Raw genomic sequence first — 266,203 nt, 5'->3', positions numbered from 1 at the left:
GTAACTTTCCTAGGTTCACTCATATTTCATGTGCTGCTGATTTTGAAGAGAAATTTCACGTTGATAATGGAATTTTGTTTGGATGGGCTGAATCAAGGAGTTTAACATTTTTTTTCTACTATACAAGGAACTTGAGAAAAAGTTTTGTGGTGCTTCCTTTCCACTGTGCCCCATCCAGAGAGCCACATTTTGTTCAAGGACATATACGCATGTACACGTGTAAACAAAAACTCATCTGCAACGTCTCTGCTCTTTCACACATCACAGGCTGAATTGTGAAATATATATATACATCCTTATTTTTATATATACACTTCAGCTGTAGCATTATTTGAAGTTAATCTCAATGATGATAATAAAAAAGAAAAGCATAAATTATTGAATTATGTGAGTATACAAGAAAATCACTTTAAATTATGCTCTCCAAATTTCTATTAGAACCAATTAATGGAATGAATAATCAGAAATTTACTTCCTCTATTTTCTAATCCTTATCTTCTAGCGGTTGGGGGGTGATTAGTATTTTACCACTAAGGAAGGGATGAAAGAAAAAGTGGAGTCACATGAAAATAAACTGGGACCAGTTTTTGTACTTCTTCTGTAGTGCAAAATATACCAGCTGCAGAAAAGAGAGAACTAAATTGATCAAAGACTTTTCTGTGGTTGTTTTCCCAGTAGAGATGCTTCATGGGATTTATGATTTCACTACTCCAACAAATGTCTGATTCTCAGACTTCCATTAAGTTCTCTCATCTGTAAAATATTCCATAGCAAACTTTTCAGACATACAATTAACAAGCTAGAACAGTTCATCCATCCATATACATTCCTTCCTTCCTTCCTTCATTCATGTGGTAATTACCCAAACCCTCAGTCAGCTTTAGTAAGGTACTCGCTTAGGTGCTGAGATTATAAAGCAAGAATATTCTTGGCTCTCAATTTGCTCGTGGCCTATATACATTATCTGAAGGCTAGATCTCTGTGTAATTAATCTTTCTGTCAACTTCTATGTGTGGCATTAGGTTCTTGTTAAATATTCAGTCATGGAATGTTTTCTTTCAGAACTGGAAAATTGGAAACCTTGTGACTATTTGGTTATATATTATTGTAGATATATACTCTTGTCTCTAATCCTGGATACAGGACACCGGGGTTTGAAACAAGACCTAGTTTTCCTCTGAACTACTAACTTTTTGGTGTTAATACTCCTTTCTCCCCTTACTCTTTGCCATTCTCTTATACAAGCATATTGTCGACATATTAGAGAGTATATAGTATGAGCTTATTTAAACTACGATACACAGTAGTCAGCAGCAACCCCAGTTGACTTTGGCATGGAGTACAAACATCTGTTTCTCGGCTATATCACAGAACAATCCCACAAACTTTGCGTTAGTAAAAGAGCAGAAAAGGCCAGCACAGACAATCCAGGCAGCAACTAGTAACTAAAAAGAGTGATGAAACTGCATAATTTTCACACAAACATGGTTTTCAGTACTAAGAAAAAGACATTACAGCTTCTTAATCTGGGAAAGACACAAGCAACTATCTTTGGCTTAGAGCAGAATAACAGTTAGAAAAATCCAAGTAAAGTATTTCTATTTAGTGTACAATTTTAAATCCATTTTCCTAGATTTAGTAGAAGTCGATGAAGAAACCATCTTGAAAGTTTAAGAAACAACCAGAATAAGGACACGTGTAGATTTTTTTGCTTCTATGATTTGGAAAAAAACATCTTGATCCTGTTTAGGACAAGTGAACTTGAGTGGTAAAGGGTCACTCATTGGATCTATAAGTGATAACAAATGGCTCTCAAATGGTAATAAAAACTGAACTGAGCTAAGCAATTCATTCCTCCTCCCGTAAGGTATTGACCAATAATGATCTTGGTTACTCTTATCCTAGCCTACAAGTGACCTTGCAATCAAAAGCCTAAAGGTTCTGTATCTCATTATCAATTCACTAAGCCATCCTGTGCTATAACTCCTCAGAGAGTCCCCAGCTCATCTGATGGTTTTAGATGTATGGATCGTCCCTTAACTGGAGACGTAATTTATGTCTGTACTTCAGAAACTGTCAGAGAAACTGCTTTCTGAGGCTCATTAATACCTATCAAATAACAGTTAAAAAATAATATTCCTGGGATTATTGCCTAAAGAATACTCAATCATTTTTCTAACTACTCTAAATACTATCCTTGGATTAAACTATATCATCAGATTTTTGTATACCTGGACCCCATCATTCTGCTACATCCCTGTGCCTGCTAAATTTTTTATATTAAATTATGTTTTACCCTATTGCCTTTTTTTCCACTAAGTAATTTATAAGAAAGAAACTATGAAACTCATTATATTATGTGCTATCAGGAGGTTTTTATGTCATTTTTCATTGTACCATAAACAAAAGATTGAATACGTATTGCAAAAGTGGTTCTCTCTAGGTGATGGTATAATGGGTTTATTTCAGTTTTCTTTTTCTTATGTATTATTATTATTTTTAAAAATAAATTTATTTATTTTTGGCTGCTTTGGGTCTTTGTTGCTGAGCACGGGCTTTCTCTAGTTGTGGCGAGCAGGGGCTACTCTTCATTGTGGTGTGCGGGCTTTTGATTGCAGTGGCTTCTCTTGTTGCAGAGCACGGGCTCTAGTTGCTCAGGCTTCACCAGTTATGGTGTACGGGCTCGGTAGTTGTGGCTCGTGGGCTCTAGAGCGCAGGCTCAGCAGTTGTGGCGCATGGGCTTAGTTGCTCCACGGCATGTGGGATCTTCCCGGACCAGGGCTCGAACCTGTGTCCCCTGCATTGGCAGGTGGATTCTTAACCACTGCGCCACCAGGGAAGCCCTCTAATGTATTATTATTTAATTTATTATACATTATTATTTTAGTCTTCTAATCATAAGAAAAAACAAAAATGTTATGAAGTTGAAACAAAAGTACAAATGAGTTAAAAGAGAATCTTAGATTAAGGATTTCCTGGTTTGTAGATGGTGCCACGTATTATTTAAAGCCATTTTTATGGCTGCAAGAGTTATTATCCTTTGTAAAATATTGGGAGTAAGGAATAACTTCCACTAGATTATTAGGACTTCTTAGCAGCTTCTTTCTTTCTTACATGAGAAATTATTATTTTCTTAAAATAGTATGAAACTTTTAAAATAATACTTCACTACACCCCTTCTCCATAAACTGTCACTGTCAGAAGATAATTGCAGAAAACAGTGCTCTAAGCTTTTTTCGATTTTATGTTGGTTGAAAGTATTAAAAACATGTTACATTTATATGTGGACCCAAGGGGGTTATAACCATACGGTAATAGGGCTGGGGGAAGGACTGAAACAGATTTACATGTGATTTTGATGAGCTCAGCAATGTGCTAAATAAGTTAAATTTGGCATATTAGTTAATTCTCCTAATCATGCCAAGTAAGTATCCAACTCTCATTTTACTGAGGGAAAATCAGGCTCAAAGAAGTTAAGTAACTTCCTAGGGTAACACACTGGTAATCGATAGATATGTATGTCCAATTCTGGTTCTTTCCACCATCTGAAAATACGCCCCCAAAAGAAATAGTAAACATCTAAGTTTACAAAAATCTAGAGAAAATAATTTTCAAATTATCTTAAATTCATTTTCTCTATTGTTTTTAACTCAATATTTAGCTTTTATTTCACAGCTAAAACATATAGTGAGATAATGCTAATAACATTATGATTTCTATTTGTTCAAATTTATGGAATTAGAGGGGAAGTGTTGTGTTTATAAGTTTGCTTTTAGTCTAATCTTTACTTTTTATTCTCTTTGGTTGGGTGCCTTTTTCAATTCCTGTGCAGTATTGTAAGTGATGACATTGCCTTATCCTTGACAGCACAGATAATATGCTCCTTTCATTTGCTAGATTGGAACCTCCAGAACAGTATAAGACTGCTACATCCCCGGCATCTAGAACAGTGTTTGGTAGGCATTCAATAAATATTTATCAAACACATGAATGGATAAAACTATGAATGTAGTTCTATATATCTGTAGTAGCACCTGTCAGGGGTTAGAGAGGAGGATCTATTTCCCCAACTCATAACCACACAAAAGAAAAAAAAAAAGCAATGTAAATAAACACAAGTACTCCCTTTATGAATACAGCTTCAAAAGGTCTCCTAGAATACCCTTTCAATCAGATTACCTCTTGCAAGTCCTTCCTAAGTAAAACTCAGAAAGCCCATTTTTTCTACCTCATCTGTTTTCAAAGTATATTTGAAACAGTTTATTTTGAAACCATTGCAGACACAAGAGGACTATAGAGCAAAGTCTAAGAGCTGTATAAGAAAGGGTAGTAACAAAGTAGTTAGGCCAGAAAAATCTCAGGTGTGCAACAAACTGAAATTAAGAGTAAAATTTAGGTCTAAGTAGGCTGGTAGAAAAGGGAATATGGAAGTATAATGAGTCATATAATTCTTAATATTAAATGAGAGAAATGTATTAGTTTGTCAGGAAAAAACACAACATATTTTGTACTAACATAAAAATTTTAACGCTATAATTAGGAACATTAAGAACAAATTGATAAAAGATGACCAAATATCCTTCATAAGCAAATGTTTATATTGGTAGGATGCAAAACTATACTATTGCTTATTTTATATTTCCAATTTAAGTAGAGCAATGCACTTGATAAAGTTAATTTAAAAAGTCTTTAAGCCTAATTTCTTTTGCACATTTTAGAAATAACATTTTCTTTACCTTCATGAAAGTTATGTCTGGTCATTGAGTGATTATCATTAGTGACTTCTGCTTCTGGACCTATGGAATAGACATACTTTTCCCTATTCCTCCTGCTAAGTACATCTAAAAATCCTGGACACTATATGTAAAACAAACATAAGACTCTGAGGTGAAGAAAAGAAGGCAGATTGGCTAGGAGACCCAAGGAACAACACAGCATTGGGTTCTCTGGATTTTCTTTTTGCCTCATACCTCCCAGACTGAGTACTGGAGAATTTGGCAAACTAGAAACACCAATGGCACGAACAATAAAAAAACCCAAGAAAAGCCAAAGGACCAGAAAGCGGTCAACCTAGAAAGACAGAAATCTTATTAGACAATAACTGCTCTACTAGCACAAAATACCACAGAAAGAACTGTGGTGCTGCCCCGTCCCTGCCTGCAGAGCCTGAATGGAGAGCTTAGGCTTCCACACTCACAAGGTTTGTAGAAGCAGCCTCAGCCCCCATCCCTTCCCTGGGGTAGTGACAGGAGAAGGCTAACAGAGGAGAACTTAGTCTCCACTAAGTCACTGCCATAACCCTCTGTAGGCTGGGTAAAGGGCAAGAGAATAGAAAAAAAATAACTTTGAGGCATGCCAGGTCTTCACTGAGCACACTTCGATGGTCCCCCAAAGGTAGGTGATAAGGCAAAAAGTCGGAGAAATATCTTCCATAGTGTAGAAATCCAGGGGGTGGTTCTGGGGAAGAAAGATAACTCATCAGAGATGAAAAAAATAGATTTTTTACTGTAAAGTAGGAGATCTCCCACAGTGTTTTAATCATCTCCTCTTCACTGGTGAGGAAGGAATTCCCACCCTAAGGTTATGGGGGTGGCTGAACACATGACACCCGATACTGGATGAATATATACTCACAGAGCTGGGAAGGAAGATACCACACACCATGCAGAGCGGCACAGGGGTTGCACTTGAGAACAGAGCAAACAGCCAGGAGCTGTGAGAGGCAGGCTGTGTAATATTAAGAGTATAGGTTGCCCCCCCCGGCTCTCACTGGCGGATGCAATTGGCTTGTTTGAGTAATTCTACAGGCTGGCAGAGAACTGAAATCCACTACTCAGGGACAAGCAGGAACTGTGTCTGGTCCCCTTGATAAGAATTATTTGGCCAGGGGACCTTATCCGCTGGAGCAGAGTGGGGAAGGGAACTTGTGGTTAGGCCATATGAAGCCCTCGGGGTTTCACATGTCAAGGCAGCATATGATAGTAAACCTTAATTTTAGGTCTTATAACACACAAAGTTCAGAGAGCTTTTTTCTGTATTGCAAAGAATAAAGAACTCTCTGGAGCTTTGTTTCTGCTCAGATCTTAAGCTTAGTTGAAAGGAAAATACTGATCACACCCTCAAAGTATTTAAAAACTAGTGAGTTAAAACTAATAAAAGATGCAACAACTTGGTTTAGATGAAACCGAGCTCACTACAAATTGGTGTTAATCAGCCTCCATGCTAGAGGGCTGACAGGAGAAAAGGTGTGCCCTTCTCTGAGGTAAATATTATTTACTACAGTTCTTTTACACATAATGCCTCTCAAAAATTATGAGACAAATGAAGACACAAGAAAATGTGACCCGTAGTCGAGAAAGAAAACATCAGTAGAAAAAAAACCCAGAGAAGGCTCAGATATTAGATGTATTGACAGAGAATTTAACCTAACTTGGCTAGAATGAGGGAAGCATGTCTGAAAGGGAATTTGAGCAGAGACAAAAACTGTAAAGAAAATGGAAATGCTAGAAACAAAAAATATGATATCAGAAATAAAGAATTAATTTGGTAAGCTTAATAGCACTGTGGAAATATCAGAGAAAACAACTGGCTAATTTGAAGACAAGTCAAAAATAAATTGTCGAAACTGAAACACAAAAAAGATAAAGGTGTAGACAAAAGGAACAGTGCCTGAGATCTGTGGAACGTTTTCATATGGTATAACATAGATGTAATAGGAATAAAGAAAAGAAAAGAAAAGAAAGAGATTAGGAAAAAAGATAAAATTTTAAAAGATAATAGATAAGAATTTTCCAAAATCGGTGAAACACATTAACCCAAACACTAAAGAAGTTCAGAAAACCCTGAGAAGGAAATTGTGCCTGGACACACTGTTGGTAAAATCCTGAAATACCAAAGAACATTTTGAAAGCACTCAATAATTTTTCTAAACAGTCACAATTACATAAAGGGTACAGCAATTATGGTTGACTTTTCATTAAATACAATGAATGAGAGAAGACAGTGGAATGACATCTTTAAAGTACTCAAAGGAAAAAAACCAGTTAATTTAGAATTTTATATCTATCTAGTAAAAATATCCATAAAAGTAAAGGAGAAATAAAGATATCTACAATAGGCAAAACCTAAAAGGATTTTTCTCCAGAAGACCCACATGCCAATATGTTTGACAATTTAAAAAAGAAAAAGATATATTATTTTTTTAAAAAACTTACTAAAATTGATAGAATCATAAAAAAATCTAAAAATCTCCATTCATAATAAACTTTCCAATAAAGAAAACTCCAGGCCCAGATGGTTTCACTGGTAGGTTCTATCAAACATTTAAAGAAGAAATATCATGTCTTCATGAGCTCTTTAAAAAAATGAAGTAATATATTCCAACTCAATTCATGAGGTCAGAAAAACACTAGTACAAAATATTACAAACCAAATACTTCAATAAAAACAAAAGCACAGACTAATGTCCTTCACAGACATGAAAACAAAAATAACTAAATAAGAACACTATGTAAAAGGCTATTATATCATGACCCGATGGCAAAAAAAAGGTAGAAAAATGGAGAAAAATGGTAGAAATTCAGATATTTGAACAAATTAGCTATCCAGAATGTAAAATGAATTCCTGTAAGTAAATAATAAAAAGACAAATAATCCAATTAATAAGTTGGCAAAAGCCTGGAACAGACACATAACAAAAAAGATACACAAATAGCTAATATACACATGCAAAGGTACCCAGCATTTTTTGTTATCAGAGCGAAGCAAAACAAAACTATAATGAGATATCATTCTACCATTAGAAGAACTGAAATTTAAAAAGACAACACCCAGTGTTGGAAGGGGGTAAAGCAATCAGAACTCTCATATATTTCCAGTAGAAGTGTGAAATGGTACTACCATTTTGGAGAACTGTGAGACAATTATAAAGTTTAAATATATATCTCACCCTTGATAGAGGAATTTTACATTGAGATATTTACCCAAGAGAAATAAAAACAAAAAGATCTTTACAAGAGTATTCAGAGCAGCCTTATTCATATTAGTAGCCCCAAACTGGAAACAACCCAAATGTCCATCAAGAGAAGAAGATATAAATGAAGACTGGAATGTTCATACAGTGGAACATTACTATGCAACAAAAAAGGAATGAAGTACTGATATGTGCAGTAACATGGATGAATCTCAAAATCAATATGTTGAATGAGAGATCTGAGATAGAAAATATAGTAGAGAACACAGTTCTATCTATATGATATCCAAGAATAGGAAGCACTAATTTATGGTGGTAGAAATCAAACAGTAGTTTTTTCTGGGGGTAGGAGGATTTATTGGAAAAGGACATGAAAGATCTTTCTTAGATGATGTAAATATTTTACATTTTGCTTTGGGTTGTGAGTAATGATTATGCACAATTGTCAAATCACTTAAGAGCTGTGAATTTAATTGTATGTAATTTACACATTAATTTTTTTAAGTGCAAGAAAAAGAATTTAATAAGCTTGAAATCAAGAACATTTTCCCCTTCTTAGCAGTGTGTTGAACTTTCTTATATTAAGTGTACAATCTTTCCTTTATCAAATACAACAAATCTAATATTTACATTCATCTGTAGAGCAGAGATGATCTTCAGGGTAAAAGTCAACTTCAACTGAATTGATATTTACCAAAAATTTAGTATGCCTAGAACATGAAAGAAAAAATACAGTAGGACACTGAGAAAATTTTGCTGTTAGAATCAGGACTAAAATCCAGGGTTTGTAAAATGGAGTCAGTAATCCTTCTATACCTAATTTTGTCTTCATACACATCCTCTTACAACCATCTTAGTAAAATTTAGAGCTTAGAAGATTTGTTCTAATTTTATTAAACTGGAAAAAATTTTAAGTGCTGTTTCCAACTAACTAACCATGATATATATATATATGTCATTTATTTTATATATATATAAAATAAGTAGCTGACTAGCAATCCAACAGTTTTTTGTTGTTGTTGTTGTTTTTTACTGTGACAAAACTCACTTAAAATAGAAAAATGAGAAGCCAATAATATCCTCCCATCTTAGAGGAATTAAAGAATTATGGTCATTCTACAGAAATGTGATTCAAGATGGCGGAGGAGTAAGACGTGGAGATCACCTTCCTCCCCACAAATACATCAAAAATAAATCTACATTCCTATGACTATAGGCAAAGGGACTCTCTGGATTTGCACTGAAGCAGTCAAGAAATGACTTTCCCTTAAGTTTATCGGTACTTCTGCTCCTAAATCCCAGTAGATAATCCTCTCTTCCAAAAACATCTACCCTAACAAAGCACATAGTTTTTCTCATATTTTCATGGACCCCTTCTCTCCAGATTCTTTAACTATTTCTTTTAGAACCATAGGCAGTGCAGTGTAGAAAGAAGGCAGCATGGCAAATTATCTCTGGTTTGAACCTGAGACCTTCTTTCTCATCCTTGCTCTGTCATGGACTGCTGGTATGATCTTAGACATGTCCCTCGATCCTGCTAAGCTTCAGTTATCTCATCTGTATTCTCCTTCCGATGATTACATGGGTCAGTGCACATGAGACTTTTTATACAATGTAAAGTAATATACTGGTCAAAGTTGGGATGTTACTATATCAAGAAACCAGAGCTATATTTTATCAACCCTATGCTTAATTTCCATTATATTCTCTCTACTCTTGACAAAGTAAGAGCTTCGACCCACCTATTCGTGAATTCCTTTGATCTTCAAGGAAGGATTATTCTTACTCAAAGCACCAGAAAGCCTTCTGTGTGGTTCATCTGTTTTATAAATTTTTGTCGGACACATAAATTTTGTTTTTCCTTCTTTTGCCAATAGAAAGATTAACGCTGATTTAACTTCTGATAATTATAATAATTGTTAGCTTAGTACGCACTGACTCTGTGCCAAGCATTATCTTAAGTGGCACATAAACTGTATTGTTTTATTTCTCTCACAACCCCTGATATGTGACTCATAATCCCTATTTTACCAAGAAGTCAAGTAACCGCCCAAGGCATGGCAGCTGAAAAGTGACAGAACCGCCATTGGAACCCAGGTCCTTTAACTCTGAGGCTTTGCCCTCTTTCCAGGTTACCCTGATCTCATGTATTAAGTTAGAGTCTTAGTTTTTGTCGACACACAGAGGTCAATTTCTGTTATATTAGAGAACTGGTTTAAATAGTTAACACAGAGCTTGGTTTCAAAACAAAAGAAAGCAGTCAAATTTGCAAATGCACCAAACGTCCTTCTCCAAGGTTTCTATATCCAGAGCAATCAAAATATCTGTAAAATTAAAGCCGCAACATTCTATTGTCCGAAAGATTAACAGTTTCACAGTACAAAGTCTTTTGATTTAGGAGTTGATTTAGTCTATCAGTTAAAGAAATAGCTAAATAATTGTGCCATAAGCAATAATAACATGATAACACTTTTCAACATAAATGCTTTTTTTCAGGCTGTTTTCATATATATTGCTAAGTTCTGCCAAAAAGTTTTTCTCTACACAAGCTCCTACTGGATTATGATAAATGCCACATATTTTAAAGGAAAATTAATGCTTTAAAAAATAAATTTATTATATGTTCCACAAATACTAACACTATTAATACTTAAAATAGACCTGTAATCTCATTAGCGGCAACAGTAGCAAACTTCTGTTTAAAAAAAATTCTTTCAAGCAGAATGTTAATTGAGAAAAAATCCTTGGTAGCTCTTACCTTAAAATTCTTTGCCCAGGGATATAAACTAGATGGAAGCATGTGGAAACCTCTGTTGGCCTCTTTGTAGGCTGCTTCCAAATAGTCACTTATCTTCAGAACCAGAGAAACAGCAGCTTAAGCAGGGCAAGGGGAAAAACACCCTTACAATAGCCCTGCCATTATTCTTTCTGTGAGCGCCTAGCAACAGAAGCCCAGAGAGGGAGCAACTAAGGTGCCTGAGGGCACTGACCCCCAGCCTGCCTCCTGTCCTTTCAGTGTTGATGTGAGCCAAAGGCTCTTACTAAAAAGTGTTATCCAACCTGGAGGTTTAGCCACTGCGATGGAAGTGTTCTTACTAATGCAAGGCTAAGAGAGTTTTCTCAAAAATCTTGATGGCATTATATTTTGTTAATAATATTTAAGCCAATATTGAAAACAGACATAATGTATAAATCTTATTTATTAAGATTTAGACTTAATTCTACCAGATTTGGAAACAAGAAAAAAAAAATGGTGGAAGCCAGGGTAACCTGCGCTAGCTTTTTGTTAGCACCATTACTGCAGACCTGGGTTGCATTACTGAGAGCATTTCGCAGTCAGCCACACCTCACTGATAAAATCTGCTTTAATTCTTTGCTAAGGCATTCTATAGTTTCTCACGCAGCTCCAGAGAGTGGATGGAAAATGAGTTCTTGGGAGTCTGCATCTCTGACAGAATTTTTCTAGAGTGTGGAGAAGTTTCAGTCACCTGAAAATCTTTACACTTAGCTTCTGCCTCTGTTTCAGCATTTGTAGCATTTCTTCTGGTGAGTAAATAGATTTTCCTCTGCAAGCTTGTGGGAAGGGCCCTGTGCTTTGTTGTCTTTTGAATTTCTCAGGCTCAATCGTGCACATGATTGCTGATCAGTAAATAATGTGTAGTTCCCTTCTGTAGCTCGAAGCTTTGACATAAGTTTGAGTTCATTCCCATATATATTTTGATCCCTTGAAGATTTTTCTCTCTCTGATCAGCTGAGAGCTTCACCAACCAAGAGCTTTACTGTTGAAAAAGTCTACAGATTATAGCACATGTAGGTCTCTGTCTAAAACACTTTTGAAAGTTTAAAGGCATATGGATGGAAGTGTACCTAAATTCCAGTGAGTTTTCAATGTTCTGCTTTTGAGACACACACAAAAAGTCTATTTAGCAATAAACAAAACAAAAAAACCAACTAGAACAGTGTTCTTTTTTTAATTTAAATTCCATTTATAGTTCAAGTATTTGCATGCTTCATGTCCAAAAATTGTTTATACCTTTTGAAAAGAAAACAAATCGTGTTCTTTTCTCTTTAATGATGTAAGCATTCCAATAGCTACCCGACTACTATGAAATAGGTAGAACCATAACAAAGTATCATAAATCTCTCATGTGAAATAATCCAAAATTCATTCACAGATTTTATGAAAATACAACATCTAAAAGAGCACTGCATTTAGCTCTACATTCCACTAACCTATCCTATTTAGAGTCAATCTAGAAAACTTCTGAATTGCTTTATAGGTATCTATCACAAATAGAATGAATTAAATAATAATTAGTCATAGGTAAAGGAAAATATTTTTGCCTTGACACTAACATTTGACTTGAACTTATATTTTAAAATAAGAAATTATTCTTGATTAGACACGTATTTTCACATAAAATTGAAAAAGAGGAAGATATTTAAAATAATAATTGTTGGAGCTTCCCTGGTGGTCCAGTGGTTGACTCCAAACTTCCACTGCAGGGGGGACTGGCCAGGGACCTAAGATCCCACATGCCATGTGGCATGGCCAAAGAATGCATAAATAAATAAATAATAATTTATTAAAATAAAAATATGAAATTATTTTTATAAAAACATAACACAAGTTTGTGAATTCAACAGAGAATATCCTGTGAGTTTGATATACAGTATTGGACATGACAAAATTAAGATTACACTATAAATTATTCTAGTAAAAATATTTTTACTCAAATATTTAAAAAACATGAAAACTCTATATTAATGCATAATTTAACATAAGCATATTATAAATAACATCTATGTAGTATATATATATATACTATATATAATATATACTGCATATACATAATATATACACATATATACATAATATACACATACAGCATGTAGGATATATACATAATTTAGTATATATAGAGATAGTGAGTGTGTGTTTGTATCCCAAATAACTCTAATACAAGGTAAAAGAATGACATTTTTAAAAAAGCAAAAATAAATAAATGAAGAGCTATGGGAGTTATTCAGAGATTACTTTTCATCCATTCATTATTATAAATTCGTGTTTGTGCATAGAGAGAGTGATAGAGATAGAAAGGAGAATCTCTTTATGGAGAATTAAACTTCATGAGGCAAGAGATTTTGTCTTTTTATCTCATCACTGTATCTCTAGAGTGTGGCATATTTATGTGTTTATTAAATAATTGTTGAAAGCAGTTCTCAAAAGTAATGTCAAGTTTTCTGAAATCTTTTTAGTCCCTAAATATCACTTTCTCTACTGTAGCCAGAGGTAACTTATGTACAGTGTTAATCGTATCATGTATGCTTTCATGGGTGTTAAATCATCGTCTTCCATTGTGCCTAGAATATCACCCAGATTCTCAGGCACTGAATGATCTTCTTACCACTCCAATCTCATCTCACACCACTCTCTTCTTTGCTACTGTGTCCCAGTCAAGCAGGTGCTCTCTTAGTTCTCAAACTTGTCACTTTGTCACTGAACTTTTTTTTAGACCCCTTGCTTAGAAATCTGTCTTCCTGTTCTTCCAGAGGCTGCTTCCTTCTCAAAATTAATTCTCAGCTTATGTAGTTCCCTCTTTCCTATGAGCATCTCCTTCAATATATATTTCACAATTAGTCATTCATTTACTGTTTATTTCCTTTCTACCACATGTCACAATTAGCTGTTATTTCACTTATTTACTTGTCTTCAGTCATTCTCCCAAATGAGTCACTAAATTCCATGATGGCAAAGGAACACACCGTGACCTTCATTTGTTTTATCATATTGCCTAGCATGGTATCTAACATATAGTAGGTGCTTAATAAGAATTGTAAATGAGTGGATTAAAATTACCCTCTGAAAACCCATCCCTCTTCATTTGTATTTCTCTTTAAACACTTAATTCTTCCAACCTTATGTTAGAGTTCTTTGGAGTGTAACTGGAAGGTAAGGTCCTCATTTGTCCAGGGCAAAATGTGTTTTGTATTTCCTATTTTATCCTCCATAGCGCAGATACTGCTAGCAGTCTGCTATGGTAGATGCTGTGATGTACCACCCAGGCCCCTTTTCAGGAATGGAGAATTTTCTCCCAGCTGCTGGAAGACAGCCCTCAACTGTCAGTCTTCTTTGGGAATGTTCTCAGCTGAAGAGAACTGTCTTGCCCAATATCATACTTCCCAGCAACAGCCTGCAGCGAATGACCAAAATTGACATATAAAGACCGACCACTCCCCCTCACTCCAACTATGGACAACTCTGAGTGGGATTGGCTTAAGTCTTGGTTGGGACTGAAGAGCAGCTCAGCTTCTCCCTCTATCCACAGCCATTCCCTTCCCCAACCTTCCGTAAAGTGTTGATCCCAGGAACACTCTCTAATAAACTCCCTTGGAAATAATCTTCATCTCAGATTATGCTTCCCAGGGAACTTGAACTGCAACATCTGCAAATATTTATTTCCCTCTTTTCCATAGTAATAGAACACCTTATTTTTAGCTGTATCACCCCGAATGAAGGCTACACATCCTCATTTTCCCTGCAGTCAGTCACGGCCATGCGGCTAAGTTCAGTGTGTTGTAAGCAGAAATTGTGTGCCTAACTGCCAGAAAATATCTTAAAGGAAAGAAATGCACTTGCATCTTTCTTTACCTCTCCCTCCTTCCTGCTGGATGGACTATCTGGAGATCTGACAATCACCTGTTATCATGAAAATAACGAGAAATCAAAATTCATGCAGGGCAAAACTTTAGGATGGACACACCTGGGTCCCGGACATCATGATTATCGTTCCAATGCTAGGCTGACCATATCCAGACTTCCTGAGTAAGAGAGAGAAGTAAACTTCTATCCAGTTTAATTCACAGTTAATGAGAATTTCCAGTGATGGGCATCCAACTCAAATGCTAACTAACATAGTAACTGACACAGAGCTTCAAACATTGTAGACTGTCTTTGAAAATAATTTTGAAGGTTGACTCAATCAATAAATAAGTAATTATGGAAAAGTTACTATTTTTAAGGCAAGTTTTCACTATGATTATGACTAAAAGACAAAAGAACAAAAGAAGGCAAAAATATCTTAATAATGAGACTTTCTTGAATGGCACCTCAACAATTTATGGTTGAAGACAGAAAAAAACATCAAATATTATGCTTTGGTTTAAATGACCTTGACTAGGACTATAAAAATATGCATCCTCTTCCCAGTGCCCCAATTTCCCTCTTTGCTTGTGTCTCTATTATAGATATAATTTCATACCTTCTTAGATATATTTGGTAAAGTCTAAGAAAAATGGAGTGTTCTATACAATCCTCTATTAGAATTATTCAGCTTCAAAAAGAATAAATCATGCTAAAAACTTGACATGTCTCTCTGCACTTGGTGAAAATCAGCTGGCTCCTAAGAAACTAGTGTACTAAGAAAATATAACTCAAATTTAATTTTTCATCTTATAATGGGAAAAAAATAAAATTTGGTACTCTAAAAGTTATTTATATCAGAAATGTCATCAAGATAAAATGTCATTATTCAAGGGAAGAAAGAATAGTCATGGGTGTTGAGTCTGGAATCAGTCAAATCTGGGGTCAACTGCCTATCACTTATTTGCTGTATCTTAGGCAAACTACTCAGGTACTTCTGTCTCAGTTTCCTCACCTCCTAAACGGGGTGCACATAATAATGATTTCTTCACATATCATAGCCTGTACCGAGTTGACGTGGCTCTTTCAGTCTTTTCTAATTCTTGGTATTGATTGACATAACCCATCTTACCAACTTTATTTACGTCTCCTCCTTAGTCAGCCTAGTCTGTTCAGTATCTCCCCATCTTCTGCATCAACTTCTGCTCCTATGTGACTCCCAAACACACAAAGACATGCAGAATGTCTTCATCTTTTTTTTATGACTTTGTAATGTCTCCCACTTAAGAAATTAAGATATAATCCACATGCTATAAAATTCTCACTTTTGAAGTCTACAGTTCAGTGGGTTTCAGTATATTCACAAGGTTGTACCACCACCACCGTTATCTATTTCCAGAACATTTTCATCATCCCATAAAGAAACCCCAGCCCGTTAGCAGTAAGTCCCCATTCTCCCCTGAACCCCTAGCAAAAACTAATCTACTTTTTGTCACTATGGACTTGCCTGTTCTGTATATTTCCTATAAATGGACTCATACAATATGTGACCTTTGGCTTCTTTCACTTAGCATAATGTTTTCGAGGTTCACTCCTGCTGTAGCATGTACCAGTACTTCATTCTTTTCTTAGGCTGAATAATATTTACTTGTGTATGTATACTACATTTTGTTTATCCATTCATCAGTTAATGGAGGTTTGGGTTATCTCTCTTTTTTGGCTACAATAAATAATGCTGCTATGAACATATGTGTATAAGTTTGTGTAGACATCTGTCTCAATTCACCTAAGAGTAGAATTGCTGGGTGATAAAGCAACTCTATGTTTTTGAGTAACTGTTAGATTTTTTGAAATTAATTTTTATTGGAGTATTGTTGCTTTACAATGTTGTGTTAGCCTCTACTGCACAGCAAAATGAATCAGCCATACATATACATATATCCCCTCCCTTTTGGATTTCCTTCTCATTTAGGAGACCATAGTGCATTAAGTAGATACTAGGTGTTTTTTCAAAGTGATTCCCACCAGCAATGTATGGAGGGTTCCATTTTCTCCAAGTCCTCAACAACACCTGTAATTTTCTGTCTTTTTTATTATAGTCACTCTATTGGGTGTGAGCATCATTATTTTTTGTTTTTTGTTTTTTGTTTTTGCGGTACGCGGGCCTCTCCCGTTGCAGAGCACAGGCTCCGGACGCGCAGGCTCAGCGGCCATGGCTCACGGGCCCAGCCGCTCCGCGGCATGTGGGATCTTCCCGGACCGGGGCACGAACCTGCATCCCCTGCATCAGCAGGTGGACTCTCAACCACTGCACCACCAGGGAAGCCCTTGTTTTTGTTTATTTGTTTGTTTTTCTTTTCTTTTTCATTATTTTGGTATTCCTGCTCTTAAACATATAACACAATAGGAGTCAAGGAGAATATTTTTAATTAACTTGTTAACAAATTACTCTAAAATTTTCTTCTCTTTTCTGGGAATGTTCTTTCCCATTTTATTTGCCTTTCCAGATGCTACACATGCTTTTCATTTACTGCCCTTACAGAAGACTTAACCAGTGATTCTAGCTCATAGTTGTTTTGTTGTTGTTTGTTGTTTTTGTCCTGAACTTTGTGGCACTTACTGTCTACACTGCCCACTTATTTACTGCTTTGCAATATTATCTTCTTATTCATACTCCTTATCTTCCCAACTCTGTCTGTATGTTGTCTGATGTGTAGAACCATGCCTCATACTTCTGAGTGTCTCCTATAGCGCTTAGCATATTCCCAAATTTATCTAGTAGGGCCAAAGTAAAAGCCTTTGAAGACTGCTTTATTATTAATTTGGGAATATCACAATTTTCCAGTTTTCTCTTGGCTTTTGTTTTTTTCTACATTATTTTCTAAATACTGTGTTATTTTAGCAATAAAGTTTAGATATTCTTAACTGAAATATCTATGGCCATGCTTTATTCTGTAGCCTTTTAGGATATAAAGCAAAACATTATTTTGATAAAATGAAATGAAATATTTCTTTCAAGTAACATTCAGCTCTTTAAAATTGTTTGTCTACTCTAAAACCATTTTTAACAACCTGAGTAATTTTGGTAAGATTTGGTAAATTACTTTCAATATATATACCATTTGATTTGTGTTTCAGTGAGCCATTGGGTAATGGTAGGTAAAATAAATAAAATAAAAATTTTTGAAGTTGGCAAAATCATATATTTCTTCGTTAATAGATGTCTCTGTCGATGTAAACATGGCAAAGAAGAAAATAAGAAAGAAAGAAAGGAAGGAAAATCCTTCCTAAACTTTGTGCTTTCAAAATAACCCAATTCTCTGTTCTTTTGTTCAGAAAACCAGTGGACTCTCCTCCACATGTCCACTTCTTTATCCCCTGGTCTTCCCACACCCCTACCAAGAGGAAGGTTTTTATTGCTTCTCATTTCAGTTGAATCAGATATTCTCAAGCTTGCCTTGACCTGGCTTCTTGGTGACCTCTTTTGGCCAAATACTAATGGTCCCTTCTCAGGCTTCCTCTTATTCCAGTGATCAGCAGCATTTCACATGTTGGTGCCACGATCTTTCTAGAAATGCTTTCTTCACTTGGAACGTGGGAAATAAGACTGTCCTGAATTTTCATCTCATCTCATGGCCACTCTTTCCCAGTCTGTTTCTTACTCCTCCTATGCTCCCAACATCTAAAGTTAGAGCATCCCCTAGCTTAGTACAGTACATGGTCCCCTTGCATTCCCTCTCTCCATTTAGTACTTAGATGTCATCTCATATCCAAAAAATTTTAATATCACCTATGTCCAGTTGACTCTGACATTTATGTCTCTAATTCAGTATTTTCCCTCTGAATTCCCCACAGCCATTGAAATACAAGCTCCCTGAGAGCAAAAACTTTGTCTGTTTATATCACTGTATATTCAGCTCCCAGTATGACACTCTTTGATATTCTATGATTCTGTTAGCACGCAGATAGATATACATTTCAACTTGGAATTGAATATAATGAAGATTTTTTTATTCATTTAAGTCATTGAATTTCTTGAAAGATAGAGGTGTCTGTGTCTTCAGGAGCAGTATAAGCAAAGTATCTGGCATCCAAGTTAATCTCACTTTGGCATCCTCAGTTGCCTCATCTGTAAAGTAGAGATCCCGGGAGTACCTGCTTCATAAGATTGTGGTGAAGAATAAATGAAATAACCTAGGACTTAGCAAAAGTCTTTCCATCTAGAAAATGTTCAATAAATATTAGATAAAGTTATTATCAATAATAATATCTATTTTATCTCTATCTTTGTATATTTCTAAGCCAAATCTCCAGCCTAGGGGGGAGAAATAAACCATCCATGTGAGAGATACATCCTTGAGTGAACACAACGACTCATTTTTTAAATTAAAGTCATAAGTTAGTTGAAAGCAAGTATTTTTCTCTATTAAATAATCCGTAGAAATTTTGATAGAAAAGAATCCAGGGACTACACTGGATCATAGGAAAGAAAAAACATATCAGACCACCAAAAATTAATTGATGTGGAACATACGTATCAAGTTTATCTGTAAAAGTGGAGGACTGTACAATATTTTACAGTCGAAGCGTACCTGCGAAGGTGGAAAAACAATTCTAGTTGCAGGAAATTGATGTTATAATATTCAGTGTCAGTCAGAGATCAATTTATATTATGAAAAATTTATATGGTGACTTGAATATCTTAGAATTTTCAAATCCCCTCTCCCTCAAACTTGAATGACATGGATAAATTTACCATCAGTCAGCATATGATTGTGGGAAAAGGAGGAGGAAATGATTAAGGTTGAGTTCAAGTTCAGTAATGTGCAATGGAAAATGGCACAAAATCATATTTTTCTGGTATTTGAAAAATGGGGTCATCAGCATCAAATAATTTTGAACATTCTCTACACCAACTGGTTTGCTCTTGAAGAGTGTTTAATAGAGAAAGGTAAAACAACACATACATAAAGAGAAAGTACCATCATTGACTTTGAGCCAGAAAGGGATGGAAATGTTTAATTTTTATAAAAACACATGTGTAACCTTTCAGGAAATATTTGAAGGAAAAAGGGAAGGCTTTGTACAAATCCCGACAGATTTTATTGCTAAGTCTTCATGTGACCTAAGTCAAATGCTGCTTTGTAAATGTGTCACAATAATACTGGAACTAAAACCTACCATTTCTAATTGTAATATGTGGAATAAATGCTTATTTGAAAGAACCCTGAGCCTCCACTTATCCCTGCTGGGATCATTTTCATTTTCTATGCTGTTATCACCCGGTCTAACTTTTCCATTTTCTTTTCTCTAGCTATTTCATGTAACATTTAAATGTATCTAAGCTTTATGTGTGTAAGCTAAGCACTCTATGATTTAAAAAAAATAATAACACAGCAGATATGAGATTTAGGTGATAGTATAACGAATTAGTTGCCTTAGTAGTAACAATAATAAAAATAATACCAGTGCATTAGTTTTGAGCCTCCTCACTTAAAGTTACAGATGATGCAGAATGTAAGATGCTTATGATTATAATTAACTGCCCAATTCTCTGATTTAGTGCTTAAAAAGATTAAAATACTTTAAGTAGATTCAAGGAAAAACTATATGAACAGTAAAATGGTCATTTCTATTAAAGAAGTACCACTGAGTTTGGGTATTGGTGTAAAGAAGCCAATTGCAAAACCCATTTTGAAAAATCAGAGAAATTTGGCTATGGGCTGGGTATCCGATAAACAGGAATAATCGGATATAGTTACATGTGATAATGGTTTTGTAGGTACTTACGAGTATGGCTTTATTTTTAGAGATACTGATTAAAGTAGAGGGATGCAATGACTAGATCTGGAATTGCTTTAATATATTTCAATAAAGGAAAAAAGAATAATGACCAGAATTTTGTCACAATCTTGATACTTTCATTTGGGTATAGGGCATGTGGGAGTTTATTTTATTATTTTCTTTTTTCCTAAATATATTTTTTAAAGGAGGACTGAACGCAAAAGCAATGAAAAATTGCTTAGAAATGCATAAAAAAGAAATGCTGATAGTTTTAAAATTGCCATTTGTTTTGCTTATTTACTTTACTTCTCGTGCAGAAGGTGATTTAGACCAAAGAATTCCACTGTAGGGATTTGTGTCACTGTCTGAACCACTTGATTGCCTTTATAGAATGGTGGATGAGGCCATACAGCTAAGTCCTGACCACATCTGACCACAACTCTCCTCCCTGTGGGCACCACACTGGCCTCCTTGGATGCTCTTACCTCAGCACTGTGCACAGGCTATTTCTTCTGCTAGGAACACTTTTCCCCAGGTAACCACGTAGCTTGCTTCCTTACTCCTCCAGGTCTTCCTTATTTGTCCTACCATTGAGGCATTCACTGATTATTCAATTTTACTTATCTATTTTTGTGATTTTTAATTTGAGGTATAATTGACACATAAAATTGTAAGATATTTAAAGTGAGCACCTTGATGATTTGATATAATTATTCTCTGCAAAAGGATTCCCCCATCAAGTTAACACATCCATCACCTCGTAGACTTACCTTTTATGTGTGTGAAAACTTTTAAATTCTACTCTCAGCAAATTTCAATGATACAGTAGTGTTATTGATTATAGTCACCATGTAATACATTAAATCTGATTATTTAATTTAAAATAGCAACACCCACCTCCCCTGCCCTAATAGTTTTTGTTTCTCTACTTTATTTTTATCATCTCATATACTATACAATATACTTATAATTTTGTATGTTGTTGACCCCCTCCCAACAAGAATGTAAACTCTTAACTCAGCCATAAAAAAGAATGAAATAATGTCATTTGCAGCAATATGGATGGACCTAGAGATTATTATACTGAGTGAAGTAAGCCACACAGAGAAAGACAAATATCATATGATATTGCTTATATGTGGAATCTAAAAAAAAAAGATACAAATGAATTTATTTACAAAAAAGAAATAGACCCACAGACATAGAAAGCAAAACTATGGTTACCAAAGGGGAAAGAGGTGGGTAGGGACAAATGAGGAGTATGGGATTAACATATACACGCTACTATATATAAAATAGATAACCAACAAGGACCTATTGTATAGCACAGGGAACTATACTCAGTGTTTTATGATAACCTATAAGGGAAAAGAATCTGAAAAAGAATATATATATCTGAATCACTTTGCTGTACACCTGAAACTAACACATTGTAAATCAACTATACTTCAATTAAGAAAAGAATGTAAACTCTATGAAGGCACCCTCCATAGTTCCAGTATTGCTGACTAAGTTAATAGGGCAGATTCTGAAAGATAGAAGAGTAGAAACACAGCAATTGTTATATTTTTGCCAGTGTTTGCCAGACAAGAATTTGGAGAATGGGAGAGGGTATTAAAGGAAGAAGGGCAGTGTTGCAAATGTGGTTCATCCTAGACAGAACCATTCTCCTGGTTCAGAAATATCTCAGACAACTTTTCACAGCACAAGATTCCATCTGAGAGATATTTTGGCTGGGTGAAGAATTCTAGGTTAATAGTTTTTTCTTTTAGTACTATAAAGATGTTACTCCAAAGTCTTCTAGCTTGCATTTTGCATTGTTTCTGACAAAAAAAAAAGATCTATTGACATCTTTATCTTTGTTCTCCTATATGAAGTTATCTGTGTTCTCTGGCTGCTTTTACAATTTTTCTTTATTACTAGTTTTAAGCAATTTGATAATGATATGCACTGATGTATTTTTCATGTTTCCTGTGCTTGCAGTTCTTGGATCTGTGGGTTTAAAGTTTTCATCAAATTTTGGGGAAAATGACCATTATTTCTTCAAATACATCTATATATATATTTTTTTTTCTTCCTCTACCTTTAAAGATTTCAGTTACACTTATATGTGACCACTTGAAATCATCCCACAGTTCACTGATGCTTTGTTAAATTTTTTTTCACTTGCTTTTCACTCTTTCATTATGGATCATTTCTAGTACTATGTCTTCAAGTTGACTCATCTTTTCTTCTGCAATGTTTAATCTGCCATTAATCCCATCCAGTGTATTTTCCATCTTAGATATTGTTCACCTTGTGTCTTTTTTATATATTCTATATCTAGTCTATACTTACCATGTTAATCTTAACTCTAGCTTATTAATCATATGGAATACAGTTAAAGGTGTTCAATATCTTTGTCTACTAGATCTTCTGTGTCATTTCAGAATCATTTTAATGGATTTATTTTTCTCATCACATGAATTGTTTTTTATCTTTGCATGCCTCGCAAATCTCAATAGTATGTCAGACATTGTAAATTTTTCCTTGTTGAATTCCTTTAAATATTCTTAAGAGTTGTTCTGGGATACAATCAAGTTACTTGGAAACATTGCGTCCGTTTCAGTTCTTGCTTCTTATATTTGTGAGGCAGAACCAGAAAACACTTAGTTAAGGGCTAATTTTTCTTGACTGCTGAGGCAAGACCATTCCTTATACTCTGATGCCCCGTGAAGTAGTGTGTGTATTACACTACTAGTGTGAAGTAGTGTGTATACACTCTGTGTATTAGGAGCACACACTATTCCTGGCCCTATATGTTCTTAGGAGTTTGTTTCCTCTAACTCTTCTGCGTGGTTTTCTCCCTGGCCTCAGATTGCTTCCTCAGATGTATATGTTCAGTAGTACTCAACTGAGCACTCGAGGATGACCCTCCACAGGACTCTGGTGTTTTCTGTTTGTGCAGGTCTCTCTCTCCAGTACTCTGCCCTGCAAACTCTCACTGCCTTTGCTTCTCCAGTCTCCCAATTTCATTCACGTAACTCAAAGAGAACCCTCTGCTCCCTATGCCATGGCCTGGACTCTTTCTCCAGGTAGTAATGTCAGGCAACCATAGGGCTCATTCATTTGTTTCTCAAATGTGTCACTGATCACTGTTGCCTGATATCCAATGTCCAGAAAGCCATTGTTCCATATATTTTTCGAATTTTTTTAGTTGTATCGACAAGAGGATAAAGCCAATCCCTGTTACTCCATCTTGGATGAAATCAGAAATTTGCTAATTCATCTTCCTTTGGGGTCTATATCTGCTTAGGACATGTAAGACTGAGGACTTGTTTAAACATTTGGATTCATATACTGATTTGTCAGGTTATATTCAAAATACTCTAAAATTAATTCATTACTGTGAGATTATTACCAATGCATGTCATATACAGCTAAACATAAGAGAAGAAAATAATCTTCATGAAATCTTTCCTTATGTGAGCTATCAGTAGTGTCAAGGAGATGAACATGTTTGTTCATTCTGGAAAAAATAAATGGGATTTTTCTATTTTTTTACCATTTCTGCTTTTAGAATAACTATAGGTAAGAATTTAATTCTAAAAAGTAGTTTTACAATTCCACCACAATTTCCATGTAATAACATTAGAAAAGACTCTGACTTAAGCCAAGTTGAAATTACCTACTATGGAATGTTAAACCACCTCTGTAAACAACAGCATAAATAATTTGAAATGTTGCTCAAACTATGGATAGTTTTGTAACATCACAAACCCAAATTGTTCAGAACTTTCCTGGATCTCCTTTTTTTTTTTTTTCCGGTACATGGGCCTCTCACTGTTGTGGCCTCTCCCGTTACGGAGCACAGGCTCCGGACACGCAGGCTCAGTGGCCATGGCTCACGGGCCCAGCCGCTCCGCGGCATGTGGGATCTTTCCGGACCGGGGCATAAACCCGTGTCCCCTGCATCGGCAGGCGGACTCTCAACCACTGCGCCACCAGGGAAGCCCCTGTTTTATTTTTTAACATACTGAAATAAACTCAGGATTTTTTTAGTAATAAATAATCACAGACAACAATCATGTATAATTTGAATTTTCTTTTTCCTCTGCAATACCAACATTCATTTAGTAAGTTGATTTTGCTATTATTATCTTATTAATATCTCTGGCAACATAAAAACAAAAACTACAGCAATTAAACAGATAATCATATAAAAATATTTTTCCTGTATCATCCAAATAATTAAAATATATTTATATATTCTTATAAAAATTATTTTGTATAAGAATCTATAAATAAATATTTTTAGTGAATGAATAAAGTCATTCTTTAAGTTTTATCTGCTTCTATAATATTAATTACATAGAGTATTTGAAATTTTCTGATATTTTATTAAACAAGAAGGAAATTATATAACTCACATTGCTAAACAAGTTGAATATTTTAAAATACTGAATTTTATTCTTCCAAGTCTAAAATATATATTTATGTATTGCCATAGTTACATGATCATTCATAATTATCTTCATTGTTCAGAACAAAAAGTCATTCTCATCTTTAACATTTGTATACAAATTAAGGTTTATTATCTTTTGAAACAATCCTTAGTATCTCCTATATCTGCTATTTTGCTTTTCATTTTTAGTTCATTTTCATTGAACTAAGTATCTTTTAGATAGCTGTTAACTTTTAAATAGATACTTACATAATATTTACATTTATAGCAATTTCAAAACTATGACACATGTTATACAGTATAAAAGAAATGGCACATGCACTTGAATCCAAGTTCAGAAATATAGTGTGAATAAAGCACCATATTTTTCTCTTTTTAATGGATTGACAACATGAGCTAAATTGATCCTATACTATTTTTTCTTGAAAATTAGAGAAAGAAATTGTAGGTTTAAGGCACATGAAATTTCGTTTTTAAATAACAGATGGCAGTATCAAATTCTATATTCACTACCATTTTTTTCTATTTTTTCTTGTTTTTACTCTTTTTTTTTTAAACTCATAATGACTGTCTTAACCTCAGAAACACAATTAGCTTTAATTCAGGAAATGCAGTTTTACTGACAATAAGTCTTGAAGAAAAATGTCTGCAATATCTTGAACAAAATACTGTTCTTTCAGAATCAATGACTGACAGCAGTTGAAAAGATGATTGCTCAAATTTTAGAGGCATTGGTATCAAAACAAATGAAGTCAAAGTCATAATCTAATTGATGACACTAATAGCACTGGAATGCTCCACTGTTAAACCAGGATAATCTCCTCCGAGCATCAGTAGGGATTAGGATGGCTTGTGAGGGAAAAGGCTGCACTGAAGAACCGTAGGACTAAGTAGCCACTGGGAAGCCCAAGGCAGTCACAGAGATTTTAAAAGGTAAAATAAAATATAAAATTTGCCAAATCCCCTTTTTTTTTTTCCCTCAAGAACTATAGTCTAGGGTAGAATATGTGGAAAGAGTTGAGGACAAGGAAGAAAGATTGGAAAAAAAGTTTGTTCTCACAGAACAGAGACAGTCCAGTTTGGTGTAGGAAGAACAGATTCATTTACCGTAGAATTTCGCCAAGAACTGTAGTTCTTTAGTAGAAGAGTTTAGAGTCAGCAACTTCATCCCGTTGGCTCCCCTCTTTTAGTCCATCCTGGAGCTTCAGGTAGCGCCGGAGGTAGCGTTGCCAATTTGAGGTGCTTATCTGTTCATGTGTTCTCTTACATCTCACTTTCAGTATTCCCAGTGATATGCCGTGCTGTTGTGCCAGGTGTTCTTCTTAGAACAACATTTGGGAAATTTAGCGTCAAATATTCTCTTGAATGATTACAGTCATCCCACTTGTTTATATCCTTTTTCCTTAAAAACACACTTTTCCTTTCTATTTTCTTTATCACTGAACAGTGGATTATCATAAGGCTCTGTTCTCATCACTTAGCAAAGTGTTAATAATTTATCCTTTTCCATGTTTCTTACCTCATTCTTTTCAAATTCTTATTATGCTTGACAGAATAGATTTCGAATATAACTAAACTGTTTTAATCCCCTTCAATGTATTTTTTCTATTTTCTCTTTTCTATATCAGAATATTGCTGCACGTGTAGCTTAGAAGAGACCTCCACTGCATTTTATATATTCTCTATTTTCCCTTCTCTACTGCATTTATATAAATGGTTTGTTCAAGTATTTTGACTGTACTATAAACAGTGTAAATTTGCTCTGCTGATTTAATCACATCAAGAGTATTAAGAGTTTGGCTTCCCTGGTGGTGCAGTGGTTGAGAGTCCGCCTGCCGATGCAGGGGACACAGGTGCGTGCCCCGGTCCGGGAAGATCCCACATGCCGCAGAGCGGCTGGGCCCGTGAGCCATGGCCGCTGAGCCTGCGCGTCCCGAGCCTGTGCTCTGCAACGGTAGAGGCCACAACAGTGAGAGGCCTGCGTACCGCAAAAACAAACAAAGAAAAAACAAGAGTAATAAGAGTTAACTAAATTTATCTATTTTCCCAGAAATGAAAAACAAAAAGCTTTAAGTAAATCACTCCTCATTCTTGGTTGTGCAGAACTCTAGGATGTTATTATACTGGGATGTCATGATGTTTTCAAAAACAAACAAGCAAATGAACCAACAAACCAAGAGAAAACTCAGTAGTGTCTAAGGTAGATTGGGAGCTGAGGACGACTCGGGCAAGGGCAGGGGTGACAGCGCTGACACAGCTGCTGGCATTCTATTAACCATCTAGAATCCACCCAGAGAATAAGAGCAGTAGCAGAAGTAGCAAACCCAAGTGTTTACAGGTGACAGATAAGTACATACGTGAATGAAGAAAGATCAATCTTTCTTGAAAAATACAGGTATCTAGTGCTACTTTCCTATTTCCACTCTTCATACAGATGTGTCACATTAGGATTCCCTTCAACGGCAAACAATAGAAAAATGCAAAATGTCAATAACAATGGCTTAAATAAGATGGGAATAATTTCTCTCCTGTGGAGAAATTCAGTCAAGTGCTGGGATGGCAACTCTATTCCAGAAAGTTCTCAGAGACAGAACTACATCTAATCCACGGCTCTGCCGTCTCTAGTATATAGCCCATGTCCTCAGGGTCCAAAATGGAAGTGAGCATCAAAACACAAAGCAATAAAAAAACACAGCGCCATATCTGTGTTTCAGGAATTATATGCAGAAATATATAAAGAAGAAAAGGAAGCCAAAAGGTGTGCACCAGCTGTCTTTTATGGATTGTTCCAGAAGCTGTCATGTGGCACTTATGCTAACATTTAATTGGCCAGAACTTAATCTTATATCACACCTAACTGCAAGAGATTATAGAAAATGTACCTTTCTCCACTCTGCCTGGACATTATCCCAGAGCATTTCTCAACACAGAAAACTATGTAACCAATGTCAAAAAACCAGAGTGGAAGTACAAATGCTGTACTAATTGTTTTTCTCATTATTGGTTGTGGCAATCAAATGAGTTTGAATGAAACTGGAAAATGGGAAAATGCAGTATACTTTATTGTTATGGTAACTGGAATCGTTGAAATATGTGCATTATTTTCACAGCATAAATGATGCAGTTCTAAGCATGTATTTTGAAAAATTGCTGTAGGGTTTGCTTAATAGCCAGAGTATAAAGGAATATTTGTTTCTCAGTTGGCCAAAAATCACAGTTTTGACTAATTTGACAAATTTTTAGCAGCTCTGTAATTTATTTGATTAAATTAAAATTTCATCTTATTTTTACAATTAGTAATTTGAAATAAAATTTAAAGGTCTAAATGGGAGAAATTTAAATTTGAATGTATTGGTTGAACTACTTATAATTTTCATTGGTAATTCAGTAACAGAATAAGTCATTTTACTAGGTGTGAGCCAACTCAAAGAGAACATGACCAAGTGCAAGTTCACTAGGTATTTAAAGTAACCTACAGAACTTCCCTGGTGGCATAGTGGTTAGGATTCTGGGCTTTCACTGTGGTGGCCTGGGTTCAATCCCTGGTCGGGGAAGATCCCACAAGCCCTGAGGTGCAGTCAAAAAAAAGTAAAAAAAAAAAATAACCTACAGGTTAAGGTTATGTTTTTATAGTCCACAAAATGTTACAGTCCATATATTCAGAAAAACATTTTGTTTATTACATTTGTATTAATAAGATGTATATATGGATAAATGGGTATAAAGTTGTGAAAGATAAGGCAAGTTTTAAACTTTTGACCACAGTTGAAACTTTCAGATTTCAAAACAAAATTTTAAATATTTAGTTTTTTGATAAATGCACCATGGTTATATAAAATGTTAACTCTAGGGAAAACTGAGTGACAGATACACAGGAACTCTCAGTACTTTACAACTGTTTTGTAAATTTCATATTTCAAAACAAAAATGTTTTTAAAAATGTCTAGTCTTAAATATACTAGAAACACTTATTCAGAGTTTTATTGGTGTTATGGTTAATATATTAATGATATTAGGTACAGAAAGACAGGGGAAATAGTTTGAATGTGACTTGTTTTTAGTCATTCACATTCAGCCTTATCAACTCTACCTCAAGTCAGAGTATATTACCTCCCAGCTTAGATATGGTTACACTCAGCATTTAAACTAAATGGCAGGAACACTGAGATATCAAGGACTCACTATGTGTCAGGAAATGATAAAGTCCCACCTCCTCTTTGCAGTAGCTCCAGGCTGTCTTAGAGAAAGCACACCCTACCTTCACAAGTGGTGATCTACAGCTTCAAAAGGCAAGTGTGGAAGGAAATATTTAATCCAAGGATTCATTAAAATGTTGAAAAAAGAAAAACTATTTCAGCTTTCCTTATAGCCCAAGTATTTTCCTACCTTCTTTTTCACAATTGAAACTACCACCATTCCCCCAGATGCCCAAGAGAAAAACTAGTTCAGATTAACGTATGATTTTTGTAGCGCACATATGGGTTTGTTGTTTATGTTGGGCCACTCCTCTCCATGGAACCCTCCAGTTCAGCTTGCTCTTGATCTGAACTGTCCAGCATCGGCTTCCGCATAGTCCCTACCTTTTGTTGCTCGTACAACTCATTCCACGCAGACCATCAGCTTTTTCTAGTGCATGTCCATATCTCTGGACCTTCCCTGAAACATACACACCCTGCAACATACATACAAACATATTCAAGGATTTTAAGGCCCAACACTGAATCCTGCTTCTACTCAGTTCAACAAATCAAAAGCATACTTTACTCTAGGCTATAGACTAAACACTTTTTTTTGGCCACACCGCGGGGCATGTGGGATCTCAGTTCCCCACCATGGATCCAACCCGCTTCCCCTGCATTGGAACGTGCATTGGAAGCACGGAGTCTTAACTGCTGGACCACCAGGGAAATCCCTAAACACTTTTATTCACAGAGAATTAAGACCAAATTCCTGCACTTGCAAAAGCAGTGGGGGAATTGGCCATCTAACATTATATATTTTTTTGGTATTGTCCAAATTTGGTCTATTTTAGTCCAAATGGACTGTGAATTTTCTAAATCTGCTCTACACACCTCTTTTCCCTTCATTTAAAATGCCTATCCTTTCTCTATCATTTTCTTTACAATTATCCATAAAGGTTGATCTGAAGGATCTCTGTTGTGAATTTTTCCCTAAACCATACAGCAACAAATGATCTCCTCACTTTCTTTTAAACTTTTTTACACTATTACTACATGCCCTATTAAGTTTCAAGATGCAAGAGGCTTGCCTTTACAGTTCCCTAATACCATTTATTTAGTGCTCCTTACAGAATTACTCGTGATGCTGCCTGTGAATACTAGCTTCCAAAGACATTCAAAGGTTGTTCCTGTGTTTTGTTGATGAGGACCACTCCTGCAAGTCTTTGAATATGCAGGGAAATGTCAACCACAGTTGCTTTCCCCCTTAACAGTAAACAGTTAAATTTACTGTTTGGAATTTTATGGTGTGAACTTAGAACAACACATCTTCCGGTCGTGTCTCCTCTTGGACTCTTTAGGATATAACCACTAAACTTGCAGAGTGTGATCTCCTTCAATGTTGACTTCACCCTGCCTCTTAACACACCACCACCAGAGGGAGGATTGGGGAAGGGCCAGGGACGGAGCAAGAATAGCAGCCATATTTGTGCCAAAATGTGCGTTCCACCCCCACTCGGCTTAAGACCATTCATGAGAACATGACCTCACCACGTTGAGGAGAAGCAAGAGAGGACCCATGGGTGATGTAGAGCAGATGTCTTGGAAGCCCTCAGAGGAGATAGGTGCAGCTACCCTGGAGTCTGGAGGTATGTCTGACTGGTGACACGGAGCCTGCCGAGTGAGTAGCACGGTGGCTGGAGGGCACACAGGGCAGAGGACGCCTTTCAGCACTTCGGTCTCTCCTAGTGCTGTAGACCAGAGGTGGCACCCTGAAGGAAACGTGGACAGGTGAGAGGGCTTGCAAGAGCTCAGACATATGGCTCAAGACCCTGGAGCCAGCCATAGTTGGTGGCTAGCCCAGAGCCTTGAACTGGTCCTATGTCCAACATGAGTGGGTCACCAAAATAAGGCGTATTAGTGAGATAGATTCTGACTGTGCAATTGGGCACCATCTCACTAAAGAAATGCTTCTCGAAGTGATGCCGTGGTGCTCTCCTGGATCTGTCCTGACTACAGGGTCCCAGAACAAAGCTATAAACATGAGCCTCGGGATTCTTCAGGGCATCTGGTCAACTCCACATGGAAGAGGACTAGAGGGTTGGAGAGTAGGGAGAAGGGACTGATCAATAGGAACCCTTTTCTAGGCTGTGAGTGTCCCTTCTGGAAAGCTCTGTTGACAGATCCCAACACTGGAGGGAGAAGGATTTAGAGAATTTTGAGGAAGGTACTCCAAAGGGCAGCAGGGTTAAGGGTACATACAGAGTTCTATCGTGAAGAAATTAAAAAATAACGTCTTTCCCCAAAGTGGTAATAGGAAGAGGTTGAACCAAGCCTAATAAGGTATCTTTCCCAGTTTTACCATTGTTTAAATTACCCCATCTCTCCTGGGGCAGAGTAAGTGTTAGGGAAGGAATTCAGAATTTAGGAAACATCTCTCCTTATGGAAATGCAAGAAATGTGGGAAAACTGTTTGACCCTAATAATAGAAAGAGCTGCCTTTTCCTTCAGCCGCCAAAATGAAATTTTAAAAGTTCATGTACTTCTCCTCTCACCTGCTAATACCTTGGTCCCAATAATCGGAAGTGAATCTCAAGGCAATATGTATGTAATGAAGAATGTTTCGTTCACCCTCCCCACTCTCCAATCCTTGTTCTCTTCTGATCATCTTATAAGTAATGCCTATGAAACTGACTCACTTAAATCATAATTTTTAGCTCCCTTGCTACCCGTTTGAAGGTTCAGATACCTCAGTTGTACACATTCACTTCCTATGCCAACAGAGAGTGATGCATATGAAAAGCTTCCTAATTAAAAACCACCTGGAAAAATGCTCAATCTTACTTCTTCTCTGCTTTAAATAACCTCTGTTTTAAGATTGATTTCAACCACAGATCTCCCCTGACTCGTGAGAGGAGGTTAGCGTTCAAACTGGAATTTAAAGCATTGTCATGCATTCCTGAGGTATAGCTCCTGCTTCCCCATTTGGGATCTTTCCACAGACCCTATAAACATGCATTTAAATGAGCCTCTATTATTGTCTACGGAACAAATTGTGGACCATAAGAGTAAAATACCCAGTGTGGTTTAAATATATAAATATGCACAGCAGCTCCGTTTGCTTCCCCCCCCCCCCCGTATGCTTTTTATTGGATTAACAACGTGCTGTTACACTGTGATACTGCCAAAAACCCCTGATATTTCAAAACAGGGAACATTCGTGCTAGAACGAGAGGAGCAGTAGCTCCAGGTTATGTCCATGACCCCTGTGTGAATATGTTGTCGGCTTCATTGCCTAAAGCAAAACAAGAGTGTGTGGAAAAGAACAAGACTCTAGATCAGCCCGACCAGGGTCCTTCGCCCTAACCTATGGCTTTGTGATTCTGTTGCCTTATCTGCAAAGTGAATATCATTATTCGTACCCAATACAGTTCAGAGGACTGAATGAGGTTAATTAATTTAAAGCACTAAGGTCACTGCGTGAGCCATGATAGAATATCAATCAACGCTTACCATTGGTGTTAGCAATCTCTACTTTTATTTGAGTGGTGCAATCGTAGTATGTTTATAACTTAACATATCCACAGGATTAATAGAAAGCAAAACGAATTTTCATAGTCTAGGTGCTAAAAGAAACTTAAATTAAAATAGTAAAATTGTCATTTACTTTAACTTGTGTTTCCTTGACATCAGCGCCTTGGATGTTTCAACCAGCTTAGTTCAGTGGTTTTCTAAGTATCCTTCCTGGGCCAGCGGTGTCAGCATCACCTGGGGAAGGAGCTAGAAATGCACATCCTTGGGCCTCAGCCCAGGCTGACTGAAAAACACTGATTTAGTATATTCAGAGGAAAATCAACCAGAACACTTTACTTAGCATCATGTAGGGAGAAAAGGAAATCTGATATCGACATTTTCTTTATCTTTAAATATTTCTGCTTATAGAAATAAGATCTAACTATATGGTTAAAAATAAAGTTGTAATTTTTTTTTTCACTAGGTATTTTCTCTATTGTATTCAATGTTTAGGGAAATGCTCATCCCTGAACCCTAATTTGTACCCAGAATCAGCCTGTTTGCTACCTATATATCTCTCTTCTCACCCCCTCTCCTTCCCTATGGACCCCTAGTCTCCTTTCGGTCCTCATAGAGCTCTTTTCCCCAGAGCCCTTAGCCTGCTCTGCTTTACGTCCATCCAAATATACTCACCAACACAGTCCTCTTCTCCTTCCCATCCAAACAGCTGGAGTCCCCGCTGCTGCCGGAGAACCCAGAGAAGCTCCAAGTGCCAAAGACAAAGTCTCTGTAAGGAATGGAAGATGCTCTGTCTTAGCGGTGTTCACACTATTCCTTCCGCCTAGATCGGTATTCATCTTCACTCTGTCTCTTCTATCGGTTCGCTGTTTAGTTATCACTTCTCAGGAGTCTTTCTCTGACCACTCCATCAAAAATGGCCACTCCCCTCCCTCCAGGAACTCTCCAATCATTCTTCTGCTTTATTTCTTTTAAAATTAATTACCTCTACCTTATATTATATAATTCTAAATGAACTGCCTCTGACCTTAGATTGTAAGCAGGTCTTTGCTCCAAACCAGTACATGGCAAATAACAGGCACACAGTGAAACCAGCATTCTAACTTAAAACTTTGAAAAGCCACTTTCTATAAAATTGTCTACACCTTGCTTACTTCAAGTTACAAATAGTTACTGCGTGCCTAATGCCTCTGGGCATTTGACAAAGCACTGGGAAGAAAGAATAACAGGGTGTGTTCCCTGCATTGGAAGTGCGTATACCCCAATAGGCATACGTATTGTAACAGAATAGTATACACAGTGACCTGTGAATGCTAAGGCCGGTTTCACAGATCAGGAAAGGCTTTCAGGAGTATTTTAAGATAACATTTGCATCTAGTTTTAAACTGCTAAATATGTTTCGAGAGACAATAAATTTATATGTTGTATAACTATTATAAATAGCATGCTTTGTTCAAATGAGTCCAGATCACATTTTCAATAGCAAAATAGATTTGTCTCATATACTTCCTTTTAAATAAAAAGTTGATTAACTTAAAGCATTACCCAGTATATCTTGGAGCCATCTTCTTATTAGAGTTCCTTAACAACCTTACATACTTCCAACACAGAGATCAGAAAGTCATTTGACTTCTCCCTCTCCTTCAGTTCTCAGATCCAAGGTATCTTTAAATCATATCCATGGTATCTCCTATGTTTCTTAAATCTATTTTCTCCCTTTATATTCCCACTGCCAGTGCCTTCTCTTTAGTTCTCATAATTTCTTTCTAGACAATTATAACAACTTCCTAACTGATTTCCCTGAATGTAGGTTTCATCCTCTCTAAACATCTACAGGATAACTTCAGAGTGTGCTCTTTAAGCAAAATGAATCAGATTACATTGATTACATTTCTCCCTTGTTTGAACTCTTTATCATTCTCCCTATCGTTAGGATAGACATACATCTCAAATGTTTGTCCCAATGTAGACAGTCCAGTTTTACATCTGTTGTGCTAGTGCAGTTATTTGTAGTGTTTCCTTTTGCTCTTAACAAGTATCTGGTTTGAATAGTAAATTATGTAATTACCCTTTTCATTGCTTTCATTATTTAGTTTGAATTCTATATTTTGTATATACAAAGTCTTCACTCACAATATGGGTCCTTCTATTAGGAGAGACAAGCTTGATCTCACAGCCTGATTTGTGTGTTGTAAAATCTGAGTACATCAAAATCATGGATTGTGTCTTAAACATTTTTGTACCTCTAATATTCAATACCATGTTTGGCAGTGAATAGGCATTTAATAATGATTATCAAATTTTGAATAGTTCTATTTAAAATTAAAGCTTTGCATTAGTGACAGTCTACGTGTATCATCCTCGGATTACTGGGTATAGCCAAATGGTTTTTGACCTTCTTTTTAACACGCAGATTTACTCTTTCACCAAACTGTTATTGACCACTTAATATGTACTAGTTGAGCAATGCCCTGGTAATGCTTGGAGCCAGAGAAACTGAAAAAACAGACATGTAACCAAATAAGGGCACAAGTGTTACAAGAAGACGCTGTAATTAGATTCAAGGTACAGTAAGGGCACAAAAGAGGAAGTGCTCAAACATGAGGGAATGGAGAAAAAATAATGGCTTTATGAAAGAAAGGGCTCTTGAACGGAATCCTGGAAGATGAGCCATTGTTTCTCTGAGGGACAATTTGGGAGAGGCTATCTAGGGTCAGGGCATGGAGGTATGAAATATGCACACTCGGAAAGGAATAACTATTCAGTAGAACCGGAGGAGGACATAAGAGGAGCCATTGAGGAGGCTAAATAGGTACCCAGAGGCCAAGCCCAGAGAGGATTATTGGCCAGTCCCTATAAACGATGGTCAGTCTATGATGTCTGTGAGTTGAGGGAAGGGCATGAGAATTATGGAAATTCAGAAAGAGCAGCCTGATGGCAGTGTGGTGGCCATATTGAAGGAGGGAGGTACTTATCTTGGGCAGCAAAAATTATTCCAGAGATCTACAAAGGTGAAACAGGGTGTACATTTAGCCTCCACTCTGGAAAGTAGGAGGAGATCGATGATGGACAAAATATTAAGGAGGTAGATTTGAAGGACTTACTAACTGGATATGAAGGGTGAAGAAAGATGATCATCCAGTAAGTTACAGGTTTTTATTTTGAAGAATTTAGTGTTTGGTGTATGCTGCCATTCAACAAAATGAGAACATCAGGGTGAGAAATAAATTTTAGAGGAGTAATAAATACACAGAGAAAGAGGAGTCTGTAAAGAAGACCAAGAAGAAAAGTAGGAAAATAATCATAAAAGTACCACGTTGTAGAAACTTAGGGCTGGAGATTTCGAAGTGTAGAGGATTATCAACAGTTAAAAATGCTATAAGCCGGCCTTGGATTGTAAGGACTGAAAAGCATAAGAAATATATTAAGATATACACAGCTGAGTTCAATAGTGCCTTTGACAAAACCTTGGCGTAATGTGTAAACGTTTATTCAGTTACAACCCACGTTTATTGGAGTTAGTTCTTCTAGGTTTCGAGTCCTGGGCAAGGAACCGCGAATACCGACCTGGATAAGCCAAGCTCCCTTCAAGGACTCATGGCTCCAGAGGGCAAGACAAACTTGTCAACCAAGGTAGCCACTTGATGGAGCCTTGATTGAATATACATGTGAAGCCCTAAAGATATTCTTTATTGCCTTTAACCATCATGTGCCCATTTTCTCTTTCCGATACCTGAACAGAATCTGGGTAGAAATGATAACTTTCTGACACATTTCAGTTATTAAATTTAGTCCAGGAGATGTTAAAGCTTCAGTAGCATAACCACTTCAAACTTCCTCTTCCCCCACGTTAGGCCAGACCTGTAGATCCAAAGACCTGTAGTGAGAAGAGGGAGGATGGTGTCTCTGGAGATACCCCTCCCTCCCTGTCCTTTGGAGTACGCAGAGATGAATTTAGGCACTGGTTGCCTGTACATGGTGTGTGCACGCCCCAGGCCCATTTGTTTTCTTCGGATTCTATCAGTTTTTTGTAGCCTTTGCCAATACTTGGCTCTCTGCGTAGCATTTGTGGGCAGTGTCACTTATTCCTGGTCTCTTTTCCTGATGGAGGAGAGGTGTCGTCCCTCACGTGATAGCCCTGCTCCACGTGCCTCATTAGTGACTCTCCCAGGAGCCCTATAGCGCCCTCCTGCAACCTCTGTGCTCCAACACTGGATGCATAGGAAGTACGGAGTATGATCTCACTTGCTCCGGGGCTGCTGCAGGGAACTGAAATGGAGAGATGCTTATCCAAGTCTTCTCAGGCACACACCACCACTGTCCCTCCAAGGACTTCAGGTGACATGTGGTTTCCACCTTCAGAAATGTCTGAATCAGAAACTGTAACCATGGCTCCAGTCACCATGTCTACATCCCCCTCTTAACGTAAATGGATCCACGTCAGAAGTCAATTTTCTTGGCCACACCAGGTAAATCTGTAGATCCTATAGCTCAGCAACCATCCAACAAGGGCAATAGACACAGCCTCTGGTTCTGGACATCTTTTCTTGGAGCAAGTTCCAACTTAGCTGTCCAGATCTCTCCTTATCTCCATGATACAGAATTAAAAGAAATAGTTTTGCTTTAAGTAAATTCTGGAGAAAAGTGTCTGACCCGAGTTGTTGGTGAATCTCTTTAGAATGTGGGTGCTAGCACTGTTTATTCTTCAGTTTGGGGTCTTTGACAAAATTCTGGGACTACGGGAAAGTCACAGTCAATAATGTGTTAAATAATTCTAAAATGCTATGTTCTATATAATTATATATGAAAAGTATAAGCATATACCATCTATAAAGAATAATACTGAGGAGGCGGTAATTAAAAATAGGGAAAACAAGAGGAAAGAAATTACGCAAATCAGAATAAGATTCCCAGCAAAAGGCAAGTCGGAGTTGGGTTTTCAAGAATGAGTAGGAATTTATTAAGGAGATTATGATGTTTATGCTAAGAATATTCTTTTAATAATCCATTCTGGCTACCCTATGTAAAGTGGAATTTAGGTATGCGGGATAATATTGTATAACTTGGTTCTGGGAAGCATAAACAGGTCCATGAATTTGGGAAGGTCACTGGGCAGCGATGCTCTGTCACTCTCATTCCCTCTGTGTGGCCAAATGACTTGCCCTTTGATTCTTCTCTTCTCTCTCTGTAAATGGGCTTCTTGGCTCACTCAATCTGCTTGGCCATGGCTAATCATGGCTACCTCAACAGGAAAACCAGACTGACCTTCCAGTTTAGTTCCCCAAGGACAACTGACTAACCATTTGTCCTTCTGTCTCTAAAATTCCCTGAAGAAAAATGCTGACTACCTGGACAGATGCCATGAATCCACTCCTAATCCAATTACATAAGGCCAATCACGAGAAAGCGGCATAAAGTGGTTCATGGGAGGAGGTTGTGGACAAAGAAAAGTATCTGCTGGGAGGCGTGCATAGAAAGGAAATGGCCAGGCGGCGTTCAGACAAGAAGAAAAGGAACTTCAGACTAATGAAGGATTTCGGCTCAGGTGTAGGTTTAAGGAAGTTCATTGTATGTTTGTATGTTTCCCAATAACTTGGGAACTCCAGGTTAGACAGGGTTTCACTGCTAAAGAAAATTTAGGGGACCCAAAAGGATAACGTTTAAAAAGTTATGTTTTATTTCAGGAAAGTGGTGCAGTGTAGCAACAATGTTAGAAGAAGTACAGCATCTGAGCCAGAGACTGTCTCCTAACAAGGGGTCCAGAGAGATCAGGTGTGAGCTCCTCTCCTTCCCCCTCTGAACCAGTGAGTATAAACAAACAGGGGGCATGAACATCACCAAGCTTCACACATTTTTTATGAACACTCTGCCCCCTAATTGCTAATTGCAGTGGCCCTGGAACTGGCCTTCGTGGGTGGGCTAGGGTAGGAGATCTACCTGCATGTCTCCGACGCCTAGTCAAGGCATGAAATGTGCTGATGAGTAGTATTGTTCTGTAACCATGAGGGTGAGATAAGTTTCAGGGGGTTTGTATCAGCTTGTCAGTATTGTTCGTTAAGAACTATGAGTTCAATGATTTCCACCTAGTCTCCGTGAGACCCCTGAAGTGGTTACATAACAAGAATATACCTACATGACCAGCAAAGTATGAGAAACCTGACCTAGATTCCATATTACACTCCCTGGTTCAGAGGAATTCTGTGCCCATGTAGGTTGTCCCTAATCCAAGAGAGGCAGTAGACAGCCCTTACAGAGGGGACGACGGTGGGAGCCTGCACTTGACCTTTGTGGACCCCTTATTGGAAGACAGTCTTTGGCTCTGAGGAATATACTTACTTTACTGTTCTTGCTATATTGTATCACTTTTCTGCAATGAAGCATAAATTTATAAATATCATTTTAGGTCCTGTAAGGATTTTCTGGCAGCTACAGTTGGTAATGATATTTATTGAATTTTACCCGAGTAACAACAGCTTAGCTCTTCTAAACATGTGCATATTTATGTTACCTAAAGCATAAAGCTTTCCGATAGTGTGTACATTTTTAAGGTTGGTTGATAAACTGGTCTGGACTGCTCCTAACCTAAGAGCATAACCTACTGGATAGTAAATGTCAGTTAGATATGAGGCTTGGGGAAGAAGGCATTTGTAGATAAGAGAAGAAATACTTGCTTATCCTGGTGATGACACCATCGTGAAAGGTCTTGAGCCAGTAGTCTTATATGGAGTTATTACTCTGGGGAAAAAAATCTGACTTTAACCACTTGAAATGTTATTCCTTCTTGTGGACATTCTGTGTTGACTTGAGAAAGTTGCTGGAAGGGGCCGTTTTTCATTTTGATCACTTAAGGTCTAGCTTGAAATCTAGCATTATGAATTCAGTATGTTGACTGCTGGTTCCTCTGAATCCAGCATATTCCCTGGATGAAAACTGTCTGGCACTTTGTCCGGTGGGAGTTGTCCATATCTGAAGTAAACACTGAGTGTTAATGCATGTCAGATCTCCTCTTGCCACTTTGAGATTTTTAACACCTGCTAGCTCTGAAAGTTAAAATGTGAAATCAGATGAAAAACACTACAATGTTTTTAAAATAAAGAACTGAGGACGCAGTTCAAGAATTTTAAAAGTTCAAGTGTTTTGTCAATAAACAATAAAAAGTAATTTGTTGTCTTACAGAAGGACAACAACAAATATGTGATACAACTGAAACATTCGAGCAAGGGCTCTATTAAATTACTAAAGTCAGTTCAAAGAAACATTAGACCTATGTATTAATATACTTGACTGTTTCTGAGAAGAGTATGAGTTAAAATTTTTCTCAAAGATTGATACTAAATGAAATGTCAAACACAAATGAGGATTTAATTTGGTATTCTTAATGTAATCATGTACTTTAATTTAGACTGTATGCCAGTTAAAAAAGCAAATGGATCTACTGTGAGACCAGCCATTTAGGAAACGAATATAGCTGAGGAAATTATGACAGTTGTTACGAATTCCTACTCATCACCGTAAACACATGTACTTATATACACGCGTGTATAGTTATATGTCCACATACACTTACAGATATACAGATATATTTCAAAGCTATATGTTACATGATTTCAAAAAATTACTATACATTAGTAGGAAAGCAACTCTTGAGCTTTTCACAGATCTTAAAAACAAGCATTTGAGAAATGAATAAAGAGGAGAAGCAAGAGGGGAGAAAAGGGAGGAAGTGGGAGGGAGATGGGAAATGCCCCTGGGATAACAGTGTGATAACTTGGTGCATTCTGAAAACGTTATGTAATAGAGAAGTGGCTCATGTTGGCAACTACAAATTGGACTCACAGTTTCATGTCATAACCGTGCTAAGTACCAACCAGGCTAGAAATGCATTCATAGAAAAAGCACTGGGATTGGAGGCAGGAGATCTGCTTCAGACCCGGGACTGATACTTGAAGCCCTCTAAGGACTCAGTTTCCTCATGTTCTAAGTAAAAGAAAGAAAGGGACTAATGATTCATACCTCAAAATTTAATGTGAGGGTTAAATGCTATAATGAAGCAATGAGAATATTGCCTGCGGTCAATGAGTGTTCAAGAAATACTATCCCTTCTCTTTTTCCCTATGAGAGGTGGTGAGTTCTTAATCTGTACATTTTGTTTGTTTTACATCCAGATAGGGAAAGGCAGGAAACTATCTCAAGTTTTTTTTTAAATCTGTGATTTGGAGAAAACACGTTTTCAGTCAAATTATCCTTGTGCATTGACTGTGCTGTACTAGATAGCGAGAGCGTTAGTTTTCAGACTTTTGTGCAGGAATAGTAAAACAGAATTCTATACATCAATACGTTTAAGCAGAATTTCCACTGAGCAGTTCTAAAAGAATTAAACTTTTTTGTTCATATCCTCCTAATTCAAATTTTTAAATCAGTTACTGAGGCAGAGACTAAAGATGGCTTTTTCTTGCCTCATTGAAAGAACTACAAAAATAACATTTAAAAAATACTAAAATATTATTGTGCATTTGATTAATATGTCTAATATTAATTATTTTAGGTATCAGATAAGACCAATAACCTAAAAACTTTGTTTATTCCATCTGTTTTTTATGTTCCTAAGATAAACTTTTTGTAAACTCTTCTATAATTTTATTTTCACTAGATCAGAATAATCTTAACTTTGTTTTACCTAAATCACTCAGTAGATCGATAAAGTTTTAGTCAGGAAAATGGGAACAATAGTCAGTTTTCAAAAGAGGATATTTAATATAAGAATTGGTTAAATTGTATTGAAGGACTGAAAAAGGACATAATAGGAGAGCACAAAGATTGCTGAGTGCACGAAGCAGGTATCGCCCCCGAGACTGGGGCCACAAAGGCCCAAGTTTGGAGTTATGGGAACCTAAAATCTGAAAGCAGCCCTCCTGTCGAGGTGGCATTCACGCTTCTGAGGAGATGGTGCCGCCAGGCTTGTGCTGGCATCACAGGAGCTCAGAGCTGCGATCAGACCCATGAGGAAATCAAACCCATGAGGAGAAAGCACTGCCTAGTGGCTGGTTCTGAAAAGTCAGAAGCCCAGGAGAAGAGTCCCTCATTGTAGGGCCTCAGACATCTGAGGAGAGGGTGCTGCCCTCCTGGTCCTGGAAACCCAGAGGGGAGCAATGAGATTGGTTCTGGAAATTCAGAACAAAGCTAGAGATGAGGACCGATTGCTGCTGCTGGAATGAACGAAGATGGCTGGAGTTGGGTGACACTGACGACAGCATCAAGTAAGAAGGGTCAAATCTCTTCTCCCCTGCATCTGCTCTGCCTATAAGGTCCCCATTTGGCAGAATCCAAGCAGAAAGTCATCAGGCAAGGGACCGTGATCTGTGGATCCTAGCCCCAGTACCAGAGAAAAAAGAAAGGAAACATAAACTTGGACTTAACGGCAGTAGCTTTGTAACTGGCAGAGTGACACTTCATAAGTTTAGCAAAATCTTTCTTATCATCACTTTTTTCCAGCAAATTTAGTTACCCAGGTATTAATATGTGCTTTTTTTGGAATACTCCATCAACAAAGAATTGAGTGTCTGGTATTCATGGAAAACAGTGTTGTCGTATAATTTTCAATTCAATGTTAAATATCTTGATTTAAATACAGTCAGAGAACTGTTGAATTTTCATCATCTGTTCAATTGATTACCCAAATATGAGGCTGTAGTGCTAAAGTCAGCATTAGTTCTGATAAATTATTGCTTTTTATCAAAACTACAAATATTCATTAATAAGATGTATCTTCTTTGAAGACTCTGTAAAATGATGAACAATTTATTATTATAAACTATTGTTATTAATTATTATTATTATCATCCTCTGCACAAATACTTTGCTTTGGTATTTATTCATACAGCAGAGTCCTGTATCCTGAATCTGTGCGGTGTTGAAATCAAGCTCCTCTATTGACTGCATCCAATGCTGGAAAATGTGATAGTGATTTGATTAGGCACATAAATATATGATTTTAGTATATAAAGAAACTAGCCCTTCATGTTGCCAACATTTTTCCTGCTTCTGTAATCGTCTCTGTTCCTGGTGTCTCTTTTTAGCACCCATGAGGCTGAATTTATTTTAAAGTTTCACTTGAGTCACAATTTTGTCACTGAATATACATAGCGGAACACAAAGCACATTCTATCACGGTTGGAAGGACAGGAAATTTGAGAAATATAGTATAAAATTAACACAATAACCAAGAGTATTCTAAGTTTTCCCAAGGAATACATGGATCTACACCCTACTGGATGGCAGCTGTCACATTTTCATTTTCTTTTCAGCGTTTCCAATAATTCTGTCTTTGAAAAGTGTTTTTGTCAGGATTGACAGCTGCAGAACTGAGTCTGGGAAATAAACAATCCAACATCCAGGTAAAAAGAATGAAGAAAGATGAGTGAGTGCTTCAAAGTTGTTCTTTACCATTCTGATGTTTCTTTACCCGATAAAAATAAACAATTTTATCATCTGGATAAGTTTGTTTTATTAATAGAGTAAGAATAATAAAAAAGAGTAAAGTAGAAAACTGGATAAGAAAAGGGAAAGAATTAAATGCCTGAACCAATCTTATTCTAATGAAAATTTTAAATAGCCAAACTAGAATGATACAATATTTTTATTGAAGTATAATTGATTTACAATATTATATTAATTTCAGGTGCACAGCACAGTGATTCAATGGACTCTATAGATTATAGTCCATTAAAATTATTAGAAGATAATAGGTATAATTACCTCTGCTTTACAATATATCCTTGTTGCTTATCTATTTTGTACATAGTCGTTTGTATATCTTAATCCCATACCCCTAATTTGTTCCCCCGTTGGTAACCACTAGGTTGTTTTCTATATCTGTGAGCCTGTTTCTCTTTTGCATATACATTCGTGTTATTTTTTAGATTCTACATGTAAGTGATATCATACAGTATTTGTCTTTCTTTGTCTGACTTATTTCACTAAGCATAATATTCTCTAGGCCCATCCATGTTGCTGCTAATGACAGTATTTCACTATTTTTTATGACTGAGTAATATTCTGATATATACACACACACACACACACACACACACACACACACACACACCATATCTTATTTATTTGTCTGTTGATGGACACGGGTTGCTTCCATATTTTGGCTTTTGCAAATAGTGCTGCTGTGACCATTGGGGTGCAGGCATACTTTCAAATTAGTGTTTTTATTTTTTTCCAGATATACCCAGGATTGGAATTGCTGGCTCATATGGCAGTTCTATTTTTAGTTTTTTGAGGACCCTCCATACTGTTTTCCATAGTGGCTGCACCAATTGGCATTCCCACCAACAGTGTACAAGGGTTCCCTTTTGTCCACATCTTCTCCAGCATTTGTAAACTTTTTTTTTTTTTTTTTTTGCGGTACGCGGGCCTCTCACTGTTGTGGCCCCTCCGGTTGCGGAGCACAGGTTCCGGACGCGCAGGCTCAGCGGCCATGGCTCACGGGCCCAGCCGCATGTGGGATCTTCCTGGACCGGGGCACAAACCCGCGTCCCCTGCATCGGCAGGCGGACTCTCAACCACTGCGCCACCAGGGAAGCCCGCGTTTGTAAACTTTTTGATGATAGCCATACTGACATGTATGAGGTGTTATCTCATTGTTGTTTTTATTTGCATTTCCCTGATAATTTTTTGAGTAATATTTTGGATCAAAATTAAAATAGCATTTAAGTCATCTCACAAATGCAGCAGTCTGCCTTTAGGAAGCTTCTGGAGCAAATTGCCAGGTTTTCAAGATAAGTACTGTCAAAATCAAAGCAGAACCCTGGTCCCTGGCAGGATTCCCTTGGGTAAGTGGACAGTTTCCTGCAAAAGGAAACATTGGAATCCAAGGAGAGACTGAATCCTGTAAACTGGAAATCAAGGGGTGAAGAAGTGCTTGGGGACCTCCTGGATCCTTCCCCTGGACACATATGCCAGGCACCAAAGATAAATGAAAGAGTGGGTCTCATTTGTTCAATAAATAGCCATTGTATGAACTGAATATTTAGTAACACATAGATCCACAATCAGAACTTCAAAGCCCAGAAAAATACATGTAAAAGATGAATGCCTCAGAATATAAATGATGCTCTCATCATCCTATTTAGCAGTGAACATGCACACCTTCTATTGAATTGTCTGGACAGTTTGGAAATGAAAGTCCTACAGGCTAGAAAGTTTAAGAGCTAATGGATGCTTTTGACCTTCCAGCTGGTTATAATAAGGGTGGTGAAATCAGACAATACATTCTTTATAACCTGATTATAATTCAGTTCTTCAAATTCTCAGTCCTAAACACCAATGCTTTTTAGGTTAACCTGTCCACCACACCTTTTTTAAGAATGAGAGCTGAAACGATGTCATATGATATTGGATAGAACGGTTTTAGAGCCTTCAATTCAAGCTTTGAAACATTAGTTTTGGTTTATTTTAAAATATTTATTTTAAAATATTTATTCTTATTTTGCATATTTATTTTAAAATATTCATAGTGCCAGTTTTTGTTCTTTACCCCCAGATTTTGTTCTCCACCCTCTGAAGCCTGTAAAATACAACACAAGCCCTTATGAAGGATGAGATGCGCTGCTGCTAATTCTATGTATTTTATTCCCTGGCATATTTAATTATGAGAGAGTAGACGAAGGGATTAGTATGTGTAGGAAAATTACAGCCTCCACATCATCCACTGGGGTGATACTGGTTGGTTAATCTCGGGCCAGTCCCATAGTTTCTACAAACTTCAGATTTCCTGGGAAAAGTATGATGACAAGGCTCATTGTGTAGCTACGTAGTTTTATTTGAAAATATGACTAGCATTCTGAAGTATGCTATCTAGAGCTACCGTAACAAAGTGCCACAGAGTGGGTGGCTTAAATAACAGAAATTTATTTCTCATTTTTCTGGGGCTAGAAGTCTGAGATCGATGTGTCAGAAGGGTTGTTCCAGCTAAGGTCTCTCCCCTTGGCTTATAGCTGACTGTCTTCCTCCGTGTCCTCACATTGTATTCCCTCTGTGTGTGTTTGTATCCTAACCTCATCTTCTAATAAGGCCACCAGTTATATTGGATCAAGCCCACTTCAATGACCTCATTTAAACTTAGTTACCTCTTTCAAGATGCTGTTTCCAACTACAGTCATATTCTGAAGTGCTGGAGGTTAAGACTTCAACATCCAAGTTTGGGAGGGACATGATTCAGCCCATAACACTTGGGATATTAATTCTACTAGTTTTTAGTGCCTTGGTAAATGAAGACCAGTATTTTAGAAAGAGAAAGTCATGAGAAATAAAAAGACAAAACTGAAAGAGAGAAAGGTTAGGGTGAAAAGAGGGAAAGAAAAATCCTGACTAAATGACAGGCTGCCTAATTATGTAAAGCTTCTGCATTCTATCCTCTATGTATTCAGAGAGAGATTTCTGTATTGCTCTTTACTTTCATCAAAGGTCTCAATATGTCAATCAGAATACACAGTTCACATATGGGAAATTTCTTCATGATGCCTTCCCTAAATCCATAGAAAAAGTAAATTTTCATATCTGGCAAGCATGCAGAAGTTCAACGCCATTCTAGCACTGATAGAATAATTCGAAAGGATTTTAGATGAGACCTGTCATATTATTAGCATCTCTAATTAGCACTCTAAAAGGTATAACAGTCTTTCTACGCAATTAAGCTCTACTCAGAAAGGTGTTAAATTCATTTTTTCCTGGGGAGAGGAACGATGTGGAAGAAATCTTGAGAAGTAGGATTATAGTAATCATGAGGGTATACATCATCCAGGCCAAAAAGCCAATGCTTAATAGAAAAAAATATCATGTAAAAAATAATTCCATGGATGTTATTAATTAGTTACTATAAGCAGGAATCAATAGAATACATATTCTGCAGTGTCCTCTTGTTTGGGTAGGAGTTAAAGGGCATGCTCCTCTCTGATAGGGAAAAGTGACTTTATCTAGACGTTTCTCCTTGGAGAGCAGTCTCGCAGATTCTGACCCTTTCCACAATGGAGAGAAGCACTTGCCTTGCTTCGCTACTGCTCTCCTCTGCCACTCTGCTGGGTCATTTTTAGGCCATGATAATAAAAGATGCCTGAGAAACTCTGCGCATGTTCAGATAAGTCTCTGTGTACCATTGCAACATGCATCCCATAGCTTTGTAATAAAGATAGGGGACCCTCACCACTGGCAATATTCTCAGTCAAGATTTTAAATTTCCTGAAGAAAAACAGTGTATTTCAAATACACTTAATGTTAAACAACTCTTTAAATTACAGACATATATATATGATTATTAACTAGATATTGTATATATACAAACAACGTTGAAAGCTGTTCAGCTGTTTCAATTGATGGCTCCCAAGATGCAGCTGGCAGTACTGATGCAATTTGATAGATTTTGGGGGAAGCTATTCTAATAGAGCTGACTTTAATGATAGGGAAGGGAAGAGAATTGTCTTGGACAAAATAATTTTTAATGTCTTTAAATATTTTCATCTCTGACAACTTTTGGCTCTTCTAACTTGTTTCAAATTTTCAAACTTCCTTAGATATCTAGTTTAAAATACAACAGCATGTACTATGTATATGTTATGAATGGCTGACTCTACCTCCTTCAGCTTCACTTCTTGATGCCAATCACTTCTTAAAGTTTTAATTTTACAGACAATAAAATTGAATGGTTTTAAATAAATTATTTTGAGAAATTAGTAATATATACAAGATACTCTTGGGCTAATTCTCCTTTGCTTCTAAGTAAAAAAAAAAAAATTGTTGCTTGACCTTTGTCTTGGTGTTTTTCTGCTTAACTGGAAAAGTTTTTATAACCTCATTGTCTTTTTCCTAAAGTTAGTAGCTCTTCTATGTCCAGAACTAAAATCTGTCTCTCACTTCTGCAAGCATTATTTCACCATATGCAGCATTTGTCTCAGGAGAAGAGCAGTAAAATGATTGATTAGCCTGTTTTTTTTTCCCCTAGAATATGCTTTATAAGTTAAGTAGAATCAGTTCTTTCACATACCATCAAAATAATTATTTATATATATTATTTCAATCCATTTTCACCAAGTTGTGAGGTTGGTACAGATAACCCTTATCTTTTCAAGAGCAAAGAGCAAGCAGAGAAAAAGGTCAGCCGCAAGCATTTGGGGCTGCACTGTGTGCTGCTTAAGAAGAAAGAATATGGAGACAACACGGCTCATCGTTTACTAGTTGTGTTACATATCTCATAAAGAGTAAGTGACCTTAGATAACTACCTCATCAGAAATTTAACTTGGAAAATGGCATTGGTAAATCTTTTTGTGTAAAATGCAGGAACATTCATACAGCTGTATAAAACAGCATAAAATACATTTCTTTGAGAATATGACTTCTTTTTTTTCTAAGGATGTATTTCTAGCAGTGAATTGCAGTCAAAGGTACGGACATATTGAATGGTTTTTGATATATATATATATATTTTAAAATTTTTTTATAAAAGGTAATTTTTTTTTTTTTTTTTACAGTACGCGGGCCTCTCACTGTTGTGGCCTCTCCCGTGGCGGAGCACAGGCTCCGGACGCGCAGGCTCAGCAGCCATGGCTCACGGGCCCAGCCGCTCCGCGGCATGTGGGATCTTCCCGGACCAGGGCACGAACCCGTATCCCCTGCATCGGCAGGCGGACTCTCAACCACTGCGCCACCAGGGAAGCCCATAAAAGGTAATTTTTAATAGGAGAGTCAACAGGTTATCTCATGTTGCTGGACATACTGATATTTTATTTTTTTCCTTTTTCTTATATGCATTTGTGTACTTTAATGAGCATATACTTTTCATGTAACAACAAAAAATAAAGGAGAATTATATTTATAGACTATCATTTCAGTCTGTCCTGTCATGGCAATCCATTGATTTTTAACATATCTTGAGAGTGTTTTTTAATTATTTAAATGTTTCCTGCAGGTTAAGACCATAATCCAAGATGATCAAGAAGATTGAATTCTCAATTAATTGATTGTTGCTAAAGACTCTCATACAGAGATAAACTAAGACATTACAGTTTATGTAATGTCCTAGTTTGTAAACAGTTATGTAAACAGAGGTCCCTTTTATATTGAAAGCACCTGGCAAATAACTTGACTACTATTCTTTCTTTACTGTATATAACATCTGCATTATGTGTATATGTGTGTATGTGTTTGTGTATTATATTTTTTTTGTCTACGTCTTGATGATCTTGTAAGTATATGCTATTTCCTTACTTGAAAATCAGCCATACACATTTGAGTAATATCAGTTAGATTTTTTAATATAAATCAGTTTTTCCTTTTTGATGATTACATTATGTGAAGATGTCTGAATATTATTTTTTTCTTTCTTAGACATGTATTTGAAGACATATCTATGAAACATCTAGATTTCCTGTAGAAATTGGAGATTTACATATTTAGGCAGTCTATTTCTGCACTTTAAATGTTGGTAATGTAAAATAAAAATACACAACTTTGTTTTTTAATCATTTTCATAAGTTTAATAGCCAGTACTATTTAAAAAATCCTTTTTTGTGGTAACCTGATTACTTGGAGGTTCTTCTTATCCTGATCTAAAAAAGAAACAGAAAGCATTTAGTCCAATATTTTAAGGAGGAAAGTTAAGGGGAATTTAAATGGAAATAGGCTCAGAAAAGAATCTGTGACTTAACGAACAATCATTGTTTACCACAGAGAAGTTGATTTAAAAGGAACTCATTCATAATACTTTATATATGAAAAAATTATTAGACTGAATATATAGATAAGTTCTTGTCCTACTTTTGTGAAGATAATAGAAAAAAACTCGTTATATTAATAAAAATAAATTAAAAATAGATGATTAAATACATGATACAGTGTAATATATTTAGGCAAAATGATATTACAACTGTGTGTTTATTTACACGGATATGTTTTGATGTTAACGTACTTATCAAGTAACCATTAAGAAATAATTTCTTATTTTCTTGTCTTTCTTAATAATATAAATTTCCAATTTTAGGTGGGATAACTAGCTTTCAAAACATTAGTGATGTGCTTTTTATATAGTGTTGAAGAAAATTTCTTAAATGTCACTTCATACTGTTAAATTACCTACGGAGGAAGGTACATCAGATGCCTTGATAATTATGGTATTATAAGAAACATAGTCCTTTTGCTAATTTGTTATGATTTCTCTGTTTATGAAGGCATTAAAACTTGTTTAGGGCTTCCCTGGTGGTGCAGTGGTTGACAGTCTGCCTGCCGATGCAGGGCATGCGGGTTCGTGCCCCGGTCCGGGAGGATCCCACATGCCGCGGAGCGGCTGGGCCCGTGAGCCATGGCCACTGAGCCTGCGCGTCCGGAGCCTGTGCTCCGCAAACGGTAGAGGCCACAACAGTGAGAGGCCCGCGTACCGCAAAAAAAAAAACACAAAAAACCCCCCCAAAAAACGTCAGTTTAACACATCATACGAAAACATTATAAATTTTCCTGAAACGTTTCTTCATCCATTTATTTTGTGCCTTTCTGCACACAGATGCTGTTGAAAAGTATAAGTCGATCTGTCACTGTCCCATCAGTCTGTCCATTCTTCACTCAGCTGGAACATGAGAGGCTGAGTTTATCTCTGAACTGGATATTCATTCTGAAGCCTTCAGGGTTGCTGTCACAATGAGTCTGGAAAACTTGGAACACCATTTGTTGTAGCATTTTATTTTTCTCCCTTAGAAAATTAACATAATTCAAACAGAACTCTGCCACCACCCCTTTAAAGAAACCAGGTTCCAAGAATGTAAAACTATCAATAAAGACAGTGATATATTTCTATTTCTCTATTTTTGCAGGCTCCTGAAGCAAATTGCCATGAGTGATGTTGTTACTGTAATCTACACATTAAGGAGAGAAAAGAGATATTGGCAGATTTTCTGCTAATGACCTCTATCAATGTCTCTAGACTCCCCACACTCCCATCTCCCCACAACTTCCATCCCTGGTTGGAAATGTTTTCCTTGCCATAGTAAGGCAAAGTTATTGATGGGGAGGCATCAGATACCTCGGGCGTGTTGTGGTGGGAAGGGAGGTTGGGGAGGGCTGGTAATAATGTTGAAAACTACTGCAAGGAAAAAAGTGTTTCCTAGGGCACCCTAAAATATAGAGGCTAGATAACAATAATTGCTACTTGTATTGAGAGATTTCACTGTGCTTGGTTCTTTCCTAAAAAGCATATTATTTATTCCTTACAGCAATCACACGAGATGTCATCCCCATTTTACAGATAAGAAAATTAGAGGTTAGAGAATTGGGATACTTGCTCTCAGTCCTGCTACCAAGTAGTAGAGCCTAGATCAGTCCCTGCATTTAACCTGTACCCAGTTCCTCTACTTTCTGAAGTCTACCATGCTTACTCACTTCTTGAGTTCATAAATATGCTTTCCCTTCAAATATTAAAGTTATTTGAATTTTTTGTTGGTTTTTTGTTGGTTTTTTTAATTTAAAAAATTTTTAAATTGAAGTATAGTTGATTTACAATGTTTCAGGTCTACAGCAAAGTGATTCAGAATATATATATTCTTTTTTTTTTTTTTTTTGTGCTTTGCGGGCCTCACTGTTGCAGCCTCTTCCGTTGCGGAGCGCAGGCTCCGGACGCGCAGGCTCAGTGGCCATGGCTCACGGGCCCAGCCGCTCCGCGGCATGTGGGATCTTCCCGGACCGGGGCACGAACCCGTGTCCCCTGCATTGGCAGGCGGACTCTCAACCACTGCGCCACCAGGGAAGCCCCCAAAAATATATATTCTTTTTCGGATTCCTTTTCCATTATAGATTATTACATGATATTGAATATAGTTCCCTGTGCTATACAGTAGATCCTTGTTTTTTAAAATCTATTTTATATATACTAGTGTGTATATGTTAATCTCCAATTCCCAATTTATCCCTCCCTCTGCCTTTCCCCTTTGATAACCATAAGTTCATTTTCTATGTCTGCGAGTCTATTTCTGTTTCATAAATAAGTTGATTTGCATCATTGTTTTAGAGTCCACATATAAGTGATATTATATGATATTTATCTTTGTCTGACTTACTTAGTATGATACTCTCTAGGTCCATCCATGTTGCTGCAAATGGCATTATTTCATTCATTTTTATGACTGAGTAGTATTCCATTGTATGTATATGTCGATGGACATTCGGGCTGCTTCCACGCCTTGGCTATTGTAAATATTGCTGCTATGAACACTGGGGTGTGTGTATCTTTTCAAATTAGTGTTTTTGTCTTTTCTGGATATACGCCCAAAACTGGAATTGCTGGATCATATGGCAACTCTATTTTTAGTTTTTAAAGGAACCTCCATACTGTTTTCCATAGTGGCTGCACCAATTTACATTCCCACCAACAGGGCAGGAGGGTTCCCTTTTCTCCACACTCTCTCCAGCATTTATTATTTATACACTTTTTGATGATGGCCATTCTGACCAGTGTGAGATGGTACCTCATTGTGGTTTTGATTTGCATTTCTCTAATAATTAGTGATGTTGAGCATTTGTTCATGTGCCTGTTGGCTATCTATTTGACTTTTGGATCCCCCAGTATTTAAACATCTTTCCTACCTAGCTTTAAAGGCTTTAACCATAGAATCTTGCATGTCTTAATATTCTTAGCACCAAAAACCACAAGGATATTTAAAATGATGCCCAGTTGAATTTTACACCTTTCACATGGCACCTTCTTGTGGTTACAAATTATGGTCATTCGACATTATTGAGGATATACTACAGTATTAATAAGTATGATAAATACATAGTGCTGGAATAAATGCCCATTATTTTTTGCTGCACGGGGTATCGTAGAAACAACATGAAGTTGTCCATGGGGTCAAATTAAATAATCTTCTCTGAACCCTATATGTCTTCTTTATTGTTTTTCATATTTCTTTGGAGTAACCCTGTCTCAAGTGCAACCCCTTTCCAAAATCACACACAGTGCCATCCCAACTGTATGCATTAGGCTTTCCCTTCTGTGCCCACCATGAAATGACAAGAGAAGCCTACCAAGATCTCACTACCTCCTGTTTTGCATACATCCACTGAAGATGAGAGGAAGGTGCAGACAGAGAGTGAGAAACAAGAGGCCCAAGAATCCACATTACATTGCTCCTTGTGTTTCACAACAAATATGGAATATTATTCAAAGACAGTAAAGATTGTATTTTCCTTACTTAAACACATTAAATCAATTCTTATCCTTCCTTTAGTATATGGTCATGGGAAGCTTCCATATTTTTCATGTCGTTCCACTTTGCAGCTCAAGCTTAGCACGTGGCACACCTAAAAAATCAGTTGTTTTATGGGGAAGATAAAGAGAGCCTAGGTTAATCATGCATTTCATAGACTGTTAATCTTTAGCTAAATTACTCTATTAAACTCAGATAAAACAGTCCTATTAAAAAGTAGCAAAATATTTAGATTTCATTTGTCAAAGAGAAAACCAAACATGAGTGTAGTCATTAACAAAATACGCACATCAGTAATGCCTCCCAATAGGTTATCCTTCCATATTCCTTATGAGGTACAGGCCATTCAATGAGTTAATTTGGTTTTTTTGTAGTTTGAATTTTAAAGTTATATTCAAACAGTTACAGATTTTCTCAAGGCTATGTTGTCACCTAATGATGAAAAGGAAAAAAATATCTATTAACTTTCGGTTCCCTTCTTTGTCCTTGAGTAGTTCTGCCTCCTTAGGAATGCTGGGCTAAGAGAATACAGGTAGAATATAAGAAATGTCACTATTAATATCACCAGTAATTAAAAGTTTATTGAATGCTTACTTGTTCAAGGCACTTTAAGGGATGAAAAGAGGAGTACGCAAGAGGGAAGAGATATGGGGACATATGTAAATGTATAACTGATTCACTTTGTTTTAAAGCAGAAACTAACACACCATTGTAAAGCAATTATACTCTAAGAAAGATGTTAAAAAAATAATAATGCCAATGTGAAGAGTTTTGAAAGGTAAGAAAAAGAGTAAAATATAGACTTAAAATTTTAAATGACAAAAAATTATTTTATAATTTTTCTTTTTTGTGGGTGATGGAATCATCTTCCTCTATAATTAGCAATATAGAAATGGCAACATTTCAAATATGAATGCAGTGTTTTAGAACGTAAGTTCTCCTTGATTTCCATTGTCACCTCCAAATTCAAATGCTATTTCTAACGGAACTGGGTCCCAATTTTTACCTCCCACCCTATGCCGTGCCCAATCTGCAAGGTTCCAGAGATTACTGCCAGTTCAGGAGACAATTGTGCCTTTTGGAACAGTTCCTGCTGGACTATCTCAGCTTTGCCACTTAAGAGCTATGCAATTTCTGCATTTTACCAAAATTCTTTGAGCTTCAGATTCTCTGTCTACAAAAGATACATAATAAAACTTAACTTACCCACTTGTTATGATTAAATGATCATACATTAGTCCTTTGCCAAGCATAATGTACCATATAAAAGTGTGGAATCATACCTATAAGAAGCACAAAAATGTAACAACCGCTTGAAAATCTCTCATTGGTCTGCACAGGGCCTAAAATATCTGTCACTTTACTCACCCCTTTGACTTCTCAAGGAGGTCCCTGTTAACCTATAAATAGGTCATATAATTGAATATTAAATATTCATCAAATATTTATATTAAATAACTGGTTGTGATGGGTCACAATGGAAAACATTTATTATTGGCAGTCATAAAAAGAAACATTCGGAAGCAATAAAACGAAACTTGATTCATGCAACAACATGAATGAACTTCACAGGTATTGTATCAGGCTGAGTGAAAGGAGCCAGAGACATACAAAAAAAAAATGTTCATAATGTATGGTCTTATTTTTATGAAATTCTACAATATGTACAACCAAAAGGGGCGTGAGGGAACTTTCTGGGGGATGAAAATGTTTTATTTCTTCAAAATGGTGAGGATAACATGCATATATTTTTCAAAACTGATTTCAAGGAACACTATAAAGAGATGAGCACACCACCGCATGTAAATTTTACTTATATTTTATAAAAGACCATCGAAACATTATTGTGTTTATTTAAAAATAGTTCTTATATTTTATGGATGCATGCTTAATTGCTTACAGATGAAAAGATATATGCAATTTGGGGGATTTAGTAAAGAAAAATGGGGGAAGGGAGTAGTAAAAATGGGGAGTGGATGAGAATATAGATGAATCGTGCGTTGGAAAATAGTGGAAGTTGGGTGATATTCCACTGAGAGTTCTTTATTCTCTCTACTTTTGTATATGTTTGAACATTTCCCATAATAAAAAGTTGAAAAAAGAGGGATCATTTTGGTTCATCTCCCTTCACAAGAGAAAACTGAACAGAAGAAGAAGGACATAACTTGTTCAAGCTCTCAAAGCCAGAAAGCAATCCAGCTCCCAAGTTTAACCTACTTTCTCTGAGCCCAAGGAAACAAAATATAAGCGTTTTGGAAAGGCTACTTTTCAAATGCACCCACCGATAGTGCAAGGAGTTGTTTAAGCAACAAATATACTTGCTCCCAGTCTCTTTTGGTTTCAAATGGCTGTTTTGTAGATTTAAATTCCTTTTTACTCCCATTTCAGAATGTGAGTGCAAGGATCAGAGAAAGTTTTTTTTTTTTTCCTACAAAAAATAAACACAACACAAACAAAAAAAACATACAGCAAAGACTTCTTTTCCCCTTCCAGTTCTAAAAGCATCCTCCCATTCCAGGCAAAGAAAGAAGAGGCAGATCTGTTACGGGGAGGCTCTTGGGTCTCCATTCCGGTGTGATCCAGAACACCTGTTTTCCCTCCAGCTCCTTCCAATTAAGCAATGCAAAAATTGTCTTGAAACCCGTGCGAGTGTCTGCGTGTGGGATGCGGTAGCGTGTCAGCACCGAGGACAACGGGAATCAGAAGTCGGAAAGGTGAGTGGTGTGTAGAATCTCCCTTTGCAGAAGGGGCGGAAGAAATTGGATCTGCTGGGTCAGGAGACTCAGTCACGCTGGATTTGTCTCTTCCAGCCAGGCCCTTGAATCTGGAAAGTAAATTCCAGTCTGAGAACGAAAAGCCTTACAGCCGCTTGGTTTCGACGGCTGGGGAGACTATTCCTTCCTTGTTCCACTGATGGGAAAATCAGCGTCTGGCAGCCGCTGGTTGGTGGAAAAGAAAATGGTGAGAGTGGGGGTGGGAAGAGGATTTGACGAGCCTCCTCTTGCCTCTTCAACCTGTAACTCTTCTTTGCTCGTCTTCTCTCCACCCGCGAGCCCATTTCGGGCTCATGAGAGGTTAAGAGCAAACGTACATCTGGAGGCTTTTTAAACAAAAGCATCGTTAACGTTGTGTCCTACGACCACTAATCAAATTTCAGCGATCCGAGGGAAACATGCTCTTGGCAGTGCCGATGGGAGCACCCTTCCTACGCTGCCTGTCTCCTTCAGCAGCTCCCCGAGAGACTGGCTCTATCTTTGGTGGTCGATCGCCCAGACTTCCACTTCCCCAGGCCGGTTCTGACGTGGGGGTCCCCGTGAGGAACCAGAGGGAAAGGCGGAGACTGGGAAGGGGGGATGGGAAAGAGGGAGAGACATCAGTCCAAGCCTAACCGCTCCGAATCTCCGCAAGAGCCCCCGTGACTTGAAGTGAGCCCCAGAACACCCCCACCTTCCCGTCTCCCAGGACCTGGCGGGCTGCCGGAGCTGGAGGGCCAGCCTTCCTCCACGCCCCATCCCCAGCCGAGAAGAGGAGCGAAGAGCACGCGGCGGGGAAAGCGGCGAGCGCCGGGGGAGGGGCGGGGAGAGGAGCTGACAAATCAGCTGCGGGGGCGGTGAGCGGAGGAGAAAAGGACGAGGAAGAGGAGGAGACGGAAGGACCGGGAGGAGGAGAAGGAGAGGGGGCGAGCGAGCGCGCGCGGCCACGCGGGGTGAGGTGTGTGCCGGCCTTCGAGCTGACCCGGGGACCGAGCCCCGCCTTGCGCGTCCTTGGCGCTCTTTTCCCTGCCTTCCCTTGAGACCTTCTGTCTTCTTCTCTCGAATCCTCCCGTGCGGGGGACGGGGAGTGGCAATTCGACGCCGGGTTCGCGGGTTGGCGTCCCACGCCCCCAGCCTCTCCTCGCACGGTTATGCTGACAGCCGCCTCCTCTGGGGACCATCCCTCTAATGGTGCCACCTCCACCCTTCCTGTGCGCTCTTCATCCTCTCTCCTCCCACTTAAATAATATTTGGGAATTGTTTTACATTTTTTAAAAGTGCGGGTGGGGGAAGAATCCGAGTTCTGAGGAGTCGAGGGAATCAGGTAAGTACCTGTGGATCTAAACGGGCAGCTTGGGAAATCATGGAGAAAACCTGGTGGGAGAAGAGTCATTGAGAACGCCCGGGAGGCGGGGTTGGTGCTGCAGTGAGGACCCGCCGTAGTCGAGTCTCTCCCGGAGGTGGGTTCTTAAACCTAATGGTGAGCTTGCGGAAAGTAAATCCACCTGGCTTTCCTTCTGCTTCCGGTACTCCCCGCGTCTTGTCCTCAAAGGCTGAGAGGTCCGGCTTCTCAGGGTTAAGCTGTTTCTTTGGGAAAGGCGAGGATGCTCGGTGCAGTATGAGTATTCAACTTTTATTTTCCGCTTTCCTTAAATCCCGCAGCCCGTTCTCTCTTGTTAAGTAAACAAGCTATGCTTGGCAAATCATTAAACGGAAGAGCAAAGCGGGCAAGCCAGCAGGTGGTAAGGGGTTAACAGGTGCGGGCGCCGGGTGGCTGGCGGGATCGGCGCGCGGAGAACGCCCCCTCAGGGAGCTGGCGCGCATCCCGAGACTGCCCGCGGGTGTGAACGCGCGCCTGCTTGCGCAGGGTAGATGGCCGAGGGCAGGGTGCGTGGTGGGGTGGATTAGGGCGAGTGCGGGGGCGCTGAGGTTCAGCCACACCCAGAGTGAGTAGTTCCCTCCCTTGCCCTCGTCACGTTTGACCTGTTAGCCGCCTTCGGCGATTTATTTTAAGAGTGTCCCTGACCCCGTGCCCCCAGCTCCCTTTACCTTTCCTGTAACCTGTCTTCTAAACGCACTTCTAAGTTCTACTGTTACCCTTTGGACCCTGGGAAGTTAAAAGAGGGGTCCATCTTTTCATGTAATTCCACTTCGAAAGGGCTGTAAGAACAGCTGAGATGATTCATCCTAATCCATGTTTAGGCGGCTAGACTTTTACCAGCCAAGATGGATGGGAGATGCTAAATTTTTAATGCAAAAGCTAAAAAAAAAAAAAAGCCTGCTTTGTCCGATGGTGGAAATGGAGGTACACTTAAAAGAATCCCACACTTTTGGGGAGTCTACTGATCTTTCAGTGGTTTTTACCTTGGGTGGTTCTAATTTCGTTTTGTTTTACCCAAAAGTTCTCAAAGTGTATTTTGTGTTCTCCAGTGCGGTGTAAAGGAATTCATTAGCCATGGATGTATTCATGAAAGGACTTTCAAAGGCCAAGGAGGGAGTCGTGGCCGCTGCTGAAAAAACCAAGCAGGGTGTAGCAGAAGCAGCGGAAAAGACAAAAGAGGGTGTTCTCTACGTAGGTAGGTAAGACCCACGTGTCACTTCGTTATTTATTTATGACTGATGCGTTAGGATGACTGATGTTTTATTTATTTATTTATTTAATTTATTTTTGTTGTGTTGGGTCTTCGTTTCTGTGCGAGGGCTTTCTCTAGTTGTGGCAAGCGGGGGCCACTCTTCATCGCGGTGCGCGGGCCTCTCACTATCGCGGCCTCTCTTGTTGCGGAGCACAGGCTCCAGACGCGCAGGCTCAGTAGTTGTGGCTCACGGGCCCAGTTGCTCCGCGGCATGTGGGATCCTCCCAGACCAGGGCTCGAACCCGTGTCCCCTGCATTAGCAGGCAGATTCTCAACCACTGCGCCACCAGGGAAGCCCTGACTGATGTTTTAAATGCTGGTGTTTCCCGCTTGATTCAGTTTTGCGTCTTCACTTGTCAAAATGATGGACTGAATCAGAGGTATGTGTAGGTAGGTAAATGTGTGTGTGTTTGGGCTATAGTAAAAAGTGGGGCTATTTTGTTTTTCCAGATCATTTAGTTTTGCAATAATACTTAGGACTTGGTTTCTTGTTTAAAATGAATGTTTCTATGCATAAGTAACTATAGCTCCGAGGACAGTTTTTAAAACTCAGTCTTAAAAAATAATCGAGACTATTTTAAGAATCAGACTCGTCCATGGGCTTTTGATTTCTTTTATCATCATGTATAATATATGCTAATTTCAGTGTATTCTAATTTAAAAATAAGACTTTGATATGACCTTGAGATATGTAAAGACAGACCTTCTGTGGCCCTAGAAAGGAAAGGACAAAAAAGTCTTTGGTGGAGTTACTTCTTGCTACCACTTGGTAAGCTGGGGACTAAGCTCAGGAAAGTGGTTGAAGGCTGCTGATATCTCCGAGACATTTATATATTTCATTTGTGTATCAAGCGATACACACAATAAATGATGAGATTGATGCTTATTATTTCTACTTGTTTATAAATTCCCACCTTGGAGTATTCTTACAGACCCTGACTCTCTTGAGCTGTGTTAGGTTGGGTGTTATTTTACAAATCACCTCAAACTCTTTGGGGAAGAAGTAGGCACACACTCATGCATAGGGATAGACACATGCGCACACACACGCATACACTTACCCACTGCCCATTCTGCCTCTCCTCTTTCTCCTCTGAGCTCTTCCACATTCTCTGGTGGCAGTTGTAGCAACAGTAGCCGAAGGATGAGCAATAAAGTGGAGGATGCGCGTATTTAGAATACTCTGCCTGTGTCTGTGGGGTGAAAGAAAGCTACACCGTCTCTCCAACATCGATGGGCTGGAGAAAAGTTATACTTGGAATGATTTTTATGAATCCTTCTCATATTTTTTTCTCACTGTTCATAGGCTCTTTATGTTGGCTTAATCTTACCACAAATCTCTAGTTAAATTACTCTTTACTTCAAAACATATTTTCATTGGATTAAAAGATGTTACAAGAGGGAAAAAATTGATGAGTTAACTTCAAGTTTTTTTGTGAAGTGCGATTATATCTTTTCAGATGGAATTTGGGATACTGAATCAGTGACGTGCAGATAATCAATATCTTTATATTTGTCCTCAGTTTTCCAAGTTGTGCAAGTGCATGCTTGCAACTATTCTTTGATTTCAGTTACTTTATAACTTACTAACTTTAACGATTTTTTTAGTATGATAATATCTACTTTATTAATTTGTAAGGAGCCCAGAAAATACTGAATATTAAATTAATACATTGCAGTTTTCCAGGTAATAAGCAGGATTATCATCTAGAAAGCGTTGTGTTTGTTTTCATTGTCAACTATGAGTTTGGGCAAATAAAATTATTTTACTTTTTAGAGATTAATTCTGTTATTTGTTCTGAGATTATTATATGAAGTTTTAATTTGTTTATGTGACACGTGTTTTTTAAAAATCATCTTCAGTGTTTATTTTGGTATTTAAAACAAGGTGCATTCTATAAACTATTTATCAGTTATGTTTTAAAGTCAATTAAAAGTTGAATACAAATACAGGATTCAGGATGAAGAGTGACCATGTGAAGACATAGTAATATAGTTCAGGTGTTGGCAAGCTTTTTCTGTAAAGGGGTAGATAGTGAATATTTTAGGCTGTGATATATGTTTCATCTGCTCAACTTTGCTCTTACAGTGTGAAAGCAGCCATAGACGATAATTAGGGTGGCTGTGTTCCAATAAAACGTTACTTACTAAGACAGCTGGGGAGCTCATTTGGCTCATAGGCTGTAGTTTGCTGACTCCTGATAAAGGAGAAAGAAGCATAGATTTGGCGTCAAACTTAAATTCCACTCCAGGCTACACCACTTATTACCTCTAGGATACTGTGGAAGTAACTTAACATATCTGAGCATCACTCTCCTCATATGTAAAAATATGATTTGGATAAATGCAACTACCTTGCAGAGTTTTTGTGAGAATGTCATAATAAAGCAGAACATACGAATAATAATACATACTTTTAAAAAATTAAAGACTTTATTCTCTATAGCAGTTTTTAAGTTAACAGAGAAATTGAGAAGAAGGTACAGAGGTTTCCCACGTACCCCTCCCCCCATACATTCATATCCCCTCCCATTACCAACATCCTTCACTAGATGGTACATTTGTTACAGCTGATGGACCTATACTGACACATCATAATCATCCGAAGTCCATAGTTTCCATTCGGGTTTGCTCTTGGTATAATATATTCTGTGAGTTTGGACAAATGTATCATGATATGTATTCATCATTATAGTATCTTATAGAATATTTTCAGTGTCCCCCAGCCCACCACTGATCTTTTTCTTTCCATAGTTTTACCTTTTCCAAAATGTCATATCATTGGAATCACATGTAGTTTGTTCAGATTGGCTTCTTTCACTTAATAGTAAGCATTTAAAGTTCTTCCATGTCTTTTAATGGCTACACCTGGTTGCTTCCAAGTTTTGGCTCTTATGAATAAATCTGCTGTGCAGGTTTTTGTGTGGACATAAGTTTTCAGGTCCTTTGGGTAAATACCAAGGAGCACAGTTTCTGGGTCATATGGTAAAAATATGTTTAGTTTTTAAAGGAACCATCAAACTGTCTTCTGCAGGGGCTGCACCATTTTGCATTCCCACCAGCAATTAATGACAGTTCCTGTTGCTCTAAGTAGAGCAATATTTGATGTTGTCAGTGTTCTGCATTTTGGCCATGCTAATACATGTGTAGTGGCATCTCATTGTTATTTTAATCTGCATTTCCCTGATGACATAGGATGTGGAGCATCTTTTCAAATGCTTCTCTGCCATCTGCGCATCTTGTTTGATGAGGTGTCTGTTAAGATCTTTGGCCCATTTTTTAGTCAGGTTATTTGCTTTCTTGTTGATTTTTAAGAGTTCTTTGTCTATTTTGGATAACAGTTCTTTTTCAGATATATCTTTCATGAATATTTTCCTGTCTGTAGATTGTTTTCTCATTCTCTTGACATTGTCTTTCACAGAAGTTTTTAATTTAAATGAGTTCCCGCTTATTAATGATTTATTTCATGAAGCGTGTCTTTGGTGTTATAGCTAAAATGTCATTGCCATACTCAAGGTTATGTAGATTTTTTCCTATGTGATCTTCTAGGAGTTTTATAGTTTCACATTTTACATTTAAGGCTATGATATACACTGGGTTTTTTGTTTGTGAAGGGTGTAAAGTTGGTGTATAAAATGATTTTTTGCATGTAGATGTCCAGTTGTTCTAGCACCGTTTGTTTAAAAGACTGTCTTTGCGGGCTTCCCTGGTGGCGCAGTGGTTGAGAGTCTGCCTGCCGATGCAGGGGACACAGGTTCATGCCCCGGTCTGGGAAGATCCCACATGCCGTGGAGCAGCTGGGCTCGTGAGCCATGGCCGCTGAGCCTGCGCGTCCGGAGCCTGTGCTCCACAACGGGAGGGGCCACAACAGTGAGAGGCCCGCGTACCACAAAAAAAAGACTGTCTTTGCTCCATTTTATTGCCTTTTTTCCTTTGTCAAAACTCCACTGATTATATTTTTGTCGGTGTATTTCTGGGCTCTCTTGATCTATTTGTTTATTCTTGATCTATTTGTTTATTCTTTTACCTTGATCTATTTGTTTATTCTTTTACCCTTGATCTATTTGTTTCCCTTGATCTATTTGTTTATTCTTTTACCAATATCACATTGCCTTGATTACTGCAGCTTTATAGTAGGTCTTGAAGTTTGCTAGTGTCAGTCCTCTAATTTTGTTCTTCATTACCATTTTGGCTATTTTTGGCCTTTTGCCTCTCCACACAAACTTTAGAATCAGTTTGTCAACATTCACAAAATAACTTGCTGGGATTTTGGTTAAGATTACATTGAACTATAAATCAAGTTGGGAAGAGCTGACATCTTGATAATATTGTATCTTTTATCTATGAACACGGAATAGCTAGCTCTCCATTTATATAGTTGTTTGATTTTGGTATCAGGGCCTTGTAGTTTTTCTCATATAGATCTTGTATATATTCTGTTAAATTTATATGCAGGCGTTGTATTTTTTTGGTGCTAATGTTCGATGGTATTGTGTTTTTAATTTCAAATTCTACTTGTTCATTACTGGTAGATAGGAAGGTGATTGACTTTTTAACTTTGTATCCTGCAACCTCTCTGTAGTAACTTATTAGCTCCAGGAGATTTTTTTTGTTGATTCTTGACAGTTTTATTTCTTCTTTCCCAGTCTGATACCTTATATTTCCTTGTTTTATTGCATTAGCTAGGGCTTCCTGTATGATGTTGAAAGAAGTGGTGAAAGGGGATATTCTTGCTTTGTTCTTGGTCTTAGTAGGAAAGCTTCCAGTGTCTCACCATGAAGTATGATGTTAGCTGTAGCTTTTTTGGTAGAGATTCTTTATCAAGTTGAGAAAGTTCCCCACTATTTCTAGTTGACTGGAGTTTTTTTTTTTTTTTATCACAAATAAGTGTTGGATTTTGTCAGATGCTCTTTCTGCATCTATTAATGTGATCATGTCATTTGTCTTTTTGAGCCTGCTGATGTGATGAATTACTTAATTGACTTTCAAATGCTGAACCAGCCTTTCATACCTATGATACATCCCATTTGACTGTGGTATATAATTCTTTTTATACATTGTTGGGTTTGATTTGTTAATATTTCATTGAGAATTTGTCTAAAGCACACTTTTATATATAGGAGCCATGGTTATTACTGTCAAATAAACTCTCTAACAGAATAATTACTTTGTCAATATATTTTCTTTCTATCATTTCGTCCTTCATTACAAGAACTATTATCAGTAAGTAGCTTGAAAGATTAGAAATGCCTAAGGAAGTTTTTCTAATTTCACTTATGGCTGAAGAAGTTTGGCACACGTTTTTCCTAAGCCTCATGAAAAAAGTAACCGCATTCCTTTACAATATTATGCTTTTGACAACTATCTTTTAACTAATTGAAGAATCACCATAAGAATCAGTGTTGGGGCTTCCCTGGTGGCGCAGTGGTTGAGAGTCCACCTGCTGATGCAGGGGACACGGGTTCGTGCCCTGGTCCGGGAAGATCCCACATGCCGCGGAGCGGCTGGGCCCGTGAGCCATGGCCGCTGAGCCTGCGCGTCCGGAGCCTGTGCTCCGCGACGGGAGAGGCCACAACAGTGAGAGGCCCACGTACTGCAAAAAAAAAAAAAAAAAAAGAATCAGTGTTATTTTTGTGATTTTTTTTCTCCTTTTGTGATATCTTTGTACATAAATTTTCAATCAACCTACTTCAATTTAATGGACAAAAAATTTCTCAATCAAATAGCTTAGAAATTATAAATTAAGAGTCAAATTCAAAAGCAAAAAAAAAAAAGTAGTTCTTTTTATAGAATGTCAAGTATTGTAACAGTAAAGGCAAGGTAAATCTTCAAAACCCTTCCAGTGACATTCTGCTCAGGAAGTAGCAGTTGTCAAGACTGTGGATTGATATCAACCTCCCAAGTCACAATATGCTTCACCTCCACCGTATTCAGATCGTCAACATAACATGCAAAATAGCATAACTGAGTCCTTGCAAAGATGAGGCATGACTTCTGACCTTCTCCACTCTGTAGCTTTGTGAAGTCCTGACAGACAAGAGGGGAATGGGTGTGGGCCACCTCAGCTCAGGGAAGCCATCAGATCTAGTGTCCGTTCAACTATATCTATTATGAGATCTACCTACCTATCTACCTACCTATCTATCTATCTATCCATCCATCCATCCATCCATCCATCCATCCATCCATCCATCCATCCATCCATGTTACTAGTCACATAGCCACTTGACACCTATTTGGTAGCTATATCTTTTCAATTACAGATTATTCATCAATTAAAGGTTAATCATCAATAACATATACTAATGAACAATTATGACAGCAAAAAAAGTTCATTGGTTTAAGCAACCTCATCAAGACTTTCACATATCTTAATTCAGGATACATTCCATGATTTAGCCAAAGACCAAATTATCAGTTATAACTGAGGTAGAGAGGAAAGACCACAGGCCAACTGTTAAAAATTTTTTTACTAGTCATTTTTTGAAATAAGGGGTTCAAGGAGTGGCAGGTGGGTAGTGATAAGAACTGTTCTCCTAAATACAATTGCATAGTTCCAGTGTACATGAACTTCAGTTACCACAGTCAGTTAAATAAAACCAGTCCCTAACTGTACAGTTCAAATTTCTATCACCGCAATACATAAACTGTGAGTTATTACATAAAGTATAAACTTTGCTCCTAGCTCTTTAGCCCACAGTCACTACATAAGTAACAGAAACTCATTATTTATGATCCATGGCCAAATCACATGACTTCTTTCAAAGTTTATTTGTGATCAGTCCGCTGTAACAGTCAGTGGCTCTATGATCTGTTATTCAGTTTGTACAGACAGCAAAGCCCATGGTTAAGTTACCTCCTTGCCTCCCAATGATAAACACAGATGATATTTTACAAAGATGCATAATTGAAAGAGAAAATTGACCAAAGAAGGGAATGTCAGCAAAGAAATAAAGTGAAAAATGCTGAAAGTAAAATTTGAATCAGACATAAATGTATTTATAGAAGGAATAGCTGACTGTGAGAATGTGGATACTGCTGCCATTCAGGAGACTGGATATGCAGCCAGAGGAACTTGTCGAAGGTGAAGGTATCAACATAAATGGAAAACGTGTTTGTGATGAGTAGGCTGAAGCTGTCCCAGAGGAAGTGGTGCTATATAAACACCTCACATGAAAGAAACCATCAGAGATATATCATGACATTAAAAATACAAAAGCTAAGATTTTGGAAACTGACCCAAACTTATGAAGGAGTATTACAACTTTCTAAGACCTAGAAAAGATGCTCAGCTTAATATTGAAAGTTATACAATGGGGAGAAGACAAGCACTGTTTAAACCACTCATTAGTTTTTTACAAAGAAATAAAACACTTGTCAATGTTTTAAATTACAGTACACAAAATAAGTATTACTTTACTTAGTTTTTAATTTCCGTGTACATTTTTAAATGACTAGAAGAATTTTTAATGTTTTGACAGAAAATTTTAAAGGTCATGGAACAACAGTCATTTTTATCACTGATTCATCAGAATTTTCCTCATTGATTATTAAGATCACTTTCTATAGCTTCACCTCAGCTTGTGTGCAGTCATTTTATGATTCCACAATACTATGCAAAGTGATCATTGCCTGAAAAATACACACACACACACACACACACACACACACACACACTTCATATTGCATATATGTAAAATACTATCCTGTAACCTTTAACATATTTAACAACTGCACAATTTCATTTATATGAGTTTATGATATGGTGATTTGTCCTGTGTTTTAAACTGAAAATCTCTTTACAAATATTATATAAGAAAAATAATAACAATTATCACTTACTAAGTACTATGTACTAAACACTGTTTTAAGACCTGTGCATGTATTATTTGCTTTGATCTTTATGTTGATTGTGTGATGTGTATTTGTTTATTATGTAGTGAAGTGAAGATTTAAATCCAGAAAATCAGAATCCAGAGCTCACTTTCTTAACTACAAGGCTGTATTTCATTTTATGCTCTATATTTATTAGAGGTCCTTAAATACATTCAAATTGGAAGTTCTTAAAGATACTTAAATTACTTTATTAAATGTAGAAACTTAGCTGGACTGTTTTGTACAGTGTAAGTTTAAATATAATGCATGCAAGTTATACTTAATGCCTTATTTATATATTTTTATTAAAAAATTCAATGAAAAAGTTCAATATGATCATGTATATTTATTTAAATCACCTTATTGATCATCATATAATTTATATCATTGATACGTACTTCTAAATAAATTTGGAATTAGAAACTGCCTCAGACCAGTGTTTCTCAGATTTGATCCATGTATTACCTGCATTAGATCATGAGGATTATTAAAAATGCAAATATCTGTACCTGATATTTACTGAATATTGAAACTCTGACTCAGTAGTCAACATTTTTTAACCTTGCTTCCACTTAATTGATTCTGCTGCACTCTCCAGTTTAAGAACCAGCTTCTTAGAGATTATTTAATTAATCTTATATATTAATTTTGTTGGTAAGGATTTTTATTTGATAAGGAACTGAGGCTCTCTTACACTTTTTTCCTGTTGTAAAATGTGTTTACAGTTATTTCTAGTATACTCAGTAAGAACTACTTTATTTGACTTATAGGGTAGTTTTCATTTTGTTGTTATTCAAAAACATTTTATGAAAAAGCTGGTATCAATTACACTAAAAAAATCCAACATTAAAGGACTTATGAATAAAATTGTTCACAAACTTAGTTTTAATGACACATATTAATAAATTACTTGTGTAAAAGCTTAGTAATGGTCAAGAATTGGGGAAAATTCCTATCTTGCCACTTCTTGAAGCTGGCATTAATCATACTTGAATGATAAAGTACTGCATTCCTTCTAAAGGTTTGCCTGGCTTCGTAGAAAATATGGGCTTAGGGTCATAGAGCCCTTAATTTGAATGTGGTTGTAGCCGGTTATTACCTATGTGACTTTAGGCAAATCATTTAACTTTAATTTGTAATTGCTTCATATGGAATAAAATGGGCATGATATGAAATGGGTATTACAAAGTTTAAATGAGATGAGATATAAAATACCTTTTACATAATAGGTGTTCAACAAATGTGAATTCTTTCTCTCGCTCCCCCATCTGTTTATGTTTCATGGGTTACCTAATCTCTTTTGTATTGTACTTTGGTAGAACTTCTGCAATTCTGAATGCAAAATCACCTACCCACCCAGCCCCAGTGTTATCTCAACATTTTTTCCCCCTCTGTAAGTTGATGTGGGAAGTGGGACACAAGGGGTTGAAAAGTCATCACTCTGTGCTAAAATCATAATTGGAAAGTATCCTGTTAGCTTTGCTTTCTTCTATTTGTTGTAGTGATTGCTGGATTTCTTTGTTTTAGATTTTTTTCCCCCCTGAGGATATCTTAACACATGGGCTTCTGAAGATTGAGATACTGTTTTTCCATTAGATGTATTTCAAAGTAGCTCATTAGCAGTAAAGGCGACTTTGACACTTATGGTTTCAATTTCTTTGTTTTATAGGATCCAAAACTAAGGAAGGAGTGGTTCATGGTGTGACAACAGGTAAGCTTTGTGGAGCTTATATCCAGGGATGATATTGAAAATATCTAGTAAGCAGTATAGCCCTAGCACTGATCATTCAGAATGTAAATGTAAATAACCGCTCTGCCCATAGAGGAGCATTCTAGGGAACATCAGCTTTGTTTAATCTTGATTCTTTTTTTTAATCCTTTTTAAAAATCTTGATTCTTTATTAAATATTTTTAAATAGTTTAAGTATTTGTTGTAGATAAATAAAGCACAGTGTGTGTAACTGTCAAGAATGATGACTGAATTAACCAGTTTAATTGTTTATAGTAGTGTAGATTTGAGTATTCAGACCAACTTAGTGTTCTTGGCAAACCAATAGCATAAATATCACATAAGGATTGCCATTTTCAAGGAATGAATTAAAATTTTCTGTAGTGTATAATGAAATATTCTGACACTACAATATATGAATTGTAACATTTCCTTGATGATTCAGAAGACATTTTAGGAAACACCCTTGGGATGATCAGTAAATTACTTACTGTCTCTTTTTGGCCTAATTTCACCAAGATTTTGAATAAGTCTGTAAGAAGATTACAGTAAATGAATAGCGAAAATTATGGTGGTGATAATGAGGAAGAGGAGGAGGATAATGATAGAAACAGAAAATCAAGGGAAAAATCACAATTTAACAACCTTAAAAGCCCACAGACTTGCTGTGATTGAGTTTCATTTTGTACGTACTCCAAGCTTTCTGACAGGTGTGGTAAAACAAGAGATATAATCAGAAATATAATTCATATCATCAGAAAACAGTAAACATAACAAGCCTTCAGAAAAATAACATGCTCCTATTGATAAATTATAAAATAGAAATTGGGAAAATCAAACGGGAATATTGGTTTTGTGTGTGTGTGTGTGTGGTATGCGGGCCTCTCACTGCTGTGGCCTCTCCCGTTGCGGAGCACAGGCTCCGACCGTGCAGGCTTAGCGGCCATGGCTCACGGGCCCAGCCGCTCCGTGACACGTGGGATCTTCCCGGACCGGGGCACAAACCCATGTTGCCTGCATCGGCAGGCGGACTCTCAACCACTGCGCCACATGGGAAGCCCCAAACGGGACTGTTAATACTGTATTGTGGTTAAGGCCACAAACACTGGAGCAAGACCACTTTAGTTGGAATTTCTGCTTACCCCTTACTAGCTGTGTGATTTTTCTGCAAGATTCATAACCTCTATGTGATTCAGTTTCCTCATCTGTAAAATAATTCAGTGAATGAATATATATAAATATATAGAATACTGAAGGCAAATAGTATATATTATCTAGGTGTTACTTACTATCACTTTATAGTGGATCTATCTTGAGCTACATTTTTGCAGCTAGTGGAGAAAAGTATTTACATGACTATTTTATACATATTTTTGATAAAAAATTAGGGTATAAAATTAAAACGGGGAGTTCCCTGGTGGCCTTGTGGTTAGGATTCCCAAAATCGAGGCTGTGGACTTTGGGAGCAAATGTAGACTTGGGGTTTGCTGTATGCTAAAGACTAGTTTTTGATTTTTATGTTTATCTTAGTATAGTTTTTAGCGCTTGTTATCATTGGTGGATTTGTTTATTGGTATGGTTGCTCTCGTTTTTTCATTTTTTAAAAAATTTTAATAATATTATTTTATATTTTATTTTAATAACTTCATTTTATTTTATTTTATGTTTTTCTTTCTTTCTTTTTTCTCCTCCCTTTTCTTCTGAGCCATGTGGCTGACAGGGTCTTGTTGCTCCGGCCTGGTGTGTCAGGCCTGAGCCTTGGAGGTGGGAGAGCCAAGTTCAGGACACTGGTCTACCAGAGACGTCCTGGCCCCACATAATATTAGTTAGTGAGAGCTCTCCCAGAGATCTCCATCTCAATGCTTAGACCCAGCTCCATTCACTGACCAGCAAGCTCCAGTGCTGGACACCCCATGCAAAACAACTAGCAAGACAGGAACACAACCCCACCCATTAGCAGAGAGGCTGCCTAAAATCATAGTAAGTTCACAGACACCCCACAACACACCATCAGACGCGGTCCTACCCATCAGAAAGACAAGATCCAGCCTAACCCACCAGAACACAGGCACCAGTCCCCTCCACCAGGAAGCCTACATAAGCCACTGAACCAATCTTACCCACTGGGGACAGACACCAAAAACAATGGGAACTATGAACCTGCAGGCTGTGAAAAGGAGACTCCAAACACAGTAAGTTAAGCAAAATGAGAAGACAGAGAAATACGCAGCAGATGAAGGAGCAAAGTAAAAACCCACCAGACCAAACAAATGCAGGGGTAATAGGCAGTCTACCTGAAAAAGAATTCAGAGTAATGATAGTAAAGATGATCCAAAATCTTGGAAATAGAATGAGGAATATACAAGAAATGTTTTAACGAGGACCTAGATGAACTAAAGACCAAACAATGATGAAAAACACAATAAATGAAATAAAATATTCTCCACAAAGAATCAATAGCAGAATAACTGTAGCAGAAGAACAGATGAGTGACTTGGAGGATAAAATAGTAGAAATAACTACCGCAGAGCAGAATAAAGAAAAAAGAATGAAAAGAATTGAAGACAGTCTCAGAGACCTCTGGGACAACATTAAACACAACAACATTCGAACTACAGGGGTCCCAGAAGAAGAAAAGAAAAAGAAAGGGACTTAGAAAATATTTGAAGATATTATAGATGAAAACTTCCCTAATATAGGAAAGCAAATAGTCAAGTCAAGGAAGTGCAGAGAGTCCCATATAGGATAAATCCAAGGAGAAACACGCCAAGACACGTGTTAATCAAACTATCAAAAATTAAACACAAAGAAAAAAATATTAAAAGCAGCAAGGTAAAAGGAACAAATAACATACAAGGGACTCCCCATAAGGTTAACAGCTGATCTTTCAGCAGAAACTCTGCAAGCCAGAAGGGAGTGGCAGAACATATTTAAGTGATGAAGGGGAAAAACCTACAACCAAGATTACGCAGCAAGGATCTCATTCAGATTCAACGGAGAAATTAAAATTTTACAGATAAGGAAAAGCTAAGAGAATTCAGCACCACCAAACCAGCTTTACAACAAATGCTAAAGGAACTTCTCTAGGCAGGAAACACAAGACAAGGAAAAGATCTAAAATAACAAACCCAAAATGATAAGAAAATGGTAATAGGCACATACATATTGAAAACTACCTTACATGTAAATGGATTAAATGCTCCAACAAAAACTCATACACTGGCTGAATGGATACAAAAACAAGACCCGTACATATGCTGTCTACAAGAGACCCACTTTAGACCTAGGGACACACAGACTGAAAGTGAGGGGATGCAAAAAGATATTCCATGCAAAATAAAAAGAAAGCTGGAGGAGCAATTCTCATATCAGACAAAATAGACTTTAAAATAAAGACTTTTACAAGAGACCAAGAAGGACACTACGTAATGATCAAGGGATCAATCCAAGAAGAAGATATAACAGTTGTAAATATTTATGCACCCAACATAGGAGCACCTCAATACATAAGGCAACTGCTAACAGCCATAAAAGGGGAAATCGACAGTAACACAATCATAGTAGGGGACTTGAATACCCCACTCTCACCAATGGACAGATCAAAATGAAAATAAATAAGGAAACACAAGCTTTAAATGGCACATTAAACAAGATGGACTTAATTGATATTTATAGGACATTCCATCCAAAAACAGCAGAATACAGTTTCTTCTCAAGCACTCATGGAACATTCTCCAGGATATATCATATCTTGGGTCACAAATCAAGCCTTGGTAAATTTAAGAAAATTGAAATCATATCAAGTATCTTTTCTGACCACCATGCTATGAGACTAGATATACCTTACAAGAAAAAAAACTGTAAAAAATACAAACACATGGAGGCTAAACAGTACACTATAAATAACCAAGAGCCCACTGAAGAAATTAAAGAGGAAATCAAAAAATACCTAGAAACAAATGACAATGAAAACACAATGACCCAAAACCTATGGGATGCAGCAGAAGCAGTTCTGAGAGGGAAGTTTATAGCAATATAGTCCTACCTCAAGAAACAAGAAACATCTCAATTAAACAACCTAACCTTACACCTAAAGCAATTAGAGAAAAAAGAACCAAAAATACCCCAAAGTTAGCAGAAGGAAAGAAATCATAAAGATCAGATCAGAAATAAATGAAAAAGATATGAAGGAAACAGTAGCAAAGATCAGTAAAACTAAAAGCTGGTTCTTTAGGAAGATCAACAAAATTAATAAACCATTAGACAGACTCATCAAGAAAAAATGGGAGAAAACTCAAATCAGTAGAATTAGAAATGAAAAAAGAGAAGTAACAACTGACACTGCAGAAACACAAAGGATTATGAGAGATTACTACAAGCAACTATCTGCTAATAAAATGGACAACCTGGAAGAAATGGACAAATTCTTAGAAAAGCACAACCTTCTGAGACTGAACCAGGAAGAAATAGAAAATATAAACAGATTAATCACAAGTAATGAAACAGAGACTGTGATTAAAAATCTCCCAACAAACAAAAGCCCACGACCAGATGGTTTCACAGGCGAATTCTATCAAACATTTAGAGAAGAGCTAACATCTATCCATCTCAAACTCTTCCAAAATATAGCAGAGGGAGGAACACTGCCAAACTGATTCTACGAGGCCACCATCACCCTGATACCAAAACCAGACAAAGATATCAAAAAAAAAGAAAACTACATCCAATATCACTGATGAACACAGATGCAAAAATCCTCAACAAAATACTAGCAAACAGAATCCGACAGCACATTAGAAGGATCATATACCATGATCAAGTGGGGTTTATCCCAGGAATGCAAGGATTCTTCAATATACGCAAATCAATCAATGTGATACACCATGTTAACAAATTGAAGGATAAAAATCATATGATAACCTCAATAGATAAAGAAAAAGCTTTTGACAAAAGTCAACACCCATTTATGATTAAAAACTTTCCAGAAAGTAGAGGGAACTTACGTCAACATAATAAAGGGCATATATGACAAACCCACAGCCACCATTGTTCTCAATGGTGAAAAACTGAAACTGTTTCCACTAAGATCGGGAACAAGACAAGGTTGCTCACTCTCACCACTATCATTCAACATAGTTTTGGAAGGTTTAGCCACAGCAATCAGAGATGAAAAAGAAATAAAAGGAATCCAAATTGGAAAAGAAGAAGTAAAACTGTCACTGTTTGCAAATGACATGATACTATACATAGAGAATCCTAAAGATGCCACCAGAAAACTACTAGAGCTAATCAATGAATTTGGTAAAGTAGCAGGAAACAAAATTAATGCACAGAAATCTCTTGCATTCCTATATACTAACGATGAATAATCTGAAAGAGTTATTAAGGAAACACTCCTATTTACCATTGCAACAAAAAGAACAAAATACCTAGGATTAAACCTACCTAAGGAGACAAAAGACCTGTATGTAGAAAACTCTAAGACACTGATGAAAGAAATTAATGATTCAAACAGATGGAGACATATACCATGTTCTTGGATTGGAAGAATCAACATTGTGAAAATGACTCTACTACCCAAAGCAATCTACAGATTCAATGCAATCCCTTTCAGACTACCAATGGCATTTTTCACAGAACTAGAACAAAAAATTTCACAATTTGTATGGAAACACAAAAGACCCCAAATAGCCAAAACAGTCTTGAGTAGGAAAAACGGAGCTGGAAGAATCAGGCTCCTGGACTTCTGACTATACTACAAAGCTACAGTAATCAAGACACTATGGTACTGGCACAAAAAAAGAAATCAAGATCAATGGAACAGGATAGAAAGCCCAGAGATAAACCCACGCACATATGGTCACCTTATGCTTGATAATGGAGGCAAGAATATACAATAGAGAAAATACAGCCTCTTCAATAAGTGGTGCTGGGAAAACTGGACAGCTACATGTAAAAGAAGTAAATTACAACACTCCCTAACACCATACACAAAAATAAACTCAAAATGGATTAAAGACATAAATGTAAGGCCAGACACTATAAAATTCTTAGGGGAAAACATAGGCAGAACACTCTATGACATAAATCACAGCAAGATCCTTTGTGCCACCTCCTAGAGAAATGAAAATAACACAAAAATTAAAATGGGACCTAATGAAACTTAAAAGGTTTTGCACTGGAAAGGAAACCATAAACAAGACAAAAAGACAACCCTCATAATGGGAGAAGATATTTGCAAATGAAGCAACTGACAGAGGATTAATCTCCAAAATATACAAGCAGCTCATGCAGCTCAATATCAAAAAAACAATCCAATCCAAAAATGGGCAGAAGACCTAAATAGACATTTCTCCAAAGAAGATATACAGATTGCCAACAAACACATGAAAGGATAGTCAACGTCACTAATCATTAGAGAAATGCAAATCAAAACTACAAAGAGGAATCACCTCACACCTTTTAGAATGGGCATCATCAGAAAATCTGCAAACAATAAATGCTGGAGAGGGTGTGGAGAAGAGGGAACCCTCTTGATCTGTTGGTGGGAATGTAAACTGATACAGCCACTATGGAGAACAGTATGGAGGTTCCTTAAAAAACTAAAAATAGAACTACCATGCGACCCAGCAATCCCACTACTGGGCATATACCCTGAGAAAACCATAATTCAAAAAGAGTCATGTACCAAAATGTTCATTACAGCACTATTTAAAATTCCAGGACATGGAAGTAACCTAAGTGTCCATTGACAGATGAATGGATAAAGAAGATGTGGCACATATATACAATGGAATATTACTCATCCATAAAATAAACAAAATTGAGTTATTTGTAGTGAGGTGGATGTACCTAGAGTCTGTCATACAGGGTGAAGTAAGTCAGAAGAGAAAAACAAATACTGTATGCTAACACATATATATGGAATCTGACAAGAATAAATGGTTCTGAAGAACCTAGGGCCAGGACAGAAATAAAGATGCTGACCTCAAGAATGGACTTGAGGACACGGGGAGTGAGAAGGGTAAGCTAGGACGAAGTGAGAGAGTAGCATTGACATATATACACTAGCAAATGTAAAATAGATAGCTAGTGGGAAGCAGCTGCATAGCACAGGGAGATCAGCTCGGTGCTTTGTGACCCCCTAAAGGGGTGGGATAGGGAGGGTGGGAGGGAAACACAAGAGGGAGGAGGTATGGTGATATATGTATATGTATAGTTGATTCACTTTGTTATACAGCAGAAACTAACATAACATTGTAAAGCAATTATACTCCAATAAAGATGTTAAAAAATTAAGTTAATCATCAAATAAAAAAAACAGTATTCAGCTTATGTTTGCTCTGTTCCAATCCAATCCAAGGTATATATAAACTGCCCTCTAGGGACCTTCTGTAAATGGGATGTTATGAAGCATGATTTTTATAAGAAAGGGATATCAGACGGTTGTAGACTATGCTGTATGAAGGGAGCTTATGTAGAGTAACAGCTTTCCATTTTAATAGTTGAAGGAGAATCCGTGTGGTTGAGAAAGCAGATAACCACGTTTCAAGGTTCAGAGCCTGCGGTAAAAATTAAAGAATACAACTAATACTACCATCTAATGGAGGCTGTGGAGATGTCCTGCAAGGATAACTGTTGACAGTCAGAATTTTTGAGTTTTCTCCAGAATGACAAAATGTAAACATGGGTTTTGGGGTTCGTGTGTGTGTGTGTGTGTACATGCACGCACATATGTGCATGCTGGAGATGGAGAGACATACTGGGCAAGGAACAATTATGGTGCAAAACAACAGTTCAGTAGTAAAGATACACCTAAAATTTTATGGGATCACAGGAGGAGGAACAAGGACATTTGTTGGGAGGAGAGGTTTTTAACATGGAGGTTGACATTTGAGGTTTTAACAAGGGAGTTCGAGGTCAGTGAATAAAACACTAGATAAATCAAGTCCTACAGAAATCTTTTAAAATGTGTGTATCTTTGCTACATATAAACTCTGCCATTTTGTAATGTTACTAATTTACTTACTCTTACAGAGATTAAAATCTAATAAAATTATAATGAAGTACAAAGTGCATTTTACTGTGCAGTTTATGTGCATTAAACAAGTGTATATGTATGTAAATCTCGAATTATAAAAATAAACTTTTGTGGCTGGCAGAAAAATGAATCTGTAAAAAGATCAAAATTTATATTTGTCTTTGAGATTTTGTAACAAGAAATGTTCATTTTCAAGTAAAATTTTCTATTCATGTTCTTAGAAAAGAAAAAAATGAAAACTTAGCGCCCATCATTCACTATTTTTAAAGCATCAACATTCTGTAAATGTTTAAAAACATGAGATTTCCAGTACAGCTTTTCACCGGCATTTAAACTGAACTTTGCATTGAGAATAGCCATGACTAGTTAGCAGGCATCAACCATATCACCTGTTGTGAACTCTTCCTGGTTTTAGACTCTAGGGTCACATCTGCTTCCCCACATTGCCTGGACTGAGGAGTGAGGGTCTTTGTCCTTACAGCCTCTTCAGCTTCCTTGACCTACATAGTGTTTTCAAAACCCAGTTGTTTTGTCCACACGATTACTGTTTAATCACTGGCCTCTCCCAACTGGTGACATGAAATCTGTACAATAATCATGTGACTAGCACATAACACTTAACAGCTAACATAGTGCAACTCATCGGATTCCTCAGAAAAGAAGGCAAACGTTACATAGATATAGGTAAGAATGCAAGACCAAGGCTTTATGAGTATAAATGTTATAAAGTTTAGGTGAAGGGTTGTTTTGTTTCTCTATTGACCTTGAAATTGTTAACAGTGCAGAATCTCATCTTTTACCTCTTTAACCTAAAACTCTTCATTTAATTGAAACAAACTTTTAAATTGCAACTTCCTTTATTTGATATTTGTATGGAGGTAATATAGAAAGATTAAATTAACAGTTATATCAGATATAGTCTTAGAGAAGTTTTGATGTGAGATTAAATCTCTTCTAAGTCTAATCCCGAACTGTTTATACCCTCTTAAAATTTTAACTTATTTTTAAAAACCTACTGAATCACCATATTATATTTTTTTAATGAAAAGAAATTGTAAGTGTGCTCAACAAACCATTTCATTTTCATACTTTATGTCTAGCTCTTTTGTTCCCATTAAAATGGTTGAAAATCAGTCTCATCACTAAAACCCCTTCTGTTTCAACTATCTGATGTTTCATAAAAGGATCAAAGTTCCTTCATAATCTTCCCTTACTCTATTGTTTATTTCTGATGGTAACATGTGAGAGCACATATGTGTTCTGTGACTCAGAGGGTGTGATGAAACAAACATCCTGAGTGAGATCAAAGAATTGGCATTGAAATTGAAGTGAATTTCATGCTAAGTTTGATACAACTGCCCCTGTAAGCATTGCTTGCTGTAAACTTTCCTTAATAAAAAGTAAACCAAACTGAAATTGCTTAGGGTTCTAAATTTGTGATCATTAAGCTTGAAACACCTCTTGACATCTGCATGATTACAACAGACTATCTTAGCAAAGATTCTATTGATATGTTTGGCTAAGCCACGCTCACTTAGAAATCTTGGTAGCTTTTATTTCTTCTTACTCTTTAGTTATCTACGTGTGCAAATATAGGCCTTTAGAAGTTGATGTCTAGTGGAAATGAAATTATTTTAAGTGGCGATCGGTCCATCATCCCTTAATCTGTCATTCTGGATTTATTCCAGTGGCTGAGAAGACCAAAGAGCAAGTGACAAATGTTGGAGAGGCAGTGGTGACAGGGGTGACTGCAGTAGCACAGAAGACGGTGGAAGGAGCAGGGAGCATTGCAGCTGCCACTGGCTTTGGCAAAAAGGATCAGCTGGGCAAGGTATGGCTGTGTACATTTTTTTGTTTTATACGTAAGCGTGTGGATCACGGTGAGTTTTCAGGGCAAGGCCCTAGGCAGGAATAAGATGCTTACTTGTGGGAGGGCTGACTGACCTTCCCTCATAAAAAAGTACTACCTTTATATGTGTATTCCTTTTGGAGGTATTCACCCAGATAACTGCCATGAAAATTGTACAATAATCATGATTGTTTTATTTTCCGGAAAAAAGTTAATGAAATGGACAGTTTAACAAATGCCCAAAAGAACAGTGACATTCAGAAAGAATGGGTGCTTTTATGTTAGCTATGAATCTTGGAATTTCTCTTTGTTGGAATATAGCAAATGCTTTGTGCCCAATCTCTAAATGTTCAAAAATGAAGATCTTTTACTTGATTTCTTTATAGTGACATCATCTCCTATTAAAGGGCAGATTTGCTTATTGCATAACAGTTCATTGCCAAATATATGTCTGTGGAAACTGAGAGACTTAAACTACGTTACCAACCAGAGATCATTGTTTTGGGGTGGTTTTTCAGTTCTCAGAAGAATTCTGACTTTGCCTTTCTTGACAAATATGAGACTCTAGGAAGATTATTCAAGAGTTATTATGACTTTCATTTTAAACGAGTAAGCAATAGAAAATGAAGTGTCAACTGGAAGATGAAATTTTACCAATTTCCTGACCACAGCAGCAGAATGATTCTTTTTTTAACTGAAGTGCAGTTGATTTACAATGCTGTGGCAATCTCTGCTGTACAGCAAAGTGACTCAGTTATATCCATAAATACATTCCTTTTTAATCCTCTTCTCCATTATGGTTTATCCCAACAGATTGGATATAGTTCCCTGTGCTATAGAGTAGGACCTTGTTGTTTATCCATTCTTAATGCGATAGTTTTCACTTACCAACCCCAGACTCCTAGTGCATCCCTCTCCCCCCCGCTCCCCCTTGGCAACCACAAGTCAGTTCTCTATGTCTGTGAGTCTGTTTCTGTTTTGTAGATGGGTTCATTCGTGCCATATTTTAGATTCCACATATAAGTGATATCATACGGTATTTGTCTTTCTCTTTCTGACTTACTTCACTTAGTATGATAATCTCTAGTTACATCCATGTTGCTGCAAATGGCATTATTTCATTCTTTTTTTATGGCTGAGTAATATTCCATTGTATATAGGTACCATGTCTTCTTTATCCATTCATCTGTCGATGGACACTTAGGTTGTTTCCATGTTTTGGCTATGGTGAAGAATGCTGTTATGAACATAGGGGTGCTTGTAATATTTTTGAATTATAATTTTGTCTGGATATATGCCCAGGAGTGGGATAGCTGGATCATATGGTCATTCTATTTTTAGTTTTCTGAGGAACCTCCACACTGTTTTCCATAGTGGCTGCACCAACTTACATTCCCACCAACAGTGCAGGAGGGTTCCCTTTTCTCCACACCCTCTCCAGCATTTGTTATTTGTAGACTTTTTAATGATGGCCATTCTGGCTGGTGTGAGGTGATACCTCATTATAGTTTTGATTGGCATTTCTCTAATAATTAGTGATGTAGAGCATCTTTTCATGTGCCTACTGGCCATAGATCTTCTTTGGAGAAATGACTATTAAGGTCTTCTGCCCATTTTTTGATTGGGTTGTTTGTTTTTTGTTGTTGAGTTGTATGAGCTGTTTGTCTATTTTGGAGATTAAACCGTTGTCAGTAACATGATTAGCAGCAGAATGAGTTTTGCTTTTTCCCTGCCATAGTGCCTCCTTGCTATTCCTTGAACACATCAAGAATACCCTTGCCTTGACTCTTCCCACTGTCTGGAAAGCTCTTTCCCAAGATTATACATTTGCCTCACTCCCTCATCTCCTCAGGTCTTTACTAATCAACACCTTCTCAGTGAGGCCCTCTCTGACCTATTTAAAATTGGAACCATTCTCCTCATCTCTGGTATTCCTAATTTCCCTACTCTTTCTTTATTCTATTTTTTTTTGGCCAAAGCATTTATCACCTTTAAAAATAATAGCTAACTTATTTTTATGCATATCGTTTATTTTATTTCTCCCATTCTGAAATGTAAGCACCACGAGAGCAGAAGATATTAGTTTGTTCACTGATACTTCACAAGTGTCTAGAAGAGTGCCCTGACACATAGGAGACAATTAAGGAATATTTATTACATTAAGAAGGGAAAGAAGGAAGGAAATCAGTGATAAGAAAGTGACTTTTATTTCTGTGTCTTTAGTAAATATGTGTGTAGTATAGCAACCATGGCTCTTCAACCATCCAAAAGTTATCATCAAAATGCTTTGGAATAGATATCCTGAAAACTATCAGAAAGTATCTTTATTTGCTGACAGACTACTCTGGATTGTTTCCGCTCCATGTAATCCTATGTAGCAGGCCTATCTTGATAGATCATTAAAACATCAATAAAAAGGAAGGACTGAAAACCTGTGACATATTGAGATTTTATCCCATGTAGTTACATTGTCTGGAACAACTGATGCTACTTCTGGAAAATCTGGACTGGGCTTCCAGTGAAGGTCTTCAGCTAATACTTGAATGTATGGTTGATGATAGTAGTATTCCTTTGTACAGACTATGCTTTTCAAGCTATCTTATTACTCATGCTAATAATTATACTGATTCCTATTTCCATCTGAAATTATAATTCTATGTACAGCTTTATTCCATTTCCAAAGTTCAGAGGGACCCTCAGATTTTAGCACAAACGCAGTTAATGTGTTTTGTGTCCCAGATCCTTGCCAACATCATAGAAACTATGGACCCTCTTCCCAGAAGAATGTACACTCACACACACCAAAGGGCTTAGTGGGATCATGGAAGCCCATCAACAGACAGAGCCCATGATTTAGATCAGTTTCCTGATTGTACAAACGAGGAAATTTACAGAGGGGAAGTAAGCAGTCTAAGGTCACATAGCCAATTGTAATAGCCTGGGTACCAGCAGAGCTCTTCCATCTACTAAGGTCATTTCTCCAACCCCTTCCTCAAAATTTACCTTGCTTTTGGTTTTTCATAAATGAAATTTGGACAACCAGGTTTAACTGGGAAAATTCTTTACTTCAGAATATTAAGAAACCAGGGAAGCATGTACCGTCTGCATCTCACCCTCACCCTGCATCTCACCTCACTTAAGGCGAGGCGTACAATGTGAATTGCAAATAAGGCATGAAAATTTCATTTCTTACAAAATTGGGCTTGCTTTTTACCTTTCTAAAAATATTGCTCTTTGTTTTAATGTTTTTTTTTTGTTTTTTTTTTTTTTTTTGGCGGTACGCGGGCCTCTCACTGTTGTGGCCTCTCCCTTTGTGGAGCACAGGCTCCGGACGTGCAGGCTCAGCGGCCATGGCTCACGGGCCCAGCCGCTCCGCGGCATATGGGATCTTCCCAGACCGGGGCACGAACCCGTGTCCCCTGCATCGGCAGGCGGACTCTCAACCACTGCGCCACCAGGGAAGCCCTGTTTTAATGTTTTTTAAAGCAGAAACCTAAATGGTGTGACAAAATTAACCATTTGGAGATATTTCTCTTATGGGTACTGGTAGGGTCTTACAAATTTCTAATATGAAAATGAAGCCATAAACCTAGAAATTACAGCATAGTTGTAGCAAAAAAAAATTGAACTGGGAGTTTAAATGGCCGATTTTCATCCCTGCTCTGTCACGAACAGGCTAAATGACCTTTTGAAGATCTCCTAAGACTCTTTCTTGTATAATGAGGGATATACTAGAAAATTGTTAAATCCCAATTTAGCAGTGAAGTTCTGAGTTTCTGTAGTAATTCAGGGAAGATGCTACTAAACTTTCATTTTGGCCACATCTACGGGATGCCCCAAATTCCCGAATTTAAACAAAATTGTTGCATTTGTTCGTTATGCAGTTTGAAATAATTTAATCCTTCCAACTCTTATCAAAGTGATGCTGGTGAATGGCAGTAAGTACTTTATTGTTGCTTTAACCGCTTGTTAATGACCCCCGTTTTGACACTCATTATTCATTGAAGAAATAATGCTTGCTTACTGTGTGCCAGAGACTTTGCTGGATATTGAGGTTAAGATGATGAGAAAGCCACAGTTTTTCTCTTCGTTGTGCTTCTAGTCTAGTGACAGATATCAGTAGTAATCATCTAATCACCACACAATAAGTGTGTAGTTATAAACTGTGAGAAATGCAATGGAGTACCGAATGCCAAGAATATCTAACTAGAGACCTGACCCAGCTACTGCAGGGTAAGGGGGAGGGGGAGGCAATACGAAGGCTCCCCTGGGGAAGTGATGTTTGAACTGAGATCCAAAACATGACTAGCAATTTTCAGAAGTGAGACTTAGAGGAAAAGCGTTCCAGGCAAAAGCATCAGCAAGAGGAAATCTAACGTGGTAGGAGGGGAGCATGGCAAATCAAAGAGGACAGCTGAGACCAGAGAAAATAAGGATGTAGCCGGGCCACGTCACAGTTGGCCATGATAAAGACATTGTTCTTTGTTCTAAAAATAAAGGAACCTATTAAAGCATTTTAAACACTTAGTCTGGACGTCAGGTTATAAATTTGCCTGTGCAAATGATGTCTCTGCCTGTAGGGTGGGAAACAGATTAAAAAGAGGAAAGAGAGGAAACCAGGGACCAGTTAGTGGGCTATGATAGAAAGAGGAGATGATTGTGAATACCAAGGTGTTGGTGAGGGAAAAAGAAAGAAATGGATTAATTCAAGGGCTACACAGGAAGTAATATCAACGAGATTCAGTGATGCATTTCACACGGCTTGGTGGAAGAGGAATGTGATAAGCAGGGCTAATAGGTATTAGCTTGTTGAAGTGGATTCGTGGCTGTGCCGTTCTCTTGGTCATTGGTTTCTCCCTTTGAATATCAGGAACACTGCAAAAGGACTGGCTGCATTGGTGTTCAGCCCGTATGCCCTTTGAGGGTATTTGGCCCATCATTCCCAGATTGATGAGGGGACAAATCTTCCTTCCTTCCTCCCTCCCTCCCTCCCTTCCTTCCTTCCTTCCTTCTTTCCTTCCTTTCTTTTTCTTTCTTTCTCTTCCTTCCTTCCTTCCTTCATTCCTTCCTTCCTTTCTTCCTTTCTCTTTCCCTTCCTTCCTTCCTCCCTCCCTTTCCTTTCTCTTTTCTTTTTTCCTGCCTTTTGTGATTTCTTGTGTTTTTTTTAAACCAAGAGGTCTAGTACTCATTTTTATTTTTCTATTTGCTAAATTCATCTCTTCGGGAATGCTTGTTCTGGTGTACTCATCTCTTTTTGATGAGAGGTATGACCACAGACACCTAAGTGTTTTTGTGAATTTGATCATATGAGTGAAGCCACCCTTAGTAATAATTTCTAGTTATAAGATACTAGATTAAAGGACAAATAGGATGTCCCGAATTTTAAGAATTTTTTGTCATCAAGTATTATTAGCTTCTTTATTTAATACATCAGAATAATACATCTCTGTTTTTACCTATGTACACACAAGAGGTTACCAGCCGTACAAGTCATTTCCTGAAGCTTATTCACCTGATTAGCACAATAGAAACGAGCTACAAATGCGTTGGCAGAGGTATTCAAGTTTTAAGTTCAGACAAACAGTGATGTTATATAAATAAAATTTATGTTTCCCACTTCTATCGAGAACAAATGATCTTCTTGTACCAAGAATATTATAAAAGAAAGGCACTTGAGTAAGAGTTATTGTGTAGTGCGTCTGTGTTTACAATATAGAGCGGTTCACTACGGTGTTTGCTCCATTCCAGCCCCTCAGTAGTGCTCTGCATGTGTTTGCTGCTCAAATAAATCCTTACTGAATACATGAGCATCTCTTTAATGCTATCTGGAATGCCCTAGAACAGTTGGATCCTTGGTGTCCCTGAGGTTTATATTTTTGTAATTTTCTGCACATGTAGAGAGTGAAAGCTCTGAATAAGCTATAAAGCCACTGCCTGACAGATAGTACAGCAGTCAACTTCATTATCACATCCCGTTTAGGCGCTGCCCTGTCTACATGGAGATGAATAGGTTTTATGGAAGAAATAAGCTTGAAATATTTATGGCCTCAGATACTTGAAATATTCAGGTTTCATCTGTTTATTTTTTTCTTCAGAATCATAATAAAGTTCCTAATCAGTGCCATTTTGGAAAAATTAGATCATATTATAAACAATTTTTAATATCCCCAGCACAGTTACCCAGAAAATACTGGTGTCAAATGTATAGAAGCACGTATGATCTGTAACCCCGCCTTAATTTGTAAGAGGACAGCTCACCAAATGTGTGCTAGGTGACTAAAACAAAGCAGAAATGAAAAAGTTCAGATTTGACACTGTGATCTATAACATTTAAGTGTCCTTATTTCCTTTGACTTACCAGAGCTGTTGTGTTTAGCTTGATCCAAATTTATTTCTAAACACTTGAGTGTTACGGACCTTCTAACTAAATGATTAATCAGTTGATGAATGTTGGCATCAGCTAGCTCCTTTGATGCTGATTTCACAAATAAGCCAAAGGTCACAGGTGACCTTTCAGATTTCTTTGAAGAAGCATACGCATATCACAGACGTGATCTTAGTATTGTTTATAAGAAGGTAATACGAGATGTCAACGTTAGTGAAGTATTTTAATTTACAGTAAACTTTTTCCTTTGATATTTATTAATGATTGATACAACGTATTTTCTCAAATAATTATAAGTTTGAGTCTTACCTTGTGCTTGACCTTAGAACATAACCAACATGACTGTTAGTTGTATTTAAACCTAAACTAAAACTTCTGAGGCACAATGCTCTGCCTGATTTGTGTTTGTGGTGGAAGCAGTGTATGCGGCTAATATCACTGTAATCTTAGATGAAAGCATAATGTGGCAAATAAAGAAAAAACTAATTGACCTACTTGATTTGTTTCAAAATGAATATGATCAGTAATAGTTTGCAATGTGGTATGTAAAAGTCAATATTCTATACTCGTGTGAAAGTCTACTAGTGTTACGTAAACTGTCTCCACTAAGAAACTCGTCCATTATGATGGGATTTCTGTGTATTTAATAGTATTTCACTGGGTTCAGGATGGATGAATCACGATTCTTAATGACCCTTAATCTTGTAAGGTTGTAAGTAGGAAAGCACCCTATAATTATATATAAGATTGTAAGGGACATAGGCCTACGGTTAAATTTTCATTAAAATTCAATAGCATTCAGTCATTTAATGGGTACTTTGTATGTGCTGATGCCCAGCTGGGCACCATGGGGAATACAAAGGCGAATAACACGTGGATGGCTCCTGCCTTCAGGAAATGTGCAATCCAGGCAGGCGACCGATGTATTTACCCCGGGAAGAACGAGCATCTCTGGTCTTTGAGAGCATAAATTTGTAACAAGTATATATCCATTATAGGGAAAAGAGTGCTTTCTGTTAGTCATGAGAGAGACTTTTCCTCTCAGTAAATATTATCTATAAATTTTGTTTTTGTCAGTAGACTGTGAAATTACCGCACACAGAGATAAGAACTACAATATTCTAGCTGTTTAGACACAGCTAAAATATAAAACACTTCCACCTGAATCCTAGGACCAGTGTAAGCATTGTGTAATGCAACAATAAAAAATAAATTTTAAAATTGTCATAAAACAATAATGTGTAAGCATTACAACCCTGCAGTACATACGTGAGTACAGATCCAATTTCAGTCTTCAGAAAACCAATTGTGATGATAGTTTTGTTTGTTAGAGAAATATATTATAAGAAGGGTATGATAGAACTGCTCCAGGGCACACCAACAAATAGCTTTAAATCATATTTGTGCGATTGGTTTATTCCTTCATAAATGCTTAACATGGATTGCAATTTTGCTGAATGCAGTGTGAGAGCAATACCCATACTTTTATGAACTCATTGTCATTGGGCTTGTGGCTAACGTGTATTGCTACCGTCCCTTCACATGCAAAGATGACATGATATTTTTGATAGTGTTTCATTAATCAGATACTATTATGTGTCAGATGATTTCAAATTTAGGTGTTTTTTTAAAAGCTGTATTACCATCTGAGCCATATTTCCACCTCGTAATTCAATGAAAAACAACATTAGTAACAATAATTTTAAGTGGCAGGAATAAAAGGAATAAGGTGTGTTTATTTATTATGATATACAGTAATCTTATTCCACACTTCAATGATGATCAACTTGTGTGTTCCTAAAAAGTAAGAATAATTTGATTTTTTTTGTCCCTTGAAAGAAAGCCTTTTAGTTTTCTAATTTTCAGGGAGATGTTTGATGGTGGTGTTTGCTTTATCAAGAGACAATAGAAAGAGAGGTCCTAGGTTCTCAAAAGATTCAAAATATACACAAATCTAGAACAAAATATGTTTACTTGAATTTTAGAGGAACAGAAATAAGATAGATGAGATGCCGATTTGCATGCAAATACGTAGTTATGGGAACTAGAGTTGGGCGATTCATCGTATCTAATTGTTCTTCTGTGAGGGGAAATGAGTAGTTTGTCAACTCAAATATGAGGTAAGTCTTTTATTAAAAAACTTCATTAAAACTTTACCAAACATTTGTATATCTTACAATTTAAATATTCCCCTTTACCAGGTAATTCTGGTGTCACTAAACAGATGTATTAAGAAAAGTATTATTTAATTCTTACTAAAGCTATAGTGTACATTAATAAAAAGAACACTGAGACAGAAATTATGTTTGTTGAGTAAATAAACGATCGAATGAACAAAAAAAAATAGAATATATATTTTATCTTCCTGATTAGAGGTGGAAGCTATCTTATTTTTCTTGTGTGTTCTTCACAACTACATAGTATGATGAATGTATTTGGAGCTCCAATCATAAGCATGAATTCAGTTGCAGCTTTGGGGATTGTGAAGAATAATGTGAATTTATAATTTAAGAAAATCACATAGAATTTAACTGTCTATGCTTACAAGGGGATGATGTAAGTCTGAGAAGCCATATTAGCAAATCATCTCCAATTAGCACGTATACACATTTTATCCTATTTGATTGTGGGGGATCCTCAAAAAAGCAGAAAATTGCCCTTTCATTATACACTGTAGTGTTTCTTGCCACACGGGTTTTCTGGTACATACAGCTTTGCCTTAAGGCCCCAGTTTTTGCTCGGTGGATTGTGTATTATATACTATCTGTAGCAGAAATGGACGAGGCACATCCTTCCTACTTATGTCCCTGAATTTGTGGCTTAATATAATTATCACGCAAAGCATATGATGTCATTAAAAATACTTCACCTTTAATTTCTAACATTGCAACGTATGTAAAATAGGCACCTTTAAAAATAATAATCTCCACGAAATACTAATAACTGCTTATAGTAGCAGTCCTTCTTCCATGGTATTTTTCCTGCAAAGGGAGGGGAACATTTGTGTTTGACACAGATCACAAGTGTTCTGACTAAAGCTGCTCTCTATCTGTTGTTTCATCTACCGTGATAGCCAGCTGACCTCTATCTTTGTCCTGGGTTCCTGGTTTACCCACACCATTGGATTTGGTCAGCTATAGGAGAAGCATGGCTTAGCGCAGAGGGCATGTGCTTTAAGTCAGGGAACATGGAGTTGGTCTTGTCTCTTTGGATGACGCCATTTTACCCCTCTGAGCATGGATTATCTCCTCTGTGAAATAACAGTGTTGGATTAAATGAGTTCAAAATGTTTTGAGTCTTTGTTTAATGGCTTGAATTTTAGGCCAGTTTGTTCAATTTCGCATTGCCAGACTTCTGGCTACTCATTTAACCTTTCTAAACCGAACCTACTCATCTGTAACTGGCCAGTCACTGCACAGAGTCGGAGTGTGAATGAAATGAGGTATGGCAGACAAAAGATAAACAACCAACTGCAATGCATTGTAGTTGTAACATTTTGCTAAGAGGAACCTACGTTTTCTCTAAGTTGTGTTAGATATTTGATTATAGAAGGTCTCTTCTATATTTGTTTATATTTCGATGATATTTAACAAGGAAATTGTAAACACAAAAGGAAAAAACATTCACTGAACAGTCTATTAAATAACGTAAAGTCATACTACTATTATTTTGTGTTCGATTTCCCCAGTATGGTTCCACTGACTATTACATACATGTTATAATTAGAAAGAAACAATTTTGGGAAACACTGGAGGAAACAAAGTTAAAAATCTCTTTTAAACTAAAGAAAATCTAGAGCCCTAATATGTTGTGTTAGGGATATAGTTGCTGTCTTTCCTATTGCTTTTTTGACGCAAAACCCTTGGAGAGCAGTTCTCGGTATTCTGTGGAACACAGGTTTGAGACGCCCCGGGCTAACTGACGCTGTCCCCACTCACTCTCATCCTCCTCTTCTTAATACGCCTTGTTTCTTGGTTCTGGGTTAGAGGTATTTAGAGAGATGACCAGGACTCAGCACCCCGTATCCAAATCCTCTTCTTTTATACCCATTTTCTATAAGACCCCTTGGGACAAGGCCAAAGAGAGGACTCTAGTCATACGAAGCTTTTGTACCAAATCCTGACAAAGCTCCCAGATGGGGGCAGGTCTAAGCAGTTTGCAACTGTGAAAATTGGCTGAGGCATCTTCTTGGCCCTTTTCCCTTTTCCTCAAAGGCAAGGAAGTCCTTCAAAGGGAAGAGGCCAGAGAGGTTCTCCTCAAGCTAATTTTCTAGAATGGGAGCAGTTCCAGAGGAGGAACGACCCCACGCTCATCTGACTTTGGCACCTTCATGATAAGTGCTAAGGCCTAGTTTAATGTTTAAGGACTTGTATTTAATCTTATTTTAGTTATTTTTAGTATAAAACAGACTCATTGTATAAATATTCAATCAAATTCAAGATTTATTTGTTGCCAGAGCTTAACATGAGCTCAAAGTTCCGTCTCCCCAAGTTCACTTAAAATGGGATGGTAGGTCTGCCAAGGGCGAAAGGACAAGGGATGGGGGCAGGAATATCCTTGCTCTTGATGGGTTTTGGTTTTCATTCCACACAGCCACTGATGTCCTGGGTGACTGTCTGATGTGACCTCAATGTGCCTGGCTGGTCCCCTGCTCACCTCGGGCGCCTGGGACAACTATGTCATTGTCTCCACGTTTTGGCTGGCCAGAGCCTGCCAACACTTCTTTCCAAGGCCTGATTTGGACCCATGGGAAACCTAGGAATCCTTCCCACACCAGCCTTAACTCTTAGAAGTCAGGGTATGCAGGGGTGATGGAGATTGAGTCTGAACTTCCCAATGTTGTATGTCAGCCACCAGGTCTCTATAGTTGTTGCCTCACACTCTGCCGGCACTGAGAAAGCTCAGCAGGCCCTGTTCCTCAGGCAGCATCCCGCCAGGGAAAAAGACACCAGTCTCCTTGCTCACAGACATCCCCAACCTCGCGAGGAGTGCTTCCACAGAGGAGGGTTCACGGGAAAAGACAAACTGTAATGCTCCACTTCAAATCTGTTCCCCTGAAAATCTCTTTTTCTTTTTATACTTTACTGATGGAATAAGAAGAAAGGGTCTGGTATTTGAACTTTAATGATTTAGTTTCACTGTCTCAGCTATGAGTCCCTGCACCTTCTACTTGGATGTGGGATAGGGAGGGGACCAGCTGTTAGCTGGGGTTCAGTTGGTGTTACATTTTCTGCAACTTTATGTTGGAAATGTCCTTCCAACAATACGGTTGGTGAAAAATTGATACAAATCGTTCTTGAGGACATGTTGGAAATCTCTATTAAAAGCATTGAAATTATGCATATTCTTTAAATCAACAATTTCATTTCAAAGAATTTAAATGATCATAAACTTAAATATAAGGATGCTCACCTCATCATTGATTATAATATTAAATTTTAAAAAAATACTAGAGGGCTTCCCTGGTGGCGCAGTGGTTGGGAGTCCGCCTGCCGATGCAGGGGACACGGGTTCGTGCCCTGGTCCGGGAAGATCCCACATGCCGCGGAGCGGCTGGGCCCGTGAGCCGTGGCCGCTGAGCCTGCGCATCCGGAGCCTGTGCTCCGCAACGGGAGAGGCCACAGCAGTGAGAGGCCCGCGTGTCGCAAAAAAAAAAAAAAAAAAAAAATACTAGAAGTTTGACAATAGGGACTTAGTTAAATACATTATGGTTGATCTATACGGTGGTTACTCTGAGCCGTCATCAAAACGTTGGTGTAAAAGAATAATTGATGGAGAGGAAGGAAGCTCTTGCTGCATTAAGTGGAAAGAACATATAATAAAACTATGAACAGTTTGTATAGTATAACCTGTTTTTATCAAAATCAACCGTGTGTGTTATACGTGTGTACAAAGATCTGAGGTGAATGCACCCGGCGCTCAGTTTTTCTCAGTGAAGCACTCTTTGCACTTCCAGCTGGGTAATTCTTTGCTTTGGGGAGCCCTCTCATTCACTGTGGGATGTTTCCCAGCCCTGGGCCTTACTTGTTAAATACTAGTAATGCTCCCCAGGCATCGTACCCTCCAAAAGCCCTCCTTGAGGAAACACTGCAACTGAGTGACTGTTTCTGGGTCACGGATTATAGTCATTTTATTGTTTCCCTTTGCTTACTTACACTTCCTTCAATTTCCTTTAATAAGTATGTATTGAATTCATAACAAAAGCATAATAAATGGTATTTGTAATATTCCACACTATTCAACATTTATGTCACTAAGCATTCTTCTGCTTTAACCATATGAGACCTTAAAGAGACTAATTTCTTTCCTAGCGCCCTAGTTCCTGCTTACATTTGTTCTACTGATTTAAAAAAATCATCTTAGCTTCATAGATATTGAAAATACAGTTGTGGTATGTGCTGTCTATCCTTCACCTGTCTATTTATTCATCCATTCATCTGATTCATATTTATGAGAATTATGCTATGTGTAAACTCCTGTGCCAGGCATCATCAGAAATATAGAGATGTATAAGACCAATTTCTTATGCTCTAGGCATTGACATCTAGCTGTTCATCATGATGAGTATATGTAGGAGTCTATTAATGTATTAATATTGTGGACCCTGCTTGAAGATTTCTTCCCCAACCTCCTTCTCTTCCCTTCAAGTTTGAAGGAAGGCTGTCTCTGAGTGAGGTATCATAGCACTCACAGTCTCTTATTATTTCTCAAAATATCTGGTTTAATACACTTCTTCCATTTATTCCTCTTGATCACAATTATCAAACCAAATTACCATACTATCTCAGCAATTCTATTTTGCTATCTAATAATATTGCTTTCCACATCCAAATTTCAAGATAAATTTTAACAGAGATTTTCGAGGAGTAATGGGGTGTTCTGTCCAAGTGAATTGAATCATTTCTTTGTTCTCTCATTTTTGGCAAGTATATCTGATCATTTAGGGCCTTACTCACAATCTGACTTTGCCAAATATTATAACAAAATCTGATTATAAATATTTTGGGCTCTGAGAAAGCTGTTATCCTCTTATATTCATGCGTCCTAAAAACTTGGCCTTTCTCATCTCAATAGGGTTTAGCCACAGCGTGCCCACATCCCCAAGTTTACAAATAACCTTTCAGTGTTTTCGTTAACCTGTCTCATAATATCTAGGAAGTTGTAAAAGTGTCGCTTTTTTGATAGACTTTTTACTATAGTAGGTTTATTTCTGTTGGAATTAGATAACTCCATCCACAGTGTTACGTAGGAACAAAGGCCTTGTCCCTGGACCGGGAGGTCCTTACATTCTTTAGACTCTCTGTAACCTCAGGTATCATCTCGTTAATAGGTACTGCCTTTGGTTAATAGGAACTAGCAGATCTGATCATTCCAAATGCCTAGGCTCACATTTTGAAATAAATTTATATTTTTAGACCTAAGGTTTATTGAAATGTAACAAGGATTGAACCATTAATGTATGTATTTGGAAGTAGAATTCAGTTGCAAATAGAAATTAGTTTTTCACACTTAAAAAATATAGGCAACTATAAGAAAAAAAATTAAGGCTTTAAGGGGATAAAAAATTCAACAAAGTGCCTATTTTTTAGGTGATAAATATCCTGGAACTGTTTGAGAAAAAAAAGTATATTTCTTATATCTAACAAATATTTGTGTTTTCATTCTTTATAGAAAGAATGAAATTTCTTTCCTCCTTTACACATTCCTTTTCCTTATTTGAAACTAATTGATTCCTTTATAAAAAGAAACTGCAAAGACTTATGGGGTGGGAGGTGCTCATGTTATGACGGGTGGTTCAGAGTGTGTGTGTGTGTGTGTGTGTGTGTGTGTGTGTGTGTGTGTGAGAGAGAGAGAATGTGGGTGTGGATTGTATGTGTGTAAAATGTGATTTATGGTAGCGTTTTCTTTAGAAATCTTCCTGATCTTCTCAGAATTCAACCATTTTATAAGTGCATCTCCATAAATCTCTGTCTTTGGAATACATGAAATGGCTTTTGGCAGTACTTCCTTTAATATAGTATACTGGAAATTTGAAAGTTACTAGCCGGGTTAGCCAGTGGCTGTCTGTTACCCATAGAATGAAGCCCCAAGGTCTAATCCCGTTATTCAAGCCCCTTCTTTATCCAGCCTTGCTTTCTTTTCAACCATATGTTTCACAATTACTCAAGGAAACTCTTCAGGCAAGGCAGACAAGTGTCTTCAAAATACCTTCCAGTTACTTAACAGAATATGTAACTTTTAATTCTGCCTTACCTTTGAGAGGGCTTTATGCCTCCTGTCTGAATTTTGTCCAGGCTAAAAAGCCCAGCTCAAGCCTTCAGAACTCCAGAAACTTTCCCTGACTACTGAAATGCACACCACTTTCACCTCACTTAGGCCTCTTAGCGTTTGCAGATGGAGCGTACATATTTGGTTGATCAGGCCCAAACCTTGATTCTTTTCCTTTCACATCCTCCATCCAGGTCTTTAGCTAATCGGTTTACCTGTATTTCAGAATATGTGCCTGATCTCCCCATGTCTCCCTTTTCCACTGCCACCACCCTTGGTCAGGCCCTCATCATTTCTCACCTACATTCCTTCCCTCGCCTCTTAACTGATCTCCCTAATTCCACTCACACAACCTAGATAGTCTGTTCTTCACCACAGTAATTCTTTTGAAACAAACCAAATCATCCCTGCCCTGTTCTTAATCACCCAGTGGCCCCCCATCACACATAGAATGAATCCACATCCTTCCTGTGGGTACAGGCCCTGTGTTGTCTGGTTTTCATTAAGTTTCATTTCCTGTCCCTTTACCCCTTATACACTGCCCTCCAGCTACACTGGGCTTCTCGCTGTTCTCCAGGCCTGCCAAGCACATTTCCAATACTCACGAAGTGTACGTAAAATGAGTTTTATTTATTTAAGTGTGGACTGTTTCCTTCTTCTAAAAGCAAATACAAATGCTACAGTTTCCTTTAAAAAAAAACAACTACCCAGAATTTCTGATCCTAATTTTAAAAAGACAAACTGTAAGAATGTGTGAAATGAGAGGGTGTGGAGAAAAAGGAACCCTCTTGCATTGTTGGTGGGAATGTAAACTGATACAGCCACTATGGAGAACAGTATGGAAGTTCTTTAAAAAACTAAAAATGGAACTACTGTATGACCCAGCAATCCCACTACTGGGCATATACCCTGAGAAAACCATAATTCAAAAAGAGTCATGTACCACAATGTTCATTGCAGCTCTATTTACAATAGCCAGGGCATGGAAGCAACCTAAATGCCCATCTACAGACGAATGGATAAAGAAGTTGTGGTACATATATACAATGGAATGTTACTCAGCCATAAAAAGAAACGAAATTGAGTTATTTGTAATGAGGTGGATGGACCTAGAGCCTGTCATACAGACTGCAGTAAGTCAGAAAGAGAAAGACGAATACCGTATGCTAACACATATATAAGGAATCTAAAAAACAAAAAAAAGGTCATGAAGAACCTAGGGGCAAGACAGGAATAAAGATGCAGGCCTACTAGAGAATGGACTTGAGGGCACGGGGAGGGGGAAGGGTAAGCTGTGACAAAGCGAGAGAGAGGCATGGACATATATACACTACCAAATGTAAAACAGATAGCTAGTGGGAAGCAGCCGCATAGCACAGGGAGATCAGCTCAGTGCTTTGTGACCACCTAGAGGGGTGGGATAGGGAGGGTGGGAGGGAGGGAGACGCAAGAGGGAGGAGATACGGGGACATATGTATATGTATAACTGATTCACTTTGTTATACAGCAGAAACTAACACAGCATTGTAAAGCAATTATACTCCAATAAAGATGTTAAAAAAAAAAGAATGTGTGAAATTCAGATATTCTCTCCTTCAGATTTCCATGTAATTTGGGTGCATATTATTAATTTGGTATATTATAGAATATGAGCCTCTTCTAATGAAATGACTTGTATCCTTCATACTTATCACAAAAGTTTTGGCTTTTCCATACTTTTATAACCACTCTAGTTGATGGTACGTGGAGACATGAAATTAGCTTTCTCAAGAACAAAGCAACTGTTTCACTTAAAAGGTAAATCCTGGAGATTTCAAAACTGCTTATCACTATACATTATTCATTTTGCAATAAACATTTTCTTAGTAAACCACATAAATTAGAACGACTGTTGAACAGATGGGCAGAACCACAGGCATCCAATATTAAGCAGTTGGTGAGCATAAGATGCCAGAAAGAAGATTTAGACCAACAGGCAGGAAGTTTCCCATTGCTCTTGAAAAGGGATGATCCTTTGCTTCTGACTTTTCGCTATATGTTTTCCTTTGAAAGTAATGCCTTCCAAAACAACTTTCCATGTTTTATATCCAAACACACATTCAGGGCTTTCACATGGTAATTGATATATAAATAATAAAATGAAATGTTTAGGAAGATTGAAAAAGGAACTTCCCCCCTGCTTTTGCCTTTCATGCAAGGATGACAGCTCTGAAATGTCTTTCCTCTGTATGGAAATCTAACAGTGTTCAGTCTCAAGACGATGAGAGGGAGGGAAAGGCTGTACACTGAGGAACAGGGTGTCATTTGTCACTGCCTGGATTCATCAGCCGTGTGGAACTCTGAGCGGTAGTGGCTGAGACAACAGACTTCTTTACTTATTTCTTCTGGAATACTTCAGCAATACAGATTTCACTAAGCAGAGAAAAACATTAAGAACTAGATAACTAAACTTAAAAGCCTTTACACAGCAAAGGAAACCATAAACAAGTTGAAAAGACAACCCTCAGAATGGGAGAAAATATTTGCAAATGAAGCAACTGACAAAGGATTAATCTCCAAAATTTACAAGCAGCTCATGCAGCTCAATAACCAAAAAACAAACAACCCAATCCAAAAATGGGCAGAAGACCTAAATAGACATTTCTCCAAAGAAGATATACAGATTGCCAGCAAACACATGAAAGGATGCTCAACACCATTAATCATTAGAGAAATGCAAATCAAAACTACAGTGTGATATCGCCTCACACCGGTCAGAATGGCCATCATCACAAAATCTAGAAACAATAAATGCTGGAGAGGGTGTGGAGAGAAGGGAACCCTCAGACACTGTTGGTGGGAATGTAAATGGATACAGCCACTATGGAGAACAGTATGAAGGTTCCTTAAAAAACTAAAAATAGAACTACCATACGACCCAGCAATCCCACTACTGGACATATACCCTGAGAAAACCATAATTCAGAAAGAGTCATGTACCACAGTGTTCATTGCAGCTCTATTTGCAATAGGCAGGACATGGAAGCAACCTAAGTGTCCATCGTCAGGTGAATGGATAAAGAAGATGTGGTACATATATATAATGGAATATTACTCAGCCATAAAAGGGAATGAAATTGAGTTATTTGTAATGAGGTGGGTAGACCTAGAGTCTGTCATACAGAGTGAAGTAAGTCAGAAAGAGAAAAACAAATACCATATGCTAACACATATATATCGAATCTAAAAAAAAATGGTCATGAAGAACCTAGGGGCAAGATGGGAATAAAGGCGCAGACCTACTAGAGAATGGACTTGAGGACACGTGGAGGGGTGAGGGTAAGCTGTGAGAAAGAGAGAGTCATGGACATATATACACCATCAAATGTAAAACAGATAGCTAGTGGGAAGCAGCCGCATAGCACAGGGAGATCAGCTCGGTGCTTTGTGACCACCTAGAGGGGTGGGATAGGGAGGGTGGGAGGGAGGGAGTCGCAAGAGGGAAGAGATATGGGGACATATATATATGTATAACTGATTCACTTTGTTATAAAGCGGAAACTAACACCATTGTAAAACAATTATACTCCAATAAGAACGTTAAAAAAGAAAAAAGAACTGGATAGCTTTTGTGATGTGGAGTAGTCATCTCTGAATTTTGATCAAGATTCAAGAGAAGGGCTTTGTAACTTATTTTCTCTCTAGGTTATACTGGTTTATCCAGAATATTCTAATTTCAGGGTATATCTTTGGGTGTGATAGATTTTCTTTACCGTAAATAAGATTCATTGAAAATCACAGATAAACTCTGCCTCTTGTAATGTCTGATCTGGCTGAAGCCATTTTAGTTTAGCAATTCCTCCTTTGTAGGAGGGAATCCATAGATATCCTCCCTATAGGAAAATTATGTGTAAGGGCCACTAGCTTCACAGCCAAAGCAAAATTGGCATATATTTGCTCTTTCTTAATCCAAAATATATGTCTCAGACTTAGATGCCAGGGAAAATTGTGTGAGCAAGATGACTTGAGGACCACAGCCCCTTTCACTTCCTGTGCTCAGACCCCTTCTAACTGATGGAGTCAAATTTGAGGAGCCCAAGAGCAGACCATTGTGCCCCTGTCCATACAGCCTCACAAAGGTAGAGGTCATGGCAACCACAGTGATGGCGATCATCTGTACATTTTTCATGCCCAGATAAATTTGGAGATTTGTTTGGAACTCATACTTTCTGCCACATCAAAAATTTTGGGGAATCGGTGATGTGAATCAGTGTGCCAAGTTTTGTTTGATTTATTCATTGTATTTTTTGTGGAATTATTTCAGTCCAAGATGTTCATTTAGTTGATCTCTACCCAAACTTTGAACCCAAATCAGCCAAACACATAGAAAGAGATGGTTTTTGCTGCCCTCATGGTTAATTCCTTTTTTTAATAATGAATTTTTAAAATTTAGTAAAATGTGCTTTTGAAAATGTTTATGCATGTACTGTTTTTCATGACTTCTTCCCTTTTACTTTAATTATATGTCTATATTATTTGTTGTTCAAATTGATTTACAGCTTGCTTTTTTTTATTGGGATATAGTTGCTTTACAATGGTGTGTTAGTTTCTGCTGTACAGCGAAGTGAATCAGCCATATGTGTATGTATATCCCCTCCCTCTTGAACCTCCCTCCTGCAACTTGCTTTTAATGTTAGTACCTATGAGCTTCTCTCTCAATTCTAAATATTTCTTTCTTAATGTGTTTTCTATGTGTTCCTTTTCAGGTTATCGATAGAAGGTTTATTAGTTATTTTTTTAGTGTTGTATTTGTTACCTTAGGGAATCTGTTTTAAAATATTTAAAATGCAGTCCCCAGTTAATATAACATTGGAGTTTTTCCTGTTAGAGATACGTTGTTTTCTCTACATTTCACTGGGAGAGAAGTCGGCATGATACTGTTATAGTGTCCTTGGCTGATATAACTTTTCTAAGGTGCATTGTTTCTGAGAATACCATTGTCTGGTTTTATTCAGGCACACGTCTCACTAGTTGGTACAGTCAGTTCTTCTTTTCAGAACCAGTTATTGTCTAGATATTAAAACTTGCCATTTTTTATCTGCTCATTTCAGATCCTTCATGTGATCTATGTTAAACACAATTTGCATTCTCAGTTTTCATTCTTTTTAAACACTGTATTTTCAATGAAGGTTGAAGGTGATTCCCTAGATAGCAACCAGTAATGACTGTAACAGCAAAACTCTTTAAAAAACAACCTTATAGGCAAATATAGAACGTAAAGAGCCCATGCAAATTATGTGAGGTCCTATTTATATTACTACCTCTTTTCACATCTAATAGTCAAGTAATATTTAATGAATTTCTGTGCAGTGCCATATGCTATGGTAACTTTTAGGATATAAGAATGAACAAGAAATGTTCTTACATCTTAGGAAAAAAGAACATCCATCTCTGTGTAACAGTTATTCTGACAAATCTCAGTAACGCTAAAGGAATAGTTTTCCCAGATCTATTTTAGACTCTAGACACTGAGTTCCTTGTCGTTTTCTCCTTGTCAGGCTGGAATCATTCCAAGCCTCCTAGCTTCTGGGCAACCATGAAAATGAGACAGGGAGGATACTAAATCTGCAACAAATTTATCTTGATATTCTGTTCACTCTTGATCGGTAATGAAGGTCGCAAATAGAATGAGGTGGTTGTGATGTGTATTTTTCTTATTTTCCTTTTCTTTTTTTGGTTGATAGGAGAAAAATGTAAAACAGCAGTATGAGCACAGGGCCAATCTCTAAAACTAATTCTTGAGTAAATAGGAATCTTGCCCTTAAGGATCGCCATGTAAAGAGTTCCCACATTCTCCTACTGTCAACAGAGTAATCTGTTGTATGTGGTATAGTTTGAGTTCTAGAAATCTGAGTTTTAGAAATGGCCACTGCAGTTCAGGATATATGATGTAGCCTTCTCCACTTCTCCATGAAGAATGGAATTCCACTACAGTCATTGGCTGTGTAACCATAAACAAAGTGCTTTGTTATTCAGTCACATCATTTGCATGAAATGAGAATAATAAAATTCACATCTCAGAGATGTGGTGACCACCTGGGGTACATGTGGGCCCAGAACCTGGCACAAGAGAGTTGCATATTTATAGCTCTCTCCCGTTCTTCCTTAGTGCTCCAGAGGACATGTGTAGTACCACAACTACAGCACTGATCATACTGTGCGGTACTTAGTTGTGAGCTTCCCTGCCACACGGTGAACTCTTTAAAGACCATCACTGATATGACCTTATCTTATACGTGGTGCTTTGTGCTTTGTGTCGCCTAGTGTCAGACATACAGCACAGTTATTAAGGGCTGGTTGTTCTTGTTACAAGAGCTTCACAGTTAGATGGGTAGAAAAAAAGAATGTATGTTCCATTTTACAGATTCATTTTTGAGGCTTGAGGAAATCAAGTGAACCAAGGTTACATGATTAGTGAGTGGCTCAGATGGAACAAACCAAAACTCAGTGATGCAAAGCTCAGTGCTTGCCCCACTACATCATAGAGATCGTTGCATGTCCCAGGAGAGTTTCACATCTCGTATCACATGATTCTCATCTGCGTATTCATATGTACCAGAAAAAGTGTCCTGCTACTCAAACTTGCTAACAGTTAGCAGGTACTGACAGCCATTAGTGCTTAAATCTTCACCAAATGAAACACTGATATCAATGCAAGAATGCACGGGGAAAGGTTTATATCCTATGTACATCATTCAGTCAGCTTTTTTCAACCACTCCTTAGCTAAACAGTTTAACTGTTAGAAAATTCTTTATATTTAGCATACAGCCTTTTTATAATTTCAATACATTTCCTCATCACCATCATAGAAAAGCAGAACCTTTGGCACCCTGATCTTTCCTTGGCCATTTGCCTATCCACAAAATAGCTATCAAACTGTAAAGCCCACTACACCTATTAGAATGACTAAAATCCAAAACATTGACAGTGCCTAGTACTGGGAAGGATGTGAAGCAACAGGAACTACCAATTGTTGCTGGTGGGAATGCAAAGTGGTGCAGTCACTTTGGAAGACAGTTGGGCTGTTTCTTACAAAACTAAACATACTCTTCTCATGTGATCCAGCAGTTTTATCCTTGACATTTACCCAATGGAGTTGAAAATATACTCCCACAAAATCCTGCACATAGATGTTTCTAGAAGCCTTACAGATAAGTCCCAAAACTTGGGGAAAACTAAGACATCCTTCAGTAGGTAAATGGATAAACTTTGATACATTCAGACAATGAAAGATTATGCTGTGAGAAAAAGAAATGAGCTATCAAGCCACAAAACACATGGACGAACCTTAAATGCATATTTCTAAGTGAAATAGGCCAGTCCAACCATATGACATTCTGGGAAAGAAAAAAGTATAGAACAGTAAAAAGACCAGTGGTTGCCAGAGGTTGGGGTAAGGACAGAGGCATGAGTGAATAGGTAGAGAACAGAGGATGTTCAGGGAAGTGAAACTATTTTTAATGATACTGTAATGATGGATACATGGCATTATGTATTTATTAGAACTCACAGAACTATACAAGACAAAGAGTAAGCCCTAAGGTAAACTCTAGACTTTAGTCCTAATAATGTATCACATCATTATCACCACAGAATAAGAGTAGGGTGGAGAGAGTTTCTGAAGGGTAAAAGGAAGAAACCAGTATATCCACAAAAGAAACCAATAAAAATGGAAGACATGGGAAGAAATAACACTGAAAATATAGAAGTCTCAAAACTATGTTTGGTAACGTTTTATGGAATTTATTAAAATTCAACCTGGAGTGTATAATATTTGGCAGGCCAGGTTTGTCTTTAGAAAAATCCTTGTGAGATTTATACAAGGATTTATTAATAAAGAACACACACAATACTCAGATAACAGGCAGTCATGTTATACAAAACATGGACAAGAATATAATAGAACAAAGGATTTCATGACTACACAGGCAATCCTCGATTGCTTTCATTTATGTACTGTTAAAGGCTATCGTGTACGTAGTAATATAGCCACATAAGATAGTAAACTTGACATTTATGCAACTGTATGCTTGCACACACCAGTATGCATGGCCTTTCTACCTAGCTGATATTTGATTCATTTTTTTCTTCTCTAGTTTGTCCCCTAGAACATTCTCTACAAAAACTGTTTCTCACGTTTTCACAATGTAGGCCTTTATTTTAATGTTAAATAGATTCCTGACTCACTGTCTTCCGAGTTTTGCTTTCTCTCTCAGCAATGTCAGATATTCTCATGACTGTTTTTTTTGCATGTTTCTAGCAGGATCTCTTTCCTAATATACACTCTCATATGTCTTTTGTCCACTGAACATATTTACTTAGATATCACACTATCACTTCGATTTCATCAACTCTAAAGTTGAACTTAATCTTTACTGCAAACAAGAAATCCCTCCATTGATTCATCACCATTGACACAAGTATTTTCCCTTTGACCCACAATATAAACCTTTGGTGTATTCATAATACCCTCTTTCCCACATTTAGCCATAAAATGATTCCGGGATCCTTATCTTTTCCATTATTTCTCCCATCTCTTCCATTATTTCTCCCATCTCTTCCATTGTGGTTTGGATAAGACTCTCATCAGCTTATGCCTACATCAGTGCACCAGGCTCTCAGCTCATCAACCTGTGGCTTTCCTTTTCCTCCCAGTAAAGTTGTAGCTGCCGTATGTTCCACCTCACACGTCATATCCCATTGAAACACATTTAACTGGCTCCTCATTCATTAGAAGCCAACGTTTATGTCATTAGACTGATATTTTAGTGTTTACATTTTTTGTTACAATGCTACATCTTTCTTCATTTGTTTATTCATATGCTTAAGAGCTGGCTAACCTTTGAACACCCACCAAGTTCAATATCTAGCTTATGAAGTCTCTAATGATGGCTCATCCACTGTCACCAGATATATCAGGCTTTTCCTACTTCTGTGTATGTGTGTATCTTCTATACCTAAAACCCCTTCTTAAATCTCACATGTTTAAGACACACGTTTGCCCAGGATCTCAAAAATTCCTGCCATAAATTCATACAGAACCTGCTGTCTACTACTTCTACTGAACTTCTCAGAGGTGGCCGCATTGCGTCAATTATCTTTTCAGTACAAAATCTTTTTTTCCACTTCCTTGTAATTACTTTAGTGGTGCACTGTGATTTTTTTTCCTCTTGGTTTCCTTAGTAGCTAATACAATTTTTTTTGCATATGATAGGGACTTAATCAATGTTTCCTGTTGATTTCTACCCCTGTACTGTCCAATACGGTAGATGTTAAACTCGTGTTGCTATTAAGCACTTGAAATGTAGTCAGCCTGAATTGAGATGCAGGTGTAAAATGCACGCTTGATTTCAAAGACTTAGTATGGAAAAAAACCCGTAAAATTTCTCAAGAATTTTTATGTAGATTACAGGTCAAAACTGTAATATTTTGAATGGTATGTTAAACAAAATATAAAATTCATCTTTTTTTTGTTACATTTTAAGGTGGCAATTAGAAAATTTTAAATTACATATATGACCCAACATGGTAATTATATTGGACAGTGCTGCCCTAGACAGTAAAGCACATGAGTAGTGTGTACTGCGAGTAATGTGATGATTAGATAAGATATTACTATTTCTTGATGGTACATTATTTTTAACCTTATTCCTTATGTGGATGTGTTTAACAATGGTAATATGAGAGTGCAGGTTAGTTACAGGTTTTCATCTTTGGACTAACTTGTAAGGCTACGGGAGAGGACCCCAGTTACCTGAATACTTAAGAAATTTTTTCAGGAGCAGAATTCTGAGCGTCTTTATACATCTTCATATTCCTTTTAATTTGCGGTCTCAGTAAAGATTTTCCTTAAAATGAATACATAGTATTCAAATATATCCTTGTCTTCTAATTACCTTTTTATGGCACTGAGATTTGCAGGAACACTTCGGGTTGTGTGCTGCATGTTGCACAGTTTGGTTGCATGTATTAAGTGCTCATTATTCTTCTAATAGTTCAAATCCCTGGGGTGTTTGAGTTTGTGTCCCAACTTTTACTGTTTTTAACCTAAATGTTAACACTTTGATGAAACATTGTGGAATCTCTAAATGGCTCAATAAAAATAGGTCTTCTTCCATAAGGATTGATACAGTGCAGCATGCTGGATCTAGAGCCAGGAAGCCTGTGCCGCCCTCTGGTGCAAAGTTACGTACATGCTGTACTTCTGGTTCTTCATCTGAAAAGTGATAATAATAATAAATTCCAGAGTGTTGCTATGAGGATTCAATGAGATTAAGCACTTAAAATATAAATGGGGCATAGTAAGCTCTCAAAAAATGTTAGGTATTGCTATTGGTATCTCGGTCCTTTAAAAATCTTAGCTTCTTCTCTATCAATAAAGCTAAAGTTAATATTTCAGATAAAACTTGTAGGTAAACAATGGAAAGTTACCGAGTGTGTCTTGGTAAAACACTTGTATGAAGAATATTTAAATGACTCTTCCAACTCAATACGAAAAAAATTTTTTAATGGCCAAAATAAGACATATAATGCTCACCTTCATTGGTCAATAGAGAGATGTAAGATAAAGCCACAGTGAGATACCACTACATATCCACTGTAGTAGCTAGAATGAAAAAAACCGTTATTACCAAGGTTGTCAAAGATGTGGAACAACTAGAATTTTAACATACTTCTGATGAGATTGTAAAATGCTGTAGTAACGTTAGAAAAGCAGTTAGCAGTTTCCTATAAAGTTGAACACACAATTCATGACCAGTAGTTTCACTGCTGTGTATTTAACTAAGATTAATGAAAAATATGTCTGTACAGACAAATATGTCGTTTCTTTCTAAAATTTTCCTTTCAATAATCATCCTAAATATTTTTCCATTAGGTGAAAAGTAAGAGAAAAAAATTAAGAGCTTCAGTATCTTTCCATGAAGTGACATTTTGATGAATGAGGCTCATGAGTTACTTGAATCTCACCACTTTTAATAGGGGCAGATATCAAGCTAGATTTTTCTATCTTAATGTAAATTAGTTTCATTGAAGGCTTCCAAATTGGACTTTTTTGCCTGTGGTGAGGAGTTATTTTCTCTTGTAATATTAAAGGAGAGAAATTTTAAAAATGTTAGTCTATCCCGCCAATATATATTAGAAGCAATTTTAAGTGTCAATCCCCCATCCAAATTGAAAAAGACTTACCCGGACCTGTAAGCAGTAGTGGCCATGTCCTGTGAAATGAAACAGCTGATTTTTCCTCTATCTGATGATCAAGTAGCTCAGGGTCCTTCCTGACACCCTGACAATGGAAGTAGGAATACTATGTTCATTGCATGACTTGGTGATATTTCTAGGTATAATACTATATTGCAGTGGTACTTGAAGCAGTTCCATGGGACCATGTATTATGGACTTTTTAAAAAAAATTAATTTATTTTATTTATTTATGTTTGGCTGTGTTGGGTCTTCCTTGCCGCACACGGGCTTTCTCTAGTTGCAGCGAGCGGGGGCTACTCTTCATTGCGGTGTGTGGGCTTCTCATTGCAGTGGCTTCTCTTGTTGCGGAGCACGGGCTCTAGGTGCGTGGGCTTCAGTAGTTGTGGCTCACGGGCTCAGTAGTTGTGGCGCACGGCCTTGGCTGCTCTGCGGCATGTGGGATCTTCCTGGACCAGGGCTCGAACCCATGTCCCCTGCACTGGCAGGTGGATTCTTAACCACTGTGCCACCAGGGAAGTCCTATGGACTTTTTTAACAGTTGTCAAGTCCACTGTTTATAGATCAGAGAATCCCCAAATAATAATCATGTGGTGAATGAGGCCTGGATTGTAATGTGATGAGAACTAAAATAGCTTTAAGCTTATTATGTGGGAAGTAAATAGAGGAAAAGTTCATTAAAATGCTCCTGAACTTTTATTTCTTTATTCACAGGTTCTTCTCATAGCTAATATTATTAAACTGTTTTCATTTTAAGTAAAAATATACAAAATACGGATCTGCGGAAGATAGCAATGTTGGAGTCAGGGACGATTTTTTTCTCCCTCACTCCAGAGCACTCAGACCACTGACTTGACTTTGCTTAAGTCTTTTCTCTAACTCCGCCATGACAGTGTCAATTCAGGTCTGCAGGATATCTCACCTGGACTCTAATAATAACTTGCTGCCTGCTTTCTGTCACCATAGCCTATTCCTGCTACATCAACATACTGTATCGTATTAGTAACACACTCTAACCTGTAGGTAAGAGCCTGTTTTAAGGTTCATTATCTGAGACTTGTGAACATCTGTTTGATCAGTGGAGAGTCTTTAGGACCTGAGTGGTCCTTTGGACATTTATACAAAATGCTATGCTGTGGTAGGGATGTGAAATTTGAGGGAAGTGTTCATGGCTTTCATCAGGTTCTACTAGGGTTAAGTAACGCATAAAACACGAAGAACTTTTACAATAGGGAGAATTTAGAGCTTCTCCCATCCCCGCCATCAACTCAACCACCACTCTACATCGCATTTTAGGTTCTGAAACTGAGTCCGTATGGACACACAACAGAGTCAGCATAATAGTGGGCACCGCTTTAAGTGGTAGAATAAAAGGCCCCTAAGGTTCTTTACCTACACAAGTAGCATTAATTCAACATTCTTCAACTCCTACTTTGTGCCAGGTCCTACTCTGGGTACTAGAGGTACAGAGGCAAAGCATATAAGACTCTGCTTTCATGGGACAGTTAATAAGTGAGTAAAGAAATAAACAAGGTCATTTGGATAGGTGTAGGTGTTCTGAAGAAAGTGAAACAGAATGCTGTTACACTTAATAATAATAATACTATTAATAATACTATTTGTTCATACTATATGCCAGGCTCTATGCTTCAGGAATCCGCAAACGTAACCATCTTGGTGTTAATACCCCCAGTTTACATATGAGAAAATTAGGCGTTAAAAGTCTGTATTCCCCCAGATAACATAGCTATTAAGTGACAGAACAAAACTTTTGGCTCATTCAAAATGTAGACTGTGTGCCCATTATGTATCAGACATTGTTTTAAGGCACTAGAATACAGCTACAAACAGAACAAATAAAAAGTCCTGCCATCAAGGAACTGACGTTTTCACAGAGGTTAGGCAAACAGTAAATAAAAAATAGTATAATATAGGGGGTACTGTGTCATGATAACAAAGAATGGCCTTAAGAAACTAGAAGAGGCAAAAAGAAGCAGATTCTCCCCTAGAGCCTCCAGAAATCAACACGTCCCTGCCAACACCTTGGTTTTAACCCAGTGAGACGCCTGTCAGATTTATACAGAACTCTGAGCTAATAAATACGTGTGGTTTTAAGCCACTGAATGTGTGATAATTCATTACAGCCACAACAGAGTAAAACTCTAACAAAATACTTACATTATAGAACAGTAAAATGTAAATGTGACAAATAATATCTATGGTATTATTGTAAATGCTAAAGCACTAAGAACAGTGTTTGACATAAGTAATAGATGCTATAATATTATCATTATAATCAAAATTTAGGCACTAAAATAAATGGCACACACGTAAGGAGGTATAAGAAGATTTCCTTGCTGAAATAGAAGTTATAACAGAGGATATAACGGTAGATAACAGCTATCAAATTAAGGAAAACTGAATGTCTTATTGGGTTAAATCTAATTTAAAAGGCCATATGAGATGTATGGTAGGCTTTTAAGAGGAAAATGCAAGCTAAATGATAGATTAGACTCTGACTACTCTGTGTATAAGAATAAAGAGATGATGGAAATATCAAGAGAAAAGGTTGACACACTTTATATACAAGTGACAGGGTCATGACCAGGGAATTAGCAATGGGAATAAATAACTATACCAGAAATAAACCAAGGAGGTGGTGTTAATATCAGGGAGTGTCCACAGAGTGACTCTCTGGCCAGATGCTGGGCTGCTGTGAAGGAACTGCATCACTAGATTTCGCCAGGGAGAAATTGAACAAGATAGGCCTAATAAGTCAGTTATACCACCAGCTTATGGCTTCAGCAGGTCACTCAGACTCACATACCCTGTTTCCATTTGTAAAAATGAGGATGTGTGTTACAGGATCTCTGAGGATCTTTCCAGCTGTAAAATTGTATAACTTTTCCTTGTCTCCACAGTGGAAATTTGCTGTTATATTATTTGGGTTGGCCAAAATGTTCATTTGGATTTTTCCATAACATCTTAACAGAAAAACCTGAACGAACTTTTTGGCCACCCCAATACAAGTATGAGATCAGAAACTCTCATTTAAAAAACATTAAATATAGGGACTTCCCTGGTGGTCCAATGGTAAAGAGTCCTCCTTCCAATGCAGGGGACACGGGTTCAATCCTTGGGGATTGGGGAAACTTGGTTGGGGAACCAAGATCCCACATGCCGCGGGGGCAACTAAGCCCGCACGCCACAACTACTGAGCCCACACACCTCAACTAGAGAGCCTGTGTGCCACAAATTACAGAGCCTACATCCTCTGGAGCCCGTGCGCCACAACTAGAGAGAGAAAAAAACCCGCAGGTCACAACTAGAGAGAAGCATGCGTGCCACAACAAAAGATCCCACATGGCACAACGAAGATCCCATGTGCTGCAACTAAGACCCAGTGCAGTCAAAAATTAAATAAATAAATAAAATTAAAAAAATAAAAAACAAAATATTAAAAAATAAGCATTCTACAAATAAACACAGATAACAGTTAGATTCTATATGTCTGTTTCTCTTCAAAATGTGTCCACAATACAAACCATCCAAAGGTGAGAAATTTTTGTGATGTATTAGTACAAGTGAAAGATTTTTTTCCTGAAGCTGGAAGGCCCTTTTCATTTTTGAGCCCTTTTAATTTTTATAAATAAAAGCAATTTGGAGGGCTCAATATTTATGTTTGAGGGTAGTCAGGTCAAAATTACTTGTTTGTAAGACAGTTTTACCTGTAGGAACCATTGCCGTATAACATAGAAGCCAACAGTTCGGCAGTAGGTATATTTACACAAAGCTTGAAAATGTTCATCAGCATGATTCTGAGGCAGCAGTGTATCATTACCTTTGCAAATGGTTGGGGTAAAAAACCCTTCACCAGGCTAAGTGTTTATGATGGGGGAGGGTGATGAAGGGAGGAGATTGGTACTTTGTTTTCTTTGTGGAAAAGGAAACGCATTCTTCGTGTTTGTCACACTACTAAATCACAGCTGTGCAGAATTTATGAATATATTCTTCTGAGACACGAAAACTGCCACTGAAGGAAATCAACAACTTGGTCTCCTCACATCCGGAGAACAAGATGGGAAACATATCTGTCAGTGACATTAGTGTTGACCCGTGGAGTAACTCCTCTTAAGAAAAACAAATTAATTCAATGACTGTCGTACTTAATCTTTGACCTTTATTTTCTAAGAGATTTTTCCATATGACATGCTGAGCTGTTTCAATTTTGTCAGTGAGTCCCCTGAGAAAGGTGAGACAAGACCACAAATATTACCTAGCACAAAATCTTTAATAGGCATTATACACCAAAGCATCACTTAAGTACATAGAGTACAAATCATTCTCACTAATGGCAGAGAGCATAGCATAAAATACTGAATTAGGGCAGATAAAAATATTGAATAGTAACTAGTATGTTGAACTAGCTTGCAGTGTTCCATTTAGGGTATTGAATTGATACCTGCTGTGTGTGTGCGTGTGTGTGTGTGTGTGTCTGTGTGTGTGTGTGTGTCTGTGTGTCTGTGTATGTATGTATATTCATGGCAGAGGTGATTCTCCCGAGGCTGGGATTCAGTTACCCACATAAGCTACTGCTAGAATTATCCTTCCACCCTTCCATTGTCCTTATTCATTGCCTGTAGTTCTCACTTTTCTTTGACCATCACTTGTCATCAAAGATGTGGTCCTTTACCTGCCAATTGCTGCTAAAGACCTAGCACACAGAGATTTAGGTAGCATTCACACTACCTACCAAGAACCAGACCACAGGTACTGCCCATGGTTGCTCATAAAGACTCAGTCCCTATCTGCAGCATCTTTCCTTTTACCCTGGGACCCCCCTCCTGCCTAGAACCTTGGGACTTCTCATCTTCCTCTTGAGACCTAGAAAAACTTACTACTGAGAACTAGGACAACTAGGACAACTAGAGCTAGTAGAGAAACCTGGATCTTGAGAATGAACTTTTGGGTTTATTGGTTAGATAGTAGTACCAATAATACAGTGTTGTTGTCTCATGACATGATAAATAAGAGAGACTGTTTTGGATTTGCCTTGGGAACTAAAAAATCCCCTTCATTTAATTCCTGTGTTGGAAATACAGTCTTCATTCCAGCACATGACTTACAAACACATTTTTGGAGGAAACACATTCATAATTGAGGAGACAGTGCCCTAGGTAACAATGTTCTCTTCCTGTTATAATTGTTAAGTCATAATTTGTTTTCTTATTTATCCTCACATGTATTGGTTCTTTTCAGCCCAGTTTGGGCTGAAAATACAAGAAAACTTGTATTTTTTGTTAATTTATCAAAGTACTTGATAACATTTTGTATGTAGTACATTAATCAGGCGATTTTTATAAGATTATTCAACATAATGGATAAATGTTGTAATTGTGTATAAAATCTAAATGATTATTGCATCTTAAACAAGATACTGCCCTGTCAGCCCAGTCTTTGTGAGAATTTTTGACGTCTATTGTGAATAATCAAAGAAGAGAGTGTATTTTTAGCATGAATCTCATACCTCCTACATAGAAGTGAAGCATTTACCAAAACATTTATGAGGCAAAATGTTTCTGAATGTGTGCGATACACCTCCTATAAACCTCTTTTCTTCTGTAGCTAGATTTCAGAGAAAAGCTTTGCTTTGACCAAAAAATCATGCACCACCAGGCTTACACATATATTTTACAAGTAAGCAGTGTTTTGGTTTGTGATAAAGGACATAAAAAGGTGAAAACATTAGGCCCACATAATTAGGATCTTGTTGGTCATCTGAGTTATGCTACTGGACAATTGAAATAAATGTTCAGTGTCCTCATGCTACCTTTAGACCGTCTCAAGCTCAGGAAGATACTTCACAGTTAAGGGAACAAAAGAAGAAAGATTTATCTTTCAATCTGAGTGAAGCATTCATCTTTGTGTGCTTAATCCTGCTATTTAGAGAGGTAGTAAAAAGATGCTGGTCATCAAAGAGAATTATAAGTCCAGGCAGCCAATTCCGGTTTCTCAGTCCTTTCAGCTCTTCTTTTCAATTCAGGTAGAATTTTGAAAGAAATATACATGTCCGCATTAGGTAGTCTCTGGGGGATATTTTTACTACTAACTTTCAAAAATGTCACTTGCTAACATTTCCTTTCATGTAGCTTTAATTAAAAATTAATTAATTCATCGTCTTCCCTTGCTCTTCTCATTTTCCTTTCCTTCCCTCATTTCCCTTCCCTCTTGGTATGGGGACATGTTAACATGGGTGCTGGATATCTGAGCAAGGCTGTGGGAAGGGATAGCCCTGCAGGGGTTAACTGCGGTGTGCCCAGAAGCCAAAGAAGTGGGAGAGGGGATGGAGGGGTGCAGAGATGGTGGGTGAAACATGCAGCCAGAGTGATCATAATATTTGTCACACTGAACAAGTACTTGAGCAAACAATAAATATATAATAATTTCAGTGTACTCTGCCTTCATGGTAGTGTTGTATCACTGTTGACTTCCTGCTTTTGAGTTGTATTGTGTCAGTGTAGAAGAATCTTTTTGTTTGGGGGATGTACATATTGGACAATTTAGGTTAATGTACCACCATGCCAGAAACACACACACACACACACACACACATAGGTGGGCAGGGAAAGCATATATTGTTTGTGTGTTTTTTTCTTTTTTTTTTTTTTGGAGTAGTATAGGAGTCCAGTTTCATTACTTTGAATGTGGATATCCAGTTTTCCCAACACCATTTATTGAAGAGACTATCCTTTCCCCATTGTGTGTTCTTGGGGGTCTCTGTGAAAAATTACTTGGTCATATATGAGGTGGTTTATTTCTGGACTCTTTATTCTGTTCCAGTGATCTATGTGTCTGTTTTTAATTCCAGTGGCATACTGTTTTAATTACTATAGCTTTGTAATATAGTTTGAAATCTGGACGTGTGACGCTTCCAACTTTGTTCTTTCTTACGATTGCTTTGGCTATTCAGGGCCTTTTGTGATTTCAAGGAAATTTAGGATTATTTTTCTATTTCTGTGAAAAATGCCACTGGAATTTTAATAGGGATTACATTGAATCTGTAGATTGCTTTGGGGAGCACTTGACCGTATTAATTCTCTCAATCCATGAACACAGGATATCTTTCATTTATTTGTCTTCAGTTTTTTTCATCAATGTCTTGAAATTTTCAGTGGACACATCTTTCACCTCCTTGATTAAATTTATTCCTAAGTATTTTATTCTTTTTGATGCTATTGTAAATGGGTTAGTTTTCTTAATTTATTTTTTGGGTAGTTGTTGTTAGTGTATATAAACACAACTGATTTTGCATGTTGATTTTGTAAACTGCAAGTTTACCGAATTGTTTATTAGTTTTAACAGTTTTTTTGTGGTCTTTAGAGTTTTCTATATATAAGATCATATCGTTTGCAAATGGAGGCAATTTATCTTCTTTCCAATTTGAATGCCTTTTATTTCTTTTCCTTGCCTAACTGCTCTGGCTAGGATTTCTATACTGTGTTGATAAGAAATGATGAGAGTGGGCATACTTGTCTTTTTCCTGACCTTCGTGGGAAAGCCTCAGGTTTTCACAATTATGACGTTAGCTGTTGGCCTGTCATATATAAACTTTATTATGTTGAGGTACATTTCTTCTCTACCTTGAAAATATATTTAATATGAAATGTATTATCTAGCATTTGGTACGTGTGGCAGCATAGCAACCTACTGTTTTATGGCTGTGCTATAATCTATTTACCCTCCCCTTTCTTTTAACTTAAAAGAATAATAATTTAAATCACAATTACACATAAATCCATACCCATATCCAACAAACAATTAAGCAAACCATCAGTTCTGCAGTTAGAGTTCTGCAGTTCTGCAGTATAAAGAGTGTCCTGTTACAGAGAGTTCTATATCTAGAGATGGCTAACATACATTTGAGTTCCAGATCTGTCCCTATCTACTACTGTGCCTATGATCAAATTACATGGGTCTCAATTTACTTATGAATACAGTACCACAATTTATTTGTAATTTTATGTATTATAATGTTTTGATGAACATCTTTAAATTAAAATTTTTGTTTATATCTTCATTAATTCTTAGAAGAGATTGGAGAACATTGAAGATGCATATCTGCTGCTAAAAATATTGAAAATTTTTTGATGTACAATAAATGTATTATACTTAGTAAATATTTCTCTTTTTTTTTTTTTGCGGTATGCGGGCCTCTCACTGTTGTGGCCTCTCCCGTTGCGGAGCACAGGCTCCGGACATACAGGCCCAGCGGCCATGGCTCATGGGCCCAGCCGCTCCACGGCATGTGGAATCTTTCCAGACCGGGGCACGAGCCCGTGTCCCCTGCATCGGCAGGCGGACTCTCAACCACTGCGCCGCCAGGGAAGCCCAATATTTCTTATTTTTAATGTATTCACCTTCTTGTTTTTGCAGTAGTTTCCTGAACAAACACATACGAGGTCACTAAAGAATTAGAAGAGGGCTTCCCTGGTGGCGCAGTGGTTGGGAGTGCCTCTGCCGATGCAGGGGACGGGAGTTCGTGCCCCGGTCCAGGAAGATCCCACATGCCGCGGAGCGGCTGGGCCCATGAGCTGTGGCCGCTGGGCCTGTGCGTCCAGAGCCTGTTCTCCGCAACGGGAGAGGCCACAGCAGTGAGAGGCCCGCGTACCGCAAAAAAAAAAAAAAAAATTAGAAGAATTTTACAAAGTCATGTAACTGAATATATCTTTTGATATCAAAGGAAATAGCTGATCCTGTAGAAATAATTTAGGAATTATAATCATCACTTATTTTGAGAGCTCTCTGACTTAATTCATACCATTTACCCTCTGTAAATTTTCTGTGTTATAAGAGGATAATATTATCTACCTAGAACAGTAGTTGCGGGAATCAAATGAAAACATATGCACTTTACGAGTGATAAAACACTATCCTCCATCAATTTTCTGTTATAAGAGGATAATATTATCTATCTAGCACAGTGGTTGTGAGAATCAAATGAAAACATATGCAGTTTACAAGTGGTAAAACACTATATATTTTTTATTATTATCGTTAGTTTTTGATAAAATGCTTAACTTCATTGAGAGACCTTTAGTATCACTTTCAGGTTATATTAGTTTTCCTCTAACATTTCTTAAAATTAATGAATAAATATATTGACCTCTGTCTTTCAATAAATAGGATATATTTCTCCAGTAATGTCAGAACATGGTGAAATTTTCAAGCTCTTTTTGGAGGACAGATTTATGCACAAGATTAAAAATAATAAAATGAACAAATGGACTTATGTGAAGCATCTTCAAAAACATTTAACTCCAAGAGGGCCCAATTTCAGGAAAAATCTGACTTGTTTTTCACGGACATTTCAAAATAAACCTAGCTCATGTGATACTGTTTTAAAGTGGGGAAGGGAAAGAGCCATCTGAGAATCTCTGGAATATTGCCGAAAGGGTAATTTACTACCTTATCCCACCTTCCGGATGCAGTTGATTGGCAGCAGTTATATGATGCCAGAGGCATAGTGGGACTAGAAGGAGGAAACCAGAGAATTCAATGTTCTGGCTCTAAAGAACAGATTGTTTCTTTACTAATAAAGTGTTACTACCCCATCTCCCAAATCTGTTTGACATGATGTGTGGGATCAGTCTCTCTTATGTTGCTAGACTTTCACATTCTCTTCCCTCACTCTTAGAAGAAACATTGCTTGATAAATATTGTTAATAGTGCCATTCCATATTTCTAAAAAAGAGTTACTTTAAGGTGAATTTATGCATATGGATGAAAATGACTAAATTGCTCTTCAGATATTTAAAATAAAATATATTGTTATTCTAAAAGGAAGATCGTTGGAATCTTAAATTTAGTCAATTAGAATGATCACGAATTCTAAATGAGTTTCTAAGATTTGTTCAGCTTCCACTACTTTGGGAAGGAACAACTGAAGAGAAATTTTAATGAAGACATCTCTTTACACACGTGGTAGTGTTATGTTTAGAAAATACCACCATGAATATCTTATAAACATATACTAAATTCCTGAGAGCCTTGGGAAGCTTCAGAAATGCCAGGGAAGGTTTCAAATGTAACAGTGAATGCAGAATCTTCAGTCTTAGCATTGGAATGGTCCACCACAGGCCCTCATCTTCAGATTCATTTTTAGACCCAGAGTAATCAAGTGACTTGGCCAAGGTCATAAAACTAGCAGGTAGTAGGATGGGCACTAGAATAAGTATTGCTTTCCCTAATGCTATAGTCTTATTACTAAGGCTCCTTTGTTTTGAAAGTAATGCAGACCCTTTCTGCTGTAGACATCCTTTCCTTGATGTTTCACATTTTTAAGCAGTGGAGATACAATTCCTCTGTCCCCTATTTCCAACCCATTTCACAAAGAACTTAAAAAGAAAATGATTATCATCCTCTCTCCTTTTGCTGCAAGATGATTGATAGTGACAACACCCAGTATAAACATTTCTCTCCAAGGCAGGGTTTCTCTGTTGATTATTAGAAATGTTATACATTATCAAGTGTACAAAATTTTCTTCAACAAGAACTTTCAAGTTTTTTTCCCTTCCCCTTATTATAGCAATCTGAGTGTTGCAGTCCCATGTTCTCCTAATGCCTGTGCTTATGTCCATTTTACTCACAAGTGAAAGAAGCACGTCACATGGAATTTGTCAAAGAGGTTTGGACTGCTTATGCAAGATGGCCAAGGGTCACCAGACACAAGCATCCATCCATCCATCCATCCATCTGTCCACCTATCCATCCATTCCTTCAGCTGATAATTACTGACTGTTATTGAGTTGCCCTTAGGTGTAGTTTCTCTCATTCTGTCCTGGAGGAATCTGGGGAGAGCCATAGCGTATACTCTTTTCTTTTTCTTCCTTTTTTAGTGTATTTCCTTTTATCTTGTCTAGCCCAGACCCTGGCCTCTTTGTTGTACTTCAGGTTTCTTATTGTTCAAAGTTATTTCTGTACCATAGATTATTCTCTTGGTAACTTTGTTTCTTCACTTATGAAAGTAACTCAGAAAAATGACCCAAAGATTACTATAAATCATAGACCATAATCTATAATACTGTCTATGTCAAGTTTATAATTAAAGTGTTTCAAATACAGACATTGAAATATATATGCGTCATATAAATAATAAGTAGATTTTATTATTCCCCACCCCATACTGAAAATCAATGTTAAAAAAAGGAAAAAATAGCTGTCTTAAGACATTTATCCTGGAAAAAGGCCTGTTATTAAACAAAGGTATCTTCATACAGATTATAAACGCACAGTTAAGAATATGTTTTCCTAAGCATCTATTTACATGTTAGACTTTTAAGATTGAATGCAAATATTTGTTCTTCCTCCAAAGAAATATTTTAAAATTTTGGTAAAGGCAGATATAGAAGCTAGAGATAATGAAATGTTTAAATTATTTTTTGTCCCCTTTGTTAAATGAAAAATGATGAAAAGTATTTCCCACAATGTAACCTTAACTATACCTAAATGTAGACTCTAGAAAATATAAGGTATCTTTTCTGCCATTCAGAAGCCACACTTGTAGATGCTGAAACTGGGTCTGAAAGCAGAATTCGTTGGGCTTGATTGCCAATGGCCCATTCACTTGACCATAAGAACAATAGTTACAGGTAATGATATGCGATCACCAGGCTCAAGGAAGAGTGTCTGATCCACCCAAAGTATGTACTTCATGATTCGGAAGAAATGTGTATTTTCTCCAGTCACCTTTGTAAAACAATTTAAATAGCAGAGTAGAAGTCTGACCTTGAAATTTCATTGCAGACCCAACCTGTGTGTCATTCCTGTTCCCTGGTGAAGTATATCAAACAGCTGGTGCCTGGAACTACCATTCTCATTCTTAAAAATCTTTCTTTAACATTCTGTTGATAACTGGCATAAGCATAATTTTTTGTCTTACCTGATTCTTCCAACATTTTATGATAGAACGTTAGAGTAACCTTAGTTAGCAGGTAAATAATAATTTAACCAGTGATGGAGGGGGCAGTTAGTCCAAGGGCAATTAGAAGTAGGCTTGGGATGATAAGAAATAAAATAGTTCTAGAAGAATTTGTAGTTAAGGTGTTAGCATGACATTACCTGTCTCCCAAGCATTCAGAAACCAGCAAGTCCATGTGGGTGCACTTTGTATTCACAAAGGACTAACCACACGAGTTCCTGCTGTCGCTCCAGAGAGACCAGTGGCAAGAGTACTGTTCTAAAGGTTTAAAGAAATTTTTAAAAAAGGCTTGTAAGTGTTGGTTCAGCTAAAACCAGCTATTTTCAGTTGGTAATGGCTTGTAAAAATTAAAAGAAGTTCAGCATGTAGGTCATTAACCTTGGTTATTTTCTTTGCTGTCGTGATTATTAACCATCTGTTCTCAGATCTAAAGAGTTTTCTCTTTTCTAGATTATACTTGTTCTCACATTACTAAAATAATTTCACCATGTTTAAAGACAAGAAAACTGTAAAAGTAACACCTTCCACATCATTATTTTTAATGATGAATTCCGAATGAAATACTCCCTTCTGAGATTGAGAGAGGAGCCAGATGACATTTTTGCTACTTAAGTTGACGAGTTTTAAGTGTTTATAAAAGACATGTATCTGGAAGAAAAATAGCAGAAGTCAGGTATTTGGCAATCTCTCCTTTGAGAATTAAGTTTATAAAATAAATATTAGGAAATGTTTTCCATTTATGTGCTTGTTTAGAAACAAAGCGTGAAGGATTTTCTAAAAATATCTAAAGCCAGTGTATAATCCTAAAGTGAAGGAAAGTGGGGTGCCACTGTCATTAGGTACAATACTGCACTATTGTCTTACTGTAGAGCCATTTAACTGAGAATATAAGAAGTGGGCCTCTTGTTTAACATGAAGTGTGAGCTCTAATCAGGTTTCTGTACTCACTGGGACATATAATTTGCTTTTTCTGTGAGTGGTGTTGAACGGTACTGAGATATCTACCTCTCTTCTGACCACAGTTTGTGTGGCAGTGCAACTAGTCAGGCTTAGAGATGCTCTCCCCTTGTGTCGAAGAGTGATACCTGGTGTGAAGCTATGAGTCAATAAAGGCTTTGACTTTATAAACAGAGTATAAACTTGGAAACCACACGACTTCCAGTTGCATTTTTACAGGATAGTGAAACATACTTCACACTTTTCCTACAAGATATTGTTAATGCAAGCCTTGTTACAAACTATAGCCAGTTGATGAAGCAATCAACTGATTGGCTATTGACTTTGTATGCTATGTAAGTACATATGGGAGTCCCTATATGTGAGGTTTTCTATATAAAGAAGTATAATTGAATTCAGCCATCATTTGGGCCTCTCCTCAACTGCGCTTAAGGCTTTATAGTCTAATTGATAAGGGGAGATGAATGAATGAATGAATGAATTTTTTTAAATCCCTTAATATGACTAATATTTTAATTATTTAATAAATAATAAAATCAGTGCATTCATAAATAAAATAAATATGTGAGTGTTATGAGCAATAATTTTGGAGAAAAATAAATAATTACAGTAAAGGATTTTTTGTCTGGGAACTACATACAACAGGGAAGTTTGATCAGATCCTTGAAAAATTTTAACGAGAGAAGTAACATGATGAAATTGAAGCTTTCAAATAATGAATCTGATGGCAACGCACAGAATGCTTTGGAGAGAGAAGTTAGAGGTAGGAATGATAATTTGAAGGCCATAATAGATTCATCTGAAATCTCCAGATTTTGGAGTGACTATTTACATATTCTAACTGGCAGTCAAATAATTAAAAAATTGCTCCTTTTAAGATAAAAAAATTTTGCTAACAATGGCCCATGCATAATATTGATAATTTTTAAAAAGTATTTTTCCTATTTTATGAAATGGATGTAGAAAGACTTTTGAAAAATAATTTGCATGATACTAATTGATGGATTTTTCCAAAATGATAAGCTGATGTAGTGTTTCTTAAGGTCCCCATTACAAATAATGTGTGAAATATTTGTTATTGGTTTTGAGGTTTGACCACAGACTCTTCTGTACATTCAGATGTTTCCTAAAAACTCTTTAGAATTTTTGTCATCTTTGACATGTTATCTTTGTGTTCAGGTTTGAACGAGGGATGTACATCTCATGATAGGCAGCAAAAAGAACCATTGTCTAAGATGTATAGCATTGGTCAGAAAACTCAGTGGTATCAGAACTCTGCACTTAGGGTTCACCAAAAGGTGGCAAAGCACGTGGATGAGATCCATGAAAGGTCTTCCTCAGGAAACCAGTGAAAACCACACACGCACTTACCAGTAAACATGCAGCAGGGAGGGAGGGCCATGATAGTACATCCTGGATGGTCATTAAGGAGTGGGTTTCTATTTCCACAGGAACGTGGCATGGACCCGGCCTAATAAGGGGGCACAGGTGCTTGGCATTGAGAAGCAGAATTCAAGGCAGGATCCTAGGTGTACAAGTGGAGGCGCCTCAGGCAGGGGAACTACGTCTCTGGAGTATAGGCTTAAAAACACCCTCTCGGGACAGAACCTTGTATGCCATACAGGGGTTTTTATGTGTATTATGGGGCACAGATAGCAAGGAGATGATTCTGTGAGCCAGGTGGCTACCGTTAGCTTGTAAACAGATAATTATTCCAGGAGACTTAGATAAAAAGGTAGATGCCCAGTGATCAGTTCCCAGGTACTTCCATGATGAGCCTCATAGGAAGGTGACTTGGTGTCTGATATCTCCCAGGTCTGACTCCAACAAAGAGGAGTTAAGTAAGGACCTATTATGCACAGAGAAAAAGGGGAGAGATCCAATATATCAATAGAAATATCGTAGGTAGGCATTTGAAGCTGCTTAATTGTCTAGAGCCTTAAGTCAGGCTGCTTTTGGAAACTGAGAGGTAGGTAAACCTCATGGGAAATCAGTGGGTCCAGGAATTACAGGAGTTTCAGAGAAATGGTGAGGGGTCATTTGTTTTTGATTATAGCTAATCTCACAATAGTTTGAGACCCCAAATATCTAGTTCTTGGGAATATGTTTTTTGATTTTAATCTTTTAGCCTCTGATTTTTAAACATAATTTTCAAGATTTAATATAATTACGAGGATAGTTTTTGAACATGTGCTTCTTAATAACAGGGACTTTTATCTCTATGAGTCCACAATAGAAGGTTTTAAATTTCCAGACCCACTGAACCACCCAATCTTATGCAACCTCTACATGCACAAAACACTTGTGCAGTTCACACTGTGGGTTTGAGAAACGATGAGTGGTGTCATGGCATCTCAAAGTATTAGAATAAATGTGAGAGTACAAGAATGGAAGTAAGTATAAAGTGATGCGAGAACACTGAGAGTCAAGATTTGAAGTCTGAACGAGAAGATCGTAAAAAGCTTCACAGAAGGGTTATTGAACATTAGCAGCACCAGACTGCGTCTAACCAGGCTCTTCCTACCTTGGTGCCATGTGCTGCTTTCCTTTGCCTTCTTTCCCCTTCTCTTAACAACTCTTCCCTGCACTTCAAACTTCCCGCAGGCATTGCCTCCTCCAGGAAGTCCTCCTGAACCTCTCCTTCTCCTAGTCTGGCTTATTATATATCCCTTCTCTTTGCCCCCACGTGCACACTCCTGACCTTGCGCTTGCCAGACTGTTTTACAGTGATCTGCTTATTCATCTCCCCAGTCAGACTATGAGCTCATTGAGAGCAATGGCTATTGTGTTCACTTTTGTATCCACAACGGCTTGCTGAGAGCCCAAGAGGGGATACCCAGAGGTGAAGCTGGGAAGTGGCTTGGGCCATGTGGTGAGTGACTCTTTGTGAGATGTGAATTTGAACTCTAGCCAGTAGGAATATGGACACATTGACAATTTTTCAACAGAGGTGTGGTGAAATCAAATTCAATTTCAGAACCAAAGCTCTGATGGCACGTACTGAAATAAGAGACTAGAGATGGGAATTCCAACTAAGAAATGTAAGCACAAGTATAGGTGAGAGATCACTGAAGGTCTGAACCAGATTACAAATGTGAGAATAGAGAAAAAAGTTAACAATTTGGGTGTGAGAAGGGTGAGAAAGAGAGAACGAGAGGTGTGAAGAATGACTGAGTGTCATTAGGAGTGAATGAAAATTTGAGTAGTTGAGCTAATCAGGCCTAATACTTGCTTTTGGACAAAGTAAAATGCTTGCAACTTACCATCTCAGCCAAGGACTGTAAAAAATACAAATCTTCACGACCTTTTTCATATACCTGATTTGACAAAAGAGTAGTCCAGCCAGTTCCATTGCCTCTAAACCCCACTACAATCCTAGGCCAGTAAAACGAGTGAATTCTACTTATCCCCATAACTCTAGATGAAAAGTTTTATTGACTTTTTTCTCTAGTCGTGTGTCTAAGTGTGGGTAGAACTTTTACCTTATGTTTTAATAAATTTTTACCATTACCATTTATCTTCATAAATACTTCAAGCAAATAAATTGTTTCCCTAACCTGAAAAATTTACAACTGTATAAAATTATTTTTTCCATAAAAAATAGAAATGTTATAATAAATATTTTTGGAATTAAGTAATTATAATTTTGAAATATTTATTATATAAAATATTTCAGGTCATTTGAAATGTGATGTGATTATAAAAATACTTCGACTTTGTCTTTTATGTGTTTATAATGATGCTATCCACATAATTATACATTTTTGTACCACTGCTAGTGATCTTTTCTCCAAACCTTGATAAGGCATACTTCTGTGCGCTCTAACTACCGTACTGGAATCTACATTTACATCTGAATAAACAATATTAGTTTAAGGCTATTGCTAAAATAGTAGTAAGAATGTGCATGAATTTTACCTTCAAGTAAAAAGTTTTATAGTATTTTATGCGCAATCACACAAATATAGAATTCATTTTCAAACCTTCAGAATGACGACAAAGGAATGGTCAGAAGACTCTGGGTTGATTATTACAAATCTCATGGACTTTCATAGGTGGATTAGTGAATATCCTATAGGGAGACCCCAAGTAACAGTTCACTCTGGCTGTGCAATCAGAGGGTCAAAGGGACCCTGGACTATGCGTGACCCAGCAAATCATCAGTATGTGTGCTCTCCTGTAATGTTTTCCTGAAACTTTAAAAGACAAAGAAGACAACTTGGGAAGCACTAGATATTTATAGCCGTGGATCTTGAAGAATAAAAATATAAATGGTCAGAGTGCTAGTGATTTGTCCAGGCAGGGCTGTCTTGGGACTGCTTTGCAGCAAGGCTGACTCTCAGAGACACGAAAGACACACTTGCTTTAGTCCCTTGTTTCTTCAGACCACACTTTTTTCCCCTCGCAGTTAATACCTCTAGATGTGAAGGCTGAGAAAAGGTACCCGTCTTGCTTTTCTTTCTCTCTTACAACTTATCAGAAGTTACACTGGAGCAATCTATCTTTTTTCCAGACTTTGACCATGTCTCTTCTTTTGGTGAGTCAGCTTCCTTCATTTTCCTTCGTTTCATAAATATTTTTGAGTTGTCAGTACTAGGTGCTATAACACGTACAGGTGTGTTTTACAGGTCTGTATCTGTTTCCTAAAGTTTGCAGTTTAACAGAAAGTCCATGGATAAGAATTATGAGTTCCTTATTTAGTCTTCATTTCCTGAACATTTGTAGTTTGTCAGGGGCTGGATTAACACCAGAGATTCAAAGACGAATGAGAGAAACCTCACACTTAAAGAAATTTCTGTGATAAGTTCCATAATAGAAGTAGGTTCAGAGACCTGGGAGCATGGAAGCAGGTTGTGTTCTGGGCCTTCTCTTAGCTTTGTCAGATTCTTCCAAAGCAGAGTCCGATATACAGTGCAGAATGCAGGTAGTTGATTTGGGTGGTAACCCCAAGGAAAGGGAAAGAGTGTGGCAGGTCAGGAGAAAAGAGCCAGTGTAAAGGTATGCTGTTGGATGCAATGGGGCCCTTTAGTCTCGGCGGCCTCTCAAGAACCATGGAGACAGCTTCCCTGAATTACCTGCCTGAAGGAAAAGAGGAAGAAACATTTATCCATCAGGTCCTGTGTCCCATTGCCTGAGAGCTGCCCTTAGGGTATTAGCTCTGCAGTTCTGCAGGGGTCCCATCTTCACTTTGGCACTGGAGAAACAGTGCCAAAGGCAGAGGCGAGAAGGCACAGCATACCTAAGGCTGGCACAAAGTGAATCGAAGCCCTTAGGAAATTGTGCACCCGGCACTGGCTGACATCAGAGGAATTGGCAAGCACCTAAGGCGTGGCACTTTTGATGTTCCTTTTGTTCTGAACCGTGGTTCCCCTTGTATACAGGTTAGTGAAGGCATGCTGGACCAATGGATTAACATGCACAAAAGCATGGGCGGCAAAGAGCACAATTAAATTCAAGAAAAGGTAAGCTGTGTTGTGCCTTTACTGACTCTGAGTCAGTTAGAAAGAGGAGGCATGTGGAAGAGAGGCCGGACTTGAGATAAGAATGCTGGGGGCCTAGATATCCGGTTAGAGAGAGTTAACTTTATCCCACAGGTGACGAGAAGCCCCTGAAGGGTCTTACGGTTTGTGTCTTAGTGGTGCCTTCTCACCAATACTGAGGTCTGACTTACAGGCAGCAAAAACTAAAGTCAAGAAGACCATTCTGATGAATAATGAGGCAGGTATGAGAAACATGTCATCTTAAACCAATGCATGATGCTAATGATATATAATCAAGAGGATTTAACAGACTTGATACGAAAGGAGAGGGGAAAAAAAAGAAGTAGTTTATTGTTTATTCTCCTTTTTTCTTTTTTTTCCTTTTTTTTTTACTTACCTCTCCATCTGAGCGTGGATAAACTTTTTAAATACTTATATCAAAAAATTCTGGGTGTCCCTCCCACTTGTCTCTTAGATGAAACAAATAAACCTTTATATATTTGGAAGTGTGTAAACAAGTATAAATATTAGGAACAAACATTTTTTTAAAGCACTAAGCAGACTCCTTTGGGCAGGGGAGACTCGGTTCAGTTCTTTGCCGGCAGTGCGCTTTGTGACTTTTGTCCACGATCTTTACATCTATACTCATATTTTGCTAGTTGGAAAATGTTTCTCTTTCAAATTAGTGTTGTTATGTGTTTTACTATTTACTTTTCTACAATCAGAAATCAGTGATCCAAGTAATTCTGAACATTTTAAAACATGCAGTCTTCAGGGCCAGTGTGTAGTGCATGAAGAAGAAAATGCCATCAAAGTCGAGAAAAATCTATGATTCATCCGCCTATAAATGTGCTCGTAGCTCAGGAGAAACACAGCTGTTTATGTGTTTCAGAATCAAACTTCCCTAAATGAATACAGAGGAACAGTTACGGGTGAAGTACTGTTGAAGCAGCAGTCAGCTCTCAAACACGAAGGCCATCCCAGTAAAAATTTCTCAGCTTTTATTGCCTCAGTCTAAAAGTTGATCTTTTCTATAATGGTTGAAAGCAAAATAACTGAACACGATATGTTGCAATTTTGAAATATCTGGACAATATATTGAGGTGAAGCCAGCTTCCCTTAAATGGGGGACAATTTCCTGGTTGTTTGCTCTCCAGGCAGATGAGAGTAATGACCTTTCTCTCCTTTGTCTCAACATCTCATCTGTTACTATGCATCAGAAAAGCAGGACATCATAAATGGAGGTACTATTGAAGGAAGTAATTTGACAAGGGACTGGTAGGCAAATAAGAAGATTGGTGTGGACAGCATATATACGGGTTTTGTTTTTGTATCCATTCGGCCAGTCTATGTCTTTTGGTTGGAGCATTTAATCCATTTACATTTAAGGTAATTATTGATATATATGTTCCTATTACCATTTTCTCAGTTGTTTTGGGTTTGTTTTTGTAGGTCTTTTCCTTCTGTTGTGTTTCCTGCCTAGAGACGTTCCCTTAGCATTTGTTGTAAAGCTGGTTTGGTGGTGCTGAATTCTCTTAACTTTTGCTTGTCTGTAAAGTTTTCAATTTCTCCGTTGAATCTGAATGAGATCCTTGCTGGGTAGAGTAATCTTGGTTGTAGGTTTTTCCCTTTCATCATTTTAAATATGTCCTGCCACTTGAGGGTGTGGAGAAAAGGGAACCCTCTTGCACTGTTGGTAGGAATGTAAATAGATACAGCCACTATGGAGAACAGTATGGAGGTTCCTTAAAGACTAAAAATAGAACTACCATATGACCCAGCAATCCCACTACTGGGCATATACCTTGAGAAAACCATAATTTGAAAAGAGACATGTACCACAATGCTCATTGCAGCACTGTTTACAATAGCCAGGACAGGGAAACAACCTAAGTGTCCATCAACAGATGAATGGATAAAGAAGATGTGGCACATATATACAATGGAATATTACTCAGCCATAAAAAGAAACGAAACTGAGTTATTTGTAGTGAGGTGGATGGACCTAGAGTCTGTCATACAGAGTGAAGTAAGTCAGAAAGAGAAAAACAAATACCGTATGCTAACACATATATATGGAATCTAAGAAAAAAAAAGGTTCTGAGGAACCTAAGGGCAGGACAGGAATAAAGATGCAGACGTAGAGAATGGACTTGGGAACACGGGGAGGGGGAAAGGTAAGCTGGGACGAAGTGAGAGAGTGGCATGGACATATATACACTACCAAATGTAAAATAGATAGCTAGTGGGAAGCAGCCGCATAGCACAGGGAGATCAGCTCAGTGCTTTGTGACCACTTAGAGGGGTGGGGTAGGGAGGGTGGGAGGGAGACGCAAGAGGGAGGGGATATGAGGATATATGTATACATATAGCTGATTTACTTTAGCAGGAACTAACACAACATTGTAAAGCAATTATACCCCAATAAAGATGTTAAAAAAAAAAAAAGATTGGTGTGGACACAGGTGATTTAGGATTGGGGATGATTTGTAACCAAAGAAATGATAATTAGCAGAACCTGGTGTGCCTATGTGTGTGTGTTTGTTTTAGCAGAATGCGTGAGAGAGAAAAACAGGCAGACTTCTATCTCCAATGCTTAGTCCTAGGTGAAATCTTGGAGCACTTTTATAATTTGGGGGATAAATGAATCCCTGACCACTTCAGGTAGAATATTAGTCACTTGAAGATATGATAAAATATAAATTTATACTCTATACTAATGTAAAACAAGGAAAGAATTCCAAAAGAAGGTGGCCCAGTGGGTTTTAGATCTACTATAGTGTAATAGTTCCAGTCATGGAGGCTGTTGAAGAGAAAGAATACAGAGAAATGGTGAGACGATGACTTTTTAATTTGTGTCGTAGTAGACTCTTTTCTGTGTTTGTGGGAAAGACCTGGAGTTAAGAAAAGATAACCAGATATAAATCATCTACTGATAGGTGAGAACTGTAGTAAATTAGTGTCAGATGCAATACAAGTGCCATTACTTAATATTATTAAAATATTAGGATCAGTTTGTATGTCTTCCTGCTAGTACTGGTACTTTTTACTATTTAATTAATATTTATTAATCTTAATTTCTAACTAAATTTCTGAGTGAAGGGAAGACATAATACTGAGAAAAAGTATTATTTACAAAACAGACTTTATCTTTCTTTTAAGAATGATATATTAATATTGTAGGCAGACTAATGCTCCCTCTTCACGGTTTCCCACCCCCTAAAGAGGTCCACATCCTAACCCCTGGAACCTGTGAATGTATTATTCACAGGGAAATAAGGTTGCAGATAGAATTAAGTTTGCTCATCAGCTGACCCAGCGATGGGGAGGGTACCAGGATTATCCAGGTGTGGCCAATGTAATCACAGGGGTTCTTATAAAATGAGAGAGGGATGCAGAAGAGTCAGTGTTAGAGTGATGATGCTTGAGAAAGACTCGAACAGCCATTGCTGGCTTTCCAAGAAAAGCCATACGCCAAAAGAGGCATATGCCAAGGAATGTGGGTAGACGCAGGAAGCTGGAACACATGGGAAATGTTTTCTACTCTAGAACTTCTACAAAGAAGTGCAGCCCTGCTGACACCTTCATATTAACCCGGTGAGACCCATTTCAGACTTCTGACCTGCAGAACTGTAAGATACACATTTCTATTGTTTTAGCCACTACATTTTTGGTATTTTGTTACAGCAACAATAGGAAACTATATAATTAGAAATCATAAAGGAAAATTAAGTAGGCATAATACTAAAAGAATTTAGAAAAGCTTATGAGTTTTGTTGCCAAAATAGGAATTTAAAATTCATTATTACTTTTAAAATGTAGTTCTGTGAACTGTGTGATGATCTCTTTTCATTTCATAAAGTATTATTTGATGAATTGTGAAAAACAGAATGAACTATAATAATTTGAAATGTAAGTTAATGCTATTGAAAAAGAAACAAAGAGCATACCACACTGAAAGTCTTTCTAATGGATCTTTGTGTTATCTACCTATACACATGTTCATGGATTCAGAGGTGGGTTATGAGATATGATTATAAAAACAAAAGATTTTAAGGGGAATATATATTTTATTCAATGAAAACTCAATACAACTGTTATAGGCCAGCAAACATGACATGTTTGGAACATCAAACCATATTTATTATATTTAAAATTTTAGGAGAGATTAAATTAAAGTTGGTACTAGATATTGACTTCTAATTTAAGACATAGCTAAGATGCGGAACAGTTTCATATTTGGAGGGGTAAAAAAAGCTTAAAGAAATTCAGCTCCACAGTTACACCAGGAGGTAGAAGATACTTTGTAACTCTAAATTTTATCAATTATACATTAAAGGAAAATGCTTCATTCTACTATCACTTGGAAAGAAAAAACAATTTTTACATAGTGTCAAAAGAACTGAATAGCAGTATTAAAAGCAAGAAAGAGACAAAGTGTTTCTACTCACTTCTTTCTCCTGCCCCTTTTAGAAATAAAAGTCAAATTTTACTTTTTGTAAAAACTGAATTGAAGACTCAGTCTAAGCAAAGTCCAAGATTTAGATTTTAAGTGATTCACTATAGTAGCAGTTTTAATATTTTGTTTAAAATGTCTATGCTTCTACCAAGTCTAGATTTAAAAACAAAGAAACCAAAAAAACGGACCCGTTTGGACTTGAAGTTGGAGGAAACCGATTAAGTGGCTCAGTAATATCCCACTTTCTTCCCTCAATATCTTTTTTATTTTTTGATGCAGAAACAGGGATTGTATGGATTTAGTCTCGGGATCTCACAAGCGTTGGTATTGATATTTCACTTTCCCCCATATCTTGACAGCAACTTGAAATAGGATCTCAGTAGTTGAAGCGAAACTGGGCTCTGAGATTTGGTTAAAAATTATTGGGCTGAGAGCCTGTTGCTGAGGAAAGAAATAACAAATTCTGAGCATATTTTTGGAGCCAAATGCCAAATTGTCTGTGCTTAGTATCGCAGCTCCAGGCTCACCCTTCAAAATGATTCTAGACCAAATACCAGAACTGTTCTGGTTCTGGGTATAGAATTCTGTTCACCAGTCATAGGAAGCAAGAAGCATTATCACGATTATACGTGACCCCTCTTGTTTTTCACAGTAAGGGTCCTTTGCCTTTTTGGTCATATACCATTCTGTTTTTTGTTTTTACATTTCATAATTTTAAGTTGATTATTTCAATAATAAGGGCTTTATGTATGTACATATTTTCAACATTCAAAAATTTCTAAAAGTAATAACAAATTTTGTAATGTAAAATAGATACAGAAAAAAGTAACTTAGAACATTTTTTTCCCTACACTGCCCTACTTTGGCATCTGCATTTTTAAAATTTTCCATTATTAACTCTCAGTTTGATGAAAGTAGCTGTTACCAAGGCAACTCTGTAACTCCACCCAGATAAACATGAATCTTGAATCTTGAAGATAAGTTTCTGTGCCTCTGAGCATAGATTCAAGATGTTTACAATTGATTAAGCAAGAGCAGATTTGAAGATAGAGAACCATATAATATATACATAATATATGTGTATTATATACATATATATAAGTAGAACAAGAAAAGGGTTAAACATATCTAAACTTTTTTTACCAGTTTATAGCTATACATTCATAGCTATGCATTTTTATTTTAAATTTAAGTAACTTTATAAAGCAGTTCTTCTCCATGTAAATATCTGGTATATTTTCAATAGACTGAGAGACTTATAAGGTCATTTTTGTAGCCAGCTATTTGTTTACTTTATTTCTTTCTCAATTTCACTACCCAATATTTTTGTTTAAATATTTCAGCAAGCATTAAAATGCATGTGAAATCAGGTGACAAAAATGCAATTTCAGCCTAAGATGAAATAGAAACAGAATGCCAATTGTTCATGGAGGAGAAGAATCTACTTCTGAAGTTAAAACAATTTTTTTTGTTCTGTATTATCAAATCTGTTCTTGCTTAATCAATTGTGAGCATATAAACCTACAGAAGCAATGATAACTTAAAAGAGGTTATCTACAAAGAATTAAATGAATTACAGTAAATTCTCATCACTTTCAAACATAGGTCCACACTCATTTTTCTATTCCTCAGGTTTTGTGGGAGGAATATCCAGCAAGAAATTTAGTTCAGTGAACACTTCAAATGTCAAGATTCTTACCCACATGGGCAACAGCTATCTAAAGATTGTGCCTCTTGGTCTGTGCTCGTCTATCTGCTTCTCTGACACCGGAGATACTCTTAGATCAGCAGGTCCTTCCCTCCACACATTAATCTGAGGCTCAGAGAGATGCTAGGAGGCAGGGAATCTGTGATTGGGAGCAATATCCCTTTAATGTAAGGATTAACAGTGTCACCATATTTGAGTGAGAAAGACCCTCAATATCTTTTAAGACCAAGGAGATCACATGACTTCCAAAATCATAAATTTGTCATCTACCAGTGGCTAGACACTTTAATTATACTCAAACATGTAGCGAGAATTCCTCAAGGAAATCCCTCACTCCTCCAAATAGTTTCATTCCTTGGATCCCCATCTATTGCTAAAGAAAACAACTATGTTGTAAGACTGTCTTCATGTGTGTGTTACCCCTACTGGACTTCGAGATCCTGAAGGTCAGGGATAGCATCTTATTCTTCCCAGAATCTCCCACACTTTGTGCTATGCTGGTAACAAGGCAGATGTTTGCTGAAGAGTTGAATAAGAATATGTACAAGGAACAGAATTAGTTTTGTTGGAGGTGATGTAATAAAATACATAGCAGCTTTGAAGCGTAAATCTTCAAAGCGACCAAGAATCTCTCTTTATGTCTTGGTTAACTGCCCTTAGATTTCTGCCATTGAACCAAACATACAGCATAATACTAATTCTATGTGTTCTTGAATCTGACACCTAATAATAACGTATACTATGGACTTAACAGTATTACTGTAAGAATTTGAAGAGATGGACAGAGAGGGGAATACACACACTTATTTAAAAAATGTATCTCAATAGCAGAAGCCAAAAAAATATGGACAATTGTGGGTCATTGAACCAAAGGGACACAGTATTTTAAACTACTGAGTTTACTATGACTTGTTAGCAAATCATTATTATCGCTGACATATTGAGCATTCAATATGTACCAGGCACTGGATTATGTCCTTTACATGTATTATTCCATTTAATCTTCACAATAACCTAGGATGTAGGTGTTTCGAGAAGTTAAAAATAACTTGTCTTTGATCAAAGACCTAGTATTTAGAATTCGCAACATGTCCAGCTCAAAGCTCATGCTTTTAACCATTAGCTCCTAGATTTATTTGCAATCCAAACATTAGCTCCCAAATTTATTTGCAATGCGAACATTAAAAGGCAAGTCATAAACTTAGTGTTACCCATGTATCTACTTACTTAGCTTTATTTTCAAATGGTGGTTTTATCTTAGTTTATAGATTAACCAGTATGGCATTGTTTCATCTCTTCGCATTATATAACAAGGTCTTATTTATAGATATGGAAGGGCATGGTTACAGATACACCTGTTTCCTGTGCTTTTTCACAATGGTGAAATGCAACAACAAAATGAAACCATTTGTAGATACCTGTAGGCCTGTGGTATCTGAATCGAAATAAACACACCTACAACAGAGGGAGAAAGCATGTGAAGTATTTCAGTGAACAAAGGCCACTCAGTCACAGATTAGGAAAAATGATAACCAAAGCACACCTAAATTTTTTCATGCCAAGTTCATAAAAAGACCACTGTGTTTAAACAAACTCTGTTTTATACTTAATGTTTCTGTTGAATATCAGATTTTTTTCCCCTAAGATTTCTTCTGCCTATTTCAAATTAATAGGACATGGTGTACTTTTAATTTGCCCTGATTTCTTGGGAGGCATATAGTACAAGTGTTAAGACAAGGGTCTCCGGGTTGCATTACTGGTGTTAGAGTTCTGCTTTCCCATTTACCAACTCGGCCATCTTGGGCGAGTCATCCGCCAAGCATCTTGGCAGACGTTTTTAGGACATGACTGTTTCACTCTAGCTTCAAATGAGAGAAGCATACCTTGAGTCTTTAGAACCCTAGATGGCAGGCTTCTTGCCTCCACGCTGAGATAAAGATGCACTGATGGGGAAGAGGTAGAGTCCTTTATTTGGCTGCAAAGAATTTCTTGAAGGATGTAGACACCCTCCAGCCCCAGCTTTGAGAGTCACCTGATCAGCCCAGGTGCCTAGCTAAGTGAAAGCAGTTTTCCCCTCTAAGCAGTCTAAATTCTTGTGATGTGGAGAGATACTAAATCCAGGGAATTCTGCGTGTAGTAGGTTTATATTATATAGGCCTGTGCTTCCCGGGAATATTCTAAGTCAGCACCTGAGTCAAAGCCACGACTTAGATGCAGCATGTTGCCAAGTCAACTTGTGTGTCACCTGCATAAAAGCCCTAACTGCTGCTACCCTGACTTTCATTCCCAAGCTATTCACGAACTACCTACTCTGTGCTGGTCTCTGTGCTCGCCCCTGGCTTGATCTGCCTTTTCTTATATTCTCTTCTCTTCCCCCTACTCCCCAGGCCATAAACATATGCAGTAAACCATTTTTTAAAACAAATTATATTTTCATCCAAAATACGTATTTTATTTCCTTAAAACTACTACTCTAAGTTTTGCATGTACCATTCCAGAAAGTTTTCTGTATGTGCACATAGACAAATATACTTATGTACCTAACTTTTTTGTTGTTGTTTTTCATATTATTGTTTTGCATCCTGAGTTAGTTCATTTTGCTTCTCACCCGATCTCCTGATACTTTCTTGAGCTAGTTGAGCATTAAGTTATGTGACTCTGGACTTCTTCTAACAGGGGCTAACCTGCCTGGTATGAAGCATGGCTTGTCACAGGATTGCATAAGTAGAGCTAGGAAAAATGCATTTTAAGATCAGCTTTTCTGCTGAAGTAACAGAGGTAAATGAGTTGTGACACCTATTTTCTTTTGCAACTAGGCAGGTGTCTTGCAAGTCACATGATTTTAATTAGATAGTATTTGTGTGTGTATGTTTTAATTTATGGATCCCCTGAAGTTACAGAAGCATGACTATGATAATTACCGGAATTGGGTCAGCATCCATGGTATTCTGAATACTGCTTTGATGCAAAGCAGAGTTTTGCTTGTAGATATAAGGAACCATTTAAATCCTGTTTTTGACCAGATTTTTGTTGTAAAGAACATTATTTGGAACAGATCTGTCAATGACTGAGAGATTCGCCAATACATAAGCAAACATACAGCCGAACTACCTGATCACTCACAGCCCAGCAGCCTCCGGCCTAATCATGTTCTTTCCCGTTTCTACGACCCAGATCCATTGGGTGACTGAGAAATTGGAGCGCAGTTGCATGGGGAAGCAGCCAATGGGGGGAGGAGGGTGGTGAGTCTAGGCTGAGAGTGGGACTGACAGCAGGACCAGAAGCAAACCACTTTTCTGATGCTGTGGCCATGACGGTCCTCAGTGTTTAGGATGTGGCAGCCAACAGCTCCCTCATCCTCCATCCAGTCAGTCACAGGTGCCTAGAAAATGTCACTTTCCAAGTGTTTTCTGATCCTGTCCGTCCTCCCAAGCTTATCAACATTAACATAGTTCAGGGCCTGCTCACCTCTCCCGTGGCGAGTTCTCCACAGTGCGATACTGCACATCCCTAGCTAGAACCCCTCAGTGACTTCCCACCCCAGGCAAAATAAAGTTCACACCTCTTGTTAACACAGTCAGTTAACACAGATACGCTAGGCCTAGCTTTATTTTCTTCTGCAGACTCATTTTTTGCTATTGACTTCCAATGCCATTGAGGACGTCGTAGTGTCATGAGTACGTGATGAATAAATTTAAAGCTGAAGATCCCAAATGTAAAGACCACGCAATGAAAGGTTTATAGTGAGACACAGGAAGTCTTATAATACAGTGGTTGAAAGCTTCATTTTTACAGTCAGACCCTTTGCCAACTGTGAGATTTTGGGCAAGGTATCTTAATCTTTATGTGCCTCAGTTTCTTCATGTGTGGGATGAGGATAATAATTACCCCTACTTCATAGGATTTAAATAGAGTGGCATAGTACACTTGGTAAGTGTCAAATAAGTGTTTAGGGTAACAACTGCAAAGTCAGTGGTGGTTATTACTGTTAAGGGAAGATTATTTCTTTAATAGGCCTTTATTGGAGTATAATTGCTTCACAATACTGTGTTAGTTTCTGTTGCACAACAAAGTGAATCAGCTATATGCATGTACATGTCCCCATATCCCCTCCCTCTTGAGCCTCCCTCCCACCCTCCCTATCCACCCCTCTAGGTGGTCACAGAGCACCGAGCTGATCTCCCTGTGCCATGCAGCTGCTTCCCACCAGCCAACTATTTTACATTCGGTAGTGTATATGTGTCCATGCTACTCTCACTTTGCCCCAGCTTTGCCCTCCCGCCCCATGTCATCAAGTCCATTCTCTATGCCAACCTCTTCATTCCTGCCCTGCAACTAGGTTCATCACTACCTTTTTTTTTTTTTTTTTTTTAGATTCCACATATATGCATTAGCATATGGTATTTGTTTTTCTCTTTCTGACTTACTTCACTCTGTATGATAGACTCTAGGTCCATCCACCTCACTACAAATAACTCAATTGCGTTTCTTTTCATGGCTGAGTAATATTCCATTGTATATATGTGCCACATCTTCTTTATCCATTCATCTGTCGATGGACATTTAGGTTGGTTTCATGTTCTCGCTATTATAAATAGTGCTGCAATGAATATTGTGGTGCATGTCTCTTTTTGAATTATGGTTTTCTCAGGGTATATGCCCAGTAGTGGGATTGCTGGGTCATATGGTAGTTGTATTTTTAGTTTTTTAAGGAACCTCCATACTGTTTTCCACAGTGCTTGTATCAATTTACATTCCCACCAACAGTGTAGGAGGGTTCCCTTTTCACCACACCCTTTCCAGCATTTATTGTTTCTAGCTTTTTTGATAATGGCCATTCTGACCCGTGTGAGGTGATACCTCATTGTAGTTCTGATTTGCATTTCTCAAATGATTAGTGATGCTGAGCATCTTTTCATGTGCCTCTTGGCCATCTGTATGTCTTCCTTGGTAAAATGTCTATTTAGGTCTTCCGCCCATTTTTTAACTGGATTGTTTGTTTTTTTGATATTGAGCTCCATGAACTGTTTGTATATTTTGGAGATTAATCCTTTGTTTGTTGTTTCATTTGCAAATATTTTCTCCCATTCTGAGGGTTGTCTTTTCGTCTTGTTTATGGTTTCCTTTGCTGTGCAAAAGATTTTAAGTTTAATTAACTCCCATTTGTTTATTTTTGTTTTTATTTCTGTTACTCTAGGAGGTGAGTCAAAAAAAGTCTTGCTGTGGTTTATGTCAAAGAGTGTTTTTCCTGTGTTTTCCTCTAAAGGTTTTATAGTGTCTGGTCTTACATTTAAGTCTTTGATCCATTCTGAGTTTATTTTTGTATATGGTGTTAGGTACTGTTCTAATTTCACCTTTTACATGTAGCTGTCCAGTTTTCCCAACACAACTTATTGAAGAGGCTGTCTTTTCTCCATTGTATGTTCTTGCCTCCTTTATCATAAATTAGGTGCCCGTACGTGCGTGGGTTTGTCTCTGGGCATTCTGTCCTGTACCATTGATCTATATTTCTGTTTTAGTGCCAGTACCATACTGTCTTGATTACTGTAGCTTAGTGGTATATTTTGAAGTTGGGGAACCTGATTCCTCCAACTCCGTTTTTCTTTCTCAAGATTGCTTTGGCTATTCGAGGTCTTTTGTGTTTCCATACAAATTGTAAGGTTTTTTGTTCTAATCCCATGAAGAATGCCAATGCCATTGGTAGTTTGATAGGGATTGCATTGAATCTGTAGATTGCTTTGGGTAGTATAGTCATTTTCACAATATTGATTCTTCTCCATCTGTTTATGTCACCTTTGACTTCTTTGACTTCTTTCATCAGTGTTTTATAGTTTTCTGAGTACAAGTCTTTTGCCTCCTTAGGTAGGTTTATTCCTGGGTATTTTATTCTTTTTATTGCGGTGGTAAATGGAATTGTTTCCTTAATTTCTCTTTCTGACTTTTTGTTTTTGGTGTATAGGAATGCCAGAGACTTCTGTGCATTAATTTTGTATCCTGCAACCTTACCAAATTCACTGATTAGTTCTAGTACTTTTCTGGTGGCATCTTTAGGGTTTTCTATGTATAGTGTCATGTCATCAGCAAATAGTGACAATTTTTCTTCTTCTTTCCCAATTTGTATTCCTTTTGTTTCTTCTCTGATTGCTGTGGCTAGGACTTCCAAAACTATGTTGAATAAGAGTGGCAAGAGTGGACATCCTTGTCTTGTTCCTGATCCTAGTGGGAATGCTTTCAGTTTTTAACGGTTGACTATGATGCTTGCTGTGGGTTTGTCATATATGGCCTTTATTATGTTGAGGTAGGTTCCCTCTATGCCCATTTTCTGGAGAGTTTTTATCATAAATGGGTGTTGAATTTTGTCAAAAGCTTTTTCTGCATCTATTGAGATGATCATATGGTTTTTATTCCTTAATTTGTTAATGTGGTGTATCACATTGATTGATTCGCACATATTGAAGAATCCTTGCATTCCTGGGATAAATCCCACTTGATCATGGTGTATGATCCTTTCAATGTGCTGTTGGATTCCATTTGCTAGTATTTTGTTCAGGATTTTTGCATCTATGTTCATCAGTGACATTGTTCTATAATTTTCTTTTCTTGTGATGTCTTTGTCTGGTTTTGGTATCAGGGTGATGGTGGCTTCATAGAATGAATTTGGGAGTGTTCCTTCCTCTGCAGTTTTTTGGAAGAGTTTGAGAAGGATCGGTGTTAGCTCTTCTCTAAATGTTTGATAGAATTCGCCTGTGAAGCCATCTGGTCCTGGACTTTTGTTTGTTGGAAGATTTTAATTGCGGTTTCAATTTCATTACTTGTGATAGGTCTGTTTATATTTTCTAATTCTTCCTGGTTCTGTCTTGGAAAATTATACCTTTCCAAGAATTTATACATTCCTTCGTGGTTGTCCATTTTATTGGGATATAGTTGTTTGTAGTAGTCTCTTATAATCCTTTGTATTTCTGCAGTGTCAGTTGTGATTTCTCCTTTTTCATTTCTAATTTTATTGATTTGCGTCCCCTCCGGTTTTTTCTTGATGAGTCTGGCTAAGGGTTTACCAATTTTGTTTAGCTTCTTAAAAGAACTAGCTTTTAGTTTTATTGATCTTTGCTGTTGTGTTCTTTGTTTCTATTTCATTTATTTCTGCTCTGATCTTTATGATTTCTTTCCTTCTACTGACTTTGGGTTTTCTTTGTTCTTCTTTAGTTGTTTTAAGTGTAGTTAGATTGTTTATTTGAGATGTTTCTTGTTTCTATAAACTTCCCTCTTAGAACTGCTTTTGCTGTATCCCATAGGTTTTGATTCATCATGTTTTCGCTGTCATTTGTTTCTATGTAGTTTTTGATTTCTTCTTTGATTTCTTCAGTGAGCTCTTGGTTTTTTAGTAGCACATTGTTTAGCCTCCATGTAGTTGTGTTTTTTTACAATTTTTTTCCTGTAATTCATTTCCAGTCTCATAGTGCTGTGGTCAGAAAAAATGCTTGATACGATTTCAGTTTTCTTAAATTTTCCAAGGCTTGATTTGTGACCCAAAATGTGATCTATCCTGGAGAATGTTGCATGTGCACTTGAGAAGAAAGTGTATTCTGCCCCTTTTGGGTGGAATGTTCTATAAATATCAATTAGACCTATCTGGTCTGTTGTGTCATTTAAAGCCTGTGTTTCCTTATTTAGTTTCTGTTTGGATGATCTGTCCATTGGTGTAAGTGGGGTGTTAAATTCCCCTACTATTATTATGTTACTGTTGATTTCTCCTTTCATGGTTGTTAGCATTTGCGTTACATATTGAGGTGCTCCTATGTTGGGTGCATAAACATTTATAATTGTTATATCTTCTTCTTGGATTGATCCTTTGATCATTATGTAGTGTCCTTCCTTATCTCTTGTAACAGTCTTTCTTTTAAAGTCTATTTTATCTGATATGAGTATTGCTATTTCAGCTTTCTTTTGATTTCCATTTGCATGGAATATCTTTTTACATCCTTTCCCTTTCAGTCTGTATGTGTCCCTAGGTCTGAAGTGGGTCTCTTGTAGACAGCATATATATGGGTCTTGTTTTTGTGTCCATTCAGCCAGTCTGTGTCTTTTGGTTGGAGCATTTCATCCACTTACATTCAAAGTTATTATTGATATTTGTGTACCTATCACCATTTTCTTAATTGTTTGGGGTTTGTTTTTGTGTGTCTTTCTAGATCTTTGTTAAACATTTCTTGTATTTTCTCAGTCCCTGCTTCCATTCTATTTCTGAGGTTCTGGATCATGTATACTATCATTACTCTGAATTCATTTTTCAGGTAGACTGCCTGTTTCCTCTTCATTTGGTCTTCTAGGTTTTTACCTTGCTCTTCCGTCTGTGACATATTTTTTTCCCCATCTCATTTGTTTTTTTTTTAATGAGTGGGATTGTGTTCCTGTCTTACTGGTTGTTTGGCCTGAGGCTTCCAACACTCGAGTTTGTAGGCTATTGGGTAGAGCTGGGTCTTGGTGCTGAGATGAGGACCTCTGTGAGACTTCACGCCAATGAGTATTCCCCGGGGTCTGAGGTTCTCCGTTAGTCCTGTCGTTTGGACTCAGAGCTCCCACCGCAGGAGCCTCCGCCCAACCCCAGGCTCGCCCATCAAGATCCCACAAGCTGAGTAGGGTGGCAAGAAAAAAAAAAGAACAATAACAAAGTAAAAACTAAAATTAGACTAGGAAACTAACAGATATGTTAGAAAGAATGTAAAAATAAAAATATAGATGAATCAACAACCGGAAGGTACATCAGTACCACAATAGTAAAAAAAAAAAAAAAGAGGAGGAGGGAAAAGAAAAAAAAAAGGAGGGGGTGCTGGAAGGCCTTGGCTGTGGAGGGCGGGGCCAAGCAAGGGTGAGGTTTGGGCAGTGGGTGGGGCCAATGCTGAGGACCCACACGGCTGGAAAAGGCCCTGGGGGCCATGGGGGGTGGGACTTAGGCTCAAGGAACAGAAGGGGCCCAAGCGTGCCTCCCAGCCCTGGTCTCAGAGGGCAGGGGACCTCACCTGGGACCCCAGCAGGATTCCTGGGCTCTAGCGGGCACGGCAATCACCCTCTGCTCACCAACTCCTCCCGGAGGGCCCCTCCTGCCTGCCTCTCCTGATCTCCCCTTGGCCACCTTCCTATGCCCCCAGGACCCACACAACCTGGAGGGGGCTTGGAGGGCAGGGTATCGGCCTGGGAGCTCAGCAGACTCCCTGGGCCTGAGTGGGCTGGGCAATCGCCCTCATTCCTCTCCTGCCCCTCCCACAGGGCCCCTCCCACCTGCCTCTCCTGATCTCCCCAGCCCCAGAGGCGCCGATCTTGTCTGGCCTTCACTTCTCCTCCCACCTCGGTCCCCCTACATCCTACAGTTCACTGCGGGGTTCCTCCCATTTCCTTGGGGGTCAGAGTCCCCCACCAGCGGCTGGCAGGCGCCCTAGTTGTGGAGAGACGCTAACTCCGTGTCTTCCCACACCACCATCTTGACTCCTCCTCCTAAAGAATGGGAAGACTATTAACTTTATATCCATATTTAAAATGTTCTGATAGATAGAGAGGTATAGCTATAAAATAGAGGTTAGAGAATGCCCTGGAAAGAATTGGCTACAGGATGATTGAAGAGAGTGACGGAAGAATAAAAGGTGATGGTAAAGGGTAAACCCTCAGTGAGAGGAAGAATGCAGCCCCAGGTCTTGCAGGATCTTGCAGAAGGGAAGGACAGATCAAAAAGACTATTCTTGGGTTTTGGGCCTCTTTTGCCAAAATGCAAATTAGAAATTTGGGATTTAAAAATTAGGGCAATCATAGCATTTGGTTTCCACAGAATACTTATCCCTAAAAATAATCAATAAGAAGCCCAAAAGATAAGAGGCCACCATGGGGAGCATTGAATTTCAAACTCATCTGTTAATTATTAAAATAATAGTTTAATTTTCCAATATAAATTGCAAATGAAAAGAAATGGGTTCCAAATTTGTGACAGATAACGTAAGGATAAAACCTATTAAGATATGAATTCCATCTCTTTAGAGATCAAGTCTGTGATGTATCAGTATCCAGTCAAACCTTCAGCTAGTACATTTAGACTCACCATCATTTCAAAATGTTACTTAATGATGCCAATTAACAGTACAATATCTCTAGGTACCACATAGCCCTAAAATGATCTGTGCAATTTGATCATCAGTAAAACTGATCTACAAGGAATATTTATGCTCTATGTGAATTTATACATACCTGGAATATCAATGAAATAATATCTGCTGGGATTAGAAAATGAGAACTTTCATATCTCCCCAGTTCCTTTTTCTTCAAGGGTATGATCTTGTATAGGATAGTTCTGCATAGCAAGGTGCATATAAATATTCTTTAGCTAAGGTTAAAAAAGACAACTTACTGGTTCCAGCATAGCTATTAAAATAAATTAGTTTGTTGTGAGGCAGCAATTCTGTTACCAGTTACAGCTTTGGTCCTTTTATCATTTTCCATTCTATTTTCCACAGGTGGGGTTTTTGAAGCTGAATGTCCTTTGGTACCTATAGGCTTTATTGAAAGATGTATCCATTTGTTTGGGTCTGCTGGTTTTTATAATCATAATTTCACTCTTACACATTTCTTGCAGTAGTACATATGATTTATAAATTTTGTTATGTTGTGCATATTAATAGGCTTTTCCTTATGGAAAGCAAATATTGAAGTTGATCTGAAGTTTCTTAAAAGACTAATCAAAACTGTTACAGCTTTAAATGTTCTGGAATTTATATTTTAAAAGTTACATGTTAGGAAAACTCATGTTCTCTGGGTATATTAGAATCTATAGATAATCCACCCATCAACTCTATAACTCTCCAACACCACCTTTCCTTAATAAATGTGAAATTTAGTAGTGGAAATTTATCAGTGAGCTTAACCCTATGTAATTCAGTTAATTTAGAGATTAACTCTCAACCCATTTTAAATTCAGTTTACAATTTACAGTACAATTTCCTATTCAAACTTCACTTATTCACTTACTGAAAAAATATTGGAGTGCCTGCAAAGTATAAGGCATTGTACTTAGCCTAGAGTTTACACTGTTACGTAGCTTATCCTTTACATATTATCAAAGGTCCTAAGAAGATGAAGAGAAAATATCTGAGAAAAGACAAAGGGTTGATTCATTTTAGAAAAATGTTTGAGGATTTTTCTTGCTTTTTGTTTTGCAAGGCATAAAGTTACCATCTTTGTTAAAAAGAGACATTTCAGATTTAGGATGTGAGACTCAAGTTCCAGTAAAGCTGATTGAATAGCTGCTCCACGGATGACACTGTCACGTGAACTCTGAGCAGTGTTGCACAGCAGCTGCGTACTTCAGCTTTCGTGATGGTTAATTCCTTCCATTCTCCTTAGTGATTTTCTGAGCGTTGGGATTTCCTATAGTACCTAGGGTATAAAGGCCTATTTATCTAAATGAAAAACAAAGAATAAGATGTAACAAATATGCATAAAGTGCAAATGGCTTCATCCCTTTATTGTCACAGAAAATGGATGTGGGAGACATTAAAGCTGATGCTAGAACTTATGACTGTGTTTTTAGCTGGAAAATATCTCATGCCAAGTTTTATGTATTCTGGGGTTGAGAAAGAAATGAAATTTTATGCACTGTCCTCTCTTTTCTTGGAAGAGCTGTCTGATGAATGAGTGCTGTGTAGACGGAGTAGATATGTAATTACAGGCTCTCTTGACCCAGTTCCCAAATAGTAGACGCCATTTTAGGAGTGCCTCTAATAGCCGTCCTTTGGCTCCAAGCCGTATCTAGACACACATCCGGTCTGCTCTCCGTTTCTATCCACTGTGGCCATACTGTTCAGATAACACTTGTAGTTCTCTATTCATATAACACATATCAACTAGTCTTTCAGGATAGTGAAAGCTGTGCCTACCCAGGTTCATGGTGTTTGTCTATCATTATGGTTTTATGAGGAAAGGCAACAATCCTAGGTCAAGTGCCACAAGAAAGAATAACCCAGTGGACGTTCGACTGACCCATTCGTTTGCCCTCTCTTCACTTCAGACAGCCCTCTTCCAAACCTGCACCTGGCACAGATCAAAGTTAAGCTCAAAAAGCTTGTGGTTCTTGGCCAACCACTATCTTTCTTGGCATAAAGAAGTTTGGGGTCTCTTAAATATTTCCTGCCTAATGCTGGTAGATTGTATTTATATATAAAGATAATAAATATACCAAAATATTAGCAAATAAATAGGATTAAAAGGGTAAATTAGGTGGAAGATGCGTGTAACTATAAATAATGGAAATGATGATAGTATAATTGTATAAAACCATCCTATTACAGAAGAGAGGGGCTAGATTATAAATGAAAGCATTACTTAAGATGAGTTCAGTCACAGGTCTGGAAACATATGAGTAAATGTGTCTATGATTTAGATTGTTCCCTCTCTGTAGATATAGCCTTTGGCTTTTTTTTCTTCTCATAAAAGGAATGCCAAAGTAAACACATAACTTTTTTTCTATAAACATTTCTGTATGAATGCCTCAAAAGAAAGATTATTGGTTAGATTTTCTTATTACATGAGATTATGAAAAGTGTCTCTCAGTTAATTCAGCACTACTTATTTCCAAGGGCCCTACATGGGGGAGCCATTCCCATATAAATTACTCCAAAATTCACAAAATCAGTGTGGACGTGTAGGCAGAGATGCTGATATAGCCCAGCAAGGGGTTTGCCCACTTGTTTTGTGATTATACAAGCACAGTTAGAGAAATATGTAATGTATGTCTAGAATCCTATAATAGGGATTTTTTTCACACACTGTATTATAAAAAGATTAAATGTCAGACAGATTAGATAACGGAATTAATTGAGTGAAGACTTTAGACTATGCACCTTGAGCATCACTGTTTTAAACCACGAGTCTGTTTTATGCATTGCTCACTTACACTGAATCCAGTTGGATTTTTTTTTTTTTTGCGGTACGCGGGCCTCTCAATGTTGTGGCCTCTCCCGCTGCGGAGCACAGGCTCCGGACGCGCAGGCTCAGCGGCCATGGCTCACGGGCCCAGCCGCTCCGCGGCATGTGGGATCTTCCCGGACCGGGGCACGAACCCGTGTCCCCCGCATCGGCAGGCGGACTCTCAACCACTGCGCCACCAGGGAAGCCCGATAGTATCCTTTTTCTGGGATAAATTTTTGTCCTCTCATGTTCCTAATGGTGCACAGACCAGCATTGAACAATGGTTATTTTCTATGGCTTCCAAGATTTTCTATAATCATCTTAAGTGTTTTAGAGATCATTCTTAAAAAGAACATCCACGGGGGGGACTCACATAGAAAATTTTAAAGGGGTTTTAATTGAAGGTCATTTTTTATTGTCATTAGATAATGTTAATCAGATTGAAAACAAACCTGTCACTGAGCAGAACTCAAAACACCAGAGCCATTTGCCAAATGTAATCTTTTAAAATAGGAGCGCTTGCAGTTAGGATGAGTATTCTGTCCCACTTGAGAGAATCTGGGTCCCTGAAGACTTATATGAATGCTCAGCTCTTACTGAACCGTCTCCTCACAGATGACTTAGTAAATGTCTGTTTTTGTATCAGATAATGGCTTACAAGTTAATCTCCCCCTGCTCCCCATTACACACACACACACACACACACACACACACACACACACACACACACACACACACACACACACACACACACACACACACACACACACACACACACACACACACACACACACATTCTTCCCAGACAGCTTATAAAGTAAAAAGGAAGACTTTGATTTCTGACTGTGTACTTGATGATACCACACAGCCACCTGCTCATCATCTGCTCATCACACTGGCAGAGTTTGCAGTTCCAAAGACACTGAAAACTGTGCATATATTAGGAAACTAGCAGTTTTCTGAAATAAGTTTTATTGTAGTCTTTTAAATTACCTAACATTTATTTTTACCTCATGTTTTATAATATTTGATAATAGAATTGACAAATGCAATTTTGAACTCAACTGTTTAGAATAACTATCATAATAGCAACCCCCTAAATGCCTAAATTTCAGGTCTTTCTTCCCTGCCATAAACATTTTGACTTGTAGCAGGTATCCTGCCCAGCTCCAACAGATTTCATGTCGGAATTCATTGCATTAAAACAGACATTGTTTTGGGCTTCCCTGGTGGCGCAGTATGCCCACGCACCACAAAAAAAAAAAAAAAAAAAGACATTGTTTTAAAGCCTATTTCAAGCAAAAGCTGTCAGTTTTGATTCAAACACACCTTAAGAAAGTGACACAGAGCAGTGAAGTCCAACCTTTCAGAACACACACATACTGTTTTTATTTAAAGATAGCATTGCTCTTTCCTGATAGATTACATTATGCATGTATTCCTCATAGAGAGTTTTTATAAACCATTTCAACATCTCTGAAATAAACATCTATATTTTATTCTTTCTCATTCCGTCAATAATGTCTTATCTAGAGGTATTTCTGCAAGTGTGATACCAGTGCTTAAGAGACTGGGAGTGAAGAGAAGTAATAAACCAAACCCCCAGAGTAAATGTGTGTGAAATGTTTTAAGGACTATAGACGGAAATGGTGCCAACAAGAAATATACTTGTCCAGTCCAGATTGCCTTAGCCTCAAGGTAAAGGTCTTTTCTGGTATATAGACCTGATTTTATTGAATGACGACCTGACTTTATTATATACACAGAATTTCCATTTCTGGCCATCTTTTGTAATTAGTGCCTAAAAATTATTTGGAGAATGACTAGAATAAGAACAAATATATATAAAAAGGACCTAGTTTATAAGCCCAAATAATGCATAAAATTCTTATCTCACATTACTGAGTTATCAGATATTGATTATTTAATGGTTCTTTCCAATTATTCCACTTAATTTTTTGCTTACCCATTTGCGGAATGTCAAGATATCACAGGTCAAAAATGGGGAGAGTATTGAAAACTTCAGACAATTACACTTAAAAGGAAAACAAAATCGTTATTTGTAAATATACTTATATTGTGTGACATCTAGAGCTTTAAAAACATATTATTCTTATAAGTCTAGGTCTCCTATAATATCCATTTTACAGTTGAGTACTTTAAAATATATATATTTCCTTTTAATTTGCCTTTGAAAATACCAAATTAAAAATAGGGTAGCTAAGTCTGCATTCCACATTTAGGTCCAAACATTTAATTTTAGCAATTTTGCAGGCTCTCTGGAAAACTGTCTACCGTTTACTCTTTAAAAATGTAAGGAATAGATAACAGGCCATCTTTCAACTTTCCCTGAGCTCTATAAAATCTTTGCTTCTTTCTATTCCCTTTTGTCAAGAGTTCTGAGGGACTATAGTTTAAGTCTGACAAAGCATTTAGGAGAATATTTAAGCCTAAATTCTTTTAAAGCTGTTATTTTCAGGACAAAGTAACATTGTGTGTTTTGAGGTCACATATATATTTAAGGTTTCAAGTTATTTGTAATATAAGATTTCCTTTCTATTAAATACATTTAATAATTTAAAATTATGAAAAGTATCTACCTGTTTACACTTTCCCCATGCTAATAATCATAAAAAATTTTACCCTGTGGTCAGAGTATACTTCCTATAGGGTTTTTTTTTTTTTTGGATACAAAAAATCATGTATTTGCCTTAGTAGAACTGATGAAATGAAAATAGTTTATAATATTAGCAAATATATGCTGAGCTATTTTCTATCAAAATTTTATCATAATTCTGTTTAAAACGAGCATTTTAAATCTTCCAGTTTCTCTTGCATTTGTATATTTGAGCATTTTTATTTTCAAAATAGGAAATTTTCTAGTTCCACTGAATAATTTTTAACATGGTCTACAAATACTGCATTGTTTTCGGAAATTTATCATCATAAGTACAAATTACAGTTGCCTGAGCTCCAACTGGAGACTAAATGGATGACTGAACTTTATTACCCTGACACCCCTCCACCCGCTATGCAATATGGCCACACAGACGAGTACATACCCCATCTGATTCACTCTCAGTGCTGTAAATGTTTTAATAGTATTCTTGGAATCTGGAAATGGAGCTGTCCACAGATGATGGCTCTTCCTTTGAATCTCATTGTTGTCTCCTTTACAAATCAATTAATTAAAACTTAGATGTTAAATTAGCACTTGATGAAATTTTACACAGCCCTGTTATTATGATTCTGTGGGTCAATAAAAATCCCTGGAGAAATGAAAATCTTGCTCAGGTGCAGGAACACCCACACATATCAAATACATTTTTAAAGTTTAAAAAAGAATTACTGTCCATTTTAAAACATGTTAAATGTGATTTAGATATGAAATACTATTTGCTTTAATTTGTTTCCAGATTAAAAAGTAAATGCTTACTATCTATTTTAAATGGTAATCCTAGTGATTAAAACAGCAATTTGCTTGTCATATCTCAGCTAAAAATAATCTTTACTATCAGCTATAGAAGATACAGTGTCTTCATTGACTGGGGTGATGTTTCAAGTCGGTAAATTTATTTAAAAAATAATAAAAATTATTCCCATGCTCTGTCGAGTGTCTGTAGAAGCTAATTTGTTTCATATTGAGGGAGAAATCTAACCAGTGGGCACAAGCTCTACCATGTTCACTTGCCCCTCAAATGCATCCTATTAGGCCAGAGGAAACTAGGAGAGATATAAGATGGTTCGTGAAAGTCCATCAGTATCAAGAAAAAGACAGATACTGAAAGCACATGTTGTACTGACAGCATCATATGCAGGCGAGTGAGAGCACATTACTAGTGTCAAATCAGTTGCAGTTTTTCACGGTTGAGAGTCAAGTGAAATGCTTAAATGTATTGAGTCATTGAAGTTAGAGACTAATTACAGCTAGATGTATGGCTGTGCTAAAATAAAGTTGGCTAAAAACCAGACTAAATTCCCTGACCGTACCAAGTCTGACTGATGCCTCACCTTATATTTGGGGAGCATCATTTATCCTCACTTCTGTTTGTTTATTTGACAGCTTGCCAGTATCCGTTAAGTAGCCATGAGGAAAGGGAAAAGCACTGTGTGATTCATGATAAGACACTGGGATTGATTTGTGGCTTTTGATAATTCCCGGATGCTGTTATCTGGTTTAGTATAGAGACAGATCTGTAACTGTAGATAATCGCTGACTGTTAGCGTCCCAGGGGTCATTTACTTGACCTAAGTGTCTTTGGATCTGAACAGCCTGAGGATAAACGATATTCCTCTCCATTGCAGAGTTCCATCTGCAGGGCCTGAACCTCCCCGCAGTCTCCCAGTGATTTATCGCAGTCTCCAAGGGTATCTCACATGTGCTCACGAACAAGTCTGCCCACTTTCATCTGCTTTCCTTTCCTTTTTGGAATCTGCTGCCCTTGGGTTACTAAGGGAGGAATCATGCCACTGATACCCTTGCCAGTGACCTTGCCTCTTGCGCCCTGAGTACTTCAGTTACTCAGTCAATCAAACGGGCACCTTCAGCATTTGCTGCAGTTTTCTCCCTCTCTTCCCCTCCTTAAGATCCCTAGAGCCAGGTGGCAGCAACTGTTTCCCCTTTTGCACCTTTACATCAGTACTTCTGTTCTCCTGAGACCACCTCCTTCTCATTTTTTCCCCCAAAGCATTATAAAATAGATGCACAGAGAATGCGTAATAAGAATGGAAACCCATTAACCATTTGCATTCAGTCAGTTCAGTTTATGGAAAGTTTATATAGGAAGGTCACATTTAAATTGAGATCAGAAAGGCAAGAAGGGGTAAACCATGTGATGAGAGAATGTTTGGGGATGGGGTGTTTAGAATGTGAGACAGAAGTATAGGGCAGAACAAGCTGACACGTGAAGGCCCTGAGGATGGGAGAATCTGGTGGTTTTAATGGCGTGAAATGGCCAGAGTACCTAGAATATAGGGAATAGGAGAGCGGAAGGAGGAGATGGAGGCTGTAGATATTTCAGATCTTATAGTGAAAATGTTTGGATTTCTGTATAAGCTATGCAAAGGCATTGAAATTTTATGCAAAGGGAATTAAGGTGGCCCTATTTATGTCATCTATGATTTATGACCAAAATTGTGCAAGAAAGAAACAAACAAAAAAGAAACAACAACAGTGGAACTGTGTGATGCTTTTGGCCACAAAATGCTATATATCCATTTTCACAATGTAAAAATCTTCTAATGGAAATTTGGATATGCATGAGTTTATAAATATTAAGCTTTATTGGGGAACATCGCTAAGCATGGGATTTATTGCATGGATGCAAGTTAACAAGTGGGAAACATCTCAATACCCATTGAGTTTACCTTCCTGGAAAGAAATTGCTAGGTACGTACATAAAACACTTTGTTTCTTTGAAGAAAGTAACTCTATAAATAGAAAAATTATAACTGGTATGTCCTGACAGCTTCCAAAATCATCACTCAAAAGTGAATGTGGAATTTGATTATTGAAACGGCTCAGATAACAGCCAAGTTCTCAAAGGCATTTGCTTTCATAGTTTCCTGCAAAAAACGAGGACTCTTGAATTTAAATTGTCAAGTGTTCATCTCAGAGTAGAGATATTTTAAATCTGACTGTATTTTGTTTTGAAAAAACAAACTATATGTTTATAACTATATTATATAAAATGATTTATATTATACTTAAAAGGAATACCATTCTACTTGTGCATCTATAGTTATGTGTCTGCCTGTAGGATCACAGCCATCCATTTGTTGAAGGTTGTCAGATCTTCAGAGCATGCTATAATAGTAGATGTTCTAGATCCAATTGTTCATTTTATGTAAGCCTTTTAAAGTGACAGGCCATTGCCACAAAAACAGTAGATACTTAGTACAAAATTTCATTGTTTTGTTCATATTTCTGTTTTTCAAAAAAAGTATGTTTTGTTCATACTTTTACCACAAATACCAGTTTCTTTTGACTTCAAGCAATAAAGGCCAATGCTTGTTTCCTCTCTCAAAATATCTCCCTCTCCCTCCATAAGTTTTATACTTATTCACCAAGGACTATTCCAATATCGGATGCTAGTGTCTGTGTTTCTTCCTGGAATAAGTGTTAATTAATCTCCTTGGGCGTGTATGTAAACTGGGGAATGTGGAGGAGAGGACGAGTAGTTGTCTAGGGAGTTCCCTCATCTCTGTAGGAGAGCAGATAGATGCTCCATATGAAAAGCTTTTGAAAGAGGAAGTGGAGCCACTTCCCTAGGGCTTCCTTAGTGGTCAGACTCCTTCATGGCTTTAGATCCTCTGGTTTTTGTCCTTCGGAGGCCACTTGATTGGTTGGGTAGCCATTGTTCTTGTCCATACTTTGTCACCCCTGTACTCTCCAGAAAAGATGCTTGGAATGAGCTACATGCTTTCTCTGAAACCACTAGAGTATGTAATACGTTCCAAATAAAAAGGGAAATGAAAGAGACAAGATAATTTATAAAAATAATTTACAGCAACACCCTGTGGGATGTATGTTTTTAAAAAAATCCACCTATTCTTGCTGAGTTTCTAAGTAAGGAGTCAGTATATTGAGTGTGGCTTAGAGATTTGGAACATAGCTCTTTTTTCAATGTATTTACCTTTAAAGGATGAAAATGTTCAAGGAAGTTTACTTAGCTAATTTAGGTAACATTATACTACTTAGGAAGACTATAAATATGAGCCCCAAATATTTTCTGAGTTTTTAAATAATCTGAAATAATACAGAATGTTACAATTAAAGGGGAAACAGACGATTCAACATTGCTTCAAGTAAACTTAGCAGTTGGTCTTTCTATAGTGTGTTATAGTTTTCAAAAAGTAAAAAATATGTTTCACACAAAAATAAAATGAATGCATGTCAAAGGTTTTGTTCAGCTGGCTAATTAATATTGGAACCACTAATCTGGTTCAAAGGAGAATTTGAGGAATAAAGGTTATAGAAACAGTGAGTCAAAGGAATTCTGAAATGAATTGGCTAATAAATACAAAACCAGTTAATATTTTACTGGCCAACAAGCTATAACCTTTGGGATTACGTATTCTACTGGACAAAACAATTTACAACTCCAAGGTATTTGGGCTCAAATCAAATAGTTAATCACAGTCTAACTGAGATGTTTTCTTTTAGATGTTTTAATAATCATTTAAAGGACATTTAAATGTTATTTTTAACAGGCTCACCAATGATTATTAAAACATCTCCTTTCTTTATTCCCAAGTTTTTACTTTTCTCATGTGTGCAAGCACTATGAAAATTTAAATAACGGACATCACATAGGCCCCAAAACCCCTCCAAGAAAGCATTCTAGTCTATGATATATATATATGTGTATGTATGTGTGCTTGTGTGTGTATATTTACAGATGCATTTGTGTATTTGTGTATTAACAGAACTAAATATGCCGAGAAACCATTAACTAATTTTAGAGCAGGTGGTATGCTCTAATGAGAGATAATAAGAGAATGAAACAGTATTATAATAGAGGCTTGCATTGTACTCAAACTTTTTCTTTTCTTTTTCTAAACCCTTTCTTAGAAGTCAGTTATAAGATAGTTTCTGAGAAATGTGGCACGATTTAACATCAAATCCAGAGGGAAGGAGAGACTTAGGAGTAGATGGTAATTGGAGAAAGTTTGTTTTTTTCTTCAATATTTCTTGTGTTTGAATCACACAGTTATAAAAGTTCCCATCTAACTGTTATATTTTAAATGTACTGCTGAGATACACAGGGATAAAACTGTTAACGAATTCTGCTAAAATTTTAACGGTATTCAAGGTATAAATATTGTCCCATTTGCCTAAATTCCAACCATTAAGGTAAACAGTAGTAGACAGTTTTGACACAAATAGCTCCCAGGTACGTATATATGCCTAAACACACACCCACATACACCCAGGCTTGTTCTGAGAGGCGATGTGGCCTGGTAGTTCAGAGTATATCTTCTGCAGCCAAGCTTCCTGGTTCCATTTCCTAGAAGTTGAGAGAAGTGGGGTAAACTAGTTATGTCTGTAGAGTGGACCTCATCCTAGCACCTACCTCCTACAGTTATGGTAAAGCCCCCAATAAGGATCTAACAAGTGGTAAATTTTAAAAAATATATATATTATATACTATTAATATCTAGCCTACAATTTCATTCTATTGTCAAGACACTTTCAATTAAAACATTGTGTATACCCATTCATTTTTTGTAATTCTGAAAGGCTGCTCTTTTTATTATTAAGTACTTTAAGATTGGTACTTTCTTTCTTTATCCAGATTCCTAAGCTGCTGTGGGAGTCCCGTAGATAACGCCAGGAATAGAAAATGCACCATGTGTAATGAGTTTCGGGAGCTTCTGCAAGGGAGTAAGGGCTAAAGAGTGACTTGGGTGACAGAGCCACAAGGATCAAGGCTTTTCTGGAAGTGCGTTCTCTCAGAAAAGCTGATTATCTTTTTTGCTCCCCAGATAAAAGGTCCTTTTCTCAAAAAAAGGAGACTTACCAGTCAATGTGTATGCAAAAGCCTGGGACTCTGCATTTATAATGAGGACCGCAGGTGTTACCCATGCATATTGGTGTTAATGTTCTATACCTAACTATACATAAAAGGTAAATAAGTTTTGAAAATTGTGTAAAAACGTAATATCACACAATATATTTTTAACATATTATACAACAAATTGATATCTTTATGGGGTGATAGTATCTCTTCTTACTTGGATCTGAATCCTAATTTCTGCTATATAAATCACTGAGGGATTCCTATTTTAAAACAACTAAATTGAGTTAATTTTTTAGTAACTCTGACTTTCTGTTTTCTCCACTGGTGTTTTTTGTTTTTGTTTTTGTTTTTCTCTGTGGTACGCGGGCCTCTCCAGTTGTGGAGCACAGGCTCCGGACGCGCAGGCTCAGTGGCCATGGCTCACGGGCCCAGCCGCTCCGCGGCACGTGGGATCTTCCCGGACCGGGGCAAGAACCTGTGTCCCCTGCATCGGCAGGTGGACTCTCAACCACTGCGCCACCAGGGAAGCCCTCCACTGGTGTTTTATATACATTAATGTATTCATTTTTTAAAAAAATTTTTACTTGGTATTATTTGCTAGGCACTGGGCAAAGAACTATAGAAGGAAAAGATGAGTATGATGTCATCCCTGCTCTTGGGAACTTAAAACCCAGTAGAGAACACCAGCCTACACCAATAGTTTCGAAATGGGCAGCTTCTGCTGAACTACCTCTATGGGGAAGGTGTTTAGGGGAGCACCCAGGAGAGAGATTAGCTCTGACAGAGGATATCATGGAAGAATTCATAGGTGAGGTACAGTCATTCTAAGAAAATTTACAAAGCAAGTACTAGGTGCAATGCACTGTTCTGGGATCTAAGGGTGCTTAGAAGACGACTTTTAGGTTACTTCTCTCAGATCCTTTCTCTTCTAGTGGGCATGTGAGCTGGCCTTAGAAAAAAATAATTAAGGAAATGAAGGAAAATGAAGCAGCTCTTATCACTCAGTTTGCTTGCTTTTGTTTATATTTTTATTTTAATGCAGCACAATGTAATGATATCCTCCAAAGGTTAGGACTGGATGTACTCTGGTTCCTATCCCTACAGCCAGGAGCCAGGATCTCCTATCACTGCCTTCAGTGGGGAAGGCCCCTCTAGGGAAATCTGAATTGCTCTGGGGCTAATCAATTATCAGTTTTCTTCTTGTCTACCTAAGCTGTGATATATTGTAAGTATAACTTTGGCATCCTGATTGCAGCAAGCACCTGATTCCTATTTCTTTACTAGCTCAATTGAAATCAAATCAGAAAAGTACATTACAGGTTAAAAAATATGTGTAAAATTCATAATGACCTTCTTAAAAAAAAAAAGTGCAGAAATAAGATTAACGCCCATTCCAGAGACCTTTTTGAGAATATCTGTATATCAGAAAATTTGGCTGAGAAGCGACCTGTTTCTTAATGCATTTTTTTCTTTTGATGATGAAGAGCTAAAAATACTTAAAGATGCAGAACAGCAACGTGTCTCCAATGATCCTGTCTTAATTAACGTGGTGATCTATGTAGAGAAAAGGGACAATTGCAAGAGTCCCTTCATGATTATCTAGCGAAGGCCTTCAGATAATTACAGCAGGAAGGTTATCAAGACGCGAAACACCCTGTAAAAATTCGACCTCTCATTTTGATTCAGGCATTTTATTTTTTTATTTATTTATTTTTTTTGCGGTACGCGGGCCTCTCACTGCTGTGGCCCCTCCCGTTGCGGAGCACAGGCTCCGGACGCGCAGGCTCAGCGGCCATGGCTCACGGGCCCAGCCGCTCCGCGGCATGTGGGATCTTCCCGGACCGGGGCACGAAAGGCATTTTATTTTTAAAAAAATCTTTTCTTTCATGTTGATGTCTAAGCTTCACAAATTCAGCCTAATGTTAGATGGATCAAATCAAAACATTGCTGACTTCATAGTTGGAGGATTTCAATATAGTAAACCAGGCTTTGAAAAATCCTATAGTGAGAATAAGAGGACTGAATGAAAAGAAAATCAAGAAATTTTCAGGTAGAAATAAACAGAGAAAAGTGGAATGGAATAATGAAACATATTCAAAATAAGAAGTATTAACTCGTGGCAAAGAAAAAAAATAGTCTGAATGATATGTTCCGTTCGTAAAGATGATCATTAATTAGTGGTCTTGCTGGCGGAAACATTGGAGAAAACGCTGAGCCATCACATTCATGAATATTAAAATCACCCATTAGCAAAACTTCCCTTTTGCTTAATTTCACAACTGATAGTCCAAATAATATTCAGGTTTCCCCCATTGTAATTAAAAAAAAATAAAAAGCTTAAGCTATCAGCTGAGTTTCTGGACTTTATAAATTCAGTCAGTCAGGAAATGCATAAAAATATTTTTTGTTAAAGCCAGCTTGCCTTCATGATCTTTCTAAATCTTAAAAAAAATAAATTTCCCATCAGCCGTCTTTCTAACTTGAATAATGGTAGTGTTTTCTGAAAATGATAAACTCTCTCCTTGGTGTGCCTCAAGATGGAGTGCATAAACCATCCTTAGAGATTGAGCTCTCGGTTCTAAATTGTCCTTTGTGATACCAGCTAAGGACACTGCTTCGTATTAAGTGGCCACGGCATGAAGTACAGCCAGAGGCAACACTGACTTTCTAAACACCTTATATTCTTTTTAAAATGACTGACATAGATTAGATTATAAGCAGACAACTGCATAGATGTTATATTTCCAGCTCCCTGTCTTTTTCCTATCTTGGCATCCTCTTTTCTCAGGTGCCTTGCACTCCACGGTGGTGTGTATTCACACTCACCAAGGCAGTTGTCCTTCCTGCCAGAAGTAGCTGTGAAATTTAAAGAGAAGACCAGAGGAGAGAGGTGTGCTTAACACCTAAGGCTGAATAGCTACTAAGAGTGAAATTGGGCTGTCAGTTAGGTTTCAGGGTAATGGATGTGCAGGTTCATCTTTAAATATTTATGGAAATGATTTCTGTTCTGAATGTGATTCAGATTAACCCATGTCAATCTTGTTCGTTAATTTATTAATCCATTCAATACATATTGTGCTTGTCCGTGAAGAAGGTAAAATTGAAGATCTAAGCTTTAACATTTAGATACTCGGGGAACACTTGTTTTAAAACACCTGTGTGTAACTGGTGGGTATGTGTGTTTTGAAAGTCTCATTTTACAGGTATGCAGGTGACATATAGATTAGATAATCTGTCAAATTACAATAACTTAGCAGCAGTACCTTGAAAGTGGCTTCAAGAAGTTTCTTAACTAGTGATATTCTATTATATCAGGCTGCTTTTTTCCTGAAGTAAAATGTTGGTATCTCTCTTTTGAGGGAAACATTGATGTAGTTGATCATTGCGGTTTTCACACCTGCTCCAAGGAGCTCCATGAATTCCTTTGATGTGCCTAAGTCCCCGGTACTGGGGGACAGGGAATGATGGGCAGGAACCACTTTTATCTGTTTACACAGAGATTTTTTTAAGTTTCTTATAAAAAGTAGTTATTTTATACTTCATAGTAATTACACTGTGATGATGATGAAAAGGTTTAAAATGACTGGATTGTCAGTTCTGGGCAGGAATTGCACTGTGATACCGATTAGTCATAGGGAAGCTCCAGCCTGCTACTTTCTGGGCATAAGCACGTGAGAACACCAACACAGTTCTACCACCTGGCTTTTGTTTTGTTTAGTTTGAAATATCCAACGGCCTTCAAATATTCCATTTGCCTAGTACAATTCAACAGAGGCAGACGTTCTTTTCCAGGGTAAGGTGCTGAGTCTGCTAGGAAAGTAAATTGTGTACACTGGCTCTTCTGCTTTAGTGGACTTTCTTATAAAATTACCTTTCTGCTGCCTAGCTCTTGGTTTCCACAGAGATGGGATTCATGGGTACTCCACACCAAATTATGGTTTGAGATGTAAAAAATGGAAATAGGAAAGCCACACAGAATAAAAGAATGCCAGCACTTAGAAAGCTTAGGGTGAAAGAAGATGGAATAGTTCCCTAGACTTAAAATTCAGAGATATCAAAATTAAACAAAATTAAGAGGAATCTAAAGGTAACCAAAACAATAGAACTTTGTTTAGAAGGAGGTTAAAACATATATAATATTCATTCAGAATAATTACATATAGATTTATATTGAATTGTTTTTATCTTAAAAATCAAATTTCAAGTTTGAATTTCATTTAAAAATGCAATATGCACAGTCTCCTTTATATAGGTCGATTGTATGTCAAAGTGACTTTTTTCTTGTTTCCAAATACTTGGAATTATTTTAAAATTTTTATTGTATGATTTAGAAATTTGGTTGACTAGAAGGTGGTTTTGTAGACACGTATGGTATTATTTATGTGTTTTAGACTTGGCTTTTAGTTAATGTAAAATAATCTGGGCCAGCCAGATTCTTTGTTGACAAACTAGCTATAAGGCCCAGAAGGTCAGCCTAGAGGAGAAACTGGCAGTAGAGCTCTCCGAGGCAGTGGTGGTTTTTCACTTCTTTATCTGTTGAGGCCTCTTACATTATTGCTGTAAAACAGTTCACAATGAACTCAGCCCATGTGAAAACCTCAAAATTTAGGCTAAAGAAAATCAGGATATTGGGCTGGTTGATTCAACTAACAAGTGATGATACCCAGATTCCACTTGGCACTCCCAGCTTCTCAGCAGTCGTTTTCTTTCTTTCTAATTGATATTTTATTTTTCAGAGTCCATTGTGGTCCACTTCCCTAAAGACCACAACAATTAAAAACTTAGCTTTAGCATAAGATTGATAAGGTTTTGAACCCTGCTTGACTATTAATCATCTTTTCATGACTTTAGGCAAAAATGTAATCTCTGACATTCATGTTTATCATCAATAAAATGGGATGATTGATTACAAGATTAGTTAATAAATATAAGTTCCCTCCCCTGTCTTTTCCACCCCTAAACATTTCATCTGTGTGATCTCATTACTGTCTTACCTAGAAAATAGGGACTCCTTGCTGCAAGCTCCTTTGAGTTCTCTTGTCTCCATCTAGAAAGGTCTCTGCATGTTAATGTGTCCTGCCTCTCCCAAAGTAAACATCACCCGTGTTGTTGACTCCGTCCCTTTCTCTGTCTTTTGAGATCTTATTCTATGAACCAACCCCTCTCTGCCTTGTACTGTGAAATTCTGCTCGCATTGAAATCATTAATAAGCCTCTTCATTTCTTTAGAATAGCAAACAAAAACCCTACTCATCTCAAATCCTGTTGCTCTCAAAATTAAATGTCCCAACAACTTTCCCTACTCATAGCCTCACAAAATTTTGTCTGCTGTCATGGCCTCCAGTGGTCTTGCTTATTTCTTTATCCCCTGAAATTTGACTTTTTCCTCCATCTTCTTCTGGACTATTCAACAAACTTAAACAAACATTTAATAAACATACATGCATCCCTCAAGCAAAAAATGCTTAATACTGAAAGTGCATGTAATATGGTTCTCTTCCTCATTTTCTTTTTTCATTGCTTGAAACTGCTAGCAATAGTACCAATCCATTAGTAAAAGGCCTGTTTCATTTAGCTACTGAAACATTGTTGCTAGCTGTTTTTCATATTCCATCTCTTACTTTGCCTTAGCTTTTTCCCTCTCTTTCCTGCCATGCCTCCTAACTCAGAAGGTTCTTCATGTGATGCCAGCTTGTCTTTCTTCAATTGCCTCTGTTTCTTAGTTCTGTGAGCCCTGACAACTTCCTCAAATACCTCTATGGAGTAAATATTCAAAACATATCTCTATGTTTCTGAAGTCTTAACTCTAGTATCACATTTTCAACATATATTTACAGAAGCACCTCAGACTCAACATAGCAAAAAATGACTTGGCCCTTAAAATCTACTTCCTCCTCTTTTACTGTATTGCTATAATAACAGTCCCCATTTTCCTAGTCAAACTCAAAACCTTGTTGTTTTTATCCCATGTCCTATGTCATTTGCCCACATCCAAGCAGTGCTGAGAGAACAAGTATCTCGCATTTCTGCACATTTTGCAAGCAAGGCACCAACTGCCTTGTGTTTGAGGCCATGTTTCAAGGATTTTTGTATAGTGAACAGCTTGGAGGAGAGAAATAGTTTCTCTCTCTAAAACAAAGGGCGGATGTGCTTACAGCCTTGGTTAGAGATAGTGTCTCTTTCTGGGGCAAAGGAAAGACATGTTAACTGGTGATTATAAAAGATTCCGGTTGCCTAAGCCATGGATTCTTCTTCTATAATGCAACCCACTGGCTGTGCAGGCATTTACCTGAACCTCTCTGTGGGAATTAGGGCTTGGGGAATCTGGTGAAGAAAATGATCATACTCTGGCTCCTGCTTTTATTATGAGGAATAAAGTCATTTGTCTCTGACCCAAGACTCTTGTGTCCTTGGCCAGCATCCCTAAAGCTGTGGCAGGCTAACTTGTTAGCTTGCAGGTAGGATAAAATCTGAGTTGTCACAGTCATAAATAACAGTTGCTAAATTCTGTCCATTCAGCTTCTACAGTAGCTCTCAACACCAATCCCTTTGCTCCATTTCCAATCCCATTCCTCTAGCCATCTCATTACCTCTCTCTGGATTACTGCTATGACTAACCCCCTACATGACCCATCCATCTCTGCTTCCCTTCCTTGCAAACTGTTCCGTACATCGTTTGCAGAACATTCTTTTTCAAACAAAATATGTACCGTATAACTTTTCTGCGTGATACACAGAACAGTTCTTGAATGTTCAGACCCTACTAAATGGCTATGAGGATACTCCTCTATCTCCATACCCTATTCTCCAGCCAGACAGATTCACTTCCCTGCCACTCTGTTTTGTCCATGACGTGTCCTCTCCCTGAAGTTCCCAGTCTAACAGGAATATTCAGACCCAGTTCAAATGATGTGTCCTCTAGCCAGAAGTCATCATACCCCATTCTGAACATTTTACTTTAACTTTCCTTATGCCCTTTTATCACATTTACTACCTTGTGTTTTACTAACTTTTATGTATCTTTTTTTATTTATCTAGCATTTATATAGCATTGTACATTCTATGATTCTTGATATAAGTACTATACGTAATTATGTTTATTGGATTTATACTGCTAATTACTTTCTTTTGATTAGTTGAGGTTAATATTGGCAATATGATTGCATATTTGGTAATATAACACGAAACATAGAATCTCTATCTCTGAATTAGGCTGTAGAGAAACATTTTTCTGTATCACAGTTTTTAATCAAAATTTGGAGGTGCTCATGGATAAACAGTCTGACAGAAATCATCATTTTAAGGTCAGTTCTTAATACAGAACAACTTAATTCTAAATTTGCCTTCCAAAATCTTATAGCCCTTTAAACGCAAATATATTGCACATTTTTGGAAGCAAGTCACAGTGCTACCAGTGATTGTATTTATGACAGTATATCACAGTCCCTGTTATGATGGTTCAACTTAGGATTTTTTGACTATATGATGGTGTGAAAGTGACATGCATTCAGTAGAAACCGTATTTTGAATTTTGATCTTTTCCAAGGCCAGCAATACGCAGTACGATACTCTCTCATGATGCTGGGCGGTGGCAGCTAGCACAGCTCTCAGTCAGCCATGCGATTAGGAGGGTAAACAACCAACATACAACCATTTTATAGCCGTACACCCATTCTGTTTTTCACTTTCATGACAGCGTTCCATACACTACATGAGATGTTTAATACCATATTATAAAATAGGCTTTGTGTTAGATTATTTTGCCCCACTGTAGGCTAATGTAATTGTTCTGAACACATTTAAGGTAGGCTAGGCTAAGTTGTGATGTTGGGTAGGTTAGTTGTATTAAATGCATTTTCAATATAGGAGGTTGTCAACTTACGTAGGGTTTATTGGGTTGTAACCCCGTTGTACGTCAAGGAGAATCTGTAGTAATGTTACAGTATTGGTATTTGCCACTTCTAAGATCTCAGTTCTCTATATTTTCCCTGTGCTTTATTTTTTATGGCGAGGTTATAATTGACTGATCTAGCAGTCTAAGTTTCACAGGTACAGTACTGACCCTTTTGTGAGGTTGACCCAAGAGTCTACAAAGGAAAAGTCAGGGATTTTAATATATAACTTGTTCTGCTTCAATTATGAGAAGCTAGTTATTGCAAGGATAAGAGGTGTTTCTTTACCAACATTATAAATATCAAGAAAAGTATATTTATCTTCAAGTACTGGTTCTGTGAATATTTCTCACCCTTCATATGGTCTAAACATAACACTGCTTCTGCTTAAAAGTCTTCATTTAAACACAATTAGAACATTGTACTTGTAGCATTTGCACTGATAGTTCTATAGCATTTGCCTCTTATCTAAAATCACAAGGATGTACTCAGGGTGTAACAGGCCCATCTATCATTTAGTACAAAAGTTTTCGGCTGTGTTTCTAGGCAGCTGAGAGAAAGGGAACAAAGAGGAGAGCCTGTGCACCAGTTTGAGCAAAGCAAAACACTGCAGTTCATTGAGGAGTCAAAGGTGGCTAGTCAGTTAAGGGAAAAGCAGTCATTCTTAAGAGTTTTTTGTTTCAGTCTTTTCCAAGAAAAGCATTAAAAAAACAATTAGCAAGAAGATGAAAGTCTAACAAAAACAATAGGTAATATGTATTGAGACAATATATGATGTGAATTTATTAGGGTATTTAGATAACAAAAATAAAGTACTTAAGACAGTTTAGCAGCCTAGTAGATGCTCAGTAAGTATCTGGTACTATGTGTGCTGTGGTCATTATAGGCTAATTTATGTTTATCACCTCATTTAGTACAACACTCTGAGAAATGTTTTATAATTACCATATTCCAGTTGAGACATCTAAATTGCTCAAAATCTCATGAATATCATCTGCCACTAGTTCAGTCTGCCACCAAATCCCATGTTCTTTAAAGCGTATTTTCTTCTGTGCTTCCAAACTACAAATAGTACATAAGCTGTTAGAGGAAAGGGACTGTTGTACAAGGTGTTTACAGTGATTGTGCAACCAGTTTCAGTTTCTCAGCAGAACTAGAATTAGGAATTATCCTCAGTATACAGTTTTCCAACACACACACTCATACAAACATTCACACACAAGCATGTACCCACCCCACCTACTCCTTGAGACCATTGAGACAATTGCAGCATCTTAAATACAGAATATTCTGTGTGTTCTTTGTTTTTTCTCCCTCTGACGTAAAAATCAGGAGTTCTACTCAAAAAAAAAAAAAAAAAGAACCCAAAGGGAGATATAAATGGGCCAAATTAAAGAAGCGAGAATGGTTGAAAAAAATAAATACAGAGGTCTATATTGATTTACTGAGAGTTCAATAATGTAATCTAGAAATAATGGAAGCTTTAAAAGTAATTAAAAGAACACAAATAAACATTTAGTGTTTAATTGAAGGTAGAAAAAAGACAATGTTAGACAAAGCAAAGGCTATTCATTTGTTGTGATAAGGAAATAATCTTTTATTCCTCTCCAAATTCTCTGTGGAATAATGCGGGGTCAATAATACATCATAACTAAGTGTAACACCTGCCCAGAGACTTACTGGATCATTACCTTTTTAAAAATATATTTATTTATTTATTTTTGGCTGCATTGGGTCTTCACTGCTGCTCGCGGGCTTTCTCTAGTTGCGGCGACGGGGGCTACTCTCCATTGCAGTGCACAGGCTTCTCATCGCGGTGGCTTCTCTTGTTGTGGAGCACGGGCTCTAGGCACGCAGGCTTCAGTAGTTGTGGCACGCAGGCGCAGTAGTCGTGGCACATGGCTTAGTTGCTCCGTGGCATGTGGGATCTTCCCGGACCAGCGCTTGAACCTGTGTCCCCTGCATTGGCAGGGGGATTCTTAACCACTGCGCCACCAGGGAAGTCCCTGGATCATTACTTTTTATTATGAGAATGATAAATTCTATCGCTGGGGATTGGGAGAGATGACCATTTCCAGTGTAAAGCTAGGAAGAGTAGGCCTGTGCCCCAGGCAAAAGTTTCACTGACTGGTCCAAAGCAGTGAAGAAAGAAACTCAGGTGATGATGTTTCAAAGCACTGTGAAAACTGTAATTTCTGTGCCATATATTTAGGGGAAAAAATGAACAATTTATTTCTGACAATTTTTTCATTATATTCTGTAAGAACCACTCTAATGGAAAGGTCTAAACCTGAAAAATGTTATGCATTGAATTCATAATAAGCTATTTTACCCTGTAACAAAAAGTTAATCAGTTTAGTGTTTGCAGATTTAATAACCATGTGGTTAAAATGATATTCTGATTTTTGCTCTTGTAAATATACCACACACATATATATCAACAATTCTTTCAGCCTCTAACTTTTTTCTGATAAAATGGTGACAAACATTTAAATAATAATAGAGATGGCTCAATATTTACTCATAATATATTTTACATTGCATATTGAGAGTACTAATTTTTTGAAACTGAATTTTATCTTCTGTAAGCAGCTCAACTTAATGTTTTAGTAAGAAGTTTTTGTCAAGAAATTTGATAAATAATATTGCGTTGTAGCTAGGAGTTCGGGCTTTGGAGCTAGACGGACCTGTTTGTTCATTCATTGAAAAAGTAAATAACTGTAGTTGTTTTTTGTTTTTTTTTTTTAACATCTTTATTGGAGTATAATTGCTTTACAATGGTGTGTTAGTTTCTGCTTTAAAACAAAGTGAATCAGTTACACATATACATATGTTCCCGTATCTCCTCCCTCTTGCGTCTCCCTCCCTCCCACCCTCCCTGTCCCACCCCTCCAGGCGGTCACAAAGCACCGAGCTGATCTCCCTGTGCTATGTGGATGCTTCCCTCTAGCTATCTGTTTTACACTTCATAGTGTATATATGTCCATGCCCCTCTCCCACATTGTCACAGCTTACCTTTCCCCTCCCCATATCCTCAAGTCCATTCTCTAGTAGGTCTGTGTCTTTATTCCTGTCTTGCCCTAGGTTCTTCATGACCGTTTTTTTTTCTTTCTTAGATTCCATATATATGTGTTAGCATACGGTATTAGTCTTTCTCTTTCTGACTTACTTCACTCTGTATGACAGACTGTAGGTCCATCCACCTCACTACAAATAACTCAATTTCGTTTCTTTTTATGGCTGAGTAATATTCCATTGTGTATATGTGCCACATCTTCTTTATCCATTCATCTGTTGATGGATACTTAGGTTGCGTCCATGCCCTGGCTATTGTAAATAGAGCTGCAATGAACATTGTGGTACATGACTCTTTTTGAATTATGGTTTTCTCAGGGTATATGCCCAGTAGTGGGATTGCTGGGTCATATGGTAGTTCTATTTTTAGTTTTTTAAGGAACTTCCATACTGTTCTCCATAGTGGCTGTATCCATTTACATTCCCACCAACAGTGCAAGAGGGTTTCCTTTTCTCCACACCCTCTCCAGCATTTATTGTTTGTAGATTTTTTGATGATGGCCATTCTGAAAGGTGTGAGATGATATCTCATTGTAGTTTTGATTTCCATTTCTCTAATCATTAATGATGTTGAGCATTCTTTCATGTGTCTGTAGGCAATCTATATATCTTCTTTAGAGAAATGTCTATTTAGGTCTTCTGCTCATTTTTGGATTGGGTTGTTTGTTTTTTTTGATACTGAGCTACATGGGCTGCATGTAAATTTTGGAGATTAATCCTTTGCAAGTTGCTTCATTTGCAAATATTTCCTCCCATTCTGAGGGTTGTCTTTTCATCTTGTTTATGGTTTCCTTTGCTGTGCAAAAGCTTTTAAGTTCATTAGGTCCTATTTGTTTATTTTTGTTTTTATTTCCATTTCTCTAGGAGGTGGGTCAAAAAGGATCTTGCTGTGACTTCTGTCATACAGTGTTCTGCCAATGTTTTCCTCTAAGAGTTTGATAGTGTCTGGCCTTACATTTAGGTCTTTAATCCATTTTGAGTTTATTTTTGTATATGGTGTTAGGGAGTGTTCTAATTTCATACTTCTAAATGTACCTGTCCAGTTTTCCCAGCACCACTTATTGAAGAGGCTGTCTTTTCTCCACTGTATGTTCTTGCCTCCTTTATCAAAGATAAGGTGACCATATGTGCATGGGTTTATCTCTGGGCTTTCTGTCCTGTTCCATTGATCTATATATCTGTTTTTGTGCCTGTACCATAATGTCTTGATTACAGTACCTTTGAAATATAGTCTGAAGTCAGGAAGCTTTATTCCTTCAGCTCCGTTTTTCTTTCTCAAGATTGCTTTGGCTATTCGGGGTCTTTTGCATTTCCATACAAATTGTGAAATTTTTTGTTCTAGTTCTGTGAAAAATGCCATTGGTAGTTTGATAGGGATTGCATTGAATCTGTAGATTGCTTTGGGTAGTAGAGTCATTTTCACAATGTTGAACATGGTATATCTCTCCATCTATTTGTATCATCTTTAATTTCTTTCATCAGTGTCTTATAGTTTTCTGCATACAGGCCTTTTGTCTCCTTAGGTAGGTTAATTCCTAGATATTTTATTCTTTTTGTTGCAATGGTAAATGGGAGTGTTTTCTTAATTTCACTTTCAGATTTTACATCATCAGTGTATAGGAATGTTAGAGATTTCTGTGCATTAATTTTGTATCCTGCTATTTTATCAAATTCATTGATTAGCTCTAGTAGTTTTCTGGTAGCATCCTTAGGATTCTCTGTGTATAGCATCATGTCATCTGAAAACAGTGACAACTTTCTTCTTTTCTGATTTGGATTCCTTTTATTTCTTTTTCTTCTCTGATTGCTGTGGCTAAAACTTCCAAAACTATGTTGAATAATAGTGGGGAGAGTGCACATCCTTGTCTCGTTCCTGATCTTAGTGGTAATGGTTTCAGTTTTTCACCATTGAGAATGATGTTGGCTGTGGGTTTGTCATATATGGCCTTTATTATGTTGAGGAACGTTCCCTCTATGCCTGCTTTCTGGAGGGGTTTTATCATAAATGGGTGTTGAATTTTGTTGAAAGCTTTTACTGCATCTATTGAGATGATCATATGGTTTATCTCCTTCAATTTGTTAATATGCTGTATCACACTGATTGATTTGTGTATATTGAAGAATCCTTGCATTCCTGGAATAAACCCCACTTGATCATGCTGTATGATCCTTTTAATGTGCTGTTGGATTCTGTTTGCTAGTATTTTGTTGAGGATTTGTGCATCTATGTTCATCAGTGATATTGGCCTGTAGTTTTCTTTCTTCGTGACATCTTTGTCTGGTTTTGGTATCTGAGTGATGGTGGCCTCGTAGAATGAGTTTGGGAGTGTTCCTCCCTCTGCTATATTTTGGAAGAGTTTGAGAAGGATAGGTGTTAGCTCCTCTTTAACTGTTTGATAGAATTCGCCTGTGAAGCCATCTGGTCCTGGGGTTTTTTTTGTTGGAAGATTTTTAATCACTGTTTCAGTTTCAGTGCTTGTGATTGGTCTGTTCATGTTTTCTATTTCTTCCTGGTTCAGTCTCGGCAGGTTTTGCATTTCTAAGAATTTGTCCATTTTTTCCAGGTTGTCCATTTTATTGGCATAGAGTTGTTTCTAGTAATCTCTCATGATCCTTTGTATTTCTGCAGTGTCAGTGGTTACTTCTCCTTTTTCATTTCTAATTCTATTGATTTGAGTCTTGTCCCTTTGTTTCTTGATGAGTCTGGCTAATGGTTTATCAATTTTGTTTATCTTCTCAAAGAACCAGCTTTTAGTTTTATTGAACTTTGCTATCATTTCCTTCATTTTTTTCATTTATTTCTGATCTGATCTTTATGATTTCTTTCCTTCTTCTAACTTTGGGGTTTTTTTGTTCTTTTTTCTCTAATTGCTTTAGGTGTAAGGTTAGGTTGTATATTTGAGACATTTCTTGTTTCTTAAGGTAGGATTGTATTGATATAAACTTCCCTCTTGGAACTGCTTTTACTGCATCCCATAGGTTTTGGGTCATCGTGTTTTCATTGTCTTCTGTTTCTAGGTATTTTTTGATTTCCTCGTTGATTTCTTCAGTGATCTCTTGGTTATTAAGTAATGTGTTGTTTAGACTCCATGTGTTTGTATTTCTTACAGATATTTTCCTGTAATTGATATCTAGTCTCTTACTGTTGTGGTTGGAAAAGATACTTGATACGATTTCAATTTTCTTAAAATTTACCAAGGCTTTATTTGTTACCCAGGGTATGATCTATCCTGGAGAATGTTCCATGAGCACTTGAGAAGAATGTGTATTCTGTTGTTTGTGGATGGAATGTCCTATAAATATCAGTTAAGTCCCTCTTGTTTAATGTATCATTTAAAACTTCTGTTTCCTTATTTATTTTCATTTTGGATGATCTGTCCATTGGTGAAAGTGGGGTGTTAAAGTCCCCTACTATGGTTGTGTTACTGTCGAGTTCCCCTTTTATGGCTGTTACTATTTGCCTGATGTATTGAGGTGCTCCTATGTTGGGTGCATAAATATTTACAATTGTTATATCTTCTTCTTGGATTCATTCCTTGATCATTATGTAGTGTCCTTCTTTGTCTTGTAATAGGCTTTATTTTAAAATCTATTTTGTCTGATATGAGAATTGTTACTCCAGCTTTCTTTTAATTTCCATTTGCATGGAATATCTTTTTCCATCCCCTCACTTTCAGTCTGTATGTGTCCCTAGGTCTGAAGTGGGTCTCTTGTAGACAGTATATATACGGGTCTTGTTTTTGTATCCACTCAGCCAGTCTGTGTCTTTTGGTTGGAGCATTTAATCCATTTACATTTAAGGTAATTATCAATATGTATGTTCGTATTCCCATTTTCTTAATTGTTCTGGGTTTGTTATTGTAGGTCTTTTCCTTCTCTTGTGTTTCCTGCCTAGAGAAGTTCCTTCAGCATTTGTTGTAAAGCTGGTTTGGTGGTGCTGAATTCTCTTAGCCTTGCTTGTCTGCAAAGTTTTAAATTTCTCCATCAAATCTGAATGAGATACTTGCTGGGTAGCGTAATGTTGGTTGTAGGTTTTTCTTCTTCATCACTTTGAATATGTCCTGCCACTCGCTGGTTTGCAGAGTTTCTGCTGAGAGATCAGCGGTTCACCTTATGGGGATTCCCTTGTGTGTTTTTATTGTTTTTCCTTTGCTGCTTTTAATATTTTTTCTTTGTAATTAATTTTTGATAGTTTGATTAATACGTGTCTTGGCATGTTTCTCCTTGGATTTATCCTGTATGGGACTCTCTGTGCTTCCTGAACTTGATTAACTGTTTCCTTTCCCATATTAGGGAAGTTTTCAACTATGATCTCTTCAAATATTTTCTCAGTCCCTTTCCTTTTCTCTTCTTCTTCTGGGACCCCTATAATTCGAATGTTGGTGCATTTAATGTTGTCCAAGAAGTCTGTGAGACTGTCCTGAAATCTTTTCATTCTATTTTTATTGTGCTCTGCAGTAGTTATTTCCACTATTTTATCTTCTGGGTCACTTATCCTTTCTTCTGCCTCAGTTATTCTGCTATTGATCCCATCTAGAGAATTTTTAATTTCATTTATTGTGTTGTTCATCACTGTTTGTTTCCTCTTTAGTTCTTCTAGGTCCTTGTTAAACGTTTCTTGTTATTTTCTCTATTCTATTTCCAAGATTTTGGATCAACCTTACTTCAATTATTCTGAATTCTTTTTCAGGTAGACTGCCTATTTCCTCTTCATTTGTTTGGTCTGGTGGGTTTTTTTTTTTACCTTGCTCCTTCATCTGCTGTGTGTTTTTCTGTCTTCTCATTTTGCTTAACTTACTGTGTTTGGGGTGTCCTGTTCACAGGCTGCAGGTTTGTAGTTCCCATTGTTTTTGGTGTCTGTCCCCAGTGGCTAAGGTTGGTTCAGTGGGTTGTGTAGGCCTCCTGGTGGAGGGGACTGGTGCCTGTGTTCTGGGGAATGAGGCTGGATCTTGTCTTTCTGGTGGGCAGGTCCATGTCTGGTGGTGTGTTTTGGGGTGTCTGCGGCCTTATTATGATTTTAGGCAGCCTCTCTGCTAATGGAGGGCGCTGTGTTCTTGTCTTGCTAGTTGTTTGGCATAGGGTGTCCAGCCCTGTAGGTTGCTGGCTGTTGAGTGAAGTTGATTCTTGGCATTGAGATGGGGATCTCTGGGAGATTTTCGCTGTTTGATATTACGTGGAGCTGCGAGGTCTCTTGTGGACCAGTGTCCTGAAGTTGGCTCTCCCACCTCAGAGGCACAGCACTGACTCCTGGCTGCAGCACCAAGAGCCTTTCATCCACACGGCTCAGAATAAAAGTGAGAAAAAATAGAAAGAGAAGGAGGATAAAATAAAATGAAATAAAATAAAGTTATTAAAATAAAAAATAATTATTAAGAAAACAATTTTTATAGTAAAAAAAAAAAAGATAAAACAAAATGAACGGACAGAACCCTAGGACAAATGGTAAAAGCAAAGCTATTCTGACAAAATCACACAGAGAAGCAACACATACACACACAAAAAGAGAAAAAGGGGAAAAATATATATGTATCTTTCCTCCCAAAGTCCACCTCCTCAATTTGGGATGATGATTCGTTGTCTATTCAGGTATTCCACACATGCAGGGTACATCAAGTTGATTGTGGAGCTTTAATCCGCTGCTCCTGAGGCTGCTGGGAGAGATTTCCCTTTCTCTTTTTTTTTTTTGAGCTCCTGGGGCTCAGCTTTGGATTTGGTCCTGCCTCTGTGTGTAGGTCACGGGAGGGCATCTGTTCTTTGCTCAGACAGGACAGGGTTAAAGGAGCCGCTGATTCGAGGGCTCTGGCTCACTCAGGCCGCAGGGAGGGAGGGATACGGATGCGGGGCGAGCCTGCGGCGGCAGAGGCCGACGTGACGTTGCACGAGCCTGAGGCGTGCCGTGTTTTCTCCTGTAGAAGTTGTCCCTGGATCACGGGACCCTGGCAGTGGCGGGCGGCACAGGCTCCCAGGAGGGGAAGTGTAGATAGTGACCTGTGCTCGCACACAGGCTTCTTGGTGGCGGCAGCAGCAGCCTTAGCATCTCATGCCCGTCTCTGGGGTCCGCGCTGGGATCCAACCAAAGCCCGAGCCTCAGCTCCCAGCCCCGCCCGCCCCAGTGGGTGAGCAGACAAGCCTCTCGGGCTGGTGAGTGCCAGTTACCGATCCTCTTTGTGGGAATCTCTCCGCTTTGTCCTCCGCACCCGTTGCTGTGCTCTCCTCCGCGGCGCCGAAGCTTTCCGCCTCTGCCACCCACCGTCTCTGCCCGTGAAGGGTCTTCCTAGCGTGTGGAAACCTTTCCTCCTTCACAGCTCCCTCCCACTGGTGCAGGGCCCGTCCCTATTCTTTTGTCTCTGTTTTTTCTTTTTTCTTTTGCCCTACCCAGGTACGTGGGGAGTTTCTTGCCTTTTGGGAGGTCTGAGGTCTTCTGCCAGCATTCAGTAGGTGTTCTGTAGGAGTTGTTCCACGTGTAGATGTATTTCTGGTGTATCTGTGGGGAGGAAGGTGATCTCCGCGTCTTACTCTTCCGCCATCTTGGAGCTCCTCCTCTAGTTGGTTTTTAAAATGAAATAATGCATTTGAAACTCTTGGAACAGTACAAATACAGAGTACACACTAAATAAACCTTACCTATTATTGTTATTCCATGTAAGAGTAAGATGGAAAATTAAGCATTTAACAATACTTCATTTGAATGATCTTCTGAGGATATACTCAGCCCATGATATTTCTTGATAGTGTTCTAAGTAAATGTCTGTTTTATCTCAGATTTGTTGAGACAAGGATAGAGGAAAGCTTTTCTAAGTAACCAAAAGAAAGAACCACAACTAATGTGAAAAGAACTTAATGGTAGAAATTATAGGGTAGAGTAACTGCAACACCTATTGAAATTGACTACTGTGGTCTGTGGGGCATTGTTCCCTCTGCATCCCATCTTAGATGCTAAACAAAGATATTCCAACTTGAAGGCTGAGATCCTCTTGAAGAGTTTTCCTTCCAGATCTTGAAAGCCCTTCACACTGGACTGGCATCTGTTCCCAGTAGCATGGAGACTCCTGGAACCTCAGGTTACCACCTGTGCATGACCGTACTGTGTTCCTGCTCTGCCTTTCTTACAGCTTTTCCTAATCTTTGCTCTCTTAGATGAAGAAGGCAGATCTTTACTCATTCTTGAAGCTTCTTTTTCTGTGTTTCACATGCACCAATCTTGAAGCTCTTGCCTTCTCTCTCTGCTTCAGAGCCCTATGGGTCCTATCCACCTTTTCGTGTATGAGCAGTTTGTTTTGCCTGAAGTATTTTCTCCCAGTCAGGTATTAAGACCAGTTTCCCACTTGTTTTTGAAAGCAGACACCGAAGGCTGGTTCACTATGCTCTTCACAGGAATTTCCTCCTTCCCAGGAGCCTTTCAGCTTTCCCTAGGTTCACTAAGATATGAAAGCAGACTCGCTATCTCTCTCTTTGTCAAAACCTGCACTCCCCACTGATTCCTCCCCCAGTTGCTAGTTTTAAAGACTTGCCTCCAAATATCAATGCATTTGCAAAGATGAAAGAACTGGCAACAGAAGAGTAGCTCTTCCTCAGGCTGACCCACTTTCACTTTGATGATATCTTATTCAAGCACTAGCCAAGGGGCTGATCTTCAAGAATTCTATCCATGCAAACTTAATAATCAGCAAATATAAATATATATTTAGACATATATATTATTTTATTAATGGAGGATTAATCTTTGAACATGGAAACTGAAAATACTTTATTCCCAGACTTCCTACTGTGTATTAGTATTTGCAACTAGGTCTGTATCCAAGTAACATGAGAAAAGCTTTCTTTGCTCTGCTGTGAAGTCTTATTAAGTGAGTCAGCTAATTATATGCCACTTTCAAAAATATGGCAGTCACTGAGCTACTTGTTATGCTTACCAAGGGTGAAGATTTAAGCTAGAATACTATTTCTTTGCTATATAATGAAAATTTCTTCTAAAAAATGATTTCACACTGATTCCTGATTTATAGACCAATTAATAGACTAGTTATTTTATAATTTATGGCTGAATGTATTTAAAACTAGATTTAAGGATACTGATAAAGAACATCCAAAAATAATGCTAAAGTAGATTTAATGTATTAGCTTTACTCTCTCCCCCAATCCCAAACCTTTTATTAGAAACAGTCAAACTTGGGCTTCCCTGGTGGCGCAGTGGTTGAGTCCGCCTGCCGATGCAGGGGACGCGGGTTTGTGCCCCAGTCCGGGAGGATCCCACATGCCGCAGAGCGGCTGGGCCCGTGAGCCATGGCCGCTGGGCCTGCGCGTCCGGAGCCTGTGCCCCGCAACGGGAGAGGCCACAGCAGTGAGAGGCCCGCGTACTGCAAAAAAAAAAAAAAAAAAACAGTCAAACTTTTTCTCATTTCATCTGTTCACTTTATCTTCCTCTCTCTCCCTCTTCCTTTCTGAAGGGATTGCCAAGACTAAAGAAAGAGTTAGAAGAGCAAAAGGCAAGAAAATGAGTAATATGCTAACAGATTATCCAAAGTAGAGCATGAATAGCTTCTAAATACGTATTTCTATATAAGACTGGTTTCTCTAAAAGTATCATTTAATTAAAATGAGATTGTATTTTTAAATTACTTTTTAATTTATTATTTTCTTAATTGAAGCATAGTTAATTTACTATGTTGTGTTAATCTCTGCTGTACAGCAAAGTGACTCAGTTATATACATATATACATTCTATTTTATATTCTTTACCATTATGGTTTATCCCAGGATATTGAATATAATTCCCTGTGCTATACAATAGGACCTTGTTGTTTATCCATTCTATATGAAATACTTTGCATCTACTAACCCCAATCTCCCAGTCCATCCCTCCCCCACCCTGCCTTGGCACTTACAAGTCTGTTCTCTATGTCTGTGAATCTGTTTCTGTTTTGTAGATAGGTTCATTTGTGCCATATTTTAGATTCCACATATCAGTGATATCATGTGGTATTTGTCTTTCTTTTTCTGACTTACGTCACTTAGTATGATAATCTCTAGTTGCATCCACGTTGCTGCAAATGGCATTATTTCATTCTTTTTTTATGGCTGAGCAGTATTCCATTGTATATAAGTACCGCATCTTCTTTATCCATTCATCTGTCGATGGACATTTTGGTTGGTTTCATGTCCTGGCTATTGTAAATAGTGCTGCTATGAACATAGATAGGGGTGCATGTATCTTTTTCAATTATAGTTTTGTCTGGATATATACCCAGGAGTGGGATTGCTGGATCATATGGTCATTCTATTTTTAGTTTTCTGAGGAACCTCCATACTGTTTTCCATAGTGGCTGTACCAATTTACATTCCCAGCAACAGTGTAGGAGGGTTCCCTTTTCTGCACACCCTCTCCAGCATTTATTATTTGTATGCTTTTTGATGATGGCCATTCTGACTAGTGTGAGGTGATACCTCACTGTAGTTTTGATTTGCATTTCTCTAATAACTGGCTCTGTTGAGCATCTTTTCATGTGCCTATTGGCCATATGTATGTCTTCTTTGGAGAAATGTCTATTTAGGCCTTCTGCCCATTTTTCGATTGGGTTGTTTGGTTTTTGTTTTATATTGAGCTGCATGAGCTGTTTGTATATTTTGGATATTAATCCCTTGTCAGTCGCTTCATTTGCAAATATTTTCTCCCATTCTGTGGTTGATCTTTTCGTTTTGTTTATGCTGTGCAAAAGCTTTTAAGTTTAATTAGGTCCCATTTGTTTGTTTTTATTTTCATTACTGTAGGAGGTGGATTCAGAAAGATATTGCTGTGATTTATGTCAAAGAGTGTTCTGCGTATGTTTTCCTCTATGAGTTTTATACTATCCGGTCTTATATTTCAGTCTTTAGTCCATTTTGAGTTTATTTTTGTATATGGTGTTAGAGAATGTTCTAATTTCATTCTTTTACATATTGCTGTTCAGTTTTCCCAGCACCACTTATTGAAGAGACTGTCTTTTCTCCATTGTATATTCTTGCCTCCCTTTGTTGTAGATTAGTTGACCATAGGTGCATGGGTTGATTTCTGGGCTTTCTATCCTGTTCCATTGATGTATATTTCTGTTTTCATGCCAGCACCATATGGTAGTGATTTCCACCAATCTCTTCCAGCTCACTTGTTTGTTCTTCTGCCTCATTTATTCTGCTATTGATATCTTCTAGTGTATTTTTCATTTCATTTCAGTTATCATATTGTTCATCTCTGTTTGTTCTTTAAATCTTCTAGCTCTTTGTCAACACATTTCTGACCGGAGATGTGTTACAGCCACAGGCATTAGTTTCTGTAAAAATCCCCCAGTCAATAATGTGTTAAACATTTCCTGTATTTTCTTGGTCTGTGACTCCATTCTTTTTCCAAGATCTTGGATCATCTTCACTATTACTACTCTGAATTCTTTTTCAGGTAGATTGCCTATCTCCACTTCACTTAGTTTTAACTTGTTCCTTTGTCTGGAGCATATTTCTCTACCATCTCATTTTGTCTGACTTTCTGTGTTTGTGGTCTCCATTCTCTAGGCTGCAGGATCATAGTTCCTCTTGCTTCTGGTGCCTGCTCACTGGTGGGTGGAATTGGGTCTTGCCCCTCAGGTGGGCAGGGCTGGGTCAAGTGGTGTGTTGGAAGTGGCTGTGGCGCAGGATGACTTTAGGCAGCCTGTGTGCTGATGGGTGGGGCTGTGTTCCCACCCTATTAGTTGTTTGGCCTGAGGTGTCCCAGCAGTGGAGCCTGCAGACTGTTGAGTGGGGCTGGGTCTCGGTGCCAAAATGGTGACCTCCAGGAGAGATCACGCCAATGATCATTCTCTGGGGCCTCCACCACCAGTGTCCCTGCACCCACAGTGAGCCACAGTTGACCCCCATCTCCCCAGGAGAGTATCCAGGACTCGTAGGTAGGCCTGGCCCAGGCTCCTGTGGAGTCACTGCTTTGCCCTGGGTCCCAGTGCACGTGAAACCTTGTGTGCACCCTCCAAGAGTGGAGTCTCTGTTTCCCCCAGTTCTGTGGAGCTCCTGCACTCAAGCCATTCTGGCCTTCAGAGCAAAATGCTCTGGGGGCTCCTCCTCCCGATTCCAGACCCTCAGAATGGGGAGCCTGACATGGGGCTGAGAACCTTCACTCCAGTGGGAGAACCTCTGTGATATAGTTATTTTCCAGTTTGTGGGTCACCCAACTGGCAGGTATGAGATTTGATTATATCACGAAAGTGCTCCTCCTACCATCTTGTTGTGGCTTCTTCTTCATCTTTCGATGTAGACTATCTTTTTTGGTAGTTTCCAGTCTTTTTTGTTGATGGTTGGTTGTTGAGCAGTTAGTTGTGATTTTGCTCTTTTTGTGAGAGGGGGTGAGCTCAAGTTCTTCTAGTCCACATCTTGTCTCCTCCCCTCCCTGTCTAAATTGTTTTAGGCAGTTAAGGGCAGGGGCAGAAAGCTCTTCTGAGTCTGCTGGACCTTAATTGCTTTCAGCTTAAAATAATCTACCTGCCAAAGTAGCACATTTTGGGGTGGCACATTCTGCTCCTCGTCAGTCCCACCTTTAAAACTTCTCCAAGAAGATTCACAGTCCAGAAGCTGAGCTGGTAGATTGCTCCTCTCACTGAACCAGTGTCTTGAGTCCTGAGAATAGGTCAATTCCGTTAAAGAGTTGTCTCATTTCAGAAGGCAGTGATGCAGTTGGGCTCCCACAGTTAGGCCTATATTGTGCAAGCAATTAGATATTCAATAAAAAAGCATTTCGGTGGAAACAAAAGAAAAACAAAGGTTAATGTTTGGAGCAGACTGTAAACCCAGTTTGAGTCCTAAGGGCATTTCTAGCTGTCAGGGCCAAAACATCTTTTGCAGTTTGAATATTTCTGATGGCATTGGGTGTTCAGGTAAACTTTCTGAGGCGCCCACACAGCAACAGGCATAAAGACTATCTACACATGAGCTGCTGTGATGATTTCTGGGAAGTTTATATCAAGTTGTTCACATTTAGTTTGCAGAGATTCAGGAAGAGAGCAGTTTTTGTTCATAGTGATTCCAAGTCAAGAAGTGGGTAAAAGTTGGAACTATTAGCTTGGTGAGTTTTAGCCAAATATTGAAGGAAAGTAGAAGAATTCAGGATCCAGTCCAGTTTACAGGTAGAAAACAAAACCTCAAAGACAATTAACAGCACTAGAATATGATATCCACAAAGGTGTATTACTGAGACATGATGTTTCTCTCTACAGTTAGCTTCATTTCTACCAAAGATAACCATGGTAAGACTAATGTCTCTGCAAATTAAGTCTAGTTTCAACAAACTTGGCCTTATTATTTACGTAAGTGCAACAAGAATAGTGGCTGACCATATAGGCTCTTTTAAATCTGCTTTGTTGGAACCTTTGATAAGGAATCTCAGATTTAACTTTTAAATGCCTCTGGAGGCTAGGCAGCCAAGCCAGGGACTTACCATCAGACTTTGCCTGCAGTACCGATATATTCGGGGTAATTCTTCTCCTCTGGAGGTCCCCAAGATATCTTGAGGTTCCTGCACCTGCCAGGAAGTGACTTTCCTTACTCATCTGATAAGGCTTCCAGGAACCCGGTAAGGAAAGTACGAGGCTGGTTTTTCAAGGGGCATCATTGGCTCCATAAAGTCAACCTTAGTTCCTTAAACCTGTCTGGTCATATCTGACGCTGTGCACATTCTCAAATATGACATTCCAGTCAAAGCCTTGGTGTATAAGCAATGTTTCCAATTGTGTCATGTTATGAGGACAGATTCCTATTGAACTTATGCAAATACTTGTAATGCCATGAAAATAAGAGTACTCACTAGGAGTCTCCAAATTCTGAAGGGATCAGATAGTGAGAAAGAGTAATTGTTGTATCTTTGTTCACAGAGGTATATTTACCAACTTGCTAATAGCTTAAGAGAGAAAGAAAAAGGTTTCCTTAAATCTAGAAAAACAAAACCAAGGAACCAAGAATATTTCAAACAAAAAGTCATAAAAGTTGTTCTCATCCTCATCAGTCATTCACTCCCCTGTAATTAATTCTTACTGATATTGATCTTCTGTTAGCAGTTTTATGAAGCCGTCAGTTTCTCCATTAGATTAATGCAAGTTCTTACCCAGTTTAGTGGTATGATCAGAAAGTTATCAAAAACCTGTACTTGTTAGATTCCTTTCCAGGAGTTTCTTGAAGGTGAAGCACTTTTGCAAGAAACCTTTTCCAGAGCATCAGAGTAAAAGAGTAACTGTCTGTAAATGACAAAAGAAAAGTTACAGTTAAAGATTTGATGAGAGTTCATTATAATGCAGTTAATAAGGAAATTTGATTATTTTTGTGACATACATCATCTTTTTTTTTTTTTTTTTTTTGTGGTATGCGGGCCTCTCACTGTTGTGGCCTCTCCCATTGCGGAGCACAGGCTTCGGACGCACAGGCTCAGCGGCCATGGCTCACGGGCCCAGCCGCTCCGCGGCATGTGGGATCTTCCCAGACAGGGGCACGAACCCATGTCCCCTGCATCAGCAGGCGGACTCTCAACCACTGCACCACCAGGGAAGCCCGACATACAACATTTTAAAATAATAACTGGAATTGTGACTGAAAACAATACATATCATTTTTAGGAATTTTATACAATTTCTGGAATACATATTAATGACATACATCCATAGAAATACAACATAAAGAAGGGTTAGTACTTCTTGCCTGACAATACTTGCCATGGAATTAAACATCAAATAAACTTAACTAGTTTAACATCTCTCTTTTTTTTTTTAAATATAAGGTGAGAGAACCAATCTTTTGAGATGTTCCAGGGACCCTCTTGAAAATCCCAATTATTTCAAGGACAAAAAGATTTCATTTAGAATTTGATTTGGGGGATTCAAATAGGATCATAGGTCATTGTGGTACAATATTTAGTCAATCCATTTAACCAAAGTGACAACAAAATACTTTGCAGGCAGATATAGAAAGTTATATAATTGTTAAAAAAAATGAGTTCTTCTAATAGAGAAGACTGTTTTCTTAAGTAATCAAAGACTTGATAAAGAGAACATGAAGCACAATAAATTATTTTGATAAAATACAGAATCTTTAACCTCTCATAATCTTATGAAGAGCAGACTAGTCTAAGAAAATCTTGTTCTTGCAGATGAAAGAAAATCAAGTTTTAGTTTTTCACAAATATAAGTAAACTATTGTTATTAAAGCTTATTTTTTAAAATATTTATAATAAATGCATTCAATTTTAGCCAGTTTGACTACACAAGGCAAAATTCTCTTTTCCTATCCCTCCCTCCCTCTCTCCCCAACTTTGTATATCCACTTAGTTTGTCTTTTATTTTCTGCTTTCTCATTCTGAAATAATTATTTTAGGACAAAATTAGTCTTTTTCTCTTAGTAAAAACATATCTCCATACCTCATACCTTTTCTTAGCCAAAAACACATCTTATTCCCTTGCATACAGAGTTTTTTTTCTTTCTAGTAGTTTCAATTATGTATATTAATTAGAATTCTTAACTCTTGGAAACTTTAATATCCAGTGAAAACTAAGTAAGCAATTGTGAACTGTCACACTATCATTCCACAGACTGGCAAATTTAAGAGTACATTTCATCATTTCTAGAAGTATATGCTTTCTTATAGTACAATTTTTTTTTAATGTGACACAAGACATTTTACTGACAGATCTAAATATCTTTAGTTTCTCTGTAATAAGAAGCCAAAAGTGGATAAACCTATGTTCTGTATTTTATCTTATTTGGAAATGACCTCAATGAATTTCCATCCTTTAACTTAACATAGCAAAACTCTAAATTACCAAAGAGATTTAGAAAACTATTTAAGTAGACATATCATAAACCATAATTATTTTTGAAAAGTTCACTTAAAATTTTTATCTCCCCTAAAATTATTTCATTCACTTGTTCTTAACAGCCATATTTAGATTACTCATAAAATGTCATGAGACATTAAAGCAGCTAGCCATCATCTTAGGTTATTTTTCTTTCTGACAAATTCTGTAACAGAGACACATGAGCTTATTTGACTTTTAGGAAACCTAGGTCGAATAAATTATATTTAATGCTGAAAACTCTAAAGACACGCCGATTTTAATTAAACCAACAAACTTAAACTAGCTTTTATTTACCAAAGATTGTCCCAGACCACATGAACTTGAAAAGCATTTCGGTTAGTGTCTATTATACTTCAGAGTGTTTAAAAATATTTAAATTGATAAGTGCCTGTTTTTCTTTAAGCCAGTTAAACAAAGTCAGTTAACTTTTTTTTTTTTTTTTTTTGGGCAAACTAATTTTGGCAATAGTATCCAGAGGTAGAAATATATCACATATACATAACATACATCCATAGACATATATAAACACACAGATACCAACAGGGACCCTAAATTTTAGCCAAGAATCAGGTACAACAATACAACTCATTAGCTCGTAAATAACAGTTGAATCCAAATTGTGTCTCTGGAAGATGGAACAAGTGAAGGTTACCACTCAAATGGCTAAAGCATTTTACTAATTTTTGTGGCAAGGACTTTCATTTGTCCGAAATAAGTAATCTTATGGAAGCTGTGGATTAAATTTTCCGCAAGGGAAATTTTATAGCAGTTTGTGTTTTATTTTAAAAAGCCTTTCCCCCCACCCCCCCTTTTGTTTACTTCAGTCTCAGAGGATGGTGGGCTGTGTTATTAGTTATATCCTTGGGGTGTTTACATTTCAAAGACATGGAAGATTTACATCTTGAAGGGACAAAGAAAGAATGTGAATTGTCTCCAAGGAGTTTTGAAATATGTTTCTCTATAATTATCAGAAGTCTAGGGTAATTACTATTTTCCTTCTTTTTAGAACACTTCTGTTCCAATGTCCTGAGTTTTTACAATGTGTGCAAGCATTTTGAGATGAATTGGGGAGGTTTGGGGGATGGTAAAGATAGGTGTGTTTTGAATTGTTTCTAGAGCTGCATTTCTGGTTTTGCAAAGGTTTGCAAGATAAGGACAGTTGATTTTAATTCCTCAAAGATTGGGTTGCAGCCTGAACACTGTCAAGGGGCTGGCCCACCCATCCAACTACATTATCTTTAATTTGCTTCCTTATATCAGGGAGATTTCCAAAGAAGACGGAGCTTCAGGGTTTAACACAGTATGCCTTTTAAAAGTCTGGAAAAAGTCTTTAACGAAGGCCTTCAAATGTTTTCCTTTTCCTGAATGTACAATTCAGTCTTGGACCAGTTCACGTCAGGAGGAAAAAACTTCTACTGCTGCTTCTGTTGGCCCCTGAATATTGGCCTCAAACTGATCCATTTCCTGATTATTTACAGGAGGGCCTGGGTCCTCTGCTTCTTCTGTGAGAGTTCCCCTCCACCCCGCCACCGCCAGGAGCTGTCTGTTTTGTCTGTTAACTACAACATAATTTTATTATATATAATCCAAAATAATTTTTATGGAGGGGAAAAACACACCTGGCAGCTGTAAGTGGGACTGTGAATGTACATTAATCTTTTTAACTCCTCCCTAAATTTGGTAGGAACTGAAAGTAGAGGTAAAAGGGTTTTGTAATTTAACAGAACTACCGCCATCCATAGACGTGAATTCTTGCATTGGGGGTCCAGAAAACATTTGCGAGGGACATTGCATAGGAAAGCCTGAAGCCGGCAGAACCCGATTACAGGGTCTTGTAATCAGAAAAGTAGATGGAAAAGTACAAGGAGTTGTAAGGGGCAGCGAAGCCAGCCCTACCACCCATCCCAAGTGCTTCTGCTAAATTCACCTCCTGGCTTTCATGATTTACACAAGGAATCTTTATACCCTGGGCCTGGGGATCTGGACAGAGTGCTTTCTGCAGATCTTAACAGGAAAGGGAAGTTAAAACAGGCAGATGGGGCTGAACAAGACAAAAAGAATCCTTCATCTCTGTTGTTGTTGTTGTCTTTAATATAGGGGAACCACAGCAAAGCTTGTCTAAAGAGATGCCAGTCTCATGAGAATCGTGAACTCACCAGTCTGTAAGCCTAGCTCAAACAACAAGCTTATAGGACCTATGCCTGTATTCAACCCTGTGATTTTCCTCCTTATGACAAACAACACAAAAGACAAAAGAAAACAATGACCTAGGAGGAAAGGAATCAATAGAAAGCAAGAATACTCATAACAAATCTTTACCAGAGTCACTATACCAAAGGAACTGACTCACACAAATAGTGTCTTCTGCTAATCTGAATCTAGAAAAAGGAAAAGGATTCTCCCCACTCTTGCTTCCACCAGACCCTGCAGGCAGAGATCCAGGAGACTGATGTGGTAAGAATTCGTACCTTCTACCAGAGCTTCCAGGATCTCTCAGCTGCAGCAACCCCAGAACAAGCAATGTCCAGCCAAAGGAGAGCCCCACATTCGGCACCAAACTATTGGGGAGGACAGATGTTCCCTTCATTCCTTATACGCTCTTTGGTTGGTCTCGTAACTAAATTGACATAAGACAGATTAACAGGAGAAAAACAAATTAATTTCATATGTTTGAGAGCCCCACAAAGATACGGAACTCAAAGGCAGTCGGGCAATTGAGGTTTATATGCTACCCTGAGCTGAAGAATGGGATAGGGGCCCAAGCTTGAGAGGGGAGGAGGGCAACTCACAGGAAGGTGAGATGAGCAGGTCTTTGGTAATCAGATGTTTTCCCTGCCATATAGATGACGCTTTCAGGTAAACAAAAAGTTCTCTCTGGTGAAAGCTCTCTTTCTGGTACAGGCCTCTAATCTACGTTCTTTTAGGCAGTTATGGAGGATGTAAAAAGCTCTTCCTGAGTCTGCTGGGCCTCGACTGCCTTCAGTTCAAATTAATCTACCTGCCACATTTTCTCCCCTTCAAATGCAACCAATCACCACCACATAGACTCCTGTTTCTTCTACAGCCTATTCATTTCTCCCAACCCAAACCTGGATAATTTCCAAGCAATGCCTAGATATCTTATTTGATCTAAAAACATTTGATTATTATTTTTTAGTTTATGGACTTTCTTTAAGTAAAACCCAAATGTAATATCACATTTTAAAAGTAAACAGGAACTCTTTAATTAAATATCCAGTCAGTGTTTAAATTCCCCCATCTCATATTTGTTTCTCTTTTCTCAAAACAGGATTCCAAATAAGAGTGAAATAAGGTTCTTAAGTTGTAATTTTCGAATGCTCTCTGAAGTCCACTTTAATCTATATGTTTCCCCAAACTTTTGTTTTTCTTGCAGTTTACTTGTTGAAGTAGTTATTTGTCCTGTATCATTTCCCACAGTCCAAAATTTGCTGATTGCATCCAATGACGTGCTAAGGTACAGTCTGTACAGGAAAGGCAAGATACATGTTTGATGGTTTTCCTGTGATTGCATTTTTTTCCTGGTCGATTCTGGTTCTAATTTCTTGCTTCCATTATATATATAATCCATCTCCTTACCTATGCTGTGCTTTCCTCGTACTGCAGCATCCTATTCTGACCACTGGGTAGCACCTTAGTGAATATTTAGGGCCAACAGGCTATGTGTGAAGGATATGGTAGGATGGTGAAATTACATTGCAGCACAAGACTGGATAGAAAAATAGGAAATTGAATATCATACTCCCCTGTTCTTAAAGGATTTTGAGTAATTTTCTTTTATTCTGCAACTTCATCCCCACCATTTCCTTAATCCTCACTAGTTTCTCTAGCCATGCCCTTGGGGTGGTTTCTTTCTACACACTAGAGAATTCATCAATGTTTTGATAAACAAAGGCAGTTCTCACTTGTGCTTTAACTAATACTTTTTGTTTGTTTCCTTCTGGGTAAACTTTCATAGCATGAAAGGTATAATGGCCCCACAGAGCATACAGTGCTTCTGAATAAACTTCTTTGATGGGTTTCAGCAACCAAATTATAAGATAATTTTGTTTAGCAGGAATAGACTCTTAACTGGGTCTTAAAGGAACAGGCAAGGCACAGTCAGGGACGTGAGAGAATGTCCTATTTCTCAGTGTCTGAAATCTATAGCTAGTTAAAGAAAACATTTTGAATGCCAGAATTCTTCTGGAGAAGCAGCTCAGGACAGTGGTTGAGGGCACAGAGTCTGGGGTCACCTCTGCTAGTTTGAGCAAATGACTAAACCTCTGAAGCCAAATTTCCTTGGCAAGATGTGGCTAAGCACAGCCTGCCTCATGGGAGGTCTATGAGCTATTTCCACTTCATAGGATACAGTTAAAACCTTAATGATAGTTTATGAATATTCATGTATTTGTATCTTAATGAAATCAGTAATCTCATTCACCAGAGAACAACACATAAAGTCTAGCAAACTTGTGAAAGCAACACATATTTATTCCTTTAGTGAGTAAAGATGCCTGAAAGTATAGGCGTCTTCCTGTGACATGTTGACACGTATTGACCATCCTGGTATTTATATTTCACTTGATTCCTCTTTTTCCCATTTATTTATGTGTCTTTACTTTTGCAGCTGACTTTCTGTCTCATCACTTATTTGACTTCTTTTTAAATACTATATTAGCATTTCCTCTGTGGCTTCTCAAATCCTTACCCACAAGTGATACATATTTTACTTTATAAACTGTAGATACTTGGAGTATGGTTTTAAAGATTAGGTAAATACATGCTCAGAAATACGTATACTTTTAAAAATAGCAGTTATTATGTACTTGCAACCTAAGTAAGTCATTATTTAAAATTAATGGGGATGGATTTTACTTGATCCCCATACATGATCAATCTAGCCAAAGGATTCACCAGCAACATTGACCGTTACTTGGATGACCTTTGAAGAATGCAACAGACACACCCAAATACACATACACACACATATCCAATAACATTCACCAGTCTTAGCACCTCATTTGTGACAGAAAGCAAGTCAGTTCTGCCTATTTACTTGTCCAGTCTATATCAAAATCTTTTAACAAATTAGGTTAGAAAAATAAATCCCTAAAAGCTTAAAATGCAAAGAAACAGGAAATTTACCTTATTTTCCTCATACCTGACTATCACTAAAAGTTATCTAAATACTAATGAGAGGACTAATGATGTCATTGGCTCCTCCCAATTTAAAAAAGTTACTGCTGCCCCATTTTATCACTAAGGCTATTTGATGCTTAGAGAAAGCTTAAGAAACTTGTTCAACATCACAAAAGATCTAGAATCTGTAGAAGCTAGGATCTGAACTCAAGTCTTGTGATATTACAGCCCTGGTGTCTAACCACCAATCAGCAGAACCTATGTTCTTGACATGAACCAAGAGGTGAAACACTGAAAACAGTACCTTTACTCCATGTTTAGAAGTCAGGTATTTGGGGGATGGTTTATATCTTATTTAATGTATAATTAACTTGGACTTTTAAAATTTATGAAACAGGAGTTAGGCAGAGGTGGATGACCTATAAGCTTCTCTGCCCAGCTAATGTAAGAATGAGCTTCAGTTTGACGTTTTCTCACCGTCATCCATTTCCTTATCCCTTTCCCTACCTGTATTTTCAAGATGAAGACATGGGGAGATGTTATTTACATCAGGCATAGTTTTAAACAGAAGCCACATTGACTGAGGGACTATTTGATATCTTTGAGCAAGTTCATATAGACTCACAGTGCCTCCCTGCTCTTTTAATTTTCAGTCACCTCTTTCTACAATTCCTTTTCTGGAATAAATGCAAAGCAACAAAAGGTATTTAATGAAGAACACTAATAAAACCATGACCACAACAGGTTGAATTTGTGGTATCCTAAGGAGAGATAATTGGAAAACTGACCAAATAGTTGCGTTTTCTTCTGCCAAATATGTATGGTTTCAGTCTTGAAATTTGTTTTTTAAATCTGTTTCTTCGCCGTTATTAGAAATAAAGTATAAAATATGTATGCTTTTACATTATAAATGGTTATATAAGTTAAAAACTTACAAAAAGGTAAAAATAACATGCATAGCTACCCAACAAAAAGTACTTTTCATATTTTGTTGTGCCTTCCTCCAATCTGTTTCACCTTTGTATCTGAATTCTACCTAGGCTGTATCCATAATATATACAACAACATTTATATACTGCTAAACATTGTATCCTAAAGAGGTTCTTATTTTTTATATAATTTTTATGTCATAGTAATAATAGATGTTTTAATAATCTATTGAATTGTTGAATGATAATTTTCCTAATTCTTCACCACCCATTGAGCATTTAGGTTAACAATTTTTACTGCTGTCACTGATCCTGTGAGAAACACCTTTGTTCTCTAGCTTGGGACTGTTTCCCGAATGGTGCATTACTTGGCCAAAAAATTGTACATTTTTAGCGTTAATAACACCTGTTGCCTCAATGTTTTACCAGAGGCACTGTATAGTTTAGAATGCTAGCAGTGACACTAAGGAGTGCCATTTTTATTACATCCCTTCCATACTGTATATAAGATTTTTTTTCAAAATATGGTTGTGATTTTTAGAAGTGAATAATGGTACCTCCTCAAAGTCTTTGAATGCTTTTCATTTAAATATTAGAGTGAAGGAGCCTCCCAGGAAGGAATTCTGGAAGATACACCTGTGGATCCTGACAATGAGGCTTATGAAATGCCTTCTGAGGTAAGAGTTTATACACGTGAAACTCCAAAAATAAAGTTTAAGAGTTCAAGTTGGGTCCAATAATCAGTAACCCAAATCTGTCACTGTCAGATTTCCCTGATGTTTGTCCTTAAAGAGAATGACTTACTCTCTAGATGCACAAGTTAGCCAAATCCAGGACATGTATTGTGTGGACAGCTTTCAAGCTGTGAATGGTTTTTACGTTTGTAAAGAGTTAAAAAAAAGAAAGGCAACAGCACTGGTAGAGACAGTATGTGGCCCACACAACCTAAAATATTTACAGCCTGGCCTTTTACAGAAAGAGATTGCTGGCCCCTACATTGAAGAATTATTTTACTAGACACTTTATACCTTCTAAAACAAATGCCAAAATGGAAAGTTAGAGAAATCAACTAAATGCCAAAGGTAGTAATTATTATTTGCCATCCATTTCTAGTGAGATGTTTGCATAGTAAAAGTTACTCCAAAAAATTAGAGAGTAGAAATATGATAAATGCATAGTTTGCAATGGATCAGTCTAACATTTTAAACAGCATACTTTAATTTGAAAGTAAGTTTCTTTAATAGAAAAGGTATCACAAGAGAAATTAGAAAATACTTTTAGATGAATGAAACTGACTCAGGAAGAAATAGAAAATCTGAATACATGTCTAATTAAAAAAGAATGAATTATTAAAAAACCCAGCCAAGGAGAGAATTCCAGGACCAGATGGCTTCACTGGTGAATTTTACCAAACATTTAAAAAAGAAAAAATACCACTAATTACAATTAATGCCAATTAACTCATCATCCAAAAAAATAGAAGAGGGAGCACGCCCTAACCAATTCTGTGGGAACAATATTACCCTGATATCGAAACCAGACACCACCACTAAAAATTGAGTTAAAGTGTGTTGTAGTTAGGTTATTCTTCTTCTTCATGGCATTATTACAAGGCATATTGATAATCATTCCATTTGCAGAAATTGAGCTTAAATTATCTGCCTAATTAATTTTACCAATATTTGGGGGTCTTTTTATACATGGCACAATGTAAACACTACAGAAATACAGGAAGAGTAACTGCTAGTACCCGGATGCAAGGAGTTTACACTCTAGTAGGTTTGAAAAACAAATACAAGTGCATCCCTTCATTTATTCATCGTGATACCCCTAACAAACATTATTGACTGCCTTTTATGCACCAGGCATCACAGGGGCAAAAATATACACGATGCACAGAAAAGGTTAACATTTTACAAGATTTCTTTAGATCAGTCGGGAGAAGTTTTATAGCAGAGGTGGTAGTGATCTGCGTGGGAAGGGGTGGGAGATATGATAGGCCAAAATGAAGGGAGGACATTCTAACACAAGGAAAACTCCAAGGCATACATGTCTGAGAGTGCATGTGGATATGTCTGAGGCACAGTGAGTAATTAAATGTGGTTCAAGCTTTGAGAAGAGTGACAGATGAAGGATGCAGAGATGGGTCACAGACAAATTGTAAAGTACTGTAGAAGCCTGGCCATTTAAGTTTGTACTTCATTCAGAAAGCAGCTTGAGTTATTGGAAATATGTTTTTAAGCAGGATCCTGCTATTATTAGAGTTGTTTTTTAGGAGGACTAATCTGGCCCCCTTTGGTTAAGACCATCAATATTTTTATTGTCTATGTTATCCAAGTTCTAGGGAGAGAGAAGGAGCTTTGACATAGTAATAATTGAAGCCACAGATGAAGATGATCTTCCCAACTGGGAAAGTAAAAGGAGAGAAAATGTGACTTGCCTTTAAATGTTGTAGAACCAAATCAGGTGATTTCTTAGAAAGAAACTAACACTTTAGTTGAAGAAAATGAGAGCCAGATAAGATAGACCGGCTACTGTGTCCTACAGGACGAGGTCATATGATTATTAAATGGCGCATGTGGAAGTAGAATTCAGACACCCTAACGCTGATCACAAGAATAATAATTCACTTTTATATTTGACTGACAGGAAGACAAAACTATTAAAAAGAAGAAAATTATACTGGATGTAGCAGAATAGTTCCAGAACTGTTAAGACTATAACCTTTATTCGAAGTGGCAAGCCATGTCCCATCTCATTGTTGCCCTAAAGCCCTGATCACTGGTCACGTATACTAAAACTTCGTGTTGTCTTTCCGATTTTCCTATTATTAGGAAGGGTATCAGGATTACGAACCTGAAGCCTAAGAAATATCTTTGCTCCCAGTTTCCTGAGATCTGCTGACAGATGTACCACCCTGTACCAGTGCTCAGTTCCAACGTGCCCAGTCATGACATTTTCTCAGAGTTTTCAGTGTGTCTTGAAGTCTTCCATCAGCAGTGATTGGCGCATCTGTACCTGCCCCAACTCAGCATCTCGGTGCTTCCCTCCCACCTAATATATGATAGCAGGGTCTCTGTGTGCTGTGGATACTGTGGCTTCAACTCTAAAGTGTTAAATTAAATTAAACACACCCAAGTGACTGCCACTTATTTCTAAATCGCCACTAAGTTTTTGTTGCTGATGTTGAAAAATTGTGAGTGATTTACTATAATATATTATAAGATTTTCAGGTGTCTTTTAATGATTCTAAATATATTGATGTATTGTGAAATTTAATACATATAATACTTAAATACATGAGCATGAAACTATGCACCTATAAATATTAACTATAAAATGTTAGTTTTGTGATGTGTTTTATCTTGTGTTTGTATATAAATGGTGAAAATTAAAATAAAATGTTCTCATTACAAAAATCTTATTTTTAGCCCATCTCACTTGAGTAATAAAACCATGCTTATAAACAACAAACATGCAATGAGAGCTGACACGATTAACTTGAAGTTCTTGATGGCCATTTGAAGGAGGATAGATTTTAGAGCAGTTTAAGAGGATGAGATGAAACATTAACCTTTTACTGTGGGAATTCCCTGAAGCAGCACTGCCCAAAATGTGTTCTGATGTGCACTAGTACCTTAAGAGACCCTACTAAAAAAGTGGGTTCCCCTCCTACACTGTTGGTGGAAATGTAAGTAAGTTGGTGCAGCCACTATGGAAAACTGTATGGAGGTTCCTCAGAAAACTAAAAATAGAACTACCATATGATCCAGCAATCCCACTCCTGGGCATATATCCAGACAAAGCTATACTTCAAAAAGATATATATGCACCCCTGTGTTCATAGCAACTGTTCACAATAGCCAAGACTTGGAAGCAACCTAAATGTCCATCGACAGATGAATGGATAAAGAAGATGTGGTACATATATACTGGGCTGGCCAAAATGTTTGTGTGGGTTTTTCACAAATGAACTTTTTGGCCAACCCAATAAGCCATAAAAAAGAGTGAAGTAATGCCATCTGCAGCAACAAGGATGGACCTAGCGATTATCATACTAACTGAAGTAAGTCAGAAAGACATATGATATCATGTTGTGTAATCTAAAATATGACACAAATTAAACTAACTACGAAACAGAAACAGACTCACAGACATAGAGAACAGACCTGTGGTTGCCGAGGGGGGGGGGGGGGAGTAGGGAGGGATGGAGTGGGAATTTGGGGTTAGCAGATACAAACTAGTATATACAGAATGGATAAACAACAAGGTCCTACTGTATAGCACAGGGAGCTATCTATATCCAATATCCTGTGATAAACCACAGTGGAAAAGAATATGAAAAAGAATGTATATATATGTATAACTGAATCACTTTGCTGTACAGCAGAAATTAGCAACACTGTAAATCAACTATACTTCAGTAAATCAATAAATAAAACAAAAAAGTGGGTTCCACAGAATACAGAAGTGTAAGAAATGATACTGACTACATCCTCTTTAGGTAATCGTAAGGCACATTAACATTAGCACATTAAAGGCTCTGAGAGAACCTGGTTAACTTTAACCCAGGATTTTCTTTTTTTAAATCAAATCTTTTCCTTCCAGGAAGTACCTTGAAACATCTCTGGGAACTACCAGAGAATCGCCTTAATGTCTCTAAATTTATAAAAATCTCTTGGACTCCTTTAAATTCTGGTAAACATATGAATTCTGGGATATTTCTTTAGGAAAGGTTTTTCTACTTAGGGAAAATCTGTTAATTCCCCATAGGCGCTGACAATAAACTTGAATGTCAAAAGACCTATACAAATCAATAATTTTTTAAAATCTTTTTAATTATTCAGGAGACAAATGGCATAGCCACTTTAAAAAGTCCCCAACAGAAAGTATAATTTTAAGAAACTATTCTAGAAGTGCTAGGCAGCTCAGATGTAATCATGAGTAATTTGATGTATATTAGGCACTGGCAAGGAGGGAAGGCAGAATGAGTATAATGACTCTTCGCATGATCATCACAGAAACTTAGTCTTGTCTAACTGGAAAGAGACTACAGAGTGTTAAGCTGCTGTGTATGTAGTCTTAAACTGGAGAGAAGCGGTAAGTCTCTTGTTTCATTAGATACATTCATGAGGAAACCACATGGAAAATTACAGCCTTTCTGTACAAGGAGCCTTCGAGTACCAATGTGTGCATAGAAAATACCATGGGAAGATATAGACACCAGTAGCGGTTGTCTTGAACCAAGCACTTAAACAAAATCTGTGCAAGGCACGTAAGCCTTTTCAGGATTCTTGTCTCACAGCCACTGCTGAGACATCTACCTGACAAGTGGCCTGAGGGTTAGTCTGCCCCCAGGCTTATTTTGCAGACATCATCCCCCCAAGTCTGAGTTATTCAGCCTCATGCGCTCCATGGGGCTTTAGCAAAACAGGTCAGGATGGGCTTTGGCCACAGTTGGCAGCACAACAGTCTAATGTATGGTCTGGCATTCCAAGTCAGATCTTTTCAAAATCTCCCACCAGTATGAGATATATTCCCCAACCTTCTGGCTCATCCAGTGGCTAACTATTGGATCAGCACACACAGACACATGCACATGCTTCAGGACAACCATTAGTTCTCAGGGATAATGCTTTCCACATCCACACTGAGGAAGAAAAACGCAATGTTCTGACTGAAAACTTGACAGACTCCTCCGTCCACCACACTGACACCACACTCTTTCTATGTGGGATGAGTTCATCCTACCGTGTTGTTTCTGTCTTGGGCAGGAGCACAACAGGGCTGGTACCTCCCTGTTTTCTCTGTCCCTGGAATTTAAATTGGAGATACTTTTTTTTATTACTATGTGTCAAATATAGATGTAAGTGATTTATCAATAGTAACTTGTTTAATTCTCAAAACAGCACTAAGTTCCAGTACTATCCTCAGTTTATATATGAGCAAACAGAGGCACCTGCAGGCTAAGTAATGTTCTCATAGCCACAGAGCTAAGAAGTGGCCAAAACAGAAGTTCGATCAATATGGGGCCAGAGTCTGTGCTCTCAGCCCCTAGGTCACATCATCTCTCAGAGTGGGGACATACAACTATGTCAGTAACCCCCCAGAAGTCTAGAGAATGTGATGGTAGCCTTGCTTTTCTAGATATAATTATTAGTATATTTCTAGCCTTCTTCAGGCATCTATGTCTAGAATAAGTCATATTCAGGTATACGGAGATTTATTTCTAATTCTAGGAGAAATTAGCCAGCTCCTAACTAACCTGACTGATCCTTTCTTATAACTAAACTATGCACATCCTGTCGCTAGAACTAAGTTATTTATTTTCAGTAGAAGATAAAAATATCAACATAATAACAGTAGTCTACAGTAAGGCAGGCTTTTTCATCTTCCTGTTGCATCATGGGTACTTAGCTTCTGTCAAATGGCAAAAATACATATATATAAAGTATAAATAAAACTGTTCAATTATACATATTTATTAATGTAATGGCTAAATTTATAAATGAATAAACTGGAAAGTACATGAATTAATAATTTATATTTTTAAATTATATTAAGCCTTGATTTTCTAGGTATATTTTTTGATATAGTAATGCTCTATTTTATCCTTTGAGTAAACCTAGATTTCAGGAATCCAAATGCAATAGAATAGCTATAACACCAAAACTATTTCTAAATATTATTCTAGTTCCAGTATCTCCTGTATAATTATCTAAGATTTTCTTTAATGTTTCTTTGCTGCTACAACACTATCTTTGATTATTTTAAAACCAGTGGTGCAGATGGTATATTGGAAGCAGTTAAAAAGCATTCCTTCAAAAGGTCCAGTTTGAGCCTCTAGTAGGTTTTGCTGATATAATATGCTTCTAAAGTCAGGAAGGATTGCATAGGGGATTTCCAAAGTTGATCCTACAACTATGGTTAATACACTGAGCTAGGTCTTCTTATGAACCTTATGAAAATGTATTCTCTGATTCCCTTAAAGGTCAGTGACCAGAAATTCCCACTGTTTCTATGGCAACACAGCAAGATACAGTGCCTTGGAAATGTGCTGCATTTTAATTAGGTTCCTCTAGGGCTTCCTAACTGCGTTTTGCAGGTAGACTAAATACCAGGTTGCTTTATATCTTGAAGTGAGATGAAAGCTAGCCCATTTGTAAATGTCAAGGCTAAACTGGGCTCCAGTAAAGTCAAATCTAAACAAATATAGTAGCAAGTCTATGTGTTTATCTTAGAAAAGAATACAACATTCTTTTCCAAAAATAATCAGGGGTGCTTGCTTAACTAGGTTGGCAGGAGTAGTAGCGAGGATCCTGGATTCTAAAAGTAGACTATGTAGGTTTGACTCCCAGTTATGTCATTTACTACCTGTGTTACTTTGAACAAGTTACTTAATCTCTTGGTGTTTCTGTTTCCTTGTCTGTAAAAATGCAGATGACAATAATAGTACCTCATAGCAGTGTTGTGTGGATTAAATGAGTTAATATAAGTAGAATGCTTAAGACTATGACTTGCCTATGGTAAGTGATCAATGAATCAGTGATGCTATTAGTAGTATTAGTACAAGTGGTGGTGGTAGTGGTGATAGTAGTAGTAGTAGAGAACACTATATTTTTAAAGATTAATAAGAAGTATTTTAAATGTGTAGATATATTCATTTATATATCCTAATATAAAAGTTATAATAGCCAATGCAATCTTAAAAAAGAAGAGCAAAACTGGAGGCACCATACCCCCTGATTTTAAGCTATATTACAAAACTATGGTAGTCAGAACAGTATGGTACTGGCAGAAAAACAGACAGATCAATGGAACAGAATAGAGGGCCCAGAAATAAATCTATGCATATAGGGTCAGTTAATTTACAACAAAGAAGCCAAGAATATACAATGGGGAAAGGATAGTCTCTTCTATTAATGGTGTTGGGAAAACTGGACAGCCATATGCAGAAGAATGAAACTAGACCACCATCTTACACCATACACCAAAACTAACTGAAAATGGATGAAAGACTTGAATGTGAGACCTGAAACCATAAAATTCCTAGAAAAAAACATAAGCAGTAAGGCCTTGACATCAGTCTTGGCAATTATATCTTGGATTTGACAGCAAAGGTAATAAAAGCAAAAATAAACAAGTGGGATCACATCAAACTAAAAAGCTTCTGCACAGCAAAGGAAACCATCAACTAAATGAAAAAGCAATCTACTGAATTGGAGAAAACATTTGCAAATCATATATCTGATAAGAGGTTAATATCCAAAATATATACAGACTCATACAGCTCAATAGCAAATAATTCAATTGAAAAATTGGTAGGAAATCCAAACAGGCATTTTTCCAAAGAAGACGTACAGCTGGCCAACATGTACATGAAAAGGTGTTCAATATCACTAATCATCAGGGAAATGCACATCAAAACTACAAGGAGATATCACCTCACACTTGTTGGAATGGCTATTATCAAAAAGACAAGAGAAAACAAGTGTTGGCAAGGATATGGAGAAAAGGGAACCCTTGTGCACTGTTGGTGGGAATGTAAATTGGTATAGCCATTATGGAAAACAGTATGGAGTTTCCTCAAAAAATTAAAAATAGAACTGACATATGATCCAGCAATCTCACTTCTGGGTATTTACCCAAAGAAAACAAAAACACTAACTCAAAAAGATAGATGCAGGACTTACCTGGTGGTCCAGTGGTTAAGACTCCACGCTTCCACTGCAGGGGGCACGGGTTCGATCCCTGGTCAGGGAACTAAGATCCTCAAACTGCGGCACTGCAGACAAAAGGAAAAAAAAAGATAGGTGCATCTTCACATTCATAGCAGAGTCATTTACAATAGCATAGATATGGAAGCAACCTAAGTGTCCATCAATAGATGAATGGATAAAGGAAATTTGGTATATACAGTTGACCCTTGAACAACATGGGTTTGAACTGTGGGAATCCACTTATATGTGTTTTTTTTTTCAATAGTAAACACTACAGTACTACATGATCCACAGTTGGTTGAATCCACAGATATGGAATCGAGGATATGGGGGGTTTGATAAATTGCATAAAAATCTTGACTGTGCAGAGGATGGGCACACCCTAACTCCTGCATTGTTCAAAGGTCAACTGTATGTACAATGGCATACCATTCAGCCATAAAAAGAAGGAAATCTTTCCATCTGTGACAACATGAATAGAACTTGAGGGTATTATGCTAAGTGAAATATGTCAGATAAATACTGTTTGATCTCACTTATGTGTGGAATCTAAAAAATAACCCCCAAAGTGGAACTCATAGAGAATAAATAGGTGGTTTCCAGAGGTGGTGAGTTGGGGGGGGGGCGGGGTGTGGAATGGGTGAAAGAAGTCAAAATGTACAAACTTCCTTCCAGTTATAAAATAAACTAAGTCATGGGAATATAATGTACAGCAATGGTGACTACAGTTAATAATAGTATATTTGAAAGTTGTTAAAAGATCTTAAAAGTTCTCATCACAAGAAGAAACATTGTGGTAATGAATGTTTACTAGACACTGATCATTTCACAACATAAACAAATATCAATCTTTATGTTGTACACCTGAAACTAACATAACGCTATATGTCAATTATATCTAAATAAATAAATCGTACATAAATAAAACAGTAATCAAGATTAGGATAATGGTAGAGCCACTCTGGAGACTTGAGCAGAGACTATTTACTAATAGCTATGGGAGGGTGTTAATGGTTTAATAACCAGTATGAATATTCACAGAACGTCACCTAGCATCAAAGAAAGTTACTTACTACGAGATAAATATGTACCAAATGCAAACACTGTATTTATGGGACACATCTATCTTTAGACCCAGCTATACTCATCAAGTCATACATCTTCACATCCAAGTGAGATGTGTTTGATATTTATATTTATATGATATATTCATATGTTCACTACTTTTGGTTCTGGTCACTAGAAAAAAAGACAAGTGTGTGTGTGTGTGTGTGTGTGTGTGTGTGTGTGTGTATATCTCACTAGTCTAAAACAGATTATTATCAACCACAAAGGAGAAAAACAGCCACTTGAATTTCCATCTATTTCCCAAATCTCATTCATTTCCCATTATCTTCCCCCATACTCCTCTCACTTGGTAACTCTCATTTTTTACCTAAAAGGAGGCAATATTTTACATGAAAATGTCTGCATTCTGAGAGAGGTAACAGAAATACCAACAGTCACAATGGAAAAACATTGTTTCTTTCCTCTTTGTCTTTAGCAAGTGCCTAGGACCACTGCTGAAAAAAAGCAAGTGAGCTAAGATGCCTGCCAGGGTTCTGTGCTGTCAGATCATCCTCTGCAGCATACTCGGAAAGTCAGTCAGTCGGACAAAGCACACTTGTCCTTTTACCCACTGGACTGTCTGAAACAGCCTAGGGAACAAAGTTAGAGTGGCAGAAAATTATTAGTCAATACTACATTTTATAACAATGATCAACTCTTGGGGTAAAAATAACCAAGGACCAAATCCAGACAGGTGAGCATCTAGAACATATTTTTTTGTCATATAAGGCATCACCCAGATCTCTATAGAAATGATCAGGGCAAGTCTTGAGAGGCTGCCAAGCATTTGTAGTTCAGCAGGACAGACTCCTGCTGTTGAAGATGGACTGCCATGTTGAGTGATGACAGATCTGGCAAGTCTCCTTGGCATGCTTCCCCAGCAATCAGCCGTGGGCACCCCCAGCAGCTTGTACCAAGGTTTTAGCTAGGCCATTGGCCTGAGAATGATGAGTAAAAGTACGAAGCTAAGGTAAAAACCTTTTCCACAATTTTCTTAATGTCATCGAAACCAAAAAAAATATGATTTAAAGCGTTTGTGTATTATATATTGTTAATAACTGATGCTGAGTTCTGATTATCAGAGCAATGTTTGGAGATGAAATATTGTTGGATACTTGGTGTCCTTCTGAGAAAGATTCTAGTACAACTCAAAGCCGTGTCAGTCATGTCTAAGAACAGCTCTGCAAATCAATATTAAGGAGTTTTGATCTAGCTGCTTTGTACTGTCCGTGGTGAGAACAGACATTCAATCGCTACACTCTTGGTTTTACACTATCATACCTAGTTCCAGGTCATTAGACATAGTTTTTAGTCACTGTTTTCATGCCAACAATTCCTGGATGCCCTAGGGACAGTTTACTCAAAGCAATTCTTTCTGGAATAACAGTTTCCACATAATAGTCACCTTTTTATAGATGACAATTCATATTGACAGTTTGCAATTGACTTGAATTCCTGGAGCAGTTTCTTTAGGGATAAACCTCTCCATCCCTACTCCCACACACACCTGTCATCAGCTTAAGACAGACCAGTCTTGCAATCTTGCATATTTAACTATGGAATGCATTCAATATGAAGCTGTCGATGCTTTACTCTTCAACAGTTAATATCTATAAAATGTTTCTGATTTCTGAATGCATTTTTTGTTCATATCTAACCTACATCCAAAATATTCAGACCTCACTTACAATAACAATGAACAAAGTAAAAAAAATCACTCTGGACTGTAAACTAAAGCTGAACTTTTTTAAAAAGTGAGACATCACTTATAGAGAGTGGAGAAATAAGCCTACTGAGAATATGGTGTGGAACAATACATTTAAACCCTACATTTAGATCTAAGTTTCTTTGTAGCCAAAATCTGAACGTGAAACACGCAGGCTGTATAACTTTCAGTGCCTGCAGGAAGAAGATATTTTGTTATTGTTGCTACTTGTGATTATTTTTATTATTATAATTTTGCAGAGGGGCAGAAGAGCCATTTTTTTTCTATTTTATGTCTAGTAGAAATGTATGACCAAACAACTCTTTTAAAAACGTAACACAGTCAAATAGAACCCTTCCAAATCATTACCACCCACAGTCAAAGACATTCATGATCAAGTTCTTTCCTGAGGAAGAAATAGTCAAGGCCCCAGGCTCTCCTAAGGATGGGTGACTGGGCAAATTACACTGACTCCCTCTTTAATGCAGACCCACATTACGACCAGAATAGACAGAGATGGATGTTTTAATTTTTAGAATTTCTAGGTTTCTAGAGCAGTGAGGAAAAGCCCCAAGTGATGCCTACGCAGTGGCAGAATTAAAAACATTACTTTTCCTTAAGGGAGAGGCCCGGTGGAGGGATCGATACAAATTGTGAAGGCGCCTCACAACAGTCAGGTATAGAAGGCTCAGATGCTTTGTAGTACGGAACATATTGGGAGAGAAAACATTTTGAAATGCACACATCTGTGGGAAGAAGTTAAGTGCTGGGAAGAAGTCTAGCTATATAGGTAACAGGGAAAGAACTATCCAATAAATGATAACACACTAACGGTCCGTCCAGGCAGCGTCAGGGAATGCTGACAGCAGCACTACTACGACCCAAAGCCAGGGAGGGGTTCTTTGGCGAGATTCTGGAGGCTTCTGTGAACTGGCAGGACCAAGGTCAGGCTACAGATCAAAAGGCTGGAGTTCTGAAGAGAATAAAAATAAGCTCTACTTAAAATGCCTTATCATCATGTCAACTCCGTAGCCTAAAATGCCAGCCTTGACTCAGAGGTGTTTGGCAAAATAATAAGCCAAGTTCTTACATGATCTTGATACTTCGAAAAATTTAAAGTTTTAAAGAAGGATTATATAGAGAATTTGGTTCAGAACCAAATGATTTCATACATATCTTAGGCTGAGGTAAGACAAAAATATGAAAAATGTATTTTTTTCATGTATTTGGACCTCACCATCTCTGAGATACAATACTCACTTTGCAGAAGTTCACTCTTTGTCTTGTTTTCTTTCGGGGAAAAAAATCAAAGCCTCCTAACATACGAATTCCAGGAATCTGATTGATTGGCATTGTGCTTTCTGAAAATCCTCAAAGCACACATTTGAAAAAGTTCAAATTCCTAGGTGGACTCTTGACTGAATTTATGTTGCCTGTGGTTATCTAGTTAGTTTTCTTTTCGGTGGATGCCTTCATTCTGTTAAGTTCAGACAGAAGTTGGGAATGGAATTGCTATAGTGAAATTCCCCAAGTGGTAGCAAAGAGAGAACAGTTCAAGAGAGTCTAGATTGTTAAAAGGTACAAAAAAATTAGGAGACCAAGTCAAGATTTAGGATCTAACACAGATGTAGGAAGACTAACCAATCTCAGCAGTTCTGTATATCAGAGTCTAGCAAACAAATTAGTGCCGACAGCTCTCGGAGAAGACTGATCCCACCTTTCCTCCCCAATCAGACCTTCCCAGTGGTAAACAAACAAACCAACAAATAAAAAACCCTGCCTGACAGCCGAGGATTGGCTGAGGATCAGAAAATCACTTTATAATGGTCCAGTGCCTTCATTTTATAAATGAGCAAACACCCAAGATTGCATGCACTTGCCGTTTTGGCTAGAATTAAAATAAACTTTCAACCAATAATACTTTATTGCTGCAAAAACTATTCCACGTGAAATCCACCCTAGCTCATGATAATATTCTAGTATATGTGTCTAGAAAGGATAAAAGTTATTAACACTAAAACCAAACGTACCCTGGAAACATAATAATGCTTCGAAACCTTGACAATTCTCCTATACAACCGATTTAGGATTCACTATCTCCTTCCTCCAAACCACTATATCCATTATTACTCCTAACAACTTCTTTATTGCTTGTGGGGAAAAGTATATAATTTTAAAGTAATTTAAGCATAATAAATTTACATATAAGTGTACAAGAAAATAAACACAAAATTCAATGTCTGAATTTTAAGCAGAAACAATAGGAACTTAGTATTTAAGAATGACCCAGTATACCCACACAAATATAATTTCATCAAGTTCTTTACTGAACACATTTTTAAACTTTCATAGTACAGTCCCAGGCAGAAACTTGCTCAGAGTAAATATCTGAATGAATGACTCAAGCTATTAGATGTTATTTCTAAGTATCAAGTATCTTGTACTGGATGTATTAAGACTGAGATGGAAAGAAACCCATTTGTACAATTGACAAATATGAAATCATGACTAAAACTTGTTATATAACTCAAGTAAGAAACTGATAGCATAGATAACCTTTCAAGTGCCTACTATCAAGTAGAATGATGTTTATTTTCAAAATGGTATTTCTCTGTTCTTTAAACCATGACCAAGTTATCTTAATCCTTGAAATAATCATTTAAATAATTCTTAATCCTTTAAACTCTAAATCATTGAAAACAAAAGAGGGGAGTGCTAATCTTAGGAAAAGAAAAACCTCAGTCATCTCAGGACACCATCAGCTTTAAAAAAGACTACTTTTTTGGGAGTATGTTTGACATTTTCCACGTATTTCAAGAAGGTTCTATACTGATCTAAAATTGTAGCAGATGGAAAAGCAGCAGGTGTGAACTCAGCAAATATACAAGAGACAAGATTCCAAACTAGGCCAGCTACATAAGGCCTTTCACATTTGAGGTTAAGTAATGGATATACTTTAGAAAAGATATAAAATTGTGTGTGTGTATGTGTGTATGTGTAATGCATTAAAAATTATGAGAGTGTTTTTCTATATGACATGCCATGGATCTAGATCCTAGGACAGGGAATATAAGCAAGAAAAAACAAAGGTAAGAGTTAGACACAAAAGTATTAAGAAGAAACATATCCCTGTCTATTGTACCAACTAAATCAATACTTATTGTGCCTTTAACCACAGGAATATGCTTCTCTAAAGGCAAATTTTAATTTATTTCAACAACCTCATCCCCAAAACTTGTTCCACCGGTTATTCTGAAATTATTTTAAAAATAAAAACATACTAACTATTTTAAAATCAGAATCCCTGGGTTTAAGTTACAGCTCAACCACATGCTAGCTATGTAATCCTAGGAAATAGGTTTGTATCTCTGAAAATTAGATGTAAATTAGAAATAATGGTATTTACTACATTTGGTTATAAAGATTAAATGAACTCTACTATATTAAATTACTCTTTATTACATATAGTATTTCTTCATTGCTTGTCTTCAATGTTATAAAAAAAAGTAAAATTTTTAAGAGTAAGGTGTAATAGAATTAAAATGATATAATTAAATGATAATTAAAATGATATAAATATTATCCAAATAAATATACACATTTGAGCTTAAATGTAGTAATTCCTTATTCTACTATGATGAATATTATAAAAACAGAAGAAAAAAACCCAAACCCCAAAAACAAAAAACCAAACAAAACCTCGACAAGGGACAGGAGCTTCAACATGGTGGAAGAGTAAGATGCGGAGATCACCTTCCTCCCCACAGATACCAGAAATACATCTACACGTGGAACAACTCCTACAGAACACCTACTGAACGCTGGCAGAAGACCTCAGACCTCCCCAAAGGCAAGAAACTCCCCACGTACCTGGGTAGGGCAAAAGAAAAAAGGAAAAACAGAGACAAAAGAATAGGGACGGGCCCTGCACCAGTGGGAGGGAGCTGAAAGGAGGAAAGGTGTCTACACACTAGGAAGCCCCTTGGCGGGCGGAGACTTCGGGTGGCGGAAGGGGGGGAGCTTCGAAGCCACGGAGGAGAGCGCAGCAACAGGGGTGCAGAGGGCAAAGCGGGGACGTTCCCGCACAGAGGATCGGTGCCGACCGGCACGCACTAGCCCGAGAGGCTTGCCTGCTCACCCACCAGGGAAGGAGGGGGATGGCAGCTGAGGCTTGGAACCCAGGGAGAGGACTGGGGTTGGCGGTGTGAACACGGCCTGAAGGGGCTAGTGCACCACACCTAGCCGGGAGGGAGTCCGGGAAAAAGTCTGGAACTGCCGAAGAGGCGAGATACCATTGTTTCCTGGTGCGTGAGGAGAGGGGATTCAGAGCGAGCTTAAAGGAGCTCCTGAGGTGGGCGCGAGCCGCGCCTATCAGCGCAGACCCCAGAGACGGGCATGAGACGCTAAGGCTGCTGCTGCCGCCACCAAGAAGCCTGTGTGCGAGCACAGGTCACTATCCACACCCCCCTCCCGGGAGCCTGTGCAGCCCGCCACTGCCAGGGTCCCGGGATCCAGGGACAACTTCCCCGGGAGAATGCATGGCACGCCTCAGGCTGGTGCAACGTCACGCCGGCCTCTGCCGCCGCAGGCCCGCCCCACATCCATACCCCTCCCTCCCCCAGGCCTGAGTGAGCCAGAGCCCCTGAATCAGCTGCTCCTTTAACCCCGTCCTGTCTGAGTGAAGAACAGACGCCCTCAGGCGACCTACATCCAGAGGTGGGGCCAAATACAGAGCTGAGCCCCTGGAGTTGAGCGAACAAAGAAGAGAAAGGGAAATCTCTCCCAGCAGCCTCAGGAGCAGCGGATTAAATCTCCACCATCAACTTGATATACCTGCATCTGTGGAATACCTGAATAGACAACGAATCATCCCAAACTGAGGAGGTGGACTTTGGGAATAACGATATATATAAATTTTCCCTTTTTCTCTTTTTGTGAGTGTGTATGTGATGCTTCTGTGTGTGATTTTGTCTGAATAGCTTTGCCTTTACCATTTGTCCTAGGGTTCTGTCTGTTATTTTTTTTTTTACTTAAAAATTTTTTTCTTAAAAATTATTTTTTATTTTAATAACTTTATTTTATTTCATTTTACTTTATTTTATTTTATTTTATCTTCTTCTTTCTTTCTTATTTTCCTCCCTTTTATTCTGAGCCATGTGGATGAAAGGCTCTTGGTGCTCCAGCCAGGCATCAAGGCTGTGCCTCTCAGGTGGGAGAAACAAGTTCAGGACACTGGTCCACAAGAGACCTCCCAGCTCCATGTAATATTGAACGGTGAAAATCTCCCAGAGATCTCCATCTCAACACCAACACCCAGCTCTGCTCAACGACCAGCAAGCTACAGTGCTGGACACCCTATGCCAAAAAACTAGCAAGACAGGAACACAACCCCACCCATTAGCAGAGAGGCTGCCTAAAATCATAATAAGTCCACAGACAACCCAAAACACACCACCAGACTTGGACCTGCCCACCAGAAAGACAAGATCCAGCCTCATCCACCAGAACACAGGCACTAGTCCCCTCCACCAGGAAGCTTACACAACCCACTGAACCAACCTTAGCCACTGGGGACAGACACCAAAAACAATAGGAACTACGAACCTGCAGCCTGCGAACAGGACACCCCAAACACAGTAAGATAAGCAAAATGAGAAGACAGAAAAACACACAGCGGATGAAGGAGCAAGGTAACAAAAGCCCCACCAGACCTAACAAATGAAGAGGAAATAGGCAGTCTACCTGAAAAAGAATTCAGAATGATAGTAAAGATGATCCAAAACGTTGGAAATAGAATGGAGAAAATACAAGAAACCTTTAACAAGGACCTACAGGAACTAAAGAGCAAACAAACAGTGATGAACAATAAATGCAATTCAAACTCCTCTAGAAGGCATCTATAGGAGAATAACTGAGGCAGAAGAACGGGTAAGTGATCTGGAAGACAAAATAGTGAAAATGACTACTGCAGAGCACAGTAAAGAAAAAAGAATGAAAAGAATTGAGGACAGTCTCAAACACCTCTGGGACAACATTAAATGCACCAACATTCGAATTATAGGAGTCCCAGAAGAAGAAGAAAAAAGAAAGGGACTGAGAAAATATTTGACGAGATTATAGTTGAAAATTTCCCTAATATGGAAAGGAAATAGTTAATCAAGTCCAGGAGGCACAGAGAGTCCCATACAAGATAAATCTAAGGAGAAACACACCAAGACACATATTAATCAAACTATCAAAAATTAATTACAAAGAAAAAATATTAAAAGCAGCAAGGGAAAAACAACGAGTAACACATAAGGGAATCTCCATAAGGTTAACAGCTGATCTTTAAGCAGAAACTCTGCAAACCAGAAAGGAGTGGCAGGACATATTTAAAGTGATGAAGGAGAAAAACCTACAACCAAGATTACTCTACTCAGAAAGTATCTCATTCAGATTTGACAGAGAAATTAAAACCTTTACAGACAAGCAAAAGCTAAGAGAATTCAGCACCACCAAACCAGCTTTACATCAAATGCTAAAGGAACTTCTCTAGGCAGGATACACAAAAGAAGGAAAAGACCTACAATAACAAACCCCCCAAAATTAAGAAAATTGGAATAGGAACATACATATCGATAATTAACTTAAATGTAAATGGATTAAGTGCTCCAACCAAAAGACACAGATTGCCTGAATGGATTCAAAAACAAGACCCGTATATACACTGTCTACAGGAGACCCACTTTTGACCTAGGGACACACACAGACAGAAAGTGAGGGGATGGAAAAAGATATTCCATGCAAATGGAAATCAAAAGAAAGCTGGAGTAGCAATTCTCATATCAGGCAAAAGAGACTTTAAAAAAAAGACTATTACAAGAGATAAAGAAGGACACTACATAATGATCAAGGGATCAATCCAAGAAGAAGATGTAACAATTGTAAATATTTATGCACACAACATAGGAGCACCTCAATACATAGGCAAATACTAACAGCCATGAAGGGGAAATCGACAGTAACACAATCATAGTAGGGCACTTTAACACCTCACTTTCACCAATGGACAGATCATCCAAAATGAAAATAAATAAGGAAACACATGCTTTAAATGATACATTAAACAAGATGAACTTAATTGATATTTATAGGACATTCCATCCACAAACAACAGAATACACATTCTTCTCAAGTGCTCATGGAACATTCTCCAGGATAGATCATATCTTGGGTTACAAATCAAGCTTTGGTAAATTTAAGAAAATTGAAATATCAAGTATCTTTTCCGACCACAACACTATGACACTAGATATCAGTTACAGGAAAAAGTCTGTAAGACATACAAACACAAGGAAGTTAAACAACACATTACTTAATAACCAAGGGATCAATGAAGAAATCAAAGAGGAAATCAAAAAATACCTAGAAACAAATGACAATGAAAACACGATGACCCAAAACCTATGGGATGCAGCAAAAGCAGTTCTAAGAGGGAAGTTTATAGCAATACAATCCTACCTTAAGAAACAAACATCTCAAACAAACAACCTAACCTTACACCTAAAGCGAACAGAGAAAGAAGAACAAAAAAAACCCCAAAGTTAGCAGAAGGAAATAAATCTTAAAGATCAGATCAGAAATAAATGAAAAAGAAAAGAAGGAAACGATAGCAAAGTTCAATAAAACTAAAAGCTGGTTCTTTGAGAAGATAAACAAAATTGATAAACCATTAGCCAGACTCACCAAGAAGAAAAGGGAGAAGGCTCAAATCAACAGAATTAGAAATGAAAAAGAAGTAACAACTGACACTGCAGAAATACAAAAGATCATGAGAGATTACTAGAAGCAACTCTATGCCAATAAAATGCAAAACCTGAAAGAAATGGACAAATTCTTAGAAATGCACCACCTGCTGAGACTGAACCAAGAAGAAATAGAAAATATGAACAGACCAATCACAAGCACTGAAATTGAACCTCTGATTAAAAATCTTCCAACAAACAAAAGTCCAGGACCAGACAGCTTCACAGGCGAATTCTATCAAACATTTAGAGAAGAGCTGACACCTATCCTTCTTAAACTCTTCCAAAATACAGCAGAGGGGGGGGACACTCCCAAACTCATTCTACGAGGCCACCATCACTCTGATACCAAAACCAGACAAAGATGTCACGAAGAAAGAAAACTACAGGCCAATATCACTGATGAACATAGATACAAAAATCCTCAACAAAATACTAGCAAACAGAATCCAACAGCACATTAAAAGGATCATACACTATGATCAAGTGGGGTTTATCCAAGAAATGCAGGGATTCTTCAATATACACAAATTAATCAGCGTTATACACCATATTAAAAAATTGAAGGAGAAAATCCATATGATCAACTCAATAGATACAGAAAAAACTTTTGACAAAATTCAATACCCATTTATGACAAAAACCCTCCAGAAAGTAGCCATAGAGGGAACTCTCCTCAACATAATAAAAGCCATAGATGACAAACCCACAGCCACATCATCCTCAGTGGTGAAAAACAGAAAGCATTACCGCTAAGATCAGGAACAAGACAAGGTTGCCCACTTCTACCACTATTATTCAACATAGTTTTGGAAGTTTTAGCCACAGCAATCATAGAAGAAAAAGAAATATAATGAATCCAAATCAGAAAAGAAGTAAAGCTGTCACTGTTTGCAGATAACATGATACTATACATAGAGAAACCTAAAGATGCTACCAGAAAACTACTAGAGCTATTCAATGAGTTTGGTAAAGTAGCAGGATACAAAATTAATGCACAGAAATCTCTTGCATTCCCATACACTAATGATGAAAAATCTGAAAGTGAAATTAAGAAAACACTCCCATTTACTATTGCAACAAAAAGAATAAAATATCTAGGAATAAACCTACCTAAGGAGACAAAAGACCTGTATGCAGAAAATTATAAAACACTGATGAAAGAAATTAAAGATGACACAAACAGATGGAGAGATATAACATGTTGTTGGATTGGAAGAATCAACATTGTGAAAATGACTCTTTTACCCAAAGCAATCTACAGATTCAATGCAATCCCTATCAAACTACCACTGGCATTTTTCACAGAACTAGAACAAAAACTTTCACAATTTGTATGGAAACACAAAAGACCCCGAAGAGCCAAAGCAACCTTGAGAAAGAAAAACGGAGCTGGAGGAATCAGGCTCCCTGACTTCAGACTATGCTACAAAGCTACAGTAATCAAGACAGTATGGTACTGGCACAGAAACAGAAATATACATCAATGGAACAGGATAGAAAGCCCAGAGATAAACCCACACACACATGGTCACCTTATCTTTGATAAAGGAGGCAAGAATATACAGTGGAGAAAAGACAGCCTCTTCAATAAGTGGTGCTGGGAAAAAAGGACAGATACCTGTAAAAGTATGAAATTAGAACACTCCCTAACACCATATACAAAAATAAACTCAAAATGGATTAAAGACCTAAATGTAAGGCCAGACACTATCAAACTCATAGAGGAAAACATTGGCAGAACACTCTATGACATAAATCACAGCAAGATCCTTTTTGACCCACCTCCTTGAGAAATGGAAATAAAAACAAAAATAAACAAATGGGACCTAATGAAACTTCAAAGCTTTTGCACAGCAAAGGAAACTATAAACAAGACCAAAAGACAACCCTCAGGATGGGAGAAAATATTTGCAAATGAAGCAACTGACAAAGGATTAATCTCCAAATTTACAAGCAGCTCATGCAGCTCAATATTAAAAAAACAAACAACCCAATCCAAAAATGGGCAGAAGATCCAAACAGACATTTCTCTAAAGAAGATATACAGACTGCCAACAAACACATGAAAGAATGCTCAACATCATTAATCATTAGAGAAATGCAAATGAAAACTACAATGAGATATCATCTCACACCAGTCAGAATGGCCATCATCAAAAAATCTAGAAACAATAAATGCTGGAGAGGGTGTGGAGAAAAAGGAACAATCTTGCACTGCTGGTTGGAATGTAAATTGATGCAGCCACTATGGAGAACAGTATGGAGGTTCCTTAAAAAACTACAAATAGAACTACCATACGACCCAGCAATCCCACTACTGGGCATATACCCTGAAAAATACATAATTCAAAAAGAGTCATGTACCACAATGTTCATTACTGCTGTACTTACAATAGCCAGGACAGGGAAGCCACCTAAGTGTCCATCAACAGATGAATGGATAAAGAGGATGTGGCACATATATACAATAGAATATTACTCAGCCACAAAAAGAAACGAAATTGAGTTATTGTAGTGAAGTGGATGAACCTAGAGTCTGTCATACAGAGTGAAGTAAGTCAGAAAGAGAAAAACAAATACCGTATGCTAACAGATATATATGGAATCTAAGAGAAAAAAAAAAGGTCATGAAGAACCTAGGGGTAAGACGGGAATAAAGACACAGACCTACTAGAGCATGGACTTGAGGATATGGGGAGGGGGAAGGGTAAGCTGTGACAAAGTGAGAGAGTGGCATGGACTTATATACACTACCAAATGTAAAACAGATAGCTAGTGGGAAGTAGCCGCATAGCACAGGGAGATCAGCTAGGTGGTTTGTGACCACCTAGAGGGGTGGGATTGGGAGGGTGGGAGGGAGGGAGACGCAAGAGGCAAGAGATATGGGAACATGTATAACTGATTCACTTTGTTATAAAGCAGGAACTAACACACCATTGTAAAGCAATTATACTCCAATAAAGATGTTAAAAAAATATATATATAGAATATATATATATTCAATATATATACATTTTCAAATACACACACACACACACACACACACACACACACACACACATATACTTGAATAACCAAAAAGCTCAATAGGCTTTAATGTTTCTTTTTTCCTGTTTGTTCTTTGCACGTGAAACGTAATAATTTAACTCTATTAAATTTTACAGAAAATTGAAAACGTAGTGGTATGATAAAAGAATAACCTAACTTTTCTCAATAATATATATATCAAAAATACATGGGGTGTTTCCTTTTAGAAATAAGCTAGGGTTTTCTTTCATACATTACAAGATATTAGAGGCTCTGACTACTTTTAAAGATCTTTACTCTTGGACTTCCCTGGTGGCGCAGTGGTTGAGAGTCTGCCTGCCGATGCGGGGGACGCGGGTTTGTGCCCCGGTCCGGGAGGATCCCACATGCCGCGGAGCGGCTGGGCCCGTGAGCCATGGCCGCTGAGCCTGCGCGTCCGGAGCCTGTGCTCCGCAACGGGAGAGGCCACAGCAGTGAGAGGCCCGCGTACCGCAAAAAAAAAAAAAAAAAAAAAAAAAAAAGATCTTTCCTCTTACTGACTGCTATTGGAGTTAGTAAAGAGGTTTTTTATTTGCGCTCCAGGAAAATTAATACTCATATGTCAGCCTTACTTGCCTTTATATTCAGAACTTACCAAGCAATTCAGTGATGATACAAGTGGCACATAAATAAGCAAAGAACAAAAGAAAACAATGAGTTCTTCAAATAATTACATAATTTGTACTTGGTTTCTTCTGCCCATTCTACGCTGGCATAATGCAGTGACCACTAGAAACCATGGCTGATTTTTTATGATTACTGTAAGTGAGGAAGAGCTGACTTCAGTGGCTGTTGTGAAAGACCTCTGTGGTCAAAAATAGCTCAATTTGTTTTCCCTCCTCTGATAATAACCAAACACTTAACTCCTTTAATGAATTCCTTTTGTTGGATCATGGGAGTGGAGAGTGGGAAACAGGAAATTGCAAGATGAAGAGACAGGCTCTCATTGTCTGAGCAGCTGACTGCTGAGCTGAAGCAACACCAGTGGGGCTCAAGCAGCAACAGAAATGCCCAAAAAACAACAACAACAGATTCCTTTGTACATTCAGTGGTGTGTTAGATTCAGGGCCAGATACCAGCAGTGCACAGATGACAGGAACCAAGCATGGATGTTGGTGAGGAGATGAAAGCCGTGCTGTTTTGCACACTGGCAAATGACATCCGTGCAAACACCAGGGGTTTTCCACTAGCCTCCATATTTCTTGTCCTTTCTTTCTTTGGAAGAAAGAAATCAATTAAACTTGGAGACCTTGCCCTTCAACCTCAAGGACAAAAACTAGCTAGAATGGCATCCCTGCTGTGAGAGCATGCCATTCCGCCTTGAAAGAAATTACACTGGGAAGGAGAGGCAGATGTCTCTGTGAGTACAGACAAAGGAGGCTATGAAGACTGATTCCATTATGTTCCACAGGTTAAGGCAACATTACCAGAATTTTGCTGGTGTCCATTGTGAGTCATAATTCAATTTTAAAATTTTAACAGGAAACTCTGTGTGTGTGTGTGTGTGTGTGTGTGTGTGTGTGTGTGTGTGTGCGCGTAAAGGTGATGACTTCTCCATGTAAGTAATATGGCTGATGAAACTAATATTGACACAGTTGATTCTAATTTTAACCTTGAAGTACAACTGAAACTTATTTCATTACACGCAGAGAGGCTCTGTCTAGAATCCTAATGTCTACTTCTGATAAGCTTGAGCAAAAGCTATGGCCTGGAGCCATCTTGATCAGACCCTAACCCATCACATTGGCCTGACCAGGCAGATTTTCGATCAATGATAACCACTGGCTTAGCTGCAATCTATTTCCAATAGACAGAATCCAATTCCAACATAGAAACTATTAAAATTAGCCTGGTTCTATGTGCACTATATTAAAAAGGAATAAATTATTGGAATTAGTGAAAATCATCACACAGACCCTAAAAGAAATCTAATATTTACACACTTAATAATTATGTTGTGCCCAACACTGAAGTAGGGGCTTACAACTCAGTTTGAATTTTGCTTAGTGGAAAAGAAAGGTATCAAACAAGAAAACAGAATGAAGTTTGATGCAATTGGCCATTATTATACTTTCTCCAGATGAAATGGATGAAACACCAGAAAAGGGAACAGTACTGGCTGGTTCAACACATGAGGCTTTTGGAAGGTTCAGTAGAAGCACTAATTTTAAGGACAATGGAATCAGATGGCTCTTGGTGAGTGTAACTGATACATGGAGAAGGACACTGAAAGACTGAGGGTAATTTCACAAATCAAAAGCAAAATGTGACAGTCAGAGGTCCTCTTAGGCCACATATAAAGTAACTCTTATCTTTTACAACCTAGAACAGATAAAGCAGAGGATCTGGGCTAGTAGCTTGTCTCTGAAGAAGGCTGAAGTCTCAACTACATCAAGTCAAGGGTCCAGCGGGAGAGCAGTAAGACTCTGAGTCATGGGGTGGGGCCATGTGGGTGGATATTATTGAAGCTTCAGATCCCCTTGAACCCTCTGGATCTACAGGAAGTTTCCACACCTCCCTGTTAGAGGAGGAATCAAAAGTTCCCAGTTTTCTCTTGCTTGAAGGCAACGCAGCAGCCTCTAGATTGTACCCCTGCCCCACCATAAGAATCTAGCCCCACATCCTTTCCTAGCCACCAGACCAAGTAGTAGCATCAGCTGCATCAGAGTACGGCCAGTGTAGTGCTGGGCCTGGAAGAGAGGAAATGGACTATATCTTGAAAAACTGCATGATTTAGGCTACAGGTACCAGCAGGAGCCTGGAAATGATATAAAGAACTGGCTCCTGAGAGTGCTAGACTGTGAAGTTGGGGGGCCGAGTGGATGGTACAGAAGGATGGCTAATGGAGAGTCTATTGACATGAGTATTCTCCCATCATACAAAATCTAATAATCTGGAGAGGACCCTAGAAGATGGTGCTAATATGCTAATTCTTAATATGCTAATTAGATGGTTCTAATTCTAATTTGGATGACACTCAGAAGTTTGGAGAGAACACTGGCCCACAGTAAGTGAAGTAGAAATAGAATAACTGCAGACAGTGGAAGTAGGCATCTAGATGGATATGGACGTAAAGTTAGAAACTCTACCAGCTGAGCATGTTCTGTGGGTGGAGTTGGAGGATACTTCTACAAAAGTGATAAATTATGCTCCAGTGAGAGGGGCACCAGCGTCATTGAGACACTCAGTGATGACTTTTCCTCTGTTAGTAAGGGAAAACAGAAGGAGATTCTATTACAAGTGGGTTCAAAAATAGAATTAGGAATGACAGAATTCCAAAATACTAGAGGCTAGGTAATGGCACTTAGCTGTCAGAAGTTACAATGAACTCAAAGCCAGGCTGTTACAATGAACTCAGTGAGCTGCAAGGCTGGAGTGCCCTGAACCACAGGGCACCATGGAAATGGTGAAAAAAACATAGCTTCCCTGAAAGCAACCTAGGAGGGTAACCAAAAGGGTATTACTCAATCCATATAATCATAAGAATTTAAGAAAGAAAGCTGAGGGCACCTTCCAATAAAATATTTCAAATTCTTGCCCAGTCTCTAGACCTGAGCCATTTTGCAGATCTGAAACATATTGACTGAAGTGCTCAGGAGGAAGGGCCCTGCAAAACCATGCAAGTGGGCAGCATGTAGACAAATGGTCCCCACAGTCTTTCCTCAAAGAGACTTCCAGCCATTTACTCAAGTAACCATATACTAAGAGGAAGGGAGTATGGAAATATTTCCAAGAAGATTAGACACTGGGTCTGAGCTAACTTGATGCTCGGGAATGTGAAACATAATAAATACAATATTGTCCCAGTTTGGCTCACAGGGAGTTCCCTGGGTCCCCAGAATCACCCAGTGGTCATTTCTCTGGGACCTGGCCCTGAATAATATCATAGGTATGGATATACTCGGTTGTTCTTAGACTCCAACGGAAGTTCTGTGGATGAGAAATGTCACCTGCCACATCAGGAAACAAAGGATGTTGCAGCCATCAAGCTAGCAGACCCTACAGCCACACCCAGCTATGCACCCTGAGGGGACCCAAGAAGAGAAAAGCAGGATGCTGGCCCTAGGTAGCTGAGGTGCATATCAAAGGAATGATTTCAATGAACCCAGACTCGAACATCTTCCCATACTCAGAAAAGCACTAAATTCATTAACTTGAGATGTCTGGTTTTCTTTAATTAACATTAATCTTTTGATATTCCGACTCCCTGGTTTTCGTTGCAAAAGCTCCTATATATCCTGGCTCTTCTTTTACCTCTTTGGAGTAGTCCCTCAGAGCTATCCGGGAGGCCATCTTTCGGGCTTCAGTCCTCAGAAAATCCACCAAATAAAACATAATTCTCAACTTTTAGGTTGTGTGTTTTGTTTTGTTTTTCAGTTGACAGTTCCTTCTCCCGATTAGTAGATTGTAGTGGGAAAGGCCACATGGAAACACCTGACACTGTCACCATCCCAACCCACCCCCACTGGCCAAGTTAGTAAATCAAAAACTGTATTGCATCTTGGAGGGAATGGCAGATATCAACGTCTCAGAAAATGCAGGGGTGAGAGTCCCCACTATATCCCAAATTAATTCACTAATCGAGCAAATTCTGTTTGCCGTACAGAATGTGGATATTTAACATGGGCTCAGATACGTGGTGGGTGGCCACTGATCTAACAAACTGTTTTCATTCCTATTTCTATTAAGAAGGAAGGTGGAAAAAAAAAAAGTTGCAGTCATTTGGAACAGACAGCAGTATACTTTTATGGTCTTGCTTCAGGGCTACATTAACTCTCCTGCCATCTATCATAATATATTTAGAAGAGATCCGGACCATCTGAACATTTACAGAACACCACATTAGTATGCTTTACAGGCAACATCACGTTAACAGAACCAAATGAGCAAGAAGTTGCAAATATGTTAGAGGTTTTGATTAAATGCATATGAACTACAGAGGATAGGAAATAAAACCTATGAAGAATCAGGGCCCACCATATTGGTAAAGTTTTGAGGGGCCCAATGATCCAAGCTATGCTGGGATGTCCCCTGCAAAATTACTGCATCTCACACCTAAGAGGACTTAGGAGTGTAGAAAGCTAAGAAGAAAGCATCTTTGGGTCTGTGGCAGAATATTCCATTGGTAACAATAATGCTCTGACCTGTAGTAGATGTCATGAAAGACTGCCAGATGCGAGTGGGATCCAGGGCAGGAAAACGTGGCTATGAAAGCAGTTCTACCACTTGGGCCAGAGTCTTGTGAAACTACTATTGTTCTCACATTTCTGGACGGTCCTGGCTTTCTGAATGAAGAGTGATTGAATAGCAGTCTTAAATACAGATCTCCCCTGAGGCCATTTGTTTATATGCCAAAGTGGTGGATAAAAGCCAGAGACTTGGGGGCACCTTCAAGATGGCAGAGGAGTAAGACGCAGAGATCACCTTCCTCCCCACAAATACATCAGAAATACATCTACACGTGGAACAACTCCTACAGAACACCTACCGAACGCTGGCAGAAGACCTCAGACCTCTCAAAAGGCAAGAAAGTCCCCACATACCTGGGTAGGGAAAAAGAAAAAAGAAAAAACAGAGACAAAAGAATAGGGACGGGACCTGCACCAGTGGGAGGGAGTCGTGAAGGAGGAAAGGTTTCCACACTCTAGAAGCCCCTTCACGGGTGGAGACTGCGGGTGGCAGAGGGGGAAAGCTTTGGAGCCGCGGAGGAGAGCGCAACAACAGGGGTGCGGAGGGCAAAGAGGAGAGGTTCCCGCACAGAGGATCGGTGCCGACCGGCACTCACCAGCCCGAGAGGCTTGTCTGCTCCCCCGCCGGGGCGGGCGGGGCTAGAAGCTGAGGCTCGGGCTTCGGGCTTCGGAGGTCGGATCCCAGGGAGTGGACTGGGGTTGGCCGTGTGAACACAGCCTGCAGGGGGCTAGTGCGCCACGGCTAGCCGGGAGGGAGTCCGGGGAAAAGTCTGTAACTGTCTAAGCATCAAGAGTCCATTGCTGCGGGGTGTGCGAGGAGAGGGGACTCAGAGCACCACCTAAACAAGCTCCAGAGACGGGCGCAAGCCGCGGCTATCAGCCCGGACCCCAGAGACGGGCATGAGACGCTAAGGCTGCTGCTGCCGCCACCAAGAAGCCTGTGTGCGAGCACAGGTCACTATCCACACCTGCCTTGCGGGAGCCTGTGCAGCCCGCCACTGCCAGGGCCCCGTGATCCAGGGACAAATGCCCCGGGAGAACGCACGGCGCACCTCAGGCTGGTGCAACGTCACACTGGCCTCTGCCGCCGCAGGCTCGCCCCACATCCTGTACCCCTCCCTCCACCTGGCCTGAGTGAGCCAGAGCCACCTAATCAGCTGCTGCTTTAACCCCGTCTTGTCTGGGTGAAGAACAGATGCCAGAGGGTGACCTACACGCAGAGGCGGGGCCAAAACCAAAGCTGAACCCCGGCAGCTGTGCGAACAAAGAGAAAGGGAAATCTCTCCCAGCAGCCTCAGGAGCAGTGGATTAAATCTCCACAATCAACTTGATGTACCTGCATCTGTGGAATACCTGAATAGACAACAAATCACCCCAAAATTAAGGCGGTGGACATTGGGAGCAACGGTAGACTTGGGGTTTGCTCTCGGTTTTTAAGTTTATCTTAGGTTAATATTTAGAGTTTATTATCATTGGTAGATTTGTTTATTGAATTGGTTGCTCTCTTCCTTTTTTTATTTTTTATATATATATATATATATATATAGTTTTTATTTTTTCCTTTTTGATTTTTGGTGAGTGTGTATGCTTCTTTGTGTGATTTTGTCTGTCTAGCTTTGCTTTTACCATTTGTCCTAGGATTCTGTCTGTCTGGTATTTTGTTTGTTTTTTCTTTTCTTTTTTTTAGTATAGTTCTCAGCACTTGTTATCATTGGTGGATTTGTTTATTGGTTTGATTACTCTCTTCTTTCTTTCTTTTTTATTTATTTTTTATAATACATTTTAAAATTTTTTCTTTTAATTATTTTATTTTATTTTTCTTTTTATTTTTCTCTCTTCTGAGCCATGTGGCTGCCAGGGCTTTGGTGTTCCAGCCAGGTGTCAGGCCTGAGCCTCTTAGGTGGGTGAGCCGAGATCAGGAAATTGGTTCACCAGAGACCTCCCAATCCCATGTAATATCAAACGGCAAAAGCTGTCCCAGAGATCTCCACCTCAACACTAAGACCCAGCTCCACTCAATGAACAGAAAGCTACAGTGCCGGACAACCTATGCCAAAAAACTAGCAAGCCAGGAACACAACCCCACCATTAGCAGAGAGGCTGCCTAAAATCAACATAAGTTCACAGGCACCCCAAAACACACCACCAGAAGTGGTCCTGCCCACCAGAAAGACAAGATCCAGCCTCATCCACCAGAATATAGGCACCAGGAAGCCTACACAGCCCACTGAACCAACCTTACCCACTGGTGGCAGACGCCAAACACAACGGGAACTACGAACATGCAGCCTGCGAAAAGGAGACCTCAAACGCAGTAAGATAAGTAAAATGAGAAGACAGAGAAATACACAGCAGATGGAGGAGCAAAGTAAGAACCCACAAGACCAAACAAATGAAGAGTAAATAGGCAGTCTACGTGAAACAGAATTCAGAGTAATGATAGTAAAGATATCCAAAATCTTGCAAATAGAATGGAGAAAATACAAGAAACATTTAACAAGGACCTAGAAGAAGTAAAGAGCAAACATACAATGATGAAAAACACAATAAGTGAAATTAAAAATTCTCCAGAAGGAATCAATAGCGGAATAACTCAGGCAGAAGAATGGATAAGTGACCTGGAAGATAAAATAGTGGAAATAACTACCGCAGAGCAGAATAAAGAAAAAAGAATGAAAAGAATTGAGGACAGTCTCAGACATCTGGGACAACATTAAACACCAGCATTCGAATTTTAGGGGTCCCAGAAGAAGAAGAGAAAAAGAAAGGGTCTGAGCAAGTATTTCAAGAGACTATACTTGAAAACTTCCCTAATATGGGAAAAGAAATAGTAAGTGCAGGAAGCACAGAGAATCTCATACAGAATAAATTCAAGGAAAAACACGTCAAGACACATATTAATTAAGCAATCAAAAATTAAATACAAAGAAAAAGTATTAAAATCAGCAAGGGAAAAGAAACAAATAACATACGAGGGAATCGCCATAAAGTTAACAGCTGATTTCTCAGCAGAAACTCTGCAGGCCAGAAGGGTATGACAGGAGATATTTAAAGTGATGAAAGGGAAAAACTTACAATCAAGATTACTCTACCCAGCAAAGATCTCATTAAGATTCAATGGAGAAATTAAAACCTTTACAGACAAGCAAAAGCTGAGAATTCAGCACCACCAAACCAGCTTTACAACAAATGCTAAAGGAACTTCTCTAGGCAGGAAACATAAACGAAGGAAAACACCTACAATAACACCCCCAAAACAATTAAGAAAATGGTAATAGGTATATACATATCAATAATTACCATAAATGTGATTAAATGCTCCAACACAAAGGTACAGACTGGCTGATTGGATACAAAAACAAGACCCATATATATGCTGTCTACAAGAGAACCACTTCAGACCTGGGGACACATACACACTGAAAGTGAGGGAATGAAAAAGATATTCCATGCAAAAGGAAATCAAAAGAAAGCTGGAATAGCAATTCTCATGTGAGACAAAATAGACTTTAAAATAAAGAATATTACGAGAGTCAAAGAAGGACACTATATAATGATCAAGGGATCAATCCAAGAAGAAGATGTAACAATTGTAAATATTTATGCACCCAACATAGGAGCACCTCAATACATCAGGCAAATAGTAACAGCCATAAAAGGGGAACTCGACAGCAACACAATCATAGTAGGGGACTTTAACACCTCACTTTCACCAAGGGACAGATCATCCAAAATGAAAATAGATAAGGAAACACAAGCTTTAAATGACACATCAGACAAAATGGACTTAATTGATATTTATAGGACATTCCATCCAAAAACAACAGAATACACTTTCTTCTCAAATGCTCATGGAACATTCTCCAGGATAGATCATATCTTGGGTCACAAATCAAGCCTTGGTAAATTTAAGAAAACTGAGATCATATCAAGTATCTTTTCTGACCACAAAGCTATGAGACTAGATATCAATTACAGGAATACAAACTGTAAAAATTTACAAACACATGGAGGCTAAACAATACACTAGTAAATAACCAAGAGATCACTGAAGAAATCAAAAAGGAAACCAAAAAATACCTAGAAACAAATGATAATGTAAACTCGATGACCCAAAATCTATGGGATGCAGCAAAAGCAGTTATAAGAGGGAAGTTGGAGAGATATACCATGTTCTTTGATTGGAAGAATCAACATTGTGAAAATGACTATATTACCCAAAGCAATCTACAGATTCAATGCAATCCCTATCAAACTACCAATGGCATTTTTCACAGGAGAACAAAAATTTTCACAATTTGTATGGAAACACAAAAGACCCCGAATAGCCAAAGGAATCTTGAGAAAGCAAAATGGAGCTGGAGGAATCAGTCTCCCAGACTTGCGACTATACTATACTACAAAGCTACCGTAATCAATACAGTATGGTACTGGCACAAAAACAGAAATATAGATCAATGGAACAGCATAGAGCACCCAGAGATAAACCCATGCACATATGGCCACCTTATCTTTGATAAAGGAGGCATGAATATACAATGGAGAAAAGACAGCCTCTTCAATAAGTGGTGCTGGGAAAACTGGACAGTTACATGTAAAAGAATGAAATTAGAACACTCCCTAACACCATAGACAAAAATCAACTCAAAATGGATTAAAGACCTACATGTAAGGCCAGATACTATCAAACTCTTAGAGGAAAACACAGGCAGAACACTCTATGACATAAATCACAGCAAGATCCTTTTTGACCTTCCTCCTAGAGAAATGGAAATAAAAACAAAGACAAACAAATGGGACCTAATGAAACTTAAAAGCTTTTGCACAGCAAAGGAAACCATGTAAAAGACAACCCTCAGAATGGGAGAAAATATTTGCAAATGAAGCAACTGACAAAGGATTAATCGAACATATACAAGCAGCTCATGCAGGTCAATATCAAGAAAACAAACAACCTAATCCAAATATGGGCAGAAGACTAAATAGACATTTCTTCAAAGATATACAGATTTTCAACCAACACATGAAAGGATGCTCAACATCACTAATCATTAGAGAAATGCAAATCAAAACTGCAGGGATGTATCACCTCACACCAGTCAGAATGGCCATCATCAAAAAATCTGCAAACAATAAATGCTGGAGAGGGTGTGGAGAAAAGGGAGCCCTCTTATACTGTTGGTAGGAATGTAAATTGATACAGCCACTATGGAGAAGAGTAAGGAGGTTCCTTAAAAACCTAAAAATAGAACTACCATATGACCCAGCAATCCCACTACTGGGCATATACCCTGAGAAAACCATAATTCAAAAAGAGACATGCACCACAGTGTTCATTCCAGCACTATTTACAATAGCCAGGACATGGAAGCAACCTAAGTGTCCATCGACAGGTGAATGGATAAAGAAGATGTGGCACATATATACAATGGAATATTACTCAGCCATAAAAAGAAACGAAATTGAGTTATTTGTACTGAGGTGGATGGACCTAGAGTCTGTTACACAGAGTGAAGTAAGTCAGAAAGAGAAAAGCAAATACTGTATGCTAAGGCATATATATGGAATGTAAAAAGAGAAAATGGTTCTGAAGAACCTAGGGGAAGGACAGGAATAAAGACACAGATGTAGAGAATGGACTTGAGGACACAGGGAAGGGGAAGGGTAAGCTGGGATGAAGTGAGAGAGTGGCATGGACATATATACACTACCAATTTTAAAATAGCTAGCTAGTGGGAAGCAGCCGCATAGCACAGGGAGATCAGCTCGGTGCTTTGTGACCACCTAGAGGGGTGGGATAGGGAGGGTGGGAGGGAGACGCAAGAGGGAGGGGATATGGGGATATATGTATATGTATAGCTGATTCACTTTGTTATACAGCAGTAACTAACACACCATTGTAAATTATACTCCAATAATGATGTTAAAAAAGAAAAAAAAAAGCTAGAGACTTTTTCTTCTCCTCCCTGGAGAAAATGTGTTTATATTCCAGAGCAAAAGTCTCTTTCTGGAGAGGAGGAAGGCAGATGTGTCAGCTGCCCTATAAGTTCTAGTTGTCCTAATTTCAGGGATCATATTCTATAGTACAACCTCTGCATGCAGAAGTGATCCTTGGCCCTCACTGTGTTGCCCCAGGGGGAGTTAGGGCACAGCTAAGATGCTCTGTGGGTAAACTGTCTGTTCTCTCATACAGAAGTCTGCAGTTTCTCTTAGGAGAGAGATAGATGGTAGATAGATAAATAGATGAAGAATGGCCGGCTAACTTATAAGTAGAATAACATAGATCCTTCACAGTTTCAGACTTAAAAATGTGAACCACAAGTTTAGGTGGAAAAAAACCATGTTGTGTGGAATTTTTGGAAAGCCCCAGTAGGAACTTCACAGCATAAATCCCACGGGTTTTGGAGCTAGACCATGTTAGCTACAGAAAAGAATTAAACACCATGTTTAGAAACAGCTTCTGGGTTGCTTTTTAGTCCTAAGAGAGATGGAGATCATGTAGGTGATTGGCATGAACCATGAAAGAGCATGTAATTTTTATAAGAAGGCAGAGGACGAAGAGTCTAAAAGTGACAGTGGAGTGCATAGATGTTCAGATGCTGCCTCTCAACTCAGAGATAAGAAGAGAGAGGATATGTAGATTTGCTTGGAAGAAGAAAAGGTTAATCAAGGTCTTCTAGGGAAAACAATATTTCATGTAACTCCAAAGTGCACAAAATATTTTGTGAAGAGTTTTAGGATCTCTGAAGTTCATTACTAATGGAGTGGTAGATTTAGGGAAAGAATATAGGGAAAATAGAAGAGAGAGAGGATGGGGTCAGGAAACAGAAACTTAAAGTAGTATTGACATAAGTCAAAACACTATTTAATCCCAGGAGTCTATGTTTGGGTGACAGGTGAAAAAAATAAGGACATAGGACAGGTTGACCTTGGGTCCCAAAGATAAAAGCATGATAGTGAATGAGAGGCATTTGGTCAACAATGATAGGTGATTTTAGGTGTCACCTTGACTGACCTAAGGGATGCCCAGACAGCTGGTAAAACACTATTTCTGGGTGTGAAACAATGTGTGTATTTCCAGAAGAGATTAGCATTTGAATCAATAGATTGAGTAAAGAAGATCCACCCTCACCAAAGTGGGCTGGCATCATCCAGTCCTTTGAGGGCCCAAATGGAATAAAACATGGCAAAGGAAAGGTGAATTCTTGCTCTCCCTTTTGGAGGTGGACATCCATCTTTTCCTGCCCTCAGACTCTGGAGCTCCTGTTTCTCAGGCCTTCAGACTCTGGGACTTACACCAATGGTCCCCTGGCTCTCAGGACTCTGGCCTGGGACAGGGAATTACACCATTGGGTTCCCTGGTTCTCAGGTCTTTGGGCTCAGCCTGAATTATACTATTGGCTCTCCTGGTCCTCTAGCTTATGGGTGAGAGTGTGGAACTTTTTGGCCTCCCTAAACACATGAGCCAAATTTCCTCAGTAAATCTCCTCTGATATTATCTCTATATATCCTATTGCTTCTGTTCCTTTGCAAAGCCCTGACGAATACAGTCAGCTTGGGACTTAACTGTCACCAGGATGGAAAGCTGAGCAGAAGCGGCTACACGGGAGAGTAGGGCCATTTATAAGCAGCCAGTGACTGACAAGGGCATCAGAGGGAGGGAGTCCTCACCTCTCTGGGGTGGATAGGAACTCAGCTGTGTGTTCTTTTTTCCCAAACATGCCTATTTTCGGACAGAACTTATCAAACTTTAGAAGTCTGCCAGGCCCACTTTTCCCTTTTAAGCACAAGCGATTCTATATTGAGCCCGTGAGACAAAAGCAAAAAACCTCAATTGCTTAGACACAGAGTTAAAGTAACTATGTCCAGGTGAAAATGCAGGGGCCATTGTGGATGATAATGGAACTAACCCAATCAAATTCTTGGGGAAGTATGAGAGGTCCAGGTACACAGAGAGGCCCGTGTCGCATGCACTTATGCTATCTCCCAATGAAACTAAGCTACTCTCCCAGGGCTACCTGATGCCTATTGCACTGGAAGACTAGGTGCTGGACAGTATCCATACGGTAACACCCACATCAGCCTAGATTCCCACGTGCTCACCCTCACTGGTACCATTTTCCTTATTAATAAAAATAATTATGGCCTAAGAGCTCACATTTCCTGAGGGCTTAAAATATGCCAAGCACTAGGCTGTGTTTTATAAACTTTATCTTGTTTTATACTTAAACAACTTGATTTTTTTGGTTCTATTTTTAAAACCTTATGTCACAGACAGGAAACCAGGGTACAAAGAAGTTAACAAGTCACCCAACTGATAAATTGTAGAACTTGATTTCAAACTCAGGTGGTTAACTTCAGAGCCCGTGCACTCGACCACTAACAACGTTTTTCTGTTTCTCCTTTCTCTCTGCTTATTCCCCCTTTTCCTTTGAGAATCTCTCTGTTAGGACAGCGGCAGTTATTTGTTGCAGTCGTAATATTAGGTTTGCTCACCCAGGAATAAGTGGCAAGACAGAGGTCATCAATGAGAAAGAAGTGAACGTGGGTTAATGTGAATGGAGCTAACTCCTTTAGAAAGCAAATAATTTTTTGTTCACAGGAACAGAAAGTGGAGGACAATTAACTGCTATAGTTCAAACCTATAAAATAGGGCCCAGTTCAGCTGCTATCCTAACCCTTTTAGCTGAGTCGTAAAAAGTTGCAAGTCTATTTTGGTATTATAGATACAAAACCTAAATTTTAATTCCAGACTTTTTATTTAGTAAAAACAGGAATATTTATCACATATGTAATTTTAGATGTTTTAATGTCCATTTGCTTGTTTAACTATGTGTCAAATATCAATCATATTGATCTCTAAGGGACAGATTTACCAATAGATTTATCATGCGTTAACTCCTCCCTCGTTCCTCATCCTTGAAATCCAGCCACCATGTGGTGCAGAAGCTCAGGCCACAAGGAGAGAACATGTGTAAGTGTTACAGCTGATAACCCCAGTTAAGGACTCAGTGGACAGCAGGATTGACTGGTAAATGAATGGGCAAGCATTCAGATGAAACCAGCACCTGGGCCACCAGGCCTCTTTCTGAGCAAGAAAAGCTATCCTTTCGACCTTCAGTTCCCATATTAAATGTTAATTCCTTAAACAGTTTTCTCTGAACTCTCAGATTAATTTGCCCTTTTATGCATTATCATAATGCCTTATGGATTCCCTCCATAATGCATATGGAATATATCTATTTGTATAACTATTCATTAAAATTCTGTGCCCCCCTTACAAAGGCATTAGGGGCTGTTTTTGTCCCCAGTATTCTAATTCTGACACTCAGTAGATGTTCAATGCATATTCATTGTGTAAATTAACTGTTACTCCAATATTGTACTGGTAAGGGGCTGAGTCCCTAGCAGCTCAGAAAGACTTTGGTGTTTGACACCTCAGAAGATTGGAAGGGTGATCATAAAAGACTGTCCAAATAGCATGGTTTTCAGTTTTGCATTTATAATTTTGTAATATAGTGTGTGGGTTTTTTTTTTTAACATAAATAACTCGTCTGAGCAGATTTTATCGTAAAATTACTTTTCTTCCTTTGGAACATACAAATGACTCCTTCCACAATGTCCTTGCTTCTTTCTCTGCTGCACTCTGCTATCATTTATCATTCAGAGAATGAGGCTATGGTACAAAAGGTGAAAAAGAAAGGAGGGCATCCAGAAGACAGACACTGCAGATTTAATCCTGACTAAACGGCTGATGGGCTGGGTGACCTAGACCTGGGCATGTGTTACATCTTCCTAGATCTGAGGCTCAGCAAAGCTGCAGAAGCAAAGCTGCAGAAGCAAAGCTGCATAAGCAAAGTTTCCCTGATGGAAAGAGATGCCCATTTATTCCCAGTTATATGTGTAGTGCAGTTGGATGCCACGTAAAGCAATGACAAGATCTTGGAGATTTTCTTCAGGGGCAGCATGCTGTAGTAGAAAGAATGAGGGCTGTGATGTCAGCTAGACCTTGAACCTGACTCTTCCACTTTCAGCTGGGCCTAATCTAAAGTGGTCTATACTTAGAATTAAATAAAAGCAAGCATGTAAAACACACCATACAGTAAGCTCTCACTGATTGTAATCCCTTTACCTGATAAATATTAAGGAATCAAAGCTATAGTGCGCTGTTCTGTATTTTAATTGAATCAGTGTAAGTATTCTGGTTGTAATATTGTACTATATTTTTACAAGATGTTACCTTTGGAGGAAACTGGGTAAAGAGTACATGGGATCTCTCTGTGTTACCCCTTACAACTGTGTGTGAATCCACGATTATCTCAAAACAAAAAGTTTAATTTTAAAAAGTCTCTAGAGGGAGGGAGGAGAACCTCAATTGCTACAGTGGCAGAGCTGGGGGAGACTTTAGAAATGCAATTATTCATTCCCCATTATTTCACAAATGGTATAAAGAGTCATTCCATAAATGATGTAAGGAAGCCCAATGTAGTTAGTTAAGTGACCTGGGTAACACATATCTAGTAACTGACAGAAGCCGCAAAACATGCTCAGGGTCCCAGTTGAAGGTTGGGTTTATAACACAAATCCAAGTGTATATTTGAAGAGGACTCCTTGACATCTAAGTATTCTTTATTGTTCTAACTCCGGGGCTGCTGTATTTGTATCTACAGCCTTTATAGAGATGACTATTTTTTTCTGAACAGTCTTAGTGATTCTCTGTACTATTGGAGAATTTCATAAAGTCCCTTCATGTTGTACTTTAAGAAAGCATCTTTCGGCAAATAACCTTGAAATCCTGAACTCAGGCTTAAATAAGTAACCAGAGCTTAGGATTTCTGCTGTCAATTTTCTGTTGCTGCTCTTTGGCAGAAATGCCTTTGATAGGTCGTGTGCATCAAGTCTTACGGTCTATAGGACAAAAATAATGCTGTACCTAGTAACATATCCATCTCTTCTTTGGTTGGAATATGATGAATGGGAAAAATTCAACATTTACAAATAAAACAAGTTGGATATATTAATTTTAATACTTAATTTAAAACATCATTCAGGGCCAAGAAGGGCTTTTGTGTAGTATGTCTTAAAGACCCCAGTAATCTCCCTCTCAAAAGGCTCTACATCTTTGGGTTCTCTTTCTGTAACTTTGCTATTGTTTTTGTTCATATGGGTTACCTCTAGATATAAGCATCTCAGAAAAGTATTTTTGTTGTTGTTGTTACCACCAGTGTTTTAAACTGCTTTCCAGCAGAAAACCTGCTGAAACTAACATCCTGTGGTTAGAAGACACATGATAATTTTGTCGGAAGAAGCATTAAGCCACAGTAAGGAAGGGCTGTTCTTCACGGGCCATGGTGATGGGAACCTTAACGCAAGAGCACACCTGAGTTAAGGGTGTGTATGCGGGGGAAGCAGTAAATGAAAATGGGGAGAGAAATATTAAAAAGGCTTAAGAGAAGGATGTCTCAGAAATACATTCTATTATTTTACTGTTTTATTCAATGTAAGTATTTACTATCAACATAATGGTGTTAAAAATATACAGATAGTATTTTCCTAAGAATATCAAGGGGAATTTAATTAAGAAATATAAAAGTATGATGTATATAGTAAAATAAATGTCTTAACAAATGTTAGGTGTGACTCATCGGAAACATACTAAAATTATTAAAATTAACATGCAAGTGATGACGAGGTACAAGATGTAAATGTTTTCCCACCAGAAACCATTTGCACATATTAAAGAACCAGACATATGTTTTAATGCCTTAACTGTAAGCTCTGATGTTAAAATGAAATCTCTTTTTCCATTAGTTGACTTAAAAATCCAGCTAGAATAATTTACGTATATTCCTTACTTCTACAAAAACAATTATTCAAATTTCTCTTCCATTCTTTCTTTCTCTTCCATTCTTTTGGTTGTGTACTAGCATAGCTCTGATTAAGTGGATATATCACCCTGAGCCCTCAACAGATGAATCACACTTAAAGCTAACAGCACGACACAGCAGTTAGAGGTGAAGAACTGCATAGTAGCTCATTCTGTGGCTGTTTTGGTATAGCTACAATCAAGCCACTGATTGAATTCTATTTGAATTCACTGTGTTTAGAACTGCATTAGAAAATATGAAAGCATTCTTTTATGTTTTTTCTCAAGTATGTGCAATTATTTATTATTGAGAATTCCACATCTAAATGCAACAGTGTTTTAGGACAAAAGGATGCATGACACTCATGTCTTAGCATATGTGGCAATGTTTATTACCAAACACTATTTTCCTGATATGAGTGAAATCTCTACAATGGTGGGAAAAAAAATTAGGACATTGTTTCCACCACTACCTTGCTTCTTTAACAACCCTCCCCATTTTTTTTTAATCATAAAAGGAATAAAACTCTAACACCTCAGAAAAAGAGCAAAACGCAATAGTCTCTTTCAAACTTTAACTCCATTTAAGGTTGACCTTCATATCATTATACAAGTTTACTGTGTATCCTTAAAAACCAATTTCTTTCAAGTTATAAACACCTACAGATCTTATATAGTCAGGCACCTACATGCACACACACACAGATTTATTATATAATTTATATTGTTTTGTGACTTGTTTTCTTCACCTAATAGGTTATATAAATTAAAATTTTATTAATCATATTTGGGGTATTTCCAATTACTTGCTATTACAAACATGATGGTATGAGTATCCTCCTACTATATTTTATATATATGTAAAAATATGATTATCTTACAGTTTCCTAAAACTTAATGTACTTAATCCATTTTTAACTTTGATAGATATTACCACATTTCTTTCCAAAAAGACCAGACACATTTATACTCTCACCAGTAGTAAACCAGGGTCCCTTTCCCACCACCTCATTTTAAATCTCACAGGCCAGCTCTTCCCAATAGAATTTTCTGCAATTATGGAATTATGCCCCTAGCTATATGTAGCTCTTTATTACTTGAAATTTGGCTAGCACAATTAAGGAATCAAATCTTAAATTTTATTTCAATTATTTTAAATTTAAATAGCTGCATGTGGCTAGTGTCTACCATATTGAACAGCACAGTTATACACAGAATGGGATCTGGTGTAATTTGTATTTCTCTGTTTATTCACAAAGCTGATTCTTTTTCACACTTTTAAAGTGGTTTATTTTTCACTTTAAATTATCTGCTAAATTTTGTTTGTGTACTTTGCGATTTTTCTACTGTATTGTATGTCTTCATCTTATTGATTTATAAGTAATATTTCTCTTATATGCTTATTTCTACGGCATGTTTATTAACACTTAATCTACTATATAGGCTGCAAATATTTTGTTCCAGGCTCTTATTTATTCATAGATTTTTCTCCCACTAGGTACTATCATGAATTATACATTTTCTTTCTCAGTATACTATCTGGCTGGTAATGACTTGTGTATATGAAAACTATTGGGTTTTGTATATTTATTTTATATTTTGTCACTTCACAACCATTAATACTAATTTTTGGTATTTTCATTAAAATTACTTTCTACTAATTTATTTTATAAGTTCTTCTGTCTCTTTCTCTCATTCCTCTCCTGTTGGAACTCCCACTTTGTGTATGTTGTTACACCTGAAGGTGTCCCACAGGTCCCTTGGTCTCTACTCATCTTTTTCATTTTTTCTTTCTGCTCCTTACACTGAATAATCGCAACAGATCTATATTAAATTTCACCTATTCTTTCTTCTGCCATTACAAATCTTTTATTGAGTCCCCCTAGTAAGTTTCTCATATATGTTATTTTAGTTCTTAAGTAAAATATTTTTTCTTAACTATGTTGTTATTTCTCTCTCTTTATTGATATTCTATTTGAGACATCATTCTTATATTTTCCTTTCATTCTCTAGGAAATGACATAGTATCCTTTAGTTCTTGAAGGTATTTATAATCACTGATTTAAAATCTTTGACCAGTAAGTCCAATGTCTAGCCTTTCTCAAGGGCAGTTTCTGTTGATAGTTTTCCACCCTAGGTATGAGGCACACTTCTATATTTTTGTGTGTTTCAATTTCTTATTGAGAAATAAAACTTGCAAAAATAACATATTGTGGCAAATCTGGAAACCAGAGAGAAATCAGACTTCCTCCACGCTCCAGGACTTTTTGCTATTGCTCTTTGTGGTCATTTTTTCTTTTAGTTTATGACTTTCCTTTTGCTCGTTTGTGACTTTCCTGAACTAAGTCAGTTAATCTGTGTTCTCTGCTATGCATAGCCACTTAAGTCTCTGTTCAGTTAGTTTAGTCATCAGCTAATGATTATACTGAGATTTCCTTAAATGTCTTAGACCAATACGTTTTCCAGCCTTGGCAAGGGCATCTGTGTTTACGTTTGGGCACATCTTCAACACTCCAGCAGACAATTTATAACTCTCTCTTCACCTTCAATTCCTGTTGTAGAGACTCAAAGTCAGCCGTAGGTGAGAGATTTGGGCCTTCTCAGGTGTTTGCTAGGCAAGCTCACAACGCTGCACCTGCTCGTGGCTTTCGAGATTCCCAGGAATACAAGGAGCTTTACAAAGCCCTCTAAAGTCCTCTTGTTCCCCAGCTTTCGTTTTACATTTGTCAGCTTTTTATTAGCCCCAAGTGGTATTTCTACTTCAGGAAGGTATGATTTTTAAACAACTGTCAGTGATTATTTTAGACACATACCCTGGGGATATGACTATTCTTACAGAGCAAATTCTAAATCAGGCCAAATAAAGATAAGCCCTAGATGCAAACTATTACATATAGAATGGATAAACAACAAGATCCTACTGTATAGCACAGGGAACTATATTCAATATCCTGAGATAAACCATAATGGAAAAGAATATAAGAAAGAAGCATATATATATATATATATATATATAGTAAATCAACTATGCTTCAATAAAAAAAATAAAAAACAGAGGGGAGGGAGAAGATATGAAAAAGAAATGATGTTCAAGACTGCATAAGGTTCTTATTCAAGTGAAGGATACGTGACTAAAACAGAGTTCTAGGAGGACTTTCACTTCCAGCTACGTCAGTCAAAGTCACCAAGTACATTATGTCAGTAAAGCTTACTGAATTAGCTGGAGATTAGAGATTTAGCATTTAAGTAAAAAAAAGAAAGAGCCTTGAGAGTGGAGCTTTTCAGGTATCTTCCATAAAGGTCAAATGATGACAATAAAATGGGATGGAATTCAGGGGGAGTTCCAAGCCTATTTTTCCCCCTCTACTTCTATACTGGTGGTTTTCACAGCTACCATGGCTGCAGTTTTGAATCTGTTCCTTTTTTTTTTTTTTTTTGAGGTACGCAGGCCTCTCAAGGTTGTGGCCTCTCCCGTTGCGGAGCACAGGCTCCGGACATGCAGGCTCAGCGGCCATGGCTCACGGGCCCAGCCGCTCCATGGCATGTGGGATCTTCCCGGACCGGGGCACGAAGCCCGAATCTGTTGCTTTTTAAAAGTGACACAGATGGGCTTGCCTGGTGGCGCAGTGGCTGAGAGTCGGCCTGCCGATGCAGGGGACGCGGGTTCGTGCCCCGGTCCGGGAAGATCCCACATGCCGCGGAGCGGCTGGGCCCGTGAGCCATGGCCGCTGAGCCTGCGCGTCCGGAGCCTGTGCTCCGCAACGGGAGAGGCCACAACCGCGAGTGGCCCGCGTACCGCAAAAAAAACAAAAACAAAAAAAACAACTGACACAGAGCTGGTTAGAAGGGAATGGGAATGAGGCATCTAAAACACCGTAAGGCTCACAGTTTTTACCAAGATTCAGTGATTTTTCTAAAATAAAATTTCTTCTGATTGTTAAAAGCTTTTGGTTAGTTTCCAGAGTTCTAAAACAGTTAATTTTGAGAATTTTGGCTAGTGTCTCTGCTGCTTTTGTGAAGGATTGGTTTTGGAGGGTTTTGCTCCACTATTCTGTAAGTGCTTCTCCTTCCTCCTTTTATTTTAAAACAATTATAGAAGATTAGGAAAATATATCTAGCTATAGGTAATAAAATCAAAGAATGTATAATTGACATCATTTATATCCAACAACAAAAAAATGCCAAGTGAAAACATTAATGGCAACCACTGGACATCTACATGATAAATAACAAATCTAGACAGAGACCTTACATGCTTTATAAAAATTAACCTAAAATGGATCATGAACCTAAAATGTAAAACATAAAACTCTAAAACTTCTAAAAGATAATATAGGAGAAAACCTCAATTATTTGGGGTATGGTAATGGCATTTAGATATAACACCAAAGGCATGCTCCATGAAAGAAATGATTGATAAACTGGACTTGATTAAAATTTAAAATTTTTGCTCTGTGAAAGATAATGTCAAGAGAATGAGAAGACAAGCCACAGATTGGGAGAAAATATTTGCAAAAGACATATCTGATAAAGGGCTGAAATCCAAAATATACTAAGTACACTCAGAAGTCAACAATAAGGAAACAACCTGATTAAAATATAGGCTGAAGACCTTAACAGACACTTCACCGAAAAAGATATACAGATGACAAATAAGCATCTGAAAAGATGCTCCACATCATATATCATCAAAGAAATGCAAATTAAGACAAGATACCACTACACACCTATTAGAATGGCCAAAATCTGGATCTGGAACACTGACAGCACCAAATGCTGACAAGGCTGTGGAGCAATAGGAATTCTCATTCATTCCTGGTGGGAATTCAAAATAATACAGACACTTTGGAAGACACTTTGACCATTTCTTATAAAACTAAACATACTCTTAACATGTGATCCAGCAATCCTGTTCCTTGGTATTTACTCAAAGGAGTTGAAAACTTATGTCCACACAAAAACCTGCACATGGATGTTTACCACAGCTTTATTCATAATTGCCAACACTTGGAAGCCATCAAACTATCCTTCAGTTGGTAAATGGATAAATAAACTGTGGTACGTCCAGACAATGGAATACTATTTGGCACTAAAAAGAAATGAGCTATCTAGCCATGAAAAGACATCTTAAATGCATATTACTACGTGAAAGAAGCCAATCTGAAAAGCCTACAAATTTTGAATTCTAACTACACGGCATTCTAGAAAAGGTAAAACTGTGGAGTCAGTAAAATCATCAGGGCTTGCCAGAGGTTGGGGAGAAGGAGGGATGAATAGGCAGAGCACAAAGGATTTTGGGGGAAGTGAAAGTACTCTATAAAATACCATAATGATGTATATATGTCATTATACATTTGTTCAAACCCATAGAATGTACACCACCAAGAGTGAACCTAGACGTAAACCATGGCCTTAGGATGATTCTGATGTGTCAACACAGGTTCATCAATTGTAACAAATGTACCTCTTTGCGGGGGGATGCTGATAAGAGGAAGCTATGTGTTTTGGCGGGGCAGGGGGTATATGGGAGTGCTGCACTTTCTTCTCAATTTTGCTGTGAACCTAAAACTGCTAAAAATAATAGTCTTTAAAAATGGACAAAAATTGTTGATGACTGAAATAGATATTTTATTTTTATTAAATAGGAAATTGTTATGGGTCTTTGTTTTGCAAACAACATGCCTCTGAAATATAACAATTTTGAGGGAGAAATAGACGAAGCTACAAGGCTCAAGGATTTAACATACCACTCTCAGAAATAATTATATGTAGCTTGAAATAATACAGTATTTCAGTATTATACAGTATTATAATAGAGCTAAGTTTCAGAAACCTTTATACCTGACAAAAAAAATAATTTACTTTTTTAAAAAATCTCATGAATAGTTATAAAAATCTCTCAGCTACAAAGAAAATCTCTAAAAATTCTCAAAAGTAGAATTTCAATGCATTACATTGTCTGAGCACAATAAAACTCTAGTTTAATGGAGAAAAGATAGAAAAAGTAACAAAATAAACCTACCTAATCTGAAAAAAACACTCTTCTCAAATAACTCTTAGATTGAAGAGAAAATCAAACCTGAAAAAAATTTTTTAGGAAGCTATGACACTTTTAACTTTCAAGAAAACTTTTTTCAAATAGTAGCTATTATTCTTTTTTGGATACATTAATTTCTTGACATTCTCTGAGGATACAAACTTCAAATAAAAAGTTGTTCTCTTTATATCTCCTCTTTGTTAAAAGCAGATTTTGATAGTATAAAACATAATAACATCCATAATTACATTGCTCAGAGGTAATTACTTTTTCTACTTCTATTTTATGCTATTCTGGTGGTTATCTCGTTAACTCTGAATAAAATAATATCTGTTTTTAGATTAACAATTTTAGACATTATCTGTTGTTTCCTCTCTTTGAAAGATCAGGATTTGCTCACATTAGTCTCTTCTTGCCTTTGTCATTTTGAACTCCTCTGTGGTTACCTTAGTAATTTTAAATAATATTCCTAAGCCAATCTTTCTTATGATAATAACTTTGGACAAGGATCTGAACTACCCTCTGTGTAATAAGACATTATTGATCCTACCATTTAATTTTCTTCTCATCTCAAACTTTCATGTGGATACCTTCATTATTATAATTTCAAAGGACAATAACATTACACTTAATTTATCTGTGCTTAGTCAAAAATGTAACCAAAACATTCAAATTCAACGAACTATAATTTCATTATTATGTCTCTGTTCACTCCTGAGCCAAGTAGTGTACTAGAATTTACCTTTCCTTCTCAATAGGTCTAATGCCACGACCCCCGAGACTCTAAAAACATCAAGCTCAGATGGAGTTTTTATTCTTATATTCCTTTGACAAGTCAAAATCAGGCCACATTTTACACTTTGCTTAATATGAGGACCATTCTTTGTGCAGCTTTATTTTTTTCCTAGCATTTTTTATTATCTTTATTTGTGTTATTAAAAAATCATAGATTTTAGCAACATTTCCTCAAAATTTTCCAGTCTTTTAGAGACCTTTTATAGGTCTCTTTTAGAGACCAGGTTATAATCTGGTTATGTTTCTCTTCTGTGCTATTAATTTTTTGCACATGTCTGGGGGTCATTTTTTTCCATTAGAAAGGGAAAACTAATTTAATTAATATTGGCCCTGGCACAGGGCTCTACTGTCTTTATGTATATTTGTTTCTCAAAGTATTTTCTTTCTTGAAAGGAAAAAAAAAGCAATCTCTGTGCATAGAAAGGCATGTGAATTTTTAAGCTTTATTTTAGAAGACTCATGGGCAGGTAGCAGCCAGGCACACTGTCCCCCATCTCAAAAAAATGGATTTGTATTTGCTTCTGCCATCTTGGGGAACTACTAATTGGGGACCACTTTAAATTAAATTTGTATTTGGGCTGTTTTGAGTCCCAAAGGCATTGTGAATTCAAAACTCTACTGGGAAGAACGGCTCCCACATCTGCTGAAATCTCTTTCTGTCTATTGTCTAGCTTCTGATTTCTCCACTCAATTTTTATCATTGTGTGTCATTTAAATGTGGCTCTTAAAAACAGCTAATTATGTTCTTTGTCTTTGATGGGGAATTTAATCAATATGTTTAAACTTTTTGCTGCCATCTTGTGTTATATTTTCTATTGTTCATGTTTTTGACTGTCATTTAAAAAATTTTTTTTGTATTTAATCTAACTTTGTTACTTCTTTCTCCCAAATGAATTGCATATTCTATGTCTTATTTCTACTATTCTATTAGTTATCCTTAAATTTGAAGCAACATGTTTCAATCCATTTTTTCCATCAATGTCAAGAATTAATCACTTGAATTCTGATAAATTATTATAATTATTTAGTTAAGTAACTGTTTATATAAGTTTATGTAATCCTCTTTTAAGGATTATATTAAATTTTGGAATGGCAGCCTCAGTAATTATTTAGTTAGGTGACCATTTTTCTGGCTCCTTGCTCATCACTGCTTCTTGAATCCAAAATTTTCCTCTTCCTTGGTTTGTAGCTAGTTTTCTGATAATGTTTCCTCAAGCCAAGTGTATGGTTGCCATCACTAGCTAAACAATGGCTGTAGAAATACTCGCCACCATGCTAAAGTTTTACTTAAAATTCATGACTATGAACCATATGTGGATGTTAATGCTGATCTGTGATCACAATACATTTCCCTATTCTATTCATTCTCCTATTTCTCTAGATCTGTGCTATCCAATAAGGCAGCCACTATCCACATTCAGGTATTTAAATTTAAATTAACTAAACTTAAATACAGTTAAAAATATCCTGTTCTCAGCTGCACGAGTCGTATTTCAAATGCCCAATCACCATTAGGGATAGTGGCCACACTGCTGGAATCACTGGGTGATTCATAATCACCCCCCAAAGTTATGTCCACACCCTAATCCCCAGAACCTGTAAATATGTTACCTTACAAGGCAAAAGGGGCTTTGCGATGTGATTAAGGTTAAAGACGCTGAGATAGGGATATTAGCCTGGATTATCCAGGTGGGCCTACTGTAATCACAAGCGTCCTTAAAAGTAGAAGTAGGAGGCAGAAGAAAAGATCAGAGTAATGAGATGTGAGACGTACTCAACAAGCCTTCCTGCCTTTAAAGTTGTAGAGAGGCACTGAGTCAAGAGATGCAGGTGGTCTCTAGAAGCCAGAACAGGTGGATTCTCCATTAGAGCCTCTAGAAAGGAATGTAACTCTGCCAACATCTTAAGTTTAGCCTGGTGAGACCATGTTGGACTACTGACCTATGAAACTGCAAGATATTAAATTTGTATTGTTTAAGCCACCGAGTGTGAGATAATTTGTTATGGCAGAAATATAAAACTAATGCAGCTCTATATCATATAGTACAGATATAAAACATTTCCATCATTGTATGAAGTTGTATTGGAGGGCACTAATTTATAAGATTTTAAATAATTGAAGGTGTGGTAAATGGAGCTCTCATTCACTTTCAGAGTCTCTTTTTTATATATGCTCATTTTCTGGATGGTCCCCTCTAGTCTCATAACTGCATAGATAACCATAAAAGCTGTTGATTTCCAAATTTATATCTCCAGTTTGGTCCCCTCTTCTGAACACCAGATGCATATATATATATATATATATATATATATATGCATATGTGTATATATATATATATATACACACAAGGGAAAATTTGACATCTCCAATGAGGTATGTAATAGACATCTCAAACATAGCATATCCAAAACTGGATTCCTGATTTCCTCCTCTGTACACTTACTTTACCTACATCTTTCTTATCTTAATGGAAATACTATTTTTAATTTCTCAGGCAAAACACCAGAGTAACTTTTGACTCCTTGTTTGTCTCATAAAACTCATAGAACCCATCAGAAATCTTGTTGAATCAACCTACAAAATGTATCTTGGATCTGATGACTTCTCATCACTTCCATTGCTACCATCCTTTTCCAAGCCACCATCATCTTTAGTCTAGACTATTTTAATAGCCCTCTCTATTAGTCAAGGTCCAGTGGAATAACAGAACCTACTTTGGGGGAATTAATAGAAACCAATTAGTTACAAAAATGTTCAAATATCTGAAAGAACAAATAGAAGAGTTAAAATAATCTGGACATTAGTTTCTATAAGCAGCTGTTACCCTAACCCTAGAGGCAGTGTTACGGGAACCCAAGAGCCAAGATCACCCAACTGAAGTGGCAACCAGACTGGTCTGTCCAGCAAGGACTAGCCATGGACCAGGTGCAGCAGCCGCTAGAGGTACAACCCAAAGTAAATAGAGAGGGAGCTTAGTTCTCCCTTCTTCCTGTCTTTAACTTCATGACAGTGTTTATTCTTAATCAAATTCAGTTTGAAACCTTTTAGCAAAGGAGCCCGGGAAATCTACAGATCTGATCAAAGGAAGGACAGGGAATGGATTTAGGAGAAAAGAGCACACTTCTTAATGTGTCCCCCAGCTTCCATTATATAGCGGTCTATCCACTACCACTCCCCAACACATATATTTTATTCTGATAGAGCATGCAAAAGTGATCCTTTTATAAACAAAAACATATATAGAATGAATAAACAACAAAGTCCTACTGTATAGCACATGGAACTATATTTAGTATCTTGTGATAAACCACAATGGAAAAGAATATAAAAAAGAATATATGGCTATGTATAACTGAATCATTCTGCTGTACAGCAGAAATTAACATAACATTGTAAGTCAACTAAACTTCAAAAAAAACATCACTCCAGGATTCTGCTCAAAATCCTAGAATTCTTTCCATAACTCAGAGTAAAAGTCAAACGGATTACAGCACCTATATGAGCTGCCTCCACTTTGCCTCTTTGACTTAATCTCCTCTTTTTTTCCCCAACTTAATTTTCTCCAGCTTCAGTGATCAGCTTGTTGTTCCTAGAGAACACAAAGAACCTGCCTAAATCTATCTTTCCAGCTGCTGGGACTTTCTTCCCCTGATATCTGCTTGGCTTACTACTTTACCTGCTTTAGTCACGCTCAAATGTTTTCAGGCTAAAGAATAACCCTTGGGCCTCCTAGCAACATGTGGAGAACAGGTAACAAATATTGCATTGTAAAGGAACAGAACTGGGATATCTATGTAGTGCCCACTGCTTTTATCGATGCTGATGATTCCTTTATTAAACTATGCAAACTTAACTCAGCTTTGCTGTCTTCCTCTATGAGCTAATACCTAATGAAAAACATTACATTCTTATCAAAATAATAACTCTACAAAGAATTGAACAAACAAAATTGAAATGAAAATTTAGATGACACCCAGAACACTTTTGTTGTTGATCTCGTTCAATACATTCATTTCATGATTCAATTCAGCACAGTATCCTGCTTGAACAAAATAATAATAGAGGAGAATTCAGTAGACTAAAGCAACAATTTCATTATTATACCAAAAACAAGTACTATCTGAACAAATCGTAGACTTGACAGATTTTCAACATGAAGAAGCTAATCTAGTAAAAAAATCTTGATTGTCTAGGTATCTCTCTTGTGTATTTTTCCTTTTTTCAAGGAAATTCTTATAAAATACTGATTGAAGCATAGAGTGGCATGCTGCCACATTTTAAAGATATTCCTGAGTTTCTGTCAATAAAACAGCAACAACAAAACAATATGTGATTTAAAGGTAAAATCTGTTGACAAAGCGGAAATAAATGCATAGGCACTTCTCTATAACCAGCCCACACCACGTAAGTAATCTCCTACCTGAATGTGGTATCAGCTAAGTCTCTGCCTTCAACCAAGATCAGTTTTTCCAGCGTTGACCTGCAAACAATCTTCTTGGCCAATGGCAAGTGGGGTAGTTTGCAAAAGTGACACAAAATCTTCACTCCTTTCTGTATCTACGCCCTTTTCAATGTGATTTTCAGCTCCTCCCCTCAAAAGGTGGAAGCTATTTCCTCTTCTCTGCATCTAGGCTGGTGTGGTAGGAGTGACAGTATGCCATTTCCAACCCTAGATCTCAAGAGGCCCTGCGTGTAACACTGTCTTTCAGAAGTCCGCCACCACCATGCATACAAGGCCAGAGATGAGAGATGAGAGAATCTCACATGAAGAGAGGAGCTATCTCAGCTCAGGCAACCCTGGACCAACCAGCCCACAATCAACCCAGCAGCATATCATTCACACATGATTAGCCCAGAAAAACCACCCAGCTGAGCAGAGCCCAAACTGCTAATCTGGAGATAGGTGTGCTAAATGAAGAGTTGCTCTTTCAAGCCGTTATGTTTCGGGATTGATTGTTACTTGGCAATTATTAGGTAATGTCTTCGTTTGCTGGCAAATAGGGGTAAAAAAAGCTCTTGATTTCATCCTAAATTACAGCTTGGGTACTGACTGGAAGATGCAGCAGTTCTCTTTTAGCATCAACAGATTAGATAAACGAAATGACTTGTTTGTTCCCCCCAGTATCTCCTCACAGACTACAACTCAAGATGCAGGTGGCTGGCACCGAGGCACCAGGTGGCAGCACAGGGAGTCCATCCCCTTAGTGCAGAGTTGCTGTCAGAGCAGAACTGGCTCTGTCAAAGCTGCTCAGGCCGCCAGGTGAAAAACTCCGAATTCTATCACTGTCACACAAAGGTATTGCATTGATTTTTAACTTTTGCTTAATTGAATCACCTCTTTTGTGAATAAGGAGGCTAAAATCCTCCAAACACAAGTAACCACACAAACTGAAAAAAGGAATGAATAAATCAAACACTAGAGCTAGGACTCAGCTATTTCGACAATACTGAAAAGGGAAATAAGTGTATTCGACAGAGTCTCAGACTGGAATATAATTGTTGCTGTAGCTACAACTTTGAGAGGGGTAGGAGACACCCTCCTGATACATTCTGAAAAGAAATGGACTATGCCAATGCCAGCCTTGGTAGGAAAAGCCAGTATACAGCACACTAAAATTAATAATGGAATAAGCTTTGAAAAGCAAAATTAATCTTCATCCAAAAGAATTTCTGAGTGGAGAAACTTTTTGCCATGAACTTCCTCAAGTCTGATGGACTATCCTCTGCCTTAGGCAGTGCCATTACTTGATATTCCCCCCTGTCCCCCAGGCTCTTTTCTGTTTCTTTCCAAGTTGTTGTTAGATTTTCATTTAAAATGCTGATTGTTTTCTTATGAAGAGCCTTCTGGCCTTTGGTAATTAATTTCTGATGGTAAAATTATTTCTCTAATTATAATTTCATTTGAACAAACCAGTTAAATCAGATCCCTTTAAAAATCTTCCTGAAAGACCCACACACTGACTTCTACTTATGAATCACTGGTCAGGGCTGTGTCATCTGACCACTCTTAGCTTAAAGGACAATTGACATTCTCCATCAAGGTGGTAGAAACCCGTTTTGTACTATGAAAATAGAGAAATTGATCATTAAACTACAGAAAAGGGCTTCCCTGGTGGCGCAGTGGTTGAGAGTCCGCCTGCTGATGCAGCGGACACGGGTTCGTGCCCCGGTCCGGGAAGATCCCACATGCCGCGGAGCGGCTGGGCCCGTGAGCCATGGCTGCTGAGCCTGTGCGTCCGGAGCCTGTGCTCCGCAACAGGAGAGGCCACAACAGTGAGAGGCCCGCGTACCAAAAAAAAAAAAAAAAAAAAAAAAAAAAAACTACAGAAAAATAAAATATATAAATGAATAAATAAATACAAATATGTGTGCATAGCTCTCCTCGCTCAAATTTGGGCACTCTGTAGTCTCTCTGTGATAAAAAAGTATCAAACTGACAGGAATTGACTTGAAACATGATTGGTTTCCTGAAAAAATTTCAGTAGGGGGAGGAAAGTGATTACATTCATGAAGATGGTAAATTATATTAACAATAGTATAATTTTAAAATAATCTCTTAATAAGCTGCACAAACCTAGCCACTACAAATGTGGCCTATTCATCTCTCCATTGCTTTAGGGTTGCCCAGATCCCCTCTTCCTACCCAATTTTCTCTATTTTTAGTGTAAAAATTATCCATCTCCTAATCTCTCAGTTTTTAGTACCCTTTATGCTGATCAACAATTACCAAACAAACAAAAAAAGGACTTGAGCTTAATAAGAAAGACACAGAACATTTGCCTCAACTGTCAAAACTGTGCTAAGAGTTGAATTAAACCAATAATTGAAGGCTAGGTCTTTCACTCTGTCTTAAAGCATTTTTATTCAAGAACTATGCTCACTTTCCAGAAATAGACTTATCCTTGGCTTTGTAACTTATCATTCCATACATCACATTTACTTTTTTAAAAACACGGTTGAAAGAAAATCATCCAAACTTGGAGAAAATTTATTGCAAAACCAATTGTCAAGAAAGAGATAGATGCCCTTTTACTAAGCACGATTACAGATTCACTCAGTTGAATCACTCTAACCTCAAGCTGTACTGGTTCTTCTAAGATGACAATCACCTCAGCTTAGGTCTCATTATGGGTTGTCAACCTTAGGCACTTATAGACCACCTTTATATTAATGTGTAAAATGGAAAAACTTTCCATATAAGACCATAATATAGGTCATCTCATATATGTCTTTCTAATTTTGTAATATGCCAGATTGGACTCTTGCCTTTTAAGTTAATGTAGTTCAAAATAAGAATCAGAATCAAAGAATGAAACCTAGAATCTTAGAAGTCATTTGGTAAACATGAAGCCAGTCTGTTTCAGTCAGTAGGCTTAAGGTCTGAGATCAGGGTGGCAGCATGGTTGAGTTCTAGTGATGGCCTTCTTGTGGGTTGCAGTCTGCTGACTTGTCATGGCATGCTCACATGGCAGAAAGCAGAGAGCCTGAGCAAGCTCTTGAGTCTCTTCTTATAAGGGCACTAATCTCATTCATGAGGACTCCACCCTCATGACCCAATTACCTCCTGAAGGCCCAACCTCTTAACACCATCACATTGAGGGGTTAGGATTTCAACAAATGAGTTTGGGGATGGGTACAAAGACATCCTATCCATGATATTTCATTGAAGACTTCTATTATTGGTTCACTATCTCTTATGGGGTTACATCCTTGACCTTGCTTTAATGGCTGTAATCATTTTTCATAGCTTCTTTGCTTAGAATCCAAAACTGTTTCACTAATATTGTAACTCATGTCTTCTGCCAGAATCTGTGAAAATGGCAGGACAACTTATTAAGTTTCAAGAAGAGTAAAATCACAGACTTCTTATAGTTCTTAACACAGAAATCAGAAAGTGGTTGCCTTTGGGAAGAAAAACATTTGACTGGAAAGGAACACAAGGGCACTTTCTGTGGGAAGTAAATGTTCTATTTCTTGTTTTGGGTGGTGTACACATTGTTAAAAGTGAACAACTTAAAAATTAAGCATTTATTATAAATTTTAACTAATTACAAGAAATAAAATTAAAAATAAATAAAAATGAATAAATTTAAAGATTTAAAATTATAAATTTATTTTAAAATAGACACAAATAAATTGAAAATAAAATATAATCATTTTTTAAAATTCCTCAAAATGCTATATTAAATGGTATTAAACCAATTCTTCTAGTGATAATTTTAAAATATACTTGAAATAGTACCATTGGCATACACAATGTTAAGCGACAAACATTAAATAAATATTTATGAACAGTAACAAAGTAGCAGTCACCAAATGAATTATATGAATGACAATTCAGAGGAAGAGAAATATCTCTTTAATGTGAGAGGCTTAAATGATGAATAACTCTTGATAAGTTTTAATGTTCATGTTTGGGTTTTGTGAAATGTCTAAAACTATAAGCAGGGAGGTTTTAGTGAGGATTCTCGACATGTGGCTACTGAGGGAAGGCTGGAAAATATGTCAGCAGAATTTTGTAGAGAAACAAAATAGCACTATTTGCAAAAATATCCAAATGCACCAATGACACATTGAAACCAAACGTTCTATTTTTGCAAAACTTAGTAAAAATTAACATGGGAAAAAACAGAAAAACATATTTTAGAAGAAATTGTAGTGTTCCAATATCCAGTCCTACATGTAAGAAGCTTGGAGGGCACCACTCCTTCCTAACAACACTCCTTAATTTTTTACCTAGTACGTATAAAAAGATGAATAAACTGAAAAGTCAACCTTTCTTAGAGCTGCAAGAGAAGTGAGAGCACAGGTAGAACCACTGCCCCTCAAACTGGAGAGACTGAACAGGCAAACACAAAGGATCACAATTTACTGGAGCAGAAACCCATGAGCAGCATCCTCCATGAGAACCAGTACTGAGATAGGAAAATCTGAACCATAACTAATGAATCGCTGGAGTCTCAGTGTGAACAAGTTTGAGAAATAAAACCTCCAAGGAGACCAAGTCATTGGTGGGTGGGGGAAATGTGCCCATACTTTTGTGAATTTTTACCTCCTGGAGCTCTACCAGGTTCTCATAGTATCAATGAATATCAGAGAAAAAAATTCTCCTCATGCTTCCAGCAGGGGGAGAATAAGGGATTTAACCTGAAATACACCAGAGCATTCTATTCTCCTTAACATGGTCTACCCTCAGGAGAAACTATTTTAACAGAGCTTAACCTGCTGGGGTTTTGTCAGAGCCTAATCCATGACCACCCATGTGTGCCCCCCAGCTTGAAACACACACCCACTCCAACCCCTTTTGCTCCATGTCGCAGCTCCACACTAGGGTAAGGGCTGCACCAACTGAGGAGAGTGCACAGTGCATATGGATGGAGCCAGCTCAGACCCAGAACAGAATCTGAATGGGGCGAGGGCAGCCACTGCTGGCACTTCTGAAGGCAACACACTGGGAGAGGTTTGGAACTCTGACTGGGACCAGGACCAATCCAGTCCAGGCCCTGACCCATGCTGAGCACCCATCCAGCTCTTCTTGCTCCAACACTACTCCCCTATGGGTTGAAGGTGCCAGGGCTGGGAGAGCGGAGAGCACACACTTGGAGGGAATGGAGCCATCTAGGACCCAAACATCAGGACCTCTGCTCCAGCCGTGTGGGACCAGATCCTAAATCAATACAGTAATGTTGGTCACTGAGCAGAGGAAAAGCCCCAGCTCACACCAGCCTCTAGCTCTAGCCCCTCCACCTCCAACCCCACTGCCTACCATGATGATAGCTGCCATCAAACACTGGGGGAAGACATGGCTCATGCTCACTTCAATTCAGCTCTCCCACAAAAGACACTGGGTACACACATACTACATAGGGATCCCCCCACACAAGGACACCCCTTCAAGGACACCCACACAAGACCAGAATAGGTAATCATTTCATGTAATTTCAAAGAAAAAGAGAAAGTTAAGCAAAATAAGAAAAGACAGAATTTGTTTCAAATGAACAAGAGAAAACCTCTGAAAAAAAATCTAATGAAACAGAAATAATTTACCAGATAAAGAGTTCAAAGAATTAGTAATAAGAATGCAAACTGAATCAGTGAAAAGAGTAGAAAAACACAGTGAGAATTATAACAAGGAAACAGAAAATATAAAAAAGAGCCAGTCAGAACTGAAGGACACAATAACTGAAATGAAAAGCACACTAGAAGGAATTAACAGCAGACTAGGGGTAAAAGAAGAATGCATAAGTGATCTGGAAGATAGAACAATGAAAATTACAGCATTAGGACAGCAAAAAGAAAAACAAATATTAGAAATGTGAACAGTTTAAGGGATATCTGAAACAACATCATGTGCACCAACATTCACCTCATAGGGATACCAGAAGGAAAAGAGAGGGAGAAAGCTGTGGAAAATGTATTTGATTTAATTATAGCTGAAAAATCCCCAAACCTGAAGAAGGAAACAGATATCCAGGTAAAGGAAGAACGGAGATAATTAAAATGGCAAAAGTTAAAGATAAAGAGAGGATTCGAAAGGTAGCAAGAGAAAACAAAGTGTCAGTTACAAGGGAACCCCCATGGAGCTATCAGCTGATTTTTCTGCAGAAACTTTGCAGGCCAGAGGCAGTGGCATGATATATTTAAAGTGCTCAAAGGGAAAAGCCTGCAATCTAGGACATTCTACCCAAAAAGATTATCATTTACAATTCAAGGAGAGATAAAGAACTTCTCAGACAAGCAAAAACTAAGAGTTCATCAACACTAAACCTACTCTAAAAAAAACATTAAAGGGTCTTATGTACATGGAAAATAAAAGGCTACAACAAGAAGAATCTATAGGAAAGGAAAAATTCCACTAGTAAAGGCAAAAATATAGTAAAAGCTGAGGATCAGCCAGTTAAATAAGCTAGTACGAAGCTTAAAAGACAAAAAAAAAAAAAAAAGGTAAAATCAACTACAACGACAGTAATCAGTAAAGGGACAAACATGAAGATGTAAAATATGACATTAAAAACACAAAAGGTGAGGGAGGGGACTAAAAATGTAGATGTTTTAGAATGTGTTTGAACTTAAAAGACTACTTGTTTAAAAGAAGTAGACATATTTATAAGTCAACACTTACAAACCCCATAGTAACCACAAATCAAAAACCTACTCACAAAAATGAGAGAGAAAGGAATCCAAGCATACCCCTCCCCAAATCATCAAACCACAAGGTAAGAAACTGAAAGAAAAAGAAAAAACAGAGATACACAAACAACTGGAAAATAAGTAACAAAATGGCAATAAGTACATATCTATCAATAATTACTTTAAATGTAAGTAGACTAAATATTCCAATCAAAAGACACAGGTTGCTGACTGTATAAAAAAATAAGACCCATCTGTATGCTGAATACAAGAGACTAGCTTCAATGCTAAAGACACACACAGACTTAAAGTGAGGGGATGAAAAAAGATATTTCATGCAAATGGAAATGACAAGCATGTGGGGGTAGCAATACTAATATCAGACAAAATGGACTTTAAATCAAAGTCCATAACAAAAACAAAGAAGGGAATTATATAATGATAAAGGGATCAATAAAAGAAGAAGATATCACATTTTTAATATATATGCAGGTAATATAGGAGAACCTAAATATATAAAGCAAATATTAATATACATAAAGGGAGAAATTGGCAATAATACAATAGTAGTAGTGGACTTTAACTACATTAATGGAGAGATCATCAAGACAGAAAACCAATAAAGCAACAGTGGAATTAAATGACATGATAGACCAGTTGAACTTAATAGATATCGACAGGACATTCCATCCCAAAACAGCATAATACACAGTCTTTTCAAGTGCACATGAACCATTCTCCAGGACAGACCACACGCTACGTCACAAAACAAGTTTCAACAAATTTAAGAGGATAGAAATTATATCAAGCATGTTTTCTGACAACAATCATATGAAACTAGAAATCAACTACAGAAAGAAAAATGGGAAAAACACAAACGTGTGGAGACTAAACATGTTACTAAAAAAAAACAATGGGTCAATGAAGAAATCAAAGAGGAAACAGAAAATACCTTGAGACAAATGAAATTAAAAACAAAACTTACCAAAATCTTTGGGACTCAGCAAGAGCAGTTGTAAGAGAGAAATTTATACCAGTACAGACCTACCTCAAGAAACAAGAAAATTATAAAATAAACAACCTAACCTACCATCTAAAGAAATTAGAAAAAGAGTAACAAAGCCAAATGTCAGCAGAAGGATGGAAATAATAAGGATCAGAGAGGAAAATAAGATAGAGACCAAAAACATAACAGAAACATAAATAAAACCAAGAGCTGGTTTCCTGAAAATATAAACAAAATTGATAAGCCTTTAGCAAGGCTCATCAAGAAAAAAACAGAGAGGACCCAAATAAACAAAATAAGTAATGAAAGAGGAGAAATCACAGCCTATATCACAGACATATAAAAAAGCATAAGAGAATACTATGACCAGTCATATGCCAACAAATCGGACAACCTCGAAGAAATGGACAAATTTCTAGAAACATACAAACTGCCAAGACTGAATCAGGAAGAAATAAATAATCTGAACAGACCAATCTCTAGGAGTAAAATTGAATTCGTAATAAAAAAAAAATCCAGCAAACAGAAGTCCAGAACTGGAAGGCTTCACAGGGAAATTCTACCAAACATAAAGAAGAGCTAATACCTATCCTTCTAAAACTGTTCCAAAAAAAATGAAGAGGTGGGAATACTCCCAAATTTATTCTATGAGGCCACCATTACATTGATATCAAAACCAAATACTATGATAAAAAATAAATTTAAAAAAACTACCAGCCAATATCTCTGATGAATATAGATGCCAAAATCCTCAACAAAATATTAGTAAACCAAATTCAACAATGTATAAAATACACCATGATCAGGTGGGGCTTATTATAGGGAGCCAAGGATAGTTCAACACATGAAAATCAATCACTGTAATACACTACATTAACAAAAGGAAGAATAAAAATCACATGATCACCTCAATAGACACAGAAAAAGCATTTGACAAAATTCAACATCTATTCATGATAAAAATTCTCATCAAAGTTGTTCTAGGGACTTCCCTGGTGGTCCAGTGGTTAAGAATCTGCCTTCCAATGCAGGGGACATGGGTTCAATCCCTGGTCAGGGAACTAAGATCCCACAGGCTGCAGGGCAACTAAGCCCATGCACCACAACGAAGAGCCCGCACGCCGCAGCTGAGACCCAATGCAGACAAATGAATAATAAATAAAATTTTTTAAAAAGTTGTTCTAGAGGGAACATATCTCAACATAATAAAGGCCATTTATGACAAACCCACAGTCAACATAACACTAAATGGAGAAAAAGCTGAGTGCTTTTCCTCTAAAATCAGGAACAAGGCAAGGATGCCACTCTTTCCACTTATATTTAACATAGTATTGGAAGACCTAGCCACAGCAATCAGAGGAAAAATGTCATCCAACTGGAAGTAAAGAAGTCAAACTGTCCCTATTTGCAGATGACATGATACTTTATATAGAAAACCTTTAAGTCTCCACCGAAAAACTATCAGAACTAATAAATGAATTCAGTATGTTGTAAGATACAAGATTAATATACAGAAAACTGTTGCTCTTCTATACACTAATAATAAACTATCAGAAATAGAAAGCAAGAAAACAACCCCACTTAAAATCACATGAAAAAGAATGAAATACCTAGGAATAAACTTAACCAAGGAGATGAAAGACCTAGACACTGAGAACTATAAAATATTGAGGAAGGAAATCAAAGATAATACAAAAAAATGGAAAGATATCCCTTGTCTGTGGATTGGAGAATTAGTATTGCTAAAATGTCCATACTACCAAAAGCAATCAACAGATTTAATGCAATCCCTTTCAAAATACCCATGATATTGTTCACAGAACTAGAACAAATAATCCTAAAATTTATATGGAACCCCAAGAGACCCTGAATTGCCTAAGAAATCTTGAGATAAAATAAAAAAGCTGAAGTTGTTATTCTACCTTTATTCAGACTACACTACAAAGCTACAATAATCAAAAGAGCATGGTTCTGGCATAAAAACAGACATGTAGATCAATGGAACCAAATAGAGAGCCCAGAAATAAATCCATACACTTATGGTCAATTAATCTACAACAAAGAAGGCAAGAATATACAATGGACAAAGATGGTCTGCTCAGTAAATGATGCTGGGAACACTAGACAGCTACATGTAAAAGAATGAAAGTAGAACATTTTTTTCACACTATATACAAAAATAAACTCAAAATGGATTAAATACCTAAATGTAAGACCAGAAACCATAAAACTCCTAGAAGAGAACATAAGCAGAACACTCTTTTTTTTAAAAAAATTAATTAATTAATTAATTTGGTTTTGGCTGCATTGGGTCCTCACTGCTGTGTGTGGCTTTCTTTAGTTGCAGTGAGCTACTCTTCATTGTGGTGTGTGGGCTTCTCATTGCCGTGGCTTCTCTTGTTGTGGAACATGGGCTCTAGGTGCACGGGCTTCAGTAGTTGTGATTTGCAGGTTCTAAAGCGCAGGCTCAGTAGTTGTGGTGCATGGGCTTAATTGCTCCACAGTATGTGGGATCTTCCCGGACCAGAGCTCAAACCCGTGTCCCCTGCACTGGCAAGCAGATTCTTAACCACTGCATCACCAGGGAAGCCCAGCAAAACACTCTTTAATGTAAATCATAGCAATTTTTTTTTGGCTTTGTTTCCTAAAGGAAAGAATACAAAAGCAAAAACAAACAAATGTGATCTAATTAATCTTAAAAGTTTTGCATAGCAAAGGGAACCATCGACAAAGTGAAAAGACAACCTACTGAATGGGAGAAAATATTTGCAAATGATATGACTGATAAAGGATTAATATCCAAAATATAGAAATAACTCATATGACTCAATATCAAAAAAACAAACAGCTCAATTAAAAATTCAGCAGAAGATGGGAATAGACAGTTTTCCAGTGAAGACATACAGATGGCCAACAGGCACATGAAAAGATGCTCAACATCACTAATCACCAGCGAAAGGAAATCAAAACCACAATGAGTTATCACTTCATACCAGTCAGAGTCACCAAAAAGACTAAATAACAAATGTTGGTGAGGATGTAGAGAAAACGAAACCCTAGTACTCTGCTGGTGGGAATATAAATTGATGCAGCCACTATGGAAAACAGCATGGAGGTTCCTCAAAATCAAAAAATAGAACTGTCATATAACCCAGCAATTCCACTCCTGGATATATATCTAAAGAAAATGAAAACACTAATTCGAAAAGATACATGCACCTCAATGTTCATAGCAGCATTACTTACAATAACCAAGATATGGAAGCAATCTAAGTGTCAACCAGCAGATGAATGGACAAAGAATATATGGTGTACCTACACAATTAAGGATTACTTATCCATAAAAAAGTGAAATGCTGCCATTTTCAACAATGTGGATGAACCTAGAGGGTATTATGCTTAGTGAAATAAGTCAGACAAGAAAAGCAAATATTATATGTTATCACTTATATGTGGAATCTAAAGAATTAAGCAAAGAATGAATATTACAAAACAGAAACAGTCTCACAGATTTAGAGAATAAAATTAGTGGTTACTAGTGGGGAGAGGAATTAAGGAGGGTCAAATAGAGGTAGGGGGTTAAGAGATACAAACTACTATACATAAAATAAATTAGCTACAAGGATATATTGTGCAGTACAGGAAAATGTAGCAATTATTTTATAATAACTGTAAATCGGGTATAATCTTCAAAAATGCTGAATTACTATGCTATACACCTGAAACTAATATTGTAAATAAACTATACATTAATTTTTTTAAAGTTAAGGAAACATACAGAATTTCTCAGACAAACAAAAACTGAGAAGATGTATTGCCAGTAGACATGTCTTGTAAGAAACTGTAAAAGAAGTTCTTTAGGTGAAAACAGTATGATATAGATCAGAAACTTGGATCTAAATAAAGAAACGAAGAGCACTGGAGAAATAAGGTAAAATTAAAATTTTTTCTTATTCTGAATTGATCTAGTAGATAATAGTTTCTTCAAAATAATAATAGCAATAATGTATTTGATTAGGTATGCATATATGTTTGTATGTGTGTTTGTATGCCTGTACACTCATATGTATGCTCATAAATAAGTGAAATAAATGATAGAAATGATACCAGAGATGGGAGGGAGGAATTAGGATTATTTTGTTACTATAAGGTACTTGCATTACCCATGAGTAGTATAGCATAATTTGAGGTGGACTTAGATTAGTTGTAAATGTAAACAGCAAACTCTAGAGTGAGCAATAAAAAAAAAAAATTATAAAAAAAGTACCAGCTGACATACTAAGAAAGGACAGAAAATGGAATCAAATAAATGTTTAGTAAAAGGTAGAAAAAGAGTAAAAGACAAAAACAGAAAAAATAACAAGTAACCAATATGGTAGATATTAATTCAATTATGACAGTAACCACGTTGAGTGTTAACTATATAAATGCACAAATTTTAAGACAAAGATTACCAGAGTGGATCAAAGAACATGACTCTACCATATGCTGTCTACAAAAAACACAGTTTAAATACAAAGATACATATATATTAAAAGTAAATGAATGGGGCTTCCCTGGTGGCACAGTGGTTGAGAGACCGCCTGCCGATGCAGGGGACACGGGTTCGTGTCCCGGTCCGGGAAGATCCCACATGCCGCGGAGCGGCTGGGCCCGTGAGCCACGGCTGCTGGGCCTGCATGTCCAGAGCCTGTGCTCCACAATGGGAGAGGCCACAACAGTGAGAGGCCCACGTACCGCAAAAACAAACAAACAAACAAACAAAAACAGTAAATGAATGATATATCATGCTAACAATTATCAAAAAGTTTTCAGGGATGAAAAAGGTCATTACATAATGCTAAAGGGTCCAATTCTCAAGAAGCCTTTACAATCCTTAACATGTACACATTTAACAACAGAGCTTCGAAACATATGAGACAAAACCTGATATAACTGCAAGGAGAAACACATAAATCCACTATTATAGTTGGAGACTTCAGCATTCCTCTATTAGAAATGAATATGTCCAGAAGGTAGAAAATCAGTAAGAACGTAGTTGAACTCAGCAACACCATTTATCAATGAATATAATGGACACCTATAAACTGTTTCATTGAACAACAGCAGGACCCACATTCTTCTCAAGATCACATGAAATATTCACCAAGATAGGCCACTTTCTGTGTGATAAAATAAACCTTAACAAATGTAAAATTACAGGAGTTATACAATGTCTTTTCTCAAACCACAATGGAATTGAACTAGAAAATAATAACAGAAATATAGAAGGAAAATCCCCAAATACCTAGATATTAAGAACACACTACTAAATAGCACTTGAGTCAGAAAACTTTGAAAAGAAATTAAAAATTATCTTGAACTAAATGAAAATGATAACACAACATCAAATTTTGTGTGATGCAGCAAAAGCAGTACATAGAGGGAAAAATATCACAGTATTGAATGCATATGTTAGAAAAAAAGAAAGATCTAAAATCAATCATAAGCTTCTAACTTAGGAAAAAAGAGCAAATTTAATCCAAAGTAAGCATAAGAAAGGAAATAATAAAAATTAGAGCAGAAATCAATAAAATTGAAAGTAGGAAATTGAGAGATTTAATTAAGCCAAAAAATGGTTTTTTGAAAAGATCAATAATACTGACAAGCTTCTAGCTGAGCTAACTAAGAAAAAAAGAAAAAGGACACAAGTTATTAATATCAGAAGTGAAAAAGGGGACTTCACTACAGATCCCATGGACCTTAAAAGGATAATTTTAAAAATTCTATGAACAACTCTGTACCCACAAATTTGATAACCCAGAAGAAATGGATCATTTTCTTGAAAGACACAATCTGACAAACTCACACAAGAAGAAACAGACAATCTGAATAGACCTATATCTATTAAAGGAATTAAATCAATCATTAATAATATTCCAAACAGATAGCACCAGGCCCGGATGGGTTCACTGGTGAATTCTACCAAACATTTAAGGAATAAGCCTTATCAATTCTCTACAGTCTCTTTCAGAAAATATCAATAGACAAGAAGGGAATACTTCTTAACTCATGCTATGAAGTCAGCATTACCCTAATACCAAAAGCAGACAAAGAGATTACAAGAAAAGGAAAACTACAGACTAACATAAGCAAAAGTCCTCAACAAAATATCAGCAAATTGGGTGCAACAATATATAAAAAAATGTATACATCATGACCAAGTGGAATTTATTCCAGGTATGTAGGCCTGATTCAACACTGGAAAATCAGTTAATGTAGTCTATTATATCAATAAGTCAAAGAAAAAGAATCAAATATCAATAGATGCAGACAAAGCAGTTGACAAAATTCAACATCCATTCATGATTTTTAAAACCCTCAATAAACTAGGAATAGAAGAAAACATCCTCAACTTGAAAAAGAAGATCTACCAAAAAGCCCAATAGCTAACATTATAGTTAATGGTTGAAAACTCGAAGCTTTCCCACAAAGATCAGGAACAAAACTGAGCTGTCACTGCTGCTTTTTAACATTTTACTGAATATCCTGGCTAACGCAATATGACAAGAAAAGGAGAGGGGAGGAGAGGAGAGAAAGAAATAAAAGAAAATGTATACAGATTAGGAAAGAAGAAATTAAACTGTCTTTGTTTGCAGATGACATGATCATCTCTGTGAAAAATTGGAAAGAAATGACCAAAAAAACCTCCTGGAACTAATAAGTGATTATAGCAAGTTTGCAAGACAAATAGTTAATATGCAAAAGGCAATTAATTTCCTATATACCAGCAATGGACAAGCAAAATTTGAAATTAAAAATACAATACCATTTACATTAGTACCTCCAAAATGAAATATGTAGGTATAAATCTAACAAAATAAGTACAAGGTCTACATGAGGAAAACTATAAAACTGATGAACAAATTCATAGAACTAAAAAACAGAAATACACTTTGTGTTCATGGCTAGAAAGACAATATTACCAAGATATCAGTTCTTCCCAACTTGATCTATAGATTCACTGCATTCCTAATAAAAATCCTAGCATATTATTTTTTGAATACTGACAAACTGATTTTAAAGTTTATATGAAGAGGTAAAAACCAGAATAGCTAATACAATGCCGAAGGAGAGCAAAATCAGAGGACTGACAATACCCATTTAAGACTTACTGTAACCCTACAGTAATCAAGACAAGGTGGTATTGGCAAAAGAAAAGGCAGATAGATCAGCAGAACAGAATAGAGATCCTAGGAATAGAACCACATATAGTGGTTCTGTGCTCCTTGACAAAGGAACAAAGGCAACACAATGGAGCAGAGTTTTCAACTAATGGTGTTGCAACAACTAGAAATCCACATGCAAAAAAGTGAATCTAGACACAGACCTTAGACCCTTCACAAAAAATTAACTAAAAATGGATCACAGACTTAAATGTAAAATGCAAAAGTGTAAAACTCCTAGAAGATAACAGGAAAAAATCTAAATGACCTTGAACTTCGCAATGATTTATCATGATCCATGAAAGGAAGAATCAATAAGCTGGACTTCATTCAAATTATAACTTTCTGCTCTGCAAAAATGTCAAGAAAATTAAAAGAGGACTTCCCTGGTGGTGCAGTGGTTAAGAATCCACCTGCCAATGTAGGGAACATGGGTTCGAGCCCTGGTCCGGGTGCCACAACTACTGAAGCCCGCGCGCCTAGAGCCCGTGCTCCACAACAAGAGAAGCCACCGCAATGAGAAGCCCGTGCACCGCAACGAAGAGTAGCCCCCGCCCTCTGCAACTAGAGAAAGCCCGCACGCAGCAACAAAGACCCAACGTAGTCAAAATAAATAATTATTTTAAAAAGCCCTTTAAAAAGAAAAGAAAAAGACAAACCACAGACTGGGAGGAAATATTTGCAAAAAATATATCTAGTAAAACAATGTTATCCAAAAAACACAAAGAATCCTTAAAGCTCAGCAATAAGAAAACAAACAACAAATAAATTTTAAAACGGGCCAAAGACCTTAATAGACACCTCACCAAAGAAGGTAGATAGATGGCAAATAAGTATCTGAAAAGATGCTCCACATCATATGCCATCAAGGAAATGCAAATTAAAACGAGATAAACATATTAGAACAGAGAAAATCTTGAGCACTGACAACACCAATTGCTGTCAAGGAGATGAAGCAAGGGGTATTATTATTCATTGCTGATGGGAATGCAAATTGGTACAGCCATTTTGGAAGACAGTTTGGTGGTTTCTTACAAAACTAAACATGCTTTTACCGTATGGTCCAGCAATTATATTCCTTCGTGTTTATGCAAAGGAGTTGAAAACATGTCCACACAAAAACCTGCACACAGACATTTATAGCAACTTTTTTCATAACTGCCGAAACTTTGAAGCAACTATGATGCTCTTCAGTAGGTGAATGGATAAATAAACTGCAGTACGTGGGATATTATTCAGTACTAAAAAATAAATGAGCTATCAAGTCATGAAAAAACATGGAGGAATATTAAGCACATATTACTAAGTGAAAGACAAAGCTACATACTATATGATTCCAGCTATATGATATTCTAGAAAAGGTAAAACTATGGAGATTGCCAGCAGTTACTGGGGAGCAAGGGATGAGTAGGCAAAGAACAGAGGGTCATTAGGGAAATGAAACTACTCTGTATGATTCTAGATACATGACATTATAGATCTGCCCCAATTTATAGAATGTACAGCACCAAGAGTAAACTCTAATGTAAACTATGGACTTTGGATGATACTGACGTGTCAATGTAGGTTCACCAGTTGTAACAAACGTGCCATCTGGTGAGGAAAGTTTGATAAGGGGAAGGCTAAGCATGTGTGAGGACAGGGTGTGTATGAGAACTTCTTTACCTTCCTCTCAATTGTGCTGTCATCCTAAAACTGCTCTAAAAAAGGAAGTCTATTAAAAGAAAAGGAATTTTATCTGAGCAACTAACTTTTTTGAATGAGATCAAGTCTAGATACATAGACAAAATACATAGATAAAACAAGGCATTGAAGAAGCCTAAGACATCATAAAACAAGAGTTAGTGAAATTTGAAGAAATACATGAATGGGATATATGTAGGAAGGTAGAAAGGGGCTAGATATTAGATGTTTAAAAGAGGAAATATTAATTTTATTATGCTTATAATAATTTAGAATTGTTCCAAATAATTTTAAAATGGTATATTATAAAGATGTATATGAACACTTTGCAAACGGGGTGATTCGGTGAACCGGTACATGTTCATTCTTTCAGTCAAAGCATAGCCAGCCAGTTTTAGTTTCTCTTTGATGGACTAATCTAAGCCAGTGATCTTCTAACTGCAGGTTCCAATCTATTAAACAAAAAAAAATTTTTTTTAATAAAAGAAGCTATTAAAGCACACTGCATGTGATCAAGGAAAGTATTGTTTTGTGAAGTTTTCATTTCCATTTTACATGTATGTGTATGTTTTCTGTTCCACAATGTAAGATATATTTCTTATTTTAAGTTCAAGTTCATAAATATTTGAAAGCTACTATTCTAGTCAGATTTCTACAGTATTTGAATAGAAAAATTGACGGACTGATGCTAGAGGAAGGTAAATACTATAACTGATTTGTTCTACCCATCAGCTTAGGATACAAAAATGTTATTTTTAATAAATAAAAACTAATTGACTCTAAACCTCCAATCAGCAAGAGTGATGTCTCATCTGTCTTGTCTACAACTTCCTAATAAATACCAGCTTCTGGCATTTACTTTTTGCAAGGTATTTGACCTTATTAGTATCATCCCACTAAGAGAACAGCAGCTATCTGATCGGCCCTTTACCTGGAGGGAAGGGTTCCTTGCTGGTTTCTGTTTTTTTTCTGAAGGCTGTGTGATGTTGCTGTGGGATGAGGGTGGTTGACCAATCAGCCACAATGACTGAGGCATACACTACTATGGCTCCTCTAGCAGTAGTTTCTCAGTGGCTAAGGGAAATGTGAAGGTGCCTCTCCTCCCCAGAGTTACATTAAGCTATGGCCACTCCACGCCACCCAAGGCCCTTGCCCCCTGTGTTAGAGCAGTTCACCCATACAGCGTTTTTAGTTCTCCTCTTCTAGATAGACATCCACTTCCTCCATACATATGGATAATGACGGGGGAGTTGAATGATTATGCCACCCACATGCTCTGCTCAGAAACAGCCCCCTACCTGTAGCCTCAGGGACAGGGTGCTGCTCTTCTAATGTCCAAAGAATCAACCTCACTGGTTACTCTATGATGCTGGAAGTTAGACATAACCTTGAGCCTAGGGTTGTTATCCTGGGAAGAAGGGGTGGCGAGGGGCATCCCAGAGACTCAGTGACAGCACTGTTCCCTCCTGGCTTGTCTTTGATGTCCAGAGCACTTCATACCCAACACTGAAACCATTCTTCCAGCTACAAACTCCATATCTCCAGCCCCAGTATATAAATCTATAGGAAGTCTCTTTTTCTTCTCCCTGCTTCAAGAAGAGCCAGGTCCACCACATTTCCTGTCACAGAATTATTGGCAATTGGGATATCCTCGCTCTCTCATCCGTTCATCTGACATGTTTTGGATTACCTAGGCATTCTCTCTGCTCTGTAGTCTTGCCTCTAGCTTTCTGTACTTTGAGAGATCTCTCTATGCCTGCAGGTAGCATGTTATGATGGGTCTTTTCTCAGTCTTCAAATTATACAGATTTAAACTTGATCTTGAATCTATTACTTCAAGGCTATATATCTTTATGATTTTGGGAAGCTGGCTTAACTTCTCTGAATTTCAAGTGAGCTATTTATTTTTAAGTGCTAAAGCTATAGTAGACACTCAGAAACAATTAGTTTCTTTCACTTTATACTTTTTCATCCAAATGTGAACACATGGTAGAAGCTCAATAACTAGCTGATTTGGCCGAATTTTTGTTACAAGAAAAAAATTCCCCAATTAATAATTGATATTAGGCTAGATACCATCTGTCATTGAGAAATTACCATTTTGGTACAGAGAATGTCAATCAGGGAATTTCTTTAAATTGCTACCAATGGTGAAGTCACCAGAGGTTAGTTTGAGAATGGAGAAGGGAAGCAATTGGATAGAAATGGGTCATGTTGTATGAACAGTTCAATAAGAATGTATATGCTTATTTTAAAAAATGGAATGTACTGTGCTTTGAAGAGTGACAGAAAGGAATTATTCCACTAAGAATGACAATTACTAAAAATACCAATCCTAGCTGTGCTTGTTATACTTCTGTCTGCTGATCCTTTGAAAAACGCTTTTCTTTTTTTTTTTTTAAACAGATGGCTATTTTAATTTACCGGGTGAGTTGTCACAGCTATCACCTTTCTGGACTTCCTTCTAAAATAAAGAAAAGTTATTCCAGTGTAAAGAAGGAAAGCTATACAGTCTGTTGAACTGTGTTCTCATGTCTCTCCTAAAAACTGTAATAGCATTTCATATGGCTTCTTTGCCCTGTAGGTAGAGGGTGATAAAATTAGTTGTTGGCATTATTTGCATTATGTATCTGATATCAGTAGCTAGAGCTCGCCCTATGCACAGATGAGGTGTGTAGCTTTGTAGTAATCCTTTGTAATAGAATTAGGCATGCATCTGGAGGAAATGCATCTTCCCAATATCCCATAATGCAGATCAGCAGAGTGTTAGTTCCCATAGGGACTAAAAAGAAATTTTGGTCTATTTCTCTCAGTTTTTATAGATTAAAAATAACACACAAGAAAAAATTTTTCTTCAATTTTGCATATGTCTTTGATACATAGCCTACCTGGGTACCTGAAATTCCACTTTTAAATATTTATTTGCACATCATAAGGATTTCAGGTATTAGGTATCTTTAGTTAAAATGCAAACATCCCTGCTAGATATAATACCTTTATCATCCACAGGTAAGGTAAGGGCTTCCCCCAATGGGATTAGTAAGGGAATGAACAAGGGACAAGTAATTGTGATGACAGGAGGTGAGGTATACTTGGGAGCGACAGCATGAGTATTCTAGGCACTTGGGGGAGTGGGTCTGAGAAAGAAAGTTACAAGAATTGGGAAAAACAAGCCCAAACCAAATTTTTCCCATCTCACCATTGTAGCTGGCTTTTGTCTGAAAGAAGAAAAAAATGAAGAAAATTAGATTATATATCAATAATAGGAGATATGAGGATCTCAGGAGAAATGAGTTTATTAGTATTTCAAATCTGATCTCAGAGCAGATGAATTTTTAGATGAAGACTCCAGGTTCACTGGAGGCTGGAATCCCTCCTTTGCCTATAAGCCTTCCACCTAAATTCAAGGATGTTCCAAGCAACTTTTATTTCTGTACCAAGGTGCATAATGGAGAGGGAAACCCCACTGACCTGTCTGCCGGCCCTTCTCATCCTGTCCTCTGCTTCCTCTACAGAGGTCTCCCATTCTCTGCCCTACAGGAAGTCCCCCTTTAGGTCACCCAGTCTACCCCACAACACTTAATGACTCCTGGCTTAATATAATGTTCTCAAGCAGTTGCAACTCCTGGAAAAATACGGCCTTTATAGTAATGTCTGGTTCTAAGCAGAGCTACCTACATTCACAGCTGAACATGACAAAGTTTCTTTAAGTATGGCATTGCTTGGTCCCCACCCAGGTGACCACAGGAAACACAAATCTTAGGCAAAGTATCGATGTCTGCAAAGCTACATTTCCGTGTCTGCCCCGGTCACCCTTCTCTGCCATTTACCTGCCTTCCCACCAGCTTTCTCTTTCACATATCAAATACTCTTATTAAAGGCTCAACTCCTTTCTCACAGACAATGCGCATCCTATTTCTACCTCTTTTATACCCCAGATCGGTAGCTTCTCCCCAGACCTTTTCTACCGCCAACCAAACACTGTCACTTGCCATCTGCCTCTACAAGGAATAAGTCACTAGCCACTGTAGTCGCTGATCTTCAACATTCCCTGAAAGGAGTTCAGGGTGGAGATCAGGAATGAAGCACTCTGTGCTCTGGAAAAAACTGGCAAAGTAGGCTTTCGGGTAGATATTTTCCTGCAGAATACTTTAGGAGCCCAAATCCTTGCATCTTCTCATATGTAGAAGAGCACTAAAATCACTAAGAGTGACACCTGCTTCTCGTGACTAGCAGCAACCTACTGCCAAAATGTGTGCCTGAGAGCACCCATCCCTCCTCGACTGAAATCATATATAATCCTGACTTTCTCCCTACCTCTTCAGAGCAGTTCCTCACAGCTATCTGAGAGGCTGTCTCCCGGGCTACAGTCCTCATTTCGCCCCAAATAAGACAACCCACAACTCTCACACTGTGCATTTTTCTTCAGTCGACTCTACTGATGGTCTGCTCGCCATATTCCGTTTGCTCCAGTCTGACTGTCACTCTCAGGGAGCTCCTCTCCCATAATTCCCACATCCTTCTCCAGGATCATCAACTGAGAGCAACATCACCTGCCTGCGCTCTTCCCATCGCTATCCTCTCACAGACACAAGAAGAACGTGGAGTTTAGTTCAAGGCCTTCCATGTGCTGTAATTATAGTCTTTAGAGAAAGGTAATTAGTGTCTCTGGGCCTCAGTTACCCCATCTGTAAAATGGGTAAAAACGTTTACCTCTTAACATTAACATACGTGAAGTGCTTTCACGTAAACAGTTGACAGGCCAGTCTTCATGATAAATTGGTTCTAACAATGACTTGAAGGAAATGACAATTTCCAGTTCCTGGTTTTTACCAACGGCAGTTTTTGCTCACTGTGAGGAACACTATAGTATACTTTATAATTTTTAGATATTTTCAGGGTTTTCTGATAAGTTTTTTTTTTTTTTTACCATCGTATTATTTTTCCTAGAACTCAGTAGATGCTCAGAAAATTATGGCTCCTTCTTGATTTCCACACATAGTCAGTCATTCCTATTTTGGTCCACCTACTAGACTTTGTTCACATCATTATTTCTATTCTTACTACACTTTAGTATTAAAGTATTATTAAGATATATTAACTCAATATAAATTAACTTGGTTTATTTTGTTTTGTTTTTAATATTTATTTACTTATCTGGCTATGTGAGGTCTTAGTTGTAGCACGCGGGCTCTTTTAGTTGCGGCATGCAGGATCTAGTTCCCTGACCAGGGATCGAACCCGGGCCCCCTGCATTGGGAGCGCGGAGTCTTAACCACTGGACCACAAGGGAAGTTCCCTAAATTAACTCAGTTTAAACAGAGTTCCCAAGAACAAGAATGCCCATTTTGCTGGGATGATTGGAAGTAAATGGGTCATAATATGACAAATACAGTTGAATAAATCAAAAAGTTTGCTTTTTTTAATGCAGGGATATTTCTTAAGTTATAGCACAAAATCTTATTTGTGGCAGAAATGAAACCATAATTTTATTTGAATAGGATAATATGGTGCTCAAGATCATGGATTTTGTAGACAGACTTCTACTTTTTAGTAGTTATGTTACCTAACCAAGTTACTTAAGCCCTCTGTGTCTTAAGACACTAATTTAAAATTGGAAATAATATTGATATAATATTTTTATAATAATAGTGATAATATCTAACTCATATAGTTGTTGTCCACAGTTATTGAATCAGTAGGGTTTTCTACTTCCTGAGTCATGTTGGTACTTTATATTTTCCTTAAATTTATTTATTTATTTATTTATTTTTTTGCGGTACGCGGGCCTCTCACTGTCGTGGCCTCTCCCGTTGCGGAGCAACAGGCTCCAGACGCGCAGGCTCAGCAGCCATGGCTCACGGGCCTAGCTGCTCTGCGGCATGTGGGATCCTCCTGGACCGGGGCACGAACCAGTGTCCCCTGCATCAGCAGGCTGACTCTCAACCACTGCACCACCAGGGAAGCCCCTTTCCTTAAATTTTATCTATTTGATTTAGATTCTCAAACTAAACACTAAAAATTATATATAATTTTTTGTATTAAAAATATAAATTTGTATCAATAGCTCTGTCCCCTTTCTCATTCCCAAAATTTGACACATTTTTCTTCTTTTTCTTCATTATCCAATGGTTGTCCACTTTCTTCATCTTTAAATTAACTAGTATTGGTTTTTATTGATTAGACTATTTTTTGTTTGTTTTTTAAGTATTTTGTATATCTATTAATTTTTTTCTTCTTACATTCTTACATTATGCAAGTTTAATATATTCTCTGAACTCCTTGGCTCATTTGGCGTTAAATATTTTTATTCATAAATGTATTTATGGGTATAAGTTACAGCTTAACAATCTTGAGTCTTCCAATCCATGAACATGGTCTATCTCTTCATTTATTTAGGGCTTCCATTTTTTCCAACAATGTTTTCTATTTTCTGTAAGTATTGCACATATTCTGTTAAGTATTGATGCTAATGTAGACAAGTTTTAATTTCACAACTGTTCTCAGCTTTTAAAAAATTTAGTTTAGGGCTTCCCTGGTGGCGCAGTGGTTGAGAGTCTGCCTGCTGATGCAGGGGACACGGGTTCGTGCCCTGGTCCAGGAAGATCCCACATGTCATGGAGCGGCTGGGCCGGTGAGCCATGGCCGCTGAGCTTGCATGTCCGGAGCCAGTGCTCTGCAACGGGAGAGGCCACAACAGTGAGAGGCCCGCGTAACACACACACACACAAAAAAAAATTTAGTTTAATACATTGTATATAGAAAAACTACTGATATAATTTCTGCTTTGAATAATTTCTTAGTGACTTAATGTACAGTCAACTTTAATAAAGATCCCTTGGGTGCTTTAAAAGATATAAAGTTGAATATATGACTATAAATAAAGCTTTATGATGGCTTTATTCAATCTTTCACCTTCTAATTTATTTTTATATCTTTAGTCTGCTGGTTTCTGAGAAAAATATGTTTATGTCTTCCATTACAGTTGAGAATTTATTAAATTAACTCTATGTTTCTATTAGGTTTTACTTAATTTGTCTTGTTGTTATACTATTTGATGTCAAAAATGTATGGAAGGTATACATTCTTTTGTATATTATTTATATTACCACTTCTGTTCTTGTTGCCAGTTGTCTGAGATTTTTATTTTCACCTTGTTATTTTTAGCTTTTTAATTCATTCTGTATTACTTATGTCTCCTGCAAACAGCTTGTGGTTGTATATTTCACCCACTACCAAGTGTGACTAGCCCTCTTTTTCTGATAGAGTAATTTACTGAATATTTATTATGGGAAGTGATATGTTCAGAATTATTTCTGTAGTTTATTTTACATTTTTTTATTCCCCACACTTTTTGTTCTTTCTTCCTTTTTCTACAGTTCACTGGAATAATTGTGTTTCCTTGATTGTGTGTTTCTTGGTTTAGAAGTTAATCTATTTTTTATTCTTTTTGTGATCATCTTAATTCTATGTTTAATTCTACATATGTACAGTTAATATTGACTCTCCAAATATATCAAAAACATTATACCATTTGTACTCTCCTTTACTACTTTCCCAAATTATCACCTGAAATCTTCTCAGATTTAAATTTTAAAATGTTACTAATTTGTTCATAATTCCATCAACACTTGTGTATATTTAACTATAAATTTACTGATTTCTTTGATCATTACTGTTTTCATCTTCCATCATATTCCCTCTTAGATTCTCTTTTTCATTTGCTGGATTAAATTTTCACATAATCATTTCAAAGGATCTAATTGTAATGTATTAATTAGGAATGTCCTGTCTGCAAGTGAGATACACATATAACAGTAGTTTAGACAAATAGGGATTTGTGTCTTATAACTACAAGATGTTGGTTCAGTACTACATAACATTAGGCCGACATCTCTGCAATTTTCTTTTCCTCATAGTTACAGAATAGCCACTGCTACAGGTCTCATGTAAGCCTTAGTAGGAAAAGAAAAGAATAAAATCTGCATCAAGAAAAAAAAAAAACTTTCCCAGGTACTCAATGAAAAAATTTCACTTATTATTGGCCAGAAATGTATAATGTGGGCAACCTTGGCTGTTATAAGGCTATGGGAAAAGAGGATGGAAATGATGGTTGGGCCTACCAAGAAACAGCAATTTGTCCAAGGGGCTAACTTTTAGAAGATTTACCTGACTGAAAAAACTCTTTATTTTGTCCTCAATTTGAATGATAGTTATTGGGGGTATAGTATTTTAGGTTCAAACTGTATCTTTTCAATACTTTGAAGACATTACTTCATTTTATTCTCCCATACAGTGTTGTTGATGAGTAGATGATTGTCAATTTTATTTTTATTTCTTTATAAGTAACCTGTCATTTTGTTGGTGATGATGATCATTCTGGAGGATTTTCATTTTTCTAAAATTGTTTTTATGTGTTGCGGGTTGAATTGTGTTCCTCAAAAAGATATATTCAAGTCCTAACTCCTGGCACTTGTGAATGTGACCTTATTTGGAAATAGAGTCTCTGCAGATGTTATCAAGTTAAAATGAGCTCATACTAGTGTAGGGTGGGCATTAATCCAATGACATTAATCCTCTTCTTTATAAGAGGGAAATTTGGACACACACACACACAGGAAGAATGCCATGTGATAACAGAGGCAGAGACTGGAGTGATGTATCTTCAAGCCAAGAAACACGAAGCACTGTCAGCAACCATCAGACACAGGGAAAAGGTAAGGAAAGATCCTCTCCTAGAGCCTTCAAAGAGAACATGGCCTGACCAACACCTTGATTGAAGACTTCTAGCCTTCAGAAATGTGAGAGAATAGACTTCTGTTCTTTAAGCCACACTGTACTTTGTTACAATAGCCCTAGGAAGCTGATACATTATGGTTCTAAAACTTCTCTAGGCTCTAAGTATGACTCTTCTTTTATTGATCCTATTTGACACTAGCTAGACCCTGTAAACCTAAAGAGATATCTTTTCTTACTTCTGAAAATGTTGTTCTTTAATTGATTCCCTCCATTCTCTCTGCTCTCTCCTTCTGGAACACACTGACTTACAAAGGGAACCTATCATCTGCACTGTTAGTCACCCCATATTCATGAGCATTATGAGCAGGAAAAAGTCCTGACTGCAGAGTCTGTTTGAATGCAGCCTTTACTGAATGATCCTGATTACTGTTCTAGAGGTCCTTCCTACTTTGTGTTTTTGTGTACTCTGAACATGGGATTTCTCTGAGCATTATGGGATGAACTGCCTTTTCCCATCCAAAACCACATCTCTGCCTATATTCTGGTCATAATTTTCTCCATCCTTACTCTAACATCTGATCCCATTGAGTTTCTGTCTTCTAGATTTCTTTCACGATTCTGGCCTATTATCAAAATCCATTCTTGTTTTACAGGTTTATGCTTCATATTTCCTTTTTGTTACATGAATAGAATTGTCAATCTATCATTTTGAGTGAGGCCACTGATGGTTTTTAATCTATTTTTTTAATTCAGGTTTGCACTGAATATTTTTTTCCCATTAGGCCTTTCAAACCATGTTGGTATTCAAAGCTTTTCTGTAGTTTTGTTTTTACTTTATCTAGGACCCAAGTATAATTTGTGACTGCCTCTGAAAATATTTTTTCCCTCCATAAGAGAATTATTAATTGGTTTTATGCAAGCTAAAATTTTAATAATCTCATTTATATCAGAAGTAGAGGTGGCATGGTATTGGACACTATCGCCTATGAAAATTAATCCCTTAATATCCTTTAATATGCCCAGGTTTAAATTTATTTATGTTCCAAACTAGTCATGTGTATCCGTGTAAGCCCCTAAATTTGGGAGAAGGCTAACTTGTCTTCTTTAATAAAACTGCCAATTGAGATGTTTTTTCAAAATGCCACAGTAGTCCAGTTAGATTTTCTGATTCCTAGAAACACACACACACAATGCACAATTATAATACCTGCAGTATTTCCTAAGGCAAATTTAGTGCTTAGAGAAAGATTCTCAATTTGTACTTATGCAGGCAGATAATTTTAAGTATGTGTGGCACAAAGTGCCCCAGTGATGATCTGCTTAATTAGCAGAAATTAATTAAAACAAATGTAAAATGAACATGACACTAAGGATTTCAAAAGTGAAAAGAGGGCTTCCCTGGTGGCGCAGTGGTTGAGAGTCCGCCTGCCGATGCAGGGGACACGGGTTCGTGCCCTGGTCCGGGAAGATCCCACGTGCCGCGGAGTGGCTGGGCCCGTGAGCCGTGGCCGCTGAGCCTGCGCGTCCGGAGCTTGTGCTCCGCAACGGGAGAGGCCGCAACAGTGAGAGGCCCACGTACCAAAAAAAAAAAAAAAAAAAAAAAGTGAAAAGAAGCAGATAATATACAATAAATTGAGCAGGTTTTATCTTTCATTTCTTTTTGTTTGATTTCTTTAAGGAAACCTATTTTTCAGGGATCTCCAATATATTAGCTCTAGGAAAATGCTTCATATCTCTTAAACTTCAGTAGCAGGGACTGAGAAGGGGAAGAACTGATGAATTTACAGTGTGATGATACATTTTTTTCTTTTTCTTTTCCCTTGGTATTATTTTACATTTTGCAATATTTCCACCATTCAGAAAAGTACAGAGAATAATAGAAAGAATATTATACCTATGTACCCACCACCACATTCAATAAATGTTAATATTCTGGCATATTTACTTCATATATTTTGTCTTTTAATGTGTAAAAGGTTAAGACATAACTTGAAGCCCTTCATTCACTTCCTGCATTTTGGTTTCCCTTCTTTATGTTTTGACTGTATATTTTTTCCTATGATATATAAAATTATTCCTTATCTTCCTCCTAAATCAAGCAAGGATCTTGGCTTTACCTCCCTCCTCCCACCCAACCAATCTGCTACTATTGACAAGCACTCTAGTTTCATCTCTTTTAGCTCCTAGATTGGTTATTCTTTTATTTCACAATTAATAGTTAAATTTGCCAATGTATTTTACCAGTTTTCAGGCTTACTATTTTTTCATGCTCCCTATTCTTTTTCTCTGGATTTTATCTTCTTGCTACAGTATACCTTTGAGTAATTCTTTCTAGAAAAATATGGATAGCAAATTCTTGTACTATCTGTGTGTGTGAAAATACATTTTCCCTTCTCTGTTGAATATATCCTAGGTGGAAATATTTATCCTCAGCACTTTAATGGTAAGTTATCATTGTCCTCTGGCATGCTTTGTTGCTCTTGTGAAGTCTACCTTTAGTCTAACTGTGGTTCTTTCATGGGGATCTGTCTTCTCTGGTAGATTTCAAGGCGTTTGCCTTTATTTTTGACATTCTGAAGTTTCACTAGGATGTGTCTTCCTGTGGATATACTTTTAGTTTTCCTGCTTAGCCTTCAAAGTTAATTGCCAAGATTATGACTCATATCTTTATTAAAATTTGGAAATATTTAATTACTATAATTTTGAATCCTACTTTTCTTTTCTTCCAAAACTAAAATAGAATGTTTCGTTGTTTAAATTGTTTAGCGTGTTGGCTTTCTTTCTTAATTTTTCCTCACGTGGTCAAGAACACTGATTTGCAGGCTAATGTCGACCAAAATTTCCATTTCAACCACACCTCTCCAGCCTACAAGTATTACAATGGCTTGTACTTGGCAAACAGCACAATACTGGTGATTTTGAGCCATTGTGCACAGTGATGTGGACAATATCTCAGACCAGCCACTGAGGCAGTAGACAGCTCGGCTCAGATCTTGACTGGGAGGCTTTTTCCTTCCTCCTTCTCAGACCACAGCTGTAGGGGCAAGCCCCAGCCTTTTTGAGCTTTCTTCCACTTGAATGGGAGTCTTTGGTTTCAGGCAGAGAACGGGGTCTGTCCCTTATCCCACAAGAGGTACATTTAGTTTCCATTATCCAAAAGGATCAAAGTTTCCTGGCAGCATCAGCTTGTTTCTGGCCCCAAAGGCTGGCAGGCCTGCAGGTCCAACTTCATTTATCACTTTGTGTTTCAGTTCCATTTACTGTCCACAGAGATGATTTTCTTGCTTCTGAAAATAGCTAAATCTTTATAATTTTTACTTTTCATGTTTAATCTACCACTATTTATATGTTGGGAGAAGAAAAGAGCTTCAGAATGTATACTTACTGCATTTGGCTGAAGCACTGGGGAAACAATTTTCACATTGTATCATATGACTGAATTATATTTAAAAATATATAAATTTGTATGTCTATATATACATATACCTATATTTTACATTTTAAAGGCTGACAACAAAGTCCTCAAATTAATACTTTTAAATTTATCATGTCTTTCCTTATACCATTATATGAAAAACACGCTAAGTTCCAGAAGCAAGTATCTGTCCATCCTTGAATGAGGAAATCTGGGTTGATTTTATGACTCTTTGTGGTATGTGAATACAAATCAATTGGGGGAGACTCACAATAAAATGTGAAGGATTCCACTCATTTTCAAATTCAACAATTAATTGTGTATTTTTATGGCAAAGTGTACTCTTCTCACTGAAATAGTGCCATCTACTGGTTGAATTTTTGTCGTAAAGACAGAGTTGAGTAAAAAGAGTTGCTGGGAAAACTCTTTTTGCGTCTAAACTGACTCCCTACTTTGACCGTCATATAATGGCTCAGTGAAGAGCTAGAAGTAGAACCTTGATCTAAAATATACAGCTGTTTCAATTTAATAATGGTACCATCGTTATGAATGACTGAGGACATGGGAACTTAGAACTAGCCATATCTGAGTTGGTAAGCAAGAATTTTTTCATAGCACATTAGCTTTCTCTAATTTTTAAAAAATTATTTCCTTCAGCAGAAAATTTTTATATTGACATGCAATAAATTAAAGTACTGAGTGGTCTTCAGCATTACTGTAACATAAGAAGAAACACTTTAGCTTCTGGAATAAGGTGGCGGGACACAATGATCTGCATGTTTAGGGCATCCATCATTAATAACCTGCCTCTTCCAGAAGACTGGCATTGGGGCTACCTGGTATCTTTGTCAGCTTGAGGCTCAGTATTGAGTGAAAAGGAGGCAGAAGGTAGCATGGGTCAGTCCAGGAACTGACAAATACTAATGCAGAGAAAACAGCTAAATTATATGGCAATGATATATCTCAAATAAAAGTTTAGTTCACAGGTTAATGTATTGGAGCTTTAGCATACAATGGTAATTTTCCTGTGAGACTCATGTTGGTAAATATTTATTTACAAGTTAGGCTCATTATGTCTCATTTGGATTTGATTTCAACCCGCAGCCCCAAATCCCACCCCTTGATAATTACCTTCCTGGGGTCTACAGCCCCTAAAGGCACTTTCATTGTTCACTGAACCATAAGATTAGAGGAGACCTTAATATTTCAGTTCGTCAATAATATGATTTCTAGGCAATATATCCCTCATCGCAAACCCCAGATATAATCAGCTACAGCTACCTAGAATCATAGCTGTAAGACTGATTAGCAATCAGTCAAATAAATCTAAGATTAGAGAATCTTGAAGACCCAATATCGTTGTTTTTTTGTTGTTGTTGTTTGTTTGTTTTGCAGTACATGGGCCTCTCACCGTTGTGGCCTCTCCCACTGCGGAGCAGAGGCTCCGGACGCGCAGGCTCAGTGGCCACGGCTCATGGGCCCAGCCACTCCGCGGTATGTGGGATCTTCCAGGACCAGGGCACGAACCCGTGTCCCCTGCATCGGCAGGCGGACTCTCAACCACTGCGCCACCAGGGAAGCCCCCAATATCGTTTTTAAGGTAAATGTTTTAAATCTCAGCTTTCTCATAAGGGAAATCCTAATTTTATTTAAAAAATTATTTAAGTCATCAAAATATGTATTAATTTTAAAGACAAAATTAAAAGCTCTTCTCTTAGTCCATGATCATTAGGGTTGAAAGTCATAAATTTACATGGTAAATAAAATAGTAAAAATATCAGCTGTTTTTAGAGTTGAACCCTTGATGATTCTGATCACTTAACACCCATTAAAGACACAGATTGATATCTGGAGAAGAAAATCATTTCATAATTTTGTACTGAAGATGATGATAAAGCCCAGTTTGCTGTATCGTTAAAGTTGAGTAAAATATGAGGTAAACAAGAAAATATGAGAAATATTTAAAGAACTAATAACTCCATCTAATTACATAATTTAATAGTACTAATAACTACATCTCCATTAAATGCTAAAGAAAAATTTTATTAGTTTCCTGAAGGAATAGAAAAGGAGGGTCAGAACAAGTAGACTCATTTTTCTCACCCCAGGGAGAAAATTTCCCAAGGAGTAGAGACTGAGGCTAGGCTGTCAACACTGGGTATCACAAGAGGACCCACTGGGCCGAGCCTTACAATTCATGCATAGATATTTGCTACCTGGGCTAAGGAGCCCCCCGCAGACAGCTTGAAATGAAAAGCTGGTCCCAAAATGCATGAATTCCAGTGATGACAATGCTGCTGTCAGTAGTCAAGCCAAGCAGTCAGCATAGTGACCGTCCAGGGTTTTCATTAGAATCAAACATTCTCCATGCGATGGTGAGAGCTTTGGCTGACAGGGTGGTAGCACCACAGCTTCCGGAGATAAACGTAACAGTCATAAACACTAATGGAAATTATAATTGTAAAATGGGAGAGGAAAAGGCCTTTTCTCAAGGAATAGGTGTCAATGTTTGTGTCTACTATGGAAAGTCAGTGAGAAAACCCTCACTGGATGACATTATCATTTTCCTTCAACAAATGAAATGAAAAATAAAGTTGTTAAGGGTCCATTATTTGCAAAATGATACAAGTGAAAAAGAACAACATGGGACAAGCCTTTAAATAATATTTCTTGCTGGGACAGGAGGTTGGTAAATGACATTGTGAATTAGAGAAACTAGATTTTTTTGGTTTCTAACGAGTTTCCTTGCTTTTGAAGCAACTAAATTCTCACCGAAACTCCTATCCCCCTTTTTGTTTTCCACCCCCGTTCTGGACTGAATTTCATGCCCCCCAAATTTGTATATTGAAGCCCTAACCGCCAATATGACTATATTTAGACATTGAGCCTTTAAGGTTAAATGAGGTCATAAGAGTGGGACCCTAATCCAACAGGACTGGCCTCCATATCAGAAGCAGAAGAAACACCAGAGCTCGCTCGCTCTCTCTTTCCCCACATGTGCACAGAGGAAAGGCCATGTGAGGGTAGTGAGAAGGTGGTAGTCTACAAGACAAAATGAGGGGTCTTTTCTGAAACCAACCCTGTAGGCACCTCAGTCTTGTACTTTCAGTTCCCGAAGTGTAAGAAAATAAACAACGAAAACTGTCTGTCGTCTTAAGCCATCCAGATTGCAGTGTTTTGTTATGGCAGCCAAGTCAGACTAACTTCCAAATCCCATGTTAATGTAACTATGCCTAAATAATACAAAAGTTAAAGTATTAAATGAAAACCATTTGGAGAAACTAAAAATTATTCAAATAAATGACTAACATGTAATCTGGCTACTTCTACGTGTTCTCTTTCTCCTTCCGCCTCCTCTTCTTTCTCCCCCTCCATCTTCCGCCTCCTTCTCCTTCTTTTTCTTCATGGTATTGTTGTTATTGTTATTATCACTATTGTTAGTATGATATAGTGCTTAATGACTGTCATATTAACTCTGTAGCAACCCCCCAAGTGTTTAAACACATAATAGTATGGAAACTAATTTTTTTAAACCATCTATTGTATACTGTTCTAGGTTTATACGTGATACATTGTCATCAAATTCTGAATTATCATATCATGTCTATTTAAATGTAAGAAGAACAAACTGCCCAAGGTTATAAACTTAGTAGTTGGGAAAGCTGGAAACCTACACATTTAGGCTTTTCCTAGAACTGTGGCCTCACCACTATACCATTATGCCTCAGGAGCACAATTTGCCCAGACTATTTCCAAATTTGTATGTTTTGTTTGCGATTATTGCCTTAGCCCATTTAGTTAGAAGGTAGCATTAGTAGGTTCAAGTGCAGGGGTCTGATTCCTATTAGTTTTTTTTGTTTTGTTTTGTTTTTGCAGTATGTGGGCCTCTCACTGTTGTGGCCTCACCCGTTGCGGAGCACAGGCTCCAGATGCGCAGGCTCAGCGGCCATGGCTCACGGGCCCAGCCGCTCCGCGGCATGTGGGATCTTCCCGGACCGGGGCACGAACCCGTGTCCCCTGCATCGGCAGGCAGACTCTCAACCACTGCACCACCGGGGAAGCCCTCCTATTAGTTTTAATATTCTACATGACCACAATCTTACCAGAAACACATACAACTGTTTTTTATGTTTTTAAACAAAATAAGTTTAAAGTCCAAATATCAACCAGTTATAGTTCTGAAAGGATATTTAATCTCTTAACTGGCTATCACTTTACTTTTGAATATGTAGATATTCTTGTGTCAAAACTGCCATTTGAAAAAAAAAAGGTGCCTAACAAGTATTTTATTTTAAATATATAATGATAGGTCTTAAAAAATAGTCAAAACTATTATATTTCAAATTACAGAATTTCTTCTTGATATTCATTTTTGGAAGTTGTTTAGTTCTACTAAGTTATCAATTCCTTAAAACTGATTTGATTTTTTTCTAAAAATAGAAATAGACATTTTAAAACTTCTATCACTACAGCAGGGCATAAGAAGGAAAACTGATAATTCCACCACCAAAATTATTCAGTTTATATTGATGGACTTGAACTAGAAAAAAAGCAGAAAAAAAAAATGTCATTTCTTCTACTCCAAAAATATTCAGGAAAATAAGTGATGATTAAGTTAAAGAGAAAATGTTCTATAATATCTTGTTGCTGTAGTTTATTTGGATATTGTTTGCAGAAAAATTTATGAGTTTTATAAATATAACTTTATGTAAAATAGATATTTACACTGAAATAATGATCATACATTCAAAGCTAAAAACAATATCTGGAATACGTAAGCTGCTGTGGTTTTTTAGGGGGGCAATGGGAGAAGGGTCAGTTCTAGAATGTATTCTAGTGGTAATGAATGTCTTTCTAATATAATGTAACAATTAATTTTCAAATATCCCTTTAGATAACCTTTTTTCATTTACTTTTTAGATCTTTTTTCCCCTTTGTGTTATTATTCCTGTTCCTTCTGAATGATTTTATGATTGTGCTGGAATAAACAAGGACCTGAAAGTTATCAATTGCATTTCTTACTAGCAAAGTAATTAAAGACATACTAGTGCTCGCTCGCTCTCTCTCTCTCTCTCTCTCTCTCTCTCTCTCTCTCACACACACACACACACACACACACACACACACACACAATAAAAATTAAAAAATAAAATAAAGACATACTATGGCCTTGTACTTTATTATAGCTCCTATATAGTACATAAAGAGAAGCTGAAAATTCTGTGGACAATGGAAAAAAAG

General features: G+C 37.6%; 1 protein-coding gene across 1 annotated transcript; it reads left to right on the top strand.

Annotated features, from left to right (window-relative positions):
* The first annotated feature begins 57,988 nt into the window (after positions 1-57,988).
* Positions 57,989-184,889, top strand: SNCA (synuclein alpha). The gene is made up of 5 exons (XM_060147097.1): positions 57,989-58,131; positions 67,733-67,774; positions 77,522-77,664; positions 182,105-182,185; positions 184,343-184,889. Exons 1-5 carry the CDS (start codon positions 58,011-58,013, stop codon positions 184,373-184,375), a joined length of 420 nt encoding a protein of 139 aa, XP_060003080.1. The 5' UTR covers positions 57,989-58,010; the 3' UTR covers positions 184,376-184,889.
* Positions 184,890-266,203: the final 81,314 nt, after the last annotated feature.

Source organism: Lagenorhynchus albirostris, chromosome 4, assembly GCF_949774975.1.
Source record: "Lagenorhynchus albirostris chromosome 4, mLagAlb1.1, whole genome shotgun sequence".
In the NCBI taxonomy this organism is placed as follows: Eukaryota; Metazoa; Chordata; class Mammalia; order Artiodactyla; family Delphinidae; genus Lagenorhynchus; species Lagenorhynchus albirostris.
The sequence above is the reverse complement of the archived record's forward strand: the minus strand, read 5'-3'. Positions and strand labels throughout refer to the sequence as shown.

Coding starts and splice junctions, on each gene's coding strand:
- SNCA (XM_060147097.1), top strand. CDS start 58,011: ATGGATGTATTCATGAAAGGACTTTCAAAGGCCAAGGAGGGAGTCGTG. Junction 67,775..77,521: donor GGTTCATGGTGTGACAACAG/GTAAGCTTTGTG, acceptor GATTTATTCCAG/TGGCTGAGAAGACCAAAGAG. Junction 77,665..182,104: donor AAAAGGATCAGCTGGGCAAG/GTATGGCTGTGT, acceptor TTTAAATATTAG/AGTGAAGGAGCCTCCCAGGA.